Source organism: Dromiciops gliroides, chromosome 2 (genome assembly GCF_019393635.1).
Source record: "Dromiciops gliroides isolate mDroGli1 chromosome 2, mDroGli1.pri, whole genome shotgun sequence".
Lineage (NCBI taxonomy): Eukaryota > Metazoa > Chordata > Mammalia > Microbiotheria > Microbiotheriidae > Dromiciops > Dromiciops gliroides.
The window spans coordinates 262,610,712-262,868,130 of NC_057862.1; the positions used below are offsets into that span (position 1 = coordinate 262,610,712).

The following is a 257,419-nucleotide window of genomic DNA, read 5'->3' on the forward strand; positions in this document are numbered from 1 at the left end:
GTTCTGTGCTGTCTAGTGTGACAGATTAATTGGACCCTTATTTTATTCCAAGCAGTATAATCAGTAGTGATTATAAGTTCTGTCTATTGGGCTCCAGAGTTGTGAACTGCAGATTGTAATTTCACTTGCTTAATCATAGGAAGTTAGCTAGAGATCTTTTTCGCCTTGTTATGGTGACCAAGCCCAGTGCAGCAGAGGTGAGTTGATGGCATGGAAAATCCTCCAGCTATTTTTTGTGCTTCTAGACCACTCTCCTGCCCAACTTGAACAGGGGACCATCTTATCATCACTTACTCAGTAAAGATTACCCTTGCCTTGCCCATCCTGTGACCACCTGTGCTGATGCATTATTTCTGGCCCTCCTGGAGGGTCAAAAGCAAAGTCTATCAACCAATGAGACCCTGTATTTAATTCTTTGGTATATTTCAATCTGTATAATTTCTTTGATTCTTTTAGTTGTTTGAAATGGTTTTACTTGCTATTCTCTGTGATGGTATTTTGTTTAACCAGCGGTTGTTGGAAAGGACCTATAAAACATATTTTAAAAAGAGACATATTTCTCTGGTCTCAAAAATCCTTTCCAGACTTGTCCCCTTAAGAAGGTGGGTTAGGTTAAAATGAAAAAGCCTTTGTGGAAAGAAAATTTTGAACAACGGTGACCCAACCTTGGGAAATATTTTTTCCATTAAGAGGGAAGTATCTTTTGTTTTTCAGAAAGAATTATGATTTCAGAAAGGAGATCCTTTTGATAATTATTTGTTATATGAGATGACTTGGAGGGGGAGAAAAGATTCCAGGAGAAACTACTGTGATGTAAAAAACAAAAGACACTGATAGAACTTATTAAAATGAATAAAACGCTTCTGTTATTTTAATAGCTGATTTACCAATTGTATCCCCTGAGAAAGCAACTTAAGAAATAGAAATTATTATATAATTATAGACCGGCAGTATCAAAGACTAGCAGCTTAAAGTTATAGCTTTAACATTTCTAATTCTTAATGAAAATGCAGCTAGGTGGCATAGTGGATAATGCACCAGGCTTGGAAACAGGAACTCATCTTCATGAGTTCAAATCAGGCCTCAGACACTTAATAGCTATGTGACCCTGGGCATGTCACTTAATTCTGTTTGTCCCAGTTCCTCATCTGTAAAAAATAAGATGGAGAAGGAAATGGCAAACCACTTCAGTATCTTTGCCAAGAAAACCCCAAATAGGGTCACAAAGAGGCAGAAAAAAACTGAACAACAATCACAAAAATTCAAGGAATTTTAGTACTTCTGTTCAGGATGCACTATCTGGATATTCACGTATTAAAAAGTCCTGGGGGCAGCTAGGTGGCCCAGTGGATAAAGCACAGGGCCTGGATTCAGGAGGACCTGAGTTCAAATGTGGTCTCAGACACTTGACACTTACTAGCTGTGTGACCCTGGGCAAGCCACTTAACCCTCATTGCCCTGGGGGGAAAAAGTCCTTTAAGTAAGAAAAAAGAAAAAAGGTAACACTTTAGATACTAGGAATCATGATTTTAGGTTTTCTATTACAGAACTGGTCTGTTAATGATGCTCTTGATAATTCTCTTGCTCTGCTTTATTCTAATTCTCTGCTCTATTGTAGAACTGATCTGCTAATGATAGGATACACTCAGGGCAGAGGAGAGGAAGAAAATCTGGTACAAATTACTGGGGCCAGAAGTTTGAAAAAGGGGCTAGATTCATTGTTCATCGTTTTTGTCATTCTTTGTAATATCATTCTTTGTTAGTTGTTTTTAAAATTCATTATAAAATAAAAAAATTTCAAAGAAAATAATGTTCTACAAAATTTTGTCATTTGAACTCAACTGACTCAGTAACTAAAGAATTTCATATTAAGAACAAAATATAATTACATTTAATGTAATATTTATAAATACATAGGTATATTTAATATTAAATTCATAAACAATTCTGAATAATTGCTTTCTAACTTGGGTTGTGAATTAAAGCATTTCTGGCTCTATCTTTACACTTTGACAGGACAGTACAATCTTGTTAAGTACAACTGCAACTTTTCTAAATGGAAATAAAGCTTTTTTAAAAAAATTTAAAACATTTTAAAGTTTGAGTTCCAAATTCTATCCCTCCTTTCCTCCCTTCCCTCCCCCTCCCTGAGACAGGAATCAGTAAGATATAGGTTATACACGTGCAATTATGTAAAATATTTCCATGTCATTTTGTGCCAGAACACTCAAATAAAAGGAAAAAAAAAGGAAAGAAAGTGGAAAATAGCATTCTTTAGTCTGTGTTCAATCAATATCAGCTTCAACATTAGTACTTCAGGATTTTGTCTTGGATAATTGTATTGTTGAGAATAGCTAAGCCATTTTCATTAAATAATATTGTTGTTACTGTGTTCAGCATTCTCTTGGTTCTGCTCACTTCACTATACATCAGTTCATGTAAGTCTTTCCAGGCCTTTCTGAAGTTATCCTGCTTGTAATTTTTTATAGTACAAGAATATTCCATCACAATTATATACCACAGCTTGTTCAGCCATTCCCCAACTGATGGCTATCCCTTTGATTTCCATTTTTTAGCCATCACAAAAACAGCTGTTATAAATATAAAAACAAAGCTTTCTACGAATTAAAGTTGTAATTTATTAATTTGGGGTACTATTTTATTAAAGTCCATATATTTAACTTTTTGTTCTTTATAAAAAGCTTAAATCATCACATGACATTAGAATATTTAACATTGGAGTGACACCACCTGCTGGAGAGTTACTCTACGAATGCTTCTCCATGAGGAGAAGGTGTCTGAGGGCAAGCCAATTTGGCTTTTCTTTGGCATCAGAAAGTGAAGTTTGCTCTTGTGTACTGTCTATCAAAGCTACCAGCCAATTAGCTTGGAGCTGTGTTTGCATGTAGATGGGATGTTTCCAGTTTCACAGGAGTTGGGTCCTTTTTAGTTCCTGACCTTGCCATGGTAGGTCGGATGATGAGGTCTCTTAGAAATAGTTAGATTTTTACCTTTCTCTCTGATCATTAGATCCTAATGCTCTTTAATAAATACTTAAATCCTCTTGCTAAAGCTTCTAATTTATTGGCGACCACTCATTAGATATTTTAGACGGTATAGCTAGAATTTTAGCCACTTTACAAATATAATTTATTTTAAATATTTATAACTATTTCTCATAGTTTAAAAATAAACAAGACCTTATGTCAAAATCATAAGAGTTTAACATCCTACTGAAAAAGAAAAGGTAATTGCAGTTAGCAAATTTATCTTAAAGGCTATTTTATATCAGTGTAGCAATTTGCAAGTTTGCATTTACCATTTTGTTAATTATAATGATATGCGATTTTGTTTTTCTATATTTTCTTTAAGAATCTGTTTTCTTTTCCTATTTTCTATTTCATTTGTATGCCAGGAAGATAATTATTTTTACTTTTGCATAGCAAAGCAAATCCGGGGTATAGATTTTAAACGGATCGTCCCCTCTCCTCCGCTTCTCCTCGTCCCTCCTTTTAGCTCTTGTTGGGCAGGAGTTGAACATTTTTTTCCCCTAGTTGCTGAACTCGTTTTCGGCTGCTCTGGAATCTGAATGGAATCTTTAGAATGGAATCTGAAGACTTTTCCCCTCTTCCTTACTATCTTCAAGTATGGTCCTTTCCCCGCTTCCTCCTGAGCCTTGCTAAGCACCCTGACCTTCACTTCCCCAGCCACTAAAAGCTTTCCCAGTGCTATTATTTAGCTAGAGGTGCTAGAGAACGGGCGGAAGAGGCACGTGCTGCGTAGAATTCCCCAGAATCCCCTGCAGCCTCCGGGAAAGATTACGGGCGCAGGAGGCTGTGGCGGTTTCGGTTCCAGGGCACAGGCCGAGCCGCTGTGGATCATGACTCCGGCCTCGTTTGCTTGTGTTCCCCTTTCAGCGTCCCTGGGCAGCGCCGCGGAGCGGGCGAGCTTCCGTAAAGTTTCGAACAAGAGTGTGCGGAGTGGCCGACACACCTAGCAGCCCCGTAAAATGCAGCAGTTTCTACGGAGGAGCCAGGGCTTTGGAGCGGCGGGAGACTGCGGCTCGGAGGAAGCGGTGAGGGCTCAAGCCTGGAAAGGCGGAGACCTGCGCTCGGCGCTCTAGGAAAGTTCGATCGGCTCCCGGGGGGCACCGGTGACCCCTGACGGTCCCGACGAGATGTTGTCCCGAAAGAAAACTAAGAACGAAGTGTCCAAACCGGCCGAGGTGCAGGGGAAATACGTCAAGAAGGAGACGTCGCCACTGCTGCGGAGTGAGTCCCTGGCGAGTAGGAGAGGGGGCAGGGGTGTGGTGGCGGCGCGGAGCGGCTCAGCGCCCTCCTCTGTGGAGTCAGGGCTGGGTTCGATTGTTTCTGCGGTCCCTTCTGGGCCTAAAGCCTGGGATCCTGCGCCTTGGCTTCTGCTCGCTCTGCGGGGGCAGAACTTGGGAGCTGGCGGCCACCGGGGAGGGTGAGAACGAGCTCTTAGAGTCGTGTGAATGAACACTTGAGTTGGATTTGGGCGACTTGGCGGCCCTAGACCCGCGGCTGCCGGCGCGGGGCGGGAAGGGAATGACCAGGTGCCAGAGCGGCCCAGACCTCTCCTGCTGTCTGTCTGTCACCAGTCATCCCGCACTTTTGGCTAAAAACGGAAAGGCCTGGGTGCTTCCCGCAGTCTCCTTCACTTACCTTACTTCTAATTGTATTTATTTTTTGGGTTTCATTTGCTCTTTTAAAAAATTAACTAAAAACTTAGTACATGTAAGAAGGGATAATAAAAATCTTCCCCCGGGGCAGAGTATCATGTTACATGTCACTATCAATGTCGGCATTGTTTTCTCTTACAATAAAAGGCTTAAGGTAATAATGTAAATTATGATTCTTCTGGGAGTTAGCCATCTAAAAGTTTAAATTATAAGTATTTGGAAACTGGTTTCAGCTTTTAGACGTCTGGTTAAGCAGCAAGGATTTATTCAAGACCTACTATGTGTTAAGCCAGTAGGGATACAAAAAGAAAAATGAATCAGTAACTGTTTTCAAGGAACTTAAGTTTTATAGGGAAACAGTATGCATAAGTTTATAAATAAATAAAAAATATAATTTTTGGTAAGGCATTAGATGTAGAGGCATGATAGAAGAGGTGGCATTTGAGCCGATTTTTGAAGGAAGTTAGAGATTCTAAGGCATAGAAGAGAAAGGAGAGAATTCAAAGTATGGGAGGACAATCAGTGCAAAAGCACAGACATGACATATCCTGTGTGAAAAATAACTGCAAGTAGGCCAGTTCGGCTGGATCACAGAATGTGTAAGTGAATAAATGAAAAAGCATTTATTGAAGGCTTACATACTGTGCTGCAGGTACTGTGGTAAGTGGTGGAGATAAAATTACAAAAATGAGACAATAAACATTTATTAAGTGCCGTTTTTTGTTCAGTTGTAGCAGACTTTTTGTCACCCTATTTGGGGTTTTCTTGGCAAAGATGTAGTGGTTTGCCATTTCCTTTTCCAACTCATTTTACAGATGAGGAAACTGAGGCAAACAGGTGGTGTCTGAAGCCAGATTTGAATGCTGGTCTTCCTGACTCCAAGCCCAGTGCTATTCCAGGGCTTCTTTTTTTTTTTTTTTAGTGAGGCAATTGGGGTTAAGTGACTTGCCCAGGGTCACACAGCTAGTAAGTGTTAAGTGTCTGAGACCGGATTTGAACTCAGGTACTCCTGACTCCAGGGCTGGTGCTCTATCCACTGCGCCATCTAGCTGCCCCTATTCCAGGGCTTCTTAAACTTTTTACCCTCACGACCCCTTTTTGCCCAAGAAATTTTTACAACTCCAGGTATATAGTATTATAAAACAGGTATATATAACTTTTTACTGCTGCCAAAGTTTTTGGTAACCCCACATTTAGTTACAAGGCTCCTTATGGGGTCACAACCTACAGTTTAAGAAGCTAGGCTGTGTTCACTGCATCACCTAGCAGCTCCTATTAAGTGCCTCCAGTGTTTCAGACAGTGTGCTAATCTGGGGGTAAGACCAGTTCCTGCACACAAAGAAGCTCACAATCTAATAGGGGAGAAAACATGCAAACAACTATGTCCAAACAAGCTATAGACAGACTAAATAATAAATAATTATCACTGAAGAGACTGCAGTTAAGAGGGATCACTACACACGCCTACGGAAAAGGAATAAACATTTATATAGCACCTACTATGGGCCAAGCACTGTGCTAAGATCTTTACAAATATTAAGTTTATTTAATTGGGATTGAGAAAGGCTTTTTGTATAAGGTGAGATTTTAGCTGGAACTTGAGGAAGCCATAGAAGCCTAGAGGTGAAGATGAATTGGGAGTGCATTCCATGCATGAAGGATAGCCTGTGAAATGCCCGGAATGTAAGATGGAGTGTCTTGTTCATAGACAGCAAGGAGATCCATGTGACTGAATGGAAAAAGTTTGAGGGTGTTAGGGATGGGGGAGTGGGGTGTCTGTTATAAAGGGTTTTGAACACCAGAGGATTTTTTATTTACTGCCGATGATAGGTAGCTACTGGAGTTCAGGTATAATGGTAGACATGATTAGACCTGTGCTTCAGGAAAATCACTTTGGCGGCTGAGTTTCCATTCCAGATGGAGACTTGTGGCAGGCAGACCTACTTGTTGAGGTGAAACCAGTAGGTCCTGGCAAAAAATAGGTGGTGAGAGATAATGAGGATGAGATCTATACTGTGGAACTTAAGGGACTTGGGAGGATGCTGGTGCCCCTCAGTAATAGGGAAGTTTGAAAGGGGGAACAAAAGAGGGAGGGGGAGATGAGTTCCATTTTGGACATGTTGAGTTTAGGATGTCTATAGGATATTTATATGTGTAGTAGGCATTTGAAGATGGGAGATTGGAGGTTAGCAGAGAGGTTAGGGTTGGTTAAGAAGATTTGAGAATCATCAGCATAAATCCATAGGAGCTGATGAGATTATTAAGCAAAATAGTACAGAGGGAGAAGAAGAGAGGACTCAGAACAGAGCCCTGTGGGATACCTAAGGTTACTGTGCCTGACCTGGATGAAGTTCCATCCAAGAAGACTGAGAAGGAGCAGTCATATGGTAGGAGGAGAACCAGGAGAGAGCAGTGTCCTGAATACCTAGAGAGAAGAGAGTATTGAGGAAAAGAGGTTGATCATCAGTGTCAAAGATTTGAGAGGTCCAGAAGTTCGAGGATTGGGACAAAGCCATTGGATTTGGCTGTTAGAACATCATTGTTAACTTTGGTGAGAGCAATGTTGGTGGAATAATGAGGCCAGAAGAAGCCAGATTGTCTAGAGATAACAAAAGAGTGAGAGGAAAGGAATTGGAAGCATCTATTATATGTGGCCTTCTCGAGAAGTTTAGCTACAAAAGACTAAAGATATATGGGATGAGAATTAGTGGAAATGGAAGGATCAAGTGGGTTTTTGAGGACGAGGAGATGTGACCATGTTTTTCAGGCAGGAAAGAAGTAGCCGGTAGACAGGGAGGGTGAGAGAATTGGCAAAATGGGGGGCTGGGCAGCAATCTGCTGGAGGAGATAGTATGGAATGGAATTGTGCAGTATGGGGATTTGCTTTGGCAAGGAGAAGGGCCCATTTTATGTGAGAGGTGAAGGAGGAAATAGTAGCAGTTGACATTTGAATGATATAAGATGAGAAGGGGAGAAGAATGAATAGCTTCAATTTTTTTTCCCAGTAAAATATGGGGCAAGGTTCTTAATTTGAGCAGGTAGGGGAAGGAAACGCCAATGGGAGACTTTGTGGGATAATAAATTAATTGGGGAAGCATAGGATTGCCTAGAAGCAAGGAGGGCATAGTTGTATTTATGTAACAAATTTGTAATGGACTCATTCAGAACAGTTGTGTGATTTTTCTTCTTTAGCACTGGTGTAGTGATACTCACTGGGAGTGTGTAGTGATACAAGACTGAGGCTTGAACAGGGCACAGTTGGCGATATGATAAGGGTATATGGAACTCAAGAGAAGAGGACATTGTAGAGTTGAACTGGGAAAGGAGGCTAGTGCAGGGGTGATGGCCTCAGAGAGAACTGAGTAGTTGGAGGGCACAGTGTGGACAAAGAGCCAGGTTTGGTAATGGAAGGTAGAGAGAGGTATAGAAAGCCAATAGAATATAATCAGGTAAAGGAATTTCAGAGTTTTGGAGGTGTTTCATTTGTGATTGACGGCATGAAAAAGAGTATGACCATCTTTGTGTGTGGCTTAGGTGGGATGGAGGAGTAGGACATGGGACCTCAATAGTTGAGAAATTGCAGTGTTAGTATGTTTGAGGGAAAGTCAGTCTCTGTCTCTCTCTGTCTCTCTGTCTCCATCTCTGTCTCTGTCTCTCTCTGTGTGTATATATATATATATATATGGGGTTAGGAGTTGGAAAGGAAAGTTTGTGAGCCAGGTATTGAACTCATTGAGGAAGGAAGGGGAGTATCCTGGAGGTCTATAAATAGTTACCAGGATTTTGATTGGGTAATAGGTGTAGATTTTATGCACCTCAAAGGAGAGCTTACTGATTGATGGTGGTAGGAGGAAAAACCTGGAAGTGACAGTAAGGAATAAGGAGTATTCCAGTTTCTCCTCCATGAATCTAGAGGAATGCATGAAAATTCAGCTAGGTCTGGAAAGGTTGATAAGTAAGGGAGAAAGATCTCAATGAGAGCCAGAAGATGGAAGAAGTGGGAAAGGAAAAGATTTAAGATGAAAGCGTATTTCAGAGGTACAGTTTGTTTGGGACTTTGCAAGTGAGGGTTGAGGAGAATGAGAATGATGGGTAGAACCCCAAGAGGGGTTCTGAATCATTAGCTTGTGGAAGGCATCACCAGGTATTAGTTAATCATTAAGTGCAAAATTTAGAGAGATTTTCAAAGTAAATAGTATGATCTGAGGTGGAGTTATTTCAGATCCTTGGGCAGTTCTGAGGAGGGAGCAAGATCTTGTTCCTTCCCAAAGGCAGGAGAACAAGCTGAAAACTTGAGTCTTCTCCTCACTCCTCAGTAGTAGGAGACAGTCCCAGCCTTCAATGATCTGACTTTCTAATAAGGGAAGACAATATATGTGACAGTACTGGACAGGGAAGGGAGTTTTTGGTGTGAGCAGTCATAGGAACAATAAGTAGAGCTATAGTATTGGCAAAGCCTTTTCTGAAGCAGAGGTAACATTGATTTGATAACTGTCCAAAGCATGAGGTAGAAAGGGGCAGGGGTTGAAGGAGGTGGTAATCCACCTAGGCAGATGGCAAGATAGCCTGGTTGAGTGTTGCAGCCAAGTGAGTTTAGAAGATATGGTGGATAAGAGACGTTTTGGGGAGTTAGAATTGATAAAATTGGCAACGGATGGGGAATTAGAGTTGAAAAGTCATATGCTTTGTGCTAATAATACTATGGCTTTTCTGCTATAACTTATGTGAACTTTCCCTTAGCTTGAATTTTTAATTCTGTTGCTAGATAAAGGTTTATAAAGCCCCCCACAGTAACCCTGTGAAGTAGATAGTACAGTTATTATTATGATCTCTTATATATGAGGAAACCAAGATTCAAAGAAGTTTTGTGATTTGCTAATAAATATCTGTGTCATGGTTTGAACACAAGTCTCTTAGCTTAAGATGCATTCATTACTTTTTCTAATACAGCCTTCCCTTAGGACATATGCTGTTGTTTCTAACCAGTTTCCCTGAGCACCAATAATATTCTTATCACAAAGCAGAGAAAAATTACAAAATCATTTTCATTGGGACTTTACTAGTGAGATTTTGGTTGATGAAGTAATGATCATCCTAGAATTAAGAAAGCCAAATAGCCTACATGGTTTCCATCTGTTATTTGAACCATTTCTAGAAAGTTTTGGGAATTTTTAGTTATGCTTTTATTTTTTCCCTTTACTTCCTTCACTCTACACCCCCTTTTAAATACAATTTATTCACTTAGCAAATTTGAATGTATTTTTGACCATTAAAATATTTCTGTAAAGTACATGTACTAAGATAAACTTCAAACCAGCAGATATTTTTTATAATTGCCCAAATTTTCCATAAGTCTTCTTTTCTAGGGTCATTGCAATAAGTGTATCTACTAAAAAGGGGATATTAGGAACCTGAGGATTAATACTATTCTTGGGACTTGTTTTTTAAAACTATTTTGTAGCTTTTTCATAGCTGTACATTTTTTCAGGCCCTGGGTTCACAAACTAGTCTAACTTCAATAATAATTTATGGTTTGTTACATAGTAAGTTTACATATTCATGTAAGAATATATGAAATAATGAACTGTATCATATAATTAACCAATTACTTATATTGTTACAATTAGGTTTGAATTTTGATTTACTGGTCCACAGTGGGGAGAGCTAGAAAAAGTAATCACTGGGATCATTGGGAAGATTTTAGGGAAAATTTTAGGTAAGTAGGGAAGATTTTAAAAAGAAAAGCTTTTCAGTCATTAGAGTTGTCCAACAGTGAAATAGACAGACACATTAATAAGTTTCCTAACACTGAACCTCTTCAAGCAGAGGCTGCCTGGTCACTTGAGGACATCAGGGTAGATACATTTTCTACTTTGTATAATTCCTTCTAGTATTTAGTTTTCTGTAACTTATTTTCTTTGATGTTTCCATCACCCACTGATGCCCAATTTTTCAGGTTTTCATTTATGTGTCTATAAGTCATAAACCAGTTGTAGCCTATTCATCTGTTAAGCTCCATTATATAAGCTTAATAATGCTAATGAATTCTAATAGTCACTTTTTCCAAAAGTGAGCAAAAACTTATATGAGCAGAAATTTAGCTCTCAGTTAATAGTAATTTCTGAATTTTTAAAAAATTCTGTTCAGTACAAGTGACTTTATAAAAGTCATTATTCTTATTACATTTGTGTTAAACTATAATTTTATTTCCTTTAGGGATTTGTTTCAGATTCTGTTTTTGAACTAGTTTGACTTTTAATAATAGTTTGGTATGAGATTTGATTTTTCATTTTTATAAAGGTACCACAAAACTTTGTGAATCAAACCTACTTTTGTATCACCTTTTACCTGCACTGGCTCCTGTCCTTTACATTTGTATTTTCAAAAATCACCATCACAAGATGGAGGAGAAATAGATTAGATTACAGTTTGTCTGAAAATGATCAGTGTGGGATTTTGGTGGATTGTAAGCTTGAGTCAGCACTGTTATGTGGTATTTTTAATTTCTATTCCAGGTGCCTAACATTGTTCCTGCCTGCCACATTAACTACTTAATAAATGCTTATTGATTGATGATCATTTTTGTTCTGTCCTTTCTAATACAGAGGTCATTTTCTATGACAGATGAAATAACAGTTATAATAAAAACTGAGCACCTCTGATTTTTTCTTGTCAGCTATACTTATTCCATCTACCTAGAGCAGCAATCCTATGTTTTTTTTATCCTCCTATTTTCCCCAATACTTTTTTAAAAATTAAAAAAAAAATACTAGGTTTCTCTATTTTGCTCAGGCTGGAAGGGCAATGTCTGCTCCCAGGCTTGATCCCACTAATGATTGGCAAGGGAGCTTTGATCTGCTCTGTTTGTTATCCCAATCTCCCTTAGGCAATATGGTTTCCCCTTTTCCAGGGTTCACTATATTGTCATTGAACTTAGTGTAGTTATCTGATCACCATCATTCTCTGTAATCAGAATTTCAGAGCTCCAGAGATAGATCTACCAGCTTCGGCCTTCTCTGTAGCAGGGATTTACAGGTGTATGCCACATCTGGCCACAGTATAACTTTTTTTTTTGGGAGGGGTGAGGCAGTTGGGGTTAAGTGATTTGCCCAGGGTCACACAGCTAGTATGTGTCAAGTGTCTGAGGCTGGATTTGAACTCAGGTCCTCCAGACTCCAGGGCCGGTGCTCTATCCACTGCCCCCCCCCCCCATAACTTTTAAAAAAACTTTTGTTATCCATAACTTTTGTCACCCACTGGAACTCATTCTTTATTTTAGTATTCTTAATAGCATTGATTTTTATATCATGTTTTTTACTGATGTCATTTATTTTATATTATCCTCAATTCTAGATCTATACCTCCTCACTCTGGTATCTATCTTGTCAGCCTTTGTAATAAAGATTTTAAAAGAAAGTGGGTTAAAAAAAATTGTTCAAAACTAACACATTAGCCATGTCTGTGTATATCCAGGCTCCAACCTCTACAAAGAGGTATGGAAAGTATATTTTCAATTCTTTTCCAGGGAGAAGTTTGGTTATTTTAAGTACACAGTGTTCCTGATGATCTTTTATCAAATGAGGTAATATTTGAAAACCACTTAGCACAGTGCTTGGCACTATGTAAATGTTGGCTATTACCATTATTAAGGCCCTTTTCAGTTCTAAATCTATGATCTTATGAATCTAATTGTAAAGTCTTACACTTGGGTTTAAAAAAAATCACTTCACAAATATAAGTTGGGGAGACATAAACAAAAATTAGAAAAATATTTAGGCATTTTAGTGGGCCACAAACCCAATATGAGTCAGTAGTATGGAAGCCAAAACAGCTGATGCATAGTATCTTGAAATAAGTACATGATACTCTCATTGTACTCTGCTAAGTTGAGATCACATCTAATGTATTATGTTAAGTTCTGGATGCCTGAGTTTAGGAAGTTTGTTATTAAGCTAGGCATTAAAAATGTCCAGAGGATTGTAGCCAGAATTGTGAACTGGTCATATTTAGCTTTAAGAAGAAAATTAAGCAGGCAAGGACATGTTTAGCTGTTTTCAAATATTTGAAGAGCTATTTTGTGTAAGAAAAATTAGAGTTGTTCTGTCTTTATTCTTGAAGGCAGAGCTAGGAACAATGTATAGAAGTTCAAAATAGGCACTATTAGATTGGTTTGTAAGGAAGAATTTCATCACAATTAGAGCTATCTGAAAGTGTAATGGGTCATCTTGGTTTTCCCTCATTGGAGGTCTTCAAGGAAAAGTTGTGTTACTACCTAGTATGTTTTAGCAGTACTTCTTTTTTAAGTCTGTTAGGCCAAATGGCATTTCATTTCTAAAATTCTGTAATTTTTGACCCCAGAGGGTATAACTAGGACCAAGGGATGAGTAAGGAAAAATATTACTTGTGGGCAAATTTTATCTCTTCATATGTAAAAACTTTGTAATATTTAGAATTCTCCAAAACTGGAATGGGCTGTTTTTGGAGATACTCAGTTCCCAGTCACTGGAGCTATTTCAGGCAAAGGTTGGTTGATTACTTCCTAGAAATGTTGTAGAGGTATTTCATGCTATCGGTATGGGGGTGGACTAAATGATCTCTGAAGTCCTTTCCAATTCTTAGGATTCTGAGATTATAGTTTGACAGTATATCCAAAATAAAATTAAAAACATTTTTTTTACATGTGCTAAAATAATACATTTGCTTTTGTGAATGAATTCAAATAGCCCTTGTCAAAACCTAGTCTTTCCATATTTTGAAGTAGTAATTTTGTTGTTATTACAGATCTTATGCCTTCATTCATCCGTCATGGTCCAACGATTCCAAGACGAACTGATATCTGTCTTCCAGATTCAAGCACTCATGCCTTTTCAGCTACTGGGGATGGAGTGGTTTCCAGAAATCAGAGTTTTCTTAGAACTCCAATTCAGAGGCCACCTCATGAAATCATGAGGAGAGAAAGCAACAGACTATCTGCACCTTCCTACCTTGCAAGGAGTTTAGCAGATGTCCCTCGGGAATATGGTTCCTCTTCTCAGGGTTTTTTAATGGAGGCCAATGCTGCTGTTGAAAATGGTGACACTAGTTCCTCTTATTATTATTTGGATAATTTTTTCAATGGTCAGAGGAGGCAATCGCCTGGAGATCGTGTACATGAAGACTACAGATATGAATACAACAATGATCTCTTCCAAAGAATTCCACACAGTCAGGGGAGGCATGTGTCAGGTGATTCAAAGTACAGATACTGCATGTGTTTTTATTCTGATTTGCCTGACAGTTTTCAGTATGGTAGATACTTTGGTCTGGACTCACTTGGTAGGAACTTTAGAAGCTAATAAGCTCTCTTTTAGAGATCATCCTATTTCCTTATTGCTAACCAAGCTTATAGTAAAACATTCTTCCTTACAGAGAAAACGAATGAAAGAAACCCAGTTTCATTCATTTTACTGTGAGAAAAATTTAGTATCACTGCTTCCCAACTTTGTGTCTTATACATACAAATGAAATCCTCAGAACAGCTAGATGAGCTAAGTACAGCTTTACTGTACTTCCAGCTTTGGTTTTTCACCTTTCTTCCTTTTCCTAACACTTCTCTGCTGTTGATTCTATTGATACTTGATTACTTCTCTCCTTTAGTCCCCTCACCCCAGCTCTTGAGGCATTGTTTTGATAATTCAAGGGCATTTTATTTTGTTGGTGTGGGTACTTTCCTGACATATGTAATCATAACTCCTCTCTCAGTTAGTAAATAGTTTTCAGGATCTACTGAAAAATTCATTGCCCCGTGACCAGACTTAGAATAAGCTTTTAAACTCAGAGAGGCTAGTCGAGTTTTTAGCACAGTGCTTGGTATATGGTAGGTGCTTAATAAATGCTTGTTGACTTTATGTGGTCTTCAGACTACAGGCATTTATCCTTCTTATTATTGAAGCCTTCCAGTTTGGTAGGACATGTCAGCACTTGTTCTCTGTTGGCATGACTTTTAAGAATCCTAGGTCACTTCATGTGATAATGAGGTATCAGTATAATTTTAGTGGGATTGCTTATTAACCATAACAGTTTATTATTTTCTCCCATGAAGTTTCTCAGTACAATCTTTAAAGCATGGAAATTTTAGTTTTTAGAGATCCAGTATTAGCAACCTAATAGGAAGACTTGGAGATATTGATGCTTCCTAGTCTAGACAATCATATTCTATCATTCTTTTCATTTTTACTTTGACCTCCACTTCCCTTACTCATATTTTTCCATCCATCATTCCTGCTCTTATTATATTCTACTCTTCCCACTCTTGACCCCTTAGTAAATCCGTTGAGGACAGCTAGGTAGTGCAGTGGATAGAGCATTGGCCCTGAAGTTGGGAGGACTTGAGTTCAGATCTTACCTCAGACTAGCCTTAAACATCTGGGGCCATCTCCAGTCATCGTGATATATATCTTGCCACTGACTTGAGATGGCTCTGGAGGAGAGAGTGAAATTGGTGACCTTGCACAGCCCTTCTTCACTTAAATCCAGTTCAGTGCAAGTCATGATGTCACTCAGATGTCACGGTCCTCTTAGAGAATGAAAGAAAAACAACAACTACAATAAATCAATTAAACTCTATCCCCTCTTGACTCTTTGGCTCTTTTGTCCTATTCTCAGTCATATCTTGCATAATCTCTATCCGTTTCCTACTCATATGCTTTGGAATAAAGCTTGTCATTCGACTCTGCTTACTTATTTAATATGAACTGAACCTTAACTGTGTTCTTATTGTTGGCTAGTTGATCTTGTGTTTTGTAGAGCTAAAGCTAGAGCTTCTGGGTTTTTTAGATCCAGTCACAACATAACTTTCTTTTGAAAGTTTTTTTTTGACTGGAGCATAGGTTTTTTTTTGTTTTGTTTTGTTTAGTAAAGGGAGATATATACAAATGTTTCTAATTTTTATTAGAATTTGTAATAAAAATTTATAATAAAATTAGAATAAGAATTCTATTTTTCATTGTTAATCTTAAAAACTTTCCCCCAAAACTTAACAGAATTAGAAATTGACAAGTAGAAAATTAATTGTGTTCATATTTTTATCAGAACTAGATTAATTCAGCATGCTCAGGGTATATGTATTTGGACAACTTTTCAGAGAATGTGCTGTTTCCCATGTAGATAAATACATTTATTAGTTTTTCACTTTCAGAATCTTATCTTTTGAAACACAAATAGTCTACAATAATTTTTCCGTTTCAACCTTTTACATGTCAATTTTGGAGATATATAGATTTAGGTAGATTATTATTTCATCTCAAGACTACTTACCTTCTAATTTTGAAATTGTAACTTAAGCCCTTAAAATCATAATATAGTTTTAAGAAAATCTTAGAATCATTTAAAGAAAATGTCTAACATAAAATCTTTGTCAAGGTCACATAATACATGTTTATTATTAATAGGTACCCACACAAACATATACATAATATCCAACATACACAGTTTTTAGAAACAAAATATACTCTGGTCATGTTAAGGGAAATCTCACCTCAGAGATGAACATATAGATAATTGTTTAACAGAATGAAAATTAAGTTGGTCAGGTAATTACCCAGTCTACAGTTTCTGCTACAAGACAGAGTAGTAAAATACCTCCCTCATTTTTGGGAAATCAGTTAAGACATGAGTGATTTGTCTATCACATAGGAAAGCAAAGTAATTAAGGGGTTCAAGGACATTTCCGTATTCTGTGATCTCTTAAATTGGGAACTTAAGGTATCAGTCAAGAGTGTTAGAAAAGGGTACTCATAATACTGGGTATAAATCAAATATCTAATTTCCAATTTAAAATTCTTAGTAGAATCCAATTGGAGAAATTTCACGCACAAACACAATTTTTGTTCCCAAATAATTTAATTGTCATATTTTAATACCTGTTTTAGATTTATTTTTGAAAAAAAAGTTTATAGTAATAAATCTAATCCCTCAATTTCTATGACTGACCAAACCACAGAAAAAAGACATCTTTGCTGAAATCAAGATTTAAAGCCAGTCCAAAAAAAATAAAGTCAGTCAAATAATACCTCTTTTTCACTTAAGGGACATCTCTCTCTCTCTCTCTCTCTCTCTCTCTCTCTCTCTCTCTCTCTCTCTCTCTCTCTCTCTTTCTCTCTCTCTCTCCCCCCCCCCCCTCCACACATATGTGTGTATGTATATATACCAACTAGGTGGTGCAGTGGATAGAGTACCAGACCTGGCATCAGGAAGGTTACTCTTTTCTGATTTTAAATCTGGCCTCAGACACTTAATACCTGTGTGACTCTGGGCAACCCTGTTTGCCTCAGTTTCCTCAACTGTAAAATGAACTGGGAAAGGAAATGGCAAACCACTCCAGTGTCTTTGCCAAGAAAACCCCAAATGGGATCACAATGAGTTGGACTTGACTGAAAAACAATTGAACGACTGTGTGTGCATGTGTATGGTGTGTATGTGAATGCATATAGGTATATATGTACATGTATATAAACACACGTGTACACAAACACCTATATTTATATATGCACATACATTTATTTATATATGTATACACATACATACACACACACACATACTTAAGGTAAACATGAAGAAACACTTGGATTTTTTTCTATATAAAATACAGACTTTAATGTAAATGTTATCTTTCTTGAGATGCATGCCAGGTACAGTGTTCTCTGCTGAGCTATCATATGTAGTAAGTTTCTGTTTTATTTAATCAAGTGCTCAACATTTAATAGTAAGATTGAACAGTTGAACAACAGGTAAGTTCATTTTCACGCAGGCTGGGGAATATGTGTGTGCATACGTGTGTGTGCACATGCGCGTGCACACACACACTCTCTCTTTTTGTTAGAGTTTAAATTTTTGTTTTGTTTCCCATATTCTGTTAAGAGAAAGGGTAACATTTCTACAGCTGTGCAGGGAGATGGAGATGGGGCTGAAGTCAGTTTTCCTATAGGCTCAAATGAAAATAAAATAAAAATCATTTTAGAAGTGTCTTTGGCTTAACCCTCATTGCCCTGCAAAAAAAAAAGTGTCTTTGAGCTGCATAAATAACAGGTTGATTATAAATGGTTATTATTTAGACTGATACTAAAAAACGTTCACGTCTCCAACTTTTGATTTTCTTGGTATGCAGAGCTTAACAATTAAGAGGGTGTGTGGATGTGTGCATGTGCTTGCCTGAGTGTGTTTTTTCAATTGTGGCTGACTCTTTGTGACCCCATGAACCACAGCAAGCCAGGCCCTTCTCTACTATTTCTTGAAGTCTGTCCAAGTTCATGTTCATTGTTTCCATGACTATCTATCCATCTCATTTTCTGCCAACCCCTTTTCCTTTTGTCTTCAATCTTTCCCGGTATTTGGGTCTTTTCCAATGAGTTTGTCTTCTCATTATGTGGCTTAAGTATTTAAGCTTCAGTTTCAGTATTGGACCTTCCAGTGAATAAGCTGAATGAATTTCTTTAAGTATTGATTACTTTGATCTCCTTGCTGTTCAAGGGACTCTGAAAAGCCTCCAGCACTACACTTTGAAAATGGCTATTCTGCTGCACTTAGCTTTCTTTATAGTTCAGCTCTCACAGCCATACATTGTTACTGAAAAAAAACCATAGCTTTGACCATATGGACCTTTGTTGACAAGGTGATGTCAGCATACAAAAAAGTATGCTGTGCAGATATACCATGGCTTTCCTTCTAAGAAGGCAAGTGTGTTAGCAGGTTTTCCTAAGGCCCACTTGACTTCATTCTCTAGAATGTTTGGCTCTACATCAGTAATAACAAGGATACAATGAAACTGTTGTGAAGATAATAGAAGCACTGGTTAGTACATAAGTGACTATTCTATTTGAAAGCATTTCGTTGATCTTTTAATTTATTTTAGGATTTTTAAAACTACAAAATTTAGACTCCTGTCTTTTAGAAATGTCCTAAAATGTATATGAATACCAAATTTTTTAGAGCCCTGGAACTTAAATATACATTTCAAAAGAGTAATCTTATTTAAGTCAGAACTACCTGAAACTAGCCACTATTGAGAAAGATCATTCTGCTTGATGAGTTCTATCGGCATAAACTGGCAAACCTTCACATAAACTAAAGCATACATAAACCAGGCTGAGTACCTTTCCCTGGGGTTGATAAAACCTTAGAACCTCAGTTAGCTACTTTTATGTCAGTTAATGTGGGCATATGGAAAGTCAAGGAATAGAGGATTAAAGAATCATGTTGCCTGGGGTAAAATGAGAAAGTTCAAAAGGTTCAGTGCTGAGAAAGGAAAATGGAAACACTTAGTCTTAGAGGGGAGTCTTTATAAAATTTAAAAAATAGGGGAAATGAAATATTTGCTTCCTATCAGGTTACAAGGTTCTGCCGTTGCCCCCTTGCCTTCTATCAAATGATTATAGTAGAATCAGTATTAGTTTAAGGATTAAATCCTGGTCAGGCTTATAATATTGCTAATAGAAGGGAAATTAAAGGTGTAACTTTAAAAAAGGATGGCATTCATTCTCATACTAGAAAGGGTGAATCATTGACAGTCTGTAGTATTTAATATCATTTCATATAAGGAAAACAGAATTCATACTTGGGCGCAAAAAACTCTGAGGAATTATGTTCCAAACTCAAATTTATTCTGTATCAGTGATAAGTAAGAAAATTAGGGAAGACTTACTTTACTGAGTGAGGAAAACTCAATTCAGCTGGGGGAAGGACTGTTCACTGACTCCACCTGTAGAAAACCAGGCTAATCTCAATATCAGATAGGTTCTCTTTTTTTTTTTTAGATAGGTTCTCTTAACCTCAGATCATTGGGCCAGTGAGATTCAGTGTGAAGTATTTACCAGAACCAGCTTCTTGGAAAAAAACTCACAAATTTTAATCACTACATATATACACTAGTAAAGGACAACAAAGAATGTACAAATGGGTGACTAAACATGACAGATTCAACAGAATACTTCATCTTAGTTTGTATATAATAAGATGTAAATGGTAAAAAGGTACTTTCCAGTAGATATATTTAAGAAAACTGTAGGTAGTTGGTTGAATTGGCCAGGTAAATAAAAAAAGACTAATTATGACCTTATTTTGTAGCATTTAACAACTTATTGATGAATTATAGGAAGAGTTAGTAAATATGTTTATTGTCACAGATACCCAGATAAATCATGGAGCTAAAAGTTAACTAATTAATGTATTAAAAATTCAGGACCTATTGTCTTCCTTGTTCTTAACTTCCAATGCCAAAGTGACGTGGGTACATTCTTTCCCTTAGTCTGGATAATTACTTTTCAGGGAAGTTTCCTGTATAGGTATCACTTGTGCTAGATGGCCTCTGAGGTCCCTTCATCCTAAAATTCTGCCAGAAAATCTTAAATATAGCCCCTATATTTTGCAGATAAGGAAACTTATTTTAGGAAAAGTGGTAGTTTGTGGTTTAATAGGCATTATGGAATAGTGGAAAGAGTGTTGAATTTCAAGTGAAAAGACCTGGTTTTGCTTAATGCCTGTGTGATTTTGGGACAAACTATTCAGATTCCCTTTGGAATTCATTGGTTACCAAATGCTTACCTCCTATTCTCTAATTCTCAGTGATACAAAAATCTTTGTCTTCTTTAAGCAACAACTACCCTTTCCCTTGCTGTGACTTCCAATTCTGTAATCCCCATCGACCTTGCCCTTCCCAAAGTCCTACTCTACGTCTGTGCTCCTCTTTCACTGTGGCCTCTGGAGCTCATGTTCTGTTGATAACAAATGTTTTTTTTTCTTCTCTTCCTCTTTCCATTTTCCATGAAGGTTTAGTTCCTCTATGAAGGCCTTGCATTCCTTGCAGGTCTTTCCAGTATTGGATATACTCTCACACTTTGATTGGAGTCATGTCAGAAGACCTACCTCATGCAGGCTAGGCTAGCTTTTCCTTAGAAGATATTGAAACTCTAAGACTTTATTGGCCTAGGGGGCAGCTAGGTGGTGCAGTGGATAAAACACCAGCCCTGGATTCAGGAGGACCTGAGTTCAAATCTGGCCTCAGACACTTGGCACGTACTAGCTGTGTGACCCTGGGCAAGTCACTTAACCCTCATTGCCCTGCCAAGAAAAAAAAAAAAAGACAATTGGCCTAAAATCACTTCTTGGTAGACTAAGTACCAAAACTAGCATGTGAGTCAGGAGCTCCTAAACAATTCACTTTTGTGGCCAACACTTAGACAGGGAAACTGCCCAACTGAATAAATTGTATATTCTTATGAAGTATCCTTTGTCTTCTATGGCTAAAAATACACCTCCATTGATTAAATGGCAGATGGTATATAAGTGTCTTATTTCATTCCAGTTCTGTACCTGAAACACCAGACCAGCCTGAGTCAGATTTCATCTTTCCTTTTCTCCCATCCCTGTACTAGGATGCTTCCCATTGTTACTTTCAAAGCTGTTACTCTGTTACCATCGCTCTTCTCTCACTTTATTTGAACATTTCGCCAGATCCTAGTGAATTATCCCTTGGTAACTGGCCATTCTCCTATTATCCATTGGCAAGTGGTCATTCTTCTATTATTGAGGAGTTAAATACCTGTCTTGAAGTCTTCCCATCTATTCCATTTTCTCATTATACTATAGTCTTTACTATACAGTCAGTTTTACTTTAATGTGACATGTTTCCCCAAAGCACCATGCACATAAAAAGCATGTAATATGTTATAGAAGAACTATGTACATGGTGATGGTTTTGTCAAACACTCAGTTCATCAATCTCAACTCCTATGACTTAACTCCTTTATTCCACCTTAGACACACACAGTGCCACAGTCTTTTTAGTCTCTACTGCTTCCTACAAATGTTTAACATACACACTTTAGAATTATGAAATTCTGCTATGTAACTATAAACTCTGTATGCCTATTCCCTCTTTACTATGATCTCCAGTGTTTTGAACCTCAGACTCTTCCTAGACAATCATCTGCTCTAGCTTCACTTTTTTCTCTTTCCTATTCTTGATGCTATGGTTAACCAGTTCAGTGTTACACTATTTATGCTCCCAAATTCCATGTTCAGCCCTATCCTTTTACTGATCACATCTTGCCAAATCCTAATACGGGATTAATCCTACTGTCTCTTCTTTGTTCTCACATATTGCTGAAATATGCGAGACAGTCACAGCCATATTCAATTTCTGTTGACTGAATTCAGTTGACTGATTTTAATTTTTAATTTTTTTTTAATACTTTAACATTTTACGAAGTTGCAAATATAATTAAGGACAACAAGCTTTCTTTCCCCATTTCCAGATCCTCATTAAGATAATATGTAAACAGAAATTAGGTGTGATTTGTGTATTTTTTTTCTTTTTTTGTTGTTGTCTTAGGGGAAAAAATGAGAGCAATGTAGGATTACATACCATAGCACAGTTACAAAATAGGGCTTCCTGGTTACTTCCACATGTAAGAGACAATGTACTTCCCACTACTGTCTTTATCATTTTGGTCTTCATTAAAAAAAAGCCAAACCTATAAAATATTCTAGATTCCACTAAATGCATACAGGGACTGAAACTGTGCAGTAACAGCAGTAATGCCAACTGTCAGTGCTAACATAAAAACATTTTAGGAGGTAAAAAAACCCATGTTATTTAATTTCAACTCAGCCATGACTATCTTGCTACTCTTTCCTAGTCGATTCTCTTCTGTACTCTGCACAGAAGGTGTTCTAAGCCTTCCCTTTCTTTCCTTAAACTTTTTATTCCACTCTTCACCCTCTTCAACTGAACTTTGCAGCACTGATACTTCTGGGTTGCAGCCTCTGGTATGCTTTTGTTCCTGAAGAGATATGGCCAGACTGGCTGTTGAGGCCTGATTAAATTTCCATAGCCTGAAGCTGGGGTCTGTAACACTGGAAATGGAAAGGGAAGGGGAAGGGGGAACAGGGTGCAGGAATAGGTTTTGATTATACCTGTGCCATGTCCTTGGGTCTGCTAATTCAACCTTGCTGCCAGTAGTAGCATGGGAGGTGATGAGGGGGTGGGGGGAGGGGAAGGGGGAGACAGAAGTGATAGAGGCTACTGAGTGACCTCAGGGTCACTGAGCATCAGTTCCTCGGTTTTGTTTTTTCTTTTAGCCTTCTTTTGGATTCTCCGTCTCCTATAGTATAGCGTCTTAAACTTTTTCCATTCAACCCCTTTTTACCTGAGAAATTTTTATGCAACCCCAAGTATATAGGTATATAAAATAGGTAAATATAACCTTTTACTTTTGCCAAATTTTTTATGACCCCCACATTCTCATGTGGGTTTTTACCCACAGTTTAAGAAGCTTTGTCCTATACCATGGAAACAGCTTTGTGTTTGGCACAGAATTTCTGTTTTGGATAGGTTTGAGAAGTCATGGTAATGGGAGAAAATGTCTAGTCCCCCATTTTAAACTGCTTATGTGACTTGGGCCACACATTACTTTAAAAACCCCTTAGGCTTGTCTGTGTTTCCATCTGAACTTCTGTTCTCTATTATGCATTTAAAAATGTTTCAATGGACTTGTATTTTTGGCTTAACTATTGCTAACTCTCCTGTCCTCTACCTCCCACTACCCCTTTGTGGGGAATGCCTTGTAACAAATAGCATAGTCAATCAATTTGATGCCACACAATAATCCTGGTCAAAAATGTATGTCTCTTTTTGTACCTTGAATCCCTTAGCAGAACAGCAAGTCAGTTTTATGTTTAATCATGGGTCTTCTGGAGATGTGGTTGGTCATTTTTTTGATCAGATTTCTGAAGTCTTTTAGAGTTGTCTTTCTTTCAGTGTTGTTTTCCTGTTATAAATCATTATCCTGCTTCTAGCTTCAGTCTGTATGAGTTCATACTATCCCACATTCTTTGAAATTTTGTCCTATAATTTCCTATAGTGCAATAATATTCCATTATTATCATATAACACAATTTGTTCATCCATTCCTCAGCTGATAGGCACTTCCTTAGATCAATTTTTTCCCTCCTATTTAATCCTTGGTTCTGGATCAGGAAGCTGTATTTTGCTTGAAGCTAATGTCTCTTCAGTATTATCCTTTCTCTTATTTCCTTCCCTGGAGGCCCTGCCTTCTTTCCTGATGAGTTTAATGAACTTATGCTGTAAACTGTGTGTTCATTCCTCTTTGTCCTTTTCATATGAATCACTTTTATCTGTTACCTATTCCATACTCCAGTCCTCCCTCCATGTTTATATACTCTTCTCCTTATGTGTCCCTCTTACAAGAAATAACAAGTTCTACCCCATTCTTCCTTTCTGTCCTAGTAAATTACTTTTAACTTCCCTTCTTTCTCTTCTTTGAGCCCTCAGAACAGAATCCATGCCCATGTTCTCTGTTTTTCTTATTTAACTTAATCTCCTCTACCCTTTAAAAACATTAAGGGATACATTTTTTCCTACCCCTAATTTTCTCCATTTGTGTTAAGCCTGCATCATCATACAGATTCTTTTAATTGCTTAAGAACATTTATCTTTAAAAAAAAAAAAAAGAACATTTATCCTTGTTAGGTTTTTATTCTCTCTTGAGATGGTATTTCAAAGTTCCTTCTTGGTTCTAATCTTTTTTTTTCATCAGAAATACTTGAAAGTTCTATATTTGATTAAAGATCCATTTCCCCAGGGTTAGTTATTCTTGTTTGTAAGACTATACTGTTGCATTTTGGAATGTTGTATTCCAAGATTTTCTGGTTTTTTTTTTTTTTTTTGGGTGGAAGCTGTCTGGTCTTGTGATTCTGATTGGCATCTCAGCTCTTTTTCTGGATGCTTATGGTATTTTTTCTTTAATGTGGAAGCTCTGGAATTTGGTTATTGTCACAGGGGAAATGGTGCTAGGGCTCCTTAGGTATTCCTCTGTAAAGAATTATACTCTTGCACACAGTCCAATTAGAATTAAAATGGTCTTTTATTTGGCACTAGAGAAAGTGACTGTGGGGTAAATCAAACACTTTATCCCTGGGGAGGAGATGGCTTGATACATCTTCCTCCCAGAACAGAAGGAAGGCAAAAGCTTTTATAGAGGATAGATGGGGTGACCACCTGAAAATGGAAAGTTTCCTTTGGGGTGGTGTGGGGAAAGCCTGGATGCTTGTCATTCTTGAAAGTTGAGGGGGATTATTTTTTAGGAATGATGGTCCTGATTTCTGGAGTCATCTCTGTTTCCTGGCTCTGCTCAGGTAGTAGCTATGCCTAATTAACTTTCCTGCTATAGAATTTTATCTCCTTTTGCCTGTCCTGATATCTAGTTGACCAAGCTAAACTTTAATAGTAGTAGTAGTAGTAGTAGTAGTAGTAGTAGTAGTAGTAGTAGTAGTAGTAGGCCTCCACCAGTTGAGGTTGACCATGAATCAGCACCTTGAAGAGCCACAGGCCACAGTGTGGCTGTGCAGTCCAATACGGGAGCCGCAGCTCCTGAGTGACTTATAACAGGTAACTCCCACATCCTGTGTTGTATCTATCCCATGAGGAGTAGCTGGAGTGTCCTCTCCAGGGCACTGGCCTGGGTGGATCAATATGGAAAACAAGCTGTTGCCCATGCAGCAGGTTTTCCCTCTCCGCAAAATTGGTGGATCCAAAGGAGAGGCAGAGCCAATACAGTTTGGCACCAGTGCCCCCGCAGGAGTTGCCAGAGGGATGTGATGTCCAACATCCAACTGCCTAAGGGACTTTGACTCCTGATTTTCCCTTGGGGTTAACTCCTGAAGCCTTTCCCATATATGGGTATAGCCTCAAGGCAGTGGAGGTTTAAAATCAGGATTTCCTTCCCCTAGGCAGGTGAGCCCCACCTGCCTGCTTAAGGCGCCAGTGACTTGCCTTCGCCCCTTCTCCTGTTAGTGGAAACAGTTCTGCCACGAGAAGGCCAGGAGTTGAACTTCGGTTGTCAGAGGCTATTTGAGACTCACGCTATTGGAGCATTTTATAGAGAGTGGGAGTTTATCCCCACTCCCACCCCAGCATGACAAACCTTTGGAACCAAAAAAAAAAGAGCCTTGGATACCTGGATATGCAGTGAATTTAAGAGAAGTTCTAAGAAATACCTTTCTAGACTAGGAGAGTTGTCCTGAGATGAAGGCATAAACTTCAAAGTAGAAAATCTCTCAGGTAGCCTTACCAAAAACATTGATAGAAAGACTCAGAAGAGTATGAAGAAAGATTATTATATGTCTGAAGAAAAGGAAGAGGTTTCATGCAATGTTAATCAAATCTCCCAAAAAAAAAAATCTAGTAAGAAAAGAGGCCCAGATAACAGAGAATAATAATTGAGGCACTTTTCCATAATGAATATGGAAAAGATTTTTTTTTTTAACCATTCAATACTTGCTTAGTATGTGAGAACACATTTCCCTTTCATTATGTTTTTGTGTTTTTGTGGGGCAGTGAGGGTTAAGTGACTTGCCCAGGGTCACACAGCTAGTAAGTGTCAAGTGTCTGAGGTCAAATTTGAACTCGGGTCCTCCTGAATCCAGGGCCAGTGCTTTATCCACTGTACCACCTAGCTGCCCCCTGCTTTTGACTTCTTATTCCTTATACAACATTAGAAAATTCATAATACAAAGAAGCCTTATAGCTTATATCCAAAGAAAATATAACATCATGGAATTAATATATAGAGAGAAACCTGATGAACACAATTTATTTGGGAACTTTTCAGTATCAAGTAATTTGTCATGTGTCCCTTGTGTTATGCAAAAACTAACCCTGGGAATAAAATAAAATTTGAGAAAAATTTAGTCACATTTGTCACTTTGTTAAATTCTCAAGAGCCAAAGTGGAGTAAGATAATCCCATAAAAATGAAATACTGATAACATTTATTGTAAACAAACTTTTTGTCTGATGAAGAAAGAAATTAATACTGCATATTCTTAATTTTATTATAGAAAATGACTCAGTTTAAAGATGTGTTAAACATTGCTTTATTAACTCAAATTAACATAATTCTAAAATGATCCAATATCTTAATTTTTTATTTTATCAATAAGCAATTATTGAACACTCATTGTCTAAAATAAATACTACACTGTTTGGTGCGTAGTGTGTTTAATTTTCAATTCACTACACCTTGTGGTTTATTATTACATTGATCAGAATTCTAAAGTCTTCTGAGGCTCCATAGTGTTGCCATGGAATAAATTGTTCTCTTAGTTCCACTCTATATCAGTTTAGATATCATATAACTTTCCCCTAAAATTGTCTATTTCATCATTTAAAAATATTTTTATTTATATTTGGGTGTTTTTTTTTCATATCACTGAAATTTCCTCAAGTATCTCTTCAATCCTCTCTCCCCAGAGAGCTATCACATATTACAGAGTATTTTTTAAAAAAGGTGAAGAGAAATCAGGAAAACTTACCAATACATTTTAAAAGTCAGAAAATCTGTATCATAACTTCTGTGTGGAATAGAAATATTTTCTCATATCTCTTCTTTGGAGTCATTCTTTATAAAGTTACAACATTTAGGTTTTTAAAAAATTATTTATTCATTTGGAAGGGATACCTGGATACATCATTCAATTTTGATTGTTTTGTAGTTCTTTTTGTTTATATCATTATAGTTATTGCAATAGATTGGATTTTTTTACTTTGTTTTGTACCAGTTCATGTATATATTTCTATGCTTTTCTAGAGTATTAATCATATTTGCCATTTCTTACAGCACAGTAATATTCCATTATATTTATATACCACAATTTGTTTAGCTATTCCCCAATTGATAGGAATCTTTTATGTTTGCATTATTTTACTCTCACAAAAATTGTCGCCACAAATATTTTGATGTATATGGTGCCTTTTTTCTTATCACCAGCTTCCTTGGAAATAAGCCTAGTAATGAAAATGCTGGAGATTTTAGTCATTTTGTTTATATAATTCCAGATTGCTTTCTGAAATAGTTACACAAATTTAATTGATAGCTCTACCAGCAATGTACCAGTTCAGTTAATTTTCTTTCAAGTATTTAAAAGTTATGTTACTTGATATGTTTATATTAAGTATTGATATTGCTTTATTATATGTGATGCCTTTAAGCATAATGGAATTTCTCTGCTTATCTTTTTATTATATTTGTATTTTATTGTACTGTAGCTTTATTTGAAATCATTGCTGCCTTTGATTTTTTGAATTTATTTGAAGCGTAATAGATTTTGCTTCAGCCCCCATTTAAAATCTTTGTAAATCTTCATAATAATAATTAGCATTATAAAGAAAACAGTTATCTATTGCCATATGAAAAAATGCTCTAAATCACTGTTGATTAGAGAAATGCTAATTAAAACAACTCTGAGTTACCACCTCACACCTATCAGATTGGCTAATATGACAAAAAAGGAAAATAATAAATGTTGGAGAAGCTGTTAAAAAATTGGAACAGTAATGCAGTGTTGGTGGAGGTGTGAATTGATCCAACCATTCTGGAGAGCAATTTGGAACCATGCCCAAAGGGCTATAAAATTGTGACCCAGAAATACCACTACTAGTTCTATATCCCAAAGAAATCATAAAAAAGGGAAAAGGACCCACTTGTACAAAAGTATTTATAGCTGCTCTTTTTGTGGTGGCAAAGAATTGGAAATTGAGGGGATGTCCGTCAATTGGGGAATGGCTAAACATGTTGTGGTATATGAATGAAATGGAATAGTACTATTGTGCTGTAAGAAATGATAAGCAGATGGATTTCAGAAAAACCTGGAAAGACTTACATGAATTGATGCTGAGTGAAATGAACAGAACCAGGAGAACATTGTACACAGTATCAACAACATTGTGTGATGATGAGAAGAGCTCTTCTCAGCAATATGGTGATCCAATATAATTCCAAAGGACTCATGATGGAAAATGCTCTCCACAACCAGAAAAAAAGAATTATAGAATCAGGACACAGATTGAACCATGTTGTTTCTACTTTTTTTGTTTTTTGTTTTTTAAGGTTTTTCCCTTTTGTTCTGATTCTTTTTTTACAACATGACTAATGCAGAAATATGCTTAATATGATTGTACATATATAAACTACATCAGATTGCTTTCTGTCTTGAGAGGGGAGGGAAGGAAGGGAGAAAGAAAAATTTGGAACTAGAAATCTTATAAAAACAGATGTTGAAAACTTATCTTTATATGTAACTAGAAAACAAAATACTTTTATGATAAAAATAAAATATAAAAAAATAATAATTAGCATTTATGTAGCACTTACTGTGTGTCAAGCATGGTGCTAAGTGCTTGGCATAGTACCTAGAATATAGTAAGTGCCTAATAAATGCTTATTGACTGATATCATCTCATTTGATCCTTACAACAGCCCTATGAGATAGGTTCTGTTATTATGCCTATTTTACAGATGAGGAAATTGAGGCAAATAAAGGTTAAACATGTGTCATAGTATAAATAAATAAAGTTATGAAACTCCCTCTTACCACCTTTTTATTTATGATCTATAAATGAAATGACTTGTTTCTGCTGTTGTAGCTCATCTCTTCTCCTTCCCCAACCCAGTCCCAGGATTTTATTTTTAAATTTTCTGTTCTTTTTAATCCTTTTACTACCTCTTCACATATCTCATTATAATATTTGAATTTGTTTTTTTCCTTCACCTGTCCTGCCTGCATGCTTAACCCCTCACCTTGTTCCAGTCCTTTCTTTGAGTTCAATGTAATAGTAATAATGAGGATGATAAAAACTTAACATTTATATAGGGCTTATTATGGGCCAAGCACTATGCTAAGCACTTTACAATTATTATCTCATTTGATCTTCACAACAACCCTGGGATGCTGATGATATTATCTCCATTTTATTCAGGAAACAGGCAAACATGTTAATTGACTTACTTGGGGTCACACAGCTAGTAAGACTGAAATCACATTTGACCTCATGACTCCAGGCCCAATGCTCTATCCACTGCACTACCTTTGTGCCCCCATTGTTATTTCATTTTTCTTTAGAAATTTAATTTAATTTTCAGTTCTAAATTCTTTCCCTCATCTTCCTCTTTCCTCATCTATTCAGAAAGCAAGAAAAAGTCTATTACTATATGTAGTAATGGACTATTACTATGGTTATATATAGTAATAGATTATATGTATATATAGTCATACAAAACAAATTCCCATATTAGACATCTCCAAAAAAATAGGAATGGAAAAACACCATATGGTTTTTTTGTTTTTTTGTTTTTTGTTTTTGGTGAGGCAGTTGGGGTTGTGACTTGCCCAGGATCACACAGCTAGTAAGTGCCAAGTGCCTGAGGCTGGATTTGAACTCAGGTCCTTCTGAATACAAGGCTGGTGCTTTATCCATTGCACCACCTAGCTGCCCCAAATCATATGTTTTGATCTGTTCTCGGATAGATTTATCAGCTCTCTATCTGGAGGTGGATAACATATTTCATCTTGAATCCTTTAGAATTGGTGATTGTGTTGATCAGAGTTTCTAAGTCTTTCAGAATTCAATTTCCTTACAAATTGCTTTCCAAAATGGCTGAACCAGTTCATAGCTCTATCAATAGTGCATTAAGAACCTACACATTTAACCATTGATTCCCATGATATTCTTGACCTTCTGTTCCTCCATATGAATTTTATTATTTTTTTCTAGCCTTATAAAGTAGTACTTTGGTAATTTGATTAGTTTGGTACTGAATGGGTAAATTAATTTAGGTAGTATTACGATTTTTATCATATTGACTTAACAGGCCTATGAGCAATTAATGTTTTGACAATTATTTATATGTGTCTTTATTTTTGTAATGAATGTTTTATAATTGTGTTCATTAAGTTCTTATAATTGTCTTGGCTGGTAGACTCCCAAGTAGTTTATTCTATCTATAGTTATTACAAATGGATTATTTTACTATCTCTTCTTGCTGGATTTTGTTGGTAATATACAGAAATGCTAATGATTTATCTGAGTTTATTTTATGTCATGAAACTTTACTCAAATTGTTAAGTTTCAGTTAATTTTTTTTGGGGGGGTGGGGCAATTAGGGTTAAGTGACTTGCCCAGGGTCACACAGCTAGTAAGTGTCAAATGTCTGAGGCTGGATTTGAACTCAGGCCCTCCTTAATCCAGGGCTAGTGCTTTATCTACTGCGCCACCTAGCTGCCCCTCAGTTAATTTTTAAATTGACTCTAGGGTTCTCTCTGAATCATCTCATCAGCAAAAAGTGATCTTTTTATTTCCTCTCAGCTTCTGCTTGTTTCTTTAAATTCTTCTTGTTTTATTGCCATATCTAGTGTTTCTAGTAAAATAATGAATAGTAATGGTAATGATGGACATCCTTACTTCTCTCCTAATATTTCTGGAGGTTTCTAGTTAATAAGCCCATTATAGATAATGCTTGTTCTTAGTGTTAGATACTACTTCTCATTTTAAGGAGAGCTCCATTTATTCCTTTGCTTTCTGTTTTTAATAGGAATAGGCATTGTATTTTGTCAAAAGCCTTTTCTGCATCTGTAATAATATGATTTTTATTGTTTTTGTTATTAATATTGCTCTCTGTACCTGTAGTTTTCCTATTGCTGAACCATCCCTGTATTTTTTTTTTTTTAGTGAGGCAGTTGGGGTTAAGTGACTTGCCCAGGGTCACACAGCTAGTAAGTGTTAAGTGTCTGAGGCCAGATTTGAACTCAGGTACTCCTGACTCCAGGACTGGTGCTCTATCCACTGCGCCACCTAGCTGCCCCATCCCTGTATTCTTTTTTTTTTTTCCTTTTTTTTTGCGGGGCAATAGGGATTAAGTGACTTGCCCAGGGTCACACAGCTAGTAAGTGTCAAGTGTCTGAGGCTGGATTTGAACTCAGGTACTTCTGAATCCAGGGCCGGTGCTTTATCCACTTCGCCACCTAGCTGCCCCTGTCCCTGTATTCTTGATAGAAATCAATGCCTGGTTATAGCGTGTGGTTTTTGTGATTTATTAATATCCTTGCTAATATTTTATTTAAGTTTTTATATCAGTATATATTGGTTTACAAGTTTTTTCTTTGTTTTGACTTTCCATAGTTTAGATATCAAGATCAGATATGTGTCATTGAAGAAGTTTGGTAGGACCCTTTCTTTATCTCTTTTTTTGGAAAAATTATGTAGAATTATAATGAATTGTTCTTTAAATGTTTGATATAATTCATTTGGAAATACATCTTGCCTTTTTTTTTTTTTTTTTACCCCTTCTACCCCTTTTAGGAGTTCATTTATGACTTAGTTTCTTTTTCTAAGATAGGGTCATTTCCTGTTTTGTTAATCTGGGCAGTTTATATTTTTGTAAACATTATTTGATTTCATTTAGATTATTTTTCCTGGCATTTAGTTTGGCAGAATGGCTCCCAATTATTTCTTTTATTTTTCTTCATTTCAGTAAATTTACTTTTTAAAATTTTTATCCTGGTGATTTTCTTTATTTTTTAAAATTCAAACTAGTTAATGTCTATTTCATTGTTTTTTAAAAAACATAAACTAGCTTTATTTATTAGTTTAGTGATTTTATTACTTTCACTTTTGTTAATCTTTCCTTTGATTTTCACAATTTCTATTTTTATATTTAATTGGGGTTTTAAAATTTGTTGGTTTGTTTCATTTTTCATTGATCTACTTTTTACTTCTTTTGTTGATGTAAACATTTAGAGATATAATATTTACCTTAAATACCATTTTGGTTGCATCCCACAAATTTTGGTATGTTATTTCATTATTGTTTTTTATCTTTAATGAAATTATGTACCTATCTTTGACTCTTTGACCACCTACCAGTTTTTCAGGATTGTTATTTAGTTCCCAATTGCTTTTTAGCATATGCTTTAAATACTGTTTTGAAAGTAATTTTAATGCATTGTTGTCAGAAAAAGATGCATTTAATATTTCTGCTTTTGTGCATTTATTATTGAGATTTTCCCCCTAATACATGATCATTTTTTGTGAATGTGCCATGAACAGATGTGAAATAGATATAATCCTTTCTAGTTTCATTCAATATTCTCTAGAGTTCTGTTACATTAACCTTTGTAAAATTCTATTCATTTCCTTAACTTTTTCCTTGTTTATTTAGGTCTCTGAGGGTATAAACTAAGGTAAATTGTTTCCCCCCTGTAACTCATCTAACTTTTCCTTTAAGAATTTAGACAGTATGCCATATGTTCAGTATTGCTATTAATTCATTCTCTATGGTACTTAAAATTTTTCTTTTTAAGCAAAATGTAGTTTCCCTGGGCAGGTAGATGGCACAGTGTGCTAGTTCAAATCTGATCTCAGACACTTACTAGCTTTGTGACCCTGGGCAAGTGATTTAATCCCTGTTTGTCTCAGTTTCCTCATCCAGCTCATTAGCTGGAGAAGGAAATGGCAAACTACTCCAGTATCTTTGCCAAGAAAATCCCATAGGTTGTCACAAAGAGTTGGACATGACTGAAACAATTGAACAACAAAATTAGTTTTCCTCTTTATCTTTTTAAAATAGGTTTGGGTTTTTTTTGTTTGTTTGTTTTTTGTTTTTTTTGCTTTGCCTAAGATCAAGATTCTTACCCCTTTTTAACTTCTGCTGAAGCATAATAGATTCTGCTCCAGCACTTTATTTTAACTCTATTTGTATCATTTTGTTTCAAGTGTTTTTCTTAATATTTGATTTACTCAGTGTCTAGTTATAGAGGCTTATGCTTGGGTCAAGCTTTGTAGACTCCTTAATGGAATGCTTATGAGTGTGGTGGTCAAGACTAGTTATGTACTCTCCTGTGTGGGATTTTGGGGCTCCTCTGTTGTTGGAATCTCCCTTGGCCTTTTGTCTTGCCACAGAGTTCCTGGGCTACCCCCCTGTCTTATGCATGGCATTTGGTCTAAAGGGCTGTTCTCTTACTGAACTCTGTGACAGAGCAGAGTTTTCCACCAATGTTGGGTTTCTGCAGTGTTCTGGTAGTCCCTCTGTTGATCCCTGCATTGGAAAGAATATTTTATAGGTAATTTTTCTTATTTTTTCTTAAACAGTTGCATTTTAAAAGTTTTACTGGCATATCTACAGGGTATCTGATCTTGTCTTCTCTTGGTCCTAATATGCTGCCAACTTCCACAATCCTCCTGATTCATTATCTTTAAAAGCATTTTAATGCCAATCAATGATAGTATATATTAACTCTAAGAGAGCATTTCTGGAACTGTTTTCTGAGGGAACATGAGTTTGACTTGAAGGAAATAATTGTAAATGATCTATAAGAAAGAACATAGTAATTTAATCCATTTGGTTTTGATCAATCATACTGTTTAAACTATTAGAGATTTTCAAAATCAATACATGACAGAAAGTGTTGACTTATTGATTGATCATTAGTCATTGAAATTAATTTATAATATATAATCAGCATCTCAGAAGATTGTGTGATCATCAGTGAGGTGTTTTTTGTTCATTTTGCTTTTGTTACAAATATTTATATCACTTATTTTTCTTGAATTGAAAAATGTCTTAATAAGTTTGCCTGTAAGATTTATGTCATTTTATTTAAAGTCAAGTTCAGCAATACCACAAAGTTTTAGAAACACTCTTAAATACTGTGTATTTTTTAAGGAGAGTAACAAATCATATATACTAACTTAGAAGGATTTGGATCAAAACTTTTAATTCTGGGATAAACATTATTTTTCCTGTTAGCTCACACTGATTTTTTTTCTTGTGCTTTAAAATAAGATATATAAAATGCTGAGCAAACTGGTACTACTCAACTGTACCCCTGCTTGTGATCAGCTGCCTACATTTCCAGGAGACAGTCAGAATTAGGAATGCAGTTTTTCCCTATTGAGTACATAAAAACCAGTGAATTGAAATCAGGACTTTGACCTTATTAGATGACTTTGGTAAGTGCTGGCATATACAAAAGGGTAAAACAGTGCTTGCCCTCAAGCAGCTTATATTTAAATGGATGTAACTGCAAATGGATGATAAAAATCTACTGTAATTTTATATTTACAAAGGTAAGGTATCATTTAGAATCAAGAACTGGATTAATAGAATTATAGATGCACAGTTGGATGTGGGATATGGACTCCAATCCAGTAATTTGTGGTTGTAAAAACTGAGGTTTGGAAAGCTTGAAAAACTTCTTAAATACAGAAAAAGTGAAATGAAAATATTATAGAAATAAGATTTTAACAGAAGTAAAATTGTAATTGTAACTCAGCATAGTTAAATAAAACTAGGTTTAACATATATGTGTGTATGTATATATATATTTATACACAGCCACATTGGTTTTTAAAAGTATATAGAGGGGCAGCTAGGTGGCGCAGTGGATAGAGCACCGGTCCTGGATTCAGGAGGACCTGAGTTCAAATCCGGCCTCAGACACTTAACACTTACTAGCTGTGTGACCCTGGGCAGGTCACTTAACCCCAGTTGCCTCACTAAAACAAAACAAAAACAAAAAAAAAGTATATAGGGATTCTTGAATTTGAAAATATTGCATTTTGAGTCGTTGAAGTCTATAATGATTGCATTAGATCTACCTATTACTTGCCAACATTATTTCATTTCTTTCTGCTTCGTGCTGTGCCATTTCCTTGGCTAGGGGCAAAATAGAGAGGCAGTGTAGGGTAATATATAGGGAACTAAATTCAAAGCCAGGGAGACCTGTGTTCAAGTTTTGCTTCTTACAAGTATTGACTGTGTGATCTTGGCAAGTCATTAATTTTTTTGTGCTCTACACAATTCTTTAATATTATAAATGGCATAACAAGTGCCCAATCTACATTGGTAGAAGGATGTTCTTCACCTGGAAGTTCCCTGTACTTGTAAAGTGAGAGATACAGTCAATTATCCATTAAAAATTTATTAATCGGGGGCAGCTAGGTGGTGCAGTGGATAGAGCCCTGGCCCTGGATTCAGGAGAAGCTGAGTTCAAATCCAGCCTCAGACACTTGACACTTACTAGCTGTGTGACCCTGGGCAAGTCACTTAACCCTCATTGCCTCACACACAAAAAAATTATTAAGCACCAACTACATATCTGACACTATTAACTGCTATGGACACAAAGAAAGGAAAAGACAGCTCCTGCTCCCAAGGAACTTACTGTCTAATGGGGAGACAACATGCAAACAACTGTGTGCAGACAAGCAATATACAGGATAAATTGGAGATAATCGATGGATGGAAGGTACTAGAATTAAGGAGAATCAGGAGTGTTTTCCTGTGGATGGAAGGTACTAGAATTAAGGAGAATCAGGAGTGCTTTCCTGTGGATGGAAGGTTCTAGAATTAAAGAGAATCAGGAGTGTTTTCCTGTGGATGGAAGGTACTAGAATTAAGGAGAATCAGGAGTGTTTTCCTGTAGAAGGTGTGATTTTACCTTGAAAGAAAATTTTGTTTGACTTGAAAGAAGCCAGGAAAGCACAGGCAGGGATGATAAGGGAGAGCATTCCAGACATGAGGTACAGCCAGTGAAAATGCCTAGAGTTGAGATGTTCAAAGGACGCAAAGAGGCTACTGTCAAGGAACCACAGAACATGTGGAAAAGGGTAGGCTAAGTAAAATGTAAGAAGACAGAAAAGGTGGGGGCCATGCAGATTATGAGGTTTTTTTGAAAATCAAGCAGAGGATTTTATATTTGATCAGCAGGAACTTATAGAATAGGTCAGAACTGTTTTAGGAAAATCATTTTGGCAGCTGAGTGGAAGATGGCCTCAGGTTGGAAGAGACTTGTGCAACTGACCAGCAGGTTATTACAGTAATCCAGGTGTGATGAGATAAGGCCCTGCAGTAGAGTGTCAGAAGAGAGAAAGGGCTATATGTAGGAGATATTATGAAGATAAAATTGATAGGACTTGGTCATAGATTGTATGTGAGGTAAGGTGTGAGAAAATGAAGAGTCAAGGATGACATCTAGATTGTGAACCTGAGAAGATGGGTGCCTTTGACAATCACAGGGAAGTTAGGAAATGGGGAACATTTGATGGGAAGATAACTTGTTCAGTTTTGAACATGTTGAAATTAAGACATCTACAGGATACTCATTTCTAGATGTACAATAGTCATTTGGGGATGCAAGACTGAAGGTCAGCAGAAAAGTTGGGGCTGGATAAGTAGATTTGAAAATCATCAGCATAGAGGTGATAATTGAATCTGAAGGAGCTGATGAGATCATCAAATGATATGTATAAGAGGGAGAAAAGAGCTCAGGATAGAGCACTAGGAGACACTAGGGTATGACTGGATGAAGATCAAGCAAAGGAGACTGGGGTGTGTTCCCTGATACCCTCTATTCCTTTCCTTTGTTCCCTTAGAGCACATTTGCCCACAATAAATATACTACAAGCACAAATCCCCCTGACATCTTACAATAGTAATAGGAAGACATAGTAGAGTTCATTAAAAAAAAAATTGGCCATTTCCTTCCTGACTCTTTTTTGGGGGGAGGGGGGTGTAATCTACTTTCTTTGAGGTCCCTAAATAGATAGTTATATTATTTTAAAGTGATGAGTTAAGAACCAGAGTTATATTAATTTTTACTATTTCAGTCCAGTGTTCTCTATTCTGAAAGCCCAGAAGGCATAGAGATAATCATGTGATTTCAAAAGCTATGTAATTGAGTACAAAATCTGGGAGATAAACTATTTATGTTGTTTGTTGTCTGAGGACTAACCGCTAAAATTATAAATGGCAATATGGAAGGTTGTTCACCAGGTGATAAATTTCCTCAAGCACTGAATTTCATCAAGGCACAGAAAGGTTGTTACCTGTGTTCTTGGAGGATGAATCACAGACTTTTGAAACAATTGAAGATCATATATAGTTTCATTAAATCATCAGTGTTGCAAGAGAATGATAGACATTTTTAAAAAGTAGACCAGCCAGCAAATTCCTCCTTTTAATAGGTCTTAGAGTTATTTGTTCTGATGTTTTTTCTTTAGTAATTTACATGACTACAGAACTTTGTGAAAACCAATTAATGGCAATCAGTGATGATGAACAACCAAGTGTAAAATTTTGCCTTAAGTTTTTCCCTCTTCATACTTTTTACATGATAAAAATATGAATATTTTGCTAGGTTTATGAAAAGTACTTTATAATGAGTGTGATTCTGGCATTTTTTTTCCTCAGGGAAAATGTTTTTTCATAGAGTACTTTTAAAACTGATTTCATTATTCTAATTCTCTTACTTTTTCAGCCATTGGGAAGGTTGTTGCTACATCTTTAGGGAATTTAAACCACAGTTCTGAAGATGCACCCCTTCCTCCTGGCTGGTCTGTTGACTGGACTATCAGAGGAAGAAAATACTACATAGATCATAACACAAACACAACTCATTGGAGCCACCCTCTTGAGCGAGAGGGACTTCCTCCAGGATGGGAACGAGTTGAGTCATCAGAATTGGAGTATATTATGTAGATCATCAAAATAAGAGAGCACAGTATAGACATCCATGTGCTCCTAGGTAGAGTATCAATGATATTTATTATTTTTTTTCTTTTGTCCAGTGTTTCTTTGTGTGTGTATTTCTTATACAGGATGATTATATGTTATAGTCTTATTTAAATCTGTGGTATATAAGGAAGTATTTTGAATTATCTTAAAGATTTTTGAAGTTTAGACAGTTTAACATAATAAGTAGGGAGCATTTTACTTTTGTCCTTAACTTTATTTATAGAGTTAAACTCTATAATGGAGATTTTAAACTAAAATGAAGATTTTATTTTAAAAATTACTTTGCTTATTAGCTACTTTCAGTGGTCACAACACTTGGGATCTGAAATCTTCTTACTGAATCTTACTATGTCGGGCTTTTTTGTTAGAAGTGTCTCAGGAACAGACTTAATTGACATGACAATAGCACTCCTTTTTGTTAACATTTAGATTACTGTGTGTTATGTAGAATACTCTTCCTTGTATTATTGAAATAACCATTTGAAACCTGTATTTAAATAGTCTTGCCTTTTTATTTTATTTAATTATAGATATTATGCTGTTGGGTTTTTTTTTGAGACAGTGCTTAACATATTTTTCCCCCTACTTCTGATATCTATTAGTGATTTATCACTTTCTCCTATGTGTCTCTCTGGTAAAAAAGATGAGGATTTTACAGCTTTGTAAGGCAGTTTTGTATTCTAGTACTCATCAGTTCTTTCCTGTCTGAAGGCAGCAATTTTTTACTCTTAAAAAAAAAAGAATATCCTTCCCACGAGTATTTCCAGTTAAATTCTAACAGGGTGTTAGTTAAATTTAAAATAGAATACTTTAAAAATTCTTTCCACCAAAGGCCTTTACAGTTTGGAACTTTAATAAAGTTCTTTCATATGTCATTTAAGAAGAGTTTGTATATATAGGAATTATAGAGCAAAAGAATTTTGGTGCTGAAAGGGATGTTAGACTCATCTAATCCATTCTTCTTTTATTACAGTCTGAAAAGTCTACCAGATTACAATATTTTAAAATCTTAAAAACACATTTAAGGCAGTTTTATTATGAACATTGAGATTCTGTGATCAATTTTAATAAGAAATCCACTTTTTCATTGAGGAAAGTTCAAGAAATTTACTTGACGAATTCATTGAATAGCTTTGTAAAGAATTTGATAGTTAAAATTAATGTAGTTTTCATCATAACTTTAAACAGATTTAAGACCTATGCAAAGATAAATGTTAACTCTTTTTTATAGTGTACCTCGGTATGATCAGCCTCCTCCTGTAACATATCAACCCCAACAAGCAGAAAGAAGCCAGTCCCTTCTGGTACCAGCAAATCCATACCATTCAGCAGAAATCCCTGACTGGCTTCAGGTTTATGCTCGGGCTCCAATGAAGTAAGTACTTTTATATTTTAGAAAATAAAAATTTTGTTTTTTGGTAAGATTAGATCAAATAATATAGTACATTTACTGTGATGTAAGTGATAGTATTTATAAGTAAAAGTACTCATCATGAAGTGTAGCAATTTAATCATTTGGTACTTTCTTGGTTTAGGCATTGATCTTTTTTTTTTTTTTTTTGTGGGGCAATGGGGGTTAAGTGACTTGCCCAGGGTCACACAGCTAGTGAGTGTCAGGTGTCTGAGGCCAGATTTGAACTCAGGTACTCCTGAGTCCAGGGTTGGTGCTTTATCCACTTCGACACCTAACTGCCCCCAGGCATTGATCTTAGTGATTAAGTGAAGTGATATTTTGTTTTGTACTTATTGTTTACTTATTTATAGATTAATATTAAATTCAGTTGCAGTCTTTGTTTGGAATCAAGCATTTATTAAGTACATATTATGTGCTAGGTTCTAGAGATCACAAAAAGCAAAACATCCTCTGCCTTCAAAGAATTTAAAATCTAGTTGGAAAGGGGTGTGTGTGTGTGTGTGTGTGTGTGTGTGTGTGTGTGTGTTTGTGTGTATGTGCGGTTGTAATATGTATATACAAAATAGATATGAGATCATTTTTCTCAAAATCTTCTCAGATTTCTCAATGATCTTCTCAGAAAGTACTAGCAGTGAGAGATCTGGAGATTCTAAGAAGTAATCTAGTTGTTTGATAAATCCAAAGATCTAAGCTTTTAGGACAAGACCTCAATATCTGACAAAAATTGCTGGGAAAACTGGCAGAAAGTAGGCATAGATCAATATCTCATACTGTATATTAAGATAAGGTCAAAATGAGTACAAGATTTAGACATAAAGAGTGATACCATAAGCAAATTAGAGGTGCCTGGAAAAATGTACCTGTCAGATCTATGGATGAAGGAAGGTAGAGAGAATCCCAGGTAGTGTAATAGATTATTTTGCTTACATGAAATGAAAAAGGTTTTGAACAAACAAAAGTAATTCAACCAAAATTAGAAGGAAAGCAGGAAATTGGAAGAAAAAATGTACAGCAAATTTCACTGACAAAAGTGTTATTTCTCAGGTTTGTAGAGAACTGAGTAAAATTTAAGAATACAAGTCATTCCCTGATTGATAAATGGTCAAAGGATGTGAATAGGCAGTTTTCAGAAGAAGAAATCAAAGCTATCTGTGGTCATGGAAAAGTGCTCTAAGTCATTGTTGATTAGAGAAATGCAAATTAAAACAACTCTGAGGTGCCACCTCACACTTATCAGATTGACTAACTGGACAGAAAAGAAAGAGGACAAGTGCTGGAGGGGATATGGAAAAATAGGTAAACTAATGCATTATTGATGCAATTGTGAATTGGTCCATTCATTTTGGAGAACAATTTGCTGCTATGTCTGAAGGGCTACAAAACTGTAAACTCTTTTACCCAGAAATACCACTTGTAGGTCTATATCCCAAAGAGATAAAAAAAGAAAAGAAAAAGGACTTATCTGTACAAAAAATATTTATAGCAGCTCTTTTTTTGGTGGCAAAGTATTGGAAATTGAGGGGATGCCCATCAGTTGGGGAATGGCTGAACAAATTGTATATAATTGTATGGAATACTATTATGCTATAAGTAATGACGAGGGGGATGATTTCAGTAAAACCTGGGAAGACCTATATGAATCAATGTAAAGTGAAGTGAGCAAAACCAGGAGAACAATTTACAGCAATATTGTAATGACAATTAACTATGAAATACTTAGTTACTTTGATCAATATGATGCAAGACAATTCCAAAGGAATGATAGCCCATTCACGATGAAAAATGTTATCCATCTCCAGAGAGAGAACCAAATGAACTCTGACTTTAAATTGAAGTATAATTTGTTCACTGTATTTTTCTTGCTTTTTTTTTTTTTTTTTGGCAACATGGATAGTATGGAAATTTGTTTGGCACGATTTCACATATAAAGTTGATATCATATTGTTTGCCTTTTCAAAGGATGGGTGTGAGGCTAGAAAGAAGGAGAGAATTTGGAACTCAAAATATAAAAAAATAATGTTAAAAATATGACAAATTAAAAATAGGTAGCTGACTGTGACCAACTAGTAAGACCTAGATTTTAGAAAAATCACTTTATCAACTGTGTAGAGAAGGATGGATTGGAGAGGGGAGAGACCTGAGACCAGGAAATAAATAAGAAGGTGATTTGAATATTTCAGGTGAAAGGTAATGAAAGCCTAAGCTAGGGGTATTAGCTGTGTGCGTGGAGAAATTTGGCAACCAAGTGAGGTGAGTGGGACTGAAAAGTCAGGGATGACATGGAGGTTTGTGAACCTAAGAGACTAGAAGGATGAAAGTACCCTCAACAGAAATTTGTTGGTATATAAGAGAAGGAATATAGTAAGTGACTTATTTCACACCAGGGTCTCCTGTTGCTTTTTTTTTTTCATTATTGAAATGAAATGTGACACTTGTAGGTCATTTAGCAGTTAAAGAAAAAAGTTTACTTAGCAGAAGCACTGAAAAGTTACTCAACTAGGTAGTGAAGCACTTATCTCAGTAGAGTGGACCCTTTTACTCAGGAAAGTAGAATCAGAAGAATTATAGGACAATAAGTACTAGAGAGATGATGAAGCAAGTTAGGATTTTTTGAGGGATGGGAAAAACATGTGCATGTTTGTAGGCAGAAGGGAAACAGCCAATAGATGAAAAGAGATTGAAGATTAGTAGAGAGTGGGGGTGATAAAAGAGGCAATTGAATGGAGAGGATGGGATGTAATGGGATCATGTGTGCCTGTAGAAAAGTTTGCTTTGGCAAGGAGAAGGGCCATGGCTTTTTATATGTTGAGGTTGAAGGAAGAGACAGTGGAAAACACTGAGTCATGTAAGATGAAGTAGGAGAAAAGAGAGCTCACAGGAAATGGCTTTAATTTTTTTCAGTAAAATATGAGGCAAGATTCTTAGCTGAGGAGGAGAAGCCATTGGGGTTTTGAGCAGGGAGAAAAAGGTTGGGAAAAGCTGCTATGGTGAATGGAGAATGATTCTATGAGAGATGTGTAAAAGAATTGTCTTGCAGTGGTAAAGCCCCAGTTGAGGTTATACAACATAAATTTGTAATGGACCCAATTCAGCATGTTTTTGGGTTTTCTCCATCTTCATTTAGTTGCATATGAATAGAAATGAAGGCAGTACATGGTTTAAGTAAATCCAAGGTGGAAACAGTGAACAAGATTAGTGATAAGGGGAGTAATGGACTTAAGAGAATATAGAATTGAAATGGTTCATTAGGGAGTTAAGATGGGGAAGGGAAGAGTATGGTAGCCAGTGTGGCTTAGAAAGAACTGAAGGTGGGTAGACTGATGAAGAACAGATTGCAAAACAGTGGAAAAGTGAAATGACAACATATATAAAGAATTTTGGAGTTTATGAACAAGGGAAGTTGAACATTCGTAGGTGATGGCAAGCTCAAGTGTATGACCATCTCTGTGTAGCTAAGGTGGAGTGTAGGGGAAATTAGTAAACTGAGGAAATGAGAGATAAGGCTGTTTAAGTGAATATCAATATGTATATTGAAGTCTGCTAGTATGAGCCTAGGATTTGGGAAGAGGAGAAAGACTTGAGGCAGGAACTGAACTCAAGGAAGGAAGGAGAGTATCCTAGAGTATCCTCGCCGTAGATAGCAGCTACCAGAATCTTGACTGGGTGATAAATATGGATTGAATGAACATCAAAGGAGGGGAGGTTATGGAATCATGGTGGTAAAAGGAGAGTCTGGAAGTTGCAATGAGCATCATGAAATATTCTTAATCCCCCACTAAGATGAGTGAATCAAGAAATATGAATGAAAGTACAATTACTTTTAGAAATGGTAGCCTGGCTTCACTGTAATCAGGAGAGAGGTAGATCTCAATGAATGCACAAAGCTGAAAGTAGTGAAAAAGGAAAAGTTTATGGTGGCATCTTCATTTGTTACCTCTGTAGCAGGAATTCCAGAGAGCACAGTGGAATGGTTGGGGAGCTTTAGAGTGGGAAGTTGGAGGGGTTAGGTTGAGGGAATAGGAATAAGGGAACAGTCAATAAGGGATGGAAAAGAGAGTCTGTACAATGACAGCTAAGTCTTCAGAATGACTGGGGGTATAGAGGACATGACAGAGTGATAGCGTGTTAAGGTATTTTATCATTGTCTCTAAGGAGCCAAGTATGGAGCTAAGTTATCAGGCTCGTAGTTGAGATTAAGATATGAGGGTCATTTTTACTATCTATATTAAGATGTTATATTATTTTTATATTCCCATATATTGAACCAACCATTCATGATATAAATCCAAAATTGTCATAAGGTACAACCTTTCTAATATATAATTGTCGCCTATTTGCTAATATTTAACACTTTTTATCAATGCTCACAAGAGTGATTTTGGTCTGTTTTTCTTTCTCTGCTTCATCTTTCCCTGGTTTAGGTATCTAGCCCATATCTGCACCATAGAACGAGATTTGGATGGGTGCCTTCTTTTCCTATTATTGCAAACTGTGATGTTTAAAATCTAATGTGAGTCCTTACCTGCCCCCTCCCCCCAGTCTTTTGGGGGAAACTAGCTAAGATTTACTGATAAATTCAGCAAGAGTTTAGGTTTTTAAGTATTTATTAAAGTGTCTTAGAAGCTAGTGAAGAGAGAGAGGTTGAGAACAGATCTCTCATAGATTGGAAAACCCTAGCTTAGATCTATTCGGTATAGTCAGAGAGGAAACCTTTCCTTTCCCTAGCAGCTCATATGATGTTCTGCCACCATGCTGAAGTCCCGGACAACAAGAGACAGATCGTCAGCCACTTTTCTCAGAAGCCCTCTGTGAAACAGGAAACAGGGCTGTCCACACACACAGCTCCAAGCTAATTGACTGATAGCTTTGATTGACATGACTATAAGCAGTTCTATAGACATAACTTCCCAATGCCAAGTCACATGCTTTCTCTTCAGGGCGGAGCTGCCCTGGTTCTCACAATGTCCCTCTCAGCAGTCTCACAACACTGAATTTATTTATTTTTTTATATTGAATTTTTTAAGTAGTCTATTTCCTTTTGTTAATCTGGGTATTTTATATTTCCCTGAGTATTCATTTTTTCTTACGTTATCAGTTGTTAGTATTTATTTGGGCAAAAGAGTTTCTGTTAATTTCCATTATTTCCTCTTCAGTGGCTATGTTTAAAATAGATGACCTAATAGTTTATTTTACTAGTTTTTTTTTAAACTACCTTGGAATTTTATGTATTCAATATTCTTTGCTTTCAGTTTTGTTACTCTTTTAAAAAATATTAAAATTTCTACTTTCTTTGCTTTGTTGAAGGTTTTTGATATATTGTTGTTCAAGTTTAAAAATTTTTTTTTTAGTTCATGCCCAATTAATTGATTTGTTCTTTCTTGCTTTTAGAGATATAGATTTCCCTCTCAGAACTGCTTTAGCTGCATCTCATTAAATTTGGTATGTTTTCTCATTATTTTTATTTTCTTTGATGAAATTTTCTGTTGTCTGTAATTTGTTCCTTGATCCATCAGTTCTTTAGAATGTTTAGTTTCCAATTAATTTTTATTCTATCTTCAATGGCATTAACCCCCCCTAAATTTGATCAGTAATATGATATAATTATGATCAAAAGATGATGTTATTATTTCTCATTTTTTACATTTTTTGATGATTCCCCAAAACATGATCAATTTTAAAAAATGTGCCATTAATTTCTTGGAAGTATATCAGTTTCTTTCTATTCCCACTCAGTAATTAGTATCATCTCTAATTTTTCTAAAATTTTCTTCAGGCCCTTAGCTTCTTTCTTATTTATTTGTTGGTTTGTTTTTCATTAGGTTGCCTAATTCTGAACGGGATATATTGAGATCCTTCACTATTACATTTTTATTATCTATTTTCATCTACAATTCAGTTAATTTTCTTTTAATTTTTAAAATGTTCAGTAGTGATAGTAAAGGTTTATTAAATGCCTATTATGTGGCAGTGTATGCAGAGCTGGAAATACAAAACAAGGTAAACAGCTATGTAGAAACAAGGTGTATAATGGATAAATTTGAAATAATTTCCAATAATTTCCAAGGTGGATTAAGAAGGGCTTTCTGTAAAAGGTGGAATTTTAGCTGGAACTTAAAGGAATTCAGGGAAGCTAGGAGACATAAAAGAGGATTCAGAGCATTTCAGGCATAGGCAACAGCCTAGAGTTAGGAGATATAGTGTCTTATTTGAGGAATAGCAAGGAAACCAGTGTCAGTGCATCACAGAGTTTGTTAGGGGTTTATTATTTAAGAAGTTTAGAAGGAGAGGTGAGGTAGGGAGGGAGGTTATACAGGTTTTTGACTGCCAAACAGAGGATTTATATTTGATCCTGAAGGTGATAGAGAACCACTGGAGTTTATATTTTGTAGGGGGCAGAGAGGGTGTGTGTGTGTGTGTGTGTGTGTGTGTGTGAGAGAGAGAGAGAGAGAGAGAATGAGTGACACATCTTCAGACATGTGCTTTATCATTTGGATAGCTGAATCCTGGCTTGGGTCCTAAGATCCTTGGACTGGGGAGAGACTTGTGGCAGGGTGAGGCAGTCAGCAGTCAATTGTAGTAATTCAAGCATGAGATAATAGGGACCTGCAGCAGGTTGGTGGCTGTGTCAGAGGAGGGAAAGGGATATATACAAGATATTTACAGAGGTAAAATCATCAGGCCTTGGTAAAATTAAGTCAGTGAGAGAGTGAGGAATTGAAAATCACAATTAAGTTGTGAGACTAGGGAGGCTGGTGGTTCCCTCAGCAGTAATACAGAGTTAAGAAAAGGGGAAGGTTTGGGGGAAAAAAAGAGGATAATGAATTCAGTTTTGTATATATTGAGTTTGAGATGCCTACAAGATATTCAGTTTGAGACATCCAGTAGATAGTTGCAGATTTGAGACTAGAGGTCAGCAGGGCTTAATTAGTAGGTTAGAAAAGGCTCAGCGGAGAGAATGTAATTAATGAGAGATGATGAAATCACCAAGTGAAATAAAATTGAAAGAAAAGAGAAAAGGGCCCAGGACAGAGTCCTTGGGCCACCCATATTTAGTGGCCTGACTTGAATGATGATCCAACAAAGAAGACTGAGAAAGGGTAGTCAGACAGATAGGACAATCAACCAGTGTAGAAGAAGAAGAAGAAGAAGAAGAAGAAGAAGAAGAAGAAGAAGAAGAAGAAGAAGAAGAAGAAGAAGAAGAAGAAGAAGAAGAAGAAGAAGAAGAAGAAGAAGAAGAAGAAGAAGAAGAAGAAGAAGAAGAAGAAGAAGAAGAAGAAGAAGAAGAAGAAGAAGAAGAAGAAGAAGAAGAAGAAGAAGAAGAAGAAATCAAGGAGAAGAGAATAATCAATAATGTTAGAGGTTATAGAGAGGTGAAGAAGAATAAAAACAGAGAAAATACCATTAGATGTTAATAAATCAAAAAACATCTATTAACTGCAATGTACTAAGTAAGTACTATGCTAAGTGCTAGGGGGAAAAAGGCAAAAAACCCCAGTCTCTTCCTTCAAGGAGCTTACAGTCTAATGGGAAAGGCAACATGCAAACAAATATATGCAAAGCCATATATAATATATATATATATATATATATATATATATATATATATATATATACATATATATATATATATACACATATATGTATATACAGTAAATAGGAAATAATTAACAGAAGAAGGCATTAGAATAAGAGGGATTAGGGAAGTTTTCTAGTAAAAGATGGGATTTTAGTTGGGCTTCCTTTAAGAAGCCATCAAGATTAGTAGGTAGTTAAGGAAGGGAGAGCATTCCAGACATGGGGAACAGCCAGAGAAAGTGCCTGGAGCTGAGAGATTGAATGTTTTGTTCCCAGAAGAGCCAGGAGGCCACTGGATTAAAGAGTAAGGTGTAAGAAGACTGGAATTGTAGGAGGGGGCTAGGTTACAATGGTCTCAAATGTCAAATAGATATTTTTGTATTTGATCCTGGAGACAATAGGGAGCCACTGGATTGTATTCAGTAATGTGATGACATGATTGGACCTGTGCTTTAGTAAGATCACATTTACTCTATGGCTGCATGGAAGATGGATAGGATTGGGAAGAGACTGATGCAGGTAGATCCACGAGGCAGAGTATCTGAGTGATAGGAGATGAGGAAGAGGGGAGAGGAGTTCATAGCACCTCTGTCATTGATTATTCTCTTATCCTTGATACTTTCTTCTTCTTCTTCTTCTTCTTTTTTTTTTTTGACACTGGTTGATTGTCCTCCTACCTGTCCTCCTACCCTTTCTCAGTCTTCTTTGTTGGATCATCATTCAAGTCAGGCCACTAAGTGTGGGTGGCCCAAGGACTCTGTCCTGGGCCCTTTTCTCTCCTTGAAATATGAGGAGGGAAGTGCTGCTGTGTAGAGTTGAATTATGAGTTGATAAGGGACGTGTAGTATGATTGTTAATTAGCAATGAGGACCCAGTTGAGGTTGTGTAACATAAATTTGTAGTGGACCCAGTCAGAAAATTTGCATAACTTTCTTATCTTTGTTTAGCAGCATATACATAGGAATGAAGATGGCAAATGGTAGAAGTGATCCAAAGCTGAGGCTTGGCGGGGCATAATTGATAACATCGAATTCGTTCACCAAGGGGTATAGATGGGGAGAAGAAGAGAGAATGGCTAGTGAAGCGGAAATGGCCTGGGAGGGAACTGACGGGTCAAGGGATTGAAAATCATGTGGAGGACAAAGAATAGATTAAGGGTATAACCATCTTTTAGTGTGGCTGAGGTGGGGTGGAAGAGTAACTTCATAGGAAGGAAGTTAATAAGTTGAAGAACTGTAGTTGATGTTCTTAGTCTCCTAGTACAAGGGGAGAAGTTAGGGAAGAGAGGAAAATGGTGAGCTGTGTACTTAACTTATTGAGGAAGGAAGGGGAATGACCTGGGATCTGTAGACAACAGCTACCAGGATTTTGATTTGGTGGTACATATGAATAGCATGGACTTCAAAGGAAGAGGTTATTGAGTGATGGAGGAAAGGGGAAAGAACCTGGAAGTGGCAACTCCCCTGCCTTCACCAGTGAGCTGGAGGGAAAGAGTGAAGGTGCAGCCAGTACTGGAAAGGGTGGCCAAGGAGGCTGTGTCATTAGATTTCAGTGATTGATAGAATGCAGGAGTGGGATTGGAAAAGATTTTGGATGAAGGGAAGTTTGTTTCCTATGGTATTCTAAAGGGCACTGTGGAAGAGCTAGAATGAAACTTTGGGATGAGAGAATTGAGGGTGGATGGGAATGAAGAATCAGATAGCAGGGAGTAGGTAATGATAATCTAGAGATGTTCAGAATCACTTGAGATGTGAAAGGTATGACCAAGTGTGATGGGTGTCACTCCTTTTTTTTTCTTTATTTAATTTTTAGTTTATGGAATAAAATAAGCATTTCTATAACACAGTATAATAGGAAAGATGACTGCACATGAAACTACAAATCAATACAGTAAAGTTATGTAAATTTTTCTTTTCTTCTCTTTTTTCCTTCCTTTCCCCTCCCCCTGCCCTAGAGATGGTTACCATTAGACATAAATAGGTGTGTGTGGTGTGTGTGTGTGTGTACGTACATATGTATATAAAATTATTCTATACATACTTATCAATTAGAGATCAGGCTGGAGGTAAGTACAGTATGAAATGGGAGACTCATAGTCAGATGATTAGGTAGGAGTTCCTGCATCACAACTCCTCTTCTCTCCAAAGGCTGGATAAGGGTGTAGCTCTTCCTGTTTTCTCCAGAAACAGGCCTAGTAGGGAATGGAAAGTCTATGGTCAAAGGGTAGGTTGCTTCTCTTTACACCAAAGGTTCTGTAGTTCCAGGTGGGAGATTGGGCTGACTGTAGGAGATGGAATTTGCTTTGTGCCTGCAGAGATAGAAGTCATTGAAGATGTCCGGTCCAAATCCTTGCTGCCTTCCCTCAGGGAACACTGGCCAACAGGAGATGGAAGGCACTAGGTGTATGAATCAAAACACTTTACTTCTCTTTTCTTCTGGAGAACTTTCTTTGAAGTGGTAGCAGGGAATGTTAGATGCCCTGTGCCAAGGGAAGTCCTTTGGGGGCAGATAGAAGATGTCAAAAGGTCATTGATAATTTTGGAGGGAGCATTTTCAGTTGAATGATGAGGCCAGAAGTTAGATTGTAGAGAATTCTGAAGAGTGTGAGAGGAAAGGAAGTGAAAGTACCTATTTTAGATGACCTTCTTAAGGAATTTAGTCTGTGACGTGTAAAATTAAATGTGGTAGTCTATTACTGTCCCAAGTGTAGGGACAATTAGCTGGGGTTTATCATGTATTTGTTACTTAGAAATTAAGGGGCAGCTAGGTGGCGCAGTGGATAAAGCACCGGCCCTGGATTCAGGAGTACCTGAGTTCAAATCTGGCCTCAGACACTTGACACTTCCTAGCTGTGTGACCCTGGCCCTGCCAAAACAAAACAAAAAAAACCTTAGAAATTAGAAGCTATTGCACCAGTTTTGGGGCATTAAGTATTTATTAAAGTCTATTAAATATTAAATAAAGTATATTAAAGAGAGCGTGCATGGCTTTGAAAGATAGGAAAGCCTAGCTAAGATCTAGGGGAGAGAGAGGAGGGAAAAAGGCACCTTCACCTACGAGTGTTAGGCCAAAAGGAGGAAGTTCCTGTGCCTGTGAGAGCAGAAGCTACCTGCGGGTCTGGAAGAGAGGCAGTCCCTATACACCACTCCAAGCTGGCTGGTAGCATTCAAGTCCATTCATTGACATGACTTGAAGGTGGTCTTAAGTTAGTTAACTTCCTTTAGTTAGGAAGGTTGATCTACATTTCCTTTGAAATTCTCCTGACTCTGGACTGGCCCTGCAAAACCAGCCAGAGTTCCTGTGTATGTGTGTGTGTGTGTGTGTGTGTGCGTGCTTGTGTGTGGGGTGGTCTGAGTCCCCAAAACCCCATTATTTTCTCACAAGCCACAAAAGGCAGGAGAGATATTGGATGATAGCTGGGGAAGATGGATGGGTTAAGTGAGGTTTTTTTGAGGATGATAGAAACATGTGCATTTTTATTGGCAGTACAGAAGTGGCCAGTAGACAGTGAGAAATTAAAGGTAGGGAAGAGAATGGAGATGATATTGGAGAGGATAATCTATTTGAGAAGACAGGATGGAATGGGATCACTTGTATGTGTAGAAGGATTTGCCTTGGCCACTTCAGTATGTGAAACGGGTGAAGGAGGAAATCATGGCAGAAGGTATCTAAGTGATCTGAGATGATGAGGAGGAAGGGAGAAGAGGGAGCTTTTGGTGAATAGCCTCAATTTTTACAGTGAAGTATGAAGAAAGGTTCTCAGCTAAAATGGTGAGGGCATGTTTGAAGAAGGATAAAATAATTTAGAAGAGCCACTATTGTGGATTGGATAGTTTTCTCTTTAGGGAGATTATAAAAGAGTTGCTTTTCAGTAAGGGTCCAGTTGAAGTTATGTAACATAAATTTGCAGTGGGTCCAGTCAATATAGTATTGTGATTTTTTTTTTCCAGTTTTGTTCACCTACACTTGTGTAGAAGAGAAGGCAGCAGATGGCTGGAATGATCCAAACACAAGATTTAGTAGGACAAGATTGGTGATAATAAAGGGAAAAGGGAAATAGATATTTATTGTAGGGTTGAAAGGATGTCATCAAGGGGCCTACTTGGGGAAAGGAAGAGGGTGTAGCTAGTATAGGGGAGAGAATGAGAGGTTAAGGGATTGATGAAGAACAAAATGAAAGGTTGCAAGGCAGAAGGAGAGGTGGAATTCTGATCAGATAAGGCAATTTCAAAGTTCTATGTAGAAGTAGTGTATTTGTTGGTGATAGTAATATCAACCACAAATGTGGCTCAGGTGGGGTGGGAGGAATAGGTGGTGGAAGATGAGCAAATTGAGGAACCAGGAGATTAGCTTGTTGGAGGGAGTATTCATATGTATGAGGGCAGAAGTTGAGAAGAAAAGAATTGGGCACTAAACTTATTGAGGAAATGAGGAATGTTCTAGAGGTCCATAGAAAGTAGTTAAGAGAATTGATGTGAATTAAATGAACCTCATAGGAGGACAGTTTACTTTGGTGATGATGCTACCTGGTGGCAGGAGGTGGCAATGGGGAGCAAAGAGTATTCCATCTCCTCCACCTCAACCAATGAGTTGGAGGGAATGAGTGAAACTGTGGCTGTTCCTGGAAAAGGATGTCAGGGAGGTTGTATCATTAGGGGGAGTCAGAAGGTGGAAGGATTGAGAAAGAAAAGATTTAATATGAAAGGAAGTTTGTTGCCTATGGAGCAGGCATCCTGTACAGCACAGTGGGAGGGTGAGACATTTGTGTTCAGTTGTTCAGAGACACTGTTCAGTTCAGGGCAAAGGCAATAAGGAGTAGGGCAGTGGTGGACAGAAAACATGGTTTGAATGATAATGGTTTAGGGTTCATAATCACTAAAATAGGGAGAATATAGCGGGAAGGAGTTTGTTAATCATTGAGTTCAGGTGAGTTTTCATTGTCTATGGGCAACTCTTATGAGGGTTTGGTTTTCAGGTGGAGTTTCTCAGGGTTTTAGGTAATTCAGCAACAGGAAAGAAGTGTTGTAAGTTGAAGGAATATTATTACTCCCTTTCCCTCAAAGGCAGGAGACTGGGCTGATGGAATGACCTTTCTCCATTAATGAATAGTGTTTCTCTTCTCCAAGAGAGAGACAGGAGATGTGGCATGATGGCATGGCATTGACCATTCAGTGACTAAGGGCTTGGTAAGAATTGAGACAAAGGATGGCCTAGTTTACCATCACAAAAGTATGAATCTGGGAGGGGCAAACCCTCAGAGTTGTTGGGAACAGAAAACAATTGCTATTTATACTCACTCTAAGCTATCAAAACCCAATGAGCAACTGAGGCTTGGACTGGGGCCTATTATTGGCTTTTTAGTGAAAGCCTTAATGATTTTGGTTTAAAGGCATAGTTGGATAGCTCCATTTGAATCACAATGGGCTTTTTTACCCTCTATCTCTTGTTTTGTCATGAGCTCTTTCCCTATGAATTGACCTAACTGGTAATTTAAAAAAATATTCCATTAGTTTGCTAATGTCTCAATCATGTGCTCATTTTAAGCTTGTATATGGTATATGGTATATGGTGTGATATGTTGGTCTGTAACTAGTTTCTACAAGACTACTGTCCACTTTTCCCCACAATTTTTGTTGAATAGAGTTCTTCTTGTTCTAATACCTGGGATCTTTGGGTTTATCAAATACTAGGCTACTATGTGCATTTGCTTTTATATATTATGTACCTAATCTATTCTGATCAAACTCTCCATTTCTTACCCAGTATACATTTTTTTTTTCTCAATAATTCTTGGGAACTCAGCATCGAAGTGACAAAGGCTCTTTATTTTCCTCTCTTGAGAAGGAGGCACCCTAGTGTGCAGCTAGTGGGTGTCCAGAAAGGGGGCTCGAAGGCCCTGTTTTATACCCTAGTCCCTAATGCGAATGGACCCTCCCCTTTTTCATCTCTGGTCACAATCTATGTGCAAAAACTAGCTAATCTGAACGCAGTATTCCCACCCCTCTTCCTTGTATGGGCATACCTCAGGAGTGGACCTTATACTTCCTTATATGGACAGAACTCTGGAGCGGACCTTACTGAGACCAGGGCTCCTTGAACCATGTAATTGTGTTAACCTGAGGAGGAGGAGGGGATCTGAGACCTTTGTCCTACAAACAGGTCAGGAGGAGTATGACTGACTGTTATATCCACATTGAGAGGAGACAACTACCCATTTTCTCACAGTAGTATAGTCTGGTACTGTTAGCCTTCCTTTTTTCCAATCAAAAAAACTTGATATTTTTTATCTTTTACTCCTCCAGATAAATTTTATTATTTTTTCTTTCTATAAAGTAATTCTTTAGCAATTCATTGATATGTAACTGAATAAGGAAATTAATTTAGGGAGTATTGTCATTTTTATCATTTTGATTTGGCCTATTCAGTAGTTTTTCAGTCATGTCTGACCTTTAGTGATCCCATTTGGGGTTTTCTTGGCAAAGATACTGGAGTGGTTTGCCATTTCCTTCTCCAGTGGTTAAGGTTAAGTGACTTGCCCAGGATCAGTCACAGAACTAGGAAGTGTTGGAGACCGGAGTTGAACTCAGGTTTTCCTGACTCCAGGCCCAGTGATCTATTCAGTAAGCCAACAGCTGCCTCAATGAACAATTTATATTTCTCTAAAGTATTTAGATATGTCTTAATTTGTCCAAAGAGTGTTTTGGGGGGGCAACTAGGTGGCGCAGTGGATAAGGCACCAGCCTTGGATTCAGGAGGACCTGAGTTCAAACCCAGCCTCAGACACTAGCTGTGTGACCCTGGGCAAATCACTTAACCCTCATTGCCCTGAAAAAAGAAAAAAAAATGAACAACAACAACAACAAAAAGAGTATTTTGTAATTGTATTCCTGTGTCTTGACATGTAAAGTTCTAATTATTTCACATTGTTTTGTTGGAAACACTTTAGCTTGTCATCATTACTGATAAAACCCTTGGTTTTAGATAGATACTACTTCTCATTTTAAGGAAAGGTCCATTTATTCCTGTGATTACTAGTGTTGTTTTTTTTTTAAACAGAAACAGGTATTGTACTTTATCAAAAGCTTTTTCTGCATTGAAATAATAATGTTTTTTGTTGTTTTTGTTATTAGTATGGCCAGTTATGTTTGAAATTTTACCAATACCAAAACCAGTCCTGTTTTGACTCTCTGGTATAGTTATTATATTTGTGCCATAGATGGAATTTGATAGGATCTTTTATTTATCTATTTTTTCCTAACAATTTATGTAGTATTGAAATTAATCATTCTTTAAATGTTTGGTTGAATTCATTTGTAAATCCATTTGGTCTTGGTTGTTTTTGTTTTTTTAACTTTGGGAGTTTATTACTTTTTCTAAGATAAGGATATTTGAATACTCTGAGATCATGATTTCCTTCCCTCTCCCTTTTTTTTTAAACTTTGAAATATTTCTTTTTCAAGTTATTTCTTTTAAACAACTTGTTTTTGAATTGTGTTTTCTGTTCCATTCTTTTGTCCTTTTTGGGACTATCACCTAATGTTTATTTCCTTTCATTCTATTAGTGTATACTTATTTTTTCTTTTTTTCCCCTGCACCTTCTTAAGGAGTCCTTTTAATTTCTGAATACTACTTCCCTTAATCTACCCTCCCTCTTCTTTCTTCTCTCTTTTCTTTTTCCCCTTTTTTCTTCCTTGTTGTGTAAGAGAAATTTCTTTACCAAACTATGTGTATATGGGTCTTCCTTTCAAGGAGTTCATAAGGAATGAGGGTTGTCACCTGTTTCCTTTGTCTCACCTATTCTCTCACTTCCCTTCTTACTCCCTCCCCCTCCCATATACTTTTCCTTGTATATTCAACTGAGGCAAAATGACTTGCCTAGGGTCACACACTAGTAAGTGTCTCAGGCCAGATTTGAACTCAGGAAGATGAGTCTTTCTGACTTCAGGTCAGGTACTATCTACTGTGCCACTTAGCTACCTCATAATATGCCTATCATCTTACAAACCTTTTTTGTTGTTGTTGTTTTTGGTTTTTTGTAGGGCAATGAGGGTTAAGTGACTTGCCCAGGGTCACACAGCTAGTGTCATGTGTCTGAAGTCACATTTGAACTCGGGTCCTCCTGAATCCAGGGCTAGTGCCTTATTCACTGCGCCACCTAGCTGCCCCTCTACTGTTGCCTTTTTTTTTTTTTTTTTTTTTAGTGAGGCAATTGGGATTAAGTGACTTGCCTAGGGTCACACAGCTAGTAAGTGTTAAGTGTCTGAGGCCGGATTTGAACTCAGGTACTCCTGACTCCAGGGCCGATGCTCTATCCACTGCGCCATCTAGCTGCCCCTACTGTTGCCTTTTAAAATTATCTTTGCCAATTTGTAGCATGTGAAATAAAACCTCAGTGTTGTTTTGATTTGCATTTCTCTTATTATTAATGATTTGTAGAATTCTGTGTGGTTATGAATACCTTGTGATTCTTTTGAGAACTATTTATTCATAGTCTTTGACCACTTATGATTGTAGAGTTATTATTAGTCTTATATGTGAATCAATCAAGACACATTTGGTAAACACTTACTATGTACCTGGCACATTGGTAAATGCTCAGGGTACAAAAAGAAGCAAAAGACAGCCCCTGACCACAAGGAACATAGAATTGTTTACATATCTTGGATAATAAACCTTTATCAGGACAATTAGATAAACATTTTTATTTAAAGTTTTGAGTTCCATATTCTATCCCTTCCTCCTCTTCCCCTCCCTGAGGCAATAAGCAATCCCATGTACAGTTATGTAAAACATTACCATATTAGTAATTTTGTACAAGAAAACTCAAATAAAAGGAAAAAAAAGAAAGTGAAAAGTAGCATGCTTTAGTCTGTTTTCATCTCTTACCCATTGCTATAAAAGGTTTTTTGTTGGCATCTATTTTAATTTTTTATTAATGTTATGATCTTTAATATTCAAGTCCTTTATCCTTTTTGATTTTATTGTGGCACACTGTGAGATATTAGTATAAGCATGTTCTCTTTCCAGTTTTCCTAGCTTTCTTTTTAATCACAAAAAACATTATTGACTAAGTAATTTGTGAGTTAGGGAGTTAGTTTTCTGAGTTCTGGATTACTGAATTCAGTTATTTCTTTTTTCCCTTTCCAGATTTGCTCCATTGATTTACTTTTGTATTTTTTGACCAATAAAATTTGTTTTGCTCATTGCTGCTTTATTATATATATATATTGTTAAGGGTTAAAATTCTAGCTAAACTGTCTAAAATATCTAATGAGTGGTCGCCAATAAATTATAAGCTTTAGCAAGAGTTAGACTTTTAAGCATTTATTAAGGAGAATAAGAATTTGGTAAAGAGAGAGAAAGGCCTAGATTCCTATCTATTAAAGGGAGAGCACATTTCTAGCTCCCCTCTCCACTAGCGTCCTCCGGAAAGCGTCCGAGACTGAGCGCCCGTCTCTTCCTTCCTCCTCCCACTAGCCCGCGTCACTTCCTGACTCCTGGTCTTGCCCTCAAAGACCTTCCCTTCATGGGCAGAACTCTTCTACAGTAAGTATCCAGCAGGTGGTGTTATTCCAATCGTTACAGTCCCCCCTGTTGTTCCTCAAGAAACAAAATGTTTCCTTGACGGAACAGTAAAAAGAATATAATAACTATTGCTAACTAATAATATGTGAACAACAATATAGAAAAGGAAGAGAGGAAAGTTTTGTCCAGAGGGGCGATTTTTTTTGTCCTCATGAACCGACGCTTTGACATTAGTCTTGCAAAGGGAGGGCCTCTGCAGAGAATACATGTTACAGATGGTGTATATTATAACAGAAAGAGAAAAAAAAACAACAAAAACAACAAATCAAAACTGTTCATTTAAAGTCTCTGAAAGTCTTTTCTCAGATGTCCTCTAGGTGTAGTCGTGGAATGGAAGTCTTTTCAGGGGTTGAGGTGTGGATGCTGGTAATCAGCCAGGAAAATTTCCTACAAAATTGAGCTTAACACAACTTTAAAATAGCTTTGTCAATAATCAAATCAAACAATGAAAGTTCTCAAAAACATGTCTAAGGGAATTCAGAATCTTAGTTGTTACACACGTAACATATAATAAAACAAAAATTGAAACATTCTTTAAAATTATAATATTACTATAGTCCCCCCCTTATGGAGGGTAATTGAGAAGACAATTGCTGTAATATTAATTAATAAAAATAATTTTTTATCTTTGTTTCATCACTTTTTGCATCATCTGCCTAATTATCCTCATGCCATTATGAGAAATTAAAAAAATCTAATATAATTGGTAACAGGTGTCAAGGCCAAATTCAACACTGTATTTATCATGACACCTGAGATAATTATGGGGGTTACCATAAAAGAACAGAGAAATGATGGGATATGAGCATTCCCACACTTGAGCAATATGTACTGCCCATACAGTATGCCAGGCTTAAAATAGGTGAATGGAATATATGTCCATGCCACCGAACATATTGGAAGAAACTGAGTCAGACTTAATCAGATGCATGGGATTGAGATGTCCATGGCATCAGGCATATAGGAGGGAGCATAGAAACCAGGTGTAGGAGTGAGATGGGTGGGATGAATACTTCCAGCCATCTGTACAATATTGTGGGGAAAAATAAAATAAAATATTAAACCAAGAGAATCCAACCTCAACATTAGTCAAAAGCTGTTCCCTCGGCCATACCTTGACTTCATGCATTTCTCCCCTCATGTGACAGTTCAGTGTCTGCTCTTGCATGTATTCCTCTTGTGATTGGATGGCATCTTGGCCAAATGGCATCTGATAACTCAGAATAAAGGCAATTAATGTCTTAAATGATAAGTTCCCATAATCCAAGTCTCATATGGATTTAAAAATTGAGGATAATAAATGATTGCAAAAAATGCGAATACATCTTGACTCAGAACACAATATATAATTATGCAACAATTTCAAATAATACCCCTTTTTTTTAACTTAGTATACAATTACTTTTTTGAAAAATCTGAACATATTTAAATACAAGTTAAAGCACAACACAATCTCAAAGACAACTTTTACAAATGTTCCCCTCTTTTTTTTTTTTTTTTTTGGAATATGCTTATCAAAAATAATACTTCTGGAATCAATTTACACTTGCCATGGCAACCAATTTGCCAGGGAAATGCTTTAAAGAATTTGATCACATGACTATAAAAAGCTTTTACAAATATTCTCCTTGTTTTAGGTCACACAGCTAGTAAGTGTTAAGTGTCTGAGGCCGGATTTGAACTCAGGTCCTCCTGATTCCAGGGCCGGTACTCTATCCACTGCGCCACCTAGCTGCCCTTCGTGGTTACCATCTGTTAAGGGTTAAAATTCTAGCTAAACTGTCTAAAATATCTAATGAGTGGTCGCCAATAAATTATAAGCTTTAGCAAGAGTTAGACTTTTAAGCATTTATTAAGGAGAATAAGAATTTGGTAAAGAGAGAGAAAGGCCTAGATTCCTATCTATTAAAGGGAGAGCACATTTCTAGCTCCCCTCTCCACTAGCGTCCTCCGGAAAGCGTCCGAGACTGAGCGCCCGTCTCTTCCTTCCTCCTCCCACTAGCCCGCGTCACTTCCTGACTCCTGGTCTTGCCCTCAAAGACCTTCCCTTCATGGGCAGAACTCTTCTACAGTAAGTATCCAGCAGGTGGCGTTATTCCAATCGTTACAATATATATATAACATATTATACACACACACATATATGTTTGGACATGCTATCTCCCTAACATCTGTGTTTTATTATTTCCCTTGAGATTTTATAGACTTTGTTCCCCAAATGAATTTTACTATCTTATCTAGCCCTGTAAAATATAATTTTGGTAGTTTGATTGGAATAGCATTAAAACTGTAAATTTTGGTGGCATGCCATTTTTATTATATTGACATGGAATAATTACAAGCATTTCAACTATTTGTACTGTTTTTAAAATTTCTTTTAGGAGCACATTGTAATTAAATATATGCAAGTATTGAGTGGGGATTCTAGGATTTTCTAAATATATAATAATATCATTCACAAATGGGATAATTTTATCTCCCATTTGCTTATCTTTATACTTTTAATTTCTTTCTTTTGCCATATTGTACTTCTAGAAATATATTAAATAATAGAGGGAAGAGTTGCTATCTTTATTTTGAAGTGTTTGTTGACTTAACATTTTTGTGTTATTGCCTCATTTAGGTATTAAGACTATATTTGTATCAAAATGAGTTTGTCAGTTTTGGAGAATAATGTACTTAGTATTGGTATTTTCTTCTAACATATGACTGAATACATTCATAAATTCATCAAGACAAGAAAGTTTCTCCCCAGCCAATGAAATGCTCCTCCCAATTTATCCCTTTGTGGGGGTTGGAGGCCTACAAATTTTACATGCTTTTTTGAACTTTTCCAGTGTATTAATCATTTGTGCTATTTTTTCCCTTGATAGTGTTAAGGGTTAAAATTCTAGCTAAACTGTCTAAAATATCTAATGAGTGGTCGCCAATCAATTACAAGCTTTAGCAAGAGTTAGACTTTTAAGCATTTATTAAGGAGAATAAGAATTTGGTAAAGAGAGAGAAAGGCCTAGATTCCTATCTATTAAAGGGAGAGCACATTTCTAGCTCCGCTCTCCACCAGAGTCCAGAGGAAAGAGCCCGAGACCGAGCGCCAGTCTCTTCCTTCCTCCTCCCACTCGTCCGCGTCACTTCCTGATGCCTGGTCTTGCCCTCAAAGACCTTCGCTTCATGGGCAGAACTCCTCCACAGCAAGTCTCCAGCAGGTGGCGTCATTCCAATCGTTACAATAGTTTGAGTGGTATAGCATAAAAAGTATAAATTTATTTTGGTAACTGTCATTTTTATTATATTAGCATAGCTTAGCCATGAATACTGAGTATTCCTCTAGCTATTTAAGTTGTTCTTTATTTCTTTAAGGAACACTCTGTAACCGAGTTTATAAGTCTTGTATGTGCTTTACTAAGTCAATCCCCAGATATTTTGTGTATTTTCTAATTATTTGGAATTAATTATTTTCTTGAAATTTGTTATTATATAGGAATGCAGAGGATTTATTTTGTAGTCTGCAACTTTGCTGAAGTTATGTATTATCTCAATATTTTTTGCCAGTTCCCTAGGATTTTAAAAATATTCCATCATATCATTAGCAAATAAAGATTGTTTTATATCTCCTTTTTACCTGTCTTTGCCTTTAATTTTTTTCTTTTGTGTTATTGTTGTTGCTAACATTTCTGGAACTATGTTAAAATGTGGGGAGACTGGGCGTTCTTTCTTTACTCTCATATTTATTAGCAAAGATTCTAGTGTATCCTTACTAGATATAATGCTTATTTTTCATTTGAGATAGATAATTTTTAGTCTTTGTAATGTTTTTAGCATAAAGGTGTACTTTTTAATGGCTTTTTCTGCATGCATTAAGATAATTATGTGGGTTTTGGAGATTTGGGTTTTTAATAATTATATTTATTGATTTCCTAATCTTTGCATGCCTGATATAAATCTCAGTTGGTTATAGTGAATGATTTCTTGGATAAATCATTGTAGGCTCTGCCAGGGTTTAAAATTTTTGAATTCATTAATGATATTGGCCAACATTTTGTTTATCTCTAGTTTATGTGTTAGGATTATATTTGTCTCATAAAAGCATTCTAATAGGGTGCTTTCTCACTTTTTTGTTTGTGTGTGTGAGGCAACTGGGGGTTAAGTGACTTGCCCAGGGTCACATAGCTAGTAAGTATCAAGTGTCTGAGGCTGGATTTGAACTCAGGTCCTCCTGAATCCAGGGCCGGTGCTCTATCCACTGTGCCACCTAGCTGCCCCAATCCATTCACTTTTGAAGTTATAAGAGTTAGATTTATGTTTTCCTTCATTTGTCTTCAATTTTTTTCTCTGAATTTGAATTTTTCATTGTTGCTCTTCTTTGTAAAGATAGTACTTTGTCTTTTCAGATATTTTTGCTTAAGATATCTCTATTCTCATGGGCTTTTTTCCCTTAATCCTTAAACCCTTCCCTCTTCCAACTTCCTCCATCCCTATTTGTCACCCCTTTCCTTAGTTTTGGAGTAATACTCAAGTTACAAAATCCTTTTTCTTTTTTCCTTCTGCTAGTTAACTAATTCTTCTCGTCTTTTTTTCTATGTAAATAGTTAAGCAAAATCCCACTTCTTGTTGCCTTCAACTTCTTTTGTTGATTATTTTCATCTTCTGTACCTGTTTTTAAAAAAGGATTTCTTTCCCTTCTCTTTATTAATTCCCTTTCCCTTTTGTCTATTCTAAGCCTTTATTCTTTGATTCATGACCCTTATACTTACATATTTCTGAAAGTACCTATTTTTAATCACCTCTTCTAAACAGTTGCTTTGTTATTGCCTTGTTGATCTTGCCCTCTTCCCTTCTTTTTTCTGTTGAACCCCATATCTACAAATATAAATTCCTTTAGAAGATAGATATACTAGCTAGCATTATTGTCACATGGCAGAAATTTTCCTGTGTACACTTGACTGTATAGTTTATTGGTCATTCTCTTCGCGCCCCCCCCCCCCAATTTGCCATGAAATCTCCTTTCCAGGACCATCCTCTCCCATCTTTCTCAATATCAGTTGCCCTGATTCCCCTTCTTTTGAAGTATGATGCTGTCCATGGAGGTAACAACACTTATCTCAGAGGTAGTGGTTTCTCTAAGCACCAAATCCTGGAAAATTATATTATTATTAGTGTCCCCATCTCCCATTTCAGGATTTATCCCTCATGGGAGTGTTGTTTAGTGAGACCCACTCCCTCCACTATGAATTGAGATTTCTCTCATCTTTCCCACTGCTTCAGTTCCTCCCTTTGCCATATCACCCCTTGTCTCATGGACACTGCTCTTACTGAGAGACTATAGGAATTATTTTCCTTTCATTATTTACCACTGATATGATTAGAGTACATCATACCACCCTCTATCTTCTCCTTCTCCTTGTTCTTTTTATTGACCTTCTCATTCTGTGGTTTAGTTCCCCCCCCCCCCAAACATATAATTGTAGGTCTTGTGAGGTTTAGTCTGTGGTTGTTCAAGCCTGTTCTTCTACCATTAGGTCTTTTATTTAAATTCTTTTGTCCTTCTATTCATATTTTCTTGTGATTGTTATTTTAATTTCTGGATGTCTTAAAAGAAATTTTTTGGGGGCAGCTAGGTGGTGCAGTGGATAGAGCACCGGCCCTGGATTCAGGTGAACCTGAGTTCAAATTCAGCCATAGACACTTGACACTTACAAGCTGTGTGACCCTGGGCAAGTCACTTAACCCTCATTGCCCTGCAAAAAAACAAAAAAAACCCCCAAAAAACCTCAAAAATAATTTTTTTCTGGGATAATTTTTTTTATTATTCATGCCTTCTTTTCCTATATTTGTTTGCATTTCTTATATGTTGTCTTAGTGTTTACAAAGAAAATCATCTGCCCCATGTATAAATTTCTCTTTCTAGTTTTTTCTTCCCCTTTTAAAAAATGTGTTCCTTTCTTGGTTACTGTATTTCTTTGCTTTTCTTAGGTTTCTGTGGATTTTTTTGATTGCTGCTTTATTTTTTTTTATTCACAAATTCTGGCCCGTTCTTTGTATTTTCTTGACTTTTCAATAACTACTATGTGCCACACAGCAAGCTAAGCACTTTCCAAATATTATCTTGATTGATTTTCTCAACAGTCCTGGAAGGTAGGTACTATTTTTACCCAAATTATAGTTGAAAAAACTATTGAATGACTTGTTCAGGGCTAGGAAGTGTCTGAGGATGGATTTGGACTGATGTCTTTTTTGGGAGGCCTATGACCCTTATGTTGTCTCTCTTTGTCTAATCTTTGAGGTCAGTATGCTTGTTTGTAGAGAGATACATTCTCTTAATAATTGTTTTTGCTTCTCATCTTTCTGATTGTCCTTATATTCCTTATATTTTTATTTTCTTCACTATATTTTTTATTCATAATCTGTTCTTTTCTTTTAATCCCTCACCACAGTGGATTCAAGTTTTTATATCTTAACATCTTACTAATTTTTTCTTCTGTGCAGGCCATAGATTCTTCTATTTGTTCACTTCAGATTTCTTCTCTCAAGAATCTTATTTCACTTTTTATCTTTTCTGGAACATCACACTATGGTTCCATGATCTCTTGGTGAGCTTATAAGCTTTAGTATTTTGGTAAGTGTTGGTTCAATTCTCTTTTTTCTTGCAATATTTACTTGAGATGTTTGCAGTATTTTAGATATCTTATTACTCATCTTCTGATTTTAGTCTTTTCCTTGTTTTATCTTTCTAGATATTTAAGATTGGGATTTTATTCTAGATTTTTAACTGAATTTTCTTCCTCCTCAAATCTTTGAAGATTTTAGTGGCTCCCCCTCCCCCATATTCCTCTATTGTTTACTTTCTAACTCTTCCACTTTAATATATAGTAGATTTACTTCTGGGGCTGTACCTCAAAGCTATCTTCTCACCTTGATGAGTTTTCTTTTCTTTTCTTTTTTTGTTCCCTTCCTCAGTTAGCTTCTGGTGAGATAGAATTGACCCCAGATAGAGTCATATCTCAGTTTCTTAAAAAATTATTTGTAAATTAATTTTAATAAACTTTCAGTACCTCTCCCTCTCAGTGCCACTCCCAGTTTAACAAAAAATAAAATAAACCCCCTCATAATATATATATATATATATATATATGTATACACATTTTTGTTTTTGTTCAGTCATGTACAACTCTTTGTGACCTCAGTTGCCCTTCTATCCTCCACTATTTCCTGAAGTCTGTCCAAGCTCATGTTTGTTACTTTCATGACATTATCCATCTCATCATCTGCCATCGCCTCTTCTCCTTTTGCCAACATCACTGGCTAACATATTTAAGTTTTAGCTTCAGTATTTGTCCTTCCAAAGAATAGTTTCTTTGCTTTCCCTTTGTTCTTATACTTATTTACATTTCTTATGTGTTGTTTTGGTGTTTGTGAAGAAAATAATCTGCCCACTGGGAACCTTTCTAGTTTTCTTTTTCTTTTTTATGGGTTTAATTTTTTTTTAATTGTTCCTTTCTTGGTTACTGTTAAGTAATTCCTTGCTGTCCAAAGGAGTCTCAAAAGTGTTTTCTGGCATCACAATCGAAAGTGCCAATTCTGTGGTACTCAACTTTCACAGCCATACATTACTACTAGAAAAACCATAGCTTTGTATCAACCTTTGTTGGCAGGGTGATATCCCTGCTTTTTTAGCATTAAGTATTTAGTATTTAGTAAAACTGTTCAGTTTTGCCATAGCTTTCCTTCAAAGGAGCAAGCATTTTTCAATTTCATGGTTGAAGTTGTCATCTGCAGTGATCTTTGAGTCCAAGAATATAAAATCTGATGCTGCTTCCATTTCTTCTTCCTATTTGCCAGAAGGTGATGGGGCCAGTTGCCATGATCTTAGTTTTTTTTTTTTTTAATGTCAATTTCAGTTTACACTCTCTTCTTTCACATTCATCAAGATTCTTCTTAATTCTTCTTCACTTTCTACCAGAGTAGTATCATCTGCATATTTGAGATTGTTGATGTTTCTCCCATCAACCTTAATTCTACCTTTTGATTCATTCAGCCTGGCATTTTGCATGATATACTCTGTGTATAAGTTAAATAATGTGACAACATAGAGCATTGTTGTATTCCTTTCCCAGTCTTAAACCAGTCAGTTGTTCCATATTCAGTTCTAACTGTTGCTTCTTGTCCTGCATACAGGTTCCTCAGGAGATAAGTAAGATGATCTGGTACTCCTATCTCTTTGAAGATTTACCACATTTTGTTGTAATCCACACAATCAAAAGCTTTAGTGTAGTCAATGAAGCAAAAGTAGATTTTTTTTTAACTCCCTTGCTTTCTCCATAATCCAGCAAATGTTTCCAGTTTGGTCTATAATTTCTTTGCCTTTTTTCTTTGGCTTTTTAAAATTTTTTTTTATTTTGAATAGAATTTTATTTTCTAAAATATATGTAAAAACAAAATTTTAACATCAATTTTTAAAAAACTTTGTGTTCCAACTTCTCTTCCCCCCTCCATTCCCACTCCCCACTCACTAGAACTCAAGCAATTCAAAATAAGCTATACATGAGTAGTCATGGAAAAATTCCCATATTAGCTAGTTGTGAGAGAAAACGGTCAAAAAAACCCCAAAACTTCAGATTAGGGAATTGTCAAAGAGGAAATGAAAAAAAATTTTTAAATGTGTTTCCATCTGTTTTCAGATATTATCAGTTCTTTCTCTGCAGATGGGCTGCAATCTTCATAAATCCTTCAGGGTTATATTGGATCATTGCCTTGCTGAAAATAACCACATGCTTCCCAGCAGATCATCCCCCACTATTGCTGTTATTTTGTATACAGTACATTTCACTCTGCTTCAGTTCATGTAGCTCTTTCCAGGTTTTCCTGATAGTATCCTGTTCATCATAACCTTTATATAGTACCTTAAGCTTGACAGAGAATTTTCTTCATAAAAGCCCAGCAAAGTAGGTACTATACGTTTTACCATTATAATCAATCATCATAACTATTTCCCTCCATCCCACTCCTTTCCTATGACATTTACTCTATCTTCTTTTTACCTATTCCTCCTCAGAGGTGTTTTACTTCTGACTATCCTCTCCCTTGCTCTGCACTCCCTTTTTTCACCCTTCCTTCCTTGTCCTCTTCCCCTCCTATTTTCCTGCAGGGCTAAATAGATTGCTCCTCCTAATTGGGTATGAAAGCTATTCCCTCCATGAGCCCACTCCAATGAGATCAGGGTCCCTGAGCTAATTCTATGTTCTAAATTTTTTTTCCTCCCTCCCTCCTCAACCCTCCCTATGAGATCAAGCAATTCAGTATGTCATACTGGTGCAGTAATGCAGAACATCTTCATCTTCCTTGAAAGTGTTTTGCTTTTCACTGCTCTCTCCCCCAATCTACCCTTTCCTCCTTCCCTTCTTCCCCCACTTTTCTCCCTCCCCCCCGCCAGGGCAAAAATATATTACTATACCTACTTGAGTATGTATGTTAATCGTTCTTTGAGCCAATTCTGATGATATTAAGGTTCACTCCCCAACTCCTTCCCCCTCTTCTACTCTCCTCCATAAGCTTTTTTCTTGTTCCCTTCATGTGAACTACCTCTCCCCAGACCATCTCTCCCCTTCTCCCTCCCCCAGTTTATTCCTCCTACATGGTGTCATCATGGATTAGCTAGGTGGCACAGTGGACAAAGCACCAGCCCTGGACCCAGAAGGCCCCAAGCCCAAATCCAGCCCCAGACATAAGACACCCCACCCTGTCTGCCCTACAAAGAACAAAACATAAATGCTTTGCTGATATCATCCCTTCATATTCAGTTCAGTCCTGTCTTCTGTGAATTTCTTGTGAAGACTTTTTTGTTTTGTTTTTTTTGGTGAGGCAATTGGGGTTAAGTGACTTGCCTAGGGTCACACAGCTAGTAATTGTCAAGTGTCTGGGGTCACATTTGAACTCAGGTTCTCCTGAGTCCAGGGCCGGCACTCTATCCACTGCGCCACCCAGCTGCCCCTGAATTTCTTACTGAGGTAGTTCTTATGATTTCAAAGTATTATCTTCCCATGTAGGAATGTAAACAGTTTGATCTTTTAATATCTCTCATGAAGTCTTTTTCCTGTTTACCTTTATATGTTTCTCCAGGATCTTGTATTTGAAAGTCAAATTTTCTATTCAGTTCAGGTCTTTTCATCACAAATGCTTGAAAGACCTCTTTCTCATTGAAATCTCATTTTTGCCTCTGAAAAATTATACTCAGTTTTGCTGGGTACGTGATTTTTGGCTGTAGTCCCAGTTCCTTTGCCCTCTGGAATATCATATTCCATGCCCTTCAGTCCTTTAATGGAGAAGCTGCTAGATCTTGCTTTATCCTTATTGGAGCTCCACAGTATTTGAATTCCTATTTTCTAGCTGCTTGCAGTATTTTCTCCTTGACCTGGGAGTTCTGGAATTTGGCTATAATATTCCTGGAGGTTTTCCTTTTGGGATCTCTTTCAGGAGGTGATTGGTGGATTTTTTCAATTTCTATTTTAGCTTCTGCTTCTAGAATATCAGGGCGATTTTCCCTCACAATCTCTACCCCTGTCTTTTTAAAAAAAATTATTTATTTTTTTAGTGAGGCAATTGGCGTTAAGTGACTTACCCAGGGTCACACAGCTAGTAAATGTTAAGTGTCTGAGGCCGGATTTGAACTTAGGTCCTCCTGACTCCAGGGCAGGAGCTCTGTCCACTGTACCACCTAGCTGCCCCCCTCACAATCTCTTGAAGGATGGTGTCTAAGCTTTTATTTTGGTCATGGTTTTCAGGTAGTCCAGTGATTTTCAAATTATCTCTCCTAGGTCAGCTGTTTTTCCAAGGAGATATTTCACATTGCCCTCTATTTTTTCATTTAATTGGATTTGCTTTACTGTGTCTTGGTTTCTCTTAAGGTCACTAACTTCCATTTGTTCAATCTTGATTCTTAGGCAGTTATTTTCATCAGACAGTTTTTTTAATCTTTTCCATTTGGCTTTTCAAACTGTTGACTTTTTTCTCATGACTCTCCTGCATTGCTCTCATTTCCCTTTCCATTCTTTCCTCCTTTTCTCTACATCTTCTTTCTATTTCTCCTACTTTCTCTTCAAAGTCCCTTTTGAGAGCTTCCATGGCCTGAGACCAGTTCATATTTTTCTTGTAAGCTTTGGATGTTGGAGCTTTGACCCTGTTATTATCTTCTTCTTCTAAGGTTGTATTGTGGTCTACCTTACCCCCAAAGAAGTTTTCGATGGTCTTCTGCTTTTTCTGCCTACTCATCCTGGCTTACTATTTCTTGGCTTTTAACTCCTTCTTAAAGTGTGGCGCTGCTTCCAGGACATACTGTTCAAGCTACAGTGTGGCCCGGGGGATAGTTGGGCTTCTTCTCAGCCTGCCTGGCCTCGCTTTCATTTGATTTTAAACTCTCCACTGAGGGGTGGTGTGTGTGTGTGTGTGTGTGGGGGGGCTGCTTCTCAGCTCCGCTTCTGTTTGCAGCTTCAGAGGGTCTGAGGTGCTTTGGGTTGAGGGGAGGCAGGTTTTAATCTTACCTGGCCTGTTTTCAGGTCTGGAGATAACCTCAGGCCTACTTTACTAAGCAACCAACCAGCAAAGCTTTCTGTGGTGTGGTTCTCAGTTTCAGATGAGACTGCTCCCCTGCTCCCCTACCCCACCTGGGTCTCCTGCCACTCAGGATTTCTTCCTGGTTCCCCGCTGGGGTGGGACAGTTGAATCCTTCCCCCCAGTCCACTGGTACCCCTGCACTTACCCCAAGGGGACAGCCGTTCATTCCGACCGTGTGCTCGGTTCCAGAAGACACCAGTGCTGCAGCCGATTCAGAGGCACTGGGGCAAATTCCTCTGGCAGGTGTCTGGTGTGTTGGCCCAATTGCAGGGTTAGGCTTTATTCGTGGTCCAGCACGGCCCCCTGAAATCTATTTATAGCTGGAGAAAACTCTCAGCCCTTATTTTTGTGTGTTTTTCTGCCCCAAGAGTTCTTTTATTGCTATTTTTGGGGTTATTGTATCAGGAGCCCTGTGGGTTTAATGCCTTTCCTCCGCCATCTTGGCTCCGCCCCCACCTCTTTGCCTTTTTAAAAAATTAGCCTTTACTTCTGGTAAAGTTTATGTAGTTTACATAGGGCTAAGCATGACCTTGCTGGCAATGTGAGACGAGAACAGTTTTTTTGTTTGTAATTTGAATATTCACTGTCATTGCCCTTCTTTAGGATTAGAATGTAAACACACATGCCTGTGTCTGTGTTTCTGTCTATGTCTGTCTGTCTATCTATCTATCAACTATTATAACCTAATCTATCTTCAGTGTTATACCGATCAAAGTATCAAAGGATGTATATATTGACCAGCAAAATAAACTCCCATATTAGCCATATCCATATGTACGTACACATGTGTGTGCATGTATGTATGTGTACATAGCCACAGATATAGAAATGCATACACACAGATACATACATATATACATCTTGTTCTGCATTTGAAGTTCTGCCTCTGGTAAGAGGTGGGTTATGTGTTTCATCTTTAGTACTTTTTTGTGACTTATGGCAGTAATTAGATTTTTAAAGTATTACATTTGAAAATTAAGGTAAACTGAGAGAAAATGGTCAGAGCATAGTTGATATATTAGTTAGGCTAGTACTGACCAATAAATTGGGTCAATGGCCTCTCTCAGTGATCCTGAGGAAGAGCTCACCAGCCTTAATATAGTTTTGAGGAATACAGAGTTGGGTAGGTGAGAAGGACAATGACATTGAACACAGGGTAGACAGCATCTTGGAGATGAGGACAACATGATTGGTTACATCAAGAACAGAGGGTTAGCCCTCATGTGAAGCTAGTAACCATCCCTCTATCATGAAGGAATGCTTGCTTGATTTATGGGACCCTTCTACATATTGCAGAACTTGTTAATGGACCTGATTAGCAGAATTCCTGCAAAGGTCTATATAAGAGTTTCTTTAATGGTGCAAGGGCAGTTCAAGGACAATTTATCTCTTAGAGTTAACTTCAGGACTTAAAGATTACACAGATGTCATGGTTATTTTCCAAGAGGCTAAAGGCATGAGGGATAACAAGTTTCCTTTTGGTTAAGTCAGAGTAATGGCTAAACTCCTTTGACTAAGAAATGTTCATTGTCTGAGTCCACTTGCAAGGTTAGAGATAGTGGACCAGACTCCCTGGTGTCCAACTGGGATAACAGATTTCCATGAGTCAAGAATAGATCAGTGAGTTGTAGAACTGAACTTTTAAACTTGGCTCATAGGCAAAGAGACAAAGAAATGTAGCTTGAGCTATCATATAAAATGGGACATTAATACAGAATAGCATCAATTACAAACTAGAATCAATGATAGAATCAATTTCTTCAAAAGTATTTGAAAGTTTTCTCTATAATGCTTTTGTCATTGTACAAGTTACTCTATTTCTGCCCACTTTTCATCACTTCAGAGTGGTTTTCCCAGATTCCTCTAAAACTGTCTTAGTTCACAATTTTCTTCCTTCCTTCCTTCCTTCCTTCCTTCCTTCCTTCCTTCCTTCCTTCCTTCCTTCCTTCCTTCCTTCCTTCCTTCCTTCCTTCCTTCCTTCCTTCCTTCCTTCCTTCCTTCCTTCCTTCCTTCCTTCCTTCCTTCCTTCCTTCCTTCCTTCCTTCCTTCCTTCCTTCCTTCCTTCCTTCCTTCCTTCCTTCCTTCCTTCCTTCCTTCCTTCCTTCCTTCCTTCCTTCCTTCCTTCCTTCCTTCCTTCCTTCCTTCCTTCCTTCCTTCCTTCCTTCCTTCCTTCCTTCCTTCCTTCCTTCCTTCCTTCCTTCCTTCCTTCCTTCCTTCCTTCCTTCCTTCCTTCCTTCCTTCCTTCCTTCCTTCCTTCCTTCCTTCCTTCCTTCCTTCCTTCCTTCCTTCCTTCCTTCCTTCCTTCCTTCCTTCCTTCCTTCCTTCCTTCCTTCCTTCCTTCCTTCCTTCCTTCCTTCCTTCCTTCCTTCCTTCCTTCCTTCCTTCCTTCCTTCCTTCCTTCCTTCCTTCCTTCCTTCCTTCCTTCCTTCCTTCCTTCCTTCCTTCCTTCCTTCCTTCCTTCCTTCCTTCCTTCCTTCCTTCCTTCCTTCCTTCCTTCCTTCCTTCCTTCCTTCCTTCCTTCCTTCCTTCCTTCCTTCCTTCCTTCCTTCCTTCCTTCCTTCCTTCCTTCCTTCCTTCCTTCCTTCCTTCCTTCCTTCCTTCCTTCCTTCCTTCCTTCCTTCCTTCCTTCCTTCCTTCCTTCCTTCCTTCCTTCCTTCCTTCCTTCCTTCCTTCCTTCCTTCCTTCCTTCCTTCCTTCCTTCCTTCCTTCCTTCCTTCCTTCCTTCCTTCCTTCCTTCCTTCCTTCCTTCCTTCCTTCCTTCCTTCCTTCCTTCCTTCCTTCCTTCCTTCCTTCCTTCCTTCCTTCCTTCCTTCCTTCCTTCCTTCCTTCCTTCCTTCCTTCCTTCCTTCCTTCCTTCCTTCCTTCCTTCCTTCCTTCCTTCCTTCCTTCCTTCCTTCCTTCCTTCCTTCCTTCCTTCCTTCCTTCCTTCCTTCCTTCCTTCCTTCCTTCCTTCCTTCCTTCCTTCCTTCCTTCCTTCCTTCCTTCCTTCCTTCCTTCCTTCCTTCCTTCCTTCCTTCCTTCCTTCCTTCCTTCCTTCCTTCCTTCCTTCCTTCCTTCCTTCCTTCCTTCCTTCCTTCCTTCCTTCCTTCCTTCCTTCCTTCCTTCCTTCCTTCCTTCCTTCCTTCCTTCCTTCCTTCCTTCCTTCCTTCCAGAATTTAGTGATGTTGAGTCATTCCCAAGAACTGATTTACTCATAAGTTTTGGTATGTTTTCTCATTATTGACATTTTCTTTGATGAAATTTCCTATTATTTCTCTAATTTGTTTCTTGACTGACCAGTTTTTTAGAATTATGTTTTTAGTCTATAATTACTTTTTAATTCTTTCTTCAAAGGTTCTTATTGAATAAAATTTAATTGTATTTGTTAAATATGCTTAGTATTTTTACTTTTCTGAGTTTTTTGTGAATTCTTTATGCTGGAATACGTGATCCACTTTTATAAAGCTTCCATGCACAACTATGTAGACTCCTTTTAACTCCTATTCAGTAATCACCTAGGATTTAGCATCATTTAATATTTTGAAATTCTATTCAAGTCCTTAACATCTTTCTTGTTTATTTAGGTCTGAAAGAAGTTAATTGTGGTCTCCTACTATTATAGTTTTACTCCCTGCAATTTGATTAACATTTTCTATTTTCCTATTTCCTTTTCTTTTTTAGATAATTTTCTATTTGGTGACTGTCCAAAATTGCTCTTGATTCGTTATCTACTGTTCCTTCCTTATCTCTTTGTTATCTTATGCTTTCCTGCTTTTCTCTTTTTCATATCTATATGTATTGTAGATTCTTATGAAATCCTCATTGCTACCTTTGAGTTCAGTTGAAACATAATCAATTTTGCTGCAGCCTCTTATTATGCATCCATGTGAATTTTTATGTTTCAAGTGTCAGTATATTCTTTGATTGTATTTTCCAGTGCATTCTGCTCTTCTCTTCCATTTTATGGGTGAGGTTATCCCATTCTCTTTATGATTATGATTAGTAATTGTGTATTTTCTTCTATCCTATCTAATTTTTCCCCTCTTTGTTCTCACCTCCTCTTTACAAATATGAAGAAGATGATTAGAGAGGAAGTTTGTTCTATAAATGAAATTATTTATTTCTGCTCTTTCGTGATCTTTCTCTTTGTATCTAGTGTATTTCTTTGCCATGATCTTGATGTGTGTGTGTGAATGTGTGTTGGGAGCAGGAAGTAATTATTATGTTCAGTCTTCCCTCTGAGGTTCAGATGAAAGTGAGGTTCATGGCACTCCCTTCCCTCTCCCACATTTTCTCCATATTTAAATGCTATTCATTTTATGTACCTCTATTATATCTTTCCTATCCTAGATTCTTTTCCCTTCCTATTGCTCTATTCTCCTGAGACCATAAAAACAGAGTAAAGACAACCGTAAGCTCTCTGTCATATTTGCCTTTCTCTATGACCCTTAAATATATTAGGGTTATGATATGGGGGCAAGTGGGGTACAGGTTAGATCAGGGGTTGGGGTTCTTAGGAATTCCTCTTTACAGAATTACACCCTCTTGCACACAAAACGTAATTAGAATAAGGTGATAGTTTATTTAGGAACAAGGGAAGGGAAGGGTGGGGGGAGGGAAACCATGAAAGAAATCCTTGGACTTTCATGGGGAGATTGGCATAAAGCACATGGCTCAGAGGTACCAAATCTCCTCGAACAGGAGACTGGAAGGTACTTTTATAGAGGACTGATGGGGGTGGACCATCTGCCTGTGGAAAGTTCCTTTAGTGAAGGTGGACCATCCCCCACTGGTGGTAGCTGGGGGAATTGGGTGAGGAGTGGAGGACCATCCCCCACTGGTAGTGACTAAAGGAATTGGGTGAGGGGTGGCTACAGATCCCTCTTCAGAACGCAAAGGCAGCAGCCACACCCAAATTAATCTCCCCAGGGTAAGGGAGACCAGAATGAAGGGTAGGAATCCCAAGCTAGCTCAGTCCAATTTGGTTCAGCTTATCTCTCTAGGCTATCTGTCCTCTGGTTTAGTTTCTCAAGGAGAAGCTTCCTTGATGTGCCCCAGAGAATCTCTGGGGTGCTCTGCACCCCATGACATTCTGAAACTGCTTCATGCTGACCAGGGGTCGAAGAAATCACGGCGCAAGGGAGGGGGAGGGGGAGAGAAGTGGAGAAGGCCTGGAATGCAAGGAGTTGTGAGGGGTCCAGAGGCAACACATAGGCACAGTGTCATGAATCCTTGAGCCTAGATGGAACAGACTTAAACAAAAAAATTAAAACTGACCAGAGCAAAAAGAAAAAGGGACTTTATCAGATCAGGTGTCAAGTGGGACCTTTTTGCAGGACAGGGTGTGGCCTGCTTTACAGGAGGGAGTTCAAGCCTAATTCTGTGATAGGCAGTGTCTGTCTACATTAAGGGTCCTTTTATCTCATCCCCACTTTGTGCCTTGATTGCATGCTAGGACCTGAACCAGAGAGTAAGACAGAGGTCGCCCCAAAACCATTCCTAGGCTTGCCTCCTATGTCCAGCTTGGCCATGGGCCTGACAAGGTGCTGACCAGGAGAGCAGGCTGCAGAGCCCTGGATTTTTGCTAAGCCAATCTCTTGGGTGCTGCCCTGGGGACAAAGAGGTAGGAGGGCAGGACTCACCTTCGTGCAGCATCCCCCACTTCTGTGTCCCGGTTTACTGCAGCTGCCAGAATATTGGCCAGCCGGAGTTCTGCTGGTAGCAGATGTGTTGATGGCTGCTGCTATTACAGAAGCTTGGTCTATGGAGCGGGCATGAGCCATCTTTTCTCTCTCTTTGGTTACTGCAAGGTCCCTGTTATTAAAAATCTTAAAAGCAATGTCAAGGAGTTGTGAGGATGGGATCTGGGGACCCCAGTCTAACTTCTGGAGCTCTCTCCTAATGTCACGAGCAGTCTGACTGATAAAATGATATTGAGGACAGTTATTCCTACATCTTTTTGGGGGTCTAGGTTGGTATATTTCTTCAGAGAGTCCACTAAGCGGACCAGGACAGCTGTAAATCCAGGGATCCCAACCCAATAAATGTTTATCCCCAACTTGTACCGCCAGGGCCCCAGTGGGCCCTGCCCTAATCTGTTTTTTCTCGTCAGGGGTACAACAGCTGGCAAGAATAATTTGCAAATCGGTCCAGGAAAGGTCAAACTCCAGTGTCACAGACTTAAAGCCATCTATGAACTTTGTGGGGTTCTCTGAGTAACTCCCCAATTTCTCTTTAATCTGAGATAACCTGCTTATAGAAAAAGGGGCATGCCTTAATGTCGTGCCCTTCCCAATGGGAAATTCCCTTAATGGAAGCAGGGAAGCAGTGGGAGACTCTGGTAAGGACCTGGGTTGGGGAGATAGCTCAGGTGGAGAAAGAGGATTGGGCGCAGGGCCCAGTGGGGAAGGGGTGACAGCCTTTGGTTGTAGAGTAGGTGGGGGAAGGGAAAAGGTATTTGGCTGCAGTGTGGGTGGAGATGGGGAAAGGGAGATAGCAGTAGGTGACTGCAGATTAGGTAAAGCAGATGGGGTCGGCTGAATGGAAAAAAACAGGAGAAATGGGAACATATTGGAGTTCCCCCAGATTGTAAATGGGGTAGAGCAGGATAGAAGGAGACTGATATCCACTCCCTGTGTGGCACAGGGAGCAAGGAGAGGTCTCAGTCATACAGTGATATGACTGTGGTTGACCCATAGGTATGGAAGCAGGCGGGGAGGAAGGAGTGGAACGAGAAACAGGTAGGGAATGAGTTTGAGGAGGAGGGGAGGCTGAGGTCTTAGAGTAGGTGCCTGAAGGGTTAGCTAATTGTTTGGGCTTGCGGTGATTCTCAATCGGCAAGGGGACCTCATCCTTTCCCTTTGACTTCTGGCTCAAACTCATAAAAGCCGATCCGTATGGAATCTCTGTCCATCTCCCTTCACGCTTGCAAAACTTGTCCAATTGCAAAATGGTATTATAATTAAGGGTGCCGTGTACAGGCCAATTTCCTTCACTTCCTAGAGGATAATGTGGCCATAAATTGTTACCAAAATGTATCATACACCTCTTTCTCAGATTTTTAAGTTCCAATTTAGTCCATTCTCTTAGGATGCACCCCAGAGGTGAATTTTTCAGAACACTCCCTTTCTGTTCCGTAACTACTGTCTAAGGAGAATAGTCTGAACCAAGAGCAGAGCGCTGGTAAGGGATAGACACATAAGCATAAATGTTCTCCCCCCCCCCCCCCCCCCAGCGTGGTTCGGACATTTAGGAGTCCCAGGCTGCTCTCTGCTGTCATGCAGACGCCAACCGTCTCTACCTCTCTGTGACTCAAACGGGAGGTTGAGTCCAGTGGGAGAGGAAGAAGAGAAACCCAGAAGGTAGGGCCTTACCTCCAGGTTGTGTGCCAATCGTGGTCCAGACGTCTGTTTGAGCTTTCAGCGAGGGAGGGAGACTCAGGCTGCCCTCCACTGTCGTGTGCGAAAGCTGACCCTCTCTCGACCTCTCTGTGACTCAAACGGGAGGTTGAGTCAGGCGGGAGAGGGAGAAAGGAAACCCAGAAGGGAGGTTCTCACCCCCCAGTTTTGTGTGCTAAGAGGAAAGAGGAAAATCCCCCGTCCCTACAACATTTGGCGCCAGATGTAATAGTGGGAAATGGGGTATGGGTTGTGTTAGGGATTGGGGTTCTTAGGAATTCCTCTTTAAAAATTACACCCTCTTGCACACAAAACGTAGTTAGAATAAGGTGATAGTTTATTTAGGAGCAAGGGAAGGGAAGGGTGGGGGGAGGGAAACCATGAAAGAAATCCTTGGACTTTCATGGGGAGATTGGCATAAAGCACATGGCTCAGAGGTACCAAATCTCCTCGAACAGGAGACTGGAAGGTACTTTACTGATGGGGGTGGACCATCTGCCCGTGAAAAGTTCCTTTAGTGAGAGAGGACCATCCCCCACTGGTGGTAGCTGGGGGAATTGGGTGAGGAGTGGAGGACCATCCCCCACTGGTAGTGACTAGAGGAATTGGGTGAGGGGTGGCTACAGATCCCTCTTCAGAACACAAAGGCTGCAGCCACACCCAAATTAATCTCCCCAGGGTAAGGGAGACCAGAATGAAGGGTAGGAATCCCAAGCTAGCTCAGTCAGATTTGGTTCAGTTTATCTCTCTAGGCGTTATCTGTCCTCTGGTTTAGTTTCTCAAGGAGAAGATTCCTCCGTGTGCCCCAGAGAAATTCTGGGGTGCTCTGCGCCCTATGACAGTTACAAGGAGATATTTTATTCTTGTCCCCCTATTAGTTTATTAACAGTTCATCCCCACATAGTCCCTTCCGATGAATTTAGCTTTTGTTTTTATTAAGAATACTTGGAGGAGGCAGCTAGGTGGCGCAGGGGATAGAGCACCGGCCCTGGATTCAGGAGTACCTGAGTTCAAATCCGGCCTCAGACACTTAACACTTACTAGCTGTGTGACCCTGGGCAAGTCACTTAACCCCCATTGCCCCACAAAAAAAAAAAAAAAGAATATTGGAAATCCTCTATTTCAGCAAAAATTTATTCTTTCCCCCTATAGGTTTTGGTAGATGAATTATTCTTGGTTATAAGACCTTATTTGCCTTTTAGAACATTCATATACATTTCATTATAGTTGCTGCCAAGTCATGTTTGATCCTTACTGTGGCTTCATCTCATTTCATTTCTAACAAATCTCTTGTAATCCTTATGTTAAGGATATTCCCTGCTCTGAAGCTCTACTTGGATTTGTGGCGTTACTCTCTTCTTAGTGGTTTACCCCTTAGGTATCTCTCAGGTATTTCTTTAGAGTTTTTGATGATTTTTTTTATCTCATCAGCTTAGTGTCTAGTTTGGGTGGCTTTTGCTTAGGTCAAGTTCCTATGTTCCCCAGTGCTGTGGGCAGGCTCTGCTTGTTTCTGAATGTGGTGGCTAAAATAGGCCCCTCCTTCTGAGGGAATTGTTTAGCTTTGTTTCCTCTTGTGGTTTAGGATCAAGCTGCCTGGATGCTCAGTTGGACTAGGGCTACCCAGAAGTTCCTTAGGACCTTTCTTCTACTGGGTTCAGATCTGTTTTTTTTCCCTCTTATTATGAGGTAATTCCCAAAATGTGACTGAGATCACTTCCCTCAATGAACTTCACAATTCTTTTCTCCCCTTTCCCTTGCCATGGAGCTCACTTAATTCCTCTGGGGCCTTGCTGGCTCATGTGTCTGGATTTAAGACATTCCTGCACTGATCTCTTCCTTGTTAAGGTATTTTGAGCCCTTCTCATTGTATTTGATCATCTGTAAAATGGACATAATAATAGCATCTACCTTACAGGTTTGCTGTGAGAATGAACTGAGTATATCTATACAACTTTGTCAAATCTTTAAAGTTATTTTCTTTGATGTTACTCATTCATCTCAGTTATGAATGACTTTAAGCTAAGGATACCCTTTATGTACTTGACATTGTCAACTACTTTGTATAAGTCATCCTTTTACACAACTTATTGTGTATATCTGTTCTAAGCTTTTGTATATACATATATGCATGTTTTCTATATATCTGCATATGAACATATTATTTCCCCATTAGAATGTAAGCTTAAGTGTAGGGATTGTTTTGTCCTTGTATACCCAGTACTTAGAATAGGGCCATATATTAAGTAGCAGCTTAGTAAATATTTTTGTCCTTGATGGGGCAATAAGATATAAGCTCCTTGAAGGAGAATAATGTTTTGCTTTTGTTATCACCAATGGTTAGGACAATGCCTGGTATATTATATATATATATAAAACAGACTGTCTCCTAATGGAAATTAAAGAAAATGTATGTGCCTCTTGCTTCAGGGGGTCCAAGGTGGTATGATTTAAGGAGTGGCAGGTTCTTCACTCACCTGGCCTGTGCTCTGGTCTGTAAATAACCCCAAGCCTACTTACTCTTCAACCAGGAAACAAAATTTTGTATTGCTGGGTTGAAAGCTCCAATGAGCCTGCTCCCCTCACTGACCTGGGCCGCCACTCAAGATTACTTCCTCGTTCTCAGCTGGGGTAGAACAACTGAATTCTGTCTCAGCTCCAACAGAGACCCCTGTAGTATCCGCACCCCCCCCCCCAGCTCTCTCACCAGACCATGAACTTCGTTCCAGAAGAAGCTGCCACTGCAGATGATTCAGAAGCTCTGGGGGGTAAATTTCTCTGGTGCAGACTGCCTGGGGCTGGATCTGTGTTGGCATGATTCTGGGGTTGGGCTCCACTCCCACCCTGGTACAGCAGACCCCTCCTGCCGAACTTCTAAGCCGTTTTTGGCTGGAAAATGGTCTCAGCTTGTCCTTTTGTGGGTTCTCTTGCCATGTGTGCCTCTTATTTCCCTCTCTTAAGAATAATTTAACTTTGTGGTTGACATTATGACCAGTATTTTTTGGTTGGAAAAATGGAATAATTCATATTATAAAAAATCTATCTGTAATTTAATGAATACATGTTGATTGCTGTCTGTTTTTAAAACAGATATGACCATATTCTGAAATGGGAACTCTTCCAGCTTGCTGACCTCGATACATACCAGGGAATGCTAAAGCTGCTCTTCATGAAAGAACTGGAACGTATTGTTAAATTGTATGAAGCATACAGAGAAGCTCTTCTCACAGAGTTAGAAAACCGCAAACAGAGACAGCAGTGGTATGCCCAGCAACATGGCAAAAATTTTTAAGCTAATTTTTAATGAAAATTTGTGAAGTTTTATAATGACTTTAAAATATTTTCACTTTTTTAAAAACTGTGTTTTGGCTAAGAAAAGCAGCTTTCATTTTGTTGATATTGCACTATTAAATGTAATTCTACATGTATTTTGTTTATGGAATAAAAGACTCCTTTTATTAAAAAAATAAATTTAGCTTATTCCCTTGAGAGCCAGGTAGTGTTGAGCTCACTTGATACCAACATTACCTTCTATAAATTGTATTGTTTAGGAAACTGCCTTATGAATTTTATAAGTGAAGACATATATAATGAGGAACACTGTCACTACCAAGCAACTATAACTAAACACAAAATCATCATTTGGTAGTCTCTTAGAGCTGAGAAGCACCTATGTAAAAATCGTTTGATACATACACATTTGTGTGTGTTTGTGTATGTGTGTACATACACACGCATACTTAGATGTTTACAGCTTTTTTATGTATTAAACTGAAATTATATGGATAATTCAAATACTATGTAATAGGACAAAACATGTCAAAATGGGGGAATCACTTATAACTTTCATATAATGAACATTTCATTTTTACTTTAAAATCTTTAAGAAAGCTTTATTTAAAGATTTTTTCAGTTCACTTGCAAAAACATTCTTTAGCATTAGAGGGAGAGGGACCTTGGATGAATCTCATAGTACTAAGTGTTCTGAGGTACAAGCTTACTTTTGGGAGACAGTGTGCATAGGAAAGAGGACCTAAACATGAATCCTGTCTTTACAGTTTGCTACCTGTGTGACCTTGGACATGTCATTTGACTTCTCTGGACTTCAGTTCCACATTTATAAAGTGATGGGCTTAAACTAGGTGAACTCTAAGGCTTTATTTGACTCATGGCTTTTATCGATCTTAGTACAATGGTTGAGAAACACAGCTTAGCTTCATGTAGTCGTTGTGGTCTTTTGTTAGAACACAGTAGACTGATATCCTGACATGTTGACAGGTGGATTTAAGCTGTCAAGCTAAAGATCAGGGATTCAGCAAGAAAAATTTTTTCAAAATGATTTGACATTTCCCCCTCTTGTAAGAGTTTTTCATAAAGCTTTTAGGTTGTATTATTTTAGGTTGTATAATTCTTTTGAATAATTTTTATTGGTTCCATAAGTTGTCTAAATGTTTAGTGCAATACTTACAAGGATTTCATGTAACATTTCCTTATGAATCCCAAGAAGTCAATAAATTTCAAATTTTTGTTTTTTTCAGAGTATGTTTTATCACTTATATTTGCATTTTTACCAGAGTGTTAGTGAGTCTGTACTGTTATTAAAATATTGTTAATTGTTACAGGTTTTTCATTTTATGGTAAGCTTCTTAATTACAGTTTTATGGAATTTGAGTATGTTTGCTTGACTTCATGTTATTTGATTTATTGGTAAAGCAATATGGAAAAATAATTGAAATAATCAGAAATATCACTGACAGAGTGAAGATTATGATATATAGTAGATAGTACATACTAGACATACAAACCTTAAAGTTCTCTCTCATCCTATATGGTGGACATATTCTCTTTTTCCAGTAAATTGTTCTAATTAGGATTAGAGCTTTTTTTTTTTTAAAAAGAAATTAGGCAATATTAGAGTATAATTTGCTTTCCCTCAGGGGACACTTTTCTGTAATATGAAGTCTGATCAAGAGTACTAATGATCAGTTCCTTTGGAAGTTTTAACTTGTGCCTTTCAACATGTTTATTCTATAAGTCTGTATTTAAACTTGCTGATTAAAAATAACATTTTACTCTAGTTTATCAATTGATCTTTAGAGATAAAGGGAAGTGCCACATTTCTTAAAATCTCAAAGTACATTTTTAACAAAATTCAATTTTTATGAAAATATAGTGGTATTTTACAAATTTTGATAACCCTTATCAAACTTTCTTCAAACCTCTCAAATACTCTAATGATTTATAATCAATCTTTCAGGAAAGTGAACTTTAATAATAGTTCAACTTGGTCAAAGAATAAACCTGTAAGGAATACATTTTATATATTCTAAATGAAAAAAGAATACATGATAGTGAATCTTTTGAATACGTATGCAAAATTCTTTTGTTAATTTATGACAAATAGAAGCACTGCTTTAATCATGATAAAGAAAAAAATTTGTTTTTGACAGCAAATGAAAAAGTTATTTCAAGTGTACTTAAAATAACTGAGTTCATATACATATAAGATGAGATGATACGTATCAAACATTGGATTACTATAATATGCTCATACAAATACTTATATGAATGATTTTTAGTTTATTTCTTCAGAAATCAAATTAGCATATAGAAACTTGTAGGAATACCACCACACATTTAAATTAATTATAAGCCAGTAGTATTAGTTAGTAAATTCAAGTGGAACACGTGTATTAATAAATAAGAGAATACATTTTAATATTAACTTATAATAATGTCAGAAAAATTGGGAAACCATGCTTATATTTGCTTATTAAATACTTAAGTAAAAAGGAAACAGACAGTTCTCAACCTTTTGTTTTAATCTTAAATACTTTAAAATATGTACATGGATGCATGTAACTCTGTTGATTTAATGGATAAATGTTCATGCACCTGTTTTAAAAATTTGGGTTACATTTTCTTCTGTTTTGATTCTTCAGTAGAGTCTGATTTTGATGCAGGAAAAGCATGATGATACAAATGTCTGTGGGTTGATGCTGCACTGTAGAGTTTATACAGAGCCTGGAAGTACAAAAGAAAACTTGAAAAATATAGTTAATTTTATTATATGTTTAAATAGGCAAACATAATTATATCTCATAATTGTTCTTTTTAGGAGCTTAAATATTCCATTTTGGAGGTATATTAATCATAAGGTTATTCCTTTCATCAAGTCTAAATTGGCTTCTTTGTAACTTGTTCCTATTTCCCCAAGTTTAAAAGGAGTTGGATCCTTTATCCATATAATAAGACTTTTTTGAAGATAACTATCATGTCTCCTTTGAGTCTTTTCATTGTGAGGTTAAATATGAAAAGTTCTTTTAACTGAGACTTTAGTTCATTCTTCACCATATATAATAGTTATCCTCAGGACAGTCTCCAGCTTATCAGTGTTCTTCCCAAAGGACTGAACATACTGAATATGCTATTCCAGGACAGGGTATATAGCAGGGTATCATTTCCCTAGTGCAGGATACTATAATTTTCTTAATTGAGGTTTATAAGCTCATAATCTTATATAAGATATGTAACACACATAAGATTGTGTCAGCATTTCTAGTTGCCATATTATGCTTTTAACTCATATTAAGCTAGAAGTTCACCCAAATGCCCAGAACTTTTTCAAATAAAATTAGGCCTATCCAAGCTTCCTTGATGTTGTACTTGTGAAGCTGAATTTTTGAATTGATGTCCCTATTTAAATTTCATCTTACTAGATTTGTCCCAGTGTTCTAACTTGTCAGGCTATTTCAGGATCCTGACTGTGATACAAAGTGTTTGCTATCTTGCCTAATATTATTATGTCATGAGCACATCTGATAAACAGGTGCCTTTAAAATGTTCCCTGGCATAAAGCCATATAGATAAGTGTGATTATTTCATTAGAGATTGGCTTCCAAATCAACATTGACTTTTTAAAGGGATTAATAACAGAAACTATTATATTCCTATTTGAAATTTCTGCTGAACACAGAAGTATCACTTATAAATAGTGCAAAAATTTGTCTCCTTTCTTGATGACTACTGTATTATTTAGGTAGCAGTAGCAAATGAGCTGTCCATCTGTTATCAGACAGTTATAAGTAGTCAATAACCATTTATTGTGTGCCTACTATGTTCTAGGCACCGTTTTGCTAAGTGTTAGGAATGCAAAGAAAGGCTAAAAAACTAAACTAAATTAAGCCAAAAAACACATTCTTGGAGATAGAGATGTGGATGGAGAACATTCTAAGCATGGGGATGGCCACAGAAAATACCTAGTGTTCCAGGATGGTGGAGTAAAGGCAGGGGCTTGCCTGAGCTATCCCAAATTCTCCTCCAAACATTAAATTAACACCTCAAAATGAGCAGTAGAACCAACAAAAGGATGGGGTAAAACAATTTTCCAAACCAAGGCAACCTAAAAGGTTAGCAGGTAAGGTCTGTCTCACTCAGGTGAAATATAGGTGAAACATAGGTGAAAGTATAGGGCATTCCAGAATAGGCTTTGCCCCAGCAAGCCTGAAGCAGGCTGTGGGGGAGACTGAATCGGTAACAGTGGGTTCTGGAGCTCTTAGCCCACAAATGGTAAGGGGGTTGATTAGGAAGAGATTACAAGGTACATTTTGCTGGCACTGGATGCAGGACTCTGTTGCATTGCCTATACAAGGTTCTGGGTTTCAGTCTCAGTGCAAAGAGGTACACTAGATTACTAGAACATATGGCCTGCAGGGAAACAGGGATGCTGGACACAGTTCCAGGGTGGAAAAGACTGCTTATGGCCACTTAGATCACAGTATAGGCCAGAAGAGCAGTGACCACACTGCTTCTTAGATCATACCATGTTGTAAGAATGAAAATTTACAAACCTCCAGAATTAGCTATGAAAATAACAGCACCGAAACCCTAAAGCTTGGGACAGTGCCTCCTCCACTCTGGGAGCAGAGCCCAATTTTAACATAAAGTTAAAAGTCAAGAAATAGGCTGTAAAATGAGCAAGCAACACAAAAGACCCTGACCACAGAAAGTTACCATAATGACTTAGAACTATAGAACACATTGTGCTATAGAACACAAACTCAGAAGAGACACAATTAAAGCAGCTATATGCAAAGCCTCAAAGAAAAATGTGAATTGGTCTCAGGCCATGGAAGAGTTCAAAAAGGATTTTTTTTTAAAAAAGAAGGTAGAGAAGTGGATAGAGCACCGGCCCTGGAGTCAGGAGTACCTGAGTTCAAATCCGGCCTCAGACACTTAACACTTACTAGCTGTGTGACCTTGAGCAAGTCACTTAACCCCAATTGCCTTACTTAAAAAAAAAAAGAAGGTAGAGGAAAAACTGGGGAGAGAAATGAGAGTAATACAAGAGTCAAAATGCTAAAGAAAATAACACTTTAAAAAATGAAATAGGCACAATGGTAAAAGAGGCATTGAACAGAACAACTCTTTAAAAAGCAGAATTGGCCAAATGGAAAGAGATGTACAAAAATTCACTGAAGAAAAGAACTCCTTAAAAAGAAGAATTGTGTCAAATAGAACTGGAAGTACAAAAGCTTATTGAAGAAAATAATTGCTTAAAAATTAGAATTGGATGAGTGGAAGCTAATGACTTAAGGAGACATAAAGAAACATTAAAACAAAATCAAAAGAATTAAAACATAGAAGAAAATGTGAGAAATCTCATTGGAAAAACAACTGACCTGGAAAATAGATCAAGGAGAGATAATTTAAGACTTATTGGACTACCTGAAAACCATGATTAAAAAAAGAGCCTAGACATCATATTTAAGAAATTATCGGGGCAGCTAGGTGGCGCAGTGGATAGAGCACCGGCCCTGGATTCAGGAGTACCTGAGTTCAAATCCGGCCTCAGACACTTAACACTTACTAGCTGTGTGACCCTGGGCAAGTCACTTAACCCCAATTGCCTCACTAAAAAAAAAAAAAAGAAAGAAAAAAAAAGAAATTATCAAGGACAACTGCATGGATATCCTCATAATTAAGGGTAATTTAGAACTTGAAAGAACCAGCTAAAATAGATCTGAAAATGAAAACTTCTGGAAATATTATAGTCACATTCTAGAACTCCCAGGTTAAGGAGAAGCAGCCAGAAAGAAATAATTCAAATATCATGGAACTGCAGTTAAGGTCACACAAGATATAGCAGCTTCCACTTTAAAGGAGTAGAGAGCTTAGAATATGATTCCAGAGGGCAAAGGAACTAGTATTACAACCAAGAATCACTTACCTGGCAAAGCCAAGTCCAATCCCTTCAAGGGAGAAAAAATGGATATTTAATGAAACTGAAGACTTTCAAGGCATTTCTGATGAGAAGATCAGAATTGAATAGAAAAATTTGAATTTCAAATTTCAAATATGACTCAAGCGTAAAAAGGTAAACAGGAAACAGAAATCATAAGGGATTCATTAAGATTAAACTTCATGGAAAAATGATACTTGTAACTCTTAAGAACTTTATCATTATTGAGGCATTTAGGAGTGTAGACAGAAGGCACAGAGTTGACTATAATGGGATGATATCTAAAAAATTAAAGGGTGAGAAAGGTAGTCACTGAGCGAAAGTGAAAAGGAGAGGTAAAATGGGGTAAATTATTTCACATAAAAGAGACATGAAAGCTTTTACAGTGGAGGGGGGAATAGGAATGGGTAGCACTTGAACCTTACTCATAATTGGCTCAAAGAGGGAATAACATACACATTCACTTGGGTGTAAAAATCTATCTTGCCCATAGGGTAGAAGGAGGAAAGGGTGTAAGCAGGAGGGGAGTCTAATAAAAAGGATCATGAATTGTGGGAGGCATTGGTCAGAAGCAAAACTTCTGAGGTGGGATGGGCTGAAAAAGAAGGATAAAGAGGGGAAAAAAGCAGGATTGGGGGAAATACACAGTAATCATAACTGTGAATGTGGTTGGGATGAACTCATAAAGCATTCTCCTCAACTAGATAAATCTAACCAAAAAATAAACAAGAAAGAAGTTTAGGAAATGAAGAGAATTTTAGAAAAGCTAGATATGACAGACCTTTGGGGAAAAAATGGAATGGGAATAGAAGAAATATACCTTTTTCTCAGTTGTACATGGCATCTATAGAAAAAGTGACCACATATTCAAACCCCACAACCAAATGCAGAAAAGCAGAAATATTAAATTCATCCTTTTCAGATAATAATGCAATAAAATTACATTTAATAAAGGGCCATGGAAATATTGATGAAAAATTAATTGAAAACTAATCCTAAAGAATAATTGGATCAAGGAACAAATAGAAACAATAAATAATTTAAAGAGAACAATGAGCCAACATATGGAAATTTATGGAATGCAACCAAAGCAGTACTTAGGGGAAAATTTACATCTCATTTACACTGAAAAAAGAAAGATCACATCAATGAATTGCATATGCAACTAAAAAGACAAGAAAAAGAGCAAATTAAGAATCCCCAACTAAACGCCAAACTGAAACTCCTTAAAATCAAAAGAAAGATTAATAAAATTGAAGGTAAGGAAACAATTGAACTGATAAATGAAAGTAGAAGCTGGCTTTATGAACAAAAATAAAAACAAAACCAGATAAACTTAATTCTTTTGATTTAATAAGAAAACCAAATTACCTGTATAAATAAAATGAAATGAAAAAGGTGTACTCATTACCAATGAAGATGAAATTAAAGCAATTATTAGGAGCAAATTACCCAGTTGTATGCTGGTACATTTGACAATCTAAGTGGAATGAATAAATATTTACAACAATATAAATTGCCCAAGTTAATAAAAGATGAAATAGAAGACCTAAATAACCCTATGTTGGAAAAATATTGAACAAGCTATTTTAGAAAAAATCATAAGGACCAGATGGATTCAGAAGCGAATTCTACCAAACATTTAAAGAACAATTTCAAAACTATACAAAGTGTTTGGAAAAATAGGCAAAGAGTCCTACTAAATTCCTTTTACAACACAAATATGATTTTTGATGCCTATACCAGGAAGTGCAGAAACAAAGAAAACTATAGACCAATTTCCTTAATGAATATTAAGCGAAAATTTTACATAAAATAATAGCAAAGAGATCAGAACAGTCTATCACAAAGCTCATAATTAGGATCAGGTGGGATTTCTACCAGGAATGCAGGGCTGATTTTATATTAGGAAAACTATTAGCATAATTTCCTGTATCAATAGCAAAACTAATAAATCATTAGGACTATCTCAATGGATCCAGAAAAAGCTTTTGACAAAATAAAATGCTCATTCCTATTTTAAAAAACACTAGAAAGCATAGGAATGAATGGAGCTTTCCTTAAAATCACAAACAGTATCTATTTAAAACCATTAGCAAGCCTTATCTGTAATGGGAAGTCTTCCCAATAAGGACAGGGTAAAGCAAGGATACCAATTATCACCACTATTATTCAATTTTGTAGTAGAAATGCTAGCTATAGCAATAAGAGAAGAAAAAGAAATTGAAGGAATTAGACGAGGCAATGAGGAAACAAAACTATGACTCTCCAGATGACATGATGTTATACTTAGAGAATTCTAGAGAACCAAATTAAAAAATATTTGAAATAATTAACAACTTTAACAAACTTTTAGAATAGTTGCAGTATATAAATGAACTTAAGCAAAGTTGCAGTACATAAATCATTGGCATTTCTATGGATCACTAACAAAGCAGCAAGAGTTAAAGAAATTCCATTTAAGATAACTGTAGACAATACAAAATACTTGGGAGTCTACATACCAAGGCAAACTCAGGAACTACATAAACACAATGACAAAACACTTTTCACAGAAAGTTAGATCTAAACAATTGGAAAACTACTAATTATTCATGTGTAGACTGAGCCAATATAATAAACATGAGAATTCTACCTAAATTTATTTATTCAGTGCCATACCAATCAAACTACCAAAATTTATTTTAAAGAGCTAGAAAAAACATTCATCTGGAAGAATAAAAGGGTCAAGAATATCAAAAGAATCAATTAAAAAAAAATGTGAAGGAAAGTGGATTAGCCATACCAGATCTCAAACTATTACAAAGCAGTAATCATCAAAACAATCTGTTACTGTCTAAGAAGTAAAGTGGTGGATCAGTGGAATAGATTAAATATAGCAATTTAGTGTTTGACAAACCCAAAGATCCAAGCTTTTGGAACAAGAACTCACTATTTGACAAAAACTGCTGGGTAAACTGGAAATCAGTTTGGCAGAAACTAGGTGTGGATCAACAGCTTACACCATATACCAAGATAAGGTCAAAATGGGTACATGATTTAGACACAGAGGGTGATACCATAAGTAAATTAGGGGAGCATAGAATAGTTTGCCTCTCAAATCTATGGATAAGGGGAGAATTTAATGATTAAACAAGAGATAGAGAGCTTTATTAGATGTAAAATATGTAGTTTAATTATACCAAATGAAAAAGGATTTGCATGTAAAAAACCCCAATATAGTCAAGATTATAAAGAAAGCAGAAAATTGGAGAAAAACTCTTTACAGCAAGGTTTTCAAATAAAAGCCTCATTTCTTAAATATATAGAGAACTAAGTTAAATTTATAAGAATACATGTCATTTCCAAATTGACAAATGGCCAAATGATATGAACAGGCAGTTTTCATTTTGGATGAAGAAATCAAAGCTATCTATAATCATATAAAAAATGTTCTAAATCACCATTGATTAGAGACATACAAATGAAAATAACTCCGATAATGGCAATTCATGTGTATCAGGTTGGCTAATATGACAGAAAGGGAAAATGGCAAATGTTGGAGGGGATGTGGGAAAATTGGGACACATGTACTATTGGTGTAATTGTGGAGTGATCCAACCATTCTGGAAAGCAGTTTGGAACTATGCCCAAAGGGCTATAAAACATTGACCTAGAAATACCATTACTAGGTTTGTATCCCAAAGAGATTAAAGAGGAAAGAAAAGGACATATATGTACAGAGATATAGCAGCTTTTTGTGGTGGCAAAGAACTGAAAATGAAGGGAATATCCATCAATTGGGGAATGGCTGAATAAGTTGTGGTATATGATTGTGATATAAGTAATGATGAGCAAGGATGCTTTCAGAAAAACCTGGAAAGACTTACATGAACTGATGAAGAATGAAGGGAGCAGAACTAAGAGAACATTGTACACAGTAACATCTATATTATATGACGATCAACTATTTTCAGCAATACAATGATCTAAGATAATTACAAGGACTCATGAAAAATGCTGTCCACATCCAGAGAAAGAACTGATGAACTCTGAATGTAGACTGAAGCATATTTTTTTTTAAACTTAAATTTTTCTTTTTTTTTTGGTCTGTGTTTTCTTTCACAACAAGGTTAATATGGAAATAAGTTTTGCATGATTGTGTATATATATAATGTATAGCATATTGCCTTCTCAATGAAGGGGGAGGGTAGGGAGGAAGAGAATTTGTAAAATTTTTACATGGAAAAAATTAAATTCAAAAATTAAATTCCTAGAGTTGGGAAATGGAGTAGTGCTTTGAAAGAACAGCAAGAACAGTATCACTATATCACAGAACACATGAATGTAAGTTAACATGTTAAAAAGAATGGAAAGTTTGGAGAGGGCATTCAGAGGGTTTTATATTCGATCCCATACATTATAGGAAGCCTATAATGGATGTGTGTGTGTGTGTGTGTGTGTGTGAGAGAGAGAGAGAGAGAGAGAGAGAGAGAGAGAGAGAGAGAGAGAGAGAGAGAGAGAGAAAGTCAGTCTTAAATGTTTTAGGAAGATTAATTTGGCAGCTGAATGGAGTATGGAATAAGAGTGGGAAGAACTTTGAGGTAGGGAAACTAAACATCAAGCTACCATCATAGTCCAGGTATGAGATGATGAGGGCCTGCATCAGAGTAATGGTATTTTCAGAGGAGAGAAGGTGACATATCTGAGAAATGTTAGGTAGGTAAACTTAAGCAGATATAGGGGGATAGAGTGAGGAGTCAAGGATGACAATTAGGTTGATGATTCTGGGGAAGTAGGAGGATAGTGGGGTCCTATACAAGAATACAGAAGTTTAGAAGAAGGGAGGGTTTAGAAAGAAAGATGATGAATTCAATTTTGGACATGCTGAGTTTAAGGTGTCTATAGGACCATCCAGTTTGAGATCTTTAATAGGCAATTGGAGATGTGAATCTGAAGGTTAGTGTTGTTTGAGTAGATTTAAGAAAAAACAACAAAGAAGTAATATTTGATGGTTAAATCACCAAATGAAATGGTATAGAGGGAGAAGAGAGGAGGGACAAGGACTGAGTTCTTGAAACAGCCACCATTAGTTGCCATGATCTGGATAAAGATCCAGAAAAGGAGACTGAGGAACAGTTAGAAGAAGAGCTAGGATTGAGTAGTGTCATGAAAGCTTAGAAAGAAGAATGTATCAAGGATTAGAGGGTTATAGGCCAAGGAGAGGTTAAGAAGGAAAAGGCCATTTGGCAATTAAAGAGATCATTAGTAACTTTGCAGTTTTCAGGTAAACGATGAGGTTAGAAGTTAGATTGTAGAGTGAAGAAAGTAAGATGAAAGAAAATAAAAATGTAATAGTGGACTCAGCACAGCAGTAGCTGTTAACAGCCTTTTCAGAGAGTCTAGACACGAAAAGGAGAAGAGATATGAGAGTAGGATGGATCAAAGTAAGGTTTTTTTTTTTCAGGATGGGGAGACATGCGCATGTTTTTAGGCAGTAGGGTAGCAGCCAGTACGGAAGGAGAGATTGAAGATAAGAGAGACTGTGGTTGATTGTGGGGGTGAGAGGGGGTCAGGAACCTATTGGAGAAGATGGAATGGAACTTTTCATGTGAGAAGAGCAAAAGTGATGAAGGGGGAAGGCATCTAAGTGATATGAGATGAGGTAAGAAGAGGGTGGTGTTGATGAAGTCTCAATTTTTAAAAAAGAAATGTGTCAAAGTTCTTAGATGAAAACGTTGGGGAAACTTTGGGAAACAAGAAGAGGTTGAATATGTTTGGAAAAGCTGTTGGAATGAGGGAGATAATAAATTGATTAGGGATGTGTAAAAGGAATGAAATTAGTGAAGGCCCATTTGAGGTCACATCACATAAATTTGCAGTGGATCCAATCAGCATAGTTTTGTTTTAATATCCTTGTCTCCACCCTCCCCCCACTTTTAAAAATTGATGCTTTTTAACACAACAATCATTGTTGTAACAAAATCAGTTAAGTAAAACAATGCTGTGGTGACTACATCAGAAAATTTGTGGATCATCGTGTTCTTGTGTTTTTTGGTTTTTGGTTTTTGGTTTTTGGTTTTTTTTTTAGTGAGGCAATTGGGGTTAAGTGACTTGCCCAGAGTCACACAGCTAGTAAGTGTTAAGTGTCTGAGGCCGGATTTGAACTCAGGTACTCCTGACTCCAGGGCCGGTGCTCTATCCACTGCGCCACCTAGCTGCCCCCATCGTGTTCTTAAAGTACCTTTTTCTTAGAACGATGATGTATTTAAGCAAATTGGTCCTTGTATTTAATCTAAATTTTTATGTCTTTTACTGTTTTCATTTAGTCAGTTAGCAAGCATTTATTAAATACTTTGTGAGTGCTTATCATTAAACTCTTGGAATACAAATTCCAATAGAGGATATAACCTAAAAATAACTAGATACATACTCTTTTCTTCCTTCTGCCTCTTGGAACTAGTTTGATTCAGGGATCACTTCAAATGACTTCACAAAGAAACATTTACTGATCCTTCTAGTTTTTAGTATTCCTCATGAAATTAATTTCCTTTTTAGTTTCTATACATTTTTTATTTACTTACTTTTACACATACTTTTTTGCCTTGAGAATATAAGCTCTTTTAAATATTCCTTAGTGTCTGTCTTCTTTGTCTAGTGGACAGTACAGTGCTTGACAGAGCAGGAATTTAATAAATGCTTATTGAATGGGTTTACCTAAATTAAGACTTCTTTATTGATGTATTCTAGATATTAAATTAGAGTTAGTATCAGTGCTAAGGCACAAACAATTCAGATATGGAACAATTAAAACTAAGATGAGAACAGTGAGCCTCTGAGCTGATGTAATCATGGATCAACTTAACTTTTTAAAAGTTTTTAAAAGCCTAAAGAATTCCTCTTTTCTCTAGGTTAACAATGAAGTCCAAAATTGAAGTTCAAATTCTTTCCTCAGAAGTGTGCCTCCTGCATATGTAGGAAAGGTAAAATTAGATGTATAAAACCTGATTAATAGATCAGAACTGAGGAATGCCAAAAAAGCTACAGAATGTGTAACTCAAGTAAGTAATATCAAAATTATAAATGATTTACATTCTATATCTCTTTTTAGGTTAATTTTCCCTCCAATCTTAGTTAAGCTTCAGGGTTCAAAATTATGCTCACTTTGCTTTGCAATATAGCAGAAGGCTGTGTACAAGAAAAGCTTAAGAATTCTAAAAATGTGTAAACATTGAAAAACAAAACAGATACCCACAGAAACATTATAAACTACTGGGAACTTGATTTTCAGGCTGGTTCTTTGCTCAAATATAAAGGATAAATCAAATATTAAGTTAAAGGCCACATAAAATGAAAGCCATTCACAATTAAGTGCTGAACAAATTCTTCAAAGACTACTTCATTCTGCATTAAAGGGAAAATTTTTTTAAAAATGGCAAAGCATTTTTTCTCAGATGAACTTTCGTAACTATAGTTACAGAGAAAACGCTATTATGTGTATTTAACAATGAAAAGCTTTTAATAGAAAATTATACTTACCTCATTTGTGCTTCCCTGCGGTAAGGCAATTGAAAAGGGGAAAAAAATAGTATCTATGTATACATTTTGCCTCATTTATAAACAATATTATACTTTATTTAGAACATTGCCACACTGTTAGCTTTTAGAAAAGGAACCGCCCCCCCCAAGATTTTGCCATATTGATTTCATTTATCAGCACAATTTGAAGGATTTAGTAATGCATAATCTACTGATCATAGAATCTAAGAACTTTGGGATATACATGAAAAAAAAGGTTGTTAGAGTTATTGTTGCTTTATAGTATCCACATTCTCTCAAAGGTATTGCAAATTAGTAAATTTCTAATAAAATCTTGAAATATAAAATGTTTTCTTAACTTTTTCTAAATATAACTTTGACATGCACTTTTGTCCTGATGTGAATCAGTTATTCAATGTTATCCAGTCAAATTGCAAAGGCATTGAGCATATTTATTTTCCTTAGAAAATTTTCAACTCCAGTGTCATTTAACTTACTCCAATTATCTGACAAACAAGTGAAAAAATATCTAGAATAACAAAACTTTATTAATGTCATTTTAAGAGAGTGAATGAGTACAAAGAGTTGAAAACTTCATTGAAGTCCTGTGATTCTGAATATAACTCTGTCAAGTCATTGTTTTCTAAGACCTCTCATATCTCTGTTTGGAAATAAAATGCTTTGCAATGGTGGTATATATACAGCCCTAAGATAGCAAATTATAGCAAAGCTCAGTTATGTGATAGCTTCTACAAATGTAGCAGTGTTACTAATGCATTTGATTCAAACTTAGCTAAAGAAAATCTGGTTTGTAAGAGGTTAGTGTTTCTCAAAGGCTTTTAACTATTTTGTGACTGCAACAAACCTGACTTTTCCTGATTCTGTGGGATTATATTATTTAGAAAAAGTCTGAAAGTCTGTAACTTCTTTGGTTCCTCAACAGGGATCTCACATTTAGAAGATGTGGTACTACAGTGAGCAAATATTAGGAAGGGAAGTTACAGGTTATTATACATTTTTATTTAAACAAAAGTACAGCCTTTTAAAAATATATATATACTTGGGTGTTTAGGAGAAAATCAGATACTTATGCAATTTCTTCAAAAAATGTCAGACTTTTTCTATTTTTTAAAGATACTGTGTGAAAAATAAACTTGAAGTCATTTTTTTCTTCCTTTTCATTTTGCTCTAATTACCAAGTTTATATCAAGTAATTCTCATGTATTTATTCTACAAGTTTAACTGGATTCATTTAACCCAAAAAGAAACAGGATTTTACAGATGGCAAGGGCTTTTGGAGTCAGTAAATAAACATATATTAAGCACTTACTTTGTGCTAAGAACTGTGCTAAGCATTGGGGATATGATGAAAGGCAAAAGACAGGCTCTACCTTTGAGCTCTCAATCTAATGGGACATGGGGGAGAACTGCATATGTATATAATCGTACAAGCCAGCTATATACAGGATAAATTGGAAATAATCAACAGAAGGAAGACACTAGATTTAAGAGGACTGGGAAACAGAAGGGTTTTAGCTGGGTTTTGAAGGAAGGCAGGAGGTAGAGATGAGGGAGAACATTTCCTGTAAGGGGGCCAGCCAATAAAAATGCCCTGAGTAGGGAGATAGGCATGTTTTATTTGAAAAATAGCAAGAAGGCCAGTGTCATGGGATCAAAGAATAAATAGATCATTAAAGAGTTATTGAACATCTTTAAAGGGAAGAAGCAGTGATTAAAAAGAGTCATCATAACTTCATCAAGAACATGTTATACCAGACTTACCGTATTTCCTTTTCTGAACAGGTTATTAAGCTAATAAGGGAATGCTATGGATACACTTTACTGAAATTTTAGCAACATATTTGAAAAAGTATCTTATCCTATTTTTTTTCAGGGCAATAAGGGTTAAGTGACTTGCCCAGGGTCACACAGCTAGTAAGTGTCAAGTGTCTGAGGTCCTCCTGAATCCAGGGCCAGTGCTTTATCCACTGCTCCACCTAGCTGCCCACTAATCTTATCCTATTTTTTGGAGAAGATAGAGAAATTCATGATAGACACTAATGTGATTCAGAATTGGCTAAAATCACTACACTAAAAAAGTAGTTATTAATGGTTTGTTAAGTTGTCAAGAGGCCTCCAGTAGAATGCCCCAAAGGTCTGTGCTTGAACCTTTGTTGTTGTTGTTGTTGCTGTTTGTTATTTTAACACTTTTTGTTAGTGACTCAGAGAAAGACATATCATATTCATCATATTTTCTGATGACATAAGCTGTGAGGAATAGCTAATATACTAGATCCCAGAAGAAAGATCCCAAAAACTCTTAATGGCTAGAATATTACACTGAAAGCACTTTGGTTTGAAAAAATTTTCATCATACAAGATGAGAGAGACATGGTTAGGAAGCAGTTTACCTGAAAAAGATCTGTGGGATTTAGTGTATTTATGAGTCACCGTCTAGTGTAGTGGCTAAAAAAGCAAATATGAGTGCAAACCACTCTGGTCCCAGACATAAGATCTTGTGTCCGGTTGGAGCTGTCATTTTAATGTGGATATTAATAATCTGAAGAGTGTCAGAAGAGGGTGCCCATGATGGTGAAGTGCCTTTACTATATCCTTTAATGAGCTGTTAAAAAAGAAAAGTGGGCTTATTTAATTTGGAGAAGAGAAGACTTGGGGGAAACATGAAAGCCCTCTTCAGGTATCTGAAAAGCTTTCATGTAGAGTTACCAAACCTATTCTTTTTAAACCTGGACAGAACCAGGAGCAAGGAGTGGAAGTTATAAAGAGGCAACCTCTTAAAAATGAGAAAATCTACACTGGCTGCCTCAGGAAGTAGGGAGTTCCCCCTCATTGAAAGTGTTTAAGCAGATAACCATTTGTTGGGTATATTATAATAGGGGTTCTTATTTGATTGTGACCTGAATGAGATGGCTACTTGGGTTTCTTACAGCTCTAAAATTTTGTGGGTTGGTGAGAAATAATTGGGAGATGCATGTTTGCCAAAGGTATTGCTGCTGTCAAGGAGGGTATACTGTGTAGAATCCAAATGGAAGAATGATTCACTGTAGATTCTGAGGTCTTCCAGATGCTCCTATATAAAGATGACATTAGGCTGATTTTGTTAGGCCCCAGAACACTGAAGAACCTAAAAGAGCTTAGCTTATTTCCTAAAAAAAAAAATAATTTAATCTCCTTAAAGGCAAAGACTATTTTGTTTTTGTTTGTAAATCTTCAGCACCTGACAGTGCCCTTCATATACATAGTGTTTAATAAATACATATGAATGAATGGATTGATATCCACAAAGGAAAAAATGTGGATGAATAATAACATCTATATAACTATTGTCCAGGTTATGATATGCAATTAGGGAATTTGTAGAGCTAGTCCTTCAGTACAAGTATCTTGGACAGATACATTATAAAGAAAGGATTGTGAAGGAGAAACAATGTAAATTATATCATCAAAGGAATATATAATTTTTTAAAAAGATGAGCTGGTCAAATGATGGACAATCCACATTTTCCACTGGTATCTTCAGGGCATTGAGGGAATTCAAGAAAGGCCTCTGACCAAAATTGGTTGGACATGAATAAGAGATACATAGGATGATTGTGGACTTGATTTTTTGGAGGAAATAGCTACATCAATAAGATCACCAGTCAATTGGCATACTGTTAACAGCACAGACTATGAATATCAAATCCCTTCTTTTTACTATAAAGTATTGCTTGCATCACTATATGGTTAAAAGCAGTATTGCACAATGGATAGATATCTGGCCTCTGAGTAAAGAAAACATGGGTTCTAGTCATGCTTCTGACAAATACTGGCTATGTTAGCCTGATTAGGTCATTTAACTTTGCTTTGCCCCAGCCATTATGAGTTACAAGACTATGAGTTATAGAACTGTTGCCTACTCCTTACCCTAATAAAATCACAGGTTCTGCTCTTCCACCCCCACCCCCACCTCCAAGGAAAAGATGAGTAAAACAATAATATGAAACTGATTTCAGTGTACTAGAATGTGGTATTTATGGTACCAGCCCAACCTCTATAATCTCTTCCAGGCATAAAGGTCTGTTATTCTAAAATTACTAATCTGAAAGTCAGAAGGCTAGGGTACTGGTCCTAGTTCTGTCACTAGCTTTGTAACAAAGATAGATCTCTAGGCACTGCAAAATGAGGTTTTCTTATATTGATTGCTAAAGTCCTTCTACCTCTAAAATTCTGAGTCATTGTTGCTCTAAAAAGCAACAGGGGCAACAGGGAATTGTCATGTCATGACCAGACCAATAAGATGAAGACTCAGCAGCACGGTGTGGTAAGCGACTGAGCATCTTCTCTGCTGTAGCTTCCTCATCTACAAAATGGATCCATCAGTCTCATTGAATCACCCCATAGTATTATAGATTTGAGCCAGATCCGTGATTTCATTGGTGATTTCTATTTAAGGTAGAAAGCTTTTTCCACCAATGCACATCTACTACTCATTTGTAACTTGTAGCCTTAAAGAGTTGTCTGAGGTGATGACAGATGAACTGACATCCATGAATCAGGGGCAGGACTTGAACCCAGGTCTTCCTGACATCAATTTACTATGTCACATTGCCTCTCTTATAAGGATATAAACAAGTAACAGCATAGTGCATAATCAAATGTTTTTGGAAAGAAATGGGATAAAAATGAGAACATTTAACCAATAATATAAGTTAAATGATCCTACCTGGTCCCACAAGGCAGCAGCCACCTGGTCTATTACTGCTCCCAATTCTCGGTATTCCCCAGAATATCGGATGTATGCCCAGGTACACAGAGTGATAAGGGTCAGTCCCATAATCATGTTGCATAGGCTGGCAATAATGTCCAAACCAATGAATCCAGTCACACCAGCAATGACATAGGTGATGAAGATGACCACAAACAGTGTGGCTGGGGTGCGTGCTGCATGGAAGATGTTCTTGCTGTCATTATGTTTGATATATTGTATGTAGAGCTCATCTATTTCACTCTCCAGTTGTTGCAAGTAACGGCGGCTAAACTCCTCCCCACCCATCTTTTTGACCCCACGGAAGAGCTTAATTGATTCCTCCTTGAGTTCCAGGTGTTTGTTCTGCAGGTCGGTGGGTGCTAGAAATGGTTTGTCACCCCCACAGATCTACAAAAGGTAGAAAAGGGTTGGTATTTAAAAAAAATCCAGGACAGAAACATGTACACCAACCAATATAACTTTATATAACCACTGTCTTATATACAGGTTGGATTATAGTGTTCATTTTTCACAGGCAGGTAGTCTGACGAAAACTGAGGCCTGAGATATTTGGATTTTAATTAAAACTCTTACCACTGAAAATAAAGGGACCTTAAACTCTCTATCCCTCACATAACTAATAAATTATCTGTCATACACAAAGAATAAATATTGAAAAGTAATTATGGGCATTGCATTTTAGAATTGTTTTTCCAATAGTGTTACAAGATCTATCCTGATACATGCGCATGTTTTCACACAGTTTCCTTTTTGCTTTCTCTGCCAAGGAAGATTATTTTCTCCTGTGGCTTACTTGGAGGTCTATAAATGGATGACTGAATGAAACATGGCAAATAGTTGACCAGATTTGCCTTCTACTTTCTATCAATGCATGATGTTCTTGGCATAATGCCTGGCACATAGTAGGTGTTTAATAAATGTTTATTGACTATTGATTAAAAGAGTAAAAAGGAATACCTAAGAGAAATGCTTATTTGCTGTATTACAAATGTGTTCAAAGCACTGAATTTTTAATTCTTACCTCTTCCATTCTTTTGTTATATGTATCCTTTGCAGTTGCAACAGCTGCTAAATTGTTAGCCTCAGCTGTGGCCTTTGGACAAAATACAAAGATATAAAATTTATTTTATATTTATTATATGTTCTATATCATAACAAATTTATCTATAGGAAAGTAAACTTAATATTATTCTACAAAACAATTTCATCAGCTATTTCTGACTATAATATTAACCATCAGTGAATTCCAAACATGAATATTAGCATAACATTTAAAGTATCTTTTTTTTTTTTAAGTGAGGCAATTGGGGTTAAGTGACTTGCCCAGGGTCACACAGCTAGTAAGTATGTGTTAAGTGTCTGAGGCCAGATTTGAACTCAGGTACTCCTGACTCCAGGGCCGGTGCTCTATCCACTGTGCCACCTAGCTGCCCCACATTTAAAGTATCTTAAAACAAATTTGCACCATTTGACAATTGAATAATTACCTGCAACATTGATTTTGGATGGGGTAATTCTTCTCCTTGATAGATCTTTATATATGCCTATGAAATGACACAAAATGCATATTTAAATAAATTTCATGAAATATTTCCATATGTTACTACAAAAATCATGAAGGGGTTTAATATTAAGTATTTAATAACTCCTTTTTTGTTTTAAATTTACAATACCATAGCATCATATATAGGAAATGAATTTACATTATGTGTGAAAACCCAAATCTTATAAATGACAAAAAATTCAAAAAAATTCAAAAAGTTATTAAAACATTATGATTTTTGGTCCATTGTATTATAAATTTTATTTGCAAACACTTAAACTTTTTTATTTAGCAGAATCACAGAATATTGGGATTGGAAGGGACTTCAGATGTAATCTCATCTAACTCATACTCCTAAAAGAATGTCCATTACCACATACCCAACAAGAAGTCAACTAGCCAATGAGTGGGAATCTACTACCTTTTGAGGCAGCAACACTATAATTTTAAGTAGCTCTAACTATGAGATAATGTATCAGATGCCAAGCCTTTACTATGTTCACTTCTTTGCAACTTCTACCCCAATGCTTTTAATTTTGTCCTGAGGGACCCAATGGAACAAGCCAATCCCTCTTCTATGTGAATGTCCTTCAAATACATGCCTGAAAAAAATTTATCATGTCTCACTTTCTCCAACTCAAGTCTTCTATTCTCTAGTATAAACATTTCCATTTCTTTCATATGGTCCTCATATAACCTAGAATCAAGGACCTTCACTATTTGTTTACCCTTCTCTTGAATACTTTCTAGTTCCTTAAAAGTGACATCTAGAGCTAGACAAAATACTCCTGATATAGTCTGACCAGCAGAGAGATAGAGTGACTATCATCTTATTCCTGTAAGCTACGCCCCTTTCAGTTTAGCACAAGATGACTTTAGGATTTTTGGTTGTCATATCACAAAACTGATACATATTGAGTTTATAGTCATTTTCATACAAACTGTTAACTATAGCTAACTGATAACACCTCTCCCATTTTGTAGTTGTGAAATTATTTTTAAGGAATGTATAAGACTTTACATATATCCATATTAAATTTCATCATCTTTATTTGTCCCAACATTCTAGCCCTTTAAGATCTTTTTGGATCCTGTGTGGATTACATCAAACGTAAGGAAATAAAAATTCTTTGGAATTGAGGAACAAATACCTTGAAGTACTCCACTAGACCTCGGCAGGTGATTTTATTTCCATTGATTTCTTTAACATCTAGGTTCTCAGGGCTAAGTAGCCAAGGGATCAAAATTTTCAGGTTCTTAATGAATTCATCATCTATTTCTATAAGTAAAAACATGTTCATCATTATTTAAACAATCTCCATCCAATTCTATGCTTTCTAAGTAGAATTGTTACCACTGTTTAAAATCTCAGTTCTTTCCCTCGAGTAAAGCAATTCTAATAGAATAAGTTTAGCAGCTCTAATAAGTTAAACAGCTCTAATAGACTTTTGTCTTTGTATCTTTAGTATCTCTTCCTACTGGTAAGTGAGTAATAAATATTCATTGAATTGAACCGAAATCCCAGCTCCTACATGAAGTTCTTCCCAGGCTGACTAGAGAAGAATCATCTGTTTCCTCAGTCTAGGATTTGAGTTTTTCACAACTTTGTCAGTTTCCACCTCAATTATACACTTACACCTGCTTACCATATTTATTATACAATTACCTTTAACTCACATAGTATAGAAATCAATGATTGTCCAGTTATGTGGTGACAAATTCTGTTTTTAAATTATTTTGTCAATTATATGAAGCCATGTGATTGGTACCAATCTCACAATAATACTTTGGAATTCAATGACTTTTCCTTGAAATAACATTATCTCATTAGTAATATGAATATGTGTATACTATATTACCACTTTGATCAGTTTTCTATAGGTTTTCTTAAAATTGTAACTTTTATTTTAGTAAATTAAAATTTATTAACCTTTCCTGAGGTAAGTAAAAGTACGATTTTAATATTTCAATGTATTCTTATTTGCAAACATAATCAGTCCTCTCAAATATTTAATAGTGAATAAACATACAATTAAGTATATTTTGCTACAAAGCTAGTGTCCTAACTGAAAGTAATTTTCACCTTCCCTTTATATTCCTCCTGTTGAAAACTTTCTGTTCATCAATTCATGAATCTATCATGTTGAAATGATGTAATTACACAAGCTTAAGGATCTATTTGACTAACCTATTCTGTTCTAACTAGCTCCTTTTTTAATTCATGAAAGGCGTGAATGATGATTCTGGTAAGTACTTTACACATTAAAACTTTAAAATCCCTATAAAATTAAAGGGAACCCTACAAAAATAATTTAATTATCCCTACTTCTTTGATCAGTTAAATCCCGGTTTAAAAGTATTTTAATACAAAGCTATTGAAGTCATCACACAAATGCTTACTATCAAAATTTTTTGCAATAGTGAAAAAATAGGATCTTGTTATTGAAAATAAAATATATTCTCAACAACTATTTTTTCTGTCATATGTAAAGTCATTATTTAAAATACCTATACCCTTTGACCCAGAGACCCTAGTAAAAAGGATATGACCGTAGGAGGTCAAACACAGAAAGATTGATCCATTATGCACTAAAATATATGTATTAGTCTGTGTGTGTGTGCATATGCAGCAAAAAAACTGGAAGCAAAGCATCAAAATACCCATCAATTGGGGAATGGTTTAAAAAAAAAGTGTGATCCATGAAAATGTGGTTTGTGGAATATTACAACCGTGTCAGAAACATATGAAGAAATCTGAGAAACATGGGAAGATATACATGAACTAATTTAGAATGAAGCAAGCAGAATCAGAATATATATGTGTATATCTATATAATTATATAACTGCAACAATACAAAAGGAAAAAAAACAAAAAAAACTAAAACTGAATGCTATGTAATTGTTGATCTTGATCTCGGAGAAGATCTGAGAAAATGCACCTCTCTCCCTTATTTGCAAGGATAAGATATGATGTATGTGGAATATTACATATAATGTCAGACATGGCTGATGTGTTGATAGGTTTTGCTGAACTATAAAAAAATCTTATAAGAGTAGGGGAGGGAAATGGATATATTCAGAAATGAAGATAATGTGAAAACAAAACGTCAATAAAATAAGATTTTATTTACAAATTAAAATAAAATATAGAGGTAATAGAGTTTAAGAACTGATTGACATTTAGGGATTTGCAGTTCAGAGGGACCATTTTGATCTTTGAGCTGGGACTTTGGTCAGTCTGCAACAGAGAAATTTTTTAAAAAGGCAACAGCATACAGACAAATATTCTGCCTGCCACCAGAGTACAGCAGAATAGTGAAACAGACCATAGAAGGAGAACACACAGCCTGACACTTAGTGAATAAAGGAGGACAATGGCAGTGGCTTCCAGAAGCTGACAAAATGTCTGTTTGTGAGAGCATGGAAAACATTGTTTTCACCACTTTAAAAACTAAAAACCGAGAAGAGCTTTGAAAGGTTTTTACTCTCTCCAATTCCTGTCCCTGTTTTAATTTGTTAACAAAGGTCTCCATGTGATTTCACTGCTCTTTAAACTATTTCTTTATTCTGCTTTTTTTTGTTCTGCTTTTTCTGTATTTTGGTTCCTATAAATATTCATGATCAATCAAAAATGTTTGTATTAAATATCTATATAATTATTTCACACCTGGAAAATGGTATCTATGCCAGCATCTAGGGGGAAACTAAATATTGTCCTAGTGATCAGACTTCAATTCTTGTCTGATGAGCTTAAGAGCTATATTTTCATTAGTAATCTCTATTTTTCAAATCTTTAAGATAGAAGAAGAAGGGATTCATCTGGGTCATGAGGATATGCTCCCCTATGTTCAATGTTATAGCTATATATGGCCTTTAGGGTCCTCATTCATAATTCTAGACCCTAATGTGGAAGAGGAGATGGGGAGTAGAGGAAAGTTTATACCCTTAGGATGAACCAGTAGCTCAGGAATAAAGTGAGAGTTTAGCTACTTTTACCAGAGAGTTAGTATGAGATAGATAGAAGTTAGTATGAGACAGATGTGGAAAAAAGGTCTATGAGTTTAGAGTAAAATAGCTGCTCCAGGATCTTTGGCAAGTTGTGTTACAGTGTTTTTTTTAGGAATTATTTTGGAGCCATTGTCCTGAAATGTTCATTGTCACAGAACAACACTGAATTCCATGGAGCACAACGCAAATAGACCATAGCAATAAGAAAACAAATATGCAAATGAAGTGGTTTAGTTTAAATTCTGGAGTTCCAAGCAAAAACTTTAAGAAAGGGTTATTTTAGTGGTACAGTGGTACCTGGAGTTCAAATCAGGCCTCAGATACTATTAGCTATATGACCATAGGGCAAGTCACGTAAACTAGGTTTTGCCTCCTTTGTAAAATAGGAATAATAATAGCCTCTTAGGGTTGTTGTGAAGATAATGTAAGATAATATATGCCAAGTGCTTGGTATAGTGCTTAATACATAGTAAGTACTATGTAAATGTTAGCTATTTTTATTATCCTAATTTTACCCTTTGTCAGCTGCAACATAAATAGATGTTATCCTTAGTTACTATGCTATAGCATAGCTTTTTTTGTAGATTTATGAATCTTAAATTTAGAATACAATATTATAATACCTCTAGCAAAGAACAGTTCTTTTGGAGATGCTACCTAAGAAAAAACTTCCTTTAATTTAGTTGTGGTTTTTGGTGTTTGTTTGAAGAAGTTTGCATTTAGTACTAATAGAATATTTTTCTGTGTGAATCAGTAATTAGCCAATTTATGTAATACTCCCTTGACAAGTATTAATCTTCTCTTTTTGATGAAAATAAATGACTATGTTCAATAACTTTTCTCAAATGAGTTTGGATGCAAAACTAAGATTATTAATTCTTAGATGTATGCAGGATTTCATGCATTCTTGTATCTCTGGTGACCAACCAAAACTTGGTAGCAGATTTATATCAATAAAGACTCTAGGGGGGCAGCTAGGTGGCACAGTGGATAAAGCACTGGCCCTGGATTCAGGAGTACCTGAGTTAAAATCCGGCCTCAGACACTTGACACTTACTAGCTGTGTGACCCTGGGCAAGTCACTTAACCCCCATTGCCCTGCAAAAAAAAAAATAAAGACTCTAGCAATGGGGTCATAGAGTCATAAATATTCTACAATTTTGCCATTTCCATCAATGAAATCTAACTACAATGGAAGTCAGAAGTAGTGAAACTAATTGTGTTGCCTACTAGGTAGAAATTACAAACAAATTCAAATTTACATCCATAAATATGTTCACATTACTACAGACCTTTGAGTTTTCCATTGAAATTTGGGTTGGTGGCAACTTTTAGGCCAGGATGAGGTAGTAGAAAACAGGATATATTGGTGAAACAGGAATGGATATGCTTTCGTACATTCTGTAGTTCTTCATGTTGGTTCCCTGAGACCTGAAATAAACCATCTTGACATTTAATTCAGGGTGAAAATGCAGGACACAATTTTAAATTTAATCTAAATTATTAACATTTATTGCATCACTTTCTTAATTTTAGACAATCATCAAAACAATGACTCAAATTCTGGTCTCTAACATTTGCAGATTTCCAAGATGTATTTATTTAAATGCTCACAGTGAAAATTAAAGTAGGCTCTTATGAGCTAATTTTAGTTGGTGCCAGCACACCCCTTGTATTTAAATGTGCCTTTCGAATCAGTTCATATAAGTCTTCCCAGGTTTTCTAAACCCATTCAGCTTTTCATTTCTTATAACACAATAGTATTCCATCACAATCATGAACCACTGTGTCTTTAATTGTTTGAGTCAACTCCATAAGAATTTGGTGGTTTGATTGATATGGCACTGAAGAAGTAATTTAAGTAGAATTTATAATTTTTATTATATTGGCTCAGCCTACCCATGAGCAATTAATATTTCTTCAATTGTTTATATCTGTCTTTCTTTGTGTGAAAAGTATTTTGTAATAATGTTCATATAGTCCCTGAGATAGTCTTGGCAGGTAGACTCCCAAGTATTTTATATTATCTGCAGTTATTTTAAAGGGAATTTCTTTCTATCTCTTCCTGATGGTTTTTTGTTTTTGTTTTTGTTTTTGTGGGGCAATGAGGGTTAAGTGACTTGCCAGGGTAACCAAGATAGTAAGTGTCAAGTGTCTGAGGCCGGATTTCAATTCAGGTCCTCCTGAATCCAGGGGTGGTGCTTTATCCACTGCACCACCTAGCTGCCCCCGGGCTTTGTTGGTAATATATAAAAATGTCGATCATTTGTTTGGATTTATTTAATATCCTATAACTCTGTTAAAGTTATTAATTGTTTCAATTAGTTTTTTATCTGGTTCTCTGAGGTTCTTTAAATATGCCATAATATTATTTGCAAAGAATGTTTTGTTTCCTCATTGCCTATTTTTATTCCTTCAATTTCTTTTACTTGTCTTAGCATTCCTAATACAATTTTGAATAAGAGTGGTAATAATGGACATTCTTGTTTTACCCTTGATCTTACTGGGAAGTTTATCCCTATTACAGATAGTTCTTGCTCTTGGCTTTAGATTGATACTACTTTTCATTTTTAGGGAAGCTCTATTTATTCCTATGCTTTCTAATGTTTTATTTTTAAAATAGGAACTGGTATTGTCTTTTGTCCAAAGTTTTTTGCATTTATTGATATAATAATATGACTTTTTGGTTATTAATATGGTCAATTATGTTTATAGTTTTCCTAATATTGAACCAGCTGACCTTTGTGACATATTGCTAGTATTTCATTTAACATTTTTGCATCAGTATTCATCAAGAAAATTGGTCTATAAGTTTGTTATCTTGAGGGGCTAAGCCAAGATGGTGGAGAAAAGGCAGGGACATGCCTGGGCTCTCCCCAAAGCCCCTCTGAACAACTTTAAATAATGCCTCAAGAAATTCTGGAGCTGCAGAACCCACAAAAGCACAAGGTGAAACAGTTTTCAAGCCCAAGACGAATTTAGAAGGTCGGTAAAAAAGATGTGTTATACCAGGGTGAGATTGGAGTGCAGTTTAGTGCAGACTGTGCCTGATCAAACCAGCAGTAGGCCTTGAGAGCGACTGAGCAGTGGCACTGGCAGTGGTAGTGCCAGACATCTCAGTCCATAGATGGTAAGGAGGTCAGCTAAGTGGTCAGAAGAATATCACAAGGGTCCCTTTGCTGACCCCAGGGGCTAGACTCTGGTATATTGCCCATAGTTGGATCTGGGTCACAGTCCTGGGCCTCAATCCCAGGAATTCTCTCCCTCATCTTTGTCTCATGGCTTTCATATATTTCTCATGTATAATACTCAAATATAAAATTCTGAGTCAAATGTATAGAAATAAGAGCCATTTCTCAATTGATAAATGTTCAAAGAAACAGTAACAGGAAGTTTTCAGATGAAATAATCAAATCTATAGTCACATGAAAAAATGCTTAAAATAACTATTGATTAGAGAAATATAAATCAGACTGCTAATTTTTCCAAAAGAAAATTCCAAAGGAGACAAATTATTTTGAAATAATTATCAAAATCTTTTTAGGGGCAGCTAGGTGGCACAGTGCATAGAGCACCTGGAATCAGGAGTACCTGAGTTCAAATCTGGCTTCAGACACTTAGTACTTACTAGCTGTGTGACCTTGGGCAAGTCACTTAACCCCAATTGCCTCACTAAAAAATAAATAAATAAATAATTTTTTAAACAATTTTATGGATTTCAGGTAAAGAACCCTTGACTTAAAGATTCTTTTCCAATAAGAGTTTTATAAAACTGGATTTCAATATAATTGGTTTCCTTTCTAGTACTATGCATTTTGGGTTTTATGCATTAAAATTATTCTGAGGTGGCGGCTAGGTGGCGCAGTGGATAAAGCACAAGCCCTGGATTCAGGAGTTCCTGAGTTCAAATCCTGCCTCAGACACTTGGCACTTACTGGTTGTGTGACCCTGGGCAAGTCACTTAACCCCCATTGCCCTGCAAAAACAGAACAGAACAAAACAAAACAAAAAAATTATTCTGAGAAGTCTATAGGCTTCATTAATTCATGACACAAAAAAAAGACCTGAGTTCAAATTTGACCTCATACACTTTCTAGCTATGTGAACCTGGGCAAGTCACTTAACTTCTGTTTTCCTCAGTTTCCTCAATTGTAAAATGGGGATAATAATAGTACCTGCCTCTAAAGATTGTGAGGATCAAATGAGATAATACTTGTAAGGTGCTTAGCACAGTTCCTGGCACATAATCCATGCTATAGAAATGCTAGCTAGTCTTATTACTATTAAGAACTAAATAAGAATATTACACAGAGAACAATGGATAGGAGATGTGAACAGGCTGAAACATAAAATAAATGAGGAACTTAAAAGAAAAACAGAGTAAAAGATGACATCAGGCAAATTTATAATAGAAAAAGAATATGGGCTGGATATGTAGAAAAGATTGAGAGGTGGACAGTCTACTTGCTTTTCTAGTATCCTCAAAATATCAGGAGAAAGTAAGAAAAGGATATACACACTGAATATACTTACTCGTAGCAAACTTATTGGAACACAGGAAAAAAGTTGCAAAGGATGATCATGGATGGGTATTGATCTGCATTGTTGGAGGGCATATCCAAATTCATTAAGAAAAATATTCATTTGAATATTTAAGAGTACTCAAAGTAAAGTATATGTGAGTTCAGGGTCTAAGAAAATGAAAGATGCTAAATGGAATATCCATAACAAAAATAAAAAATGACTAAACACTTGAGTATATATTAGCCCTGAAAATAAGGACACAAGAACGTGAAAGTATTTTGAAAAATATCAAATACTTTGTGTGTATAAATATATATATGTATATATGCATATATGAGGTCTTATTGTATTATGTTAGTAATAAATAAAGGACTACATCAAAGTTATAATGCTAGCTTAACAATCATTGACAAAGTTTAATGGAAACAAGCATCTAACAAACCTTAAGCCGTTTTTCCAAAAATTTGGCACCACCATCAGCTCCATAGGAAAATTCATATGGGAAACTCCAGTCTCGGACAAGGAAGATTAAGGACTTAAATAAGACAAAAAAGGAATAGGATTAAGTTAATTATGGAACTTTAAGGTTTTTTTTCTTCTCCTTTTATATTAGTCCTGAAAGGCAAATCAGTGGTATTATCTTCGAGTGTGTCTTAAAGTGTTTTTAAAAATTACAACAAACTTAATAGACATAAAAAAGCAATCAAACATACAAAATAAGGGGCAAAATCTTAACCTTACGCTATGCCCCCATTTAATATGGCAGAACCAAATAACTTTTAAAAAATTAGTGCTTTCATGTTTGGAGATGTTGCTTGAAAGATTATGAGAAAGAAGGTCTATAATGACTTCTGAAACTCTAGGAATTTATCATTTTTAATAATTATAACCTTAAAATATACATAATCTCTTCTTTTTTTCATTACATCCTTGATATTCTAGATAGTATATCTAAATCGTTTATATTTTTGATATAATTTTTTTTTTTAGTGAGGCATTTGGGGTTAAGTGACTTGCCCAGGGTCACACAGCTAGTAAGTGTTAAGTGTCTGAGGCCGGATTTGAACTCAGGTACTCCTGACTCCAGGGCCGGTGCTCTATCCACTGTGCCATCTAGCTGCCCCTTTTGATATAATTTTATTGAGTCCTATAAAGTATCCAATTGATACTTAGAGATAGAATTAAAATTGTGAATTAACTTTAGTATTATTGTCATTTTTATTATATTGACATTGCCATGTGCCCTGAATATTTCTCAAACTATTTAAGTTTTCCTCTATTTCTTTAAGGAACACTTTGTTATTGAATTTATACAAGTATCTGTATGTATGTCTCATGTTAGTGTGACAACAGCTTTCCATCTTGTCACATGCATCTCCTGCCTGATCTCCAGTCTTCAGGGGGAATATGAAGTAGAGAAGTCAGCATGTTACCATCATACCCTATGTATTTCCTGTCTGGTCTCCGACTTCTTATGGGAAGAGAAGTACCATTCCATCTTACCAGTGTCCTATGGTTGAAACATACAGAGGGGGCACCATTTCATCAAGTTTCCATCTTAGTCTCCTGCCTTGGGGAAGGAAATTATTACCACTTTTTCTGATCCAAATTCTTGCCTCCTCACCTAAATTGCCCAAGGCTCTGAAAGGAATCCACCCTTAGACCATAATACTATTTACTTTGAAAAACTCTTTAAATTTTTTCATTTAAAGATTAAGAAACTCCTACCAAGTCATATTCTCTGCATCCCAGTAATTCTGAAACCCTATAGTTCATCATACAAACCATATTCCCCTTCCCCAACTACCTGATTACTTTTTCTTATCCTTTCAAACTCCACCCATTACCTCCCTAAGGCCCAACCAAATATCCAGCCCCTTCCACTGTGCCCTGTGAAATAGCTTCTCCACAGACAACAAATTTGCTTTTTTCTTACATTTTTTTTTCCCTTTCCCACTCCTTCCATCTTGTGGCTGTCACTGAGACCTGGCTACCTTCTGATGACACAGCCTCCCTGGTCACATTTTTCAGCACTGTCTGTTTCATTCCTCATAACTCAGCAATGGAGAAGAGAAAGTTAAAATATCTATTGATCCCCCTTGCTACTTCCAGATTCTTCCCTACCAATGAATCAGTAAATCATTTAATAAACATTTATTAAGTGCCCACTATATGCCATGAACATCTATAGCTCTGGAGATGCAAAAAGAAGCAAAAGATAATTCCTGCCCTCAAAGAGCTTACAATCTAACGGGTGAAACAATATACAAACAAAGAAGTTTTAAAAAAAGGCACATAAAAGATAAATAAGAAGAGGAAAAGAGCTTCCTGTAAAAGATGGGATTTTAGTTGGGATTTAAAGGAACCCAGGGAAGCAAGAAGGAAGAGGTAATGAAGAAAAACATTCCAGGCATGGGGGACAGCCAGAGAAAGTGCCCAGAGCTGAGAGATGCAATGTCTTAGTTATGGAACTGTCAGAAAGCTAGTGTCACTGGATTGAAAAGTGTATGACGGGGGGGCGGAGCCAAGATGGCGGAGGAGAGGCTGTGACTCCCACAAGCTCCAGAAAAACCCGTCCATTCACGCCCAAATAATGCGGTAAAAATCAAAACCCAGAACAGCCTAATGCACATAAGAACAGAGTGAGACTGTTTCTCCGCAAAAGAGGGCAATTCTGATCACCTACTGATCAGGCTGAACAGCTCAGCACGCTGGTCAGGACCCAGCCAGGGACAGTGCTTCCAGCACATGTCAGAGTCTTCAGCACCAGCAGCTTCTGAGGCTCCGATCACGGACTGGTGAGGGGGTTCGGAGGTAGGCCAGGGTGAAGTGGAGGCAGTATCTACCAGAGTTGGGGCAAAGCGCCCTGGGTCTGAACCAGTGGGCTGAATCGAGTGGTAGTGGCCCAGTGGGGGAGGGGTAAAAGCACGCCAAGCTTCCGACCATAGAGAATCAGAGCTCAATCAGACTTCTGTTTCCGGGTGATTATTCACAAGCCAGGCAGGCTGAGAAGAAGCCCAATCACCCCCTGGGCCACGCTGTAGCACGAACGGTGTGTCCGGGAAGCAGCGCTACACTTTTAGGAGTAAAAAGCCAAGAAACAGTAAGCCAGCATGAGTAGGCAGAGAAAGCAGAAGACCATCGAAAACTTCTTTGGGGGAAAGGTAGACCACAATACATCCTCAGAAGAAGAAGATAATAATAGGGTCAAAGCTCCAACATCCAAAGCTTCCAAGAAAAATATGAACTGGTCTCAGGCCATGGAAGCTCTCAAAAGGGACTTTGAAGAGAAAGTAGGAGAGATAGAATGAAGATGTAGAGAAAGAGAGGAAGGAATGGAAAGAGAAATGAGAGTAATGCAGGAGAGTCATGAGAAAAAAGTCAACAGTTTGAAAAGCCAAATGGAAAAGGAGATTAAAAAACTGTCTGCTGAAAATAATTGCCTAAGAATTAGGATTGAACAAATGGAAGCTAGTGACCTTAAGAGAAACCAAGACACAGTAAAGCAAATCCAACTGAATGAAAAAATAGAGGGCAATGTGAAATATCTCCTTGGAAAAACAGCTGACCTGGAAAATAAATCTAGGAGAGATAATTTGAAAATCATTGGACTACCTGAAAACCATGACCAAAACAAGAGTTTAGACACCATCCTCCAAGAGATTGTGAGGGAAAATTGCCTTGATATTCTAGAAGCAGAAGCTAAAATAGAAATTGAAAGAATCCACCGATAACCTCCTGAAAGAGATCCCAAAAGGAAAACCTCCAGGAATATTATAGCCAAATTCCAGAACTCCCAGGTCAAGGAGAAAATATTGCAAGCAGCTAGAAAAAAGGAATTTAAATACTGTGGAGCTCCAATAAGGATAAAGCAAGATCTAGCAGCTTCCACATTAAAGGACCGGAGGGCATGGAATATGATATTCCAGAGGGCAAAGGAACTGGGACTACAGCCAAAAATCACGTACCCAGCAAAACTAAGCATCATATTTCAGAGGCAAACATGGAACTTCAAAGAGAAAGAAGACTTTCAGGCATTTGTTATGAAAAGACCTGAACTGAATAGAAAATTTGACTTTCAAATACAAGACCCTGGAGAAGCATAAAAAAGATAAACAGGAAAAAGACTTCATGAGGGATATTAAAAGATCAAACTGTTAACATTCCTATATGGGAAGATAATACAGAGGTCACAGGTCTGAACTGAATAGGAAGGGATGTTATGTTTTGTTCTTTGTGGGGTTTCTTATGTATGGGGCTGGATTTGGGCTTGGGGCCTCCTGGGTCCAGGGCTGGTGCATTGTCCACTGTGCCACCTAACTAACCCATAATGACATCCTTAAAATAGGGTTGAGGTGTAGGAGAAATAGACTGGGGGAGGGGGAAGGGGAGAGATGGTCTGGGGAGAGGTTATTCACATGAAGGAAACAAGAAAAAAGCTTATGGAGGGGAGGGGAAGAGGGGGAAGGAATTGTGGAGTGATTGAACCTTAATATCATCAGAATTGACTCAAAGAATGACTAACATACATACTCAAGTGGGTATAGTAATATATTTTGCCCTGAGGGAGGGGAGGGAGATAAGGGGGGTGGGGAAGAGGGGAAGGAAGGAAGGGCAGATTCTGGGAGAGAGTAGTAAAAAGCAAAATACTTTCAAGGAAGGTGAAGATGTTCTGCATAATGGCGCAAGTATGAAATATTGAATTGCTTGATTTCATAGGGAGGGTTGAGGAGAGAGGGAGGAAGAAAATTTGGAACATAGAATTAGCTCAAAGACCTTAAATTCATCAGAGTTGGCTCATGGAGGGAATAACATTCACACCCAGTTGGGAGGAGTAATCTATTTAACCTTATAGGAAAGTATGAGGGGAAGAGGATAAGGAAGGAAGGGTGAAAAAAAAGGGAGTGCAGAGTAGGGGAGGGGACAGTCAGAAGTAAAATACTTTTGAGGAGGAATAGTTTAAAAGAAGATGGAAAATAGAGTAAATATCATGGGAAGGGAATAGGATGGAGGGAAATAGTTACGATGACTTTGCTGGGCTAATATGAAGAAAATTCTTTGTCAAGTTTAAGGTACATTATTTAGGTTATGATGAACAGGATACTATTAGAAAAACCTGGAAAGACCTACATGAACTGAAGCAGAGTGAAATGCACTGTATACAAAATAACAGCAATAGTGTAAAATGATCTGCTGGGAAGCATGTGGTTATTTTCAGCAAGGCAATGGTCCAATATAACCCTGAAGGACTTTTGAAAATGGCAACCCATCTACAGAGAAAGAAGTGATAGTATCTGAAAATAGATGGAAACACATTTTTTTTCTTTTCTTTTTTTTTTCTTTTTTGGTGAGGCAATTGGGGTTGGGTGGCTTGCCCGGGGTCATGCGGCTGGTGGGTGTTGGGTGTCTGGGGCTGGATTTGGGCTCAGGTGCTCCTGGTTCCAGGGCTGGTGCTCTGTCCGCTGCACTACCTAGCTGCCCCTGGAAACACATTTTTTAAAAAAATGTTTTTTCTCTTTGACAATTCCTCAGTCTGAAGTTTTGGGAGTTTTTTGACTGTTTTTTTCTCACAACCTAGCTAATGTGGGAATGTTTTCCATGACTACTCATGTATAATTTATTTTGAAATGCTTGAGTTCTAGTGGGTGGGGGTGGGAATAGAGGAGGAAGAGAAGTTGGAACAATTTTTAAAAAAAATTGATGTTAAAATTTGTTTTTACATATATTTTGGAAAATAGAATTCTATTCAAAAAAAAAAAAAGAAAGAAAAGTATATGACAGGGGGCAGCTAGGTGGTGCAGTGGATAAAGTACTCAGGAGGACCTGAGTTCAAATCCAGCCTCAGACACTTGACACTTACTAGCTATGCGACCCTGGGCAAGTCACTTAATACTCATCCCCCCCCCCCCCAAGAAAAAGAAAAGTATATGGCAGAGAGTAAAGTTTAAGAAGAAATGTCAGATGAGAGAAGAGGGCATATTCAAGAGATATTGCAAAAGTGAAATCAATAGGCCTTGGCAGATAACTGGATATGAGGGGTGAGAGATATAAGGAGTTAAGGATGACTCCTAGGTTGCCAACTTGAGGGTACAGAAGTTGTTGCTCTCTACAGTAACAGGAAAGGTAGAAGGTGGGGAGATTTAGGGGAAAAGATAATGAATTGAGTTTGGGGCCTGTTTAGTTTAAGATGTTGATCTTAATTGACATCTTAAACTAAACTGATGACGTCTTAAACAAAATTAGATTGACATCCAATTCAAGATGTCTAAAAGGTAAATGGGGATGGGGAATTGGAGATCAGCAGAGAGACTGGAACAGAATAGATAGATTTGAGCACTGTCAGCACAGAGATGGTAATTATATCCATGGGAACTGATGAGATCACCAAATGAAGTAGTACAGAGATGAGACAGTTACTGTTTGACGATGTAACCTGGATAAGGCTCTAGGAAAGTAAAATGAGGAATGGTCAGATAGGTAGGAGGAGAATGAGCAAAAAGTGGTATCTCAAAAACTTAGAAGAGAGTATCAAGGAGAAGATGGTGATTAAGAGTGTCAAAGGCTACAGAGAAGTCAAGAAGAATGAAGATGGAGAAAAGGCTTTTGGATTTGGCAATTAATAGATCATAGTAACTTTGGAGAGAGCAGGTTTTTTTTTTTAAAACACATTCATTTTTATTTATAGTTTGGGGTTCCAATTTTTATCCTTCTTTCCTTCCCTCCCCTCCCCCCTCCCTGAGGTGGCAAGCAATCAGATATGGGTTATACATTTGGTGGAATAATGAGGGCAGAATAGGCCAATACCAATAGATCAAGAAAAAAAAAGTGAAAGGAGAAAAAGTATAGGCAACTATTGTAAATTGCCTTCTCAAGGAGTTTAGCCACAAAGGGCAGAAGAGGGTTAAGTGAGGGTTTTTTGAGAATGAGCTTGTTAGGAGGTAGTAGAGATGGATCCAGCAGACAGGGAAAGATTAAAGATTCGTGATAGAGTGGGGATGACAGGAAGTGATCTATTGGAGGAGACAGAACAGAATGGCATCACTTATGCAGTTAGAAGAAAGGGTCTTGGTAAAGAGTAAGGCCACCTCAACATGTGAGGTCCAGCAGGAGATAGTGGCAGAGGACATATGAGTTATATAAGATAAAGAAGAGTGGAGAAGGGGAAGCTCAGTGCATAGCCTCAATGTTTTCTGTAAATATGAGGAAAAGTTATCAGTTGAGAGGGTGGGAGAGGGGAAACCATGAGAGATTTGAGGAGGGATAAAAAGGTTTGGAAGAGCTACTGTGAAGAGTAGGATGTAGAACAGTTGATGAGGAAGGTGTAAAATGATTACCTAATGGCAGTGAGAGCCCAGTTGAAATTGTGTTATATAAATTTGTAATGGATCTAGTCAGAATGGTTGCATGATTTTTCTCCGCCTTCATTCAGCAGCACATTTGTAGAAATGAAAGCAATGGATGGTGGGTGTCATCTAAAACTGAGATTTGGCAGGATGTAATTGGAAATAAGATAAGGGAACTAGATAGAAGAGGACAGTATAGAGTTGAACTGGTTCACCAAAGGGTCAAGATGGAGAAAAGAAGAGAGAGTGTCTAGTCAGAGGGATGAAGTGAGGGGTCATGGAGATCAGAGGTCACAGTGTAGACAAAGAGCGGGATCTTGTAAAGGATGGCAGAGGCATAGGTGTAGAACCAATATATTATGGCCAGATAAGGGAATTTCAGAATTATGGAAAACAGAGGTGGCATATTTATAGTGGTGGCAAGATCAAGTATGACTATCTGTATGATTGAGGTGCAGTGGAGAAACTGAGTAAGAAACTGAGGGATAATAAATATGTATGTTAAAGTTCCCTAATATGAGAACAAGAATTGGAGAAGAAAAGAAAAATTGTGACCTAGGTACTGAACTCATTGAGGAAGTGACCTGGAGGTCTGTGGACAATAGCTAACAGCCTTTTGATTGGGTGGTAGAAATGAATAGCAGGGACCCCAAAGGAGGGAAAGTTACCATGTAATTGTAAGTAGGTAAAGAACCTGGAATGGCAATAGAGAACAAGCAGTCTTCAAACTCCCCTGCCTCAACCAGTGAGCCAAGAGGAATGAAAAGGAGGCTGTGTCATCAGTGGGGAGGCAGATTCTATTGGTTCAGATTGCTTTAAGATGAAAGGAGTGGCAGAGGAAATTATTTAGGATGAAGGGATGTTTGTTGCCAATGGAGCAGGAATTCCAAAGGGCATAGTGGAAGGGGTGGGGTGGGGGAGAATTTAGTTGAGACTTTGGGGTGGTTTATTGCTTTGTTTGCTGTGTAGCAATTGTTTTAAGCTTAAGCCCAGTTATTGCGGTGATATAAGGGAGTGTGTGGCCATGGTTCAGTGGGATTTGATTTTTACTTCTGCTCCTGCTGTCTTTTCTCAGTAAATACTAATTTATGATAACTGTGTAAATGATATTGGAGCAAAAAAGTGGTACTGGGGCACTATTCAGTGACATCTGCTATTGGGGAGAACACACCAGAGAGGAGATTCAGGCTAATTAACATTATAAAGACAACTGCAAACCCTCAAAGGTGCTCCTAGAACCTTGAAGAGAAGGGAGATGATTAATCAGTCTAAGTAGGGGTAGGGATAAGAATGCCTAGGGTTTATAAAAACTACAGAAATTGAAGTATATGTTATATTTAATGGTACCCCTAATATTTAATAGTTTTCTTTTAACCTAGTCTGTGATTTCATCTGTACAGGGAAATCCTTGAGAGAAACTTTTTCTACTGTTAATATGAATATATGGATCACCTGGATTTGATGATGGTGCCTTATTATCCAAAAGTATTTTTTATGAAACCCTGGGTTTAATAGTAGCAAAATGAGGGGGCAGCTAGGTGGCACAATGGATAAAGCACCGGCCTTGGATTCAGGAGTACCCAGGTTCAAATCCGGCCTCAGACACTTGACACTTACTAGCTGTGTGACCCTGGGCAGGTCACTTAACCCCCATTGCCCCGCAAAAAAAAAAAAAAATAGTAGCAAAATGTCCTTCAACTGAACTCCAAAGCTGAACCCAGATAGCTAGCAGATAAACTCCCTACCTAGTTACTCCTTTTCCCTCAGGATAGTAAGTCCCTATCTTATGGACATCTCGCAGTCCTCATCCTTGCCAAACCCAAACCCTTGTTTTTTTTTTTGAATCCTGTAATCTTATCATGATGCCTCTGTTACATCCATTCTTGTTATAGTATTTGCTTTTGGGTTGATCTGTAACTGACAATACCCATGGACAAAGAAACCTTAGAAACCCTTAGAAGAGGGTCTCTGAGCTCTCGGGAGGGGAGTCTCCACATGATCATGTGTTATATATTTCTCCTTGGGACAAAATATTAAATTGATATTATTTTTTTTTCTGTCTGTCTTTTATCTGGTTTGTCTTGTAGGAGATATTAAATTCTCTGATCTGGTTCTTTTTTTTTTGTTTGTTTGTTTTTTTTTAAGTGAGGCAATTGGGGTTAAGTGACTTGCCCAGGGTCACACAACTAGTAAGTGTTAAGTGTCTGAGGCCGGATTTGAACTCAGGTACTCCTGACTCCAGGGCCAGTGCTCTATCCACTGTGCCACCTAGCTGCCCTCTGATCTTGTTCTTAACCATGTTCTCTGATCTGGTTATTATATTTGTAGAAGGACAGGCATGGGAACAAATTATAGGAGATATTATAAGATATTATAATTTCTCTGATCTGTTTATTAATTTGTAGGAGAGATTAAAGATTATTTCCCTGATCTGTTTGTAGGAGACAGGCAGATACAAAAACTATATTTTAATATTCAACACTACCAATGCAGATCAGAGTCTTCTCTGTAACCTTTTTTTTTTTTAGAAAGTTGTGTAATGAGAAGTTAAATGACTTGCCCAGGGTCACACAGCTGTAAGTGTCTGAGCTTGGATTTAAACTCAGACCTCCCTGACTCAGTGCTCAAAGTTCAGTTCTCTATCTACTAGGCCACCTAGGTGCTTAAGTGCATAACCAATCAAATGAAGAAAAGTGAGAGCTCATACCATTTAACAGAATTAAGCAGAATATGAGTATAATATAGCAAAACTAAACAGCAAAAATGTCATTAGATAAAATGAAAACAGGATCAAGTCCTTTCCATAACAAATTTTAAAAGTATGTCAACAAAAATGAATCACTTGGAAAAAGTATAAATAAAAAAATCAAAAGGGCTGCAATTATTCTTCATTTATCCTTCCCCATAAAGCTTCCTACCTTCTGCTTCTTTCTCTCATCTGAGATGGTAACAGGCAGCATTTATTTACCTAGACTTGTTAATAATTTTTTAATGTATTATTCTTTTTTAAAAAATCAATTTTTAGGTTTATTTTAAAGTCACTTACCATGTCTATCTCAGTTTCCTCAACTATAAAAATGGAGATAATGAGGTTTGTGAGGATCAAATGAGATAATATTTGTAAAGTGCTTAGCAAAGTGCCTGGCACATAGTAGGTGTATATTAAATGTTTGCTCGTTTCCCTTTCCTTTTTTTAGAAATCATCTAACCTAAGGAGCTGAAATATAATGTTCCCATCTGGCTTGTCCTACATTTCTATATCTATTTGAGAGCTAGTTTTAACTCAGACATTCACACCTTTTCTGTTCATTGATAATCAATTTGCTTAATAAATGTCAGTCTCTTTAAATATTTTACTTTCTTTTCTGATTATTGGTATTTCTCACTAGTTGGCAGATTATTAAATTTTAATCATAGCTGGTTGAGTTTAGATGCCAGAGTGCATCATGGAAGACAGTAATGCCACTTTCTACTAAGGTCAGAAGTTACCTTTGGACTTGGAAAGATTTCTCCATACTGTGACCCATGTCATAGATTTCTGGTGGTCATCTTCTCTTTCCCTGGTTTTGTTTCCCATTTGTTAGTTGCTTCTGATATAAAATAATAATCATGGTAACAATAGCTAGCATTTTATATAGCTTTAAGATTTGCAAAGTGCTTTACAAATATTTACAAATATGATAAAAAATATTTGATCCTTGCATTGGGAGGTAGGTGCTCTTATTTTCCCCATTTTATATATGACAAATCTGAGGCAAACAAGGTTAAATGACTTGTCTAAGGTCACACAGCTAGTAAGTATCTGAGGCCAGATTTGAATTTAGGTCTACATCCTGATTCTGGTTCAGTGCTCTATTCACTGTACCATCTAAGGGATCAGGAAAATAAATCAAGGAAAGTAAAAGGTGAAAAGCAACTAGAGATAAGAAAAATCAAGAAATAGGCTTAGTACTGACACTATAATAGTATTTAAATTATATTAATTATTAGGCAAATCATGGGTATATTACACATCTTCTATTTCATATACTTGATGTAACAAGGAAAGAAACTTATTTCAAACACAGACTAACCTGAAATGGCTTCAGAAATGTTTCTTCCATAGCCAGTCTGCCATACTCAGTGAAAAGCTAAGGAGGAGAAAAAGCAAAATAAATGTAAGTATATTTCAATATGTGCCAGGTTCTATTTTTATAGTCTTCCCTCCTGCCCAGTTTTGTTTTAACACACAAACCTCCCATTTTATACTTATAATACATATACATGTTACGTGATTGTTATGATAATATATTTCATATATCTATATGTATTAAATGTCTGTACCCTTTTTAACCCAGAGACTCCATTTCTGGGTGTATATGCCAAGGAAACTATTAATAAACGGTCTCCATATACAGCAGAATATTTGTAGCAGAGGGAAGGGCTAAACAAATTGTGATACAAAAATATCTAAATGAACTGATGAAGAGTGAAGTAGAACCAAGAGAACATTGTACACAATGACAACAATAAATGTAAATGGAAAGAACAACACACACACATAAATCTAGCAAAACTATAAAGTTTAAACATTACTCAAATGAAGAGATATGAGAGGACACCTCCAACCACTTCTTTGTGGAGGCAGGATGTCCACAGATATTGCACATTGCACATTTTCCTGACTTTTTCCATGTATTGAATAATTACAGTTTTCCTCTTTCCTTTTTTTTTTTTTTGGTCTTTAAAAATAGTGTGATGGAAAGTCTCTTTGGGAGGAAGAGCTATACAATAGGGAAACTATGATGATAATAAAAAAGACCAATAAAACCTTATTTTAAAGTTATATACACATACTCACAATGTTATATATAGGCAGTTTTATTATTTACATTTACAAATTATGATTCTGACAAGCATTAAGAAACTAGTACTATTTATGACAAGAAAAAGGAAAAATTGAAATTTACAGTTTAGTTTTTAAAGCATATATTAAATTAAACAAGACATTTTCAACATTATCTAGCTTCTCTGTCCCCTTTTGAACTTATTTTCTCTTCAGTGCTTTTTAATTTTTTGCAGGGCGATGAGGGTTAATTGATTTGCCCAGGGTCACACAGCTAGTAAATGTCAAGTGTCTGAGGCTGGATTTGAACTGAGGTACTCCTGAATCCAGGGTTGATGCTTCATCCACTGTGCCATCTAGCTGCCCTGACCCCCCTTCAGTGCTTTTAGAAATGTTTCCTTTATGGTATTTTATTTCCTTTTCCTTTTTTGTTTTTGCATTACTCTCCCAATCACAACAGAAAAATCTTGTAATGTAACAAAAGCATAGTAAAAAAAAGAATGTGTTATAATAGTTTTGACTATATATATATATATCTTTTCTTGTGAGGGGTAGCATGTACCATCATTAGTATTCTGATGTGTGATTAGTTATTATATTCATCAGAGTTCTTAAATCTTTCCAAGTTCTTTTGCTTCACAGTATAGGGATAAATTGTGTAAATAATCCTTCTGATTCTGCTCACTTTGCTGTATCGGTTCATGCATTTTTTTTTTCTGAGATTCTCTGAATTCATGCCTTTTATAATGTTTAGGACACAGTAATATTACATTACTTTCATATACCATATTTTGTTCAGCCATTCTACAGTTGGTGGGCTCCAGTCTCCAGTACTACAACAAAAGTCCCCCTATAAATATATAAAATATTTATATTTAAATAAAGTAAGTTCTTTTCCTCTTTTTTTGATCTCTTTGGTGTATAATCCTCTATATCTCAAATGCTCTCTCTCAATTCTGCCTATTGACTTCCCTAGGTTCCTCTAAATCTTTTCTTTTACAAGAAGCCTTTTAGAAGACCTAATTCTAGTACCTTCCCTCTGTTAATTATTTTATATATATGCTTTATATAGCTTGTTATACATATCTATCATCTATCTATCTACCTGCCTATCCATCTATTTATTTATCTATCTATCTATATCTCTCTGTTTGCATGCTATCTACCTCATTAGATTTTAAGCTCTTTGAGGGCAGATGCTGTCTTTCCCCTCTTTTTGTATCCCCAGTTTTTAGCACGATGCCTTACACATAGTAGGTACTTAATAAATGTTTACTGATTAATTGGTATATTAGTAGTGGCATCTATGGATCCAAGAGTATGAAGAATTCATTAATTTGGGGGTATAATTCTTTTCCAGAATGGTTAGACCAGTTCATAGCTTTACAAATAGTGCATTGTTGTACATTATCTCTAATATTCCCTCCAATAATTGTCATTTCCTATTTTTGTCATCTTTGCTAATTTGATGGATGTGAGGTGGAATCTAAAAGTTGTTGTAATTTGTATTTTTCTTAACATTATTGATTTATGAGCATTTTTTCATATATTTATTAGGTCTCCTGAGGTCCTCCTGACTCCAGGGCCAGTGCTCTATCCACTGTGCCACCTAGCTGCCCCCTTTGAGCTCTTGATCTTTGGAATTTCTATGGTTTCTCAGGGCAGACTTAGTGATCTCATAGTCCCAGGACCTGGGCTATTCCAATCTGAGCCATGCAACACTGGGCTGATCTGGTCACCACCATGCTGACATGGTCATGGCCTGCTGCCATTCCCTGGCATTTAAAAGAAAACCCTGGGGTTTTCTGACCTTCCGGGGTGTTTCTCATAAGAGAGTTCTGCTCTTATTGCCCCTTGTAGCCTTACAGGCTGTCTTTGGTTATCTTGGAAGGCCATCCTGTGCTTTGTTGAGGGGGGAGAATGAGGGTGGCTTTCTTTAGACAGTACTGGGGAATAAGGAGTTACTTATTGTTATTTATCATTGGATTTCTTGATCATGAAAATTTCAGGGCTTTGCTAAAGTAGGTAATGTAAGAGCTGAGTGGGACATGTGAGAATTAAGTGGCCTTCCTTCATCTTTCTGGTGTTCATTTTGGCTTGGGTTGACTCTTGATCTTTGACCTTGAGAATTGACTTTTTCCCCTTCTAGGTGTATTTTGTAAAAATTGTGCCTACTTCTATTTATTTGGTAGCTTGATTGGCATTGAACTGAATTTATAAACTGATTTCAATAATATTTTTACTTTTATTAACCCAGAGCAAGAGTTAACAATTAATTGTCTCCAATTATTTAGGTTTTTAAAATATCTATAAACAATGCTCTATAGTTATATTCATAAAATTCCCAGATAGTTTATATGTTCTGAAGTAATTTTGTTCTGAATTAATTTTTCTGCAAGGTTTAGTTGGAAATGTACAAAAAAGGCTGATGATTTTCATACATTTATTTTATATCCTACTATGTTTTGAGAACCCTAGAGATTAAACAAAATAATTAATTTAAACAACAAATAACTTCAGTAAACCATAATATCATTTGCAAAAGTGAGCATTCTATATATTCTCGACTTTCTTTTCTCTTCATATTATTATAGCTATTATTCCTCATGCTATATCAAATAGAAGTCTGACAATAGACACTTTTGCTTTAACCTTGATCTTGCTGAAAAGACTTCTGGCATTTCTCCATTACAGATGGTACATGTTCGTCAATTTAGATACTGTTTACCATATTAAGAAAGTTGCATTTCGTCTTGTGCATTCTTCAGTTTTTTAAAAAAATGTATGCCACATCAAATATATGACCTGAAAATACAGCTGTCTTCTATTAAGCTAGACATTAAAGAGATTTGCAAAAAATATGCAAAACAATGTTATTCTTCTCCATAATTTTTTTGCTTTGGAAAATATTTTTCATTAAAATGTTATTTGCATTAATATCTAATGGATTTATTATAATTTTAATAAGTTAAATAATTATTTTAAAATTTTATCAGTCTTAATTTTAAGTATGGTAAATATCAATAGCTATGTAAACCTATGTAATCAAAACCTATGTAAACAGAAACTCTTTGAGGTTTGAAAAACAAGCCTCTAGTAATTCAACCTGCCAGTGGTAGGGGAGGTGAGAGAGTAGCCCCAGAGGCATGTACTACATAAGAATGTGTTCTAGGCTAAGCCTGACTCAGTCCAGTCTCCTAGCAGTTCAGGTTTTATATTGGAACAAAATGAGATACTTTTCAGCAACTAACCAACAGAACAAGATGCCCTTTCCAGGGTAAGTGCATTACTTCCAAAATTACCATAGTGGGGCTAACTCAAACCTTGATTGACACAACCTCCCTCAGTCTCCTTTCCCCTCTGATTAGAGGGCTGGAGGTTAGAGTACCAAACTCCTCTCTAATGCCTTCCTTTAGTGAGGACAAAAAATGGACTCTCAGTTCACTCCACTTTCCATCTGCTGCCCTGTCTGGTTTTAATTCTACTGATGAACATGCTCCAATGCACGATGGCCCCCTCATGTCCTGTTTCTCCCCCTTTTCAGCTTCCTTTTGTGTGTTGTCTCCCCTTTTAGACTGCAAGCTCCTTGAGGGCAGGGGCTGTCTTTCTTTTTATTAAATTGTATCCTCTGTGCCTAGGCATAGTGCCTGGCATAGTTTGTTGTTGTTCAGTCACTTCAATCATATCTAACTCTTTGTGACTTCATTAGGGGTTTTCATGGCAGAGATACTGGAGTGGCTTGCCATTTACTTCTCCAGCCCATTTTTTAGCTGAGGAAACTGAGACTAACATGGTTAAGTGACTTGTCCAGGGTCACATAGCTAGCAAGTATCTGAGGCCAGATTTGAACTCAGAGAGCTGTCTTTGTGACTCCAAGCTTGGAACTCTATCTACTGTGCCACCTAGCTGCCCTCTGGAAGTAGGAGCTTAATAAATGTTTATTGCATACACCACAGGCCTAACCTTAGAGACCTTCAGATCTTTAATTTGGTAGGCAGTCTAAAGGTATTCTTTCCCACACTTTCTTTCTGAGATTGGCAATGTATGTATCAACTTCATTCATCATCTATGTGTACATTCCTAGAAAATATACTGCCAAGATAAGTGAACTTCAACACAGTATTCAAAATTTCTCTATTTGTTGTAAGCAATGCTGCCACATATGGATGATGTGGTGCTGGCTAGTGAAGAAGCTGTGTTCTTGGTGTTAATTATGAAGCCAAAATTAGCACAAGCAGCAGAGAACAATCCATATTTTGCTACATATCAGCTTCAGAAGTTTCATCGAGTGCATAATCAACTATGAACAAAAAGTTTCAACTTTCCCTCCACTTTAGTCTTTGTTTGTAGCCTTTTAAAGTTAAATCACTTACCATCAGTGTAGTAGATGACCTTGATACTGTTTTTGTCCTCTTTGAAGGCCTCTGACAACATTGCTGAAAACATCATGCTAAAAAGCATGGGAGCGGGGCAGCTAGATGGCGCAGTGGATAGAGCACCAGCCCTGGATTCAGGAGTACCTGAGTTCAAATCCGGCCTCAGACCCTTAACACTTACTAGCTGTGTGACCCTGGGCAAGTCACTTAACCCCAATTGCCCCGCAAAAAAAAAAAAAAAAAAAAAAAAAAAGCATGGGAGCAACACAACTTTGCTCCACTCCATTGGTGACTGGGAAAGTGGAAGAACATCATCATTCACTATCCAGCACCTGGGCAAGTGTGCCATTATAAAATCGACACACAATACTGATAAACTTCTCCAGGCAACCAAATTTTGCCATGATCTTCCAAGCCCTCATGACTGACAGTCTTTGGTCAAAGGCTTTGGTCAGACTGACAAATATTGTATACAAATCTCTGTTCTGCTCCTGGCATTTCTACTGGAGTTGTCAGGAAAGAAACATGATATCGACTATTCCTCAGCTTTTTCTGAAGCCACATTGGCTCTCAAGTAGATGACTATCTTCCAAGGAAGACTCTGACAAGATTCTTGCTAGTAAGCATTAAGATAGAGGATGCCCCATCCCCACCCCATGATTGTCAAAGAACAACTTACTTCCTTTACCTTTATAGAGATGGAAAATGGAGCATCCTTGAACTGGGATAACTTCCTCTTGTGACATAATCCAGAAGATTTCAGTCAATTTTTGTATGAACACTGGACCCTTTGCCTTGTAAATCTCAGCTGGAATAGAATCAGCAGGAGGCACTTTGCCACATGAGAGGAGTTGAATGGCATTCAAAACTCTTCTTCAGTAGGAAGTTCTACTAGAGAGGGATTCACTTTAACCTGAGGTATATGGTCAATGGCTTCAGCATTGATTGATGACAGTCTGTTGAGAACAGTGGAAGTGTTCAGCTCATGTCTCTAGGATCATGTCCTTAACACTAATCGATGTGACTCCATCAACAATGGGTAGTTGAGATGTAGGACAGGTCTTTGGCCCATAAATAGCCTTCACGTCATTATAAAAGTGCTTTGTTTTGTTACTATCAGTGTAAAACTGAATTTCATCTGCCTTCTTACTGAGCCAAGAATCCTGCATCTATCTAAGCTTCACTTGCACTTTACTTTTGATGGAGTTAAATGCTGCCTTCATAGAGATGGGTGATTTAAACTGCTGGTAAACCCTGTGGAGTTCTTGTTTTTCAGTTAGCAGCTTTTGAATTTCCCCATCATTTCCATCAAACCAATCTTGATGTTTGCTAGTATTCTGACCCAGATGAGCAAATGTAATGATGTACATCAAATTTCTGAAAGCTGTTCACTCCTTTTCTGCTCCACTGTTGCCAACCATGTTTTAGCTCTGCTATTTCTCCAAGTTAGCACAAACTGTTCACATATGGAGAAGCACTCTAACCTATTGATATTAAGTTTTCTGGTAGTCATTTTGCCTTGGGGCTGTTGCGTTTGTTGAATGTGAATGTGTAGATTGGAAAGGAGAAGTCTATGATCAGTCTGGCACTGCACCATACATTGTCTTCATCACTTTCACATCCTACCCTTTCTGTCTCTTCTCCTTATAGTAACAGTCTATTAAATGCCAGTGTTTGCTGTGAGGGTGCATCCATGAAGTTTTATTGTTTTTAGGTAAGTGGAAGACAGTGTTAGTAATGAGGTCATGAGATGAGTATGTCTTCAATTTTAAGTGACCACTGCTATTATAGTTTCTGACTCCATTCCTCCCAAGAACTCTATGCTATATCTGATAGTCTGGGCCTACTCTTGCATTAAAATCATCCAGAATTGCAAGCTTGCCCTCTTTCAGCACATTGATGATGGGGGTCTCCAGGTTTTCATCATTTTTTTCTTTGGCCTCATCAGGATTTGTTATGGTGGGAGTATACACATTGATAATGGTGGCATGGCACTTTCCTGCAAGTGGCAATCACATTGTCATGGGCTTGTCATTCACTCCTTTTTGGAGACATACAAGCTTGTTGATTAGGTTAGTTCTGTGAAACCTATGCCAGCTTCATGGCACTCCCCATCACTGCAGCCACTCCAGAAAAACATGTATCCATTCATCTCAGACTTCAGTAAGCTGGCCATCATTTGCCAGCCTTGTTTTACTCAGAGCTGCTATTTGGATGTGATACCAGCTAAGTTCTCTTGCAACAAGAGCTGTTTGTCTTTCAGGCTTATTGGATTTCGTGTTGTCCATAGGCACGCACACATCCCATGTAGCAAGCTGAGTGAAAACACCTTTGGAAAAGTTTTTGGACATTTTTTTTTGGTTTTACCCACAGAATGGGATCCCTGCCTGACACTGTAAGCAGGCCAAGGGTAGGTTAGGTAAAGCAGACATTTTTAATGGTACTTCTTCTAGCCCCCTTCTTACACCAGGAGGTGAGCAGTGAGGTTCTTTTAAAAGGCCACTTGGACACACAGAGAGCTGCTGAATCCCACTGAGGCTTCAGTCCAGTGAGAAGATGACCTTATGGCCTGGGCCACCTGTGTGCAGGGTTGTGACTAGTGCTCCTAGTGTCTCCACACCTACTACTTTGTTACTTGCTTGTTGCCAAGGAATTTTGAGATAGGTAACAATGGTAAAATAGTATGCGAGATGTTTTTTGACTTGCATATAAATTGGATTTAAGCAAGGCAGAGTTGCATGTGAAGTCACTGACCTCATTCTCTCTCTCAGAGTCACTGGATTCCAGTGGCAAGAAAAAAATCAAGATGACTGGTGATGACTCGGGATGCCCTGAAAAATCTTGGCATCTTCAATGTCTAAACAAGCTCTAAATGCTCCATAGGCACCTGCTTCAGCCATCTTCAGGGTCATTGACACAAATTGCGCTCATCTACCCATTCCATCAGGGGAAGTCTTCACATGCTTGGGATAGACAGCTTCCCTAATTCACCAATGGGTTTGAGGCCCCTCAGTTATCCTTAACCTTGGTTAGCCCATCTCCTCAAATTGTTTACTGGAGTGTGGCTGCTGCACATGCTATAGCTTCTTGGACCCACATGTGAGGGTTGGGCAGCAGGTAGACACCAAAGGTAGATGAAGAGCCCTGAAAAGGTCTTGGCAGCCCTCACACTAGAAGTACTAACTTTTCCTAAACACGCTTGATGACCTCATTGTTTTATGCCTGCAAAACCTGGATATTATACTAGTACCATGTCAATGTATAATTTAAATTTCTAAATGTAGGTTCTAATCTGTTCCCCCAGTTTTGGGGGAAACTGGCTAAAATCACTGATAAAATGAGTTTAGGTTTTTTAAGGGTTTATTGAAAGATAGTAAAAGAAAGAGAAAGATTGAGAACAGAATTCCTACAACCTGGCAATCCTATCTTTCCTCAACTCCCCTGTGAAGTCCTCTGGAGTCTCTCCCCTCTACCACAGTGAGGTCAGGAACCAAAAAGAGAGAGAATTCCTCTCCCAGCATCCGCTTCCTACTTCGTGTGTTCCTCCCAGAAATGGGAGGCTCCTCAAGTTGATTGGCTTGTAGCCTTGATAGACAGCACCCATGAGCAAATGTCACTTCCTGACACCAAGGAAAAGCCACATGGCCTTGCCCTCAGAGGCATTCTCCTCATGGTGGAGCTTTCCTATAGTAAGTCTCCAGCAGGTGGCATCATTCCAATCATTACACCAAGAAATTGAAACACTTCCATTTGAATTATCTTAGGAAGATTCTGAAGATTACAAGATCACCTGCCAAGATAAGGTACCAGACACTGAAGTCCTTTCTCAAGCTGAACTGCTAAGCATTCATATTCTACTGTAGAGAGCACAATTCAGATGGTCTGGCCACATAATTTGAATGGCAAACATATGTTTGCCTAAAAGACTATGTTATGGAGAACTCTCACAAGGTAAGTGATCACATGGAGTTCAGAAGAAGTGGTATGAGGACATTCTCAGGGTCTCTCTGAAGAACCTTGGAATTGATTATGAGACATGGGAGACACTGGCATAGGACTGCCCAGGTGCTCAAAAAAGGTGCTCTGTTCTATGAGCCAAGAACAATTGTAATAGCTCAAAATAAATGTGAGATGCACAAATTTAGAAACGTATCCACTCCAAATGTTTCTATGAACTATTTGTGCCCAACCTGTGGTAGAACCTTCTGAGCTCATATTGGTCTGATTAGCCATGTTTGGACATAATACATCTTGATTACATATAATGATGTTATTTTGGTACTTTTTGAGTATGAAGGACAAAAACTAACCAATCAGCCTTAGGAAATGATTGGTCACCTTCATGCCAGAATGAGGTTTCAGAGAATTTTAGTGAAGGTAGACATTATAGCATTTATTCAATAATTGAGCTTCACATTGCACAATTTCAATAGCTAGGCTTTTTTCCTCCCATTTATTTCATTGTGTTTTTTTATAATCACTTAATCAGTCTACAAGCATTTACTAAGTATTTATGTATTAGGCATTGAGGGAACTAAGATAAAACACATATATACAAACACACATGAAGGGAACCTTGAGTAGAAAGAGAAAGGCGGGAGGTGGGGGGACAGGAAAGGCCTCATGTTCAAATCATATCTTGAAGGAAAGCAGAGATTCCAAGAAGAGGAGGCAGGGAACAAGCATTCCAGACAGATGACATCTCACTGATGTGTGTGAGGAACAACAAGTAAGCCAGCATGAATAGAAATGCATGATGGGGAGTAATGAGGTGAAATGGCAAAAATGTAAAATGGGTCAAGTTGTTAAGAACTTGAATACCAAACAAAGGAGTTTATATTTGATTCTAGCAGTGCTAGGAAACACAGAAGTTTATTGAGTACTGGGACAGAATGGTAAGATTTGTGCTTTAGGGCAAACATTTCAACCACTGTGAGGAATAGATTGTAGACTGTGGTAAAAAATATGAAAGGTTTTTAACAGTCAGTTAGGATAACTGAAAGACGCCAGTTTTTGAAGGACCACCCTTTTGGGGAGGAGACCAACAGTCCGCCTGCTGCGCACATCAGACTGCCTGCTACACACTCGACTTCCGGGGTGGAGAGAAGGGAAGTGGAGCTTTTTCCGGTTTGGCGGGGCTCCTGACTGCGCGGCACGGACCGTCTCCCTCTCTCCAAAGGTGGCCTTTTCGGTTTGGGTGAGTTTTTATAAGGAATATAGACTAAGCTTAGACTTAAGATGATTTGTATTGTCTTTCTACTTTCCTATCCTTCTAATCAACATCACCTTGTGACTACCATAACAATAAAAGGTCTATCTAGAAAACCAAAAGCTTCTTCCATTTACTAGTCTGGGAGATAAATTAAGGGAAAGGTTAAGTAGGGGAGATTTATGATCTAATATCCAATTTTTAATCTCACAAGACTTGAAACAGAGAGATCAGTTGGGAAACTATTGGAATAGTCCAGGGTAGAGGTAGTGAGGCTCTGAATTAGGATGGTGGCTGAATGAGTAGAAAGAAAGGGAGATATGCCAAAGATGTGGAGATAGAAATAAGATCTGGCAACTGATTAGATAGATATATGGGGGGAACAAGAGAGAGGAATCAAGGATAGCATCAAGGTTTTAAACTTGGATAACTAGAAAGATAGTAGTTCCTTCAAATATCTAATATGCAATTGGTGATGAATAAGTGGGACTGAATATAACCTGTCTTTAGCCACATCTACATCAGGCAGAGGCATGTAATAAAGGGAACAAACTGATGGTTGTTTGCCCAAATTCCTGATTTTCAGTGTTTTTTGTGTATGACCATCATGAAGAGGCTTATAGGAAGAGGAAGAAGAAAGACAGCAAGAAGGAAGATAACACAGAGATAATCCCTCTTATTGAATTCCATGGAGGAGTGAGATGGCCTGGAGGTAAGAGATCAAAGTGACCCCATCTGTTGTGGGTATTCTCAGTCCTACATCCCAGAACTTAGTTGATGGGTTGCTGTAAGAGAGTGATAGCTCTCCAAGTGACTTAAGAAAGCTTGGTAGCATGTTGATAACTTGCAGGGGAGGTTGGGTGGAGAGAAGCTCCTGGTGATTTACTTGTTCCCTCTGCCTGTCATCAGCTGAATCATGAGATACTTGTTTTCTGGTCCCCTAGAGAACCAATGAGGAGAAGAGAAAAAAAGATAAGAGATTTGTTTCTCCTAGGCTGCCATCCCAAACTGGCAAGTGCTTATACTTCTGTTGTCTTGACTGTGACCCTTAGCACTCTGGTGCTATATCAATTGTTTTATGTAAAAAATAAAGTCAGTGGCCAACAAAATCCTAACTAGTATGATTTAATGATTTTGACTTGGGTTGAAGGAAGTATTTCCCTTGATCTGATAAGTGATATTTTGTTCCCTCTGGTAGGAACTGAGCTGAGATAGAGCAAAGGAGGACCATGGAATCCCGCAGAAGAGGGAAAACAATTTTAAAAAATCATTCCCTAAATCAGTGGAAAAATATGAAGGATGGTGGCCTAGCTATACCAAATCTCAAACTACATTATAAAGTGGTAATCATCAGAACAATTTGGTACTGGCTAAGAAATAGAGGGTGGATCAGTTGAATAGATTAGGCACACAATACACAGTAGTAAATTACCATAGTAATTTAGTTTTTGATAAGTCAAAGATCCAAACTTTTGGATCATTATTTGACAACTCATTATTTGACAAAAACTTCTTGGAAAATTTGACAAAAATATAGTAGAAACTAGGTATAGACCAACATCTCACACCATATATCAAGATAAGGTCAAAATGGGTACATAAAGGGTGATACCATAAGCAAATTAGCAGAGCATGGAATAGTTTGCCTGTCTGATCTATGGAGAAGGGAAGAATTTATAACCAAACAAGCAATAGCATTACAAGATGTAAAATGGATAATTTGATTATGTAAAATTTAAAAAGTTTTTGCAAAAACAAAACCAATGCAACCAAAGTTAGAAGGAAAGAAGAAAAATATATAGAGAAATAAGTCAAATTTATAAGAATACAAATCATTCCCCAATTGATAAATGGTCAAAGGAAATGAACAGGCAGTTTTCAGACAAATCAAAGCTATCTATAGTCATATAAAATGCTTTAAATCACTATTGATTAAGAAATGCAAATTAAAACAACTCTGGGGTACCACCTCACAGCCATTAAATTGAATAATATGATAGAAAAGGAAAATAATAATTTTTAGAGAGGTTGTGGAAAAATTGGGACACCAATGCACCAATGCAATGTTGAGTTTTGAACTGATCCAACCATTCTGAAGAGCAATCTGGAACTATGCCCAAAGGGCTAGGTCTGTATCCCAAAGAGATAAAAAAGAGAAAAGTACCTATTTGTGTAAAAATATTCATAACAGCTTTTTTAAATAGTAGTTAAGAAATGATACTGGGGAAATGATACGGATCAATTGGGGAATAACTGAACGAGTTGTTGTATATGAATGTAATGGAATGTTATTGTGCTATAAAAAATGATGAACAGGATGATTTCAGAAAAACCTGGAAAGATTTACATGAAATGATACAGAGAGAAGTGAGCAGAACCAGGAGAACATTGTGTGCAGTAACAGCAGTTATGATGATTAACTGTGAATGACTTAGCTATTTTCAGCAATACAATATAATTTAAGACAATCTCAAGAGACTCATGATGAAAAATGTTATCCACCTCCAGAGAAATGATGTCTGGATATGCTATTTTCCTTTTTTTCCCTTTCTTTCCTTGTTTTTTTCCTTCCTTCCTTCCTTCTCTCCCTCCTTCCCTTCTTTTTGAGTTTTTTTGCATGAAATGACTAATATAGAAATGTTTTATATGATTTGCACATGTATAAGCCTATTTCAGATTGTTTGCCATCTCAGGGAGGGGGAGGGAGGGAGGGACAGAATTTGGAACTCAAAAACTTAAAAAAACAACAACAAATATTAAAAATTGTTTTTACATGTATGAGGAAAAATAAAATATTATTCAAAAAATAATCCCCTAGACTAGATGAAAGACTGTTAAAACACATTTTCTAATTCCCATAACTAGAATAATTTTATTTCAAATTCTAACATAGCATGTATTTTAATAGAAAACTAGCTTCCAAAAATATTCAAAAGCACTCAGTTCAAGATGTTTTTTTTGCAGTTAAACTTGTAAATTCACTCTGGGAATAAAGGCATGACAAAGTAGGTAAAAGTACCACGATATATGTAAGAGAGTGCCAGGGTTGGAGTCCAAATCCTGCTTTAATAGCTATATGATTTTTGGTAAATCACTTTACTTCTATATATCTTAGGAAATGCCCCTAGGACTTACTCTACAAAATCAAAATGGGTTATAATCTGTGTTTAGTGAAGAGAATTTCCATAGTATATGAATTCATAGATTCATTTTGTTAATCCCAAAATATCTTAGTTCAAATCTTAGAGACTACAGAAATTATCTCAAATTCAAATGGAATCTCTTTGTAACAAAACCCTCTGTGCTGGTTACCCCAAACTTTTGCCAGATAGCAGTATAAAATAAACAAATAAATGTTTATATTTACATAGGCATATTCATTTATACATACATACTAACTGCTATTATTTCTGGGGCAGCTAGGCAGTACAGTGGATAAAGCATTGGCCTTGGAATCAGGAAGACCTGAGTTTAACTCTCACCTCAGACATTTATTAGCTGTGTGACCCTGGCAAGTCACTTAACCCCAATTGCCTTAAAACATACAGGTCTATCTCCAGTTGTTCTGATGTATATCTTGCCATTGCAAGTCATGACATCACCCCAATGTCAAGGTCCTCTTTAAGAACGAAGGACAAACAACAACTCCCTCCATATATGTATGTGTATATATACAGATACTATTTATATTATTTGCTATAGAATATAAAATAAAAGAGTATTAAGTATTTTTTTGGAAATAATAAAACAGGTTAACTTTTTTTTTTTTTAGTGAGGCAAGTGGGGTTAAGTTACTTGCCCAGGGTCACACAGCTAGTAAGTGTTAAGTGTCTGAGGTCGGATTTGAACTCAGGTACTCCTGACTCCAGGGCCAGTGCTCTATCCACTGCGCCACCTAGCCACCCCAACAGGTTAACTTTTAATGATGTGACAAAAATGAAGTTCACTAACAAATACAAAATTAGTATATAAAAATGAAAGCTTGTATTTCTGTCAGGTATCTAATCTTTTTTGTTTGTTTATTTTGACATAGAAAAACTCACTAAATCAAACAATTAACTGGGATTATTCTTTCCTCTTAAGATTTCCACTTCTAGGACAAAGATTCAAATAACCAGAAAAACCTATCAGGGATTTAGTTTAAAAAGTTTTTCAGGCTGTGTTCTGAGGGTCATTATTCATTTACTCCTGTCTCTCATGCCTCCTGTTTCTTTAACATTCTTCAGTATGGATTGGCAGAATTATGAATCTGAAGTATACTGCAGAATCTTTAATTAGCAAGTAAAGAATTATTTAAAAAATATTAATTGGAATGATATTTTCTATTAAATATGAGGTGGAGGAAAATGTGGTTCAGAATGGCACTTCCGGGAACAGAGCAATATAGTGTGATAAAAGCTAGAACTCATCTGCTTACATGAATGAACAATAAAGACTTTAGAGGGACTTATTTTTAATATGCCCATTCTCTCTCTGTCTCTGTCTCTCTCTGCGTCTCTCTCTCTCATATACACATTTATCTAGCTCGCTTGCTCTAGGATTTATCTATCTATCTATCTACCTATCTATCTATATTCTAATAATCACTATATTGCTCTGTTCTATAAAATCCTATTCCCAACATTTCATTCCATCTCATATTTAATAGAAAACATCATTTTAATCAAGGCTCAATAATCTTTGGCATTTTCAGAATTATGGCCAACTGCCATCAGAACAAGTGATTTAGTGTTAGAGTATCAATTAGTTTACACAAAGTTAATTTTCAATAACCTCCTTTTCTTGAACTTACTGAGGAAAGAGATTGTCGTTTTTAGAATCATTACCATAACCTTGAGGAATAACTGCCCAGTGCCAAAATAAGAAATATAGAAAGTGTATGTGGTTATGCTTCTAGATTATTCTGATAGGTTTTAACAAAACAGAGAATAACCTGGGAAAATAAGACTCCATAATATGTATCAATTTGGAGAGCTTGTAGAACTGGATATATTGAAAAGAACACAAACATTTTTACCTGTAAGTGCTGAAGGTCATCCTCCTGGACATTCTGAGATAAGTTGTATACCTTAATTAAGGATAAAATTTAAAAGAGAATATAACTACATGTTTTCTTGAATATTATGAATTTTCCTGTTTGTTTACATAATATAACTCGAAACTGTCACAGATCATAATGTGTTTTTAAAAAAATGTGTTGTTATGACATGAGAAGACAACTTCTCTACATTAGTTGATTAAAAATTTCCATATACACCATTCATTCTGAGATGGATTAATAAAATGCTTTTCTTAACCCAATTTAACAAGCAATCCACTAAGCACAAAAGGATACTAGAAGTAGTTTTTTCAAACATGTGCTGAATTGTCATCTATATTTAAAGTTTTCTTTATATTGTCTTATTATATGTATGTACATACCAAAACATTACTAACTTAATTGAGAGTTCTATTGGTCTTTGAATACCATGTAAAATGTATTCACCCAAATATTCACTTCAGTCTCTAACCTGAAAGCATGGAACATTTGGATAAACCTCATAAACTTCAAATAGTTTATGACAATTATAGGTATGAATACAGAGAGACCATCACTTAAAAAAGGATATAGCTTTCAGGAATATCAGAGAAGGAAGCCTACTATGGGTTCAAGAGAGATAGGTCTGCAAAAAGAGAGTTGGTTTACAGAAAAAAATGCACAGCGCGCAGCTAGGTGGCGCAGTGGATAAAACACCAGACCTGAGTTCAAATCTGGCTTCAGACACTTGACACTTACTAGCTGTGTGACCCTGGGCAAGTCACTTAACCCTCACTGCCCTGCAAAAAAAAAAATGCACAAAGAGAAAAGGTCCATTGGGACCCATCACTATAGGAATGTAAGTTTTGGCTATGTGTAGTCCCTCCACGTGGGTCTCATTATCACTGGCTTATGGGCCCACTATTCCCATAGATGCTTTGTGTATTTGTTAGAAAGTGTGCCATGGGTTTAGCAGAACAAATGTTTTTTAGCTCCTGTTCATCTTACTAAATTCTGTTGCTTTGTCCTAATTGTGTCGATTGGCAGGATTGTTAAGGGAGAACAGCCTGTGGGGGACTCATGAACTATAATTTTGGAATTAAGTTAGCCACAGGTAGCATCCACGATCTGGGAACTAGCCAGTGGGAATGCAACTTGAGGGACCCACTGAAAATAGGGCACTGGGACCAGAGTCAGGAAGAGCTGAGTTTAAATTTGGTCCCAGACACTTACTAGATATGTGACCATGGGTATGGAAGCTTAACCTGTCTGCTTCACTTTCTTCATTTGTAAATCTAACTCCTAAGGTACTTGTGAGAATAAAATGAAATTATATTTGTAAAGCACTTTATAAACCTTTAAGGATACTAGCTATTATTCTAAAACCTGTGTAAGTAGTTGCTACCCTCAGGGGAGGTAGCTCAGAGGGGGTGGGTGTGCAACAACTGCATATATTATTTCATTAAATATGATTAAGTCTATAGTCTCTAAGCAGAAAAAAAGACCTTTCAGTGAAAACACTGGAATCTTTTTTTGGGAAGGCTCATTATAAATTGTTTTAACTTTTCTATAGGAAATAGATTGTAAAACACAAAAATGTTTCCTGGTCTTATTGAAGTGACAGATTGGTTGGTAATTTAACCAATTTGGTAAAATGAATCAGTGTTATAAAAATCATAGACATTTAGTTGTTGTCTTCCACAATGTGTGCATTTGGAAATCTACTGTGTTCCTTTTTTTTTTTTTTTTTTGCGGGGCAATGAGGGTTAAATGACTTGCCCAGGGTCACACAAGTAGTAAGTGTCAAGTGTCTGAGGCCGGATTTGAACTCAGCTCCTCCTGAATCCAGGGCCAGTACTTTATCCACTGCACCACCTAGCTGCCCCCTGTGTTCAATAATTTAAAGAAATACAATACAATAAATTTATTTCCTTAATTACCTGTATTGAGCTGATCATAGTGCTAAGGGCAAATACTGTGGCTGAATCCCTCAGAGTTGACTGACTATCAAATGTCCCCTGAGTGTCCATTAATAATACTGCAACCTGCAACCACAAAATATAGCATATTTTAATATTATTTGCAGAATATTATAGGAGGACAGTGTAATATGCCAAAAGAGACCTGGATTGGGATTCGAAGGACGTATGTTGGAATCCTGACACTTTGGTCATGTCTCAGCCTAGCTAGATCTCAGTTTTCTCATCTGTAAAACAAGAGGATACTCAAGAACTTTCCTAGCTCGTGGGAATGGAAGCATGGGATTGTAGATAGAGAGCTGGCTTTGGGACAAGGAAGACGTGGGTTCAAGTTCTACTTCTTCCACATACTGCATGGGAAAATCGCTTAAATTCTCAAGGCTCTAAAACCGATGGTTGCACAAAAGGTGTTGCCCTGCATTGGTATAGTTTTCTCATCTAGAAATGCCCTATATCATTCATTGAAATTACAAGTCAAGTCCCTATCCGCTAGGTTATAGTGACGCATGCTCCAGAAGGTAAAGTTATTTACCCTGCTGTTAATTATTATGTGACCCATGCTAAATGATTATCCTCAACTTATCATTGACACTTAATCACAGGAGGGTCCAGAAGTTAATTTATTGATTATAATCCATACTGACTATAACCTATATGATTATAGATCAACAATCCCTTAGGATTTTGTATAGGGGATATAGTTATCTCCTAGGAGCCACCCATTATGGAACTAGGTACCTATAAATTCATGACAAAAAAGCAATAATTGATAGAATTAAATATTACCTACTATAAAGAGGTCAGTTTCATACCTTTTTGCCATCGGGTTTGTTAATTAGGAAGACTTCACTCCATATCTGAATTCCTGTGGTCTCTCGTTCAGATCCACCCCTCCAAGAAAAACCAGTCAGTGGTTCATCATAATCTCCAACCCAATCAACAGACACCTATGAAATAATAAAGCCAAATGAGTTAGAAATAATTTCTGTGTAGATAAAACTCCAGTGCTCATCATTGCTCTGTATCAAAGTTTCTTAAACTGTGGGTTGCAACCTCATAGGGGCCGTGTAACTGAATGTGGAGATCTTGAAAAATGTGGCAGTAAAGGTTTGATTTGTATACCTATTTTATATACCCATATACCTAGGGTCAAGTAAAAATTTCTCAGGTGAAAAGAGGTTGAGAGCGGAAAAGGTTTAAGAAGCCTTATACTATATTATTTCCCTCCTGGCAACAATATATACATACATACACACATATGTATATATATATATCCACATAAATGTATGTGCACACATATACACATAATGTCTACTGTAATATGGAAAACATTTTGGCTCAGAAAAAGGTTTTAGCTGCTGGGAGACCAGATTAGACATATGCCCAAATCTAAAACTTCATTCTAAACTTAAAAGTAGAATGAACTTTGCTAATTTGTCTAACTAAAGTGGTATGAATGAGTAAAAAGACTGAATTGTTATTTTTTAAGAGATTTTAGTTTTAATACCTCCACAATAAATTCACCCTACTTATCCACATTTATGTCCTTGTTATTCAGCTGTTTCTGACTCTTCAGGACCTTGTGGACAGATTTTGTTGGCAAGGATACTGGAGTGGTTCACCATTCATTCTCTAGTTTTATGCAGGCAAAGGTTAAGTGACTTGTCCAGGATCACACGACTAGTAAGCATCAAATGACTTGCCCAGGGATCACACAGCTAGTAAGTGTCTGAGGTCAGATTTGAATTATGTTTTTTCTGACTTTAGACCCAGTGCTATTATCCACTGTGCCACCTAATTGTCCCAACCTCCACTCCAGTCAGGGAGGTCTACTCATTTTTCCACACATCATACCCATTTCTACTCCTAATAGACTTTGCTCAAGCTCTTCCCCCCCGATATGGAATGTCATCATCCTGTTCTCCTCTTCTCCCTTTTCTTATATAGATACTACTTTTTCTTCAAATCCTAGCTCCTTCAATCATCTCTATTTCAGTATTCACTGATTTTTCACTTCACTGAGTGTATCTATCTCTCTCTTTCTATATATATATATAAATTTACTAAATATGAATATATCTATAATTAATACCACACAGTTTAATTATTCTCAAATCTTTCTTTTTTCCTTCCTTCCTTCTTTGTCTCTCCCTTCCTTCCTCTCTCCCTTTTTTCCCTTTCTTTTGTTCTCTTTCTCTCTCTCTCTGTCTCTGGACATGGCTAATGCAGGTTTCTGTTTTGCATGAATACACTTATTGGGGGGAAAAGAAAAAAGAATAGGTCTGATCTTATTTCCCTTTTTGACAGGATTACTAAACTAGCAGGTGAAGGGAATGCTGTGGATAGAATTTACTTTTTTCTTTTTGGTGGGGCAATGAGGATTAAGTGATTTGCCCAGGGTCACATAGCTAGTAAGTGTCAAGTGTTTGAGGCTGGATTTGAACTCAGGTCCTCCTGAATCCAGGGCCAGTGCTTTATCCACTGCACCACTTAGCTGCCCCCTAAAGTTTACTTTTTAACAAAGCATTTAATAAAGTATCTCATATTAGTCTCCATACTATGGAGACATAAAGCTCAGACTTGATGGTTCAAAATTAGCATGGCAGGGGGTCTCCAGGAGAATAGTTTAAGAATATGTGCATGGTCCTGTGCTGTTTAACATTTTAACTTATGATTTTGAAAAAGGCATAGATCTCATCAAATTTTCAGATGACACAAAGCTGGAGGAAATAGGACCTTGACAGGCTGAAACACTGGGATGAATCTAATAAGATGAAATTCAGTAGGGATAAATGTAAAGTCTTGAACTTGAGTGCAAAAAATCAACTTTACAAGCATGAGGTGGGGGAGGCATAGTGGTATAATAGTTATTCTACAAAAGATCTAGGAATTTCAGGGGCCTTCAAGCTCAAAATGAATCAGTACTGTAATGAAGCAAACAAAAATGCTAATGTAATCTTGAGATGCCTTGAGGGGTATATTTTCTAGGAATAGGGACATGATAGCTCTATTGCACTCTGCCCTGATAAGATCTCATCTGGTGTATTATGTTCACTTCTAGCCACCATGATTTTAAAAGGACACTGATAAACTACAGGGCAATCAGGATAATGAAGGGCTTTGATTCTTAATATAAGGAACTGGGTTTGTTTAACCTGGAAGAGAGAAGACTCAGCAAAGTGTGATAATTGTCTTCAAGTTCTGTATTTGATGGAGAAGGAAATGGAAAACCACTCCAGTATCTTTGCCAAGAAAACCCCAAATGGGTCATAAAGAGTTGGATACAACTGAAATGATTCAACAAGAACAATACAATATCCTCAGTGCTGTTACAGGAAGGAGGAATTAAATTTGTTTAGACCCTGAGGGTCAAAGCAGGAGAAATCATTGGGCATTGCAAAGAGGAAAATGTAGGCTTGATGACAGGAGAAAAATTCTAATAATTAGAGCTGTTTAAAACTGTAATGGAATATATGAAGTGAGAGTGGGTTACTCTTCTCTCCTTTTCCAGCTGAGGTCTTCAAGGAGAGCCTAGACAATGGCTTGCTGAGTATAGATTTTTAAAATGGGAATTTATTTTATTTTTAAAATGGGGATTACTTTCAATTATGGGTTGGATTAGATGACTACTGAGCTATCATCCAACTCTCAAATTCTATAATTTTGTAATTGCGAAGGTAATAAGGGACAAATCATCTTCAGGAGGAAGTCAAAGTTCTGTAAGTGCCATCAATTGAGAAGTGTTATTAGAGGAAGAAGACTTGCCTCTGCACTACTCCCTCAAACTTGTACTTGCACCAACAAGTTGGGCCCCCACAGGGCAGAGGCTATCTTGAATTCCAGGATTCCAGTGTACATCATTGGGTGTATACTCCTCGCATCATAGCTCATGAACCCTGACTTGATCTACAAGTGTGATTATTGTTTTTGTTTGTTTGTTTGTTTGTTTTGTGAGGCAATGAGGGTTAAGTGACTTGCCCAGGGTCACACAGCTAGTAAGTGTCAAGTGTCTGAGGCTGCATTTGAACTCAGGTCCTCCTGAATTCAGGGCCTGTGCTTTATCCACTGCGCCACCTAGCTGCCCCCTGCTTATTATTAATAATAACCTCAGACACTTGACACTTACTAGCTGTGTGACCCTGGGCAAGTCACTTAACCCTCATTCCCCTACCCCCCCAAATATATATATATATATATATATATAATAAGCAGGCAGATTCAATTAATTTTTTTAATCAAAGTCATTTACTAAATGACAGAGCAAGAATAGTAGGTATGTAACATTTCCTCAAAAAAAACCTGGGGCCTCAGACACTTAACACTTACTAGCTGTGTGACCCTGGGCAAGTCACTTAACCCCAATTGCCTCACCAACCCCCCCCCCCCAAAAAAAACCCAACCAAACAAACAAACAAACAAAAAACAACCTGGGGCATACTAAGTAGAAAATACATACTCTTGTATGTCCATAGCAGCTGACTTGAGGCAGTTAGGGGACTCAGTGAATAGAGTACCAGGAAGACCTAGGTTCAAATCCAGCTTTAGGCACTTACTAATTGTGCAACTCTGGGCAAGTTACTTAACCTCTGCTTGCCTCAATTTCCTCATCTGTAAAAAGGAGGTAATAATTGCATCCAACTTCCTAGGACTGTTGTGAGATAATTGTAAATTGCTTAGCACAGTGCCGGCAGCATAGTGTTATATAAATGGTAGCTAAAATTATTATTATTATGGCAGATAACATGGTCACTGTTATGATGACTGTATGGACCATCTGGATTTGATGGAGCTGCCTTATTATTCAAAAGAACTTTATGATCAAAATGCCCTCCAACTGAACTCCAAACAGAACTCAGATAGCTAGCAGATAAGTCTCTATCTACTGACTTCTTTCCCCAGGATAATAAGTCTCTATCTTGTAAAAACATCTGGGCATCCTTGTCCTTGACAAAGGACATATAATCATATAATCTTATCATAGTGTTTGCTTTAAGTCAAATTGTCAAACTGATTGGCATTTCATACATTCTTGTTATAGCTGATATTATTAAACTGATTCATGTTTCATACATTCTTGTTATAGATGAATTGTTAAACTTATTTGTATTTCATACATTCTTTTTATGGTGTTTGCGTTTAAGTTGGATTGTGTCATGTTGATGAAACTGCCAACACCCTGTTTATCCACTTTCACAAAAAAAGGCATCTTCAAGCTCCTTCTATGGAAGGAGTAGCCACATGATTCACACCTGCTTATTCTTGGGACAAATTGGTACTATGTTTTTCCTGTATATCTTTGTTCTGGTTTTTCTTCTAGGAGATGTTATGAAAATCATATTCTCTGATCTGCTTTCTGTAGGAGATAGGCATAAAGACAAAATTTTGAACACAAACTCAAAGTATAAAGGTAGTGAGGCACATTTATAGGGAACAAATGTAATCAAGGCAACTGACTCATAACTCTGGAATTACAGGTCCTCCATGTCCTTTCTCTGTCTAGGTATTATTTATGAAGTTGATTGCAAGGTATGGCATCAGTGATAGATTGACTGCCTCCTCAGATGGCATGGTACCTCTGTTGGACAGGTCAGTCCACTGCCAGGCTAGGTTCAGGTTGGGCTTTCACCTTACATTGCATAGTATCTTTCCTCAATAGGTCGATCCTATAGCCTCCTTGGGCTTGCTCCTTGATTGGGGCCTCTGACTTCCAGATTGGTTGCAACCCTCAGACAGAGCACTGCTGTTCCCTGTTAGAACAGGTGGAGACCCTTAGGATGGTCAGAAGCCTTTTCAGATATCCAGTTCGATTCCTTTAAGGCCTCAGTGTAAGGTTTGTCACCTCTGAAGTAATAGATAGGAAACTAGAGTTAGGGCCTCTTGTGGAAAAATACTAACCCCAGTCCCCACAGTCCTGCTTTAGGAAAATATTAAGAAATAATTATGAAGGCCTTTGGGATTTGTCTGAATGAGAGAAATCTATCAGTGCTTTATTTTATTTATTTATTTTTTTGTGGGGGCCATGGGGGTTAAGTGACTTGCCCAGGGTCACATAGCTAGTAAGTGTAAAGTGTCTGAGGCCCGATTTGAACTCAAGTATTCCTGAATCCAGGGCCGGTGCTTTATCCACTGTGCCACCTAGCTGCCCCTATTGGTGCTTTTAATAAAAGTCTGAGGACATAATACTTTAGCCTACAGTTCATATTCTCCTTACTATCAAACTCAAATCAGTTCTAAGACTCAATCAAGAAGAAATCCTGACTTTCAGTTAAGTATACTTTTGTTCACTCTTGACCCTACAGAAAGAAAGAAAAAAGAGTCTTGTGTGTGGTGGGGAATGCTTTATTAAACACAGGAAGCGTCCCTCCTTTTGGTTTAGAGTTTCATAAGGGAGGTCTCTCAAGTTTGGTTACAAATTGAACCAGATCTTGACTTTCCAGGAAAACATCATCTCCAAGGATTCATTTCCCAATAATCACTTACTTATAGTAAACTTTGGTGAAGATCCTACAACTAAACTTTGTACTCTTGTTTAATCTTGAACATGAAATTTTCTTTCTTTCTTTCTTCTTTTTTTTGCAGGGCAATGGGGGTTAAGTGACTTGCCCAAGGTCACACAGCTAGTAAGTGTCAAGTGTCTGAGGCTGGATTTGAACTCAGGAACTCCTGAATCCAGGGCCGGTGCTTTATCCACTGCGCCACCTAGTTGCCCGAACATGAAATTTTCTAAGTAGAAAATGGTTTGAGTTAGAAAGATTTCAGAGCAGGATTGGATATGTATTTCTCTAGGAGAGGTGCTTTAGAACTTAATGAATATGTTTCTGAAAGACTTGTGCCTGAGAACTGAATTTTTCTTATACATTCTCCTTTTAACAACTCTTCCTGATTTCAGGAATGGGCTTCCTATAGGTACCACCCAGGACATTTCCCCAGTTTTGGGCTATGTAATAATAAAAGTTGTCAATTCCAGCCTTTGATTACTTTGTGCATCTCCCAAAGAATCCTGTTACTCTCAATTTACGTAAAAAACTTAACAGGTGAAAGGCTGCCCAAAAGAAAGCCTTTTCACATGCTCTGGTTTTGTTGTTGTTGTCATTGTTGTTGTTGATTATGTACTAAATAAACTCTATTTTGGGCTCTACCTTTTGGATACTCCTAGCTTGCTAAGGTGGTATCACGAGTTAAAACTCCTCTGCCCCATTAAAGACCTTGATTTTGTTATGTTGATTCCAATAATCACCAAATAGCTCTAGGGTTTAGAGTTCCTCAGTTTTGTTTTTTTTTAAACTCAGATATTACTCTACTGGTATATGCAAATAAATGGTTAGGAAAAGGTACTGAATGAAGTTTATGCCCTGGAGGTAAATTCAGGTCTTTGCTGGCTGCTCTGCTGCTTTCCTGGCCTTTGTATATGCCCATGTGCTACTTAACCAGGTGCCAAATATCACTGGTGCTGTAGACTCACATTTCCATATCCTTGTCTCCAATCTTGCCTCTTAAGACTTTCACACTGCTGAAGTTAAAAAGGGTAACTTGTATTATCAATAAAGTATCAACAGAGTTTCCAGAGAGCCCAGTGGAGAAGGGTAAAGAAAGATTAGGTTATAGGGAAAGGTAGTACTGAGCTGAAAGGGATGAAGATACAATAAGAAGTAACTGACAAAAGTTTTTTTTTTAAATTTGTTTTTTGTCTTGGAAGAAGTAAGGCAATTATAAATTGAAAGGTGGGGTATGAATTTGTTAGCCATGTGGGGCACGAGATCTACCAACTGTGGAGAAGCTTGTAGACTAAGTTGGAGTAATAAGAAAAAAAAGTCAGATAATCAGAGTTTGTAGAATTGCTAAACACATCTTGGTAGATTTTGGAGGTTTGCAGATTAATCATTTTAAGATTGCAAGGAAGAACTCCTGGGATTTGGGGTAATTCTAAGAACTCACTCCTTTCTGAAATATCTTAAGTTTTGGGGTACCACTGAAGAATTTGTTCTAAGAAAAATAAGGATTAAATTTTATAAAAGTTTCAAAGTAAATGGCAAGATTAATAACTAAATTGTTCTAGGACAATGAAAGAAGGTAGCTATTTTAGAAGTAAGCCCAGAGTGAAGAAAGAAAAAAAAAGGTGAAATGTTTGTCCTTTATAGCCACTTCTAGTTAACCCTTTCTTGGTCAGAGATCCTCTCCCTCTTATTCTGTTAACCTTTCTTTAACTCAGATCAGATTCCCAAATAAAGGTGTTGAAAAAAATGCTGGAAAAATTCTGGTTGAAGAAATCGATTAGCTATGTAATGTTAGGATCTCTGTTTGCCCCAGTTTCCTGATCTATAAAAAGAAAAAAATAATGGTACCTACCTCCCATGGCTGTTGTGAGGATCAAAATGATATAATAATTGTAAAGTGCTTAACACAGTGACTGCCATTTGCTAAACACTACATTATCATTATTTCTTTAATTGATTGTAATTGTTCCATACCTGGTAACAATAAAGGGATTTTAAAATGCCAAAGGTAATGATTAATGACATTAATGTCATCTGAAGTTATATTTCATGTTTTATATACATGATATTGTTTGTGTTATTATTGTATTTCTAAATTATTTTATGTTGTGAAATTTGAGAGGCCATTTTAACAGAAATGCTGTTAGACAAAACAATTTTTAAATCTGGATTGGGCTTTTAAAAGGATGTGATAAAAATAGGTATTTGAAAACTGTTAAATATTTAATGAGGTATATTTTGTTAATTCTTCGCTATTATGAAAGTGTATATGGTGGTTATAGATGTAGCTTCAACATATTAATGATGCGTCAACTATCAGGTGTTTGCTCTATGTCTGAAGCCCGAGAATATGGGTAGTTTTAATGTATAAGTAAAGGATAAATGAAATGTTAACTGTTAGGGAAACATCAGGAAATATATTCAAATACTAAATTGTGGTTAGTGAAATTTTGTTATTTAAGGTAAAAATTCCTGGGACCATAATTTTGAGCTTTGATTTAAGGGATAGTTCTCTGAATTGTCATGAAGCCAATGGTAGAAAATGGCATGCACTGAAGTCTGGCAGCTGCTAAAGCTGGATGTCTATGCCTGGGAAAAGTGTTGGGGCTGACTTTGGTCTGGCCTAAGGTAGGATCTTCATGACTCTTTCCCCACATTGTGCTCTTCCTTTCTGAAAAGGAAATTACTCCACGTGGTTAATCCTGAGCCTTGCTTTTAACACCCTGTGATTACACTGGATCGGATGTCAGATATGAGTCATGTCTCCAGTAAAACAGAGCTAAGGAATTCCACCCCCCCCATTATGTTACATGACATTATTATAACTATGTCCCTCTTTTTCCTTTTATAGCAAATTTCTATAATCAAGAAGTTTTGTAAGTACTATACTAAATCTATTAACTAACAGAATGATACTGGAACATGTCTGAGTTACCATAATAGGATGTGGGTATGAACATTTTACAATTTTAACCTGTATTTGTGGTCAAATTATAATATAGGGAAGATGTCTTCCTAAGGATTTCTTCCTAAATGATCAGACAAAGTAATAAGAGAAAGATATAATATAAAAGTTTTCTAAATTAATGGAACAGTAAATTTTGAGAAAGCAACAGGATTAGACTGTTTTCTCTAGGAACTATATACAGATATATATGATTGGCTTTCTTATTTATTTTGCAGTTAGATTTATCTAATTCTGAGAGGGGAAGGTTCAGATCCCCCACTAGTATAGTTTTGCTGTCTATTTCCTCTTGTAACTCATTTAACTTCTCCCCTAAGAATCTGGATACTATACCACTTGGTGCATACATGTTTAGTATTGATATTACTTCATTTTCTATCATATCTTTTAGCAAGATGTAGTTTCCTTCCTTATCTCTTTTAATTATATCTATTTTTGGTTTTGCTTTGAGATAAGAATTGCTACCCCTGCTTTATTGACATCAGCTGAAGCATAATATATTTTGCTCCAACCTTTTACCTTTATTCCATGTGTATCTCTCTGCCTCAAATGTGTTTTTTATAAACAACATATTGTAGGATTCTGATCACTCTGCTATTCGCTTCCATTTTATGGGAGAGTTCATCACATTCACAGTTAAAATTAACTGTTTATTTCCCTCCATACTCTTTTCCTCTTTGTACTCTTTTTTTCCCCTTCTTTCACCCTATTACTCCTGACCAGTGTTTTGCTTCTGATCACTGCCTCCCTAAATCTGCCCTCCCTTTTATCAGCTGCCCTTCTTTTTCTTGCCCCCTTCTCCCCCACTTGTGCCCTCCCTTCTAATATGATTGGCTTTCAAATTTGTCATGGAAATTCAGTCTTTGAGTATGTTTTAGTAATATATTCTCAAAATTGGATTAAGAATTTATTAGTTAGTAATTAAGTGGATTTTACACATAAATTGAATTGATAAAATAATAAAGTGAAATTATTTTTCCCATTTTAAAGTATCTGTCTGATCATTTTAAAAGGCAGAAGAGTTTATTTTATTGTTGGTCCCTCATACATTTTGGGTGTTTTTTGTTTTTTTTTCCAGGGCAGTGGGAGTTAAGTGACTTGCCCAGGGTCACACAGCTAGTAAGTGTCAAATGTCTGAGGCCAGATTTGAACTCAGGTACTCCTGAATCCAGGGCTGGTGCTTTATCTACTGCGCCACCTAGCTGCCCCCCCCCCATACATTTTTAAAAAGATTCTTATATACGATACAGGATTCAGGTAAGGATAGAAACAGCAAATGGTATATAAACTGAAATTCTCTGAAGTTTCAAGATCAGAGAACCAAATTTAAGTGATTATACTAGGGGCAACTAGGTGGTCCAGTAGATTAAAGCACCAGCCCTGGATTCAGGAGGACCTGAGTTCAAATCCAGCCTCAGACACTTGACAATTACTAGCTGTATGACCCCGGGCAAGTCACTTTACCCTTATTGCCCTGCAAAAAAAAAGTGATTATACTATATTAAGTCAGAATTAGCTAGGAAACTCTAGTTTAGAACCAGAGGTACAGAGTCCTTTTTAGAATTTGGCATAACAACAATCCTTTGCATTCACCCTCTGGAAAAATCATATAATTATTGTACTGCTTTGACCAGCATCAGGTGTTCTGAGCTCAGACAAGCACTGGACAAGTACCCGTGTTCAGGTCATGAAGCCCTGCTATGAATCGAATTTGTCTCATTTTTGCTGTTAATCCTCATTGTTAGGGCTACAGGTCACTGCACAGCCAGTGGTATAAGTATTGGGATCTCCCCATACCAGTTCCCCCACTAAGGGTGGGGCCCAGTCACATGTGTCTAATTCCCCTCCTTCCTTGCAAGCTGTTTCCTTCACTTTGAAATTTCTGTTTGATTCTTCTCTCTCCTGTCTCTAGCCTGCTCCATTTGGCTCCAACCATCCACAGGTTAGAGGCTGGTTCTGTCCAGTTGATTTGTGTGTGCACACATACATGTATTTATGTGTACATATGGATATTTTTCCTTCTTCTGATTAGTTCAGATGAAAGTGAGTTTCAAATGTCAGGTCTCTTTATGGAGAAAGGAGGAAGTTCAGAAGCCAGCAGCAGTAACTGGTGTGACTCAGATCTCAGGTGCAAAGCAGATTCATTCCCTCCATCCCCATCCCCTTCTTAATTGTTTCTATAGATATCATGTGTGTACCTTTGATTATGTGAGATAATATTTTTCTAACTTTTCTTTCCTTTCTTTCTATTTTCACTTGGCCTCATTCTCTATGAGCTTCTCATGTCATATTTAGTGTTATCTGTAGGTTCTGATACTTTGGAGCTTTCTAAGGGAAAAAATGTAGAGCCCATGAGGACTGTTGCAATAAAACAACACAGAAATGGTGGGGAAGATTAACTGAATTTCATATTTGAAATAATTCTCTTAGTTTTTGGTAACATGATGCTAGACTCTACTTTCCAATAAGCAGTGACTTAATACTACTTCAGACTTTTAGCAGGAGATAACGTTTTAGAATGGAAAAAACACCCCCCCCCCAAAAAAAAAAACCCTTCAGAATAACTTTATGTCATTTCAGCCCTGACCACATTGGGGTTAGAGAGATAAAGACAAGCAAAGAAAGGAAATCTTATTCCTGCTTTGTAGAAATTTATGGCATCATAAAGTAATTAGGGACTAAATTTATAACTGCATTATAGCATCTTTGCTGTAAATTTTCAAAATATGATCTGAAGATTTTTTTAAATGATGAAATATTTTAAGAAGGATATGGGAATGTGAGACGGACACATAAATCTTTGGAACAGAGCTAACTAAAAGCAATGGGCTCTATAATTTGAGGTATGAGTAGCTAATGACCCTTGGGAAAATTGAGATTTTGAATGATACCATTTATAATTGTTTTTTATTTGTTTGTTTGTTTTCGGTGGGACAATGAGGGTTAAGTGACTTACCTAGGGCTACACAGCTAGTAAATGTCAAGTGTCTGAGGCCGGATTTGAATTCAGGTCCTCATGAATTCAGGGCTGGTACTTTATCCACTGTGCCACCTAGCTGCCCCTACCATTTATAATTGTAAATCCAGATTTGATTTGACAGTTCGTCCTGAAACCAAATTATAATGTAGTTTCATTTAAAATGAAATAATTGTGATGTTTGTACCTCTATATGTAGATCAGGTCTTAATACAAAATACAATTGATATTTAGTATTGAGGCAATATGCTTAGAAACTGCATGAATAAGAACTAGAAAAGTGTAACTGATTATACTGGGTTTTGAATGCACTTAATATAGAATGCTGGATTAATAGCTGGATGAAGTGATTTTTTAAAAAATGTAAGATGATTTGTAAGGGCATTCAATCAAATTGATGTTGACAAGTTTTGGATTATTGTTTCAAAGCCTATATTAATATTTATGTTATTGTTGGGCTTCTAACTTCTGTTGTGGTTTTTAGGAATTCATTGTATAAGAAATGCTGTTAATTTAAAAAACTGATACCCAGAGGTATCATTTGAAAATTAACTTTTCTTTTGAAAGACACTTTTTGTCGTGGTTGAAACAAACTGTCAATTATTTATTTGGACAAATTTTGCTTAAAGTAATAAAAATAATTACTTTCTTTTTGGGAAAGTACCATGGGGACTCACCAGGTTTTCAATTTCCTGATTCTCCAGTCTTGGTAAAGTCATAAAATCTTATTAACTCTGGAAGAGAAGTTGCTTAATGTAAAGTTCTTATGTAAGTGGTTAATGAGAAATGAGTATTTTCCACAGTTGAATGAAAGGAGCTAACAAATTTATATTTATCTGATAGATTGGCCATTGCTTTTGAAAATTATGAAAGTGCACCTATAATAGAATATTTTGAAGTTGCAACTTTAAGCTAACAGATCCCAAATTGTAAGGATTTTTTACTTTTTCATAAGAGGTTAATATACAATGCCTTCAGATTTGAATATCTGTCAGCCTGAAGGCTTCAGTGGACAGCTGTTTTTTAGGTGCTCGCTGTCGTTGTTTTGGTGGGGCCATGAGGGTTAAGAGACTTGCCCAGGGTCACACAGCTAGTAAGTGTCAAGTGTCTGAGGCTGAATTTGAACTCAGGTCCTCCTGAATTCAGGGCTGGTGATTTATCCTCTGCACCACCTAGCTGTCCCCTGTTTTTCTAGGTTTTCAGTGAACTATTATGTATTCAATATGTGTGTAATTGTAGAATTCTATTATTCTTACTTTCTAAATAATTCATTTCAGCTCCAGGATGGATTTAAAATAAAAAGGATAAAAAAAAAAAACAAGGCCTTGTATGTGTTTCTTGTTAACTGTTACTCAAACAACATGAGAAAAATATCTCTTGGGCCTATAGCTTAATATTATTCTGAGTTTTTACTTCAGGTAAGATTGTTTGAATTGTTATTAAGCCAACATCCACCTTTTAAGGGAAATGCCATGTGGTGCTCAAAGGGATTGCAATCTGAGGACTGCTACAGGTGGATATCTGTGCTTGAGAAGAACCTTGCTAGCAAATGTAATGGTAGAAGCCTCTTGCTTCAGTTTCCCTATTATGTTATTTCCTTTCTGAATAGCAAATTTTCCTACATGATTAACTGAGTTATGGTTATACCTATGGTACACTGTGAATAATGTAGAACTTTTCTATTATAAGGGGCTAAAATTCTAGCCATACTATCTAAAATCTAATGAGTGGTCACCAATAAATTATAAACTTTAGCAAGAGTATTTAAGTATTTAAGTATTTATTAAAGAGCATTAGGATCAGAGAGAAAGGTAAAAATCTAACTATTTCTAAGAGACCCCATCACCTGACCCACCATGGTCAGGAACAAAAAGAGGAAAAAGCCTTCTGCCAGTGTCCACTTCCTACTTCGTGTCCTCCTCCCAGAAATGGGAGGCTCCTCAAGTTGATTGGCTGGTAGCTTTGATAGACAGTACCCACAAGCAAATGTCACTTCCCAACGCCAAGGACCTGACCGCATGGCTTGCCCTCAGATGCCTTCTCTTTATGGTGGAGCTTTCCTACAGTACCTCTCCAGCAGGTGGTGTCATTCCAATTGTTACACTATATGATTGACTATTCCCAAATAAAGGAATGAGACTGTTACTTGGAATCACATTGAGCAAAGGAAGCTTTATCCTGTTATGCTTATGTCAGGTCAGTCTATGCCCTTGAAGAGACAGTGTTGATTTCATAACCATGTTGCTCCTTCCCTTCTTAATACATTTCTATAATAAGGGCAGGTGAACTGTAAAAGTTTTTATATTTGATGAATCTTGTTGCTGGAATACTTAGTATCTCTGAGTTACTATAATCGGATGCAAGTATAAAGATCTTACTGTTTTTAATTTTACCATTTTGAATCTGGGATCACTAATATAGATTCTTGCATAAGAGTAGATCCTTAAAGTATCTCATTCTTTATGAAGGATAATGCATGTTCTGAAAGCAGGAATAGGACAAAAATATAATGTGATAGTAGAGTAGTAAACTTCACTTTGAGAAAATTAACAAATATTAAATTGTTTTTTCTAATTAGAATATATCTACTTTTATATATATATACACATATGTATATATTTATCTATTTTATATATATATATTTGTATGGCTTTCAAATGTTTCTATTAAGGAGAATGGCCAAAGGACAAGTTAACTGCATAAAGTTTAAACTTGTTTTCACCACATGAAATAGTTATTGAAAAACCAAATTTAAGAGGAATATCTCTCCAGAACTGCCATTGAAATGAGGTCTAATCCGGTTTTTGCAAGGCGGAAAATGTTTCTAAGGATCAGATGGTTACATGGAACAACTAAGACTCAAAATGAAATAAGATTTGATTAAATGTAGTTTAGTCTATAACCTGACTTAGTTTACTTCTGCAGCCTGTTTAACTAGCTTTGCTTTGTTAGGGGATGCATGAGATTATGATTCAGTTTAACTAAATTTATTTAACTTTTATGATACTGAAGAAATTATGAGATTGTGAGTCTGTCTTTTTAAAAATATTTTTGATACTTGTGGCCATTTGTTTTTCCAATGACTGAGAAATCTCCCTGTATTATGTAATACACTTGTTTCATGCATGGTGCAAGCCTGAGTCCCCTGATATAGCCCCTAATGTTTATTCAATTTGATCCCTCTGATTGTGAAATGTTGGGGAAAATTTGCCACCAATCTGGTCCCTATCACTCCTTAAAAGGAATTCTATCAAGCTCTAGATAAAATGAATAATGATTTGGGTTATTTTGAAGAACTCCCTTTGAAACCTTAGTTTAGCCCTCTGCTTCTGTATTTGTGCTTCTAGGATAGGAATGTTGGGCTTTAAATCCCCAATAGGGGAAAACTGTGGGAATTTTTATTATATTGTTTGAACCTAGCCCTGGATAGCTGAAAGCTCTCACTTGTTGCTTAGTGATCAGATTTGTTTAATGTTTATTTCAGGACTCTAGGTTAAGTTGTTCTCAAAAAACCCTTCCATGGGAGCTAGGTCCAAAGAGTGATGTAAGGAGTTTGCTCCCATTATACATCTCAAGCAACTTATGTATCTTATCTAGAAACTGCCTCCATGCTGGTCAGTCAGGTACTATTTCCTTGTTTCTTCGTTTGAATTTTATATAATGTAAAACTTCAGAGACTGGGGGGAGGGAGGGCACCTTTTTTGGCTCCTTGCCCAATGACTTAATAAACTTATTTCTAAATTTTTTTCAGTTCTGAATTTGTTTGCTGGCAGAGGTACAATGTTCATTAAAAGTATCCAGTAGGGGCAGCTAGGTGGCACAGTGGACAAAGTGCCGGCCGTGGATTCAGGAGGACCTGAGTTCAAATGCGGCTTCAGACACTTGACACTTACTAGCTGTGTGACCCTGGGCAAGTCACTTAAATCTCATTGCCCCTCAAAAAACAAAAACAAACGAAGTATCCAGTTACAGAAGCACAAGAACAAGAAGGTGTTTTAGTGACTTCTTAACATACCTGGTTGTACATATATCTCAACATGAAGTCCATGAGAAATGATTTTCCTTTTCTAAATGCTCCAGCCACAGAAACAGCAACAACTTCTTTGTCCCTGACAGCTTCTGACAGAAGGATACGATTAAGTGCAATTTCATCTAATTCAAAGGAGTGATCATCTTTCATGATGAGGACCTGAACTGGCCCTGCCTTTTTCAGGGTATCCTCTTCTTCTGAGCTCCATTCATAAGCTTTTTCTGTAAACCCACCTGTTAAAGAGAAAAAGCAACTGAGTTAAGATGAATGTGTTGATCTTCCAGAGTATCTGTCCCTGTCTGATAACTCCTGAGCTCTGTAGTACTGAGTGCATCCATTTAGACAGCAGTGACTTTGATCACATATATTATCTCTAGTTTTGATTCCTCAATATGTCTTATTGGCCTATCTGGTCTTTCTGATCACTACATTGATAACAGCATGTGAACTCAGGTTTCGATTTAACATTAAAACAAGGCCCCAAATGAGGTACTCTGTTTAAAGAAGGCAGAGAAAATCAAAGTGAAAGACTGACAAAAATGAAAAAAAGTTCAGAGGTTCGGGTCTAAGAGCAAATGAACAAGATCTTTCTCATCAGTTGCTGGATCTTGACTTAACTACTCGCATGTTAACCTGACTCAAGGATCTATTGCTTTGAAGCCTAAAATGGGAACTTACTATGCTCTCTTCCTTAGCTGGTCCTCCAGACTCTTCTGGTTGCTTTCTGTCAGGATCACACTGAGCTCCTTATCCACATCTAGATACTAGTTCTGCCTTTTTGCTCTTACAGCATTCCATGAATCAGTCCTTCTGACTGATCCCCCTTGGCTATTCTTTAGTCTTCTCACTTCTTTGCCTGATTCCTGCTGCGTTCCCAACATCTACTTTTTACTTTGGACTGTCCAGTGAAAGTTGATTTGACTTGTATTGTCTACCATAGAGGCATGCCTACCATAATATTCACAAGAATAGAGAGAAGGTTAGTTGGGGATTGGGGTTGGGGGGAGGAGAGGAGAAAGAGGAGGCTTTATAGAAGAAATAAAAGGACACACAATTAAAGTACAGATTCCCATTTCTAGGGAATTTGAGCCCCTTGAGGATGAGAGCCAGAGAACACTACCAAAATTTTCCCTGAAACCATATTCCATCTGACTTTTGTTCCCAAAGGTTCATTTCTCTTCTGGCAAATGGAGCCAGAGAGTGTCCCTGGAGGAAGGACACAGATTAATTCTCTTTTACCTGCTCACCTTCTGACTATTCCCATTAGAATTTGCTCCAACCAAAAAAAAATTGCTTCAGAATCAAATACTTCCATTATGGCTAGCTGTAGATCTAGTCTACCTATAAATAGCTTCTATTCTCCTTAACAATGAAAAGCCTTCCCCAAAACTCTCTGGAAATGAGTTTATTCATAAAATGTGCCCTCATCCAGGAGAAAGAATATAGAAGAGATTTTTCAAAAAAGTTATAGGAGATGAAAATCAAATACCTTTAAGGCATCAAAGCTATTTACATAAATCTCAAATGGGGGAAATAAGAACAGTGATATCCCTAGGGTATTGTAATAATTAGGTCAAGGGGTTTGGAACCCTGTAATTGGTGAGCAGTGGTGAGGAGAACCACGATGCTGGAAGTGTACAGTAATTCAGAAAAGCAGCTGGTAGAAGTAAAGGAAGTTGATTCTACCAGTTGGTGCTAAAAATGGATGATAAAATAAGAATCAACATTCCCAACAATCCAAATAGGGAAATGCCATTGGAAAAGTCACATGCTTACTGTCCTAAAGGTATTCAGAACCTTAAGGCATTCTTAATGAAACTATGAGAAAGGAACAGGCGTGCATTCACAAACAATATTCTACAGCAAACCATATTTTTGCAGTCACATAATTGACTGAAAAGTACAAAAAATGACTATCCCAATGTGCTTATTTTTTGAATACTTAAAAAACATTTGTTAGAACAAAATTCATATTTAAAGGCTCTCCTGAGATTCCTTGACAAATTTAAGAAGATTAACTTTAGTTCATGATTCTCTGATTACTAATATTAATTGAAGCATAAAATAAAGACATCTTTGTTTACTTGCCAAAGGTGGTTTTACTATCAGAGGATTTCTCACCTAGAGTCCAAATGGGAGAGAGATTCCCTATCAATAGTGGGTTCCTCCAGAATTCTGTTTATGGATGACATTATTCTGATTACACTAAGCACCAGAATACTGCATATCCAAATGACATCCATAATTCCTAAAAAGAGACACTGTCCATGTGGAAAAATCCAGGTGGATGAAGAATACCTGCTGTTTAGACTAGGATATGCAGTTCAATGAACGGCCTAATGAGTGGATTCATTAGTACACGGATATTGGACAGACACTTGGGTGGATACTGAGGTCAGTCCTAGAGTTAAATAGGAGGACAGTAGGCTACATTGGATTCCACTTGGAAATAATGCAGTATTCTTAATGAACCCAAGCTGCTTCTTCAAATAAAATCTCATCTTTTTAGTATTAATATTCTTCTGGCCATGTTATATTGCAGCAAATCATGTAATATGTCAAAATCATGTCATAATATCCAAGGAATCACAATTACAGGACATCCAAAGGCAATGAGCATTTGCAAGGTGAGTAGAAATAGGGTGCAGCAAACATGATGCCAACAATTACCCATATGAAGTGAAGATGATGACCTCTTTTGCTGTTTTACTCTAGTTAAGGAAGTGATCTTTTAATTTTGTGTTTGAGTAAATTCCAAAATAAAAAAAAAACAAAATAATAATATTTTTAAAACTATGAACTGAAAAAAAAGCTGGACTATGCATATTGGTTATGAGAGTTTTAAAAATTGTTAAATTGGGGCTGTAAGAGCAAGAGATATTAAATTTTTGCCTAACCAAATAAATGAATTTTTAAAAAACCTATCAAAAGAGGGCAGTTCTCAAGTTCCAGTTCAGCGGGGCATCGCTCAACCCTAATACAAGGGAGTAGCACTTGGTTGAATCAGATTTTTCTAGGAAGGACCTTGACAAGCAGGCAGAGGAGTGAGACAGAAAGGCAGAGGCAGTGGAGCTACAAGGTCTGTATCCCAAAAAGATCAAAGAAAAAGGAAAAGGACCTATATGGATGGAAATATTTATGGCAGCTCTTTTTGTGGTTGGCAAAGAATTAGAAATTGAGGAGCTGTTCATCAATTGAGGAATGTCTGACTAAGTTGTGATAAATAATTGTGAACATAAGAAATGACAAGCATGATGGTTTCAGAAAAACCTGGGAAGACAGATGCAAAGTGAAGTGAGCAGAAACACAAGAATACTGTATACAGTAACAGCAATATTGTAGTGATGATCAACTGTGAGTGATTTGACTATTCTGACCAATACAATGATTCAAGACAATTCCAAAGGACTTATGATGAAAAATGCTATCCACTTCCAGAGAAAGATCTGATGGACTCTGAGTGTAGGTTGAAGCCAATTGTTTTTTCACTTTCTTTTTTTTTAAAACGTGGCTAATATATGTTTTTCATGATTTCACATGTGTAACTGATATTACATTTCTTGCCTTCTCAATGGGTGGCTGAGGGGATACTGAAAGAAAGAGAAAAGATTGGGGGAGGGAAATAATAAGAATTAAACAGGGATTAATGACTATAGAGAAGAAAAAGTAAGAGAGAATAGGATGGAGGGAAAGGAACAATTAATTATCATAACTGTGAATGTGACTGCGATGAACTCAGCCTGTAAAACAGAAGAAGTTAGAAGAATGGATTAGAAAGCAAAATCCAACAATAGAAGAAACACACTTGAAACAAAAAGATTCACACAGAGTTAAAATTAAGGAATTGGAACACAAAAAAGCAGAAGTAACATGATTTCTGGCAAAGCAATAGCAAAAATAGCCTTAAGGAAAAGAGATAAAGAGTAAAACTACATTTTGTTGAAACATAAACAATGAATTGATTTCAATATACAACATATATGTACCACAAGGCATAGATTCTAAAGACTTAAAGGAAAAACTGAAAGCATTACAAAACTGAAAGAATTACAAAGAAATATAGACATTAAAATTTATAATCACGAGGAATCCAATTTAACCTTACCAACCCCAGATAATTATAATAAAAAAAATGAGAAAGAATTTAAGGTTCTGAAGAGAATTTTAACTTAAAATTTTTTGAATATTTTATTTTTCCTAATTGCATGTAAAAACCAATTTTAAACATTCATTTAAAACATTTTTGAGTTCTAAATTCTCTCCTTCCTTCCCTCTCCCCTCCCTGAGATGGTCAACAATTTGATATAGGTTATATATGTACAATCATGCAAAACATATTTCAATAAATAGTCATGTTGTGAAAGAATACAAAGTCCAAAAAATGAAAGAAAAAACAGAAAATTAAAAGTATTATGCTTCGATCTGCTTTCAGACTCCCATCAGTTCTTTCTCTGGAGGTGTATAGCATTTTCCATAATGAGTCCTTTGGAATTGTCTTGGATCACTGTATTGCTGAAAGTAGCCAAGTCATCCACAGTAGTTCATTGTACAATGTTGCTGTTACTATGTACAATGTTTTCCTGGTTCTGCTCACTTCACTATGCATCAGTTCATGTAAATCTTTCCAGGTTTTCTTTTCTGAAATAATCCTGCTTGCCATTTAAAAAAAATAGCACAATAATATTCCATTACAATAATATATCACAACTTGGTCAGCCTTCCCCAACTGATAGACATGCCTTCCATTTCCAGTTCCTTGTTACCACAAAAAGAGCTGCTATGAGTATTTGTGTACAAATGGGTCCTTTTCCCCTTTAAAAAAACTCTTTGGGATAGAGACCTAGTAGTGGTATTGCTGGGTCAAAGGGTATGCACAATTTTATTGCTCTACAGAATGGTTGGATCAGTTCAAAACTCCACCAACAGTGCATTAATGTCCTAATTTTCCCACATCCTCTCTGATATTTATCATTTTTCTTTGCTGGCATATTAGTCAATCTGATGGGTATGAGGTGGTACTTCAGAATTGTTTTAGAGTATTTTGTCATAAGACTGTAGATAGCTTTGTTTTCTTCATCTGAAAATTGCCTGTTCATATCCTTTGACCATTTATTAATTGGGAAATGACTTGTATTCATATAAATTTGACTCATATATTTGAGAAATGAGACGTTTATCAAAGACACTTGCTATAAATTTTTTTCCGGGGCAGTTAGGTGGAGCAATGGCTAAAACACCAGCCCTAGATTCAGGAGGACCTGAGTTCAAATTTGGCCTCAGACACTGTGTGACTCTGGGCAAGTCACTTAACCCCAGTTACCTCACAAAAAAAAATTCCCAATTTTCTGCTTTTCTTCTTAATTAATTAATAAGGCAATTGGGGTTAAGTGACTTGCCCAGGGTCACACAGCTAGTAAGTGTTAAGTGTCTGAGGCTGGATTTGAACTCAGGTCCTCCTGAATCTAGGGCTGGTGCTCTGTCCACTGCACCATCTAGCTTCCCCTCTGTTTTTCTTCTTATCTTGTTTGTACTGGTTTTGTTTGTGTAAAAGCTAAAAAGATAATCAAAATTATCTATTTTATATCTTGTAATGTTCTTTATCACTCATTTGGTTATAAATTCTTCCTTTCTCCATAGATCTGACAGGTAAACTATTCCATGCTCCCTTAATCTGTTTATTAGTAACACTCTTTATGTCTAAATCACGTACCTCCTTTGACCTTATCTTGGTAAAAGGTGTTAGGATATATACCTAGTTTCTGCCATATTGTTTTTTAGTTTTCCCAGCAGTTTTTGACAATAAATAAGTTCTTGTCCTAAAAGACTGGGTCTTTGGTTTTATTAAATAATAAATTACTATGGTCCTGAAGATAATTTTTTAAAAAGTATAGACCTCTGGTAATTACTGAATGTAAATAAAAAGGAATAGACATATTCTTAGCTGTGCATGCCACCTTTACCAAAAATGATAATACCTTATTACACAAAAACCTTGCAAATGAAAAAAGCAGAAATATCTCCATATCCTTTATTCTTCACAATATATTAAATTGTATTGAGTCAAAAAACCCTTGAAAAAGTGTTAAAAAATAAACTGGGGCTAAATAACATAATCCTAAAGCATTGTTTTTGCATTTAGTTTTATTAGCTATGTTGCTCAAATTAACTGAATGATCAGATGAATTCAGAAGTGAATTTTATCAAATACTTAAAGAAAAATGAATTCCAACATGATGGAAATGAGTTACTTTTATGGTACAGATATTGTCTTGATACATAAACTAGGGAGAATCAAAACAGGAAAATTAACAACAGATAACATATAATTTTATTAATAGATATAGAAAAAGCTCTGGACAGAATACAATATCCTTTACTGTTAAAAATACTAGGAAATCAAGGAATAAATGGACTTTTTCTTAAAACAATACATTTTATAGATAATTTTGATTATACAAAATTAACAAGGTTTTCCACAAACAAAACAAATGTAACCAAGATTATAAGGAAAGCAGAAAACTGGGAAATAATTTTTGAAACAAGTATCTCTGATAAAGGCCTCATTTCTCAAGTGTATATATAGAGCAGAGTCAAATTTATAAAAATACAAGTCATTTCCCAGTTGATAAATGGTCAAAGTATATGAGCAGGCAGTTTTCAGACAAAGAAATCAAAGCTATCTATAATCATATGAAAAAATGCTCTAGATCACTATTGATTAGAGAAATGCAAATTAAAACAACTCTGAGGTATCACTTCATGCCTATGAGAGTGGCAAATATAACAAAAAAAGATGTTGGAGGGGATGTGGAAAAACTGAGATGCTAATCCACTGTTGGTGGAGTTGTGAACTGATCCAACCATTCTGGAGAGCAATTTAGAACTATGCCTAAAGGGCTATAAAACTGTGCATACATACCCTTTGATCCAGCAATACCACTGCTAATTTTATATCCCAAAGACATCTCCCAAAAGAGAAAAAGACCTATTTATACAAATATATTTCTAGCAGTTCTTTTTATGGTGGCTAAGAATTAGAAATCAAAGGAATGCCCATCAACTGGGGAATGGCTAAACAAACTGTGGTATATGATGGTGATGGAATAGTATTGTGCTATAAGAAATGAAAAGCAGGATAACTTAAAAAAGGACTTGGAAAGACTTGTATGAACTCATGTATAGTGAAGTGAGCAGAATCAGGAGAATGTTGTGTACAGTGATAATAATATAGTTTGATGAAGAACTATAAATGATTTAATTATTTTCAGCAATACAATGATCCAAGACAATCCCATAGGACTCATGAGGAAGCATAATATCCACCTCCAAAGAAAGAACTGATATTGATTGAATACAGACTAAAGCATGTTCTTTTTCACTTTCATTTTTTCTTTTATTCAAGTTTTCTTGTACAAAATTACTAATATAGTAATGTTTTACATAATTGTACATGTATAACCTATATCTGATTGCCTACCACCTCAGGGAAGGGAGATAAGAGGGAAGGAAGGAGGGACAGAATTTTCAACTCAAAACTTTAAATAAAAATGTTTATTATTATTTTAAAAAAACAAATTTTGTTATTGTTTTTCAGTTGTGTCTGACTCTTCATGATCCCATTTGGGGTTTTCTTGGCAAACTTAATGAAATGATTTGCCATTTTCTTTTCTAGTTCATTTTACAGATGATGAAACTGAGACAGAGTTAAGTGTCTTACCCACGGTCAAACAACTAATAAGTGTACCAGACCAAATTTGAACTTGACTCCAGGCCCTGCACTCTATCCACTGTGCCACCTAGCTGCCCCTAAGGTAATAGATAAATATATCTAAAACCAAAGGCTACGATTATTTCTACTGGAGATATGCTAGAATCCTTTCCATTAAAGTTAGGGATGAAACAAATATGTCCAATGCCACTATGGCTACCATGATACTAGAAATGTTCACTATAACACAACAAGAAAAAGAAGTTGAAGGAATAATCACAGGTAAAAAAATATCAGTTTTTAAAGATAGTATGAGCATATACTTAACCTTAAGAATCAACTAAAATTAACTGAAATAAAAAAATTCAGTAGCCTTGCAGGATATAAAATAAATCCACGAACCTCTATTAAATAAAACCTCTAATAGAACTCAGCAGTAAGAGATGGAGAAAATCCATTTAAAATTACTTGGAGATACTTGGGAGTCTACCTTCCTAGCTATACTCAAGAACTATATAAATATATTTCTAAACAACAGGCTTAAATAACTGGGAAAATATTAATTGTTCTTGGATAGGTTAAGCCAAAGTAGTAAAAATTACAATACTTCCTAAATTAATTTACTTATTCAGTATCATACCAAACTACCAAAGGATTATTTTACAGACCTTTAAAAAAATTTATATGAATAAAAAAAGGTCAAAAATTTCAAAAGGAATAATGAAAAGAAAGGGAAGGGGCTAGCAATATTAGTTCTTAAAATATACTAAAATCAATAATTCTTAAAACAATGTGGTACTGCCAAAACCAGAAGAAAAATTTATTATATAAATCAATTTTGTTTGAACAGAATCTGAACAATTTATACAACAAAACTGTTAAAACAACTTTGAAAGTTGAAATAACTTTTTTTTTGGGTGGGGCAGTGAGGGTTAAGTGACTTGCCCAGGGTCACACAGCTAGTTAAGTGTCAAGCATCTGAGGCCAGATTTGAACCCAGGTCCTCCTGAATCCAGGGGTGGTGCTTTATCCACTGTGCTACCCAGCTGCCCTGAAAGTTGAAATAACTTTAATAAATACAATGACTGGGGCCTTGGATTCAGGAGGACCTGAGTTCAAATTCAGCCTCAAACACTAGATACTTACTAGCTGTGTGACCCTGGACAAGTCACCTAACCCTCATTGCCCCACCCCTCAAAAATACAATGACTATTCATGAAGGAAATAAGCATTCATTAAGCACCTACTATGTTGCAGACACTTTGAAATGCTTTATAAATTTTACCTCATTTAATCCTCATGGAAACCCTGAGAGGTAAGTACTATTATTGTCTCTATTTTACAGTTGAGGAAACTGAGGCAGACAACAGTTATGTGACTTGCTAGTAAGTGTCTGAGGTTTCACTGAAACTTCCTGGCTGTGGATCAGACATTACAAGTACATGCTATCCATAACAAAGAGGTGATACAGAAAGCAGAATGATACATACATACATAATACATACATATACACATATATATACACATACACATGTGTGTATATAAGTATGTATATGTGTGTGTATATACAACTATTGAGGGAATGTTTTATTTGAAAAATGCATATTTCATACAAAAATTGTTTCTTTTTCCTATTCAGAGGGGGAAAGTCCTGTTAATTGGTGTCTGTTAATTTTTAAAAATTAGAGAGACGGGAGGTAGATGCTACAAATACAAAATTTTGCATGAGCTTTCAGATGAGTACTGTATTATTATTAGTTATAATTGTTTTACTTTGTTATAAGAGAAGTGAGAGAAATCTGTAAATACTTGTAATATAAATGAAATATCAATAAACTCCTTTTAAAGTGAATTAAAGGAGAAATAAACTAAAGGCATGAAAGATTTCAAAAGGGAAAATAAACCCTTAATAAGAGCCCAGAGCATAAGCTGATAAAACAGCCAAGATAATTCTAAAATCAGAACAAAAGCTAAATATTAATTTCTCAAAAATATGTTCCTTACTAGTTTTAGGGTCCTCTCTTGGCTTGTATTTCTAAAATTGTACTGTAGGTGTGCCCATATAAGCTTTGAAGATCCTTATTCCAACTTTCATCATACAAGTAATAGATAATTTAATCAAAGAAAATGACCACAATGAGACAGCATACCAAAATTTAGGATATAGCAAAAGCAGTCCTTAAGGGAAATTTTATGTCTCTCAACATTTCCATCAACAAAAGAGAGGAAAAAGAGATAAATGAATCAGATATTTTACAACTTTAAAATACTAGAAAAGCAACAAATCAAAAAACCTAATTATGAAAATCAAATGAAGAGCTAAACAAAATGGATAATTAAAAAAAATACCTTAATTGCTAAGATAAAAGTAGGAACTGATTTATTTCTGGGGCGAGAGGAAGAAACAAATAGACAAACCATCACCTAACCAGATCTTTTTAAAAAGGGAGACTTGGGACAGCTAGATGGTGCAGTGGTAAAGTGCTGGCCCTGGATTCAGGAGGACCTAGGTTCAAATCCAGCCTCAGATACTTGATACTTACTAGCTGTGAGACCCTGGGCAAGTCACTTAACCCTCATTGCCCTGAAAAAAAAAAAGGGAAACTCAACTACCAAAATAAAAATTAAAGTGGAGTATTCACAAAGAGAAAATAGACATTGTTAGAAACTATTTTGTCTAATTATATTGCAATAAGACTGCTAACTTAAATGAAATAGATGAATATATTTTAAAATACAAAATACCCCAATTAATAGAACAGGCCATAAAGAATTGAAATAACCAAATCCCAGAAAAAGAAATTGAAACTAACTATAAATGAACTTCTCAAGGAAAAAATAACTCATGGCCGGATGAATTTAAAAGTGAAATCTATCAAACATTCAACAAAAATCCGATTCCAATAGTCATAAATTATTTGCAAAAAAGAACTGTGGAATCTGAAAGAAGATTGAACCATACTATTTTTACTTTTTGTATTGTTTTTTTCTTTTTTGAGGTTTTCCCCTTTTGTTCTGATTCTTCTTTCACAACATGACTAATGTGGAAATATGTTTAATGTGACAGTACATATATAACCTGTATCAGATTGCTTGCCACCTTGGGAAGGGGGAAGAGAGGGAAGGAGATAAATTTGGAACTCAAAATCTTACATAAATGAATTTTGAAAACTGCCTTTACATGTAACTGGAAAAAAAACCTATCAGCATAAAAAAGAACTGATATCAATTGAACACAGACTGAAACATGCTATTTTTCACTTTCATTTTTTCCTTTTATTCAAGTTTTCTTATACAAAATGACTAATATGGCAATGTTTTACATAATTGCACATGTATAGCCTATATCTGATTGTTTACCCCTTCCCCACCTGTGAGAATTGGAATGACACCCCCTGCTGGGAGGGACATTATGAGCTCTGGCCTGAAAAGAAACTATATGACTTAAATGAAAAAAAAAAAGTAGTTACTTATATCCATATTATGGAAATAAATCCATGAAAATCATCTACTTTTCTGTATACTACTAAAAAAAAACTTAGTGGGAGGAGATGGAAAAAGTCTACTTAAATTGGAACTGGAGTCTGATATATGCATACAACTTTGATTTTACTGAACATATGTGAGAGGCCTACTTAACTAGATCTGATCTGCTAACCATGTGGTTAGGAGAAATCTTTTCAGATGGCTAAGTATCCAAATCTGCAGATGCCTTCAAAAAGCCTTAGCAAACAAAATATTAGCTAATAGCTCTTTGGCTACTCTTTCTCTGGTTTGATTCCTTTGCTGATGGTCTTGGGCAAAAGAGAATACTGTAAAGGGAGAAGCCTTGGGCCCTCTCCTAATACTTACATATATGGCTTTGGTCCATGGCTTCTGTGTTTGTTCTTTTCCATTTTAGGTAAAGAGGTTGGAGACTCTGATCTTATAAGTTTTGAAAGTTTAGGAAAACCCTTAACATTCTGGTATCCCAGCAAGTGGGGTTTGCAGTCAGTCCAGCATTAATGCCCCATGGATCTTTGGGAGTGACTTTTAGGACTCATCTCAGTAGTAGCTTAGATGAGGACTCACTTGACAATCATACAGCATCCAGATGTGAACTTGATGGGATCAATGCTATATGGGAACTGAGCTAAGATTGAATCCATTCTTCCTAGAGACTGAAGTGGGATGAACAGAGTATGTTCCTTGCTCTTGCTATTTATTTGAAGCAAACATCCCTTTGTAAGGGGCAAGTCACTTAACCCAGTTTGCCTCAGTTTCTTCATCTGTAATATAAGCTAGAGAAGTAAATGGTAAACCACTCCAATATCTTTGCCAAGAAAACCTCAAATGGGGTCACAAAGAATCAGACACAACGATTCAACTAAACAGCAACATTTTCTTTGTAAGTTAATCATTGTTAAATGACTAAATGGAACTGGGGCACAAACCAATGGAACCAGATAGTGGGGGCTAGGGCATGACACTGATAGGGCTCAAGATGATGGAATTAAAGTCAATCCAAAACCCGTCAAGTAGAGTGAGCCAGAACATACACAAAAAACTAAAAAAATACATAAAATATTTGGCAGTACACTTGCAAAAATATAATTGATATTTACAGGAATACAACTATAGCTACTTTACGGTAATAAAGACAAATGATCATAGAAATATCAATGATGGCTGGGCTCTACCAATATAACAAAAATTATAATGCTACCTAAGTTAACTTACAGACTTACTGTCATACCAATCAAACCACTACATACCAATACAAACTACTTCACAGAACTAGACAAAATTATGATACAATTTATTTGGGGAAGTAATAGGCAAAAACTTTCAAGGGAAATAGTGAAATAGAATGAAGAAGGTCATACAGTAACTAATCTTAAATCATATGACAAAAAAAGAAAGTGATGGTTATTGAAGGGACCGTGACAGGATAGGTACACTAATGCGTTGTTGGTGGAGCTGTGAAGTACTTCAATAATTCTGGTAAACACTAAACAAAATATCACTAAAATCTACATATTCTTTGACTCAATGACATGACCATAAGGATGTCAAAGACAATGACCCAAGGTGGTCAAGGACAAAGGGAAACAGCTCACACATGCAAGAATATTTGTAGCATAACTTTTTGTTATAGTAAAGAATTGGAAAACAACTATGTACTTATTGATGGGTAAAGGCTAAACACATGGTGAATATGAAGTGGAGGTGATAAATAGATTTAAGGGATTAGATCTGGCAGATAGAGAATACCTGAAGAACTAAGCTATCTTGTACAGAAGCAAGCAACAAAAAATATCATAAAGATAAAGAAAAGCAAAAAATCAAATTAGCTGTCTGATGAGGCTTTATAAATATCTAAGGAAATAAGGAAAGTGAAATGGAAAGGAGAAAGTAAAAAACTTATACAACTGAATGCGGAATACCAGAGAATAGCAAGAAGAGATAATGTTTTCTTAAACAAGCAGTGCAAAGAAATAGAAGAAAACTATATATGTATGTCTCTGTGTGTGTGCATGTAATAGAGAAATTTTGTTCCTATCTTGTTAAATTATAAATATACATATATATGCAATGTAGTTCTTTTAAAAAACAAATTATAGGGGCAGCTAGGTGGTGCAGTAGGTAAAGCACTGGCCCTGAATTCAGGAGGATCTGAGTTCAAATCCGGCCTCAAACACTTGACACTGGCAGGGTGACCCTGGGCAAGTCACTTAAACCTCATTGCCCCACAAAAACAAAAAACAAAACCCAAAACAAATTATAACAATTCAGTTTTTATACAATCATCTTTCTTATTATTTTTTATATTGAACAAAATGAAGTTAACTATCTGCTCTAGGAACAAGATTTATAAATAGAAGGGACTTTAAAAATCATCTAAGTCGGGGGCAACTAGTTGGTGCAGTGGATAAAGCACTGGTCCTGGATTCAGGAGGACCTGAGTTCAAATCTGGCCTCAGACACTTGACACTTACTAGCTGTGTGACCCTGGGCAAGTCACTTAACCTTCATTGCCTCACCAAAAACAAAAACAAACAAAAGATCATCTAAGTCTCAACTTTTATATGTAATGGGGAGAGGTTTTAGATTGTAATTCACCCTATGAAGCATTCTTAGAGTACCCTTACCAGTGTCAAAGGAAATGTGTTTCAATACTGAATAGATCAGTGCTTTAACATAATGCAGAAAACATCAGTCCCTTGTTCCTTCCCATCAGCAAGGGAAGATGCTATATCAATTAAAAAGGAAAAATACCTTTCTTTCTTTCTTTCTTTCCTTTTTTCTTTTCTTTTCTTTTCTTTTCTTTTCTTTTCTTTTCTTTTCTTTTCTTTTCTTTTCTTTTCTTTTCTTTTCTTTTCTTTTCTTTTCTTTTCTTTTCTTTTCTTTTCTTTTCTTTTCTTCCTTCCTTTCTCTCCCCACTTTTTCTTTCTCATTGACTCTGGAATGGGTAGCAAGTTCTTACTACATGTATTTCCTCTGAAAGGATAGAGAGGGACCATCCTTCCTTTACCACAGGATTACGGTGATTCTAAACCATATGACAGGTAAGCATATGTATTGAGGTAGGAAAGCCTAGACTTTGGGACCATAGCTGTCTCTTCTGTTTTCAATCGCTTTCCTGAGCACAGATGAACAAATAGCATAATTGAGATGGACAGATTCAGATTTGGAAGTATCCTTGTTAGTTTGAGCTATATGAAGGTTCTGGTTCTCTCAGTTCTGGCTTACTGGTAGGAGAAAGCATGTTCTGCTACCATATGCTTCTTTTAGAAAATGACCATGAAAAAGAGGAGAAACCCCAATCCCTAGATTGACATGAGTCATGGAAAGCAGTCATCCAGAGACAATGTAGAGTTGAGGTGAAACGATTTAGCAGGACCTGCTTTCTTTTTTTTTTTGTGGGGCAATGAGGGTTAAGTGACTTGCCCAGAGTCACACAGCTAGTAAGTGTCAAGTGTCTGAGGCCAGATTTGAACTCAGGTCCTCCTGAATCCAGGGCCGTGCTTTATCCATTGTGCCATCTAGCTGCCTCCCCCACCTGCTTTCCTTTTTGATGTTTAAGTCCCAACCCTTCCAAGATAATATAACAATACTGATTATTTATCTTTGTTAATATGTTTCTTTTTTTTTTTTTTTTTTGGTGAGGCAATTGGGGTTAAGTGACTTGCCCAGGGTCACACAGCTAGTAAGTGTTAAGTGTCTGAGGCCGGATTTGAACCCAGGTACTCCTGACTCCAGGGCCGGTGCTCTATCCACTGCGCCACCTAGCTGCCCCTGTTAATATGTTTCTAAGAATCCTTGTCAAATATTTCTTTTAGGAAATATTTAGGAAATAAATAACTGTCTTATACCTGATTTACATTGTATACTGAGTACCTTTCTACTCCTCAGTTTCAGGGTAGTTTCTAATCATGAGTCAAACTTAAGTTTGTTATTCTCTCTGGAGCTCCTTTGTGTGGGTGTAAAGACAGAGAGTTCCTAGTGATTCTTATTGTTATGTATAGATTAAGAAAATCAAGTCCAGAGGGAATAAATGATTTGTACAAAGCCATTCAGCTAATAAAAGACAGACTAGATAAAAATTCAGGTCTCTTGATTCCAAATCTTTCCATTATCTCAACTGGTATCACCTTGATTTAGGCCTGTTTTTAATCATCATGCCTTGTAAACAGGCAGTGGAAAGGAACAGAAAGCACAAAAGATAGGAGACAAGGATTCTAATTCCAATTCTAATCAATGTGACTTCATATAAATTGCTTAAGTTTATGCTTCCTTTTTTTCAGATATTAGTACGAGTGGAGGGAATGGGATAGACATGGATGAACTGTAGGTACTTCCAACTATATAGTTGCTCTTGATGGTTTCTTAGAAAGAGATGGACTTCCCTGGAAAATAAGAAAGTTGACCTTGGGAGTTAGGAGCTGCCAGTGCCCAATGCACATGCATAGGCCCTTTACCTCTGTTAGCAGCTCTCTAAATCTGTTTTTTCATCTGTAAAATAAATCTAATGCCTATCTTAACCCTGGCTATGTCACCACTTTGTTTTGTAGCTCAAATGAGGTAATAGAAATGTGAAGTTTTGTCATTACTACATTTAAATCAAATTTTCTCCTTAAATGCATTTTAAATATTCTGTTCTGTTTTCTGTTTTCTGTCTGTCTCAGCTCTTTGGGAGAAGGGAGTCTGCCCCTTTTCTTGCTTTTTAGACTACCTGTGCCCCATATTTCTTTTCATTCATGCAGAGCTTGAGTAAAATGAAGAACAATAGTCTTTTCTTCTAGATCTATGAGTCCTAGGTCTGGAGAAGTGACTCACTCTATATTCCTGCCCACTTGGCTCAGGTTCAAAACTCTACCAACTCTTCTTGTAGCATGTTAAATTTTCTTACAGCTACTTAAGGCATATATTATTATAAAATATCAATAACTATTTGGTACCAGTTAGGATATGAAAACTATAATAAGATAAGAAAGAAGTAGAAGTAACCAAAACATCAGCCTAGTGTTTGATAAATCTGAGCGGCAATTCTGAGTTTCTCAACAAACTACTAGGAAGATTGGAAAGAAATTTTACAGAAGTTTAGACTAGCAACTTAATAACATATGCCATTAGTAAACCCCAAATAGATATATGACCATAGTATAAAAGGCCACATCATAAAGATATTAGTGAAGAATGGAAGATAGTACCTTTCACAATGGTGGCTGGGGGAAGAATTCTTAACCAAAGAGAAAACATAACAAAAAAGACACTTTACATTACATATTATTATTTTTTTTACATTTTATTCCTTTTTTTTTTTTACAGGGCAATGAGGGTTAAGTGACTTGCCCAGGGTCAGAAAGCTAGGAAGTATCAAGTGTCTAAGGTCAGATTTGAACTCAGGTCCTCCTGAATCCAGGGAGGGTGCTTTATCCACTGTGCCACCTAGCTACCCCCTACATTACATATTATCATAAAAACTTTTAGCACAAAATCAAAGCAGATGAAATAAGAGAAATTTGTAGGTGTATGATATGATTATGGATTTGAGTTTGCTCCATACAGATGGGGGCGCGTCCGGGATCTCTTTGGGGATCTTTGGAGACTCCCAGGAGCCTGTCCTTCTCAACAAGGACGTCCCTGCTGAGTTCAGCAGGTTCAGGGGTCTGGCTCTTGGTGAGGCTTCTCAGCATCCATGCCCGGAAAGAGAGAGAGAGAGACTTAAAAGCCAACCAGACACAGGGATGCCGGCTAAAGTAATGAGGAGTATCCAGATTGGTTCGGTCACAACGTGTGCACAGACCCAGACTGGTGAGTAACTGGGTGACCATTCAGGGGGATTTCTAGGAAGAAATCGGGGAACCCCTAGTTATCATCCTAGTGGGTGGGGAAATGTAGTGGTAGCCTGGTGAGCCTGAGTCTAGTTGGGGATACTCAGGCCTAGAAGGGGCCAATTAGAAATTACTCTTTCCTTGGATGAAATGGGAAAACAGTTGTATTTGCTATTTAAATTTGTTTTGTAAAAGGTTCTAATAGGGGCATCTGAGATCAAAGATGAAAATTGCTAAGTGAATGGACACTGGGAGCACATCACTGAAATTATAAAGAGGTTTTAAATCATATTTGTTGTTATAATATTGGTAGTTATTGACATGTATATGGTATATTGAGATAATTAATTAGACCCCAATTTACCTCCTGAAAGATGCCTATGGGACAGGATTAGGTATTCATTTGTAATTTTGGAGTTCTCCTTATACTTGTCCCTGTTTAGTCCCTTGCTTTATAGGTTTGATACAACGTGCAGTTCAACAGATGCAGCTGATGGTGACTCAGCAATTCACTGAGAAAAGATTAAAGACCCTGATTCTGAAACTTCACGAAGGAGAGACTGGTGATGAGTTGGACTTGGACTGATGGGCTGAAATCCTGCATGGCTGAAGAGCTCAACGACAGTGACTCAAATCCAGAATATGCTGGGTACCTTCCAGACCCCATCCTCAGAGTTTAATCTGACTCAAATCCATAATCATATCATACAATCCTCCGTTTTTCTTTTATGCTCAGAGAGCATATTCAGTATATACACAAGTGAGTTCATGGGCACATTCAGGTTCTTAAGCATATATGCCTGCCTTGAATAATTCTTCTAAGAAAGTAAGCCTGTGCCACTTAACAAATTTTTTTAACAGAGGTGAGATGCTCAGAAATTGCAAAGGAAAAAAGGTTAGTCTGTCCATAAGCAGGATTGTTTAGCAGAACATGGCCCTCAAGAACATCCGTCACAAGAGCAAGAACATATGTTTCACAAGAGCTTTTGATTTATATATTACAAAGAAACAAAACTGGCCAAATGAAATCAATATTAAAAGGAACATTCAAAGTCTTTTGAAGAATTAAATAAAATTAAATTTCAATTCAATGGACATTTATTAAGCACCTCTGAGTGGAATGGAATTGGAAGCAGGTAGGTGTTTCAGTAGATAGAGATCTGGACCTGGAGACAGGAAGATCTGAATTCAAATGCAGCCTCAGAAACTTATGTGACCATGGGCAAGTAATATAACTTCTGTTTGTTTGAATTTCCTCAACTGGTACAAAGGAGATAATAATAGTACCTACCTTCTAGGGGTGTCGTAAAGATTAAATAATACAATATTTGTAAAGCACCTGGCACTTAATGAGTACTATATAAATATTAGCCATTATTATTAATACTATTAGCATTAATGTAGCTTTAATATATTATTAATTAATTACTAGTTAACAACTATTAGTTATTAGTTATTGTCGTCATTCTTGTTTAGTTGTTTTTCAGTCATGTCTGACTTCTGGTCATTCCTTTTGGGGTTTTCTTGGCAATTATACCGGAGTGATTTGCCATTTTCTTCTCCAGCTCATTTTATAGCGAAGGAAACTGAGGCAAATAGGGTTAATTGACTTGTCTAGGGTCCTGCAGCTAGTACGCATCTGAGGCCAAATCTGAACTCACATCTTCCTGACTCCAGGCCTAGTGCTCTATTTATTGTTAGTTTGGGGGCACCCAGGTGCCTCTGGATGGAGCACTGGAGAAGGAAATGGCAAACCACTCCAGTATCATTGTCAAGAAAATCCATGGACAGTCTTTGCATGTTAAGGTCCATGGGGTCATGAAGACACAAGTTGGGATACAAGTTTTTTTGTTTTTTGTTTTTAGTGAGGCAATTGGGTAAGTGACTTGCCCCAGGGTCACACAGCTAGTAAGTGTTAAGTGTCTGAGGCCGGATTTGAACTCAGGTACTCCTGACTTCAGGGCCAGTGCTTTATCCACTGCGCCACCTAGCCGCCCTGAAGTTGGACACAAGTTAACAACTGAACAACCACCACTTATTAGTTAGAAAATTAGTACAGAACTGATGTTGGAGCTAGGGAGACCTGCATACAAGTCCTGCTTCTGATGTCATTTAACCTCCTAGTGCCCCAGACACTGGGGATACAAAACTGAAAATTTTATGTTTTTAGAAAGATCTAACAATATGCACAGATAAGTAAATACAAAATAATTCGAGGAGTAAGAGACAGCAATACAAATAAAATAATTATGAAAGTCTTTGGAAAAGATGTAGAGCTTGAATGGGTTCTTGAAGGTAGTTTAGGATTCAAGGGGCAGAGGTGTGGAGGTAGTACACTGCAAGCATGAGGAACACATAAGAATTCCACCTTGAAGTAACTAGTGGGTCAGTGTGTCTGGAATAGATAGTAATGTGGAATAAATATAGAAAGATGGACTGGGGGCAGTTTGTGAAGGGTTCAAAATGACAGGTTGAAGAATTTCTATTTTATCCTAAAGTCAATAAGGGAGCCACTGTATCAGTGACATGGTCAGAGTTGTGCTATAGGAAGATGATTTTGGTAGTGGTATTGGACAGGGAATGGGTCTAGAAACATGGGAGAGATGAAGGCCTGAAAACTAGGATGGTTGTAGTGTGAGTTGAGGGCAAGGAACAGATACAAGAGATGTTGAGATAGACTCATGGATCAGGGAATGAGTAAAGGATGTTAAGGATGACTTCAAGGATGAAAAATTAGGTGACTGGAAGTACTCAATACCAAATTGAAATAGGGAAATTTGAAGGAAAGATGGGTTTCTTTTTTCAAAGATGATGAGTTCTATTTTGAACATACTGACTTTGAGACCCTTTTACAACATCCAGGTGGGAATGTCCACTAAGAAACTGGAAACTTGGGACTAACATTAAGGAAAGAGATTAGTGGTAGACAAAAAGATTTAAGTCATCTAAATAGAAATGATTGAAATTATGTTAGCTAAGTAGAGCACAAAGAGAAAATAACCTGAGGACTGAGCCTAGAGGAACACTTGTGACTAGGAGGCTCAAAATGGATGATGATCCAGCTGGACAAATAGGTAACTAGGAAAGGTCAGTGTTCTGGAAACAAAGGAGAATAGTATGTTGATGGTGTTCTTAAATTGCAGACAGGTGAAGTGTATGAATATTGATAAAAAGTCACCAGATTCTTAGCAGTTGAGAAAGATGTTTAGTTATTACTACAATAATAGAATTTCATAAGGGTAAGATTTGGTTATTCTTAGGCTTAAATGTTTTTATAGGAAATTCCTGAGCTTCTTCCCAATACATTCACTTTCAATACATTCCTTTGAGATTTGCCCCAATTTATGCCTTGCCTATAGAAGTAGATGGTTATATGTTGTAACCATGAGGAAAATTAAAAGCACAAAATAAATGAGGCCCCCACACAAATATCTGTATAAAGCATACATGTAAAAAAAAAAAGTGCCTGTAACAACCATACACAATTGAACTTAGGTCCCCTGGGTCAGAACGATGAAATTTCCTTAACTAAAAACAAAATCCTATCAGATAGTCAAAACAATCCTCTCCCTTTGTTGTCATAGTGACATAAGGCTGCAGCGCTTTGTATGAATGAGCTATCCCTATGACCGCAGCGGCCTTAACTAGGCTGTTCCAAGAAAAGGTAGGAACCCTTGATCAGGAACAAAACTGCATCATCCGGTTCCGGAGCATCAAGCGGGTGGGGCTTGGATCGCTTTCACATCTCTGCACTGGCTCTGTTTGCCTGGGAGAGTACCGCCCACCCTCTAACTGAGGGAGCCCACTGGGCTTCTCACTCTCTCCCCCACCCCTCCCAGCCGGACTCTGAATCACGAGCTCAGTATCCTGCAGGGGGAAAATCGGGAAACAAAGCAGCCTAAAACCAGGGTGTCAGACCCGTGGGGGGGTAGGAGCGAAAGAAAGATGCATTCCCACTGCGCGGCTCTTTCCTGTCTAAACGCCCTGCTCTCGCAATGGAAGCATCCTCGAAGAGAAGAGGCTGTCTGAGATTTAGCAATCCTCGCCCTCTAGACAGGCTCGAGTCTTTGACATATAGCAAGCCTACTGAGGGAGAAAGGCTCTACTTAGCCGCTTCAGTCAGGAGCTCAGTAACCTTGTTCTGTCCCCCTCCATTCCTTTCTCATCCCCTCTCCTCCCTACCTCTGATCCTCTTCCCCCGCCCCCTCCACCCCACACCCTAACCCCCGCAGCCCAAGGAGCCAGGGCCCGGAGGACGTAGGCTCGGCCCAAAGTGTCCGCTCTCTTGCTGCAATATTCTCCCACCTCCTCTTGGTCGGTGACCCCATTACCGTCCCCTTCCCTCGGTCTCCAATGATTTTTTTTTTTTAGTCCATCCCGCGCACATCCCCTAAGACCTCCGGGGAAGAGCTGTTTGACCAAATGCTGGGACCGAATTGGGAAAGGGAGGAAGGATTGTAGGCTTAGACCTAGACGGGCCAGCAGCTCATACTAGGCCCATTCTCATACTGAGTGAAAACGGGAGACCGAGCCACCTCAGCCGTAAGTCATACACTTAAAAGGCGAGCAGCCCGCACTCTTAACTGCTTTCGCCCAGCCCTGCGATACAACAGCAAGAGTCAAGGCCGGCTTTGGTTTTCTCCCCTCCCCATTTTACAAGCATTGGTTACAAATATCAAGTTCTGAGTCCAGGGAAGGCTATAAGGAGAAAAGTACTGTTTGCTACCTACCCCAGCTGTTTCTGTCCCTGCGACTCTTGGCCATAGCGATACACCTAGTAGTGGTGATGCTGCTGCTGCTCCTCCCGCTGCTGGTCTCCTTTCTGGCAACTCTGGCTGTGCCCTGGACTGCAGGTTGCAGCTTTGGGAGGCACCGTTGGTTGGGTGCAGTTCTCTGCGTCTGAAGATGTTGCAACGCACTAGTAGGGAGGGGTTGAGAGGAAATGGGAGGAGATGGAAAGGGATAGAAATGGAGCTCGGCATCACTAGCTGGAGTTCTCACAAACACCAGTGTGAGGCTCTCCTATGCTAATTCACACCAAATGAGTGAACTTAGAGTGATTAGAAGATTTACTTGAGCATTATCAGTGAAACACACAAGTACACAACACACCTGAGTGTGATTTCCACTATCCATGTCACACACTGCTTGAGCAAAAGAACTGGCACACTATCCTCACAGACTCACACAATGCCAATTATATTGATGCTCAAAGAAGTACAAACACCTGTTTTACAAGTAAGCAAATAAACAAAACTAAGCAACGTGCTCACAGAGTTCAAATACTGTGTGCTTATCTATGAAACCAAATTCCTTTCTTTCTAATCCTTTTCTTGGTCCTCAGTTTACACTCACATATGCTTATCTTGCCTGAGAAACTGGACTGTATTTAAAGAGGGAAAGGATTTAAAAAAGCTTGAAAAACACACACATCCTTACTAATTCAATATTTAACAGTTAAAAATGTTTTTAAAGGGCCAAGTGGAGGCTGGATCTGGTTGAGAAAGTAGTGAAAGGGATTCCTGCTCAGTCTGAAAAAAAATATTTTTAAAAATCCCTTTCTATATTGGTAGTGGCCTTCTTTGAAATAAAAGAATGCTATAGAACATGGATATAGCTTGTCAAGACAAAGGCTGGAATGGATGATAAAATTATTATTTTTTAAACCCACACAAGATCAGAGAAAGGGTAAACTTTTAAAAAGCAAATCAAGGGGGCAGCTAGGTGGCACAGTGGATAAAGCACCCGGCCCTGGATTCAGGATGACCTGAGTTCAAATAGGGCCTCAGACACTTGACACTAATGTGTGACCCTGGGCAAGTCACTTAACCCTCATTGACCTGCAAAAAAAAGAGAGTACCAAAATAACATCACTATGTTGTGTCTCCCTATAGCTGATCAAACCATTATGAGCTTGGAAGGCTCTATCACAGTGTACAAATAGCCCCCAGTTTTGGTACTCTTTAGGAACAAAGGACAACAACCAAACCAAACCAGTAAGGTATAGAGATTAGAGATTGAACCTAAAATTTATTTCCCTCTAGAATAACAATATTTAAAGGGCCTTGTTGCTGTTCAGTCATTCAGTTGTATCTGACTCTTTATGACCCCAAGGATGATAGCATCCCAGGCCCTTCTATCCTCCACTATCTCTTGAGGTCTGTCCAAATTCATGTTCATTGTTTCCATGATAGTATATGTCCATCTTTTCCTCTGCCATTCCCTCTTACCTTCAGTGTTTCCAAACATCTGGGTCTTTTCCAATGAGGCCTGTCTTCTCATTATGTGGCCAAAGTATTTAAGATTCTGCTTTAGTATATGTAATAGTCTGAATTATAAACATATATAATTGTATTTTGTAGATAAAGAGGGTATTGAGGTGGATAATCATTTACCCCACTTCACTTCCCTTGAATCAGGGAGTTGGGGCTTGTATAAAATCATAGGGCTGGTTCGAATTAGAGATGTCCTCAGAAAATGCAGAGGAGTAGTGTTCTAGTTGGAATCAGACACTCAAATTGCATCAGAGAATGGAGAGAAGGAGTGTCCTGGTGTTGACCTTGGGGACTCATCCCCACCCCCTTGGCTAGAAGAAGACTGAGAGGTGGGGCTTAATGTCAGTACACTGTTAGGTCAGGTGTGATATTGGGATGAAATGAGGCACTCAAAAGTCATAGAAAGTTAACAAATGGAGGCTTATTTTGCCCTAACACAGCAAGAATTTGCAAAAAGTATATGACAATTTTCTTTTATGAATACGACCTCCTCTTCTCTATATGGAAATGTGTTTGAACAGCAAGGGTATAGTGAGTATTATGATCTTTAGACATCTATCATGTAAGATACTCTGGGATTCCACAACTCCATAGGAGTGGGACTTTCAAATGCCCTTAAGTGACCAGCAAGTAAGGTAGGAGTCCCAGGGATAGCTTTGTTGCCTTTTAGAGAAAATTAATGCCTCTTTCATGGAGGGAGGAGGGAAGTAGATGAACAGTGGATGGCACACTTAATAAATGTTTATTGATTGATTGATTGTTACTGCATTAGTGGCTGCTGAATTGTATGTGCCTCTTATAGCAGATGAAGCCATCAATAAACCAGTAAAAAACAGCATCCTTCCAGAGTCAAAGTCCTGAGGAATAGGTGAGGGTCCACTGGACCAATGGAGGGGGCTCAGTTTCAGAGGTTTTGATTGGAGACCTCAGTCTTTGCATAGTTGCCACCTATTGTGAGACAATTAATACTAGAGATTCCCAGACAAGTGTGATTTTAATGCATCATTTCCATTTAGCAATTGAAGACTCCTATTTCCTATCCATTTTGTAGAGAAATTATCTTGATTCACCTGACCCATAATAGGCAACTCTACATTATCTCTTCTGTAGCAAGTAGATCCCATTAACACACAAACAACCTACTTTAAAAAAGTGGTATCAGTCTCTTCCTTGGGGGAGTGTAGTTCCAGAAGCTTAATAATTGCCTATTCTAGTCACTTTCTTGATGCCTCCAAAAGCTGCACTCAGTCTGGTCTTTATGGACAGAGACCACAAGAAACATTAACCTTGCATAGTCAAAAGGAACCCAAGGAGAGAGGACTGTTGCATAGCCTACTTTAGATCTTTTAGGTCTGTAGCCTATCTGGGCCCTGCTTGATTGTTTTGTTTTTCATTGTTGTTTTTAAAATATTTTATATTTTCCCAATTGCATGTAAAACATTTTTTAATCATTAGTTTTTTTTTCTGTTGTTTGTTTTTGCAGGACAATGAGGGTTAAATGACTTTCCCATGTCACACAGCTAGTAAGTGTCAAGTGTCTGAGGCCAGATTGAACTCAGGTCCTTCTGATCCAGGGCCAGTGCTTTATCCACTGTGCCCCCTAGCTGCCTCCTACACATTAGTTTAAAAATTTTTTTTGACTTCCAAATTTTCTCTCCCTCCTTCCCCACACTCCTCCCTGAGATGGTAAGCAATTTGATATAGGTTACGCATGTGTCAATCATGTAAAACATCTTTCCCTGAAACTGCACCCACCCTCCAGTGGACCCTCACCTATTCCTCAGGGGACTTGACTCTGAAGGATGCTGTTTTTCCTGGTTTATTGATGGCTTCCATCTTCTATAAGAGGCACATACAATTCAGCAGTCGTTAATGCAGTACAATCAATCAATCAATAAACATTATTAAGTGTGCCCATCCATGTCATGTTGTGAAAGAAAGTACATATCCAAAAATATGAAAAAGTAAAGAAAGTTAAAAAGTAATTATTTTTCAATCTATCTTCAGACTCCATCAGTTCTTTCTCTGGATGTGGATAGCATTTTTCATCATGAGTCCTTTGGGATTATCTTGGATTATTGCTGAAAATAGCTTGTCATTCACAGTTAATCATCATACACTATTGCTGTAATTGTGTACAATGTTCCACTAATCTACTCGTTTCACCTTTGCATCAATTCATGCTAGTCTTTCTAGGTTTTTCTCAAATCATCCGCTTGTCATTTCTTTTTTTTTTTTTTTTCTTGTGAGGCAATTGGGGTTAAGTGACTTGCCCAGGGTCACACAGCTAGTAAGTGTTAAGTGTCTGAGGCCAGATTTGAACTCAGGTACTCCTGACTCCAGGGCTGATGCTCTATCCACTGCACCATCTAGCTGCCCCCTGCTTGTCATTTCTTATTAGCACAACAGTATTCCCATCATAATCATATGTTACCAACTTGTTAAGTCACTCCCCAATTGATGGGCATCCCCTCAATTTCTCATTTTTTGCCAGGGGCAGGTAGATGGCACAGTGGATAGAGCACTGGTCCTGAAGATGGAAGGATCTGAATTCAAATCTTACCTCAGACATGTGACCCTGGGCAGGCACTTAACCCCAATTGCTATAAACATGTAGGCCATGTCCAGTCATCCTGATATCTATCCATATCCATATCCATATCCATATCCATATCCATATCCATATCCATATCCAATATCCCCATATCATATCCATATCCATATCCATATCCATATCCATATCCATATCCATATCCATATCAATCCATATCCATATCATCTATCTATCTATCTTATCTATCTATCTATCTATCTATCTATCTATCTATCTATCTATCTATCTATCTATCAAACTTGCTACTGGAGCCAGATGGCTCTGAAGATGAAAGTGAGGTTGGTAACCTTGCACAGCCCTCCCTCACTTAAATTCAATTCACTGCAAGTCATGTGACCCTGGGCAAGTCACTTAACCCCCAATTGCCTTAACCATGTGGGGCCATCTCCATCATCCAGATATACATCTTTATCTCTATCTATCTATCTATCTATCTATCTATCTATCTATTCTATCTATCTATCCTATCTATCTATCTATCTAAACTTGCCACTGGAGCCAGATGGCTCTGAAGAAGAGAGTGAGGTTGGTAACCTTGCACAGCCCTCCCTCACTTAAATTCAATTCACTGCAAGTCATGATATAACCCTAACGTTATTGTCCTTTTTCTAGAATGGACAAACAACAACAATTCTTTGCACCACAAAAAGAGATGCTATAAATATTTTTTCTGGAAATGGGTCCTTTTCCCTTTAATTTGATCTCTTTGGAATATAGACCTAGTGGTGGATTAAAGAATATGCACAGTTTTGGTTGCCCTTTGGGTATAGTTCCAATTGCTCTCCAGAATGGTAGGATCAGTTCAAAACTCCCACCAACAGTGCATTAGTATCCCCAAATTTCCTACATCCTCTACAACATTTTGTCGTTTTTCTTTCTGACGCATTAGCACAATCTGCTAGGTTGAGGTGGTACTGCAGAGTTGTTTTAATGTGCATTTCTCTAATCAATAGTGATTTGGAGGATTGTTTTATATGACTATAGTAATTAATCTTCATACTGAAAACTGCTTGTTAATATCCTTGACCATTTATCAATTGGGGAATGACTTGTATTCTTATAAATTTAACTCAGATCTCAGTTCTCATTGAGAAATGGGGCCTTTATCAGATACACTTGCTGTAAGCTTCCCCTCCTTCCCCAGCTTTTCTGCTTCCCTTCTAATCGTTTAATGACTTGGTTTTGCTTGTGTAAAACCTTTTAATTTTAATATAATAAAAATTATTCATTTTACATCTTATAATGCTTTTTATTACTTTTTTGATCATGAATTCTTCCCCTTTTCATAGATCTGACAGGTAAAATTACTCCAAGCTACTTCTAATTTGCTTATGATATCACATTTTGTCTATATCATGGTACCCATTTTGACCTTGTTTTGGTATATAGTATGACCTGATCTATACTAATTTCTGCCAATTGTTTTCCAGGTTTCACAGCAGTTTTTTGTCAAATAGTTCTTGTGTCAAAAGCTTGGGTCCTAGGGTTTATCACACACTAGATTACTATGGTCATTTAGTATTGTGTATTGTGTACCTAATCTATTCCACTGATTTACCACTCTTTTTTTTTTTTTTTAGTGAGGCAATTGGGGTTAAGTGACTTGCCAAGGGTCACACAGCTAGTAAGTGTTAAGTGTCTGAGGCCGGATTTGAACTCAGGTCCTCCTGACTCCAGGGCTGGTGCTCTATCCACTGCACCACCTAGCTGCCCCTCACCACTCTATTTTTAAGCCAGTAGCAGATTGTTTCGATAACTACCTCTTTATAATACAGTTTGAGATCTGGTATGGCTAGGCCACCTTCCTTCACATTTTTATTCATTGATGTTCTTGATATTCTTGACCTTCTTTTTTTCCTGATGAATTTGTTATTATTTTTTCAAGCTCTATACAGTATTTTTTGTAGTTTGGTATGGCACTGAATATGTAAACCAATTTAGTTAAAATTGTCAATTTTGTTATATTGGTTCAGACCATACATGAACAAATAATATTTTCTAGTTGTTTAAATATGACTTTATTTGTGTGAAAAATATTTTATATTTGTGTTTGTATAGTTTCTGTGTTTGTCTTGGCAGGTAGACTCCCAAGTATTTTATAATGTCTACAGTTATTTTAAATGGATTTGTTTTTCTATCTCTTGCTATTGGACTTTGTTGGTAATATATAGAAACACTGATGATTTATGTGGGTTCATTTTATATCCTGTAACTTTGCTAAAGTTGTTATTTCAAACAGTTCTTTAGTTGATTTTCTAGGGTTCTTTAACTATACCATCATATCATCTTTAAAGAGTGATAGTTTTGTTTTGTAATGATTGGAATGATGCCACCTGCTGGAGGTTTACTGTAGAAAAACTCCGCCAAGAGTTGAAGGTCTTTGAGGGCAGAACCAGGAGTCTTTTCTTTGGTGTCAGGAAGTGACGTTTGCTTGTGGGAGGAAGAAGGGGGAGCCTGGCTCTTTGACTCCCTCTCTTTCCTGTGGACTCTGGCAGAGAAGGGAGCTAGGAATGCGCTCTCCCTTTAATAGATAGATGAATGTAGGCCTTTCCTTCTCTCTTTACCAAATTCTCATTCTCCTTAATAAATGCTTAAAAGTCTAACTCTTGCTAAAGCTTATAATTTATTGGCGACCACTCATTAGATATTTTAGACAATATAGCTAGAATTTTAGCTTTAACAGTTTCCTCATGGCCTATTCTAATTCCTTCAATTTCCTTTTCTTCTCTTATTGCTATAGCTACAATATTGAATTAAATTAATAGTATTAATAAATAATAATAAGTACAATATTGAATAATAGTGATGATAATTGGCATCCTTGTTTTACTCTGATCTTATTGGGAAAGCTTCTAGCTTATCCCTATTATACACTTATCCTTTTAAGGAAAGCTTCATTTATTTCTATGCTCTCTAGTGTTTTTCTAAAATATAGTAATGGGCGTTGTATTTCACCAGAAGTTTTTTCTACATCTATTTAGATAATCATGATTTCTATTGGTTTTGTTATTGATCAATTGGTCAGTGTTGCAGATAGGTTTCCTAATATTAAACCAGCTGTACATTCCTGATATAAATCCCACCTGGCCATGGTGTATGATCCTTGTGATATATTTCTGTAATCTTCTTACTAGTATTTTATTTAAAATTTTTGCATCTACAATCATTGTGATGGGGATGAGTTCAGCCTATGGATTAGAGAGGAGATGGAATCCTGAATTTCCTCTGGCCGAGGTGACAGTGGTGATTCAGTATTTAACTGAAGAAGGGAAGGAAGAGAAAAGAGTGGGGAAAGGAGAAGGAAGCTTTGGCAAGAAGCTTGAATGTTTCCTCTGAGAGTGAGATAATATGGTGGAAATAATCTTGTAGCGATATTTTCTTTTTCATACCTTTTTTTTGGGTCTCGATAAAATCTGATACCCCGCCCCCCAGCCATGTCTTTAGTATTTCCTTTTCCTAAAGATATCTGTGAATCAATCTCTCAGTTAATTCACAGTTGAAGGAAGGTTACTCTTCTTTGTACTGGGGGTCCTTAGCATCACAATCAGGAGATTGGACTGGAAGGAAGAGTTGGAAATTGTCTTCTGCTGGCATCGATTGAAGTCATACAGGCCAATAAGCCTTTTGCCATCTTCTCTCAGTGGACAAGAATGGCAAGGGTTGGAAGGTACACAGTCTTACAATCTGAAGCTAGGGATCAGGAGGTTCAACAGATAGTGGTAGACTCCTGGTTCAAGGAAAAGTTGCTTTGGGACAGATAGAGACACCAGTCCCTGCCCTCTCAGTGCCTTCCCTTAAGGCACACATCCTACAGTATGAAATAGAAGGCATGGTCAGAGAAAGTTCTTTCTCCTCTTATGTAAACTTCTCAAACTGAGAGACTGTTTCAGTTGTGGTTTTGTACCCCATTACTTAGCACAGCATTTGTCACACAATAAGCACTTAGTAAAACCCATAATTATTTATAACATACCCTGTTAATGTTGAGAACATGACTATCCTTCAAACCTTGCAATCATCCTCAACTTCTTCCTCTCTTTCACTCCCCATATTCAATCAATTCTTTATCAAGATTCATCTCTAGTTGCCTCCACAATATCTCTGGCATAATTTCCTTTTTTTCAGTTTACAACCACTTTAGTTAATACCCTCATCACCTATTGACAGGACTGCTACAGTAGCTTCTGATTGGTGTGCCTGACCTGAGTCTCTGATCCATGCTCCACAAAAACTGCCAAAGTACAGGTCTGATTATGGTCACTCCCTACTGACTCCTTTTTTCCTGAAGGTTAAAATACAAATTCCTCTGGCATTTGAATCCCTTCACAATATGATTGTAACCTATTTTTATTTCACATTATACTGCATCATATGATCTACATTACAGCCAAACTGAACTGCCAGGGGGTCCCAGCACATTATCTCAAATCTCTGTTACAATGAATGCTCTCCTTTTCTCCTGTGTTCCTTCAAACCTCTAGGTATTTGCAAGGCCCAGCTAAGGTAGTCACAGAGCTTTTATTTATTCCCAATTGGGTTTCTCCCCAAAATTACTTGTATTTAATGTCTGCTACACACATATATATGTGTATATATGTATGTGTGTGTTGTGTGTATGTATGTATGTATGTATGGTCTTATGTAGGAGAGTGTAAGTTCTGTTGTTCTATAGTTAGAATGCAAGCTCCTTGGTACTTTCAGTTTGTGTTTGGTCTATCTATACCTAGCTAGTTCTTTGCACATTTTAGGCACTTAAAATGTGTTTAACTGAACTGACATCTAAAACTAATGTGCCAGATCCTTTTGCATATCATTACAAGTTTTATTTCCCCTCTTTCTTTCCATTCACTGAAGGACAGAGTAAAACTGCTGCTCCTTCTAAAGGGACTTTTTAAAGAGAACATTTCCTAATTAGGTAGCTCCCAATATTCTTTATTTTCTTTGGCTCTTTCTTCCTTTAACTTAGCTTTATAATTTACCTCAAATTCTGTGCCAAGTCTGGCTTAAGCCAGTCTGGTGATTCAAGCTTGGGATTAGAAGGAAATGAGGAAGGGCCCTGGATTCAGGAGGACCTGAGTTCAAATTTGGCCTCAGACATGACACTTACTAGCTGTGTGACCCTGGGCAAGTCACTTAACCCCAATTGCCTCACTTAAAAAAAAAAAGTGTTTTACTCCAATCTGCCCTCCTTTCCTTCACCTCTCCCTTCTTATCCCCTCCCCCTCTCACTTTCTCACAGGGAAAGATATATTACCATACCCAAGTGGGTATGGTATGTTATTCCATCTTTGAGCCAATTCTGATGAGAGTAAAGCTCACATTACTCCCCCTCTCCTTTTCCCATCTTCCCCTCCACTCAATAAGCTTTTTCTTGTTTCTTTTATGTGAACTACTTTACCACATTCCACTCTCCCTTTCCCTTTCTTCCAGTGCATCCTCTTTACCCCTTAACTTTATTTTGAAGATGTCATCATGGTCAGCTAGGGTGACACAGTGGAAAAAAGCACCACCCCTGAACCTGGGAGGCACCAAGTCCAATGCAGCCCTAGACATAAGCCTGCCCCACAAAAAACAAGGATAAACAAAAATAAATGTTTTTACAGATATTATCCCTTCATATTGCAATTCACACCCTATGCCCTCTGTCTAAGTGTATTTCTTTCAGCTGCCTGAGGTTTGAGGGGAGAGAGGTAGATATATACTGGGGAGTTAGACAGTTAGGGGAGACTGACAGAGCAAGGCTGGAGGACAGACGGTAAGGGAGGATGGATAGAAAAGAAGTCACTGGGGGGAAGAGATGGTAGAGATGCAGGAGGATACCGGAGGACTAAGAGAATGCAAGGAGGTCAGGAGAGAAGGCTAGAAGACGCTGAGAGGTTGGTGAGAAAGGGATGCTAGAGACACTGAGGCGGTGGACTGATGGAGCAAGTAGAGAAAATGCCAGGGGGGTCGAAAAGTGAAGGGGGCTTGAATTAGAAGAAAGGAGCTGAGCAGTGAAAGCGAAGCAGGGGAGCTGGAGTGAAGGTGAAAAAAGAGTGAAAGTTGGAGAGGATTGAAGGCAAACCGGTCCAAGCAAATACCCCTCGTTGCAAGAGGCAGCAATGGCCCTTATTATTGTTAAGGGCTAAAATTCTAGCTATTCTGTCTAAAATATCCAATGAGTGGTCGCCAATAAATTATAAGCTTTAGCAAGAGTTAGACTTTAAGCATTTATTTAAGGAGAATAAGAATTTCGTAAAGAGAGAGAGAAAAGGCCTACATTCATCTATCTATTAAAGGGAGGAGCACATTTCTTTCTAGCTCCGTTCTCTGCCAGAGTCCTCAGGAAAGTGGGAGTCAGAGTGCCAGGCTCCCCCCTTCTTCCCTCCCACAAGGCAAATGTCACTTCCTGATACCAAAGAAAGACTCCTGGTCTTTGCCCTCAAAGACCTTACTTCATGGTGGAATTTTCTACAGTAAGTCTCCAGCAGGTGGCATCATTCCAATCGTTACATTATATTAAAAGCAGACAGGTCTCATATAACTTTGCATTTCTTATCTCTTACATTTATTTTTATAAATAAACCCTACTTTGATTATTTAAGAGGCTTCTTAATAATTTGCTTATCGATTTGGGAGTGGAGCAGTGTGGGGAATTTTATAAACGACTCATATTAATAGCAGTCAGATAGCCAGCCAGTCAAAAGTCCCCAGATTAGGCCCCCCAGTGAGATTAGGGCACAAATTAGCTAAAATAATTCTTACATTTGTATGGCGACTGAGATGGGACTTACAGCCCAATTATAATTTTTCTAAAGTTATAATCTTTCATATAGTTATAACTTTTCATATAAGTCCAGTTATAAATTTTTTCAGATTAGTTATAGTTAATAAATTTTTTTTTACACTTGTCACCAAAGAAACTTTTGATGGTCCTCTGCTTTCTCTGTCTGCTCATCTTGCCCACCTATTTCTTGGCTGTTAACTCCATCTTTTTTTTAAATAGAATTTTATTTTCCAAAATATATGTAAAAACAAAATTTTAACATCAATTTTTAAAAAACTTTGTGTTCCAACTTCTCTTCCCCCCCTCCATTCCCACCCCCCCACCCATAAGAACTCAAGCAATTCAAAATAAGTTATACATGAGTAGTCATGGAAAAATTCCCATATTAGCTAGCTGTGAGAGAAAACAGTCAAAAACCCCAAAACTTCAGATTAAGGAATTGTCAAAGAGGAAAAGAAAAAAAAATTTTAAAATGTGTTTCCATCTGTTTTCAGATACTATCAGTTCTTTCTCTGCAGATGGCCTGCAATCTTCATAAATCCTTCAAGGTTATATTGGATCATTGCCTTGCTGAAAATAACCACATGCTTCCCAGCAGATCATCCCCCACTATTGCTGTTATTTTGTATACAGTACATTTCACTCCGCTTCAGTTCATGTAGGTCTTTCCAGGTTTTTCTGATAGTATCCTGTTCATCATAACCTGTATATGGTACCTTAAGCTTGACAGAGAATTTTCTTCATAAAAGGCCAGCAAAGTAGGTACCATACGTTTTGCCATTATAATCAATAATCATAAACTATTTCCCTCCACCCACTCCCTTCCCATGACATTTACTCTCTCTTCTTTTTACCTATTCCTCCTCAGAGGTGTTTTACTTCTGACTATCCTCTCCCTTCCTCTGCACTCCCTTTTTTCACCCTTCCTTCCTTGTCCTATTCCTCCTCAGAAGTGTTTTACTTCTGACTATCCTCTCCCTTGCTCTGCACTCCCTTTTTTCACCCTTCCTTCCTTTATCTTCTTCCCCTCCTATTTTCCTGCAGGGTTAAATAGATTACTCCTCCCAATTGGGTATGAAAGCTATTCCCTCCATGAGCCCACTCCAATGAGATCAGGGTCCCTGAGCTAATTCTTTGTTCTAAATTTTTCTTCCTCCCTCCTTCCTCAACCCTCCCTATGAGATCAAGCAATTCATTATGTCATACTGGTGCAGTAATGCAGAACATCTTCATCTTCCTTGAAAGTGTTTTGCTTTTTACTGCTCTCTCCCCGAATCTGTCCTTTCCTACTTCCCTTCTTCCCCCTCCCTTTTCCTCCCTACCCCCAAGGCAAAAATATATACTACACTTGAGTATGTATGTTAGTCCTTCTTTGAGCCAATTCTGATGATATTAAGGTTCACTCACTCCCTAACTCCTTCCCCGTCTTCTACTCTCCTCCATAAGCTTTCTTCTTATTTCCTTTATGTGAACTACCTCTCCCCAGACCATCTCTCCCCTTCTCCCTCCCCCAGTTTATTCCTCCTACACCTCAACCCTATTTTAATGATGTCATCATGGATTAGTTGGGTGGCACAGTGGACAAAGCACCAGCCCTGGACCCAGGAGGCTCCAAGCCCAAATCCAGCCCCAGACATAAGACATCCCACCCTGTCTGCCCTACAAAGAACAAAACATAAATTCTTTACAGATATCATCCCTTCATATTCAGTTCAGCCCTGTCTTCTGTGAATTTCTTACTGAGATAGTTCTTATGATTTCAAAGTATTATCTTCCCATGTAGGAATATAAACAGTTTGATCTTTTAATATCCCTCATGAAGTTTTTTTCCTGTTTACCTTTTTATGCTTCTCCTGGGTCTTGTATTTGATAGTCAAATTTTCTATTCAGTTCAGGTCTTTTCATCACAAATGCTTGGAAGACCTCTTTCTCATTGAAATCCCATTTTTGCCTCTGAAAGATTATACTCAGTGTTTCTGGGTACGTGATTTTTGGCTGAAGTCCCAGTTCCTTTGCCCTCTAGAATATCATATTCCATGCCCTTCGGTCCTTTAATGGAGAAGCTGCTAGATCTTGCTTTATCCTTATTGGAGCTCCACAGTATTTGAATTCCTTTTTTCTAGCTGCTTGCAGTATTTTCTCCTTGACTTGGGAGTTCTGGAATTTGGCTGCTCCCCTTCTCCCCTCCCCCACCTGGGCCTTCAGCTGCTCAGGATTTCTTTCTGGTTCTCCACTGTGGTGGGACAGTCGAATCCTTCCCCCCAGTCCACTGGTACCTCTGTACTTACCCCCTAGGCCAGCTGTTCAGCCCAACCACGTGCTTGGTTCCAGAAGACGCCTGTGCTGCAGCCAATTCAAAGGCACTGGGGCAAATTCCTCAGGCAGGTATCTGATGTGTCGGCCCAGCTACGGGGTTAGGCTTTATTTGTGGCCCAGCACCGTCCCCTGAAATCTATCTATACCTGGAGAAAACTCTCAGCCCATATTTTTGTGTGTTTTTCTGCCCCAAGGGTTATTTTATTGCTATTTTTTGGGCGACTGTATCAGGAGCCCTGTGCATTTAATGTCTTTCCTCTACCTTCTTGGCTCTGCCCCCTCCCTGTTAACTCCATCTTAAAGTGGGGCACTGCTTCCAGGATGCATTGCCTCAAGCTTTAGGGGGTTCCAGGTGGCATGATTTAAGGAGAGACTCCTCAGCTCACCTGGCCTGTAAGTAACCATGTGCCTGCTTGCTTTTTACCCAGATGCAAAAATCTGATGAAATCTGTGGTCTGCAAGGCTTGACGTGCCTGTGACCCTCTCCAACTAGGCCCTCTCTCACTCAAGTCTACTTCCTGGACAATGTGCTCTGCCTCTGTTCCCACAGAGACCCCGACTATTTTCCCCCGGGGCAACCGCTGGACCCCCTCACTGGTCCGTGAGCCAAGATTCAGAAGAAGCTGCTGATACTGAAGTTTCCAGGGCCCTGGAGGCACAGCCTGCATGGGGCTGGATCTGTGCCATGTGCTGTGCTCCTCTCTCACCTTGGTATAACAAACCCCTCCTGCTGAACTGCTAAGCCATCTTTGACTGGAAAACGATCTCATTCTGTTTTTTGTGGATTCTGATGCTCCAGGAGTTGTCTTATGGCATTTTTTTGAGGTATGTGGATGGATCTGTTGGGAACTCTGAGAGTCACAACCTTTCTTCCATCATCTTGGCTCCCCAGTATCTCTTCTCTTCAACTTCTCCCCTGTCCACTGGTTGCTTTCCTACTGTCCACAAACATTCCTACATCCTACTGATGTTTAAAAACCTTAATTCATGTCTCCTCAAAATGGTCCTATATTTTTTCTGCTTTTACTGGCTCAACTTCTTGAAGACGATATCTATAATTTCATTCTTGTAGAAGGTGATTAATTTTTTTTTTTTGCAGCGTGATGAGGGTTAAGTGATTTGCCCAGGGTCACACAGCTAGTAAGTGTCAAGTGTCTGAGGTCAGATTTGAACTCAGGTCCTCCTGAGTCCAGGGCCAGTGCTTTATCTACTGTGCCACCTAACTGCCCAAATAATTTCATCCTACTCTCTTAACTCTATGATTTGACTTCTAACCTCACAATTGAATCAAAACTGCTATCTCCAAAGTTATATGACAATTAAAAAGATGAGAGACATAGTATTTGGGTAATTTAATCATTTTATTAATATGGCTGGCAGATTATTGATAAAATGAGGTCTATGGCTATCTTTCTCAGATCAAATACCCCATCCTTGTGGTTGGGTCTGGTTCATATACCTTTCCCACTGTAAGAGGTCCATCACATGGCAATCAAATCTAATTGGTTAACATTATTCAAATCTAATTGTTTGACATGATTTGGAGGTCGGTTATGTTAAAATGAAGTCAAGGGATAACATCAGAGAAAGGAATGTAAGACTTCCACTCAAACTGGTTAGGGCAAAATCCTTTTATCTAGTGTGGGGACCAATTTTTAACTGGGGAGTGTTAGCTAAGTGGCTCACCACAATATTGGGGCAAGGAAGGAGACTGGCAGCCTCCCTCAAAACAGAACAGGTTCAACAAGAACGAACTTAAAAAAAACCAAAACCACAAACAGGATCAGTAGGATCAAGGGAAAGGAAATAAAATGGGGAAAGGGAAATTATACAACCTGAAAAAATACCACTGACCAGGAATCAGCTGAGAATACACAGCCCCGCTCCTGTTGCCTTCTAGCTTCCAGCTAGAATGACGACTTCTCCCCCTTTCCTGAAACCCTACACAGCCCCCAACCAATTTTCTGGCTACTCTGACAGTCACATGACTGCCCTCACTAGGCTTCCAATCATTATAATTTTGCCAGGCCCATGAAGGTGTCGGTGAGTGGTGATGAAGTGAGGTGCCAGCACCATGGTGGAGCACCATGTGGTTTACGGAGCCCCAGGCCAGTGTGAGGAGGCATAAAAACCTCAAATAACAATTAATTCTTTATACTAGGTTTAATTTTATCAGTAAAGTCCTTGGGCTATCTAGACAACAGGATTTGCCTCCACCTAAGACTCCTTTTTGTGAGCTGGGTCTGGATGGGTTTGACTTAGATAAGATTTGACAGAATTTCTCAAAGAGAGCTTGTCTTTGAGTGGAAAGAGAGGGAGAACAAAGAAGGAGACATCTCTGGGTCCCTCAAGATATTGATTATAAATAATTATTTCTCACAGTTACTAATGATCTTACTAATAACTTGCCAAATTGAATGACCTTTTCTTGACTTTCATTTCCATTGTCCTCTGTGATGCTTTGACACCATTTCTCTTTTCTTCTAGGTCATGTGAGAATTGAAGTGCCACCAACCTCCTGAGAAAGACATTGGGCAGCTCTGCCCTGAGGAGAAAGCGTGAGGTGACCTTTCTGGGGTTTTGAAGGTCGGATTGGCATCCAGAAGTTATGTCTGCTGCCTGTAGGTCTTGTCTATCAATGCTATCATCCAATTAGCTTGGAGTTGTGTGTGTAGGGATCACGCCTGGATGGGCCAGTAGAGGGCTTCTGCTAGAGAGAAGGGCTTTCTTGACTTTTTCCATTGAAGGTGGCTGAAGGAGCAGTTTCAGGTGCAGGGAGTGAGGTTTCTTTCTTTCTTTTTCCACATGTTTCTCTTTGCTAACCCCTAATATACTTTAATAAATACTTAATGCCCAAAGACTGGTGCTAAAGCTTCTAATTTAAGGAAACCACCCATTAGATTTTTTTTTAGACATCACAGTTAGAATTTTAGGCTCCACAGTCACAAATGATGCTACTCTCTCTGGTTCTCTTCCTACCTAGACCACTCCTTTTTCTGTGTTTTTTTTGCTGGATCTTCATCCAGGCAAGGCGCACTAACTTGAGTATCACATGGGGCTCTTCTCTGGGCCCTCTTCTACGTATATACTATTTCACTTGGTAATCTCACCAGCTCCCATAGATTCAATCATCATTTTTTGCTGATAATTCTCAAATCTACTATTTAGCCCCAGTCTCTCTGCTGACTTCCAGTCTTACATCTCCAACTGCCAATTAGTCATCTCAAAGTAGATGTCCTATAGCTATCTTAAGCTTCATATATCCACAAATTGAATGCATTGTATTTTATCTCTCAAACCTTTCCCCCTTCCAAAACTTCTCTCTTACTTTTGAGGGCACCACCATCTCCTCATTCACCTAAGCTTGCAACTTAGGTGTCATCCTCAATTCCTCCCTCTCTCACCTCCTATTTGTTGCCAAGGCCTGTCAATTTAATTTTCATAAAATATGTCATATATTCCCCCTTCTTTCTTCTGATACTACTAACACCCAGATATATATCCTCACCACCTTATGCTCACACCATTGTAATAATCTGTTGGTTTGTCCCTCTGTCTCAAGTTTTTCCTACTCCAATCCAATCCTCACTTAGCTATCAAGGTGATCTTCCTAAAACACAAGTCCTATCATGTTACCTGCACCCTTCTATCCCCATTCAATAAACTTATAGGAAGACAGAAGCATTGAAGGATCAGACCTATAGAAGAGTTTTATGCTACAGTTTTGAATTCTGCATTTCTTGTTAGGATGGTACTAATTCATCATGTCTCTTATGAGAAGTGCAGAAAATATGGGAAGTGTAACCCCCTAACCCTGATAGTCAGGGCAAGATAACAAAGTTATTGTTTCAGGAATCCATTCTAGTGATCAAAAATGCCAACTGCCTGATGGAATGGAATACAGAAAACTAAATAGATGTAATGGTGATAGGCCCAATATTCAACTCCTTTCATGGTGGAAGCACTATTTTAATCCACCCCCACCTCCATCTCCCAATATCCATACAAGTTAGACTAGAGTTTTTTATTTTCCTTAGAAAGTGTTGAAATAATCCTAAAGACTTGATTGACTAAGGGGACTAAAGTCTCAGGCTACTGAGACACATGAGAGATGATTAATTAGACTCCTATTTTATTCCAATCAATATTAATCAATTTGATATTATTCCATGGGGGTAGTGATTATAAGTTCTGTATATTAGGCCCCAAAGCTGTGACCTGCAGATTATCAATTCGCTTATTTAATCATAGGAAGCTAACTACAGGAACTCCATCCTTATTTTTGCCTTGTTATGGTGAAGAAGCCCAGTGTGGCAGAGGTGACTCAATGACATGGAAAGTCCCGCAGCTATTTTTGTGGCTCCAGACCATTCTCTCTTGCTCAGCATGAGCAGGGGACCATCTTATGACCACTTAATCAGTGGAGATGATTCTTGCCTTGTTCATCCTGTGACCACCCATGCTTAAACATCATTTCTGGCCCTCCTAGAGCATCAAAAGCAAGATCTATCAACCAATGAGACCCTGTATTTTGCTTTGCCTCTTCTTAATGTCTGAGTATCAAGACCTATAAAAGTAAGGTCCTGGGGAAAGGAAATATCTCAGATCATTAGGAAGATCTGAGATCCTATTCTTTGAAGGGTCCCTTTAATAAATGGTTAATTATTTGAAGCTCTGCCTCAGTGATTTTTCTTATAGATTAGATAATTTTGGGCCCCATAGACATATTTTTTTTTAGGGGAAATGAGGGTTAGGTGACTTGTCCAGGGTCACACAGCTAGTAAATGTCAAGTGTCTGAGGCCGTACTTGAACTCAGGTCCTCCTGAATCCAGCCCTGATGCTTTATCCACTGCACCACCTAGCTGCCCCCAGACATCACTTTTTGATTGCCTGATACAAAATAGCCACAAGGAGCCTTGGGCATGTTATGGCAAAGAACAATTGACAATTCAGGCAGAGGAACTGAATAAATTGTCTTCAATTCAGTGGAATATTCTTTTTCTCTGACTATAAGTAATTTTTTTTTGTTAATTGTTGAATGACCTACAGATGTCTCATTTCTTTCCTATATGGAACATAAACTAATAAGGGATTGATTTGAATTAAATCTACTTTCATTCTGAAATGAGTACCCTGATCAAGGGCAATGGTATAGGAGGAGCCATAAGGAAGATGAGTATGTTCTATGATAGTTTTGGTGATAGCTGTTGCCTTGGTGGATTTAATTAGCACTGTAATACCATGTCCTAAGCAGGTGTCACCTACAGTAAGAGCAAACCTCTTGGGAGATAAGGGGATCAATATAATAAAGATGCCAGTTGGAAGCATGTTTTGTTATCATGCTTTGTTAATCTTTCAAAAGTGGTCATTCAGATTGTCATGAAAAGCACCATTGAATAAAAGTGGTTGCCTCATATTTAGGGGGATTAGGTGGTCCCATGCCATATATAATATGGTGTCATAGGCACCATATTGGATTGTCAGTGTATCCATTTCTTCAATCTCTACTATTCTCCTCAGGGTATCAACCTGAGTGTTTACTTCAACAGAGGATAAATGGTATCTATGATGGATGCTGACATATCCCTAAACAACTATGTACATGAGGAAAGATTGACAAAATTCTTTCTTTGACCCAAAGAAGAGAGACATTGATTATCCATTCCTATCCCCTCTAGGACCCAGACTACATGATCAAACTGATGGCTACTGCCTAGAAATCAATGTCAGTCAACAAGTACTTATTAAGTACTTACTCTATGTCATATACTACATTATGGAGATAAAAAGAAAGGCAAGGTATTTATATTCTATTGTGGGAGTTATGGTAGTGGAGGCAACATATAAATTAACTAAGTAAATACAAGATATATTCAGAGTAGATGGAAATTAACTCAAAGGGGAAGGCACTAACAGCTAGATAGACTGAATAGACTGGATAGACTGAAAGAACCCTCCTGCATATGGCAGGATTTGATTTGAGTCTTGGAGGAAGCAAGAGAAACTAATAGGATGAAGTAAGGGAGCAGAACATTCTTTTTAATAAAATAATAAACATTTTTGTTTAAAGTTTTGAGTTACAAATTTTATCCCTCCTTCCGTCCCTCCCCTTCCCCTTTCCTGAGGCTGCAAGCAATCAGATATAGGTTATACATGTGCATTTTCAAATATATATATATATATAAAAGCATTTTCAAATTAGTCATTTATAAGAAAACTTGAATAAAAGAAAAAATGAAAGAAAGAAAAAATAGCATGTTTCAGTCTGTGTTCAATAAATATCAGTTCTTTCTTTGGAAGTGGATAGTATGCTTTATCGTTAGTCCTTTGGGATTGTCTTGGATCACTGTATCATCAAACAATATTGCTGTCACTGTGCACAACATTCTCTTGGTTCTTTGCACTTCACTATACATCAGTTTGTACAAGTCTTTCCAGGTCTTTCAGTAATCATCCTGTTTGTCATTTCTTATAACACAATAATATTCCATCACCATCACATACCACAGTTTCTTTAGCCATTCCCCAATTGATGAGCGTTCCTTTGATTTCAATTCTTAGCCACTACAAAAAAGCTGCTATCAATATTTTTGTACAAATAGGTCTTTTTTTCTTTTAGGGGATGCCTTTGGGATATAAACCTGGCAGTGGTATTGCTGGATCAAAGGGTATGCACAGTTCTATAGCCCTTGGGCATAGTTTCCAAGTGGGAGCAGAACATTATGAATAGATGACAGTAAATGCAAAGAATCATAGTTGGGGTGGCATGTTCAAGAAACAGCAATCAGGCCAATATATATGGATCCTAGAATATATAGAGGAGTCCAATGTATAAGAAGATTAGAAAGATAGAAAGAGACCAATTATAAAGAGAAAATTTAATATTTGATCTTGGAGATAGTATTGAGTGTATGAAGCAGGGGATGAAATTGCCAAATTTGTGCTTGAGGAAAAAATTACCTTGGCAACTTAGTGAAAGATGGATCTGCAGTAGGGGGGTCACTTGAAACCAGAAGAATAATTAGAAGGGCAAGATAATGTGTATTTACTAAGCCTACTTGTCATTGTTGTATCATTTTGGTAATTTCCAATTCTTTGTGACCCCATTTGGGGTTTTCTTGTCAAACATATTGGAGTGTTTTGCCATTTTCTTCTCCACCTTATTTTAAAGATGAGGAATTAAGGAAAACAGGGTTAAGTGACTTGCCCAGGGTCACAGTGCTAGTAAGTGTTTGAGGCTGTATTTATACTTAGGTCTTCCTGACCTAGTGCTCTATCCACTGTGCAATATAGTTATGTGTTAGGCACTATGCTAAATGCTTCACAAATATATCATTTGATCATCACAAGAACCCTACAAGGTAGGTGATGTTATTATTCCTATTTTTCAATTAATGAAACGGAGGCATGGAGAGGTTATCTGACTTGCCTAGGATCACATGGCTGGTAAGTTTAAGGCTAGATTTGAACTTCTATTATTTCCTTTGTTATGTGTGAAAATTTTGAATTTTGTTGTGTTCTGGGAAATCTATGAGCCTTAGATTGTCTTCACAAACCAGGAGAATATTGTACATAGTAACAACAATACTGTATGATGAACAACTGTGAACGACTTAGCTATTCTCAGCAATACAATAATTCAAGACAATCCCAAAGGACTCAAGATGAAAAATGCTATCCACCTCCAGAGAAAGAACTGATGTCATCTAAATACAGACTCAAACATACTATTTTTATTCTCTTTCTTTCTCTTTCCTTTCTTCCTTCCTTCTTTCCTTCCTTCTTTCCTTCCTCCCTCCCTCCCTTCTCCTCTCCTCTCCTCTCCTCTCCTCTCCTCTCCTCTCCTCTCCTCCTCTCCTCTCCTCTCCTCTCCTCTCCTCTCCTCTCCTCTCCTCTCCTCTCCTCTCCTCTCCTCTCCTCTCCTCTCCTCTCCTCTCCTCTCCTCTCCTCTCCTCTCCTCTCCTCTCCTCTCCTCTCCTCCTCTCCTCTCCTCTCCTCTCCTCTCCTCTCCTCTCCTTCCCTCTCCTCTCCTTCCCTCTCCTCTCCTCTCCTCTCCTTCCCTCTCCTCTCCTTCCCTCTCCTCTCCTTCCCTCTCCTCTGCTTCCCTCTCCTTTCCTTTCCTTCCCTCTCCTTCCTTCCATCCTTCTCTTCTTCTTTCCACAAAATGACTACTATGGAAAATGTTTTATATTATTGCACATATGTAACCTATATCAGACTGCTTGTCATCTGGGGGGGGAATGATGGAAGGAGGGATAGAATTTGAAACTAAAAAAATAAACCCCAGCAAATATTAAAAATTGTTTTTACATGTAATTGGTGAAAATAAAATATTCTTTTAAAAAAGATTATCTCTGTACATCCTGTTTTCAAGTTTGGGCTGTTTTCCTTTCACATTTTCTTTTAATGTTAGAATTTTTTGCTTCTCTTCTAAGTTGTTTTTCACTTCTCAGAATTTTATTCTCAATATATTATTCTTTCTTTTGTTTCTTTGGTGAGGGTCGCCATAGGAGATTCAAAATTTTCTATTCTGCTTCTTAATATGCAGGAAATAAATTCTGAATTAAAAATTCTCATCTTTCTTTCTAACCACTCAGGAACAGTGTTGCATTTCCATGATTTCATTTTTTCTATTATTATTAAAATATTTTTTATTTTGAAAATTCATTATTAAAATCTTGAATTCTAAATTTTTACATGCATACCGACCATTCTACAATTCATTGAAATGAGCAATATGATGTCAATTATGTATGTGAAATCATGTAAAACATATTTTCACATTAGCCATGTTGCCAAAAGAAAAAGAAAGTAAAAAATATCCTTTAATTTGCATTCATAGTTCATTACTTTTTTCTCTGGAGGTGGACACATTTTTTTTTATCATGCATCCTTTGGAATTGTCTTGGATCATTGTCTTGATGAGAGTAGGTAAGTAATTCACAATTAATTATCATTACAATATTACTGTTACAGTATTTTCTTGGTTCTGGCTCACTTCATTTTGCATCAGTCTTTCCAAGTTTTTCTGAAATCATTTCCTTCATCATTTCTTATAACACAATTGTATTCCATCATAATCATAATCATATATCAGAAAGTTTGTTCAGCCATTCCCCAACTGCTTGGCATCCCCTTAATTTCCCATTCTTTTTCACCACAAAAAAAAAATCTGCTAAAATATTTTTGCCCTTTTCATTGATCTCTTTGGGATACTGACCTAGTAGTGGTGAGTAGTGAGTCAAAGGGTATGCACAGTTTGATAACTGTTCGAGCATAGTTCCAAATTGTTCACCAGAATGGTTGGACCCATTCACAACTCCATCAACAGTGTATTAGTGCCCTTATTTTTACACATCCACTCCAGCATTTGTCCTTCTCCTTTTCTATTATGATAGCCAATCTGATGGGTGTGGGGTAGTTCCTCAGAGTTATTTTAATTTACATTTTTCTATTCAGTAGTTATGTAGAACATTTTTTATCTGACCTTAGCTTTGATTTCTTTTGAAAACTGCTTGTTCATACTCTTTGACCATTTATTTATTGGGGAATCACTCTAATTTTAATGAATTTGTCTCAGTTCCATATATATATATATATATTTGAGAAATGAGGCCTTTATCAGAGAATCTAGCTGTAAAGTCCAGTTTCCTTTTTTCTTTTAATTTTAGCTGCATTAACTTTGTGCAGGATTAAAAAAAAGTTTTTATTTAATGAAAATTATCCATTTTAATTGCCATGCTTCCCTCTATCTCTTATTTTATTTTATTTTTTTGTTTTTTTGGTGAGGCAATTGGGGTTAAGTGACTTGCCCAGGGTCACACAGCTAGTACGTGTCAAGTGTCTGAGGCTGGATTTGAACTCAGGTCCTCCTGAATCCAGGGCCGGTGCTTTATCCACTGCACCACCTAGCTGCCCCTCTTATTTGATTTTAAATCCTTCCATTATCCATATATCTGACAGGTGATTTTCCCCCCCATGCTGTTAATTTACTTATGACCATTTATGTCTAAATAATTTATCTACTTTGATCTTATATTAGAATATGGTGTGAGATATTGGTCAATGCCTGGTCTCTGCCAATTTTTTTCCAATTTTCCCAATAACTTTTGTCAAATGGTGAGTTCTTACCCCCAAAGCTTGGATATTTAAGAAAATCAAGCACTAGATTACTATGGTCATTTACTACTGTGTATTTTGCACCTAATCCAATGTTCCACCACCCTATTTTGTAGTTAGTACCAGATTGTTTTCATGGTTACCATTTTGTTATATATTTTGAAATAAGTTACTTCTAGACTGCCTTTCTTCACATTGTTTTTATTCCCTTGATATCCTTCACCTTTTGCTTTTCCAGTTGAATTTTGTTATTATTTTTTCTAGCTTTATAAAATAATTCTTTGTTAGTTTGATTGGTATGTTACTGAATAAGTAAATTAACTTAGGTAGAAGTATACTTTTTATTATATTGGCTCAGCCTACCCAAGAACAATGAATGTTTCGCCATTATTTAGATCTGTTTTATTTGTATGAAAAGTGTTTTGTTATTGTGTTCACATGGTCCCTGGATTTGTTTTGGGTTTGTTGGTATAGAAATGATAATGGTTTATATTGATTTATTTTATGACTCCTAAAATCATTGTCTTTTAATTAATATTTCAGTTGATTCTTTAGGGTTTCCATATACATACCATCATATCATCTGCAAAGAGTGACAGTTTTATTTCATCACTGACTATTCTTATTCCTTCAATTTTCTTCTCAATGTTGTAGCTTGAATTTCTGGCACAACATTGAAAAATAAAGGTGATATAGACATCCTTGCTTCGTCTCTGATCTTATGGAAAAGTTTACCCCAATTTTAGATAATCTTGCTCTTTGTTTTAGATAGATACTAGTTATCATTTGGATTAAAGTTACATTTATTTTTAGTGTTTTTTTAAAATGGGAATTGGTATTGTATTTTGTTTGCTTGTTTGTTTTTTTGTGGGGTAATGGGGGTTAAGTGACTTGCCCAGGGTCACACAGCTAGTAAGTGTCAAGTGTCTGAGGCTGGATTTAAACTCAGGTCCTCCTGAATTCAAGGCCAGTGCTTTATCCACTGAGCCACCTAGCTGCCCCTGGTATTGTATTTTAACAGTAGCTTTTTCTACTTCTCTTGATATAATCATATGATTTTTGTATTTTTGTTATTGATATGGCCAATTATGCTTAGAATTTTTCTAATACTGAACTAGTCTCACAATTCTGGTTTATAAATCCTCATTATAGTGTATGATCTTTCCTTTTCTTTGTTAAATTTTATTTAAGTTTTTTTGTATTAATGTTAATTTTCTTTGGTGATTTATTTATTTATTTTTTGCTTCTGTTAGGCCAACTCTGTTTTTTTTTTAGGTGTTGTTTTCTTGTCCCTCTTTTACCAAGTTTTTTTTTTTTTCATAATTTTCTTGCATCATTCACATTTCTTTCTTTTTTAAAACAATATTTTATTTTCCTCCAAATTACATGTAAAAACAATTTTTAACATTTTTTGAGTTCTGAATTCTATCCTTCCTCCTTCCTTTCTCTCCTTCCTCCCTGAAAATGATAAGCAATCTGATATGTTATATGTGCAATCATGCAAAACATTTCCATTTTAGTAATTTTGTGCAAGAAGACTCAAAAGAAAGAGAGAAAAATAATGTTCTTCAGTTTGTATTCAGACAACTTCAGCTCTGGAGGCAGATAATATTTTTCATCATGTGTCCTTTGGGATTGTCTTGGGTCATTGTAATGCCGAGAATATTCAAATAATTCACATTTCTTCATCACACAATATTGCTGTTACTTACTACAATGTTCTTCTGGTTTTTCTCACTTCACTTTTTCTCAGTTCATGTACATTTTCCAGGTTTTTCTGAAATTATATTGCTTGTCATTTCTTATAACACAATAATATTTTATTGCAATCAAATACCACAATTTGTTCAGCTTAATTGATGGGAATCCCCTCAATTTCTAATTCTTAGCAACCACAAAAAGACCTGCTATAAATATTTTTGTACAAATAAGTCATTTTCCCTTTTGAAAAAAATATCTTGGGGGCAGTGGACAAAGCACCAGCCCTGGATTCAGGAGGACCTGAGTTTAAATCTGGCCTCAGACACTTGATACTTACTAGCTGTGTGACCCTGGGCAAGTCACTTAACCCTCATTGTCCCACCAAAAAAAAATATCTTTGGGATACAGACCTAGCAGTAGCATTGCTGGATCAAAAAGTATGTACAGTTTTATAGCCCTTTAGGCATAGTTCCAAATTGCTCTCCAGAAGATTTGGATCAGTTCAAAACTTCACCAACAGTGTACCTATTTTCCCGTACCTCTCCAACATTTATAATTTTTCTTTTGTTGTTGTTGTTATATTAGCCAGTCTGATGGGTATGAGGTAGTACTTCAGAGTTGCAATTTGCATTTCTTTAATCAATTATCTCATTTCTTTATCCAATTTTTCTTTGACCATTCTTACTTCTTTCTTTAATTCTTCTAGGAATTCTCAGTGGGATTGTGTCCATTAGCATTTTTCTTTGAGGATTTGATTGTACCTATTTTTTCATTCTTGTCTTTTTTTGAGTGTGTGTTGTGATTATCCCTACATCCTTAATAGCTTTTGCCTTATGGTCAAGTTTTTTTTCTCTCTCTAATTCTTCCTGCTTATTTCTTGACTTTGAACTTTATGTTAAAGTTAGGCTATATTCATCTTGGGGTTGGAAAGGCACTGTTCCAAGTTTTAGGCATTTTTGTGCTGCTATTTTCAGGATTAGTTTTTGGGGTCTGCAAGTTTTCAGCACTTCCAAGAGGTGTGATCCAGGGAGAAGTGTAATCACTGCTCTCATGGTCTATACTCTTGTCTTTACCCAAGAGGGGGCCCTCCTCCCCTGCAACTACAAGTACCAGCACCCCCATTGGCCTTAGACCTGAGATTTGGTTCTTTGTTCCCTTTCTTCTGTAATTGCTGGTGTTCCTCTTGGCCCTGGAACTAACCACAACCATTCCTCTCTACCTTAGAACTGTAACTCAGAACTTTGTATGGGCAACAGAGTTGCCAATCATTGGCAGTTATACCCAGTAGCAGGAATGGTTCCTCTGTAATCTCTTTCTGACCTTTTGTCTGACCCCTTTTCCAAATCTAGGCTGAGAGTTCCTCAAGTTGCTGCTGGTGCTTCAGCCACTCTTGCTGACATTGTGTGTATGTGCATACAGGGCAGGCCTCTACACTGGTGTCAAAGATTTTCCCTGAAGACCTCCAAAGTTTTCTTAGGCTGGAAAAAGTAGTCATGCTGACCTTTTGTCCATTCTGACACTCTAAAATTTGGTTTGAGGCATTATTTTAAAGTTGTTTGGAGGTGTAAGGGGCTAAAATTCTAGCTAGTCTGTCTAAAATATCTAATGAGTGGTCGCCAATAAATTATAAGCTTTAGCAAGAGTTTATACATTTTTAAGCATTTATTAAGGAGAATAAGAATTTGGTGAAGAGAAAGAGGCCTAGATTCAGCTGTCTATCTCAGGGAGCCAATGTCTCCAGCTCCTCTCCCCCCTGAGGTCCTCCAGAAAAAGCCCAAGAGAGGAAGCCTCACCTCTTTTATTGACAGAACCCATGAGCAAACGTTACTTCCTGATGCCAAGGAAAACCACATGGCTTGCCCTCAGATGCCTTCTCCTCATGGCGGAGCTTTTCTATAGTAGCTCTCCAGCAGGTGGTAACAGTGGGTTTAAGAAATTTCAGCTGTGTTGCTGCCTCCAACCCACCATTTTGGCTCTGTCCCACCAATAATTCTTAAACTATCTTTCCTTGACTTATTTTCTAAGTCATTTATTTTCCATGAGTTATTTCACATTTATTTTTATTTTTTAGTTTTTGACTTTGTTATATTGTTTCTTGATACCTTAAGATGTTACTAGATTCCTCATCACTGATTTTAATTTTTAAGGCATGATTTTCTTCAGTGAGGTTTTGTACCTCTTTTATCATTTGACCAATTCTGGTGTTTTGTTTTGTTTTGTTTTTTTGGTGAGGCAATTGGGTTAAGTGACTTGCCCAGGGTCACACAGCTAGTAAGTGTTAAGTGTCTGAGGCCGGATCCGAACTCAGGCACTCCTGACTCCAGGGCCGGTGCTCTATCCACTGCACCATCTAGCTGCCCCCAATTCTGTTTTTAAGGTGTTATTTTTTTTAGTATTTTTTTGTGTGCTTCTTTTACCAAACTGTTATCTTTTTATAATTTTCTCCTCTTGCTTCATTTATTTACCCATTTTTCTCTGTCACTCTTAGTTAATTTTGGGAATTATTTTTCCATCTCCCAGGAATTCTTCTTAGGCTTTTGTTCAATTCACATTTTTTTGAGGCTTTATTTATAGCCTTTCTAGAATTTTTTGTTTTCTAAGTTATAGCTTTTTTGTCTTCTAAGTTTTTTCTTCATCTTTCCTTTCACCATAATAATTTTTATGGTCATGTTATTTGTTATTGTTTGCTCATTTTTCTATACTATTTCTTGATCTTGAAGTTTATGCTAAAGTTGGGATCTGTTACCAACATGGGGAAGGGGAGAGGATGTTTTAAGTTTCAGACTTTTTTGCACTACTATTTTCAGAGCTAGTTTAGGGGGTTGGAATTTTTCAATGCTTCCAAGATAGTGTAATCTGAGGAGAGGTGTCCTGGCCTGCACTCTGATACTTATCCAGGAAAGGTACCTGATATTTTGGGATTGCAACTGATACTGCTTCTTAGGGTTCCTGCTCACCTGCAACAAGAAATGACTGTTCCTCAGGATCCCTGCTCTCTAGTCACCCTCGAATTTTTACCTGGAATTGGGTATAGGCAATAGAATTGCTAAACAACATCTGGTCTTGCATACAGTGCTAGTACAGGGGTTCTCTGAATCTCTTTCTATTTGCTATCTCCCCTCTTGAAGGCTCCTTAAGCTTTTGTTGCCACCACTGAGTCCCACCATTGGTGTTGCATTCACCTGAAATCCACTCCAGTCCCCATCCCAGTATCATAGAGCTCTTCTTCCAAACTCCTAAATTACTTGGCCTGGGAGAATGTCTTGCATTGACTTTTTGTTTGTTCTGTCTCTCCAGAATTTGATTTGAGGCATTGTTTTAAAGTTGTTTGTAGGGGAATGTTGGGAGAGCTCAGCTGAGTGCTTCCTCTACTCTGTCATCTTGATTTCACTTCTGGAAGTCAGGATCCCTTCTATTGCTATTTTTGAAAACAATGAATATATTAGGCTTAATCATTCTTTGAATGTTGGATAAAATTCACTAATAAATTAATCTTGTTCTGGAGTTTCTTTCCTTTAGAAGTACATTTATGGTTTGTTCAATTTATTCTATTGAAATTGGGTATTTCAAGTTCTCATTTTCTTATTCTGCTTATGTGAACATTTTATATTTTTGCAATGCTTATTTATTTAATTTAAGTTGTTGATTTTATTGGCCTATAGTTAGGTGAAATGTTTTCTAGTACCACCCTTTGTTTCATTAAAGGTAATGACAACAATGAGAAAAATATTCCAGAATTTTTGTGATGCAACTATAGCAGTTCTCAGAGGAAAATTTCTATTTCTACATAGTTTTGTTAGGAAAAAGAGAAAGAATGAATGATATTAATGAATTGGGAATACAACTACAAATACTAGGAAACCAACAAATTATAAACTCAAACAAAAATAGAAATCCTGAAAATTAAAAAAGAAATGAATAAAATTAAAAATGAAAATATTTAATTTGGAGGGTTTTATAAAGTTTTCTATGACATTTTTCTACTTTGTCATCAATGGCAGGTGTTTATGAATAAGATGCAATTGTTTTTATAGCAATATTTTTATAAATAGTTACTATAAGCACTGGAAAAGGTATAAACAAATATCCAATGAAATTTTTTCTTGTTTCCTTGGCTACACTACAAAAAGGATTCCATAACTTTCTCTTTTCTCTTCAATGGGAAAAATTCCATTGTTAGAGAATCTTTCTTTAACTAGTGATATATGTTTCAGGTAATTTTTTTTTTCAGTTTTTTCACTAGTTATAATCTCTCAAAGCCATCTAAAAGGGAGTCTAGGACCTTTACTCCCCAACATATTACAAAGCCTAACGTTTACTTTTTTTGTGGCCTGTATGTTTGGCTTACTAGAAGGAAGTAGGTGGAGTTTGGAAAAGCAGATTCTTCTGTTTGTTAGTTGGGAAGAAGAATAAGAGAAAGTCTTCCTTATTTTAATTTTGTTTTTTAATTCTCATGCTGACCTCCAGATGCTAACTGTAAAATACATATTATATTGTGAAATAGTGACACCTAGTGTACCAAATATATAGTTAATGTGTACAAAATGTGAATATATATATATATTTTTAAGAAGTGCTTATAGAAGAAATTATTTGATTTGTGTATTGACAAGAAAACATTAGCTTTGTTGATTTTTCTAATGTGTAATATCATGCATTTTCTGGTAGATGAAATTTGGCATATAATATACTTAATTTCATATGATAATGGCCCTTTAGAGAACGCAGCACTAGGTCTGGAATTAGGAAGATGAGTTGAAATCTGGCCTCAGATAATAGCTGTGTGACCCTGGGCAAGTCACTTAAACTCTGTCTCAGTTTCTTCAACTGTAAAAGGGATTATAATAATGTAGTTGTTTGTATTTTTTTTCCAAAGAAGACTGTTGTTGTTTGTCCTTTGTTCTTGAAGAGGACTGCAACAGATATCATGACTTTGCAATGAATTGGACTTAAGTGAGGAAGGGCTGTGCAAAGTTGCCAGCCTCATTCTGTTCCTCCAGAGCCATCTGGACCCACAGTGTCAAGATATACATCACAATGACTGTAGTGTTTTTAAAGACAATTGGAGTTAAGTGACTTGCCCAGGGTTGCACAACTGGTCAGTGTCTGAGGTGTTCTATCTACTGTACCATCTAGCTGCTCCTGGCAGTCGGGAGGACCCGAGTTCAAATTTGACTTCAGACACTAGGTGGGTGATCCTGGGCAAGCCACTTAATCCCGATCACCTCAGACATCTGGGGCCATCTCCAGTTGTCCTGCTGTATATTTTGCCACTGGACCCAGATGGCTCTGGAGGAGAGAGTGAGGTTGTTGACTCTGCACAGAGCCTCCCTCACTTAATCCAATCACTGCAAGTCATGACATCACCATGATGTCATGGTCTTTCAAAAAAGACTAATGACATCATGGGTGATGTTTTGACTTGTGCAGAAAATTGGACTCAAGTGAGGCAGAGTTGCACAAAATTGTCAGCTTCACTTTCTCTTTCTGAGTCATTGAAGTTGAGTGGTAAGACAAAAGTCAAGGTGTCTGGAGATGACCTGGAATGAAATCAGTGGCTGTGGCATCTTCAATGCCAGACTAAGCTTTAAGAGTTCCACACTACCTGTTTCATCTGCCTTCATGGCAATTGGAACAAATTGTTCTTATTCACTCATACCACCAGGGAAAGTCTTTCACATGCTTGACTCCAGGGCCAGTGTTCTATCCACTGCACCACCTAGCTGCCCCCTACACTAGGTATAATAATAACATGTACCTTGCAAAGTTGTTGTTATGATCAAATTAGATATTTGTAGAAGCCTTTAGCACAGTGATTTACACACAGTAGGTGCTATATAAATGTTTATTCCCTTCCCATTTAGTCTTCACATCAAAAAACATCGTTAAAATAATTGGATGCTGAATTTTCATTACAAATAAGGTTAACAAGTTTCTTAGGTCAATAATGTTTGTACATTATTGGAATTGTTTTCACTTTTTGGGTTATTTTTCAAGTCATTTTAATTAGAAAATATCAAATGAGCATTTTAAAATAATTTTGTTGGTTGAGATTGTATTGTGAATTCAGCTGTGTAGTTAAGAATTGTCTTCAGAATAATCATTCTCATTTTCTTTTCACTGCCTCATTTCTTTAAAAACATTTAAATTCTTATATCTTAAATTCAATTTTATTTTCAGTTTTGAATTCACTCCCTTCCTCTCCCATACCACTGAGAAGGCAAGAAAAAGAAAGCTCATTACTAACATGTACAGTCATGCAAAACAACCCCCCCACTCCCACTCTCCACCCCCCCAAATAAATTAAATAAAATATACTTCAATATGAATTCCGAGTTTATCAGCTTTCCAAATGGAGGTGATTGCAGTTAGTCATTGTGCTAATCAGAGTTATTAAGTCTATCAAAATTTATTACCTTTATATATTGTCATTATTGTATAAAATGTTATCCTGGTTCTACTCATGTCATTTTGCATCCTAAAAAGTCTTCCCAGGTTTCTCTGAAAACATCCCCTTAGTTTCTTATAGCACAACAATATTCCCTCATGTTCACATAAGCATCTCCTATGTTTCCAATTCCTTGCTACCACAAAAATAGCTGCTATAAATATTTTTGTTTATATAGGTCCTTTCCCTCTTTCTTTGATCTCTTTGGGATATAGACCTACTACTGGTTATTTCTGGATAAAATGGTATAGTAACTTTTGGACATAGTTCCAAATTGCTTTCTAGAATAGTTTGACTAGTTTACAGCTCTATCAACAGTATATTAATAAACGTGTTTTCCCACAGCTCTTCAAGCAGTTTTTCTTTTCCTTTTTTTTGGCCAACTTTACCAGTCTTATTACTGTGAGGTGTTTCATTAAAGTTGTTTTAATTTGCATTTCTATAATTATTAATGATTTACAATGGAGGTGTCGAACATCTGGCCACTGGGCTCTGTGTGCAGCCCATAACACTCCAGAATGTGGCCAGAACCATATTAAAATGTAACTAGGTAAGATTTAACAAAATAAATAAAAATATAATAAAACATAGATAATATTAGTATATGGTTTTCTAAGTAAATACATGGCCTTCAGGGATCCTTATGTTCAATTTAGTGGTTTCTGTTTTAATTTAAACTTGACACCACTGATTTAGAGATTTTTTTCACATGGTTACTAATAGTTAAGATGCCTACTTCTGAAACTGACCATTCATATCCCTTGACCATTTATTAATTCCCAAATGACTTATTCTTCTAAATTTGAATCAGTTCCCTATATATCATACAAACAAGCCCTTTATCAGAGAAACATGGTGCAAATATCTTTCCTCCCCCAAATTTTTGCTTCTCTTCTAATTGTAGCTACATTGATTTTGTTTGTGCAAATCTTTTTATGCAATCAAAATTATTTTATCTCCTGTGAATTTCTCTGTCATTTATTCATAACTTTTCCTTTATACACATATCTGACAGATAACTTGTCTCATAATTAATAATAATAATAATATTGTTAATAATAATTTCTATAGGGGCAGATAGGTGGCACAGTGGATAAAGCATGGGCCCTGGATTCAGGAGGACCTGAGTTCAAATTTGACCTCATACACTTGACACTTACTAGCAGTGTGACCCTGGGCAAGTCACTTAACACTCATTGCTCCCCACACAAAAAAATTTCTATAGTACCTACTAGCTGCCCCCTACACTATGCAAGGCACTGTAGCAAACACTTTATGATTGTTATGTCGTTTGATCCTCACATCAACCCTGTGAGGTAGGTGTTATTATTATCCCCATTTAACAGTTGAAGAAATTGGGGTAAACAGAGGTTAAATGACTTGCTGAGGTCTCACAAGTAGTAAAAGTCTAAGGCTGGATTTTTAAAAATTTGATTTTTTTGGTCAGGCAATTGGGGTTAAGTGACTTGCCTAGGGTCACACAGCTAGTAAGTGTTAAGTGTCTGAGTCCAGATTTGAACTCAGGTTCTCCTGACTCCAGGGCTGGTGCTCTATCCACTGTGCCACCTCTCTGCCCCTTAAGGCTGGATTTTAAACTCAGGTCTTCCTGACTCCAGATCCTGTGGCTGCCTCATAATGTCATATTTATATCAAAATTGTGTACTCATTTGGAGCTTATTTTTGTATGTGGAATGAAATGTCAATATATACTTAGTTTCTGCCAGACTATTTTCCAGTTTTGCAAACAAATATGCTATTTTTCATTTTTTCTTTGATTCAAATTTTCTGATACAAAATGACTAATATGGTAATGTTTTACATAATAGCACATGTATAAACTATATCTGACTGCTTGCCACCTTAGGGAGGGGTGTTGGGTTGGAGGGAAGGAAGAATAAAACTTGGAACTCAAAACTTTAAATAAAAATGTTTATTATTATAGAAAATTGGCTTGAAGCTCAACACCAGAAAGCTAATATCTTGGCAACTGGTCCCATCATTTCCAGGCAAATAGAGGGAGAAGAAATAGAAGCATTGTCAGATTTTATATTCTTGGGCTCAAAGATCATTTCAGGTGGTAACTAAAGCCATGAAATTAAAGGAGGCTTCCTTCTTGGAAGGAAAGCTTTGGAAAATCTGGACAGCATACTAAAAAGCAGAGGTATCATCTTGCAGACAAAGGTCTGTATAGTGAAAGCTATGTTTTTTCCAGCAGCACTATATGGCTGGGAGAGTGGATTATAAGGAAAACTGAATGTTTCAGAATTGATTCTTTCAAATTGCCTTGCTGGAGAATACTCTTGAGAATTCCTTGGACAGCAAGGGGATCAAATCAATACTTACAGAAATTAATTCAGGCTATTCAATGCAAAGTCAAATACTAAAGCTGAAGCATAAATACTTTGGTCACATAATAAGAAAAGAGGACTCATTGGAAAAGACCCTGATGTTGGGAAAGATTGAGGGCAAAAGGAAGAGGGGAAAGCAGAGGATGAGATGGACAGATAATGTCACAGAAACAATGAAGATGAACTTGAACAGACTTCAAGAGATAATGGAGGATAGAAGGGCCTGATGTGCTACAAAAAGCCTGACATGACTGAATAACTGAACAACAACATGATTATTTTATTTGTTAGAAAAATCATGTAATTGGCTGAGGCTTTCCTTATATTATTAAATTTAACTAAAACTTCCCATAATTTAATTTAGACGATTAACTGTTTAGGCAAAAATAATTTCTAGATCATTTTTATGATAATCATTAGTTAGTCATAAATTCCAGATAATTCCTCTCACATGTATGTTAGTCAATTTCCAAACTGACCTGATAAAATTTTCCTTTTCTGTTATCTTTGACATATAAAGTTTTTCCCATTTCCTTTAGCCTTTAGCATTTAACCTGACATAAATTTTACAAGTTTATCTTTGAAATAAAAATCTTTCACTTTTCCCTTTGTGAGCCATAATATCTAACTGTATCTTTTTTTTTCTAATGAAACTAGACTTATGAAACGTATGAAACTTCATCTGGTGTTCAGTGACCATTTTTTGATACACTAAGATTGTGTTCCAGATATTATACAATAAAATCAATTCTTAAAATGTCTCTGAGTGTTAAGTATGACTGGCAGTATTATCTATCAAAAATTCTTGGATATTTCCAAAATGTTCCAAATGTTAATACTATTTTTCTGTCTGAGAGAAGTTTTGTTGTACTACTTTATTTTTTTCAATCATAATATGTAATACTGGAAATAATCATTCTTTATATATATTGTCAATTCCATGGGCATATAAACTAATAATTTATTTTATTTCTTTTTCATTGCTTATGAATTCACTTTAAAATTTTTTGATAGTTATTTTGTTTTTCTCTTTAAATTAAAATTAGCTTATCTATTGTATTCCTTTTTTCAACATACCCAGCTCCAAGTTCAATTTTTTAATCTTTCAATTTTTTAAATCTCTCCTTTGATTTTAAAGATTTTTCTATTGGTATTTAATTGAAGGTTCATAATTTGTTTTGTAAGATTGTTGCATGTATAATTTGTACTTGTTTTAAAAAATATTTTATTTTTCAAATTACATACAATTTTTAAACATTTAAAAAAAACATTTTAAACATTTTTTAAAAAGTTTGAGTTCCAAATTTTCTCTGTCTCTTGCTCACATCTGCTCTTATTTAGAAGACAAACAATTTGATGTGGGATATACATGTTCAGTCTTGGAAAACATATTTCCGTATTAGTCATGTTGTGAAAGAAAATATAGACCAAAAAACCTCTCCACAAAAAGATAAAATAGAAGAGACCATGCTTTGATCTGCATTTAGACTAGACTCTTCCAGTACTTACTTTGGAGTTGGATAGCATTTTTCATCATAAATCCTTCAGAATTGTCTTTGATCATTGTAATGCTGAGAATAGTTGAGTCATTCACAGTTGATCATCATATAATATTACTGTGTACAATATTTTCTTGACTCTGCTTATTTCACTTTGTATCAGTTTTTGTAAGTCTTCCCAGGTTTTTCTCAAAGCAGTATTCCATCATAATCATATACAAAAACTTGTTTAGCCACTCTCTAATTGATGAGCATACCCTCAATGTCCAATTCTTTGCCACCAGAAACAAAGCTGCTATAAATATTTTTGTAAATATAGATTTTTTTCCTTTTTCTTTGATCTCTTTGGGATGTAGACCTAGTAGTTGTATTCCTGGGTCAAAAGATAGGCACAGTTTTGTAGCCCTTTGGGTATAATTCCAAATTGTCCTCCAGAATGGTTAGATCAGTTCACTAATCTCACTGCATTCGTGGCCCAATTTTCCCATACCTTTTCTAACATTTGTCATTTTCCTTTTTGATCATGTTAGCTAATCTGATAAGTATGATGTGGTACCTCAGAGTTATTTTAATGAGCATTTCTCTAATCAATAGTGATTTAGAGCATTTTCCCCATATAACTATAGATAGCTTTGATTTCTTCATTTGAAAACTGCCTTTTCACAGCCTTTGATGATTTATCAATGGATAATGATTTGTATTTTTATAAATTTGATACAGTTCTCTATATATTTGAGAAATAAGGCCTTTTTTTTTTTTTTAAAAAAGAAAGTTGTACGGGGCAGCTAGATGGCACAGTGGATAAAGCACCGGCCCTGGAGTCAGGAGGACCTGGGTTCAAATCTGGCCTCAGGCACTTAACACTTACTAGCTGTGTGACCCTGGGCAAGTCACTTAACCCCAATTGCCTCACTAAAAAAAAAAAGAACGAAAGAAAGTTGTAAATCCCCCAACATTGTCACTTTTCTGCTTTCCTTCCACATTGTGACTGAATTGGTTTTATTTATGCAAAATCTTTTTTATTTACTATAATCACAATCATCCATTTTATGTTTGGCAATGTATCTCTTGTTTAGTCATAAATTCTTCCATTCTTCACAGATCTGACATGTAAACTATTGCTTGCTTCAATAATTTCCTTATGGTATCACCCTTTATGTCTTAATCTTACATCTGTTTGTACCTTATGTTGGTATATGGTGTGAGGTCTACACATAATTGCTGTTAAACTGTTTTCCACTTTTTTCAACAGTTTTTGGTCAAATAGTGAGTTCTTGTACCAAAAATTGTGTCTGGTTTTATCAGACACTAATTGTGATGCTATTGTGTTTTCCATTGTGTATTATGAGCTTAATCTATTCCTCTGATCCTCAACACTATCTTTTAGCCAGTACCAGATTATTTTGATGATTACCACTTTGTAATAAAGTTTGAGATCTGGTACAGCTGGATATAGGCAGAATTGCCATTTTTATTATACTGACTCAGCCCATAAATAAGCAATTAAATTTTTTTCTAATTGTTCAGATGTGACTTTGTGTGAAAAGCAGTTTGCAATTATGATCATACATTTCCTGGATTTGGCTTGGCAGGTAGACTCTCAAGAATCTTATTTTGGCCACGATTATTTTAAATGGAATTTCTCTTTCACTTGCTGTTGGACTTTGTTGGTAATATATAGAAATGCTAATGATTTATGTGGCTTTATTTTATATCTTGCAACTTTGCTAGAGCTTTTAATTATTTTAAGTAGTTTTTTAGTTGATTCTCTAGGATACCATTATATCATCTGCAAAGAGTGACAGTTTTGTTCCATCATGTCCTATTTTAATTCCTTCAACATCTTTTTTCTCCTTTTATTGCTATAACTAGCATTATTAGTATAATATTGAATAACAGTGGTGATAATGGGCACTCCTTATCTAATGAGGAAGGCGTCTCCATTATAGATAATGCTTGCTGATGGTTTTATATAGATACTACTCATCATTTTAAGGAAAGCTCCATTTATTCCTATGCTTTCTAGTGTTTTTTTTTTTTAAATAAGAATGAGTATTGTATTTTGTCCAAAGCTTTTCCTGTATGTATTGAGAGTACAACTGGGCAAAATAGCTAAAAATAATTATTTTAATTTCCTCTTCACTGGTGGTGAATTCTCCCTTTTCATTTTTGATGCTGGTAATTTGTTTTCTTTTTTAAAGGATCAAATTAATTGAGGGGAGGAGTCAAGATGGCAGAGGAAAGGCAGCAACTCACTAGAGTTCTCCCCTAAAACCTCTCCAAATATTTTAAAATAATGCCAAAAGACAATTCCTGGAGCAGAAAACCCACAAAGGGACAGGGTGAAATAATATTCCAACCAAAGAAAACATAGATCAGCAGGAAAGGTCTGTCATACCTGGGTGAGAGTAGAGCATAGTCCAGTGCAGGCTGAATTGGCACAGCCCCGGCCCCAGGAGCAGGCCTGGGGAACCATTGAATTAGCAGTGGCAGGAGATGCTTCTGAAACTCTCAGTTCACAGACAGTAAGTGGGATGAACTACTGGTCAGAAGGAGATTATGGGGGTCTCTTTGCTAACACCGAGGCAAGACTTTGCCCATACTTGGATCCAGGTTGCAGTGCTCATCAACTGGGGAATGGTTGAAGAAATTGTGGTATGTGATTATGATAGAATACTATTGTTCTATAAGAAATGATGAGCAGAATATTCTCAGAAAAACCTAGAAAGACTTAAATGAGATGATGCAAAGTGAAATGTACTGTGTACAAAATAACAACAATGTTGTGGGATGATCAGCTGTAAATGACTTAGCTATTCTCAGGAAAATTTTAAAAATGGATGTCAAAATTGTTTTTACATGTAATTGAAGAAAAATAAAATACTAAATTAAAAAATTAAATTAATGCTTTATTTTGATGTTTCATTTGTTCAATGGATTTTTTACATTCAATTTTATTCTCTTATTTTAATCTTTCTTTTCATTTTGGGGGTTTTTAATTTGGTGTTCATTTGGGGATTTTCAATTTGTTCTCTTTCTAGTTTTTGTAATTGCATATCCAATTAATTTTTTCTTTCTCATTTAGCAATATAAATGTTCCCCTAATTATTGCTTTAGCTGCATGCCATAAATTTTGGTATTTTTCCCATTTTTGTCATTTTTTTAATGAATTATTTATTGAACCTATAATATGTTCTTTGATCAATTTTCAATCTTTGTTTCCATAGTCCTTTATTGAATATAATTTTTATTTCATTATCATCTCAAAAGGATGCTAAATCTTGAGTGATACAGACTGTGGTTCCATGGTATTCAAATTCTTTCTTTATGGCTTTTTTCCCCCTGATTCTTTCACCTGGGAGCTCTAGATTTTGGCTATAATATTCTTGGGAGTTTTTATATTGGGATTTCTTTAATGAGTTGATTAATGGGTTCTTTTGATGTGTGCTATGCCCTCTGATTCAAAGTTATGTGGGCAGTTTTCCTTTATGATTTCTTGAAATTTTATGTTTACACTCTTTGTTTGGCTTTCAGGTAGTCCAATGGTTCTTAAATTATCTCTCTTCCATCTATTTCCAAGGCCCATTCTTTTCACCTTTTTTTCATTTTTTATTGAATCATTTACTTCCACTGGTTCACTTTCAATTTTTAAAGAATTATTTTTTTCAGTACTTCTTTGTCCACTTGATTGATACTGCTTTTTAAAAGAATTCTTTACTCCAGTGAGTTTTTGCATTTTTAAAAAAATCATTTGGAGGACAGCTGGGTGACACAGTGGATAGAGCACTGGCCCTGGAATGAAATGGACTCAAACACTTACTAGCTGTGTGACCCTGGGGAAATCACTTAACCCTCATTGCCCTGCTCGCCACCCCCCTCCCCCAATCATTTGGTCAGCTTTTTTTTTTTTTTTAATTTTTAGTGAGGCAATTGGGGTTAAGTGACTTGCCCAGGGTCACACAGCTAGTAAGTGTTACGTGTCTGAGGCCGGATTTCTAGCTGCCCCGGTCAGCTTTGTTTTTAAAGGTGTTATTTTCTTCAGTTTTAAAAATGCATGCCTCTTTTACCAAGCTGTTAATTCTCTTCATAATTTTCTTATTTTGGTAATATTTCATTCACCAATTTTTCTCAACCACTATTTGATTTTTCAAATAATTTTTGCTCTTTTTTAACATTTTAAAAATTGTTTTCTTGGGAGAAGCTAGGTGGCACAGTGGATAAAGCACTGGCCCTGGATTCAGGAGGACCTGACTTCAAATCCAGTCTCAGACACTTGACACTTACTAGCTGTGTGACACTGGGCAAGTCACTTAACCCTCATTGCCCTGCAAAAAAAAAAAAGTTTTCTTTAGCATCTCCAGGAATTCTTTTTGGACTTGAGTCCAATTTGCATTTTTTCTTTGAGGCTTTGTTAATAGTTTCATCTTATTCTGAGTTTGTGTCTTGAGCTACCCTCACACCACAGAAGATTTTTATGGTCAGGTTCTTTATTGTTGTTATTTGCTTATTTTCCCATCCTATTTATTTATTTATTTTGAACCTTATATTGGATTTCGTCTCTGCTCCTCTATGCGTGGCAGTTACTTGTTCCAAGCTTCAGGCTTTTAAATCCTTCTGTTTTTATAGCTGGCTCTGGGGGTTGGGGGGGTGTTTCTCTAAGTTTCCAGTGTTTATAATGTGGTCTGATTCAGGGCAAAATGTGGTCACTGTTCTGCACTCTGGTCTTTACTCAGGTAGGGCCCATGTTTCCTTGCAATTATAAATGCTTGTACTCCTCTCCACCTTGGAACTGGGACCAGGGACTAATTCCTGCTTTCTTTCCACCATAGTACTGCAACCAGGACTCCTGTTTTCTTCAGACTTTAAACACTCCCCTCAGTCTTGTTATTGTGACCCAGAACTGGGAAATGGACCAAATAGTGTCCAGGTCTGTGCCCATTCCCAGCACAGAAATCCCCTGTAATCTCTTTCTGATTTCTGATTTCATCTAATCCTTTCACTATCTCTGGGTGGTCAGGGCTCCCAGCACCATTGCTGAAGCTGCTGTTGCTGGCACTGCTGCCTACAAGACCAACAGCTGGTTGTGCTGCCTCACTGTGTTCCAGGCTAACCCCAAACCCAGTATCACAAAGGTTTCTTTTTGACCTCCTAAGTTGTTTTGAGCTAGAAAACTTTTCACTCTGGCCTTTTCTTGGCTATGCCACTCCAGAATTTTATTTGACATGTTATTTAAAGGTTTGGAGAGGAGTGCTGAGAAATTTAGTCTGAAGTGCTCCCTCTATTCTTCCATCTTTGCTCTATACTATTTGTAAGCAATCTCCTATTCATATTCACAATTAGGATTTTTCAAATTGTGTTTTCTCCCTAACCTGTTCTCTTATAATTTTCCTTCCTTTTTTCCTCCTTTTCCTATAATTTTTTTTACTTTTGAATAATAATGCCTCCCTTAATCTAACTTCCCTCTTATTTTTCAAACTCTTTTCCCTTAACCCTTTTCCCTCTTGTTTTTCCGTTGAGCAAAATAAATTTATTTACTCAACTCTGTGTATGTTCTTTCCTACTTTGACTTGTTCATGTGAAAGTGAGGTTCATGTGTTGCATAGTCCCAACCCTCTCCTCCTTTTTTTTTTTTTTTTTAAGATTTCAACTTGTTTAGGCTATTTGAATTTATCTAGTGCATATTTTAGATCATTATGGAAGAGACTCTTTGGGCAAGCTAAGTTGTATTTCTCTCTGCTACTGCACTATCTTGATTTTATCCCTTCATTACCTTGTAAGCATATAAATTGTTATAGACTCTGCACTATTCAATGGCACTGTGTTGGATTGTAGGACTAGATAAATACCATATGTGTGTTTCATTATTAGGCTACATGGATATAGCACTTTATTATTATAATAAATTTCTCTGACTTCATAACACTTGATCCTTACAGAAATCAAGTGAATTAGATTATACAAGAAATATCTTATCCTATTTTTTAGTTGAGGAAGTTGAGGTTAGGTAAATTGACTAATGGAGAAGGAAATGGAAAACCACTCCAGTATCTTTGCCAAGAAAACCCCAAAATGGGGTTGAACACCAATAAAGTAACTACTGAAACAACAAAGATGACTGCTGGAAAATGATAAATTCATTAATCAAATCTTGGTCATTTGACTGCAAGATTAATCTCTGTTATACCAGACTGCTTTATCATTGGAGACAGTTTTTCAAGAAAGAGAGAAAGAGCATTCAGGTTCCCTCTGATGGTATTGTTAAATTATGTTATATGGAGAGAGTGAAACTCCTGAATTGATTATGAAATGAATTATTCTGGCAGTGTAATATACTTAATATACTTTATATCAATAATGGGATTTAGTATTACCTTTCTTTAACATCCCTGAAACAATCTTGGTTTGAACTTTTTTTTCCCTTTTTGTCTATATCAGTGATTTTAGTTTTGACTCATTTTAAAGAAATTATGGTACGTCAAGCAACCATACTAACATGAAATTGTTGTTGTTGTATGTCTTTCATTCTTTTTTGTTTGTTTGTTTGTTTTTGTGGGGCAATGAGGGTTAAGGGACGTGCCCAAGATCACACAGCTAGTAATTGTCAAGTGTCTGAGGTTGGATTTGAAATCAGATCCTCCTGAATCCAGGGCCGGTCCTTTATTCACTGCACCACCTAGCTGCCCCTTTTCATTCTTGAAGAGTCCCGAAACATCAAGGTGATGATGTTATAAGTTGCAGTGAATTGGATTTAAGTGAGGCAGGATTTGTGCAAAGTCACTCTCTCCTCCTGAGCCATCTGGGTCCAGTGGCAAGATATAGATCAGGATGACTGGAGATGGCCCTGGATGTAGTGGGAGACTTTGGGCTTTTTTAAGCTAAGGTCTTTCCAGGCTTGTCTGAGGCAATGTCCATTCAGTGATTAAGGCTACATAATAAATGAGGCAAAGGGGGCAGCTAGGTGGCGCAGTGGATAGAGCATTGGCCCTGGAGTCAGGAGGACCTGAGTTCAAATCCAGCCTCAGACACTTAACACTTACTAGCTGTGTGACCCTGGGCAAGTCACTTAACCCCAATTGCCTTACGAAAAACAAAAGAGGCAAAGAATGGCCTCTTCCACCTAGCCAAACAAATAAATAAATAAATCAGTGAGAAAAAAAGAGTGGCTAGCTAGCTAGACAGATAAATAGATGGATGGATGGATGGATAGATAGATAGATAGATAGATAGATAGATAGATAGATAGATAGATAGATAGATAGATCTGGGAGGGGAAGACCTTCTGCCCAAAACAGAAACAATTGCTATTTATACTCACTTTGAGCCATCAAGAGGCCAAACAATGGCCAAATGAGACTTGAACTTGCACTTCTTGTTGGCCAATCCATGACAGCCAGAGTGTTTGGGGTTTAAGGCTCTTCTAAATTGCTTATGATATCATAATGGCATAATTTATGTCTAATTCATGTACCCATTTTGATCTTATCTTGGTATATAGTGTCACATGTTGGTCTGTACCTAGTTTCTGCCATATTATTTTCCAGTTTTCCCAGAAGTTTTTGTAAACAGTGAGTTCTTATCCCAGAAGCTAGGGTCTTGGGGTTTATCAAGCAGTATATTAGTATGGTCATTTACTACTGTGCCTTTTGTATCTAATCTATCCCACTGATCCACCACTGTAGTTCTTAGTCATCACTGGATAGCTTTGATGATTGCAGCTTTATAATATAGGTTTAGATTTGGTATGACTAAGCCACCTTCCTTTGCATTTTTAAAATTAATTCCCTTGATATTCTTGATCTTTTGTTCTTCCAGATAAATTTTGTTTTTAAAATTTCTAGCTCTGTAAAATATTGGGTAGTTTGGTATAGCACTGAATAAATAAATTAATTTAGGTAGAATGACCATTTAAAAATATTATTTCAGCCTACCCATGGGCAATTGTTATTTTCCCAGTTGTTTAGAACTGACTTTATTTGTGTGAATAGTGTTTTGTAATTGTGTTCATATGGTTCCTGGGTTTGTCTTGGCAGGTATCTTATCTCAAGTATCTTATATTGTCTATAGTTATTTTTTAAATGGATTTTTTCCCTTTCTATCTCTTGCTGCTCAGATTTGTTGGTAATATATACAAATACTTATGTTTTATGTGGGTTTATTTTATATCCTACAACTTTGATAAGTTGTTAATTATTTCAAGTAGGTTTTTAGTTGATTCTCTAGAATTCTCTCTAGTATGCCATTATGTCATCATCAAAGAGTGATAGTTTTGTTTCCTCATTGCCTATTCTAATTCCTTTAATTAGTTAATTTTTTGCTAAAGATAATTTCTAGTATAATATGGAATAATAGCAGTGATAATGGGCATCCTTGTTTCACCCTGATCTTATTGAGAATGCTTATAGCTTGTCCCCATTAGAGATAATGCTTGTTCATGGTTTTGGATAGGTATAACTTATCATTTTAAGTTAAACTCCATTTATTCCTATGCTATCTAATGTTTTTACTAGGAATGGGTATTGTATTTTGTCCAAAGCTTTTTATGTATCAGTTATATTCATCTATTGAGATAACCATAGGATTTCTGTTGGTTTTGTTATTGATTTGGTCAATTGTGCTGATTGTTATTTTTCTGTGTGTGTGGCAATGAGGGGTTTCCCAGGGTCACACAGCTGGTAAGTGTCAAGTGTCTGAGGCCAGATTTGAACTCAGGTCCTCCTGACTCCAGGGCCGGTGCTTTATCCACTGTACCACCTAGATGCCCTCATGACCCACTCATTCTTTGGAATTAGATTGTTTAGTTTCTAATGAATTTTTAATCTATCTATCCATGACTCTTTATTAAATATAATTTTTGTTTTATTATGTTGTGAAAAGGATGCATTTAATATTTATGCCTTTTCTGCATTTGAATGTGAGGTTTTTATGCCATAATATGTGGTCAATATTTGTGTAGGTGCCATGTACCTTTGAGAGAGGTCTATAATATCTAACTTTTCTAAAATTCTATTCCATTTTTTTAATTGAATAGAATTTTATTTTCCAAAATATATATTAAAAACAAATTTTGACATCAATTTGTTAAAACTTTGTGTTCCCAGAAGAACATTGTACACAGTATCATCAACATTGAGTGTTGACCTACTGTGATGGACTATATTCTTCTCACCAATGCAATGGTACAGAAGAGTTCCAGGGAACTCATGATAGAAGAGGATCTCCAAATCCAAGAAAAAAAAAGAAAAAAAAGAACTGTGGAGTATAGATGCTGATTGAACCATATTATTTCTTTTGTTTTGGGTGCTGTTGTTGTTTTTTTCTATTTTGAGGTTTTGCATCACTGCTCTGTTTTTTCTCTTGTAACAGGATTAATGCAGAAATAGGATTAATGTTATTATGTGTATATATATATGTGTGTGTGTGTATATCTATATCTATATGTATATGTATAGAGATATATAGACATAACCTATATCAGATTACCTGCTGTCTAGGGGAGGGGGGAGGGAGGGGAGGGAGGGAGAAAAATCTGAAATTGTAAAGCTTGTATAAACAAAAGTTGAGAACTATCTTTACATGTAATGGAAAAAATAAAATACCTTATACATTAAAAAAAAATAAAAAATTAAAAAAAAACAAAAAAAACTTTGTGTTCCAACTTCTCTTCCTCCCTCCATTCCCACACCCCCACCCACAAGAACTCAAGCAATTCAAAATAAGTTATACAGAAATTAAGACAATTGTTAGGACCTATTTTCTCCCAATTTTGTGCCAATAAATTTGATGTTCTAAATGAATTGGATGAATACCCCCAAAAGATAAATTACCCAGATTAATAGAAGAAATAAAATACTTAAGTAAACCAATCTTAGAAAGATAAATTGAATAAACCATCAATGAACTTCCTAAGAAAAAATCTCCAGGACCAGATGGATTCAAAAGTGAATTCTACCAAACATTTAAAGAACAATGTAACCCCATGCTATATAAACTATTTGGAAAAACAGGTGAAGAAGGAGTCCTAACAAATAACTTCTATGACACAAATATGGTGCTGATGCCTAAACCAGGAAGAGACAAAACAGAGAAAGAAAAATCCTACTGAAGATTGATGCAAAAAATTTAAACAAAAAACTAGCAAAGAGATTACAGCAATGTATCACAAGAATCATACCCTATGACCAGGTGGGATTTATATAAGGAATGCAGGGCTGGTTCAAAATTAGGGAAACTATCAGCACAATTGACCATATCAATAACAAACCAAACAGAAAGCATATGGTTATCTGAGAATCAGATGCAGAAAAGTCCTTTGACAAAATACAGCACCCATTCCTATTAAAAACACAAAAGGGGCAGCTAGGTAGCTCAGTGGATAAAGCAGTGGCCCTGGATTCAGGAGTACCTGAGTTCAAATCCGGCCTCAGACACTTGACTAGCTATGTGACCCTGGGCAAGTCACTTAACCCACATAGCCCTGCAAAAAAACAAAAAAACAAAACAAAAAACCCACAAGAGAGCACAGGAATGAATGGAGTTTACCTTAAAATGATAAGTAATTTTTATCTAAAACCATTTTCAAGCACTATCTGTCATGGGGAAAAGCAAGAAGCCTTCCCAGTACAATCAGAGGTGAAACAAGGATGCCCATTATCACCTCTGTTATTTAATATTGTACTAGAGACATTAGGTATAGCAATAAGAGAAAAAAAGAAATTAAAGCTATTAGAATAGGCCATTAGAAGCAAAACTATCAGTCTTTGCATATGATATGTTATTATACTTAGAAAATCCCAAGGAATCAATTTTAAAAGACTTGAACTAATTAACAACCTTAGCAATGTTGCAGGATGCAAAATAAACCCACATAAATAATTGGCATTTCTATATATTACCAACAAAGTTCAGAAGCAAGAGAGAGAAAGAGAAATTCCATATAAAATAACTATAGACAATATACAAAACATGAGAGTCTAACTTCCAAGACAAACCCAGGAGCTATTTGAACACAAATATAAAATACTTTTTACAGAAAGTCAGATCTAAACATTTGGAAAAATACTAATTGTTCATGTATGGTCTGAACTAATATAATAAAAATGACAAGTACTATCAAAAATATTTTATAGAGCTAGAAAAACTAATAACAAAATTCATCTGGATGAAGAAAAGGTCAAGGATATTAAGGTAATCAATGAAAAATACTGAAGAAGGTGGTCTAGTCATACCAGATCTCAAACTGTATTTTAAAGTAGTAATTATCAAAACATTCTGGTACTGGCTAAGAAATAGAGTGGTAGATCAGTGGAACAGATTAGGTAAAAATTACATTATAGTAACTTACCATAGTAATTAAGTATATGATAAGCCCAAAGATCCAAGATTTTGGAACAAAAACTCAGTATTTGACAATAACTGAAAGGAAAACTAGAAAACAGTATGACAGAAACTAGACATAGAACAACATCTCACACCATATACCAAGATAAAGTCAAAATGGATACATGATTTACACATAAAAGGTGATACCAGAAGCAAATTAAGAGATCACAGAATAATTTATCCATCAGATTTAAGGACAGGGGAAGAACTTAGGACCAAAGAAGATATAGACAGCATCACAAAATATAAAATAGATAATTTTGATTATTTAAAATTAAACATGTTTGCACAAGCAAAACTAATGCAACCAAAAATTAAAAGGAAAACAGAAAACTGGGGGGAAATTTTTGTAACAAGTATCTCTGAAAAAGGCCTAATTTCTCAAGTATGTAGAGAAGTGAGTCAAATTTATAAAAATAAAAGTCATTCCCTGATTGATAAATGGTCAAAGGATATGAACAGGCCATATTCAGAGAAAGAAATCAAAGCCATCTATGATCATATAAAAATGCTCTAAATCACTGTTGTTCAGAGAAATACACATCAAAACAACTCTACAATACCACTTCACACTATAAGAGTGGCTAATATGACAAAAAAGAGAGAGGATGTTGATAAGAGCTGTGAACTGATTCAACCATTCTGGAAAACAATTTGGAACTATGCTCAAAGGGTTATAAACCTGTGCGTATCCTTTGATTCAACAACAACACTGCTTGTTCTATATCCAAAAGACATCCAAGAACAGGGAAAAGAACCTATTTGTAATAAAAATATTTATAGCAGATCCTTTTGTGGTGGCTAACAAGAATTTTTAAGGAGTTATTTTCTTCAGTGGTTTTTTTATACCTATTTTTCCATTTGGCCAATTCCACTTTTTAAAGAGTTGTTTTCTTTTTCCAAGTTATTGACTCTTCTTTCATAATTCTCTTGTATCACTCTCATTTCTTTTTCCAGTTTTTCTTACCTCTCTTATTTGATTTTTAAAATCCTTTTTGAGCTCTTTAAGGAAGACTTTTTGGGCTTGAGACCAATTTGTATTTCTCTTCGAAGCTAGCATGTAGATGTTTTGCTATTATTGTACTCTTCTGGGGTATGTTGTGAAAATTTCTAAGTCTGATGAAGAAAAGAAACAGTGAAGTCTCCAAGCCATGAAAAATAGGTTTATTGAGAGAGGGATCCTGTCTCACAATAAAGCCTGTTAGGCAGGGGTAGGACCTGCAAGACTCTGAGCCTGGGGCTCAGCAGAGTTTTATACCCCTAAAGGGTTTCTAAGTATTTATACACTCCTATTTTTAGACAAACCCCTCCCATTGTATCCCCATAATATAATATAAATGGAACAGAAATGAGAAATTGAGACATAGTCACCATGATCAAGGTCATGCACATGGGGACAGGGATATGGGCAAAGTTATGCTTGGCATCCAGCCAATTCAGGGATTTGGTCAAGTTTGTCACCCAAAGGGGTTATGTTTAGGGTTCTCAATGCTGATTGGCTCCTTCATCTTAGAAGATACTATTTTTAGTACCTTGGTGAACATGTAACCATGATGGAGAGGGACATCAGTTATGAGACAAGTTTATAAGGAAGCAACTAAAGAATATTCAGAATACATCAATAACAAGTTACATAATATCTATGCTCTGTACTATATTATTATTAAATCAAGAGACTAGAGAACACTTAAAAATAAGTAAATCACCATTTGTAGTCTATTATACTGATCATTACCCAAAGTTAAATTACTTATATCTAAGGATTGGGGAAAATCTCACCCACAGTTTGTGTTTTGATCTTCCCTGTCTCCATAGTAGCTTTCTATGGTTAGGGTTTTAATTGTTTTGTTTTTTGGCTTATTTTCTAGTCTATTTCATGACTTTTAAAGTTCCTCTCTGCTCCTGGGATATAGGGGGTATTGTCCTAAGCTTCTTGTGTCAGGGTCAGTGCCCTGGTCACTGACTTTCTGTGCCTCTGGGGCTTGTCTGTTGTGCCAGGGGACTCAGTAGTTGGCAGTTTACCCACTGCATTGATGTTACTTGGCCTAGTCATACCTGATGTGCCAGATGTTCCTAGGCTGGTAGTTTGCCTGATATACTGGAGTTGGAGGTCTCAAAGCTGGTCCACTGTAGGACCAGCTTGGTTATCTAAGATCTTGGGGCCTCTGTGCTGAGACTAGGAGCCTTCAGTTGGATTGCCTAGATACCAACCTTTGCTGGGCTGTACTCTCCTTTTATCCATGTGAGACAGATCTTTCCTGCAGTTTTTCTGAGTTAGCTTGGGCTGAAAAATTATTTCATCCCATCTTTTTGTGGGTTTTGTCACTCTGAAATTTGTTTTGAGACTGATTTAAACTTGTTTTGAGGGAAACTGGAGAAAGCACAGGCAACTTCATGCCTTTTATCAGCCATCTTGGCTCTGCCTCCCATGACAGTTATTATAGGTAGAATTTCCCAAGTAATCACATTCAGTTAACATCAAACAATAGTCATGAAGGTTGTTTCAAGATGATTTCTGGCTTAGGCTTTTTACCACTACTGTGCTAAGAAAAGTTCTGCCCCAAACTATCTTGAGCTTCCTGACAGTGTTTGCTCAAAACAAATAGGCCATGCATCCTGAAGAAGTCTGAAAAATCAAACTTGGGACATAAAATTCAGTTCAAGTTATGATCAGCTTTGCCCTGACCTTCACCGTCGTCTTCTGTTGTTTGTTTAATGATGTGTAAACCCTTATCTTCCCCTTATGCCCTCTGCCTTCTTTTATGCTCATTCCACTCACATATTCACATAAGGTTGCTAGAATTGATGCTTTAGACTCATTGACTGATTGGTAATGACTGGATCAAGATAGAGTTTTCTAGTCTAGTAATCCTTCAGTGTACACAAAGTATATTTTACCTAGGAAGATTTATGAGCAGGTTAGTGATTTTTGTATCTATAGGGTCTTTTTGTCTATCTCTTGTGACTGAATAATCTATAAGGTCTAAATCATGGAACTCTAAAGGACCAGCTAGGCAGCCGAGGAGTATTTTTCTGTGATTCAGGACTCAAAAACAAGATCTTGATTGAGGAACTTAGTGTTTTAATAGAAGAGCATTCTCTCTTTCTAGGTGATTATCCAGAGTAGTATTAATCCAAACCCTGGGCCTTGTTTCCTATAGGCAAACAAGGGACTTGTATTCTGTATGTCAATTGTTTGTAATTACTGTATTATCTTGGCTATCCTGTTTCTCTAAAATCCTAAGTAATTCAGGTCTGGTTTGACATAAATATCAAATGATTAGCAGAATCCTTGTCACCAACGATATAAATTTATAATGAGATCATTATGAGATCCCTTTGGCTCTGGCAACTCTGGTCTTGTTCTGGTAATTCTGGTTTGTGACAATTGTTTGTGGACTTAGAAGGTAAATTATTCCTGGTTAAATCTTCTTCCAATATGGGAATTCTGGTTTGGTTCAACTCTGTAAAAATGTATGGATTGTTGTAACAACCCAAATACAGGGAGGAGCTTTTAATTTTGAAATATTATGTATGCTTGTTATAAAAATGAAATTATTGAATGTTCATACCAAAATAAGCTCTTCCTGGTGTCTGTAATTCTCATACTAAAACCAAATTCCCAATAAACAGGGACTTCTGACCCTTTGGGTAATTTCAGTAGGAGATAACTTTTAAGAATAGACAGGTAGAATTGTCATTTTTATTATATAAAGAGAGATGCCATAAGTAAATCAGGAGAGCATGCAATAGTTTATTTGTCAGATCTATGGATAAAGGTAGAATTTAGGACCAAATAATTTAGCTTTGATTATATTAAATTTAAAAGGTTTTGCACAAATAAAACCAATGCAACCAAAATTAAAAAGAAAGTAGAAAACTGGGGGAAAATTTTTTCAATAAGTATCTCTGATAAAGGCCTCATTCCTCAAATATATAGAGAGCTGTGTCAAATTTATAAAAAAATCCAAATAACTCCACAATTGATAAAAAGCCAAAGGATATTCACAGGCAGTTTTCAGACAAAGAATTCAAGGCTATCTATAGTTGTATGAAAAGAAATGTTCTAAGATACTATTGACTAGAGAAATACAAATTAAATCAACTCTGAGGTACCACCTCACATGTATCAGACTGGCTAATATAACAAAAAATGAAAATTATGGATGTTGGAGAGGATGTAAGAAAACTGGGATACTAATGCACTGCTGGTGGAACTGTGAACTGATCCAACCATTCTGAAGAATAATTTGAAACTACGCCCAAAGAACAACCAAACTGTGTATAACCTTTGATTCTACTTCTAGGTTTATATTTCAAAGATGTCAAAAAAAGAGAAAATGACCTATTTGTACAAATATATTTATAGCAGCTCTTTTTGTGGTGGCTAAGAATTGGAAATTGAAGGATGCCAAACAATTTGGGAATGGCTAAACAAGCTGTGGTATATGATTGTGATGGGATATTATTCTGCCATAAGAAATAACAAGAAGGATAATTTCAGAAAAACCTGGAAAGACTTACATGAACTGATGCATAGTGAAATGAACAAAACAAGGAGAACATTATGCACAGTAACAGCAATATTGTAGGATAAAGAACTGTGAATGACTTAGCTATTCTCAGCAATACAACAATTCAAGACAATCCTAAAGGACTCATGATAAAACATACTATCTGCTTCCAGAGAAAGAACTTATATTGTTTGAATACAGACTGAAGTATACTATTTTCACCTTTTTCTTTCATTCTTTTTCTTTTATTCTAGTCTTATGCAAAATGACCAATATGGATCTGTTTTACATGATTGAATATGTATAACTTATCTAATAGTTTGCCATCTCAGGGAAGGGGAAGGAAAGGGAGGGAAAAAATTTGGAACTCAAAACTTTATTTTTTTCATTTAATAGTATTTTATTTTCCCCAATTACATGCAAAGATAGTTTTCAACATTTTTGTAATATTTTGTGTTCCAAATTTTTCTCCCTCCCTCCCTCCCTACACTCCCTCTTCCTCAAGACAGCAAGCAATATGATATAGTAAAATCATGTTATACATTTCCACATTAGTTATGTTGATGTGGGATGAAATTAGGGGTCAAATTGATCATGAGTCATTCCAAAAGAATTACAAGACTCAGGGACTCAGTTTCCCAAGTTTTATTGCAATACTGTGGGTGATCACAGGGAGAGAACCAGAATATTGGAAAGGTATCTCTCAAATAAGGAAAGGAAAGAGAGTTATATTTATAGTATAGATAAATTGATTTATCAGTCTCATTATCATAATCTCCACCATGGGGAGGTACAGAGGAGGGCCTGTCCTCCTCATTATAATATTCTCCACCTTGGGGAGATTCAGGGGAGGGTTTATCCTAATTTGGAGTTCCTCGGGTCCTAAGCCAACCCCTGAGGCAGGTACCTTTTTTTTAGTGGAGGTGTGTTTTGGGGGTTTACACATCATAAGGTGACTCTGGGGACAAATTTGGCCTTTTCCGCACATATCTCTTTCTGTTTCCCATGGCTACTTTCACATTTTTCATTAGAATTTCTATACCTTGTCTTGTGTATTATTGTTATATGACTTGACCCTTTATGTTCCCATTATGGGTACTGATCACTGTGGGTATGATAACCTAGCATCCTGACTTGTAAGTTATCCATTAACTGGGGTCTGACTCCCTTTTGGAGCTAATATCTGAATTAGAGCTTGGATCTTAGGTTTTTCTATTAACCCCTTTTTCAACTTCTACATCATTCCCACCTTTTCATTTACCCTGGGAAAAAGGACAAAGATCATCTCTTCTGTTACTGCTTCCTGCTGAGTGGGGGTGAAGTAGGGGCCCACAGGGGGGGTTTATGAATTGAGGGAGATGTAGGAACCAGATTTACAAATGCAAAGACCGCAACACAAAACACAAATAATTAACAAAGAGATCAAGGGACAACAGGGACCCTAACACAGAATAAATCTAAGAGTTCCATTAAAAAAAAAAACACAGTTGTGAACAGTTTCAGCCATCCAGGTAATCTCTGTATAGCAGCTCAACCTTCAGGAGGTGTTCTGAACCATATAGACTCCGCCTCAGTCCAGGACTACATTTGCCATAGAGTTCAAGCTTCCAATGTTTGTAACCCTAATACAGTAGATTCAGAAACTTATTCTATTACCAATGTTAAATTTGTAAGCATAACTTCATGTTCAAGTAACCCAGCAAAAGGAATAGTGAGGACAGCAGTTTTCCAGATCCACCAGAGAAAATTATCCCAGCTTCCTCTTCTGACTTTAATATGAGAAGAGGCAGTGGCATTCTTACTCTGGAATCCAAATCGCCCAAGATAACATATGGGTTTAAACAGTTGGTAGTTAATACTAAAGATTTATAATCTCCTCCTTGGTAGAGGAAGGGGAAATACCTTTGGGGTACAGTAGGGTAAAAGGGGACCAGGGCTAGGGTGGACCAGTGAATGAACCTAGTAGCTCATCTAGGTAGCAAGGTCTGCTCTGTGATTCCTTTGTACTATGGCGTTGGTAGCTTGGTGTCCTTGGCAGTACGTAACAGAGATCTGACTGGGCAGATTTATGGTAAAACCTAAAATGTGTAACTATGTTTCCTAGTTACCATCCTCCCTTTCATCTGCAATGAGGAGGAATTTCACTTTCTTCTAAACTAGAAAAATACCCAGTTAATTTAATCTTAGCATAATACCATATAAACATTAGCAGGCAGATGACAAACCTGAATATTAATATATCTTGTTGTTTGACATAAAAAGTGACCACACATTTAAACTGAAAACAGTGAGATCTTACATACTTTCATTGTACTCATTTCTTCTACTGACTACTTGCTCTGATTATAGAAATCTGCTATAAAAGTAAAAGCAGGGACATGATTATAAGGCCAGGATAAAAGATCCTTAGCTCTGTTTGATTTCAGGTAAAAGTTACAAGTGACTGCCAGTCATGCAGTAATGGCCAAATTCAGGGATAGCCAAGTGGGGAAACATTTCCGATTCAGAAGGAACACAATGAGCCAAAAGGAGCTTACCTCAGATTGAGTCCAAAATTGTCCTCTTGGCTTTTCCCCAGATACCTCCACCTGTAAGCAGCACATTCCCTCTTGTGGCATTGATTTGTGGCATTCTCTCCAGTACTTGGATTACTGGCTTAACCATCCAAACAATTATACCTGAATTCAAAACTCAAAACAATATAAATTATTGTCCCCCAAATTTTAGCTTAAATAGCAAACCTTTACTTTCATGAAATTACAATGAACAACAACAAGAAGATTTACCAGGACACACACATGTTGTTTGGTTTTTCTTTCCTTCTTCTTGAGTTTAAACTTTATCCTGGTGTAAATATCAATCATCAGAAATTACTTCTATACAATAAGCAACCTTTTAAATCTTCAGCAAAACCATTCCCTGTAACAAGCTCTTTTCTGGCTAGTTTACAAATTAAAAAAAAGTCTAGAAGGTCCTTTTCTGTGTAATGATTTACCAGTTTCCAATGCTTTCCTCTGTCTTAGAGGAAACAACTATAACTGTTTTTGTTAAAACCATCAATTACTTTGTTTCCAATAATTTTAACACACACCAATTTAAAAATAACTTTAAAACTTAGCAATATTCCAACAATATTTTACTTTTCCAAACAAACTCAATTAATCTTTGGTTTCTTCCAGAATTCACAAACCTTGAAATGGCAAGTGAGCACTTAAAGTGGCAGTGCACCTTAAATATACCCCCCCCCTTTTTCCCCCAAGATTCCAAGTTCTTTGAACAGTCAGTACAAAATGGCACAACTTTCTATTTGCTTTTACCAATAATTTAAAATACTCTGGACAGTTTCTTAAGATTTTCTAAACATTCTTTCTCTCACTCACCACTCCCTTGCTGTGCAGCCAGCACCTGGGGGGGGGGGGAGAAAGAAAGCAGCGGCACAAGTCACACTTCACTAGCTTTGAAACTTTTACACATTACAAATAGTTCCTGATTTTTAACCATTCCATTACAAAAGATTTCAAAGTAGCAGCATTTTCAAACCAGCTTTTACAATGTTCATCTAAGGCTATGAATGCCTAGCAAAGAAATTACATCCCAATTCCAATTCCAATTCCAATTGTTAAGTAGATACACACCTGTACAGATATCCAGAAGTCAAAGACTTCTCTTCCCCCACCTTCAGAGCCTGGCCATCACTCCAAAAGGCTACAGGGGTACAACCAAAAATTCCCCACAGATTTTACAAGACAATTACAACATTTGACAGACATAGATGTGCGAGACAATAAGCAGACTAGCAGCTGCATAGAGACAAGCAACAAACAGCCATAAGATATTACTTCTTCCTGACCAGCCCACTCTGGTAGGGGTTAATCAGGAGGTGTGCTACCTTAAATCTTTCCCTTGAAAATAAGTCATTTGCTTCTTTTCACTCATGTCCATTTTTTTCTCCTCCCCCCCCCCTCCAAATTTGTAAGGATACACCCGAGGGGTCATGCAGAATGCTTTTCCTCCATGTCCCTTTAAGGTGGGTTGGGCTAAGACTGCACCTGAGAAAAATATTACCTCAGACCTTGGGGCCCACCCAATGTGACTGAGGTTTTTGAGGCAACAGAGGGGAAAAATACAATGCATACTCTGTCCCGGGGAACCCTAGAGCTGAATGAGGGGGTTGCTGTGCCCAGACAGTATCGCAATAAAACACCACCTGTTTTCTTTCCAAGTTCATTGCAATCAGGCTTGTCCCAATTTTTACCTTAATTCTCCTTTCTCCATTTTCCCAATTTGTCAAAATGTACCCCAAACTGCCCTAACTTCCTAACCCATCTGTAACCTCTCAGAGGTTACCGACACTGCACCTGCATCCACGTGGGTGTCACTAAAACAGCAAACAACCTAATACAGGGTGTCCCCCAGACTGCTGGGTCTTTCTAACAGGGCAATTCCTTTCTTCCCTTTTCAGGAAAAAAAATGAAATCCCTCAGGGTAAATCTCTTGATCCCGGATCAACAAGAAATACCCCCTACTCCTTTTGGTGAGCCAGCTGGACTCCCAAATGAGCAAAACCTGAGTACAGGGAGGTAGAAATCCCAAACTTACTTTAGCAAGATCTCACCCAATAACTTTCACAAAAGAGAAAGAAAAAGAAGAGTTTGTGTCTGGGACTAAAATGCCCGACGTTGGGCAGAATTTGGGGTCAAATTGACCATGAGTCATCCCAAAAGAATTACAAGACTCAGGGACTCAATTTCCCAAGTTTTATTGCAATACTGTGGGTGATCACAGGGAGAGAACCAGAATATTGGAAAGGTATCTCTCAAATAAGGAAAGGAAAGACAGTTATATTTATAGCATAGATAAATTGATTTATCAGTCTTATTATAATAATCTCCACCATGGGGAGGTACAGGGGAGGGCTTATCCTAATTTGGAGTTCCAGGGGTCCTAAGCCAACCCCTGAGGCAGTTACCTTTTTTTCAGTGGAGGTGTGTTTTGGGGGTTTACACGTCATAAGGTGAATCTGGGAACAAATTTGGCCTTTTCCACACATATCTCTGTTTCCCATGGCTAGTTTCACATTTTTCATTAGAATTTCTATACCCTGTCTTGTGTCTTATTGTTATATGACCTGACCCTTTATGGTCCCATTATGGGTACTGATCACTGTGTATATGATAACCTAGCATCCTGACTTGTAAGTTATCCATTAACTGGGGTCTGATTCCCTTTTGGAGCTAATATCTGAATTAGAGCTTGGATCTTAGGTTTTTCTATTAACCCTTTCTTCAACTCCTACATCAATGTTGTGAAGGAAAAATCAGAACAAAAAGGAAAAACTATGAGAAAGAAAAACAAAAAACAAGTGAAAATGCTACATCTCAATATTCAGACTCTATAGTTCTTTCTCTGATAGCATTTTCCATGATGAATTTTCTGGCATTGTCTTAGATCATTGTATTGCTGAGAAGAGCTGTCTATCATAGTTGATCATTGTATAATGTTCCTGTTACTATGAATAATGTTCTCCTGGTTTTGCTCACCTTAGTATCAATTCATGTAGGTCTTTTCAGGTTTTTCTGAAATCATCCCACTCATCATTTCTTAGAGCACAATAGCATTCCATTACATTCATATACCACAGCTTGTTCAAGCATCCCCCAATTGATAGGCATCGCTTCAATTCTTTGCCACCAGAAAAGAGCTGATATAAATATTTTTGTACATATGGGTTATTTTCCCTTTTTTATGGTCTCTTTGGGATACAGATCTAGTGGTGGTATTGCTGGGTCGAAAGGTATGCACGGTTTTATAGCCCTTTGAACATGGAACTCAAAACTTAAAAAAAAATTATTTTAACATGCACTTGGGGAAAATTGGCTTCAAGTGGGCTTATCTTGTTATAGAAAATAGACTAAAGGTCAGTCTCTACTAACTCGACCATGTAACTATTTCTTTGATTTCTAAGGTTACTTTTTCTAGCAAGATGTTTTCCCAAACTCACAGAAGTTTCCATTTTGGTCAGGGAAAAGTAAAAGTTTTGTATTTAATTGATATTGGATAAGAAAACTCAAGCAAATTTGTAAAGGGGAGATTCAGTGGAATGAATAAAGCCAATTTTGTAGAAAGACTTGGTTATAATTGGGAAATATTATTCCTCTGACAGATTGAGAGATTAAGAAAGTAGTAAAGGTAAGCAAAGTGTTGAATCAGAATGTGGAGTGATGCAATTTTGAATTTTGCAGGGCTTTAGTCAAACTCCATAGGATAAAAGAGAAGGTTAAAGGAATACACACACACACACACACATATGTATATACACACACACACACACACACACACACACACACACACACACACACATATATATATATATGCATAAGACATATGCATACATGTATACCAGTAGATGAACACCATTTGGAGAAATAGTGGGCAGCTAGGTGGTAAAGTGGATAGAGTGGATAGAATGCTGCCTTTGGAGTGAGGAATATGAGTCTTCCTGAATTCAAATCTTGGTTCAGACTAGCTGTGTGACCTGTTTGCCACAGTTACCTCATGTGTAAAATGAACTAGAGAAGGAAATGATAAACCCCTCCAATATGTTTACCAAGAGTTGGACACTACTGAAATGACTGAACAAATTTGGAGAAATGTTGGTTAAAATGTGCTTTGACATTTATCATGATATCTGAATATTTTTCATCTATTTGAATATTTTGTTCATTTTGGGAAATAGCTGGACCCACACAGTATAATTTCAAGTTGACAGTATTCTATCCAGTTATGGCATTTAACAAGTGGAGAATATAGAAATAATATTACAGCATGGAATAATTTAAATAAAACATACTGAAATTCTGTCCTTGAAGGACCAATTGAAGGGTATATTGTAATCTTTATGTGGGGAATATACATTCATCATTCTGTTACTGTGTAACTGAAATTATATGTTCAATTTCCATGTTTCAGGAGAACTAAAAATTTACCCCAAAGTGGGGATTTGAAAATGCAGGACTGCCTCATTAATCTTTGGCAGTAAGCTTACTTGGCTGAGGGGAGATCATTTAAAGTGCTGACAGTGAATGGCTTGTGGGCAATTTTAAGTTTCTGCATGATGCCATTTGTAACTATGGATCCAGATTTGATTTGATTGTTTGTCCCAAGCATATTATAATTTTTTTTTACAGGGCAATGGGGTTAAGTGACTTGCCCAGGGTCACACAGCTAGTAAGTGTCAAGTGTCTGAGACCGGATTTGAACTCAGGAATTCCTGAATCCAGGGCTTTATCCACTGCGCCACCTAGCCGCCCCCCGCATATTATAATTTGATCTAATTTAAAATGAATTTTTAAATTTGGACAATTGTGATATTTGACCCTCTATAAGTAAAATAGAACTTTATGGAAAATACACTTAAATTTTGATGTTATTTATAGACTATAAGCATCAGAATAAATATATTATTTCTATCAACATTGTCATATGGAGTTCACTGCGAATGATCTACTAAATACTATAAACTTTAAAAAATTTACATTGGGTTTTGAAAAAAATGGGAAATTTATTCACAATAAGATTGATGTTTCCTCTAAATGGTAATACTATTGATCACCTTTAAATATAATTGAATTATAAATACTCTCTAATATTCTAGTATAGAATGCCTAAATTAATAAACACTGAAATCGTTTTGGTAAGATAACTCAGAAATATATTCAACTGCTTTAATGTTATTTGACTGGAAATAATTGTTTTGCATATGTTTAAAAATTTATTATATTGTTTTATGTTAGTATTAATGCTTATAATTTCTTGTGTTGTGATTTTGGGGAAGCCATGAAATGCTGTTGGTGGAAGTTCTGGAGACAGAGCCAAGATGACTGAGTGAAACCAGGAAGCTGCCTGAGCTCCCCCAGATTTCCCTCAGAAACAATGTCAAATTAACCCTTTCAGCAGATTCTGCAGTTGTAAAACCTGCAAAAAACCTATAGTGAAACAATCTTCCAACTTCAGATAATGTAGAAAATCTTCAAGAAAAGTCTGTTTTATCTGGGTAAAAGGGGTACACAGCTCAGCCCAGCAGGTGTCTGGGCAAGCCAGCAAAAGGCTCTTGGTCACAGCATAGATCAGCAGCTGAGGAACCACTGTCCTAGCTCAGCAAGCTAGTGTGACAGCAGGCCAGTTGTGAGGCCTCCAACCCCAATGCTGTTGATGTCTCAGAGCGGAAAGCTGGTGATTCAGCTCTGGCCCCCAGCAAAAGAAGCTCTGGAAAGTGCACACTGTATCCTAGGAGCAGAACTCAAACTTAAAAGGCAAAAAAGAGGCTAAAATAAAATAAAAATATCAATAAGAAACAAAAAAGCACCCTCACCATTGACAGTTACTATGGTGACAGGGAGGATCAAAACATAAACTCAAAGGAAAACAATAATGATAAAACTCCTACATGTGAAGCCTTAAAGGGGAAGAAGAATTGGCCTTGAGACCAAAAAGCGCTCCTGGAAGAGCTAAGAAATGATTTTATAAAGCAAATAAGAGAGGTAGAAGAAAAATTGGAAAAAGAAATGAAAGTTCTGCAAGAGAAATTCAAGAACTTCTAAAAATAAAATAATGCCTTAAAAATACAATTGGGGGGCAGCTAGGTGGTGCGGTGGAAAAAACACCAACCCTGGATTCAGGAGGACCTGAGTTCAAATCCAGCCTCAGGCACTTGACACTTACTAGCTGTGTGACCCTGGGCAAGTCACTTAACCCCCATTGCCCTGCAAAAAAAATACAATTGGAAAATTGGAAAAGGAGAATAATTCCCTAAGAATCAGAACTGAGCAGATTGAAGCTAATGATTCAATGAGACAACAAGGAAGAAGTAAAGCAGAATCAAAAGAATATAAAAGTAGAAGAAAATGTAAAATACTTCTTCAGAAAAACAATAGACCTGGAAAATAGATCCAGGAGGGACAATATAGGAATAATTATACTACCTGAGGACCATGATCCAAAAAAGATCCTAGACAACAGATTTCAGGACATTATTAAGGAGAACTGCATCAATGACTTTTTTTTAATAGAATTTTATTTTCCAAAATATATGTAAACACAAAATTTTAACATCAATTTTTAAAAAACTTTGTGTTCCAACTTCTCTTCCCCCTTCCACTCCCAGCCCCCACCCACAAGAACTCAAGCAATTCAAAATAAGTTATACATGAGTAGTCATGGAAAAATTCCCATATTAGCTAGTTGTGAGAGAAAGCAGTCAAAAAAGCCAAAACTTCAGATTAAGGAATTGTCAAAGAGGAAATGAAAAAAAAATTAAAAAATGTGTTTCCATCTGTTCTCAGATACTATCAGTTCTTTCTCTGCAGATGGGCTGCAATCTTCATAAGTCTTTCAGGGTTATATTGGATCATTGCCTTGCTGAAAATAACCACATGCTTCCCAGCAGATCATCCCCCACTATTGCTGTTATTTTGTATACAGTACATTTCACTCCGCTTCAGTTCATGTAGGTCTTTCCAGGTTTTTCTGATAGTATCCTGTTCATCATAACCTGTATATGGTACCTTAAGCTTGACAGACAGTTTTCTCCATAAAAGCCCAGCAAAGTAGGTACCATACGTTTTGCCATTATAATCAATCATCATAACTATTTCCCTCCATCCCACTCCCTTCCCATGACATTTACTCTCTCTTCTTTTTACCTATTCCTCCTCAGAGGTGTTTTACTTCTGACTATCCTCTCCCTTGCTCTGCACTCCCTTTTTTCACCCTTCCTTCCTTGTCCTCTTCCCCTCCTATTTTCCTGCAGGGCTAAATAGATTGCTCCTCCTAATTGGGTATGAAAGCTATTCCCTCCATGAGCCCATTCCAATGAGATTCAGGGTCCCTGAGCTAATTCTTTGTTCTAAATTTTTCTTCCTCCCTCCTTCCTCAACCCTCCCTATGAGATCAAGCAATTCAATATGTCATACTGGTGCAGTAATGCAGAACATCTTCATCTTCCTTGAAAGTGTTTTGCTTTTTACTGCTCTCTCCCCCAATCTGCCTTTCCCTCCTTCCCTTCTTCCTCCCTCCCCTTATCTCCTTCCCCTCCCTCAGGGCAAAAATATATCATTATACCTACTTGAGTATGTATGTTAGTCCTTCTTTGAGCCAATTCTGATGATATTAAGGTTCAATCACTCCCCAACTCCTTCCCCCTCTTCTACTCTCCTCCATAAACTTTCTTCTTGTTTCTTTCATGTGAACTACTTCTCCTCAGACCATCTCTCCCCTTCTCCCTCCCCCAGTTTATTCCTCCTACACCTCAACCTTATATTAATGATGTCATCATGGATTAGTTAGGTGGCACAGTGGACAAAGCACCAGCCCTGGACCCAGGAGGCCCCAAGCCCAAATCCAGCCCCAGACATAAGATACCCTACCCTGTCTGCCCTACAAAGAACAAAACATAAATTCTTTACAGATATCATCCCTTCATATTCAGTTCAGCCCTGTCTTCTGTGAATTTCTTACTGAGATAGTTCTTATGATTTCAAAGTATTATCTTCCCATGTAGGAATGTAAACAGTTTGATCTTTTAATATCCCTCATGAAGTCTTTTTCCTGTTTACCTTTTTATGTTTCTCCAGGGTCTTGTATTTGAAAATCAAATTTTCTATTCAGTTCAGGTCTTTTCATCACAAATGCTTGAAAGACCTCTTTCTCATTGAAATCCCATTTTTGCCTCTGAAAAATTATACTCAGTTTTTCTGGGTACGTGATTTTTGGTTGAAGTCCCAGTTCCTTTGCCCTCTGGAATATCATATTTCATGCCCTTTGGTCCTTTAATGTAGAAGCTGCTAGATCTTGCTTTATCCTTATTGGAGCTCCACAGTATTTGAATTCCTTTTTTCTAGCTGCTTGCAGTATTTTCTCCTTGACCTGGGAGTTCTGGAATTTGGCTATAATATTCCTGGAGGTTTTCCTTTTGGGATCTCTTTCAGGAGGTGATCGGTGGATTCTTTCAATTTCTATTTTAGCTTCTGCTTCTAGAATATCAGGGCAATTTTCCCTCACAATCTCTTGGAGGATGGTGTCTAAGCTTTTGTTTTGGTCATGGTTTTCAGGTAGTCCAATGATTTTCAAATTATCTCTCCTAGATTTATCTTCTAGGTCAGCTGTTTTTCCAAGGAGATATTTCACATTGCCCTCTATTTTTTTTTTTCATTCAATTGGATTTGCTTTACTGTGTCTTGGTTTCTCATAAGGTCACTAGCTTCCATTTTTTCAATCCTAATTATTAGGCAGTTATTTTCATCAGACAGTTTTTTTAATCTCCTTTTACATTTGACTTTTCAAACTGTTGACTTTTTTCTCATTACTCTCCTCCATTGCTCTTATTTCCCTTTCCATTCTTTCCTCTTTTTCTCTATATCTTCTTTCTATTTCTCCTACTTTCTCTTCAAAGTTCCTTTTGAGAGCTTCCATGGCCTGAGACCAGTTCATATTTTTCTTGGAAGCTTTGGATATTGGAGCTTTGACCCTGTTATTATCTTCTCCTTCTGAGGTTGTATTGTGGTCTACCTTACCCCCAAAGAAGTTTTTGATGGTCTTCTGCTTTTTCTGCCTACTCATCTTGGCTTACTATTTCTTGGCTTTTAACTCCTTTTTTTTTTTCAGGGCAATTGGGGTTAAGTGACTTGCCCAGGGTCACACAGCTAGTAAGTCTCAAGTGTCTGAGGCCATATTTGAACTCAGGTCTTCCTGAATCCAGGGCCAGTGCTCTATCCACCTTTTAACTCCTTCTTAAAGTGTGGCGCTGCTTCCAGGACATACTGTTCAAGCTACAGCATGGCCAGGGGGATGGTTGGGCTTCTTCTCAGCCTGCCTGGCCTCACTTTCATTTGTTTTTAAACTCTCCACTGGGGGGTGGTGTATGTTGGTGTGGGGTTGCTTCTCGGCTCTACTCCTGTTCTCAGCTTCAGAGAGTCCGAGGTGTTTTGGGTTGAGGGGAGGCAGGCTTTAATCTCACCTGGCCTGTTCTCAGGTCTGGAGATAACCTCAGGCCTACTTTACTAAGCAACCAACCAACAAAGCTTTCTGTGGTGTGGTTCACAGCTTCAGATGAGCCTGCTCCCCTGCTCCCCTCCCCCACCTGGGTCTCCTGCCACTCAGGATTTTTTCCTGGTTCCCCGCTGGGGTGGAACAGTTGAATCCTTCCCCCCAGTCCACTGGTACCCCTGTACTTACCCCTCCGGGCCAGCCGTTCAGTCTGACTGCGCGCTTAGTTCCAGAAGACGCTGGTGCTGCAGCCGATTCAGAAGCACTGGTGCAAATTCCTCTGGCAGGTGTCTGGTGTGTTGGCCTGATTGTGGGGTTAGGCTTTATTCGTGGCCCAGCATGGCCCCCTGAGATCCATCTATAGCTGGAGAAAACTCTCAGCCTGTATTTTTGTGTGTTTTTCTGCCCCAAAGGTTCTTTTATTGCTATTTTTGGGGTGGTTGTGTCAGGAACCTTGTGCATTTAATGTCTTTCCTCCACCATCTTGGCTCTGCCTCCCTTGCATCAATGTCTTAAAGAAGAAAAATTAGTCATTGAAAGAATCCATTGATCACCTCCTGAAAGCACCCCGCAAAAGTAAATGCCAAGAAATATCATAGCTAAATTCCAGAACTATCAAGTAAAGGAGAAAATACTGAAAGAATCAAGAAATAAATAATTTAAATATCAAGGAATAACAATCAGAATTACACAGGTCTTGGCAGCTTCAACATTAAAGGATAAGAGGCCTTGGAATATGATATTCCAGAAGGCAAAGGAACTGAGATTACAACCAAGAATGTACTACCCAGCAAAATTCAGCATAATCTTTCTGGGGAAGAAGGGCATTCAATGAAATAGGAGACTTTAAAACTTTCCTAATGAAAAGTCCAGAACTAAACAGAAAATTAAATCCACATATACAAGACTCAAGTGACATGTGAAAAGGCAAAAAGGGGGGAAAAAACCCATGTTATTCAATAAGGTTAAAATGTTTGCATTCCTACATGGGAAGAAGATACTTAAAACTCTTGAGAATTGTATCTTTAAGACAGATAAGAGGAGTACAAAAAAACAGAAGTTGTGGGTATAAGTGGATTTCAATGTTATGATATAAAAAAAACTTAAGGGGAAACAAACAGGAGAGAGGAGGGAAACAAAAACTGGGAGAAGAGGAAAGGGAAAATTACATCACATGAAGAGATGCAAAAGACAATGGAAGGAAAGAATCTATTGATCACCTCTTGAAAGCATTGTTTTGGCCCAATGCTCATCTGATTTGGCTCCAGGAGGGAATAACATACACACTCAGTTGGGTATAGAATTCTCTTACCCTGTAGGGAAATAAAAGGGGAAAGGGGAAAGAAAAGGGTGGGGTGCTGATAGAAGGGAGGGCAAAACTAGAAATTGAAAGGGGAAAGAACAAAAAGAAGGTTGGGCTGATAGAAGGGAGGGTAGACTGAGGTGGCCAGAAACAAAACACTAGTGAGAAGGGACAGGGGAAAAGGAAAGAGAAAAATACAAACAAGGGAAAAAATAGAATGCAGGGAAATACACAATTAGTAATCATAACTGTGAATGTGAATGGGATGAATTTTCCTATAAAATGGAATCAAATAGCAGAGTGGATTAAAAACCAGAATCCTACAATATGTTGTTTACAAGAAACACATCTGAAGCAGAGATATACACACAGAGTAAAGGTAAAAAGGTGGAACAGAATATATTATGCTTCAGCTGAAGTAAAAAAAGCATGGGTAGAATCCTTATCTCAGACAAAGTCAAAGCAAAAAGTGACCTAATTAAAAGAGATATGGAAGGAAACTACATCTTGCTAAAAGGAACCATAAATGATGAAGTAATATCAACACTAAATATGTATGCATCAAGTGGTATAGCATCCAAATTATTAGAGAAGTGAGTTATAGGAAGAGATAGGTAGCAAAACTATATTAGTGGGGGAACTCAACTTTCCTCTCTCACAACTAGATAAATCTAACCACAAAATTAATAAGAAAGAAGTTATGGAAGTAAATAGAATTATAGAAAAATTAAATATGATAGATCTCTAGGGAAAACTGAATAGGGATAGAAAGGAATATACCTTTTTCTCAGCAGTACATGCTACATATACAAAAACTGACCATGTATTAGGGCATAAAACCTTCACACTCAGATACAGAAAGGCAGGAACAGCAAATGTATCTTTTTCAGATCATGATGCAATGAAAATTATGTGTAATAAAGGGCCATGGAAAGATAGACCAAAAATGAATTGAAAACTAAACAATCTCATCCTAAAGAGTGAGTGGCTCAAAGAATGAATCATAGATACAAACAATAACTTCATCCAAGAGAATGGCAATAATGAGACAACATACCAAAACTTACGAGTTGCAGCCGAAGTAGTTCTTAGGGGAAATTTTATATCTCTAAATAAGTACGAGAATAAAATAGAGAAAGATAAATATAAAATAGAGATCAATGAATTGGGCATGCAACTAAAAAAGCTAGAAAAAACTACAAATTAAAATCCCCCAAATAAGTACCAAATTGGAAATTCTGAAAATTAAAGGAGAGATAATAAAATTGAAAGTAAAAAAACCTATAGAATTAATCAACAAAACCAAGAGCTGGTTCTATGAAAAAACCCAATAAAATAGATAAAACTTTGGTTTATTTGATTAAAAAAAAGAAAGTAGAAAACCAAATTATCAGAATCAAAAATTAAAAGGGTGAACTCACCACAAATGAGGTGGAAATTAAAACAATGATCAGGAGCTATTTTGCCCAACTATATGCCAATATATTTGACAATTTAAATGAAATGGATGAATATTTACAAAAATATAAACTGCCCTGGTGAACAAAAGAGGAAATACAATCCTCAAATAAGCCCATTTTAGAAAAAAGAAATTGAACAAACCATCAATGAACTCCCTAAGATAAAATCAAGTGAATTCTACCAAACATTTAAAGAACAAATAATTCTAATGCAATACAAACTATTTTGAAAAATAGGTGAAGGAATCTTACCAAATTCCTTCTATGAGACAAATATGATGCTGATACCTAAAACATGAAAAACAAAAATAGAGAAAGAAAATTATAGAAAAATCTCCCTAATGCATATAGATGCAAAAATTCTAAATAGACTATTAGCAAAGAGATTACAGCAATTTCTCACCAGGATAATACACTATGACCAGGTGGGATTTATACCAGGAATGCAGGGCTGGTTCAACATTAGGAAAACTATCAACATAATCAACCACATCAATAACAAAACTAACCAAAATCATATAATTATCTCAATGGATACAGAGAAAGCTTTTGACAAAATACAGCACCCATTCTTTTTAAAAACACTAGAGATCATAGGAAGAAATGGAGCTTTCCCTAAGATGATAAACAGTATCTATCTTAAACCATTAGCAAGCATTATATGCAATGGGGATAAGTTAGACACATTCCCAATAAGATCAGGAGTGAAACAAGAATGTCCATTATCACTACTATTATTCAATATTGTAGTAGAAATGTTAGTTTTAGCAATAAGAGAAGAAAAAGAAATTGAAGGAATTAGAATAGGCAAGGAAGAAACAAAATTATCACTCTTTGCAGATGATATGATGGTATGCTTATAGAATGCTAAAGAATCAAGTAAAAAACTCCTTGAAACTTGCAGGAAATAAAATAAACCCATATAAATCATCAGCATTTCGACATATGACCAACAAATTCCAGCAGCAAGAGATAGAAAGAGAAATCCCATTTAAAATAATTGTACTGGCTAAGAAATTGAGAGGAGGATCAGTGGACTAGGTTATGCACAGAAAACACAGCAGTAAATGAATATAGCAATCTCCTGTTTGATAAACCCAAAGACTCTAGCCTCCAGGATAAGAACTCACTTTTTGACAAAACCTTCTGGGAAAATTGGAAAATAGTATGGCAAAACTAGGCATAGACCAACATCTTACACTTTATACCAAAGTAAAGTCAAAATGGGTAAATTAGAAAGGGAAGGAATAGTTTACTTGTCAGAACTGTGGAGAGGGGAAGAATTTATAACCAAAGATGAGATAGAGAACATTATGAAATGCAGAGCAGATCATTTTGACTATATTAAATTAAAAAGATTTTACACAAACAAAACACATGCCAATAAGAGTAGAAGGAAAGCAGAAGTCTGGGAAACAATTTTTATAGCCAATGTTTCTGATAAAGGCCTCATATCTATACTATATAGAGAACTGAATCAAATATACAAGAATACAAGTCATTCCCCAATTGAGAAATGGTCAAAGGATATGAAGAGGCAGTTTTCAAATGATGAAATTAAAACTATCTACAGTAATATGAAAAAATGTTCTCAATCACTGCTGACTAGAGAAATGCAAATTTAAACTACTACTACCTCACACCTATCCAATTGACTAATGTGCCAAAAAAGGAAAATTATAAATGTTGGAGAAGATGTGGGAAAATTGGAACACTAATGTACTGTTGGTGGAGCTTTGAACTGATGCAGCCATTCTGGAGAGCAATTCAGAACCATGCCCAGAAGGCTTTAAAAGTGTGAATACCCTTTGACCCAGAAATACCACAACTAGGTCTATATCCCAAAGAGATCATAGAAAAGAGAAAAGGACCCACATGTACAAAAACATACTACTTTTTTGTGGTATCAAAGAATTGGAAAATGGAGGGGATTCCCACTAATTGGGGGATGGCTAAAGAAGTTGTGGCATATGAATGTAATGGAATACTTTTGTGCTGTAAGAAATGATAAACAGATGGATTTCAGAAAAACCTGGAAAGATTTACATGAATTGATGCTGAATGAAATGAGCAGAACCAAGAGAATGTTGTACACAGTGTCAAGTATCAACAACATTGTGTGATGATCAACTGTGATAGACTTAACTCTTCTCAGAAATTCAATAATCCAAGAGAATGCCAAAAGACTCATGGTGGAAAATGCTCTCCATTTTCAGAAAAAAAAACCCCAAAAAACAAAAAATACCAACTATGGACTCTGAATGCAGACTGAAGCATACTATTTTCACTTTTGTTATTTTTTTGTTCTTGTCCTTGTTTATTATTTCTTGCATTTTCCCCTTTTTGTTCTGATTAATGTGGAAATATTTTTAACATTATTGCAAAGTATAACCTATATAAAATTGCTTGCTGGCCTCAGAAGGAGAGTGGGGAGAGAGGGTGGGAGAAAAATTTGGAACTCAAAACTATTGTTACATATAATTGAGAAAAATTAAAAAGAAAGAAAAAAAGAAATGTTTTTAGTTTGAAATAAATGATGCCTGCAGTGTGATGCAATTGTATCCTTAGAAAATCAACTCTTCTTTTTGTTGAATGTTATAAAATTATGAATCTGAGCTGTCATTTGTTATAAATGTTTGTTGTTCTGGTTAAAATTTTTAAAAGTATTTCAGAATACTTTGCTTTAAAATGAATAACAATAATAATTATTTAGTGTTTGGGAAAAGTACAAAAAACTCAAACATTTTATTATTTGTGAAGTTCTTCAGAGATTTGCCAGCCCTTCTGGACCTTCAGCTTTGGCAAGGTCATAAAATCTTAGCAGTATTGTAAAAGAAGCTGCAAGAATGTATGCGACTAATGAAAGTCCTATAAATTCTAAAATAGTGAATTGATTTACCAGGCAATTGAGATAGTCCTCTTTAACATAAACATTCACATCTAAAGTGGGGGATAACTTACAATTTTTTTTTTGTAGTAGAGAAGTGATTTTTGTGATTATTTGTCTGATTACTAATTATGTAAATTATGGGATTGCACCTGGAATACTTTAATTGAATTTATATCTTTTAACTAACTTAATGTTGAAAAATCTTAGTTTAAAGCATTCTTTTACCCTAGGGGTTAATATGTTCATATTAGTCTGATCAGCCACATTCTGACACAGTGTAACTTGACTCTAGCATAGTCATGTCATTTTGGTCCTCTTCAAGAATGAATGACAACAACCACCGACCAATATGCAATACCTTAAGATATCTAAGCTAACTGTTAAGGGCTAAAATTCTAGCTAAACTGTCTAAAATATTTAATGAGTGGTCGCCAATAAATAATAAGCTCTAGCAAGAATTAGACTTTTAAGCATTTATTAAGGAAAATAAGAATTTGGTAAAGAGAGAGAGAAAGGCCTAGATTTCTATCTATTAAGGGGAGAGCGCATTTCTAGCTCCACTCTCCACTAGCATCCTCAGGAAAGAGTGTGAGACCAAGTGCCAGTCTCTTCCTTCCTCCTCCCACTAGCCCGCGTCACTTCCTGACGCCAAAGAAAAGACTCCTGGTCTTGCCCTCAAAAACCCTCGCTTCATGGGTGGAACTCTTCTACAGTAAGTCTCCAGCAGGTGGTGTCCTTCCAATCGTTATATAACTCAAAGTAGTTACACCTGTTTTTTGAGTGAACTATTATGTATTCACATTATGTGAAAATTCCAATTTATGGTTATTTTCTTAAATATTTAATGATTGATTTTTATACCAGCGTGTGTATAAACTAAAAAAGTAATATGATGAATGAATGCTTTTGGGAAAAAAACAACCACCTGGTATGTACTTAATAAGCTCTGAAGGTAAATGTTTTTTTATTTATTGAAAATTAACTGTTGTCACAAGAAAAAAAACAAACCTGTACCTTTCTCTAAACTGTAAATAGTGGAACTTGATGTGTGAAGTAAAATAATCATTTGATTTTCTCTGAGTTTTTAGTTCAGGAATAACTGATTGCTGTTAAGCCAGTTTGCCACCATTCAAGTGAAATGCCAAGAACTGCTGGAAGAGAGTGCCTTCTGGAAAATACTACTACTGAGGTTAAGAATATGGCCTTACAAAAGTAATGGAAGGATCTTCTTTTTTTTCGTTTTTTTTTTTTTTTTTGTGGAGCAATGGGGGTTAAGTGACTTGCCCAGGGTCACACAGCTAGTAAGCATCAAGTGTCTGAGGCTGGATTTGAACTCAGGTATTCCTGAATCCAAGGCCAGTGCTTTATCCACTGCCCCACCTAGCCATACCAAGTATCTTCTTTTTAAAAAAATAAGGTTGATTGTTAAAATCTACCTGTGATGGGGGGCAGCTAGATAGCGCAGTGGTAAAGCACCGGCCCTGGATTCAGGAGTACCTGAGTTCAAATCCGGCCTCAGACACTTGACACTTACTAGCTGTGTGACCCTGGGCAAGTCACTTAACCCTCATTGCCCTGCAAAAAACAAAAAAACAAACAAACAAACAAAATCTACCTGTGATGACTAAAAATCTAATGTGTGGTTGCTTTAAATTGGAAGCTTATAGCACCAGTCTTTGTGCATTAAGCATTTATTAAAGTATTTAGAAGTTAGCAAAAGAGAGAGGAAGAACACGTGGAGTTAAGAAAGAAGAAGCTTAGTTACCCTCGAGCTGCCACTGTTACTGAGACCTCCAATGGAAAGAAAGGCAGATCCTCCATTCTAGAGTGGAAGCTCCCTTCGGGAACCCAAGAGGGGTGGTCCCCACGCATAGCTCCAAGCTAATTGGCTGGTAGCATTGATTGACATGACTAACAGGCAGTTCTATGAATAGCTGTAACTTCCAGATGCAAGTCACATGCGTTCTCCTCAGGGTGGCGCTGCCCTGGTTCCCACAATGTTTTTCTCAGCAGGGGGGGTGGCACCCTGATTCTCACACTCATAAACATTTTTGTTTATAGTTTTGAATTCCAAATTTTATCCCTCCTCTCCTTCTCTGAGGCAGTAAGCAATCAGATATGTGTTATACATGTAAAATTATGTAAAACATTACCATATTAGTCATTTTGTACAAGAAAACTTGAATAAAAAATGAAAGAAAGTGAAAAATATCATGCTTCAGTCTATGTTCAATCAATATTAGTTCTTTCTTTGGAAGTGGATAGTATATTTCATCATTAGTCTTTTGGGATTGTCTTGGATCAATGGAAGGGCCTTCTTGACTTAGTTTCCCTACTGTGCTATTTCCTTTCTGAATAGGAATATTTCAACACCTGGTTGATTCTGAGCCTAGCTATATTACCTTGTGAATAATGTAGAATTCTGTTGCATGGTTGTTTTTTTTTTCCAAAAGGCATCTATGACTTTTACCTGTGATCATACAATTAAGGGAAGTATATCAAGATCTTCGGTAAGTCAATCAGTTACTTTTGTCTCACACTTGAGGAAATAGTTCTGGTTTTGTTACAACTATGTTCTTTCTTTCAACTAGATAATTTGTGGACAGTGGTCAAGGACAGATTCTTTTGACATAGAATTTTCAAGAGAAAATATTTTCCAGAAGCAGACAACTTCATAAAATACACAGCTAAATCCAAAACAATAGAGTAAGAAACCTGTTGTTTAAATGGAGTTTAATTGCATATTGTATATATATATATATATATATATATATATATATATATATTTGACTAAATCCTTAATATTACTCAGTACCTAAATTGTACTGGGTAGTTAGGGAAAAATCTGGAGAGATTAAACATGAAGGGATATCTCACTGGGACGTATGAATTTGGCTGCCAGGGTCAAGCTGGATTTGGGAAGTTTTAAAAAACTTTTATTGATTTTGCTTTATTGTTCTCTTTCATGATTCCCAATGCCTGTAGTGGAAATGCTTACCAAAAACTTATGTAAAAGTATCCCAAGAAGAAAACAATAGGAAGTACAATAATGTGGTCTGAGATACACATATGTGGCCTTTGACCAAAGGAGGGAATTGTAATAAGACAATTTTTGGCTCAGGCTTAGAAAAAATTCTTCCTCATACTCTTGAGCTTCCTGAAAGTTGGCTTGAAGCAAATAGATCATGCATCCTGAAGAAGCCTGCAGTTCAAGTTTTGGCAAACTAGTTTGCTGATCTTAATGATATAGACATCCTTATCTTTTCTCTTCTATTCTTTGTTTCCTGATGTGTTTGTTTCCTTTTCTTGTCTACATACTCACAAACTATATAAGGTTGCTGAAACACATATATTCTGGATTCACAGATAGATTAATAATTTTTCAGTGTAGCCTGTACTTCAGGTGTAATAAAGCTTCACTTACTATCTTGGCATAATTGATTCAGTAATTTACATCAGTATAGTGGACCCTTGGATAATTTTTATCTCAAGATGAAGAAAAGTGTACCTCATTACTCTAGGTCCCCTTAAAATAATCCAGTGTCACCAATGAGGAAGGCTAATGATACCTAGTGCCTTAGAGGTGGAATGAGTGGATGAAAACAATTGATTACAATGGCCATGAAGGCAACTGAAGCAGGTGCTGTGGAGTGCTTAGAGCTTGACTGGACATAAAAGATGCCAAGGTTATTTACTGCATCCCAAGCCATTACCAGTTGTTTTGACTTTGTCTTGCCACTGGACTTTGATGACTAAGGAAGAGAGAGTGAAGCAAATGACATCACTCTGCTTCACTTAAATCCATTTATGCATGAATCAAAAGACATCGCCCATACCATTCTTACCTATCTCAAAGTCCTGTGGTGACAGGCAAGTGAAAATGCAGCAGGTGCTGATACACTGGAAGCTGTAGTCACAACCCTGAACACAGGCAGCCCAGGCTTCTCACTAGATTTGTGACAAAATAATTATTAATAATGGATGTCTTTGGGGGCAGCTAGGTGGTGCAGTAGATAGAGCACCAGCCCTGAACATGAGAACCTGAGTTCAAATCCGGCTTCAGACACTTGACATTTACTAGCTGTGTGACTCTGGGCAAATCACTTAACCCTCATTGCCCTGCAAAAACAAACAAACAAACAAACAAAAAACAAAACAAAATGAAACAAAAATAATAGATGTCTTGGGGGGACCCAGGGACCCAGTCTTAGTCAGCTTCACCCCCACTAGAAAGTTTAGTTCAGGAATTTTAGCTGGTCTCTTTCAGAACCAGATGACAATAGAGATAAGCTTCTTTGTATCTAGGTCAGTGAAGTAAGGAGATTACAGCCACACCTATGTGAATGAATTTATCCCCCTCAGGGGGGAATCTGTCTTGAACTAGGCCCCGAAGTCATCAAGGTAGAGTTCATTTTATATTTATTTATTTATTTATTTGGGCAGGGCAGTGAGGGTTAAGTAACTTGCCCAGGGTCACACAGCTAGTGTCAAGTGTCTGAGGTTGGATTTGAACTCAGGTCCTCCTGAATCTAGGGCTGGTGCTTTATCCACTGTGCCCCCTAGCTGCCCCAGGCCACCTAGCTCCCCCAGTTCATTTTAATATGGACCACCCTCAGGTCCTGTCAAGCAATGGAATTGAATTATGCTAGCCAATTAGCTTTGATCAGTGTGTAAGAGCCACCTCTATCAGAAGAGGAAAAAGACTCAGATCACAAGGCAAATGCCATTCTAGGCTTGCACTCTAGTCATGGAAGACTGTCAGTTGGTGATTGCTCTCCTTTTAGGACAGAATAGGTAATGTAGAGACAATATGGCACTGGGGGGGGTGGGTTTGGCTTGGGTTAAATGCCACATGATCAACTCTTTACTAACATTTAATATAATTTAATAATAAATGCTTAATGCCCAAAACTGGTGCGATGGCCATTAATTTATAAGTAGCAATATAGTTTATAGAAAAAAAGTCAGTCTGGCCCTCAATATTTTAGCTAAACCCAGCTTAGTTACCCAATATTTTAGATAACTCAGACTGAAGCAACAGTGGGATCCAGCAGCCTCTTGAGTATTCAAGCAGCCTTTTGAAAGGACCACACTGTTTCCCTGATTGAGTGAGAAAGGGGCTAAAATTGTCTGCTTCACCCAATGCTGACATCTTTACCACGGCAGGTAGAGATCCCACCCTGTAGTTGAAACACACAAAAATATACAATTAACTTTTGTGAAGTTTATTCCATTCACCATCAGTACATGGAATGCATACATACTTATGGTCAACACAAAATCCAGTAGATCTGAAATATGAATAGCTCTTGTTGTGAGAGGATTCAACAGGTATCACATCTAAATAGCAGCCCTGAGTGAAATAAGGCTAGCAAACGAAGGCTTACTGAAGTCAGAATTGGATACACATTTTTCTGGAGCAGCTGTTGTGAAGGGAAATGTCACAAAACTGGTGTAAGTTTTGCAACTAAACTAATGTAGTCAACAAGCTTGTATGCTTACCAAAAGGAGCGAATGACAGGCTCATAATAATATGATTGCTAGTTGCAGGAAAGTGCCATGTTACCATCATCAGTGTATATGCTCCCATCATGATGAACATGGATGAGGTCAAAGAAAAAATGTATGAAGACCTGGAGACCCTCATCATCAATGTGCTGAAAGACGACAAGCTTATAATTCTGGGTGACATTAATGCAAGAGACTTCCAGAGAGAGGGAGTCCTTGAGAGGAGTAGAGTCAGAAACAGCAATAGCCATGGTCATTTACTACTGAAGAATTGTGCATCTTCTAATCTTTTCATTACCACTACTATCTTTTGTTTACTTAAATGCAATAAAACTTCATGAATATACCCTTGCAGGAAATATTTGCATTTAATAGACTACATCATTGTTAGAAGAGACAGATAAGATGTGAGAGTGATGAAGGTGATATATGATACAGAGTGCTGGACTGATCATAGACTTATCCTCTTTAAACTAAATATTCACATTCAAGGACAGCTACAGCCTCAAGACTTAATGTCAACAGATTAGAGCACTTCTCTGAGCAAGAATAGTTCATTGCTAACTTGGATGGAAAGCTGAACCAAAACAGTTGTCAACAGTGGAACAGAAAGGGAGTGGCCAGCTTTCAGAGGTTTGGTGTATTATACCACATTTACTCATTTGGGCTAGAAGACTAGCAAACATCAAGATTATATTGATGAAGAATGATGGGCAAATTCAGAAGCTGCTAAATGAAAAACAAGAGCTCCAAAGGGTTTCCAAGCAGGATAGTTCATCCATCTTTAGGAAGGCAATGTTTAACTCTATTGAAAGTAAAGTGCAAGTGAAACTTAGAGAGATGAAGAATTCTTGGTTCAGTAGGAAAGCTGATAAAATTCAGTTTTATACTGATAGTAGTGATTCAAACCACTTTTATGACACCCTGAAGTCTATTTATGGGCCAAAGAGCTATGGTGCAACTCAATTACTCAGTGCTGATGGAGCCACATTGATTAGTGATAAGGGTTTGGTCCTAGATAAATGGGCTGAATGTCTCCAAAGTGTTCTCAACAGACCATCATCAATCAATGCTTAAGCCATTGACCCCATGCTGAAGTCAATCCCTTCCTAGCTGAACTTCCAACTGAAGTAGAGTTTTGAATGCCATTAGTTTTCTCTCATATGGAAAAGTGTCTGGTACTGGTTCTATTCCAGTCGAGATTTACAAGGCAGGGGTTCCACTGCTCATAGAAAAGCTGACTGAAATCTGGGTTCTATGGCAAGAGGAAGTTATCCTCTAGGAATTCAAGGATGCCTTCGTTGTCCATCTCTATTAAGATAAACCAAATAGATTGTCACAGGGATGGGAGGGTCTCTTTCAGTTATTGCTGGTAAGATTTTTGCCAGAGTCCTCCTAAAGAGGCTGATGCTTCACCTGGAAAAGGTTCATCAATCTAAGAGGTAGTGTGGCACAATCCATGGAGAGCAGTTGCCATGTGTGGTAAAAAAATATGAAAGTTTTTTAACAGTCGGTTAGGATAACTGAAAGACACCAGTTTTTTTTTAAGGACCACCCTTTTGGGGAGGAGACCAATGGCATGAGCTACACACGCCAGTCCGCCTGCTGCGCACGTCAGACTGCCTGCTACGTACTCGACTTCTGGGGTGCGAGCTTAAAAGGCAAGGAGAGAACGGAAGTGGTGTTTTTTCCTGCTCTGCTGGTCTCCTGACTGAGCTGCACAGACGGTCTCTCTCTCCCCAAAGGTGGCCTTCTCTTTTGGTGAGTTTTATACGAAATATAGACTAAGCTTAGACTTAAGACTATTTGTATTGTGTTTCTACTTTCCTATCCTTCTAATCAACATCACCTTGTGACTACCATACAATAAAAGGTCTATCTAGAAAACCAGAAGCTTCTTCCATTTACTAGTCTGGGAGATAAATTAAGGGAAAGGTTAAGTAGGGTAGATTTATGATCTAATATCCAATTTTAAATCTCACACATGGAAATGACAGAGATGAGACCAGTACCAGACTTCATGGTCAAGAAAAGTTTCTGAATAGATCCTTAATTTGTCAAAGGTAGTGGTTCTATATTCTCTTTTCCCAGAAGAACAGGCATACATCCCAAAGTATATGTCTATTTCTATAAATTTTAAGATACATTTTTGTTTGCTTTAGTCTCTAAAAATGTTTTTTTTTAGAATGCATTTGTTCATTATGGTTATAACACATGAGAGCTTTTTTGAATTTCTCTCTTTTTGCATGATTGGTTTATTCTTTGGATTCATAATGTAAACGCTAAAATTAGCCTCAAGCCCCAAACATGCTGCCTCTCCCCCAGCGCTTCTGCTCTCCCTGCACCTAAGCCTTGTGCGTCTAGCCCAGCCCATGCCCGCTCAGTGGGGATGAGCACAAAGGGCCTCACGCACGTGCCAGCTTCCTCTGCCCAGCCCCCAGCTCCCTGGATCCCAGCATGGGGCTATGCCTGCCTTGGGGGCACCAACAAATTAGCTTGGCATGTGTGGGCACTGTCAGCTGGAGTTTCAGGAGGACAAAGAAGGGTTATATACCCTGGGGGGCATACAGTGAAAGGAAGGGACTGAGAAAAGGGAGACTGAGAAGGGGAGATGATGAGAGGTAGTGAAGCAGAGGAGGCAACTGACAGTGAAGGTGAAGGAGGGCGTCAGTAGTGAAATCGAGTGCTGTAGAAGGATGCTACAGAGGCTGATGGAGGGGTGGAACAGTGAAAGGAGAGGGGAAGCTACAGAGAAAGTTAAAATGTAGTCAGGTTGTATTTTACTTTTGTTATCCTTGTCTCTAAATTTGTTCCATATAAATAAACCCTGTATTGTATTAAATCGAAAGAGGCTTCTTAATCTTTTAAAAAAAATCTGTCTGGGAGGCAGTGGGGAAGGGGGAGCCTCCCAATTGGCTCTTCCCATATTAAATTAAAAGCAGTCAGATAGCCAGTCAGGAGTTCACAGATTAGGGCCCAGTTAATATAATTTTTACATTGAATGGTGACCATGGCAGGACTTATGGGCCAGTTATAATTTTTCAGATGCTAACACAGTTATAATTTTTTAGATAGCTTATAGTTATAAGTTAACAGACAGTAGTTAATAATTTTTTTACAATGACATCAAACTAAAAAAGGCCTTTAAAAATTCCAGTCTAAGTGAACTCATTTCCTTTTCAAAATCATTTAAGATATCAGAATTATTTTTGATGTTTATTTCATTTTTATGGAAGTTTTTAGAGTTTGTGTTATAGTGAACATCTTCAATGTCTTCAGGTTCTTCAGGTTATCCTTCAGATTTAAGTAACTCCTCAATTTCTGTTCTTATTTGATACAATCTGGTTTTAGGAATGAAGTTGTTGGGTTTTTGTTTTGTTTTTACAATTTCTCTTCATCGATCTGCAATATGTAGTTGTATAACTTGGAGCTAAGAATATTGTTATTCAAATTAATATGTTGCCCCTCCTTTTTTGCAACAAAAATACTGAAATATTTGTGTTTTTATGATTGTTAATAATAAATAAGGGTTCCAGTTGTGTTAATGGTCTAGTGTTGGTGTAATATGTCATGAGCATGTTTCATGCATACTCATGGTTAGTCCACTTTAGGGTTAGGTGCTATCAATACTGAATAGTTTCCAGGAGGTTGGTTGGATATTGGTGTTTTCCTATTTCTTTAATGTATTTTGCCTGTCTGTAGTACCAAAAAAATGAATGAATACTGAATGTTCCACTGAACAGCTAATCATCAAAATAGTTCCTTATATGGACTACCTATAACCCTATGCCTCCCAATTTGTTCCTTAGATTCATAAGAGCAGTTAAGACAATGACTAGCTAAATCTAATACAAGCAGAAGTATTGTCAGTGGCCCATTTCCCAGCTTTTGAGGGTTCCCACCAAGCCTTCAAATTGAGGAGATTCCCTCTACTAATATAGTTGGCTACCATTCTGAAAGGGGCACTGAGGTGCAAGCATATGTCAGAGATAGGTTTTGAATCAAGGTTGTCTACACTCTGAAGCTCTCCAACTACTCCTTTTGACTATAAAATATAAATTATTAGGTAGAATTAAAAAACAACCAACTAAGTGCTTTGATGTTCTAAAATAAGTGAATATAACTTTTTATATATAAACACTTGATCTCTAGTCCCTCTAGGCTCTTGTAATCCAAAATAACTCAATCTGAAATGTTCCATAAGCAATAGAAAGATGGATTAAAGCTCCAACTTTATATAGCATTTGAATCTAAAGAAATTGACTTATGAAGGAAAAGACCTAAATAAACAACTTGGACTTGAATTTCATGCTTCTAACAAAAATTAAAATAACCAATCATTCAGGTCATTGTCATCATAAATTTAATTTCAAAGTGTGTAATATCCATTTTTAGTATTAAATTAACACATCAATGAGCATTTTCAACAAAACCTTGGTTTATCTAGAGCAAACAGTGCAAATATGATCTTCTGTTCCTAAAACAAAAAAATTTATGTATCTGAATTATTTAGTAAAAATTCTGAATATCTGGGCAAAATGATAAAATGAAAGCAAATGCCACATTGAAAGCAGAAAAGTACCTGTCATAAACATATAGGATGTTACAAAATGCTAATATGTATGCATAACTTGTACTAGCCAACATTTGAAATGGACATTAAAAAACCTGACAAATATAAACTCATATTGGAGTTTTAAAAAGCCAACCAAACTTTTAGCACAATGTTATATGCAAAATAGAACATTCTCTGGCAGTGGCAACTCCTAATCCAAGTGTAAACACCTTTCCCACTAAGGGACCCAGGATTTGAACTCAAGCAAACTATATAAAATCCTAGGGTGACTTGACCCCAAAGATAGAGGATGAACCTCTTCTCTTACTTTCTGGCTTACCTGCTCCACAGTAGCATTCTGGGGAAAATCTCTAAAACAAATGTGAGATTTGATTCCAGTCTAGGGTCTTTCCCTGAAAGATTAACAGATTCACTTCTAGAAAGTTACTCAGTGCACAAAGAAGTAGATATCAGGTATAAGAACTTTATTTCCCCCATCACAAAATACATACATAAATTACAAAAGACTCATAAATTTACATCAAAAAAGGCTTCAAACAGGAAATAGCAATTGATACTTAAAATATTAAAGCACGAACCATTTTGTGGGACTGCTAAACAGATTCCAGTTTCACCTCAGATTTATACTTTCCAAACAACTCACAAATTTGGGTCCCCTAGAAAGTGATGATCTGTCTCAAGCTTTCTTAGTCATCAGGCAACTAGATGGTAAGTGCTGGACTCAGTAGGGAGTCACAAATTCCTGAATTTGAATCCTGCTTTAGGCATTCATTAGCTGTGTAATTAATTGAGCAAGTAATTTACCCTCTCAGACTCAGCTTTCTCACCTGTAAAATGGGGGAACTAAATAGGATATACTTCACAGGATTATTTTTGACCAAAGGAGAAAACAATAAAAACCAAAGATCTTAACTAGATCAATACTTAAGTAAAAATAAGGAAATCCTATCATGACAACTCAGAAGATGAACACATATGTCTATATATTTGTAATTTCTCATATTTTTCTTTATGATTCCAATAAGTAAGATAGTTTGAAAAATTTTCCTGTTTCCAAGTCCAGCTGGCCATTAGGACTCACATTATTTTATTAGAACAAAAATTGGAGAAAAAAATCAAAGGCCACAAAATCTGCAAATCTCTCATTTATCTCCCAACTTTTCTTACTATATCCCCCCCCCCCCCCCCTTAGCCCTCTGTCATTCATCTACGCCAGCTAGGAAGGTCACAAAGAGACACTACAGTATCCAGAATAAAATGCAGCCTTCTTTTCAAAGTGCAGGCTCTGAATTAATGGGAAGAATGCTTTGGCATAGCTCTGCCACCACCAAAAGAAGTTTCTGAAATAGCTAAATCTAAAATAAATCAAGAAGGAAATGTTCTCTAACTTTATTGTCCCATTTTTCTGAATCTTAGCGTCCCGACTTTCCCACTGGTTCGAGGAATGTTACCAAGGGATCTCTGAGACTGCTGCAGGGGAGTCTTTCCTCTTTCTTCCTTGAGCTTCTCAAGGAAAAGGCTTTTTCACGGAGAGGAGTGTGGTTTTTCTCTGGGGTTTTTAAGCTGTAGACTCCCCTACTGCAAGCCAGCTTGCCTGGTGGAGTGGAGGGGTAGGGAGCATCTACAACTCACTTTGTGAACAGAAGCAAGGGCACTGGCACACAGTTTCTTATTCAGCTACAGATTCTTTTTGGTATTCCTACTCTTTTCTCCTTCGCTCCCAGCTACCCCCTCGCTTCCTTCTCCCTAGACCCATATCTTTCAAATTCTACTTCTGAAAAGTAGCTTGAAGTACTGGATATCCTCGCTGCTGGCCAATTAGAACTAAGACGATATTGGATGGCGGTGGGGGTGGATTAGGGAGTTTGGGAGGAGGTAAGGGTAAAACTAGAGTTCATGTTTTCTGTTCAAGACAGTGTACTCTTTCATTGTATACCTAAAAGGACAGCTACGAAAACTGCATGTAGGCTTTCTTTCCCTTGGGTGAGAAGAATGAAGACTGGTAGATGATTCCTTAACAGCCAGAACGGGATATTTCTATCACTAAAAGAAGGAGCTGACCATCCAAAGGAGACCATCTGGAGTCAAGTCTCAACCATTGACTCCAGCCGGATTTACAAACCCCTATAATCCTTCGAATTTCTTATGGCATGTTCTTTATGAAGGCAATCAATGAACAGTCGGTCTCCTTTGTGATCCTGTTGGGGAGAAAAAGAAGAGGGAAAATTCTAAACCTTGAAGAGCCGGGTTGAGGCAAACAAGATAGACTTCTTCCTAGCCCTTAGTGGAATGACCTGAAAGTGTTTTTTTCTTTTGCCTAAGAAAGAATTTTAGCTTTTCTAAATTTCAGTTGAAGGAAAGGTTGGTTCCAAGAAGAGGAGAGGAAGGGAAAAGTGGAGTTTTTGGAAAAGCTGGGGAAAAAAATGGAAAAGTGTCGTCGTAGCTTGGAATTCCATACAGTCCTCCCCGGTTCTTCCTTCCGTCCAGATAGAGCCTTCAACTAACCTTTACTCTCCACGTCCATCTTTCCATTCCCCATCTGTTGCTAACTGTAACCTGTGCTCTAAGGAGCACTTCCAGCATTAATCCTATTTTTCCTCTGGCAGATGACCTTAGTTTACTAAGCCAGTTTTGCTGTTTTCTTGAAACATAAACATAGCTGGGCATCTGTAATGTGCCGAAATTGGGGAAAAATATTATCAATCCTTTCCGGTTTATAAGGGGAAAAAAGAGAGAAAGCTGGAATGTTTCTTCGTGCATGTTCTTGCATCCTTCTTTTTTCAGTGACAGTTTCCGCGCCTTTGTTTCCTTTTGTTGAAGCTGATACTCTTCTTCTGGTGTTTTACCCTGGTCCAGTAACATTTCATTACCAAAGGGCAGCAGTAGCATAATAATTTCGTTCCTAAAGGATTGAAAAGAATCGACAGTGTGAGTACATATTCGTTTTACCCTCTCTGCCCCACCCGCCAATACTTCCACAGCACTCCCTTCTAGGGATTTAGAGAATAGAATTTGGCAATTTTAACACTCCCAGAATGGGGGTGGGGGGAGGGAAGGAGGGGCGCAAACTAAAGAAGGGCTAATGCAGTTGAGATTTCATTTTACTCCTCCCATTTCCACCACTTGGTCACTTGCTTCACCTCCTTTACTGCAGAGAAGATAGCGACTTCTGGGACTGGGTTGGGGCTCTTAATTGTAGAGCACACCAGTCTGCAAAACCGCCTTCATGCTGCAGAGAGGAATACAGCTCTTCTGGCTCAGTCCGCTAAAGCTGCAGCTGCTTGAATGCGCCACAGGGAGGAGGATGGCTCGGGAGTCCACCCTAGCAGAGGAAACTAAAGGGAGCATCTTACTGCAAGCTTTCTCCTTTGCCAAGGGCTGGGGAAGCTCAGCTTTAGACACCGATTTGCTTTAGGAACGGGAGAAAGCAGGAGAGGCGCTGTGTGTAGGCTGAGTGTGGGAAGGTGGCGAATTGGTGCAGACAGATCGGAGGTTTGGGCGAATTTTTTTTTTCCCTTTCCTTTCTTAGAGGATGTGAATGGCTTCTCTGTAGACAGATCACGGGGATCCTTCTGAGAATTTGGGGTTATGAACCCAACCCACTTATTTTGAAAGGTCAGTTATATCAGAAAAGAAATGAAAGTACAATTGGAACGGGGTGGAGCAGACAAGAAAAACCTTTTGGAAGCATACAAGAGAAAAGGAAGAAAAGAAATCTTAAGACTTTAATAATCTTCCCTTTGCCTGACCTTCAGTTTCCCCAAATCGGCTGTTTAATATTTTTGAGTTTCAATTTATCTTGTATTTCGTGAACCTATTCCTAGAAAATCTTTGCGTGTGTGTACGTACCAATCTATAGATATTGTTGATTAGACTGCTCCCAAACAATACCTTAAATCGACGATTCCGACAAATGCTTGGATTATGGGGAAAATCAGATAATGAGATCTAGACCCTTTTGGCGTCACAGACTCTAGCACCTTCTGCGGAGCTATGTGTGTGTGAGTTGACAGCTTTATACCGATGCTTGAAGTCCAGATATATCGCAAGGTCAATCGATGGTCTTTTGACCCAATTTGTTTCCTGTGCCATATACTTATATAGTTTATTTAGAAAGACGTACATTCCTTTTCACAGAAATTGCTGCCAAAAGTT

The 257,419-nt window shown here is 37.0% G+C and overlaps 2 protein-coding genes across 3 annotated transcripts; one reads left to right on the forward strand and one right to left on the reverse strand.

Annotated features, from left to right (window-relative positions):
• Nucleotides 1-3,242: 3,242 nt before the first annotated feature.
• On the forward strand, nt 3,243-80,846 carry SAV1 (salvador family WW domain containing protein 1). Its single transcript, XM_043982039.1, is given in 6 exon segments — nt 3,243-4,271; nt 13,484-13,927; nt 37,849-38,049; nt 38,052-38,115; nt 39,337-39,480; nt 78,750-80,846. Coding segments are annotated over 6 exon segments (1,149 nt in total). The 5' UTR covers nt 3,243-4,177; the 3' UTR covers nt 78,952-80,846.
• A 151-nt stretch (nt 80,847-80,997) lies between these two features.
• On the reverse strand, nt 80,998-174,500 carry ATL1 (atlastin GTPase 1). 2 transcript variants are annotated; one of them, XM_043982037.1, is made up of 14 exons: nt 174,236-174,500; nt 152,466-152,713; nt 136,827-136,961; nt 135,976-136,080; nt 134,036-134,086; nt 118,682-118,738; nt 107,708-107,800; nt 104,034-104,172; nt 99,884-100,011; nt 98,677-98,733; nt 98,211-98,282; nt 97,145-97,576; nt 92,419-92,433; nt 80,998-81,683 (listed from the first exon to the last, which is right to left on the reverse strand). In XM_043982037.1, exons 1-14 carry the CDS (start codon nt 174,267-174,269, stop codon nt 81,573-81,575), a joined length of 1,677 nt encoding a protein of 558 aa, XP_043837972.1. In that variant the 5' UTR covers nt 174,270-174,500; the 3' UTR covers nt 80,998-81,572. The 2 variants fall into 2 exon arrangements, with proteins under 2 accessions (XP_043837972.1, XP_043837973.1); XM_043982038.1 differs by lacking the exon at nt 92,419-92,433.
• Nucleotides 174,501-257,419: the final 82,919 nt, after the last annotated feature.

What these genes read in the sequence shown, in the direction of transcription:
- ATL1 (XM_043982037.1), bottom strand. Translation starts at nt 174,269, where the DNA reads ATGGCCAAGAGTCGCAGGGACAGAAACAGCTGGG. An exon ending in CAGGGACAGAAACAGCTGGG is followed by an intron (nt 152,714 to 174,235) that starts GTAGGTAGCAAA and finishes TCTCTTTAACAG; the next exon opens with GTGGGTTTACAGAAAAAGCT. An exon ending in ACAAACCCGATGGCAAAAAG is followed by an intron (nt 136,081 to 136,826) that starts GTATGAAACTGA and finishes TTGTGGTTGCAG; the next exon opens with GTTGCAGTATTATTAATGGA.